This window comes from Polyodon spathula, chromosome 6 (assembly GCF_017654505.1).
Source record: "Polyodon spathula isolate WHYD16114869_AA chromosome 6, ASM1765450v1, whole genome shotgun sequence".
Taxonomy (NCBI): domain Eukaryota; kingdom Metazoa; phylum Chordata; class Actinopteri; order Acipenseriformes; family Polyodontidae; genus Polyodon; species Polyodon spathula.
Window position 1 is genome coordinate 5464560 of NC_054539.1, and position 207245 is coordinate 5671804.

General features: G+C 37.5%; 1 protein-coding gene across 6 annotated transcripts; it reads left to right on the plus strand.

The window, feature by feature from the left end:
• The first annotated feature begins 14561 nt into the window (after nucleotides 1–14561).
• On the plus strand, nucleotides 14562–164556 carry LOC121316720 (protein quaking). Of its 6 annotated transcripts, none has more exons than XM_041251829.1 (8): nucleotides 14562–14869; nucleotides 57545–57687; nucleotides 79472–79588; nucleotides 118656–118799; nucleotides 153464–153551; nucleotides 155414–155710; nucleotides 159646–159720; nucleotides 163724–164556. In XM_041251829.1, the coding sequence occupies exons 1-8, from the start codon at nucleotides 14728–14730 to the stop codon at nucleotides 163738–163740; spliced, it is 1023 nt and encodes a 340-aa protein (XP_041107763.1). In that variant the 5' UTR covers nucleotides 14562–14727; the 3' UTR covers nucleotides 163741–164556. The 6 variants fall into 6 exon arrangements, with proteins under 6 accessions (XP_041107763.1, XP_041107764.1, XP_041107761.1 ...); XM_041251825.1 differs by having other exon boundaries at nucleotides 14652–14869; nucleotides 155438–155710; XM_041251830.1 differs by lacking the exons at nucleotides 159646–159720; nucleotides 163724–164556 and adding an exon at nucleotides 158728–159132.
• The last annotated feature ends 42689 nt before the right edge of the window (nucleotides 164557–207245 follow it).

Sequence of the window (207245 nt, forward strand, 5' to 3'; positions counted from 1 at the left end):
CTCATGTAATGGAAATCAGTGAGTTTTGAAGGTATTGAAAATTGGGCCATTGCTTTTTCTCTTGCAATTCCAAACCTTTCATACTGTGCCATTAAGATGCCGGATAACCTTATTATACTATTGTGAGAGAGATATGGTGAACTGTTCCAACACTGCAAGTGAATTCATCCTGTGTTGCGTTTAGGGTGATTTTGTGTATTCGTTTCTCAGTCAATCTTTATTTCTAGGTCAGACTGAGTGCTGGGCAAATATCTAGGGATGTAAAGCAAAGTTGTAGACTTTTGGATTTTTGTACTAATATTGTGTGTATATATTTTTTAAAGTAAATAAACACCAATTTTAAGGCATAGTACTGTTTTTATGTTGATTTAATTTTATATCAGTGGAAAAGAAAGTATTTTTCATTTAAATATGGGGTGGTCTCATATTTTGCATAAATACCAATGATGTTAGTTCAGTAACTATGCTGAGGAGATAAAGAAGCACTTTTAACGTTTTACAGTGCCTCTGCAAAAGATCACAGTATCACTTATTTTCACAACTGTAGCTTTCAGATACACCCTTTTTCTTTTTTTCGGTTTCATTCGGCCATTGAAAGGTTTTACCATCTTTTCCGGAGAAAAAATGGCTAGAGACCTGTGCTTTAACGTCTTTTTGATGATGTCGGACAAGGTCTGACATCGGACTGGAAAGGGAAAATTGTAATGTCGGACCTGGTCGACCGTAAAGGGTTAATAAACAGCACCCTGACAAAGCATTCCTGACACTGTTTTTATTATCTGCATGATTATATTAAACTACTATATTGTCATTTTACAAAACTTGAACAAAAAAAGAAAACCTAACAAATTCCAGTTGTAAACGTTTTGAGAGATATACAGTACATACAAGTGTTACAACACAACCATACCTCTTTAGTGATGTTTATACCATCACAGTCAAGGGGAATACTTGGACCTCATCTTGGTCAAGAAATTTACAGCAGAATGTGTTTTTCTGTAGTTTTCCATCCATGTGATCGTATTAAGGGTCTTTTTAATAAAGTGGTAAAAAGGATTGTAACTGAACCTTTGGAGAACAGTGGAATAGGATCACCAAACTTAGATGGCCTGGGGCAGTGGTGGAGGAAGAGAAAGACAGACCCTGGTGCAGGACCTTATTGTGGGCCCTCCCAAACTTGAATGTGATGCTTGTTTATAAACATAAAACAACATGCCAAGTCAAGTGTTCAGTATTTAACAATATTTAATTCTCAGAATGTTAGCATGCATGACACAGTATAGGACTACATGTAATAAGAAAGGTTTCTATCACCTACTTGCATTGCATTAAGTGTGCATCTTTACACCCAACACTACTCTATTTTTAATCACAAGCTAACAAGTTTAATCACCAGTCCATTCAAGGAAACTCATTTTAATTAACTTAAGCAATAGAACCCAAAGAAGAAGGCTTTATCATCTGCCCGCTTATGAGGTTTATATTGCTATTAGAAATTGATACATTAAAAAATATGACATTTACAGATTTTCTGTTGGTTTTTTTTTCATGATTTTATGCAGCATTGGTTTTTGTTGCTAATGAATACAAATGTTTTCCTCACTATTCTGTGAGTGATGAGGTTTGCTCAGAATTCCATCTGAGGTAAAAAGCTTCTACTGCATGGAACTGTTCTTGTTCAAGTACCTCGTACAGAAAAGCAGACCTGGTCTGTGAACTGTTTATTAAAGAATAGAGGTACAGATAATTTTATGTTACCATTAGTTCCTAACATTTATTAGTTAAATAAATAAAATACACAGTTTTAGTACTTAAAATAGCTAGTATGTGTCAATCCCAATTGTGCTGTTTGTTTAGTAACTTTTTCACAGTGTGTGTTCATAAAATCAAAACCTCCTTCTCCTGGCTTTTGAGAAGAGAGGCAACATGCCTGTGTTGTTACTTATGCTGAAATGTTTAAATAAAGTTGTTAAAAGTAATCAGACTGCGTGCAGTTGTTTGATTTCAACTCGTCATTCAAACCGGAGACCAGTTGCTATAGTATCGTGGTTACTGTATTGCCGACAGCAAACCCTTTTCTCAAGGAAAAAGAATATTCTACATTGACAGACAACATTCAGAGGGTGGGTACAAGAACAGAGATTTTCTTTCAACAAGCTCACAAAATAAACGAATACTGTATCAGGCAGGTGGATTTGGAACAATGATTAAACATAGTTTGAAAGTTGACATTCGAGGTCCTGTATCAATGATTTAAGCCCTCATATAAGCCATCAGGTTGGAACAAGGGAGGATAAAAAGTGAATTACTGGCACTGGTAGCTACAATCGTACAAAGATGAAGGTAACAGCTGCAAATCTAACTGTGAAGGATATTGTCACTGTTAAATATTTTTTTCCCAAACTTTCAAGCTCCTCTGGGGCCCCCCTAGTTGCACCGGCTGTTCCTCGGCCACTGGCCTGGGAGTCCCCAGCAGAAGCATAGCTGCAGTTCTTCTTATACACAACGCCTATAGAGAGTCTACACCTCCTTGAACTTTTTTCACGTTTTGTTTTGTCAGTGCCTCAGAATTTCATGCATTTAAATGAGGATTTTTTTTCCACTTATCTACACAACATACTCCACACTGTTAAGGGGGAAAAAAGTTTTTATCAAGAAAAAAATTTATATATTAAAATTACCAAACGGAAAGATCATAATTGGATAAATCTCCACTCCCCTGAGTTAATACTTGGTGGAAGCACCTTTGGTAGCAGTTACAGCTGTGAATCTGTTGGGATAGGTCTCTACCAACTTTGCATACCGAGATTTGACAATATTTGACCATTCTTCTTTACAAAACTGTTCAAGCTCTGTTAAGTTCCTTGGGGAGTATTGATGGACAGCAATCTCAAGTCATGCCACAAATTTTCGATTGGATTTAGGTCAGGGCTCTGACTGGGCCACTCAAGGACATTTCACTTTTTGTTCTATGTACTTTGTGCTTTGGGCCGTTGTCATGCTAAATGGTGAACTTCCGTCCAAGTTTCAGCTTTCTTGAAGAGGGCAGCAGGTTTTCCTCAAGGACTTCTCTGTACTTTGTTCCATTTTCACGTCTATTCTGACAAATGCCCCAGTCCCTGCAGATGAGAAACATCCCCATAACATGATGCCGCCACCACCATGCTTCACAGTAGGGATAGTGTTCTTTGGGCGATGCGCTGTGTTGGGTTTGCTCCAAACACAACACTTTGCATTTAAGCCAAAAAGTTCAATTTTATTTCCGTCAGACCACAACATTTTTTGCCACATGGCTACAGTATCTCCTGAGTGTTTTTGCATACTTCAAATGAGATTCAAGGTGGGCTTGCTTGAGTAATGGCTTCCTTCTTGCCATCCTATCATAAAGGCCAGATTTGTGGAGTGCTTGGGATATTGTTGTCACATGCACACTTTGACCAGTCTTGGCCATAAAAGCCTGTAGCTCTTGCAGAGCTGCCATTGGCCTCTTGGAAGCCTCTTTGATCAGTTTTCTTCTTGCTCGGTCATCCAGTTTGGAGGGACGGCCTGACCTAGGCTGGATCTTGGTGGTGCTGTACACCTTCCACTTCTTAATAATCGTCTTGCCCGTGCTCAAAGGGATATTCAAGGCCTTTGATATTTTTTTATACCCATCCCCTGATCTGTGCCTTTCAACAACTTTGTCCCGGAGTTCTTTTGAAAGCACCTTGGTGCTCATGATTGAGTCTTTGCTTTGAAATGCATTACCCAGCAGAGCAAACCTACAGGAACTTCTGAATTTAACCTGAAATCATGTGAATCACTACAATTTAACACAGGTGGAGGCCACTTAACTTGGTATGTGATTTTTGAAGGTGATTGGCTACACCTGTTCTAAGTTAGGATTGCTGTTACAAGGGGAGTGGACACTTATCCAACCAAGCTATTTCAGCTTGTATTTTTAATTAATTTTCTACAAATTTCTAGTATATTTTTTTCACTTGGAAGTTGTGGGGTAGGATGTGTATATCCTATATATATATATATATATATATATATATATATATATATAGATATATATATAGATATAGATATAGATATAGATATAGATAGATATATAGATATATTAAAGCATTTTAATTCCAGGCTATAAGGCAACAAAAGGTGAAATATTTGAAAGGGGGTGTAGACTTTCTATAGGCACTGTATATGCTCAATAAGAAGCAATGCATTTAAAATTGAGCATACACTGGAAATCACAAATAGCAATCTAGGCACAAACAGATCAAAGTCCTCTCAAACTAGATTCAGAACAATGTATTTTGAGATGCAAGCATGTCAGATGCTTAATGAGCCCTGTAAAGCCTTGCTTTCCAGCACTGTCACGTCTTACAAAAATAAAATACTTACAAATAAATACAAATACAATTTGTAGGGAAAAAAGAATCAGCAATCAATGTATATATGTTGGATTTATTACTTGATTGTATGATATGAATTGAGGGTAAAATATAGTGAATGAGAAAAAAAAATCAATGTGATAAAATATCCGCTGTGGTCGAATAAATAATACTGTATGAAAGATTATTCACAGATAGTAAAATTAGCTTTTTTTTTTTTAAAGTCTCTTTGCTCTGTTCTTTGACATAGCTCTAATGAAACTATGTCATCTTGGCTGCTGTAGCCTGCTGTTAATTAGTTTTCTATTTATTTAGCAGATCCAGAAGTGGAGAGAAATCCGCAGCCCATGAATTGTTTGACTCCCATGTTAAATAGCCCACATTCCTATCCTCTGATGCTGAAACTAACATGAGTCCCGCTTTCACCTCAATGCTGTGTCAAATTAACACCCGACAGATTCCTGATATACAAAGAACATAGTTACCAAAACTTAGAGGCATCCATCATTAAGATGACCACGGGTCATTTTCTTGTTTCTTTACCCAAGATGTTCATACACAGCAACCCCAAACAAGTGTGTTTTCTTTCCACTGATGTAGTCTCTTTAAATAAATTAGCTAGATAAATTCCAAGCTTCATTCCAGTAATACAAGTATTTCTGTATACTGTTTCTGGTAGTAGATACAATGGCAACAGTTTACTTATCAGTGTTCCATGGGGTGGATTCAATTAAAGCATACTTACATTTGTTAGAATTATTTTTAGAAAAAAGATGATTACTTCAAATAATACAGAACTACCTACTATAGCACATATGCTGGACACATTCAAATGCTGAGGACGCTCCATACCATGCAACATAACCTTGTTTTCTATAGCACCTTGTTGATAAAGAACTTGTGCTTTCCATCTAACAAAAACAGTCACTGACTACTGCCAAAATAATAAGAATGAACATGTCAAGAACTGCATTAAACCTGTTTTAATCTAGATTAGATTTAAAAACGTAATCAGACGGTAGCTGCCTAAACTATCAAGTTAGCAGAAGGGCAAACAACACTGTCCTTCTCTATACTATGTCACGTGATGCAACAGAGAAACTTGCTGCACATCTAATATTGTGCAGTATAAATATATGGGGGGGGGGGGGGGGGGGGGGGGCTATGTGATCCTTATTCCACAATAGATTAATCTGACAGCAGTGAAAATCCTACTTGTGAATGTGCCGTCGCCCATGAGTGCAAGTATTGAAGGGCACTGTGCTTGTGTTAACATTGTATCCAGACTGCACTGTCTGAAATAATTAGTTTAAATAAAAACACAACACCAGCCCTGTAAACCATACCAGATTTGTTTTTTCTGTTTGGGGAAAAAAACAATAATCTCAATGAATTGGGAAATTTGAAAACAGAATGCTGCCCTTCTCTTTTGAATCTTCTTCAAAAGCTATTCAGTTACTGGTACTTGTTTTCCTCCCAAAAGGTACTGTGCAATTAAACACAACAGATCCATTACTGTACTTTGTGTTGCTTATTTTATATTGATCAGCCTGGCAAGTCATCTCATTTAAACTTCCTGTGAGAAAGATTTCAGCGTTGATAAGTCTATGAGCAAAAAAATCCTAAGTCTGAAAAACTCTTAAATAGGAATGTGTTTGTTTTACTTTGTCCATTTAATTCACAGTTTTAATGTCAGAATAACATTTCTTCACCGATAAACTAGTGTAGCCTACATTTAAATTTAATTGGTGTATTTATGGGGGTAATTCACATTTGGATTTCTAAGTACTTTACACTCTTAATAGTCTGCTGGAAGTTATAAAAATACCCAGTAAACCTTCAGGAACCGACAGGACTACACTAGTGAGGTACTGTAGTACAGCTTCCTCAAAGACTACAGTTTGTGCCCATTGTTTGTGCTCAGCATGCTTAAATTGTGAGTCTAATAACATTACTGGGCTTGTCTGTGAGAGATTGGGGGTTGACCAGCAAAAATCAACTACAGTACTATTAATAAAAACAGCCAGCTAATTTAAATTGCTTCATTTCTCTTTGGGCATTGTTGGGAGATACATTTGTATTGGTAACTTTTTGTTTTGTCCTTCCATGTAATTTATTTTCTGCCTGGCAACCAACCTCGGGACCCTGCTTGCCCTGTTTTCCATGGGAAACCTTTGATGATAGCTGGCATTACAACTGACAATGCTCTGTGTGTGTGTGTGTGTGTGTGTGTGTGTGTGTGTGTGTGTGTGTGTGTGTGTGTGTGTGTGTGTGTGTGCGTGTCTATGTGTGTGCGTTTTCTTTGCCTAGTTTCTGACTCTGTGTGTGCAGGCATGCATTCATTAACGTAATTCCTCCACTTTAAACAAGAATGGCATCACAAAGTAGGAAAAAAAAAGTTCTTATAAATATTTAGATCCTTTACCTTCTAAACTGAAGTGAAAAGAGTTTTTAGCAGCAATTGTGTCCAAGTAAATCTGCATGTGAATGTCTAGGAGTTACAAAGAGATATAAAGGTGCTGAAAAGTGGAAAATAAACCCCTAGTCTCCTGGGGGTCATTTATCTTGCTCTTGTCAATACAATCTGTCCGGTTACTGGGCTGGGCTTTTGTGTATGTTCCAAAACTTCGGTTTCACAACAGTTTGATTTGTTTGTTTCTTTGTCTTCTGCCCATGCGTACTTCCCTTGATTTCGGCCCGTTACTGTATTTACCGAATCGAAGTACGCATGAAGGAACTAAAGCGGGCAATGACAAAATGGCATTTAGCCGTTAGTGTATATATATATGTGTGGGGGTTTTTTTTTTTTTTTTTTGTATTTACCGTATATTATATATATATATATATATATATATATATATATATATATATATATATATATATATATATATATATATATATATATATATATATATATATATATATATATATATATATGTAGTGGCAAATAGAGGTTTGTAAACAGAGAACACTAGAAAAGTTGAATGTTTCTAGTGTTGCTGTCTGTAAAAGTATAAAAATAATTTGCCACAGTTATAAGAAATGGAATGAGAAACAAGTACAGGTGTACAGTTCTATTTGGCATTTAAAGGGTTACAATAACGTTGCTTCAAGCATATGGAAAAAAGACTACATCTCCCACAAGTACTAGCGCAAAGAGAGGTGAAGTGAAAACTGGGACAGCCAGGGAGAAGATTTAAAATGGAGCGGCGCTAGTCTGGGAGGGGGAGGAAGACAGCAAGGAGTAGTATGCATAGCAAATACTAAAAATAAAACAGGACGCTGAAAGAAAGAAGCAGCACCGTTACTTTCTGTCCACTATTACTTTGGCAAGTACAAATGGTCACTATTATGAAAGTTTTACTGTAGCTTTTAAAAGTCTGGAAAGTAAATACGCTGACGTGTTTTGAAAGAAAGCTTAATGCATGTGAGAATGTGGAAATAACGAACCCAAAGATAATGTGCAGAGGGATGCGAAGGGGCAAGTATGTTACAGGTAGATGTACAAATGTTTGTTACTGTTAAAGACCATCTAAGACCTGGATAGATAACAGAGTGAAATGTGTGTTGCTTTGTGCAGACTAAAACGGCACGAGTGATAGCAATACAATCACTAAGTTAATAAATGCATACAAGTATAATGGGATTGAACCATTGGTTGTTGAATAAGAAGGCTGCTGTCAACCCCAACCCTCTTGCTAAACTAGCAATTTATAAGACCAGGAAGCGCAAGATGAGCAGGGAAGGTCTCTTTGACTGCAGGGCCATGTTCAGGGCCCTCCTCCATTCCCGGGTTCAGTTGGAGCACGGCCACGCGTGCCTTTGTCGACCAGTGGACTCTAGGGGCCGTGCTCTGTACCACCTCCCCTTTGGTTTTGAATATTTAATTTACAGTCCTTTTTTTCGTTTTTTCGTTGAATTAGTTAAGAGCCCATTCCTTTTAGCATCCTCAAATTGAAGGTGCTAATTAGAATTATTTTCTCCAGCCGTCATTTGACGCCTCGAGTAGTCCTCCACATTGGACAGTCCAATCATGGGCTTTTAAATAGGACTACTACTACTAATACTACTACTACTACTAATACTAATACTAATACTAATAATAATAATAATAATAATAATAATAATAATAATAATAATAAGTGTGGTATCGGCACTATGCTTTAGTGAGAGAGGTCCCGGGTTCACACCCTCACTCCGCCTGTGTGTGGATTGCCTCGCCTTGTGTGATCCGCCTGCCTGCGAGAACTGAGATTGCTACAATATGTTATATGTAATAATAATAATAATATACTAATTATAATATTATTGTTTAAGTTTTGTTTGTGTGCGCTATAGGACGTGCAATGCATATGTTGCATATATAGTCGGCACACCACTGCTAAAATAAGAAACCAATGCCCCACTTCCCAGCGGCTACAAACCAGCACAGGTTTGTTATATTTAATTTGTTATATGTTACATCTTTTTGTATGGGTATTGCATATATAAATTGAAACATGTTATTTTACCAAAAGCTCAGTTAATTATTTGTCAGACTAGATAAGTAATTGCAAGATAATAGAGGACAGAAGTTAGGAATGTTTTTTTGTTTTTTTTTAATGTTGCTGCTTTGTGCTGTTTTGCATTATTTCATCACAGCCACCAGCTGTCATCTGACAATGGTAGTGAGAAATGAGAAAATATTATTCCCTCAGAAGCAGTTCCCTGATTTTAGATGCGATAGTATGAAACTAAGCAAGTCAAAGGTCACAACAACACAAATGTTAATAGTCAATGTTTCAATTTTAGCAGTGCATCATTCTTTATTCTTACAAACTGCTTTCAATGTGAAAGGTGCATTACAAACAAGACTCTGCAGAGCAAAAGACCCATAACATTAGAATATCTACACTGCTTGTGCCTGAATTAAATTGGGTCGGTTTGTAAGACTACAGTCAATAAGTATTAACTGATCATCCATTTAAAACTCACAGGCTTAACAGTAGTAAGGGATTGATTTGATCAACCTATACCCAGTTGGGATAAGCCACAGCTGGATTGTTTAAAAATATTTTATAGCTGGGAAATTACCCCGTAATTGCATTAACCACTCATTATTTGGGGTAATCCCGGGTTTAAATAAAATAGCAATATGCTGTGTTAAATCCAACTGTCAGCTCTTAATATGCATTATGCTAGTCATAATTAAACCACCATGCAACTGTGCAAACGATTTCTTCATATTGTACTATTTTATAGTGAATAGTAGTGCAATAATAAAATATATGGTTTTCAATGTCATGTGAGGCAATAGCAATGTAGACCATTATAAACGGATATGAAAGCAGAACATTCTTGTTGCAGATTCTTGAATCCTTCTACTTAGAAGATCCTCCAAATGAACTATTTAAGCTGGACTAATATCATTGCTAGTGCTGGAGAGCCTTCCCACTGTAAATTCTGCCCTTGAAACAAAAATCACTTGCATCAATCCTGTATTGTTGAATTAAAGATTAACTCTAAATACTGCAGTTATTTACTCAATAGTATATTTTGTCTAGGGTGATCAGATGTCCCGGTTTTCCATCACAGGTCTCTGGTGTCCTGACATTTTGCTCAAAATTGTTAAAAAGTTCCGGTTTTCTGCCACTTCAGAAACAAATAACGTAAACAATCACTTTTAGTTTATGGCACCTGCAGTGAAAACAAAAAATAAAAAATAAAAAAACAAGGTACTAGAGTTAGGGTAAGACCATTATTTTTATAAAGTGATTAACACAGACATACATGCTTATTCCTCAGTGCGCCGTGCGTTTTCATTTAGTTGCTAAATTTGTAGCTGTTGGGTTCTGGCAGGATTTAGCCCAGACACTAGGCAGAGCAGCAAGAGGTTGAAAGCACCCAATTCCACCAGGTTAAACAGCAAGTACAGTGTTGTTATTGTGAAAAAAAAAAAGTAAAAAAATAAAAAAATAAATGTATTTTTAATGACATTATTATTATTATTATTATTATTATTATTATTATTATTATTATTATTATTATTAATTCAATATAAAAGTGGCAATATGTATATAACACAATATGGCTACTTAAATTAGTTAGCTACAAATTATACACGCAGGAGTGTACTGAAATTAGCTAGCAGTTTTTAAAAAAAGATAACACTAAGAGTGAGAGGATGGCTATTTAAATAACCATTAAACCAGCCTATATTTAAATGGTTTAATTAGTTGTATCAGCTATTTAACAATGTGTCCCGGTTTTGAGCTTTGAAAATCTGATCACCCTATTTTTGTCCTAAAAGTGCATAGACAATTAAATGCAGACACAACTATATAAAGAGTCTGAAAATCTGTTGTTGATGATGATGATAATAATAATAATAATAATAATAATAATAATAATAATAATAATAATAATAATAATAATAACAAAGTTGATGTACCAAGGAAGTACTAACCCAGATATGTACAGTAACTGCATTATTGTAAACCACCGGTAAAAACAAGAAAAAAAAGAAAAAACTGCAGTCGGGAGCTTTGATAGACAAGCCATCCTGTTTTCAAATTGTATCAGGAAACTTTCATAAATTAAAATAGGCTTTTCACTGATACACACATTCCCTAAGCATGCATAAGAAATGTGCTAACTTTGAACATTTCTATAACGTTATAGAACCAGCATGTAACAAGTAAGCTCTTAAATACGAATAGGTGAAAGACATCTTGTGAAATACATGTCCCCTTTGATTTTGGATACCATCCTCCAAACAGTTTCCTGGCACTCTGGTTTTCAGTCAGCTGGAAGTTTCAGGCAGTAGAAAACACTTCTTAAATCTACTAGGCTACATGCTCCTAGAAACGAATGGGCAAGAACTAGGGGGACCTGTTGAGAACAACAGGACTTGTGTAGGGGAAGGACTGGGAAGTGTGTTTAAAGGATGCTGGACCAAAAAAAAAAAAAACATTCAAATGAATAACAATGACAATATGATGTAATTGTTAATAATAAAGAGATTAAGACAATTAGCAAAGTACTTGAAGAGTAATGAAGACCTCATTTGAGGGTTTGGAGAACAATAAGTACTAGTTGAAGGGCTCCCATTTGGAAAGAATATTTGGGTGGAAGTTGAACTAATCCCATTAGTGAATCGATCAGTTTAACAAAACACATTATTTGAGCCAAGGAACAAGTGGTGGAAACTGCAATAGAAAAGCAAAATGGGACTTTCTGTTCCAGGCTCCACTCTACTGAATCCCACATTTGTAAAGCTGAACATGTAAGCATTAAGAATGAGTAACAGTTTACATGCCTTTAAAGCATCTTCTTAAACAAACATCACCTGTTGTGGGGCGATGCCATTGTCCCACGTTTGCAATATATCAAAAGCTATGTATTAAAACTAAACAAAAAAGCATGAAACAACTTAAAGTGTATCCATTTATTCAGCACATAGAATCTGCGATGAATGAATGGCAATGAATGAATGATGATGATGACAGCGATTGCAATTGCAGATGATTTATGAACTGTGAAGGGCGCTCAGGGGCCAAGTGAAAGATAAATTTGGCTGGAAGTCTCGTCCGTGGGTGCCCGATGGCTACCTGCATGAGGCCAGCTGGAGAAACATGAACAGTTACATGCATAACAGTGCTGCAGATAGGAAGTGGCTATAGACCACCTCCCCCCAAAAAGACGAGGTTGCCAAACCATGAATGAATAATGAAAAATATTTAACGATCTCCACAGTGGCACTCTGCCACCTAACCCCCAAATATTGAATTTAATGAAAATCAGCAGCTGAGACACGGCCCGTCCCCCAGAGCATGACTGCGCCGAGGGAGCGAGCCCAGCCTCTCAACCCAACCATGCACCCCGCAGAACTGAATACGAACCGCTCAGCACTCAGGTAAGGAAAAACCCCTCCTCACATATTTAAATTTTTTTAAGGGGAAACCTCAGGAAATCAGTGGCTGAGGGCAGCCCTTCCTACAGGCTCTAAGGGGTCAACTCCCGTTTCGGCCTCCCAGTGCTTGACTGAGCAGCCGAAACAAAAGCAGCAACAAGAAAGAATAACACACAGAGAGCTTTTATGCGCTTGCTGATGACGTGTTGGTTAGGGATGGATTCTCCTTCCAGAAAAGCAGCCAAATTTCCAATGAATATAAGTTAGAAAAATATGTTTTACATATTTAAGAAGGCAGTTTACCTCATAACCACATGTTGCTACCCAGATACTTATCTATTGTACATAGTGACGGACAGGCTTCAAGGGGGGAGGAGACTTGTGTCCCTACAGATAAAAACGAATTCAGTAGTCTCTGGCTAAGAGAACACCCCTTGGGAAGCAAGCGAAGCGTTCTTATAGCTGAATTGTTCTCTAAGACAGAGTTAGCCACCAGACACATATGAATCAATAAATACATATGTATTACTAGTCATGACGCAAGGTTATGTAACAATAATGATCAAGTACTGCGTGCCACGTAGTTGTATACTTACTCGACTTATTTCTTTGTTATGTAAAGTAAAACCACCAATTATTTATTAAGAACATTAAGATTATTTACATGAATGAACGAGAACATAAGAAAGTTTACAAACGAGAGGAGGCCATTCGGCCCATCTTGCTCGTTTGGTTGTTAGTAGCTTATTGATCCCAAAATCTCATCAAGCAGCTTCTTGAAGGATCCCAGGGTGTCAGCTTCAACAACATTACTGGGGAGTTGATTCCAGACCCTCACAATTCTGTGTAAAAAAGTGTCTCGTATTTTCTGTTCTGAATGCCCCTTTTTCTAAACTCCATTTGTGACCCTGGTCCTTGTTTCTTTTTTCAGGCTGAAAAAGTCCCTTGGGTCGACACTGTCAATACCTTTTAGAATTTTGAATGCTTGAATTAGGTCGCCACGTAGTCTTCTTTGTTCAAGACTGAACAGATTCAATTCTTTTAGCCTGTCTGCATATGACATGCCTTTTAAGCCCGGAATAATTCTGGTCGCTCTTCTTTGCACTCTTTCTAGAGCAGCAATATCTTTTTTATAGCGAGGTGACCAGAACTGCACACAATATTCAAGATGAGGTCTTACAAGTGCATTGTACAGTTTTAACATTACTTCCCTTGATTTAAATTCAACACTTTTCACAATGTATCCGAGTATCTTGTTAGCCTTTTTTATAGCTTCCCCACATTGCCTAGATGAAGACATTTCTGAGTCAACAAAAACTCCTAGGTCTTTTTCATAGATTCCTTTTATATTCCATATAAAATAACTACAGCAGCTTGAGCAAAAATGTAGTCACACTCAAGTGCAATATTACAAAGCTTGTCTTTATTTGATGTTTGAAAATATTTAAGTTGTCAAAATAAGCCTCTGGATTTCATAATCCGTGTGGAGGCTGTAGCCTTGAAGATTTCAATACAGTGAGGTATTGTAGACCCTAGAAGTCAAACGATTTTAAAACATCTGCAAATCGTGCTCTTTTTGAGGAAGTGAATATTTTTCATATGTTATATATATATATTTATTTATTTATTCACGATAAAGGTGTACTGCTGTATAGGGATACAACAACTTTTAGCACGTGCTGATGGTGGTGCCAGTCTCTTCGCGTTCACGCAACTCTCAACCAAAAAACTGTCCCTCACCCCTTCTTCTCCCCTCTGTGCAGCCGGGAACGCGCACGCGCTTGGTTGGTAGGGTCTGTGCTGTGCGGTGTTGTCATGTGACGACTCTGAGAGCGCAGGCAAAGCAATGCAAAGCAAAGCAAAGCAAAGCAAAGCAAGCAAGACAGTTCTGGGAGAGCAAAACGCCAGCCAGTCAAACAGCGCAGAGTTATTGAGAGCAAAACAGAAGGACAGTCGCTTTGCAAGAGATTAGAGTACGTACACAAAGAAGCATAGTACACACAGCACGCTCTGTGAAACACGGGGAAGAGGGACCTTTGAAAAGGCCATATATATACATATGCATACATATATATGTATGTATATGTATATGTGTATTTTTTTTTTAACTGACATTGAAAAAACGGGAGCTTATTCTGAGCTGTTTGAGGAAATAGCGTGCTAATAATAATAAAAAACTACCTCATCTCGTTCATCTTTTTTTTTTTTTTTTTTTAATTGTATTTTATTTGAATGATACAACTGACTGAAGAAGAACCGAATCACAGTGAGACTTGAAAAAGAAACAGTCGAGAAACGCAGGGGAGGCTGAGGCTGTTGGCTGGAGGACACAGCAGAGAGTGTGAGATATACCGCTTCGTTTTTGGACTTAAAAAAAAAAAAAAAAAAAAAAGAGTTCACACATACATATATTTTTTGTTGTTTCTTGCTTGGGGTAAAGTACTTTTTTTTTGGAATATGGTGGGGGAAATGGAAACGAAGGAGAAGCCGAAGCCGACCCCAGACTATTTGATGCAGCTCATGAATGATAGGAAGCTGATGAGCAGTCTGCCAAACTTCTGTGGGATTTTCAATCACCTCGAAAGGCTTTTGGATGAAGGTAAAGCAAACAAACAAGTAAACATACAAACAAACACAAACTGCATGCGCAGTTCACTGACATGAAAATATACATAGCAAGGAAATGCTAGTTTAGGGACAAGCGAAGCGGAACACACAGCTCTACAATTTGGAGAACAGAGAGGGCTACTGTAGCCTATTACCATGTAGACATTTGCAAGCTTTTCATGTTGTTTTTTTTATGTTTTCAGTTAAGGTGTTTGGTTTTCTACGATCTTAGCTGACAGGTCAAAAATGCGTTAGTGCCGCTATTAAACGCTCGGCTACTGTCTGTTTTTCGTTGCGCTTCTTTTGAGTGATGGCAGTTATGTGTACAAGAAAGTGCAATAAACTGGATATAGAATAGAACGCATTTGCTTTAAAAGATATTCTGTCTTTAAGTAAACTATTTGTATTGTCTGGTTTTTGTGTTATTACACTTGGGTGGCTCTAGGTGCTGTTCCAAAAACATACTCCGTGAAGACTGTTAGTACACACTTAGATATTCGGTGTAGTTTCTCTTTTCACAACATTTGCTTAGTTTATTTCCTGTTTTGACCCCTATTATTATTATTATTATTATTATTATTATTATTATTATTATTATTATTATTCCACTGCTTCACGCCCATACAGCGTATTTAAAACTGTGGACAAGTGTACTTACAGTTACAAGTTTGATGCGATATAACAAAAAAAAGCAATGTGTGATATACCCAAGTGTTCACTGAAGATAAGGGCAACGTTTATAAACTTAAATACTCCGTTCAGTTATTTTTAATTTTGTGTTTTTGCTATTAGAGTGGATGCTATTTCGGCACACAGCGCATCAATAAACACAACACGTTATTTATTGATATGCTCTGTGCACTGTATATGTTCTATATGTATTTATTGCAAAAAATATTGGGTGGGTCTCAGTACAGTTTTATTCATTTCTAGACTATAATTACTTAAGTCGTTTAAACATAGAGCTGACAGTAGCAATATTTGCAATAATGTGAATTAAGAATATTAATTTAAACTGTAATTCTGTATGCAAATCAACATTGTATTGAACAGGTGTGTGATTTTGACAGAATCGGCAGTTTCATTTAAACTTTGATCGGTCCCTACTGCTTTGTGCGTATGTAATGTGGGTGGGGAAAGATCACAAACTTTCTGCCATTCTTATCAGTTGGAATAGTGCATGGGCTTTCAAAGACACAAGCGTTTCGAACACTAGGGGGCTCCCGATCGAAAAAAAATCACACACACACAAAACAAAAGGGTCTCCGAAAGCATTAACTACGATTCAAATAAAGTGTTTAATAGATCTGCACAGTGATGGGTGAATAAAGACGTGACTTATCGGAAGGTTTGTAATGTGTTTTATTTTATTTATTTTTTTTAACACTTACACAATTCACGCTGTTGACCCCATGTATATAGTCAAAACTACAGTAACATTTTATGCATTTTCTTTTTTATTTGCTCGTAGCCTTTTCAAACTCATATTGCAGTTTTCACAATCAGACAAGGGAACACAATATTGCTTCCCAAGGGTAACACTTTGTTTAAAAATAGAAAGGATGTTCAACACGACTAGAAAGTACGGTTTATTTATTTATTTATTTATTATTATAGTATATCAAATAAATAGAAAACTGGCCTTTCCTGGCTGGGAATTCATCTGTTTTTCCTGCTATTGTTTTCAGCCAGCTTTATGGGCAGGATTTTGCAGTAAACTTGAAATGCTAACAGCACTAACGGGCCATACAGTATTCAGAACTATCACTGCACTAACTGCACCATTTTTGTTAAACGATCACAAGACAGTGGCCCGGGTAATTGAAAGGTTTGTACCGCGCAGAGGGTTATGCGGGAATATGCAAAATGTACAACTTTAAACTTCTTTCTGCATGTCACAATCTGCTTTGTGCAGTGCACAAATATAATGTATGCTTTTGGCGGGAGTGGCCAACAGTTGCAAAAAAAACATGCAAAAAAACAGTTTTGCGAGGAACAAAATAACGCTTTTAAAAAGCAAGCCTTAACTCTGCCCACGTCACTCGAGCACTAACTCACTCACTGAAGTGAAATGCACTTTCCAGGTTACTACAATGAAAAACACTTAGCGATCATGCAAGGTTCTGTCCACATATAATGATTATATTAAAAAAGAACGATTGTGATAGCAACATCACTAGTGTTCATTTTAAAAAATAAACAGGGAAGCTGCAATCATCATTGTACTTTTGGACTGAAAGAAAACTAATCACTTTCCCAAGCATGTTTTCTCAGTGCAGAAGAACTCCCAAAACAGAATCAAGAGTACAGCACGGTATCATAGTACATACCGTCGGCATGTAACATAGACGAGCCGGCAGATACTAAACAACTACCTGTATAGTGCAGGAAGGCTTTACTTCAATAGACACATACAGCAGTATATTAACCCTAGATCAATCAATCAAACAGTTTGCACCTCCTTACCTTGCATTCACATAGATTTCAAAATCAAAGACACTGCTTATACAGGAGTAGGCTAGGCAACTGATTACTGTATTCGTTCATTTTGTTGGCGTTTTGAATGTAAAATTAGGAAAGGTGCTCCTTTCAAATTCCGCTGCCCATTCAGCCCATTTTATTTAAACTGAATTAATTGCCCCCCAGGTTTGTCAAGCAAGTTATCCTATTTTGCTACAGCGGTGTCACAAGTGGACGCAGGTACCCTGGCACGCACTTGTCAGACTGTAGCCAGGTGAGCAAGTCCGGGGCGGGCTTGAGGCTGGCAGGGGAGAGTGTAGCGTGGGGGTAGGCAGCAGCCGGGCTGGTAGGTGACGTAATCACATTTTATTAACAGAATATTTACAAGCATTTGGTTCCTTGTTCTATTCAGTCACATCATATGTCTTTTGCGACATCTTCAGGTTTTTGCTTTCTGTTCAGCTTTCTTTAGACATAATTAGTTATCCAAAGTGAAGTTCTGAAGAACCTCTTTTTACAAATGCATTACATTGTTACTGCTTAAAACTTTGATATGATGATGTTGTTTATACATTTTCATTTAACAGTGCTTTAAACAGTCAATTTTAGTTAAGATTTACTAAAGTTTCCAAATTTGAATGACCTAAACTGAGACATGCTGATGTTTTTCAACTAGGCCTATACATTAATCCTCTTTTGAACTTGCGATTTTAGACAAAAATATCTTTAAATATACATTGTTTCCAGTTTTCATTTTAGGAGGAGAGGTTGTCTTCTCGATGGTTGTTTTATGGTGTGCTCTGTTAATGTATAAAGACACAGTAGTTCTGTTGTATCTGGATTAGATTTCTTCCTTATTTATTGCATCTACTCACCCAACAGTAAGTAAACTGTAAATGGTTATGCATTATGCATAGAGAAGAAAAGAAAAATAAAACTGCATAAATACATTAAGAGAACATAGAAAACTCAGCAGGTAACTTAGCAATCCATAGATAAGGCAATACTAAAACAAAATACAAAAAAAAGAACTATTCTGTTTCACTTCTGTATTCTGTGAATTAACCTCCTGTGCATTTTTTTTTTTTGCCATGCAGCACATTAGAAATAGTATCTTTTAAAAAGAAAAGAAAAAAGGGCTTGACTGAATGGAAACAGCTCATTTTATTAATATCATTACATGTTCAGGTGCAAGTCCTATGCAGTACTTAGAGGTTTTTTTTTTTTTTAATTGTCCATTGCTTATTATCAACAGGGCTCTGTAAGTGCCCTAGTGAAATGTTTGTTGAGCATGCTTTATTGTGGAATTCCATGGTAATTAGGCCTATCATTACTGCTGATTGGCACATGCTCAACGGGTGACAGGAGAGCCCTCCGCTATGCTAACTAGCAGTCCAGCCTGTCTGCTCTGTCTGATTGAAGTTCAGCAGGAGTACTCCGCTTCCACACAAAGCACTGGGCTCCATGCAGCTTCACTGATTGGGAGTGTGGTAGTGGTAGAAACTTTGGTTCCAAGCGGAAGGTGGAGTAATTAAATGACCTCATTGACTGACCTTTGTCTTTGTTGAAACATACATACTTAGCAGCAATGTGCATAATTATTATGTATTTTTTTTTGTATTTTTTTATAAGTGCTTCAGTAACAACTGTATTTTATTTTGCATGTTGGTGGATGGTATACAACAATGATGTATGTGGGGTGAAGATATATACGTGAGCCCCTCTTGTCTAGTTGCTTGTAAAGTACATTATTTTTATAATTTCAAGTTCACCTCTAAACAGTTGTAGTTTATATTTAACAATTGAATGATATACCATGGATTCTTACTTAGGCAGTGAAAATGCTAAGCAGTTAAAGACTATATGCATATATTGGTCTGCTTGACTCGTAACCAGACACTTGCTGGAACTCTCTACTAGGACCGGGTGATACAGTCATGAACCTTGGCAATGACCCTTTGCCTGGTCTTGTTTGAAGTGTTCCATGAGCTAGATGTAGGATCAGTGACAGTTTAATCATTTCAGATGTCCTGTACTTGACCTGTTTTCTTGACATTTACCAACAAAGACCAATGGAACGATTGATTTATTTTCCTTCAAGTAGGCAACGATGCAGAGCGATGGGCTTCTGTTGACACTTTTGTTAGACTGGCCTTTATTGGATCTTAATTTCACCATTCAATCTCTAACATAAAAGGCTAAAAGAAACTTAACACATTTAATGACAAATGTTTCGACTAGAAGTCTTTTTCAAAAACTTCTAGCCAAAATGTTTCACTTAGTGTGGCAGGGCAAAAGCTCTGCTTGTATAATAGTGTGTGTGGGAGTGTAAGATTGGCAGGGATGGGGTTAATTCTGTCCCTGCCAAATAATATAGTGCTAATTGGATAATGGCCACACCTGTGATTGTTGGCAGGCACAGAATTAACCCCATCCCTGCCATCCTTACATTCTCACACACATTATTTACACAAGCCCTGCCACACTCTTTTTTTAACTATTTCAAACATACAGTAAAAGGCAACGTATTGCATTGTACTCTATGCTATACAATACAACGGTTGTGCTGTTTTTTCCCCTTGCAAATCTCATTTATGAATCCTATTTTCTTGTTTTTCAAACAATTATTTGAGATTTTTCAAATTGAGATAACCTTAATTATAAAATCACCCATTGTCTCATATACATTGCTGTACTTGAGCTAATTATAATAGGACTAGCAAGCTTTTCCATTTATAATAACAAAAAGTGAAAACATTTACTTAGTTTGCCATGGCCATTTGCACATTTATAAGGGTATATGTCTCTTACTATATTAGCTTCTTGTAAGTGGACAAGTTCCCTTAAATATACTTTTTAAGGGAATGCTTTAGTTTATACACTGAATGTTTTTAAGTTTATTTTATTAATCAGTTTATAATACAATTATATAATTTCTTAGATATCATTTACTGTTTCTGCTGTCATATTTGTTATGTATTTATTTGGTATGTAACATTTTGGGCAGTCTCTGAGCAGGCCTGTGCAAGGTAGAATATCAATAAATAGACTATTCTAAGAATCCCCACTAACGGTACACTAGGTGTCATATATTGGTTATTTCTTCCCCCTAAAAACATTGAGGTTGTTAGATATTTACCATTGCAACACATCTTAAACAGACTTACTTCCAGGGGGAAATAAATTACTGGTGCACACTCCTAGTGGTCATTTTCATACTGGCATCACTACAGAAATTCAGGCTTGTTTCGGGAATGCCCCTAAGGTACAATATTATGCTGAATTTCTTAAACATGCCACTAAATGTCCATGGGTTCTGAAACAGTAATTAATGATGATTAGAAACATATGTTATGGGCTAAAAACAGATACATATAATGGAACATTTTGCAAATTTAGAAGAATTGAAGTACATTTCAAAGAGACACAAGAAATGTGTTAATTTTAGTGGCTTTTGTTTGTATTTGCTGAAAGAATTAATTATTTCTGGCTTTAGTTAGTCAAGTTTAATAATGCATGTAATTAAACAGCTACTGCCTACTGTACCTAACATTAATTCACTTATAACACTGGATTCTGATTGTGATCCTGTCTTGGCTACATTTACATATTCATCAGTATGCAGTTCTTGTAATTTGTAAAGATTATGTATGTATTTTTGTTCTTTTGTAACATGCAGAATGGATAAACCCACAATGCATTAGGTGGCCATTTAGAATATACAGGCACACATTTATTTAAAAACCAATTCGATAAATAAGGGGTCCTTACAGAAGGGTCATATCAAGTGTTTTTTTTTTTTTTTTTTTTTTTACAATCAAGAAAATCACTTGAACTGTAAATGTTGTTACTTTAATTATATGGTAATTGGTTACTGATTTTAGGTGCATTGTATATTGTTCTACAAGTGCTTGTTAATAATACAGTACCAGAAACAGTATTTTTATATAATAAGAAGAAACAAAAGTGAAGAACTGCATGCACTAGTGGTGCTGTTTTTAATGTCACAAATGATATGGGTATAATTGTATACCATTGGGTTGAAGTTTGAGAAACATTTCTTATAATGTACTAAGTTAATAAGAAGTTAACAAGCCTGTGGCCAAAAAAACCAAAAAAGACCTTGAGTCTAAAATCTGGTAAAACAATAAGCTCAATGGTTGAACCTAGTTTCCCCCCTAGATTTCCCATCAATATACGTGATGCACATATGGAGTTTTCTGTCCACTGCGCACTGACAAAAGGGTTAAAGGTGCAGAATACTGCTGGTGTACTTTAAGCATATCACATTGTAGCTAATATATGTATCGTTTATTCTTCAAGTGTAGTCCCCAGTAAAGCAAAGGGCATAAGCCTAAGATATTTAGGTAATAGGATACACAAACCTACTGTAGCTGGTATTGATTTACTAACTGTGTTTTCTTCATAGCTAAAGAAAAAAAAAAAGAAACACCAGCCATTTCCAATGTTTAATGTCCAGTGAGACTAACTATGTGATGGTGTTGACTTTTGATATACTTGCGTCTGCATCAGATTAACATTGGGTGAATACCGGAGAAATTCATCAACCAGGCAGGACTGAAGAGTGTCAGCAAGAAGGCTGACGTTGATGAACTGGATAGGAGCTGGTGCTGTAAGTGGCTGCTGGAAGCCACTGCCAGGGACGCGAGGTTGTGTGTGTGCATGCGTGTGTGTGAGTGCGTGTGCGTGTGCATGTGTGTGTTCTCGAGGGGAGCCAAGCTGAAACCCAGTGCACTGCTGCTCCACTAGGCAAGCAGGAACTGCAGCCTCATGCTCGGCTAGCTGGAAGAAAAGCCTACCCAGACCTTTTTATATTGTGTCTGCAGCAGGCCAGCATAAATGACACATGTACCATTTGTTTCAGCTCACATTTGTTTGTTAAGCAAAGTCAACAAGTTGCCAAGCTATATATATTGTAAATAAAAACAAAAAAGTGATAGCCAAATCACTATTTTAAATATGATGTGTTCATACTGTCTGTATTACAATATACTCTGTGTATTATTTTTGATACTGAATTGCTGACATTAAATGGTATGGAAGCGTTTCATTTTTATTGTCTTTGGTTAGTTGTTTTAGTATCTACAGCAGGGGTCTCCAACCCTGGTCCTGGAGAGCCCCTATCCAGCAGGGTTTATAGGTTTCTTTACATCATCAGTGGCTAAAGATTTGGAACACATGTTAAGCTTGACTAATTAAACCAATAATTGGTTCAATGAAGTAACTGAGATTTTGGTTGAAACGAAAACCAGCAGCCACAGTAGCTGTCCAGGATCAGGGTTGAATACACTGATCTACAGTAATAAGTTGCTGTGTCAGTAATGTTGTAGAAGCAAGGCTTTTTTCATCAAAGGATCACAGTAATTGTTTAAAAATGAACGAATAGCTAAACTTAATGCTCAGGGTTTTAATTATGATAATAAATGCCACGTAACGCTTTTTATTATATATTTTTAAATAATGCTTGAATGTACTAATTTTGCACTTCACAGTCAATGTGTTTAGATTTTAGACATTTTTAGGGAATTTGAAAAATGTACAGTTCGTCTGCTCTGAAAGAAAACAAGATTTTGGAGCAAATGACTGGCCCAAAATATGTAATTATTAAATTCATTAAAATCATTCTTATTGCTGACAGCACGTCTGTATCTGGAGATTATCTCATACGCCTTTCAAATTAATACATAAAAAATATATTAAAAAAAAAAAAAAGTTTTGTTACCACAGTTTGGCAGTGAAGTGAAAATGATTGCACATTGCACCAGAATGTAGTTGCAAGCAACATGTGCATTATAGTGTGCAGATTGCTGAATGCTGAATGCTTTGAGCTGTAGAGGACCATCGTATAACAAATATGGAGTGTCATGTCACAGGCTGTTACTGTGTTTTCTTTGAAAGATTTAGCTTTTCTCTCACCAAATTACGTAGTGGTGGGTTCACAAGCATGTCTGGTTAAAACATGAATACATGATCCAAAGAGGTGGAGGAAAGTGAGCGAAGATATAACCTAGAAGAACTTCCTTTTTAAATCCCACCGTAAAACTGTTTGCCAGTCCTCTGGCAGGCTGTAGACTTGAAGCTACAGTATTTTCAGAGCAGTTTAATTATCTAATGAAGCATGATGTTAGATTCAGAGAGAGAAGAATGAATACAGTGAGTAATGACACTTGGAACTTTTCCAAAGCCCCTAAAGGCAACCAACTACTGCACTTCAAAACTGTTGTCCTCTGTGCAGATAGCATGACCTTTTGTGCCCATACACAGGAATGGTTTTAAATTGACCAAAACAGTAAGCTGAGGCAATAGCAGGTCATATGGTATCGTATAGTACAGAATCGTACATCAACAATTAACAATCAGGACCCCCACCCAAAAAAGAAAGAAAATAGTCTGGTACAGTGGAATTGAGGGGAGAGTGGGGATTTCTAAAGATGTTCTGCTTTATCTTTGTCAGGACATAATGAGTTAGCATATCCGTGCTTTCAGCTTGCTGTAGCAGGGTCTCTGTTCATGTCAGCGTACAATGCTACTCTGTCACTAATGGAAGAAGGTAGTACAGCAGGATTCAGTTGTTAAAGATGTGATTGTTGAGCAAGGTTCAAAGCGAGAGGTCTTCTATGGGCCTAAACCGCAGTTCCTAATACAGGCTTAAAGGTAAATTGATCCCAGCATTTCATCTAATTCCTTCAATAGCTTTACTCCTCAAAGGTAAACTGATGAACAAGAAGCAAGTGACTTTGGAAAACAAACTGGTACCTTCATTTCTCAATTTGTTTTAATAACTGTAATTTGTTGGGGTTGGTCAGAGTTTTAAGCAGGGAAAGTTAGTTTACAAAGCGTGACAGTTGCGTTGGCTGTAGAGTAAATGCCAGCAGTGGAAATAAGGTTGTTTGAATGGTCTAAAGCGGCCTTTGGGGTTTAAGTAATCTTTCAATTGGCCATTTTGAACAATTTACTCTACACCTGTGAGCCGTTTCCTTCACTAACATCTGATTAGCACCACCATTGCACGTTGATTAATTCAGGCCTGTAATCCTTTTAAATCTTATAGTTTATCTCCAGTAAGAAGAAATGTAAAATCTACCTAACAGCAGAGTGGTCAGGTGTGTGTGTGTGTGTGTGTGTGTGTGTGTGTGTGTGTGTATATATATATATATATATATATATATATATATATATATATATATGTGTGTGTGTGTATTATATTTTAGGAGCATCACATTACATAATTTGCCTGTTTTACTCATAATTTAGCGAAATGCCTAACAGTTTCAGCATTTTGCAAAATAACTGCAGATATAGGCATTCTATTATACTATTTGACTGATGGAAAGGTTTTCAGTGAAATGTTTTTATGAAATGACTGATTCACTAGGAGGCTGTGTGGTTCCGTGGTTAAAGAAAAGGGCTTATAACCAAGAGGTCCCCAGTTCAAATCCCAGCTCACTCATTGACTCGTTGTGTAACCCTGAGCAAGTCACTTAACCTCCTTGTGCTCTGTCTTTCGGGTGGGACGTTGTTGTAGTGACTCTGCAGATGATGCATAGTTCGCACACCCTAGTCTCTGTAAATTGCCTTGGATAAAGGTGTCTGCTAAATAAACAGATAGTAATGATATGGCTGGTGTTAAGGGCATTCTATTTGATTGATTAAATGTTAATTAAAAGAGTGAGGATAATCTGTCATTTTTGTGTTAGCACTGATTATTTATTATTTATTATTTTCAGGTTGTTTACTGCATTTCCTGTGGTTTATAATAAGAGATGATTATTGTGAGAGATTATAATCAGGGGTTCACTTACTGTAACTTTTATCATTATGTTCTCACATGAGTACCAGCAGAAATGGTTTGGTACACACCAAAATTAGGGGTCATCATCCAAGTCGCTGTCTAGCTCACCGCCTCCTCTGACAGTTCAAATAATTGGCATATCAAGAATCAGAGGTGCAAATTTGGAGCTGGATTCCTAGCGCCAGCGAACCATAGCACAAGCGACATTAAATGTATTATTATTATTATTATTATTATTATTATTATTATTATTATTATTATTATTATTATTATTATATTTTAACCAACATAGATAATGATAGTTTTTTTTTCATTGGGTCTGGACTATCCACACTCATCCATATACACAGGAGAGAAGGTTTTTGTTGTGTGAGAAGTTGTAAGGGAGGCTTGATTGGGGTAATATTAATAATTTTAATAAACTTCCAAAACAGTTTAGCACCAATTTTTAAAATGATTTGCACCCCTGTAAAGGATGCTGGGTTCAGGGTTAAAGGTTTCAGTGTCATCTTACACATATGAATATGCATCAGGGCAGAAAGGTGTGTGGCTGATTAAAATGTTGACATGTGAAAACCCACGCTCACAAGCAGCACTGCTTAATGGCAGTGTCAGAGACAACCACAATAGTTTCTGAATGTTTAAGTAGGAGTCCAGATTCCTGGTTATTACAATGTGTAACAAATCATCTTGCATTCGCCGCTTATTTCAAAAGCCTACCACCAAATTGCAGCCCTGGGATTCAAAAGCAAAAAACAAAACACTTCTTCACTTTATTAATGTTGTGGAACTATGTTAGTTTGACAGAACAATGGTATTTATAGAAGGATATAACTGAGGGAAAAAATATTATTTTCAGTGAAATGCTTAGTAAGAGTATTTTTTAAACTCGTTTAATTGTAACGGCTGTCAAACATCGACACCTCCTCTCATCCACGCTCAGTTTGGAAAGTGAAGCGTCAGCGAGCTTCCACAACGCCACTCCCCGTAACTACATCCCTCTTCTCTGAATGGACAGCTAAATCCAGAACCCTGCTGTCATTGGTTGTTTCAAGTGTCCGTTAAAAGAAAATGATTGATGTTATGATTATGAACTGGAGTGATTCCATCTATCACCCTCCATTTATTTTTTATAAAACCTTGAAGCAGCCAACGATAGTGCTAGCATGGATGGACTTTTTATTGAATTGGAACCCTCCGGCCTTATGTGAAAACAGCAAGACAGGTGACAACCCTAATAGCACCCTTTCTAAACCAATATGCAACAGTTAATGCAGCACCATTTGTAGCATTACATTAAAGAGCAGTACAAGACAGGATTTGTTAGCTGATTTTTCTATTCCCATCATTCCCATCATGGTCAAAATGATGTGAGGTTTCCCGTGACATAAAATCATAGGCTTGTCTGCCATCGATTGGTTATAGGTTATAAAACCTTATAAAATTGAAATGTGTAAAGGTGTGTTTCAATGTAATTCAAGTTTTCAAACAGCTTGTGAGAGCACTCAAGTGTTTTGAGTAATTTGAGGTTTGAAATTACACTGTTTTACGCAAAGTGCAGAAAACACGCTAAATTAAATGTACACATTTTAACTTATTTTAATGCAAAACTATTTTTTTAAATATTTAAAATATTAATATTATTATTTTCACTGTTTGTCTATTTGGCTGTGTTCAATAAACACATTTTTCTAAGTATTATACTTTTTTCTTTTTTTTTTTACTGTTCTAGTCCTTGAAAGTACATAGATTGCTTTCTTATATGCCCTTTACTCATAAGAGTATTACTACATCTTGCATTTATTTTCATCAGCAAGTTAGAAACAAACTAATTTATCTCCAACATACAGTGCTATATTTAGATAGCACAGTTAAAAGTGCCTAACCTTAATTGCAAAAGTTAGGGTATGGATTAATCTAGAGGGATTTTTTTTTTCTGCTATTGCCAGACAATTGTTATAAGCAGGTGCTAGTGCTGTATTCGTACAATAACTTTACCCTTCAGTAATGCCCGACTAAATCATTTGATTTTGCAAACCTCAGCACTATTACCCCTATGGGAAGGATAAAATATTGTCAACAGCTTGTGGTGGAGCATGACATTGATCATATGTGAAGCTGGAAGCTGGCATTTTCTATTTACAATCTGTTATGTTTCCAGCACATTCACAACAACAGAAAATCTCCAGTTAATGTATTATCACAACCAGTAATGCAAAACAAGATAAATTCAGAAAGTAAAAGCTACAGTTGTATAAATGGCAACCACTAAAAAAATATGCTTAGGTCTTAAGATATGGCTACGTCTAAATAAAAGTTGCCTTCTAGCATCAGGAAAAGAACAGGCTTCTGCAAAGTTAATGCCTTGTTAATTTCATCCAAGATAGTACATTTACATTTTAAACTTGTGTAAACTACAGGAGGCATGTATGAGTCCAGACTCACCATTGCAGTGCCATGAAATCGGTTAGAGTATAAGGTGATATGGTAATGTGCCACATAATGCAATTTTAATAGCACTTGCATCCTCATTACAGTAAAAGATAGAAGACCGTCTTCTCACTATTGCTCCTGAATCAGACTAGTCTAACTTTTGTATGTTATTGTAGCAATTCGTGCACTGTGTTTGTGTACTGTAATTCCCGCTGTAATTGTGTTCCCTTCCCACTCTGTATTTGCCACCGCTGGTGTGTTTACCTCTGTCTGTCTGTCTCTCTGTCTGTCTCTCTGTCTAACTGTCTGTGTCTGTCTGTCTGTCTGTTTAGTCCTAGCCTTCATGTGGTGCCTTTTATGTCTCCCCTGTGATTGGTTGTTGTTTTACCGTCCTTAACGGCTTTGTTTGTCTGTACCCATTGGTCCTAGTGTACGGCTGAGGACCAATGGGATGTGTGTAAGCTCCAGTACCCTATTAGCATAAAGGGGCAGAGCTAAGATTATAAAAAGGCGCTGCCCTGCCATTATTGTGATTGCTGTTCTGGTTGCCATGGTTCCTGTGTGAAAAGTGTATGCTGTAAAGCAGACAGAGTAGTGGTTCTGGCGGACTCTGAAATACTGTCTTGAGAGTTGACCGCTGTGAAGCAGACAGAGTAGTGACAGTGGCTTGGGTGCTGAGAGAGCGTCCAGAGAAGAATAAATAAAGAGTTTTTGGAACCAGTAACAAAGCCTGTGTCTCTCTCAGTTTGCTGCCTGCTGCTTAAATGCTGTATTATTATCTGTGTATTTGTTTAGTTTAGCAATACATATATCTATGGAGATTTGGAGGTGGTGTTTATCAATACATGTTAATGAAGTGTTTATTGCATGCTGCTGATTTTATGAATATGTATGTCACCACATCACACTTGTTGAAGTGGTTTAAGTAGGTGCAAAAAATGTGCTTTTTTGCTGAAACAAACATTAGGTCTGTGTACTCTACAATGTAAAATCAATAAGTAAGTGATCGGAAAGGAAATTATATTAGATTATAACTAAGGTTTGGTTTTTATTATTTGGCAAAATTGTTATTTTCAGTTATTAAAAATAAACAACACACAACAATCAATTTTCAGTTTCTATAATAAATTGCATGTACATTTTACTAATACATATACACACGTTAACTGAATGTGCTGAAGTAAGAATGTCCACATTTTTAGGATTCAAGCAATTTTGAATTTGAAAATTGTGAGAAATGTTTTACTCCCTGTTATCGTCTGTCTATCTATCACAATGTAATGGTGGGGTTGGGATGTGGTGGAGAAATAGCTGTTTATATCAGTAATTCAGCTGGTTGCAGACAGATTACAATAATGCAGTATTACTGCAGCACACACATTCTATACCTTGTCTTCCAGCCTATCAACCCAACTCACTTCCTTGCTTGTCAAAAAGCTTATTGAATACAAGACCTTTCAATAACTTTGCACAAACAATTAGAAGGCAAATACTCAAAACAAACAATTATATACTGCAAAGCTTAAATTATCAGGAGTGCTTAACCAATTTATTTATTAGTCTTTTAACAGTAACTAATTGTATTTATTATATATATATCTAAGATTATATCATATAATATATATATAGATATATAATATATATATATATCATATACGGTCAAAGTTTTCATAATATCTACTGTTTAATACCGTAAACTTGTCTATAAAAAAGATATTTCAGTATAATTACATATAGTTATATATGTGATATATAATAATTCGATTTCCATATTCGAAATTGCATTAAGAAATTTAATTTTTAAATGAAAATGTATATCTTGTCAATTTCAATGAAATGGTCACCCAAAGCAAGGGGATTTCAGTCTGAAGCCCAAGTCAGTTAAAAGTTTGAAATGTGTATAACATGGTGTTAGAACACTGGCCTAAGTATAAAAGTGTCTTTGTTAGATGTTCTCTGAGTTAACTAGCATGAACAAGGTCAGGCTAGCCAAGGGTGACTCAGAATCAGAGAACAAGTTCATTCGAGTCACAAGTTTGAGAAACCGGCGACTAACTGCCCCTGAAATACAAGCTCAGCTAAATGATACTAGAAGTACAGATGTTTCAACATCAACTGTTCAGAGGAAATTGCGTGAAGCTGGCCTAACTGGAAGAATTGCTGCAAAGAAACCATTGTTAAGAGTGCAGAATAAGAGGAAGAGACTTGCATGGGCCAAAAAACACAGAAACTGGACGTTTGAGGAGTGGAAGTGGTCTTATGGACCGATGAGTCAAAATTTGAAATATTTGGGTCCAACCGCTGAGTATTTGTAAGAGGCAGAGAGGATGAGCGCATGAGTTCTGCATGTGTGGTTCCCACTATCAAGCATGGAGGAGGCAGTGTCATGGTCTGGGGTTGCTTTGCTGGTGACAGAGTTGGTGATCTTTACCAAGTCCATGGCAAGCTCAACCAGCATGGCAATCGTAGCATACTTCAGAGGCATGCCATTGCATCAGGATTACGGCTAGTTGGGCAGTCCTTCATTCTTCAGCAAGATAATGACCCGAAACACACCTCAAAGTTGTGCAAGAACTATCTGGCGAAGAAGGAAAGTGAAGGACAACTCACTCTAATGACCTGGCCTGCCCAGTCTCCAGACCTCAATCCCTTAGAACTTGTATGGGACAAACTGGACAGAAGAGTCAAAGCAAACCTACCCACAAGTGCCCGACATCTCTGGGAATTGCTGCAGAAGAGCTGGGTAGACATGTCGGGTGATTTCCTGCTGAAACTTGTTAACCGAATGCCTCGTGTTTGTGAGGCAAAGGGTGGTTTATTAAGGCAAAGGGTGGCTATTTTGAGGAATCCAAGATTTAGAGACAATTTTCAATTTTCTTGAACATTGCTTTGATACTCCTTATGTTTTGTTTTGTATATTGTAACATGTGTTTTCATTTTCAAGTATTTACAGAAACGTATACGACGTAAAACATTGTCAATTATGAAAAAAACCTAGTTTCCAGCAAGTGCACTCAAACTTTTTACTGGTACTGTGTGTATGTGTATATATATATATATATATATATATAAATTGTAATACTGATGTTGTTTTATTAATTTTCAATATTTTACACAAATTATTAATTTTGTAAATATAAATGTTCAACTAATTTTAAAATAATTACTGCCCCTAAATTACAAGTGTACTATAGTCTATTACGTTGATTCATAATAAAAATTGCTGATTGGTCAGTAGCAGCTGTAGTGTTTGCACACGGCCCGCCTTTTTCTTTGTGTAGAAAGGGTAGTGAATGATTAGTTAACATTATTAAAAATATATTGATGAAACCCTGGTTTATCAGTTTAAAAAAATGTAAATAAAACATTTTCTAAATAGGTCTTAGGGGGTGTTTTGTTTTGTTTTGTTTTTTCCGGTTATTATGGGTTAAACCCGAAAAGGTCAAAGCCTAATTGTAGCTATTGTAGAAGAAGGAAAAATATGAATTGACAGCAGTTGTTTGTAATGTTTAGCCTACCATTTTTTTACCATTCAAAAAATATATATATAATGTTTTTAAGTTGAAGAAAGATATTGTTTAAGTGTACAAAACAACCTGGCAATTGCAATCTAGAATTAGTTTGTTTTACAATTATTTTGATTTGTTTTGAACGGAAATCTACTTCTTCTACACAGCATGCATTGAGAACAAATATTATGTTTTCTGTTCCCATTTTTGGAGTTCCGTGAATTATAACAGTGTGAACTGAATGTGCATGTGCTGTTATACAGTGTCTCCAGTTTAGGAGAAACTGGGATATGTTTAAGGAAGACTGTAAGGTAAAAAAACGTCTGATGGGTTGAGTTTCTTTAACAGACGATTGGCAGCTGCATCTATCAAAGTGTCAATAAAGTGCGTCTATTTTTTTTTTCTCTTGGGAATGGTGCCCAAAAGTGATCATCTTCTTAGGAGCAGCTGTTCTGTTTTGAATGCCAATAGCAAAACCTCCAAGTTCAAATGAATGAAAGAAATGGATATGAGAGAAATGAGAGTGTAGCAGATATATCATTTAAATAGGTTGCGAACATGCTCTACAGCAATAGCCTGACAGGAAAATAACAAGGGATTACATCATTGGCTGAATATCTGGAAAGTACAATTTAAATCCATCTTTAATCAAGACTGATGGTCTCACGGAAGTGCTACTGCTACTGCAGAGAATGATCACCTCTGCCACAGAATTATGGGCATATATGTTTGAAAAAAAAAAAAAAAAAGCCCAAAACATTCATGGTTAGCTTGTTGCAGTGGGGTGTATGACACACCACCCTTTGTAACTCATTAGAAGATTTAAAGGATAAAGAGGGAATCGTATGCATGCACACACCGTCTTAATGTGCCCTTTCCCCTCTAGATGTTTGACTGGCATGTTAAACGGTAACACTAACACCGTTATCAGAATCTGTGGTAGAAAATCAATCATAAGGTTGCTTTGGGAGGGTTAATTCACCCACTTGTGGGTGTCATTTTTGGAATGCATTACGCTGAATTGGTCCGGTAGAAGCATACAGCTAGTTCTCTGGGTAGCAGTAGCCTTTTTTATTTATTTTACAATGTTCATGGACAACTTTGGCATGGAAAATCTTTTAATATGCAATGTAAACCTGGCCGTTCTCCAGGACACTGGGCTGCCAGATTCGGCTCTAAGCAGCATTTAGCCGTCTCTGTGGTATAAGATTGATAAGGTTTTGTCTCCTATGAGTGATAGGTCTCTGCAATGGGCTGGAGAAGCTAATGTCTGAATGGATGTGGTACCTGGCTGGGGGTGATGCTGCTGTTATCAGTAAAAAATGTTTTCCCTGAGTCGCTTGTGCACCGGGCTGTGGAATACAGCACCTTTTCATAATAAAGGTGATGAATTTAATCGTGAACCGGCAGCCAAATGGAAATTGCAGACCTTGATATGGTTTGGGGAGGCAGAGAGTGGGTGAGGAGGTGGGAATATTGCTTATGAAGTGACTCTTGAGAGAGCAGGCTTTACATTTGCCCACCCATTTCAACATTGAGAGAGAAATTGAAATTGCTGGGTGTTTTGCTTTGGCCTGTTTAATTCAGATAAATGGCACTTCCACGATTTCATTTCTTACACGCTGCAGAAACTGTTTGTTGATTTTTTTTTTTTGGTTTAAATGGTAAGTTAACCGCAAATCATCTTGCATGGCACATGTAGTTTCTGGTTTTTTTTTAGTCATGAGGCTCTTTAAGACATCTTTCACAGATTTAAAGTACATTTAACAGGGTGTTAGTTTCACTTCTGCTTCCTCCCCAGATAAGAGTCACTCCCCAGATAAAGTCAGAAAAAAGTATTACATTAGTACTGCTTATTGAAGCGGCTAATGAAATATTATATTTTGAATCTGATTCAATATGCGAGATACACAAAACATAATAAATGACCAGCTGTCACGATTTTGGTCTTTCTGGTATAGTAAATCTTAAAAGTCAAGAAATAGTTGGCCAGAGCAGCAGGTCTGTATTTGCAAGGCTTGTATTGTTGTATTTTTTGTATTCATTTTAATTCACTATATTTCTATATTGACAAAGCAAGTGGCATTATTTTTAATGGGTTTAAGTACCCTTTTTTACTGCTGGCTGGATGCTCGGTCACGGTACTGGTTGCAAGTGTTGTGTGAGGCAGTGCCGGTACAGATTCTGGTTGAGACACTTGCTTACAGTGTCAATCATCATGTTAGAAAGTGGATGATATTAGATATACCATAATGTATGCAGCTTGTTCCAGGATGTCTTTAAAACTCATTTCACCTTCTACTTTTATCATTGAAAGTGAGATATATAATTTGTTTTTCCTGAAGACTTAATGTTTACCAATGAAGATGAAAAATGCTATCATTTAGTTTAATCAAATTGGAAATAATCATTTGAAACTGCTTTGTTTGTGGTTGATTAAAACTCTGAAAGTATTTTTTCATTAAATGAAAATGAGAAACAATACGAAAAAACAAAACAAAAAACAAAACGTCGAACTCAAGTTCTGTTTAATAATGTACAATATAAAATGTAATTTGATAACATTCACAGTGCCTAATGTATGCTTCAGTGGTCCTTTTTACACTGTTCAAGTTGCCATTAGCATACTAATGAATTAGCATTCATAAGAACCATTCTGTATCATAAGACATCATTAAAATGCGAGTGGCAGATAATGCATTCCAGTGAACTCATACAGCACACATACTGTAGTGTAGTTGGTTGATATTGTAAGTAGGCACATTTTATTTAAAAAATTGTTCTGTTGTTTTAAACCACGGGTTGCAAACCCCTCATCTCCAGTCTCATCCAAATAAGTTGATCAAGCACTTATAAGTTATAAGCAACATCTGATTTCTAGCTATTTATAGCACATAGGGAATCCCACTGGGATAACCACAGATAATGTAGATCAGTGGTACTCAGCTCTGGCCTTCGAGATGCATTCCAGTCCTGGTCTTTATTCCAGCCAGGTTAAATTAGTTAATTGCCTTTTAACAGCTTCAATTAACTATATTAGAACGTGCATGGAGTAAAAACCTGGACTGGATCGGACCTCAAGGGCCAGAGGAGTTTCATTGCTGTAGATGATTGAATTAATCCAGGGGGGTTCCCTTTGCTTGCAAATGCCCTAAACTGCTCTAAAAATACTGGAAATCCATAAAGTTCTCATATCTCTTTTTAGTGACCATAGAGGAGCTGGCAGTTATATGCAGAACATTGTTTTCATTTCGGACTAACAATGTTGTTCTAAGGTTAACCTAATCCAAAGACTACTACCTTATTCAGCTTGTGTGGTATGCATTAACAACATATGGCATGCACTCATTACCCTCCTCTGAGACAAGTTCTGACTGATATCTTCTCAAGTGTCTTATGTGCATGAGAGAACTTGCCTAGAAATCTCACATGGGCCATTGTGGATGTCTGGTATGTACTCAGCAATAACATCCCTGTGTTATTTTGGATTCATGTAATGAAATATGTCATGACAACACTAATAGGGTTTGCAACGTGCACATTACTTAACCCAAAATTTATTTTTTTTACGCAATATTTAATTTATTTGCTAAATTATTGCCTTTACAAGTTAGAAAACACACATACGACACACACACTTTTTTTTCATAAGGCTTAATTACAACATATTATGTCATATTTTGATTGTTTAAGTTATGATAATAAAATCATTTCAGGAAATATGTGCTATTTGACTGTTCAATGCATAATAATTTTTGTTAGATTTAATACATGTTTCACAGTTTTGATTAGCAACCCCAAATCAGCAGTTTCATTAGTAGTTATGAATTATAGCAGCAGAAATATTTGATAAGATCCCTTTTTGTACAGAAGCTGTACAGGCGGGGGGAAGAAAACAAGGCTGGTAAGTGTATACGTCTTAAGTATGGCTTCGATTTCATTGTGACAAGCAGAATAGAATACAGACAAAACAAAAGCATTGCTGTTAGATAAAAGTATTCATTTTGCCAGTTTAAGGTTCTTCTATTTTCACATTATTTCAGACTGATGTTTGATGGTTACTGAAAAGCTCAGTTTTGAACTGCAGTTAAGGGATAGTCATTGCATACGACAAAAACATTTGCTGTGACAACTTCAATACTGCTAACAAACAATTTAATGGTTTCAAAAACCCAGTAATACTATTGGTAATTAGATGCTGTTTTTTTAAGAATCTATCAGGGATATGGAAGTCTCCTTTACTAGGTGCAGGTTCCAAAGGATTCTAAATCCGGAGTGTGTCGTGAGTCAGATGGATAAACCAATGCTGGCATCTGTATAAGGCAATGTTTGTTTTTCCAGGTACTATAACCTGGTAATGTTTTAAAGCATGTCTTTTGAAGCACACGGTTCCAAGTAGAGAGAGGGAGAGAGAGAGGGAGTCTTTCCTTCAGCTTTGCTAATTCCGAGTATATTTTGTACTTGAAAGCCTGTATGCAATAGGTGGGTCATTATCTGTATAGGCAGAGAGTAGGTGACATTGCAGCACCTTTGATTATCTCCAGTGACACCCATGTGTTTGCTTATCAGGCCTGCGGGGCAGATCAGGTTCTTTGGCTTTCACTATTATTTAAACTGGTGGCAGTGTTTGCTTTTATGTATACAGACAGGGTAACCTTTTCTTTGGGTCTGTAGTGTTTAGTAACATTGCCCATTCATTTAGAACTAGGTTAGTGGTCCTGCACGTTGATACTCAGACAGAAGGATTATGGATCATCACCATTCATGAACCGTTTATTTAGCTTCTTCTGATCTACACATAGGGTTACAATCATCTCAGGCTGCATTCATACTGCTAAGGCACATAAGATACTGGAAAAGAGATCAGTGTGTGCAAATTGCACAGTGCTTGTCTCAGAGGAGGTTTAATCGGTCTGCTGATCTGAGCTTTGTACCTGATGCATCGCTGTCTGTCTGCCATTTCAAAAGCAAAAACGGGACGATTGCAGTTTTACTGCGATGTCTGGTAACCCTAATGTAGTTCCCTGATGCATTTAGTTTTTTGCGCTACCTGTTTCCTCAGAATATGAACTAAACTACGAGCAAAATGTTTACTTCCGAGTAAGGTTACTTTGTATAGTTCGTTTCCTATGTGCAAAAGGACAGAGTCCAGCAGTTGTTCACATTGACGTTTAGCAAGCGAACCAGAGTGCGTTTGCCAAACAGACTCAGACCACCTCTTTAGTGGACTCGGTACGGTTCGTTTCCCAAGTGGACTTTGTTCTACACACTTCACACCAAACGTACCAAACTGTACCAAGTGCGGCCCAAACCCTGTAAATGGATCCAGTGTGAGCCAGCATCAGTTTACCACTCTGTCCTCACAGGGGAGCAGTATCATAGTGGATGTTAATGTTAGCACTCAGTCTCTCCAAATGAGCCCCATTCATTGTAGCAGGCGGTTCAGAACAATAAGGGGCAGAGGAGTTTCCTATGTGAAATTTATCAAAGGAAGCTGCCTTTGACAGCTCTAAAATGGAACATTAGACTCTCTTGTAGAACATTAGACTCTCTTGTTGCAAGTACATTCTTGCAAACATGTCTGTATCCCAATCATAAAACATTAAAGAAAGACCTTTATTTGCTGTATATGAACGAAGCAACGAGCAGTAAGAGCACTGTATTTCAGCTCTCGAAAATCATCAAATACCATGAGCTCAATAAATAAACTCCAGGAATTGTGTTCAGTCTAGTTGTAGATGTAGTAAAATATTCTGCACTCACACACTGCTCAAAAGCAGTGTACAGTAGGTTTTAAAAAAGTATAAACATAAAAACATCAATATTTGACCATTCTTCTTTACAAAACTGTTCAAGCTCTGTCAAGTTCCTTGGGGAGCATTGTTGGACAGCAGTCTTCAAGTCATGCCACAAATGTATGATTGGATTTAGGTCGGGGCTCTGACTGGGCCACTCAAGGACATTTACCTTTTTGTTCCTTAGTCACTCCGATGTAGCTTTGGCTGTGTGCCTTGGGTCGTTGTCATGCTGAAGGTGAACTTCCATCCCAGTTTCAGCTTTCTTGCAGAGGGCAGCAGGTTTTCCTCATGGACTTCTATGTACTTTGCTCCATTCATTTTCCCTTCTGTCCTGACAAGTGCCCCAGTCCCTGCCGATGAGAAACATCCCCATAACATGATGCTGCCACCACCATGCTTCACAGTAGGCATGGTGTTCTCTGGGTGATACGCTGTGTTGAGTTTGCGCCAAACATAACGCTTTGCATTTAGGCCAAAAAGTTCTATTTTAGTTTCGTCAGACCACAAAACTTTTTGCCACATGGCTACAGAATCTCCTGAGTGGTTTGTTGCATACTTCAAACGGGATTCAAGTTGGGCTTTCTTGAGTAATGACTTCCTTCCATTCCTACCATACAGGCCAGATTTGTGGAGTGCTTGGGATATTGTTGTCACATGCACACTTTGACCAGTCTTGGCCATAAAAGCCTGTAGCTCTTCCAAAGTTGCCATTGGCCTCTTGATAGCCTCTCTGATCAGTTTCCTTCTTGCTTGGTCATCCAGTTGGGAGGGACGGCCTTATCTAGGTCTTGGTGGTGCCCTACACCTTCCACTTCTTAATAATCGTCTTGACCATACTCCAAGGGATATTCAAGGCGTTTGATATTTTTTTATACCAATCTCGTGATCTGTGCCTTTCAACAATTTTGTCCTGGAGTTCTTTTGAAAGCGCCTTGATGCTCATGGTTGAGTCATTGCTTTGAAACGCATTACCCAGTAGAGTGAACCTACAGGAATTGCTGAATTTGTCCTGAAATCATGTGAATCACTACAATTTAACAGAGGTGGAGGCCACTTGGTGTGTGATTTTGCAGGTGATTGGTTACACCTGCACTAATTTAGAATTGCTATTTCAAGGGGGGTAGACACTTATTCAACCAACCTATTTCAGTTTTTATTTTTAATTCATTTTCTACAAATTTCTAGAATATTTTTTTCACTTGGAAGTTATGGGGTAGGATGTGCAGATAAATGAAAAAAAAATATATATATATTGTAACAAAGCTTGGAATTCACCACGGTTCGTTGCCCCTTTACAAGCAGGACCCAGGACACAAACTGAAGTTTTTAAAGTGCTTACGTGCACTTTTTAATAAACACACACAAAATAAACACCTAGCTCTTACGAGCACTAACTACACCAACACAGTAACCTAACTAAAACAGGACAGCTAAGATGTTTACCTGTAACACAAACCAAACAAAACATACACCTTATTTTATTTTTATTTTTTTTACTACTATTGAGCACACCTTCAATCAGGCTCCTTTACACCACAGCAGCCCTGAGCACACTGGCTGCTTTCTTTAAATACCCTGCATCTGGCTGTAATTTACAATAAACACCAGGTGGAGGGGATAACTAATAATTAAACAATTAACAGAAATATGCATTCTCATATATATATATATATATAGTGATGAATTCCGTAACTCTCACGGTTCGTTGCCCCTTTAATTCAGGACCCAGGACCCAGAAATTGCTTTTTCTCTCACCCCCCCCCCCCCCCCCCCCCCCTACAACACTTCATATTAGCTGCTTATGTATAATTTACTTTGAGTTGCTGTGATCACAAGTTTTTGAAGATTCAGATCAGTTTGAATTAAAGATTGCTGAATGGCAAGCTTGGTTTCTTCTTATCCAAACTAAGCTGTATTAGTAACAGTCAAAGTTGTTATAATAGTGGAAAACACTAGTGGAGGCTTTGAGTAAATTGTTGATGCTCATAGCTTCGACATGCATTGTAACTCCTGAATGTGTCTAAGACATTTGACTTTTTACACTTATAACTTTAAAGTCTGTTTCAAAACTTTTTTTTTTTTTCAAAATGTCCACTCTAGTGCACTGATAACATCAAACAGGTAACACAGCAATAACAATCTACCATGTGGTATGGAACTGAAATGCCAGAGCACTTGTAATGTTTTTTTGTTTTCTTTTCCTGGATCGATTTAGAGGACAGATCTCAAACCCTAGTGCACTAGAGCGACCGTTTGAAAAAATCTTTGAAATACTATACAGTACTCTGGTTTGTGTTGATGCTTTGAGGTTGAGAAGTAGAATGCTAGTTAGAATTGTTTTGTTGGCACCAGTACAGGAGCTTTCTTTGACTGCAGTAGTTCTGTAAGATATTAAATTTCTGTAAGCATTCTAGGGGCTTTGCTCCAGTTTGCATCAATGTATTGTTGTATTTGTAACTACAGCAATGTGTGCAATTCAAACCAAAAGAAAAAAAAAAATTTTGTCAGTTGCTAAGTATCATTTTCTAAGGCAGTTTAAAGTACATGAGTTTTTGTGATCACAAGTTTTTTAAGATTCTGATCAGCATGAATTAAAGATTGCTGAATGGCAAGCTTGGTTTCTTTTCACTCAAACTAAGCTGTATTAGTAACAGTCAAAGATATAATAGTGGAAAACACCAATGGAGGCTTTGAGTAAGTTGAGATGCTCATAACATTGATATGAATTATAACTCCTGAGTGTGTCTAAGACTTTTGCACAGCAGTAGAGAGAGAGAGAGAGAGAGAGAGAGAGAGAGAGAGAGAGAGAGAGAGAGAGAGAGAGAGATTATTATCAGCAAAATCTTTAAGACTTTGTGTAGAAAAGGTAGCTGATCTCATTAACATTTTTGTTCTGTATTGTCACTCATTAGGTCTAAGCCTTCATTATATCTAACTGCTTCTCACTGATAGGCCAAGTAGAAGTCAAGCCCCATGACCCTGTGGGGATAAACAGGATTAAATGTTTATGTACAGTATGGCTTAAACATACCAGTGTGCTGGGGGGCCTGATCAACTAGAAAAAAATAATTAAAACATCAAAGGTCCCCTTTATTGGATTTTATTATCACTGTCAATTATTTCATCCTCAATTTCGCACATAATAAATTCTACATGCCACCACCTCCCTCTGAAGAAAGTTGCTGCAGTAATTGATTTGTTTTTACATTTTCTTTCATTGTGTCCTTGTTGAGAAATGTTACATACATTACAGCAAATCACTGTGTTAATTTCAATCTAGAGAAACTGAAACACACTTGACTTTTAGTGGTGTCTGGGTTGCTTTCTTTTTTTTATATATAAATTTAGTTGTCTCAGATTTTTTTACCCTGGTTTTCACCCCAGTTTAGTGTGCCCAATCGGTATCCTGGGCCCCCTGCTAGTAAGCCCCTTGGCAATTCGGGGAGCGGAGGCTGGAGCACGTGTCCACCGAAACGTGCTCCTTCCAATCCGGCATTTTACACACTGCGATCCACAGCAAGGCCACCAGACCTGTAGCGCCGGAGGACAACACAGATCTGAATGGCTCCACTGCAGAACCACAGGTGCCCTATTGGCCACAGGGGTTGCTGATTCATGGTAAGCTGTGGATTCCCCTGCTGACATAAGCCCTCCCTACCTGGGCAGCGATTGTCCAGTTGTGCGCCACTCCCTGGGTGCTCCCGGTCACGGTCGGCTATGACATAGCCTGGACTCGAACCTGCGATCCCCAGGCTATAGGGCACATTTGCGTGGTGCTCCTTTGCTGGATACACCACTCGGGTCCCCCCTGCTTTCTTTTTTTTCCAGCCATGCAGTATGCCTTGAAAATACTCCATGAGGTTTAATGTTTGTCATGAAAAATGATATTTTAATTACTGTCAATTGAGAAAACCCTGATTTATAACCACCAGCATTTTTTAATCAAACTACTGAAAGTGAAAGTGAACCTGTGTGGGTTGATCTCTGCTCTGATGGTACACTGGGTGCACCTCACTCAGCTTGTTTGCTACCATCTATCTTTTAATAGAATTAGCTAATGGATCTTCTGTTTAATTTGGAGCCTGCCTGTTAAATACTGGGGGATATGAATCTCAGAGGGCCTGTACGATACCAAAATAAATATATTATTATTATTATTATTATTATTATTATTATTATTATTATTATTATTATTATTATTATTATGTACCTAAAACAAGGTTTCATGCAAAATTCCCTCGAGACTTTTCCTTCTTGTACTATTAGTTGTTGGATTATTATGCTGCGAAGGGATCAACTAATAGTTCTCCATAGTTATTGATAATTACCACTTATTTATTTTTATTTGCAACCATTGGCAACCATCTGCCACCTTTAAATTAAATTGCATATGATAGCTTTCAGATACTGTACAGAAATTATCTCTCTTTAAAGAAAATATGCCAGTTTTCTGGAGATTTAGATAATTTTGCTCAGGTTTCAATGGGGTGCTTCAGGCTACAATTTAAACTTTGTTTTGTCCTGAGGGTTCTTTACCTTATGCAGCGTTAAAACATTCACTTTCAGCTCCATAGAGGCCCCTGCATAGTACTGTACAGAGGAGGCAGCACTGGGCTAGCCTCTGGCTCCCCTGTGGCCATTGCCTTTCAGTGCCAGCTCCTGATCACTGAGGACCATGATGATCTGCCCTGATTCACTCCCCCTGAAGGGAAGCTGACCCTCCTGCCTCCCTCGATTGAGATCTGGAAACTCTTTACAAGACCTTTATCCAATGCCATTCTATCAATTGACTGAAGTCTTTGTAATATATATATATATATATATATATATATATATATATATATATATATATATATATATATATATATATAATCTTATACACTAATCACAATGTATTAATTTCTTCGTGGTCTATCACTATAATCATGAGGGAAATATAGACTGCAGGCAAGAGAACGACTCCTTTGGTTATAACGCCTTGAGCGGGATTGCAATTGATCAGCCCAGTTCCCAAAGGGGAAACGGTTTTACACTGTAACCTGAAGAATAACCATTCACATCTGTACTGTTTTATACCACTTTACTGTATATCCTACCTGCTGTTTTAGTTTCAAACCATTTGAGTGCTTGGAGTACTTTTTAGCATCTGCAGAATGAAGTTGATAAGGTGGAACAGTGTATTTTGTAAAGTAACTAGAACAACCCTAAAAGACCCTAACAGCTGCTTTCTCTTTCCCTGGAGTGAAGGAAATGAACATTATGTTTGCTGGTTTTCTATTGATTTGGCTCTGTAGGTGTTTTTATTTATTTATTTTTGATAATTCCCTTTGTTTATCTTTTTTTTTATATTGTTTCCCTGAGCTCCTGTGGAGTTCACAAATGACAAACAGCTGCAGGTGCAGTTACTGTAGTAACAGGAGCATGACTGTTTACATTATTGAGTGACTAAATTAGAGTAAGGCTTGAGAGAAGGTAGGAAACTATATCTCTGAAACATTTTTTATGTACTCAAAACTAACTACATATGGCCTTGCCATATCAGTCCTAGGGGTTATCCTGAAAACATACAAAACAAACATCCACACAACAGTATATCAGATCTGGAATAATAAATACATCCCTTTGTTTTTACAACATTTTTAAAAAATCACACAAGCATTTCACGTGATGTAAGTGTTACAGTTGGTTAGTTTAAAGACTCTTCTAGGCTAGCATTTGAGCTTTAAAATTAAGTGCAAGCAAAACCAAGTTGAAACATTCCATATTCATTAGGAAGCTTAATGCAATCTTAAAAATGCTTGTCGGCGATAAATGTCAAAGATAAAGGGAAAAAAAAGACAAATATTAACACAGCTCTGTAAATCGGGCCCTTGCATCTGAAGCCAACAAATTAATTATAGGCACCAATGATGAAATCATCACACATCTACTGTAGCACATAGGAATGAAAATCTGATTTCAGCATTTTAGGATAAAGTGGATTGTAATGGTCCTGTCAGGTGTTTGACTCGTCACATCATTTCCAGTTATGGCACATGTCAGACACAGGGACAGTAGTGCTGATGGGGGCACATTTTCCTGCTCGATAGTTCAGTTACAACAGTTTTTATTACATTTTTTTTTAGAGTTGTTATCAAATGCACATTAAAAAGGGGAAACGGAAATGTACCATTGTCATTCATTATTATAAACCGAATTGGGGATATGAGAGGAGCGAAGGGATCTTGTCCAAACAGATTAGGCAGCAGATGAAATGATGAGAGCTATTAGCTCCCCGTTCCTTACGAAATCACACAACATACTCAGAAAGCAGCAAGCATTTTTTAATAAATATTGAATTGGCTCTTTTATCCTGCTGCTCTAGCAGATTAAACTTGCACTTTGTTCACTAAGTCTGCCAACTGCTTGGTGTTGCAAATTGCAGCTTTATCTTTCTTTTTTCTTTCTTTTTTCATGGGCTCCTTATTGATGTAGCAGATTTTTGGTGACTGATTTAAAGCACAGATTTTGGTGTTTAGTTATTCACAGTTGAAAGCAGATGAGCCTCTGCTTTTGTCCCACATACATTAGATCTACAGTATCAGCAAAGCCAGTTAAGCGATCAAAATGTTGCTTTTTAGTTTGCTTTACAAAACTTCCGAACGACTGAATGTAAATCAGCTTTTCAAAAAGCTTCCATTAAACAACAGTCATTGGAGGATTGAACATATCTCATTGTACTGATTTCAAATGGCAGCAAATTGGCCAAGGATTGATTTCAAACTACTGTTGACAGAATGAAGGCTAGGGTGCATAACTTTTAACCCAACAATCTCCAAAAGGTTGAACAAATCAGAGTGGCGCGATCATGCTGTGCATTACCTGATTAAACCGAGCAGGTGCATAATGACTATTCTATTAAAAATTGGCTTTTTGTTGTGTTTTCCTTCAGCTGCTTGGCATGTAATTTAAAAGAAAACGGGTTGAAATGCATTCCCTGTGTCCAAATGACTGAGCTTCTGGGTGTTATTCAATACCATAATCTCCTTGTCTCTCATCAGCCCTCATTGCTAACTGCTCAAGCTCATACAGTAGCTTTCAGGTGGTTACTGAAATGACAAAATCCTTATATGCAGAGCGAACCAAATGAAACTTTCCCCTGTGTTTCATAAGAACAGTTCAACCACACTATCCAGTAGGCAGTTTAAAAGACATTAATATGCTTGTGCATGTGTACTTACTTGCTTATGCACTGTTCATTTATAATCCTAAATGATGTAAAAAAAAAAAAAAAAAAAAAAAAAAAAACTGTCAATTATAAAAGTCTTGTGTGATTGTCCAAAAATATTATTATTATCACACTGTAACTTGGAAGTTTTACCTCAGCCCATATCCGTTGTTTCTGAATAATGCCCTAGTTTGCTATGGAGCATCAACAGGGACCTGAAACAAACACTGCAGTGTTTACCTAAGCATTCTAAACCCATTGTGTGGATTATGTTGCACTTACTAATTATTTTTTGATTGATGTTCTCATGTCTGGTATATGTCTGTGTTGGGAAACATTTAGACAACATGTACAGTTCAGCTGGTAATCTCCAATGGCTTTTAATCTTTGATTAAAAAGGAGGTATAAAGGACTACTTGATGTGTTCACTAACAGCTGCGGCTGGAGCTTTCAGGTGACTGGTGCCTTGCAATTAATTAAGTAGATGTTAATAAAGCAAACAAAAGACAACCTTGTACCCACAGTACTATTATGTTTAATAAAACGAGGACTCCTTAATATGAACTTTTGAATGCTTTTGGAAATGCATTTAGCTTTCTTAAATATCAATTACATAATTCCGCACCTCACCAAAATAGATTGAACTCTTTCAGCAGTGCAGATCTGTATACATCATTAGTTTATATTTTTTTACCTTTTTATTTTCACTGGCTGTAATAAATATCAAGTGAAATACAATAAGTGCCTGTCTTGCCATTCAGGTACATTGATTAGACGCCATAGCATAACCTATTACTCTATAGACTGACGCACATTACTCAGATAAAAGGAAAATAAACAAAACAAAACCGCAGAAAAAGTAGCTAATTGTGCTACTTTAGAAAATGGCTATTATTCCCCACAAACTTTGCTTTTGTGACCAGGACAGTGATATTTCAAAATATCACTATTTCCAATGGGAAAACGGGCAAATGTGTGTCTTTTCGTTGACATGAAGTCAGAAAAAATTTGAATCCAAATTAACATGTATTTATACTAAAGTAATGCAAAAATGACTACAAAAGATTTAGAAGTGAGTAGTTTTTCGAGATTTACGATTATACTGTATTTACAGTATAACACTTTCAAACTAGGGGAGATTTCAGTTTATTATAAAAAAATCCAATAAGCATTAGAAATAGTCGACCATAAAGAAATACTTTATACCCTCTGAGTTTGCGTCATATATGTTTTTGCATTTGTTTATTTTCCTCGTACAGCATATGTGTTTATAATCATCATTTAATAGTGGATAATTTGCTTATTTGGGAACTGTAGCCTATATTTTACTTTGGGGCAGGCTCTGAGCAAAGCCTGGGAATACATATCTAGTGCACAGCCCTCATGGCCATTTTTATTACAGAAATTCCACCTTGTTCTGCCTTGCTTAGAGACAGATACAGCAATAATTGATGATTAAAGACACATATAACATGAAACTAAACATTGATTTATGCAAATTCTGGGGGTATAAAGAATTATTTTAAGGTCAAGGTGCACCAGCTAAGTGCATTCATACCCTTTAAGCCTGGGACACACATGAGCGGTGTGGTATCACGTGGAAAAAGCAACATTTTGCAGCGCATATCACTCACCATTTATTTTTCTGAGACTCACATTTTATGAAGTCACATTGACGAAAAAATTGCATGGCGGAAAAGTATTGCAGAGGCAGAATTTTAGAATGGCAAAATATCACTACGTGAGCAATATTTTGCAGCTGAGACATTATCCTGCATTGGCAACTCTAACCAATCAGATCAGTGGTTTTGATATTGCATTATATCTCATTGTTAATTCTTTATTTAGCAGAAACCTTTATCCAGGGGAACTTACAGAGACTAGGGTGTGTGAACTATGCATCAGCTGCAGAGTTACTTACAACAACAACAACGTCTCACCTGAAAGAAGGAGTATAAGGAGGTTCAGTGTTTTGCTCAAGGTCACACAATGAGTCAGTGGCAGAGCTGGGATTTGAAACAGGAACTTCATAGTTCTTTAACCACTGGACCACACAGCCTCCTGTATACCTGGATGAAAACTTCAGAATATACATCAACATGATTTGTGTGATTAATATACTACTACACACAAGTAACAGGATGACATGTTAATCCCAAATTACTTTCTAACGATTTTGACCTGGTTTTATTTGGTGCCTGTTAGGTGTAATACAGTTATTGATATTTAATTCTGTAAGAACAGAATTAAGGTTGCCCTGCTAAATGTAACTAAGAAATCTCATACAGAGTGAAGCAATACATGTACATTTTAATTTTGTAATCTTTAAATAAGTTCAGTATTCAAGGTAGCACTGAGATGATGGGAAACATACTGCACAGTACAATTCCTTTCATTCCTTTCCTGGTCTGGTCTTAAACAATATTTAATAAATTAACTGCATATACTGGACTTATACTGCTAATGGCATATAATTTAGTTTGAAATTCTTCCTCTTCCACCTCATCATCATCCATCATTTGTAGCCAATTTGGCTGTATTGGTAAAGCCATGATTTACTTTGGAAACCTCCACCACATACACTGTTGTGTGTCCACCTATTTTGCGGTGTCGCCTATTGTCCTCATGTGTGTCCCAGGCATTATAGGGAATCAGTTAACTGCAGAGGAAATGTGCAATAGTACAGTATTTGTGAAACATGATCTTACTTAATAATATCACATCTTTACTGGTGTGACTAAAAAGATCACTGTGTGTATTGGGACATTCATGCAGAGGTGAGAAACTGACCCGAGGCTACTTTCGTTAAGTATACCGTTGCCATGTCATCAGGGACATCAACCATGCAGTTGTAAAAATGCCAGATAAAGGGCTGCTACTCAATGAGGTCACACCTCCGTTAGCTGGCTGGTTTAACAGCAGAGTACAGTTTACAGGAAACTGAACACCAGTGTTTTCATCATTATGACACATCATGAATTATAAATGCCAATGTGATTTTTTTGTTTAAAAAACAAAAGAATGAAAAAAGAATGACATTGTTATTGTGATTGTCATCAGGGGTGGTGTGGGGGGGGTCGGAACTTTAAAACACGAATCAATACATGTACCCTTTACAGCAGTGATTATGCGGTTGTATTATTTGCAAGAGAGTAAGGTGTACTTATCAGGTCGGAATAAACTAAGGTAAAATTGAATCAGGCCCCAGGACATTGCAGCCCTCTTCAGCCCTCTTCTCTCAGGGCTATAGACTCTTTGACTTCAGGCCAGCCGATCGAAGAACCAAGCTTGCCTTTTAATTAAGTCAGTCTGATTCCTGCAGTGCATTCTAATGACTGCTTCCTGCAAAGAATCCCTGTAAAGAGACACAGAGTGGAGGAAGAGTGCAGGGGGGAAGAGGAGGAGGAACATAAATATTCTCTGTTTGTGCAGACACCTGCACCCTAGCCAAATCTCTCTCTCTGTCTCTCTCTCTCTCTCTCTCTCTCTCTGTCTCTCTGAGCTGCAAGTAAATGCTGAGCTGCATCACTGTCACTTTGTGTTTGTGGTAACCTGGGTGAGGATCCTATTAACATTCTTCTCGCTTTTACCCTTTCTGTTATAGAATACATTTTATTTATGGTACTTGCTCACTTTTTAGATTGCTTTCAGCCAGTGGAGGCTTTTAAATGATTCTGACACATTTCTATGCATGATGTCACACATATCAGAATATAGCCCAGATACTGTATTTACACTTAATTTGTTAACACACAAGAAGAAAGCATAAATTAGAAGGAGGTAATATCAGTAGAAAAATGTCTTTCCCACATTTTTGGGTCAAATCGGATTTAAGCGTAAACAGCGATTCGGGGGTTAAAGATCAGGCTTTATCAGAACTTTTACAGATAGGACAGGAATGTAAGTCTCAGATGGGGTCCTGCAACCAGTCAAAACAGCGAGTGCTGCTCAAAAATAGAAGTTTACACAAACTTAGTGCTGACGTTCTTTTTTTTTTTTCAAAGCTGATTTGTGTTTCATGCTTGTACATTTGAGGATTATGTTTATCAGCATATAGACAGCCAATGTTATTTGTGAACATAAACTAAAACAGTGAAATTAAGTGTTTAAAAAATACTGAGTTTACATGAAAACTAACTGAATTTGATAACACCAATAATGCTGCTCTCGAAGACCATAATTAGCAGAATTGTTTCAGACTGCAGATTTGCTGTCAACGGGCAATTAGAACGCTACAAATTACTCAGGTTAACAAACAGACTAACCCTATTGCTTAATGTTTGAACTGAGCAGCTAGGATTACAATTTAAATCTTAGTATTGGTGCCCCGTACTCTGAAATGATCTGTTTGAATATTAATCACAGTGAGGATCGGGACTTTTTTAATTAATATTGTGCGTTAACCTGATATAAAAATGTGTTTCACAAAAGAAGCTCTTTTCTATTCTAATGATTTATGAAAACTAAGTAGAAGAATGTGGACTCCAATAATATTAACAGTTGCTGATTGTTTGTACTGGGCAATATATATATATATATATATATATATATATATATATATATATATATATATATATATATATATATATAGAGGATATTATAGTACATTGAAAACACTAATGATACAGATATATATGTCATTTTAACAGACTGACAGGATAGTGTTGGCAATGAGACTCTGAGACCAGAAAGCTGCAGTTTAATCACTAATGCGCATTTTATTCATAATACAAAAAACAACAAATATAAACACAACGCACAGCACCATACCTACACTATCAGCAAGTTTAACACCTGTGATCACACTTTTTATACACCTGTGGCCCTTGTGTTTATGCAGGAAAGAATTTCACTCCCTCCCTACCACCCAATATTCCCCACACACCACACTGGCAGTACAGACCCTTCAACTTCTGCTATTTGTGACAGTTCCTATGAAGCAGTGCTTGAGACTTATAATAGTCATACACCCAGTCCTGGGTTCCAGTGCTTCCCTGGTTTAAGTATATTATTGTGATAGTTGTTTGAACAGGTCCCTGGTCACACTTATCACAGCATGAATAAGTCACACCTGAGTCTTCACTGTTGTAAATAAATGCATAAACAGAAGTAACCACTGCAAAAAGTGATTGCTCTTACATGCATGCACCCTGTGGTTAAAAACAACAACATACATTACATTTCAGACATATATATGATCCGTGCATTTGAAATGTCATGACATAAAACACAAAGACCATCTTCGTATTTTGACTGCAGATGCAGCCGGTCTCAGCTTACTGTACTGTAAGTGCAAAATAAATGAATAAATAAAAAATGACTTAGTGCAACCTTTTTGTGTTTGAGGACAAAGTTTGTTGAGTCAGCTGTGTCAAGGCAATTTAATATTACTGCCTTGTAAGCCAAGGAAAGTGGAAAAAGTGTCTCTTTAAATGTCACATCGTCTAATAAAAACTGTAAATGTATTGTAGTCCCTTACCTTCCTCTGTTACAGATACAGCCGGCTGCAATATTTACAGTTGCTAACTGCAGCTGTGTTGCTCTAATAAAGCAGCTTCCACAAAAGCTAAAGCCAAACATATTGATTGTGCTGAAGGGGGATTGGTTTGGGTCGTGACATCAAATTAATGGCCTGATAATGTTAAGTGATACCTCTGATGGTCGTATAATTAATGGTCTGTCACTTTCAGAGCATGCACAGATAATGGAAGTTCCAGACCTTGTTACAAAAACAGGACCCCAGCGTCATTTAAATGATTTTATGTAAATGTTTACTAGAGTGAGGGAAATACGCCTTAAGTCAAAAGTGCAAAATTAACAAGCTTCTCACATTGGAGGAGAAAGAAAACCTACGTTGAAATTAGCCAAGGGAGTATTCTCCATTTATCATTCTGAGGAGCTTGAGAGTTCATAGAACTGAATTAATATTTACTGAAACACTGTTCAAATTTTACAATTAAAGGGCCCATGAGAGAATATCTTGCATGTTCAAAAAGAAGTGTTCTGTGGGATTTTTAAAATGAAATAACAGTCTGAACTGTATTCTACATACAGTACCTAGATAATTAGATTCATTAATTTACATACAGTGCTCCCCCTTTATACTGCGGAACAGGTTATAAGACGGTACGGTCATGGCCGTCATTTGCCCCATAGTGCCATTACACTAACACTATTATTCTCGTTATAAGGCAAAACACAAGTTGCACAGTCTGTTAACTATGGTTCCTGACTGCAGCCTTATAAAGGGGGAGCACTATAATAAGAATGTGTTCATTTTTGTGAGATGCAGGGTTGGCTCCAAATTTCGAAATTCAGGTTTTACAACCTTATGTAAGCTTGTAGCTTTTTAAGTGCCCTTTCATTGTTTTTTTTATTAATTGAGGGAATGTGTTTGTGTGTTTGAACTGCTTATAAAATAGTGATGAAACTTGGTTAATTTCACATAATTGTGGTTATCATAAAGCACAATTATATTTTACAGACAGCATGCGCATGGGTCCTTTGCACTTTCTAAGATACTATCTGTCAGTCACCCTTCCTGTTTTAACCATATGATAGTTGACATTTCAAATTACCTTTTTAATTTAAATACTTTAGTTTTGTGTCGATCAGTGATGTCATTCAATCTTAAAAACCCCTTGGTATTATCTGCAAGAGCATGCTACTGAATGTTGGTACGAAAGCGTGTTTTGGGGGCAAGCAACACCATTTGAACCTTGAAGTTTAATGTAGTATCAACAGGCTTGGAAAACCTTACATCCTAGTATATAATTAGCAGACTGGTGCTCAATGCAACCTGTAAGATGATGTGTAAGATCTCCAGACTTACACTTTATATTAGTGATAGGACAAATATACGAATATTCAAATTAAATATTTTTACATGTGTTTGGATAAAAAAAAAACAAAAAAAAACAGATGTTCGTATTCATTAGAATGACAAATACCTTGCACTTATTTACTGTCTCACTAGAAGTTACATGACAGGTTCAAACATGGCAAATGAAAAAGAGCTCCCTATGATATGTGAGATTAATATATTAAAAAAAAAAACACAGGATCAACACAGCAGTTCTTAAGCCGCTATTTAAAAGTTTTAGACAGCAAAAAGTAAACAAACCAGGTTATACACATGCACTCATAGCGGTCTGTATGGAAGGCAATCTGATATAATGGCTTTTATTGCTTTTTTAAAACAAACAAATATTTTAATTCTGAGCGAGTATCAGAAAATCCTGTGTTCGACCCAGCACTACTTTATATATAGCCCCAAGAAAGCAGGGCTTGTGTCACTAATAAACTGGTATTGAACATCTGGCAATTAAGCAAAGAAGACAGACTTGTTTTTGTTTGTACCGTAAATCAGGAAGACAGCTATGTCATAGTGTATTTCAAACAATTGACTTTCTTCAAAAAGACGGATTGACACTTCTTAATACTTATTTCAGACAAAATGTAGTTAAACTGAGATGATTCATCAGGGCTTTCTTCATTTGATGATCCAGGTAGGAGCTGTAACTCTATTTTAAATAACTACTGTGTGCTACTAGGATATCTGTACGTATATCTTGTATTTGAAATAACATAAAAAGTGTCTGCATTTTTATCAAGAAAAAAAGACAAAATAAAAAAAAAAAACACAGCAAAACTGTGCAGCCAAAGCTTGATCTACTTTGAAACCTACAAAGGTGTTGCATTAAAGGTAAAGCTGTGAATTATTGTGCTCTGCCAATAACATGAATGCACTCAAATGGCCTCATTTACGAAGGAGCACTAAATTTGGAGTTACCGCACATGTAAAGTAGTGAGCCTAACGTGCATGATAAATCAAAATGTAGTGTCCCATTTACTAATAGAGAGCGCATTAATTTACATGCACAGTATTTGGCTAATTTACATACCGTGCCATGCACGCTACAGGTATTCGTGAATTGAATGTGCACGATAATGTCAGAGACTTACCCGTGACCATCGTGATCAGAAGTGTTGGAGCATGCCCAGCACTCCTAGTTGATATCAGAAGCCCCAGCAGTCCTGGCTGTTCTTTTAGTCAGTAGCTTATTGTGAAGGTGGAGGTGGCTTACATTGACCGAAAATGAGGATCAACAGACACAGCACTCGGCAACAGGGGACAGGCAGAGGCAACTTAAAATTAAATTGCACTGCTTACCTTTTATTTTTAACATGTATTCCTTGTCGGATGTAAAACAGAACAAAAAAAAGCCTTTTTTCCTTGCTCGTTTAATGCATATACAATAAAAGTCATGCTGTGCAATGGCATATTTTTTCTTTTTGTTCTGCTTACTAGAGAAATATTGATTGATGAGCCTCAATTCTCTTCCTTGTCGGCACTGTCACCCTGCAGAGCAAACCTGTCCTCTGTGTGGGAAATTTAATATAATTACATGAGAGCTTTTTTTTTTTTGTGTAAATTGCAGTTTATTAAATAGGTGGCAGTTAAAGCTGAATGACATAGTTTAAAATAAATAGTTACTACTGTAAAGAAGGGGTGTAAAACATACAGCCTGGGGGGCAGTATTTGGCGGCCCGCCCATTGGTTTATAAAATTGCATTGATGTACTGACTACTGTATCGTTTTGGAACTCTTCATTAAAACAATCTGCCGCTTTACTATAATACACGTATTCAACGCTGCAGTATCTTTGTTTTATTTTATTTTAAACTGGTTACCCACAAATATCTGTTTAGCAGGTGGGAACCCTTATACATGTTTCCCATAGTAAAAGCACATCAAAGTGTAATAAAGCCAAGTGAGCATGGTAAAGCATAGACAAGCATTGTAAAGCACATTAAACAAAACATGGAAAACCGTGGTTAACAGTGGTACATGCATAGTATTACCATAGGAAAAGCAAGGGAAAGCTGCACAATTAGCATGGTAAACTTTTATAACGATACATTCTTGAGTTTAAGTATTTTAGATTGAATTTACAGATCTACAATATACTGCAATTCTTACATACTATAGTGCATTGATGAGTCACTTCTCTCTCCTATTAAGTCTCTCACACTGTCTACAGTTTTAGGTGCCTTTGCCTTCATAATAAAGATAGTACCCAGAAATTTCAAATCACAAGCACAACAGCTTGCAAATATTAGTTCAAAGCCCCGGAAAGTAAGCAACATGTATAAAATAGAAGTTTTCTTTTTTGTACCAGCAGGACCCAGGTGGTTATTTGCTATATCTGTAGTGGTTATGGTATTGATAACCATATGTCAGTGTTAGATCCTATTATCACAGCTGACAGTTAACTGTGCAGGGTAAGTTGTTGTAGGCGCTACCTGCAAAAATAAGGATTTTGTTAAATATTTTAAAGGTTGTGCTCTAAATTGTTGTTCAGCGTGGCGGGATTGCCTCAGTGGAAGTGTATTTCATTTGGTGATTGCCATTGATCTGTACCTTTAAACTGTCAAAGGGTTAAACCGTATCTAAAAGCACATCAAATATTTCAACTTTGTACAGACATCTATTAACATAAAGGCTGTGTTTTAGGAACCACTTCTGTGATTTTGTTGAAACTATGGATGGATATTTGGATAGTTTAGTTTAGGTATCAGTTATATGTGATTATAAACAATCTTGTTAATTATTCTATCAACAATTACAGGATATGATTAGAAATAATACGACTATTATTATACACTTGCTATTGTTTTTTTTTGCTATTTGTTTATAATCACTTATAACAGATATAGTCTGTCTGTCTTTTCAGGTCTGTTTGTCTTTCTATGCCTGTTGTTGCCTGTCTGCCTAACTGCCTGTCTGTCTACTTGCCTGCCTGCCTGCTTGTCTGTCTGTCTGTCTGTCTGTCTGCCTGCCTGCCTGCCTTCATGTCTGTCTGTCTGTCTGTCTGCCTGCCTGACTGACTTCCTCTCTGCCTGCCTTCCTGTCTGTCTGTCTGTCTATCTTTGTATGTCTGTCTCACCAATTGTATGGGCTACTTTGCCTTTGCAATACAGTTATTTTACACTTTTGCCCCAGTTGTTTGTTTTGTTTTTTTGCTATTGTTTATAATCACATCTGACGGATACCGTACTGATTTTCTACAGTATGTGTGGTGGATTCCGTTCATGGTGACCTACTTATTCCTGGTACTGACACTTAAAATATGTTGTTTATATTTATTATATTAGACTATAAATTAGACCCTAGATATTCTTGTTATGTTTAGTGTTTTATTTACTGTAATGTGCACCGAACTAGGAGCAGAAGAATAGAGCCACAATTATTCCTATAGTTCCTCATTTCATAACAGCTGCTGTCTGTTGCTTTCCAGAATGAGAAGGTCTCAAACCAGCACAGTTATCCCTGCAAAAATACAGTAATACACTTCTGTAAGGGTGGGTTCATACAATATTTACAAATTCATACACACATACATTTATATGCTGATACAGTGTAAAGCAATACCATTTATTACATGCTGTGTCTGGTCTCTGAAGTAATTAGTCTATCCTGTTGAACTGAGTGCCAGTCAGAATGACTACACTATGTAATTCTGCTTGGCTGTAATTAAATGTTTCACTCCTCCAATGTTTGCCCCTGTGAATTGCTCGAGAGGCTTCGTTTTTTTTTGTTTGTTTGTTTGTTTTTAAAGTAATAGCATTCTACAACGCACTGTAGCTGGGGACTTAGATATTTAATGTCTTTTATGAAATATTAACCAAGTTGATGGTTTTAATTATCATTCCCACCTTATTAAAGCCGTCCCGTCTTCCTCAGGAAATGAACGCTGTTGATTTAAGAAATGAAAGTTATTACTCTTCCCTTAAATCAAAGGAAGAAATTAGATTATGTGAATAAAAAAAAATTAAAAGATGTGGACCTATAAAATGGACAGTGTAGATTTCAATTAAAGTATTCAGTGTCCTTCAGGCCTTCAAAGGTAAGTGCTAGTGAATATTGCATGAGAGTTATATTTAACTTTTTATTATGTAGGGATATTGGAGCACTGTTTTATATCACACGTTTGGTGATTTATATTTTAAACATGCTTTTCTGTACATCAAAATGTAATTATCAGATAGCAGTCCCTAATCAGAAAGCTAGCTCGTAATTCATTTAAAGGATTAACTAAAGCCTGTAATGTATTATTATTATTATTATTATTATTATTATTATTATTATTATTATTATTATTATTATTATTATTATTATTATTATTATTTTCTGTTTTGTATATGGATGTAGCTGTTCTAGACTGTAAGAAAAGAACAAATGCCTTAACAGTTTCATGAATGTCAAACTTTATTTAGTATAATAAAACACCTATAAAAAGTTACATCTGAAACAGTAGGCTCTCCATTTCCTGAAGTGCACATTCTTTGACTGGAATTACTTGTTGACAGAGTTCTTGTAAATTCTGTATTTTCTGTTAAGTGCAAGTTATGATAGTAGGAGATTAATAACAGTGATGTTCTGTATACAGTATTTAATCCCTGAATGGCATATTCACAATATTGTATAACACAACAACAACTAGACTGAAGAAAAATAAAAATTGTAAAATGCCGCAGTACTGAACATTTGAATAGTGGCTTATGTGCCCCGGGCAAGCATTTCTACATTATGCTATCCAGATTTACTCCACAAAATGAACATTGACTTGCTGTGTATGCTGTGAAATTATGTAATGCATTCAAAGTAGTGCAGCATCACCTTGATACACAGTATTCTACTATTCCTTAAGTTCTGAGCCAGAACATTTTCTTTTAATAATCTTTTAATAACCGTTCATATTTTATTTGGGTCTTATATTCCTGGAATACTGTTTTTCAGGTGCTTTGATCTAGGTTAAAATTGGTCATTAGTTCTAGTTGAGAGCCATAGCCTAGATCAGCCTAAATGTCTTTATGCCAGTAAGCGCCAAAGCCAGCTAGTGAACTCCTGCTCTGTATTCCCAGCAATACAAAAGGAAGCTTGGTCCACAGTTGGTGTTCAGTAGAAGATGCTGGCTCTTAGTGACATAAAGAAACGGGAGGTTCTGTGTAATATATTCCAGGGTGTGCAACTAGAACAGAGGATCAGCTTCTGAACTCAAACCGAGCTCTCAGTCAATCAGTAAGTCAAGCTTTATTTTACATAGCGCCTTTTAGAGTGGTTTTAAAGCGCTTTACAAGATAGTGAGGAACAATGCATAATACATTAAATACAGTGAAATACAGGGCATAGTACATTAAATACAAACAGTAAAAAACAGTGCAAATATATTAAATACAGGGCTAGGATGTGAGTTCTAAACATTGTGGATGCATGTGTTATACAGAATCATTCATAAAAGATGGAGTGAAAAACCTGAAATAGCAATTTAGACAACAGCTAAGTAGTGGCTTGATTAGTCAAGTTTAACATGTGTTCCAGGTCTTTAGCTGTTGATTATGTAAAGACACCTATAAAACCTGCTGGATAGGGACTCTCCAGGACCAGGGTTGGAGACCCCTGCTCTAAATGAACCGAAACGCACTTCAATCCACATCAAAGGGGCAAATGAACTAGGTGTGAAAGTCCCCTTAATAAAAGGGTTTTCTGAAAGGGAAATGTTATAGTTTGAGAATATTTTCAGTAAAAAAATAAATTAAGAAAAGTATGTTATTTTTTCTATTCTGCTGAAAATTCTGTTGCACCCTGCATTGCTTCTATATATTTCTGTAAAATGTTGAATTTACTGTTCTCAGAAAACACAGATGGTACATTAAATAATATTGATTCAGAGAGGCACTGAGGCATAACTAGATTAATCTTCATTGTCATTAGTGCAGGTAACATATGGACATCTTTGTTCTGTACACATCTCCACAGGCAGTCACCCATGGTCTGACCTCCTTGGTTTTAAACAGTGCGGTCTAGTGTGAAGTCACAGCATGCAACTTCTTTAACTGGGTATCTGAAGTTGTTTATTGAATAAGAATAGTGTATATTTAAACAGAAGCAGTATGTAAACAAAATATTACGACTATAGATACCTGTATTCCTGTTTAGGGTAATTTGCACAAAGAGGGTGTAATATTAAAAAAAAAAAAAAAAAAAAAAAAAGTGATCATATTGGTCCTTTCTGATATATAGTTTGCCGCAGCTGAAATGCTTAATTGTCTCAGAAATTCAATGACAGTTAGCTTTGGTATATACTGAAAACTTATTCAGTATATACAGTACATAAAAGAGATTGCTTTAAGAAGTTACAGTTTTAGTTTCTGTGTGTATGACTGCGTTAGTTGTTCAGTCCTGCACATTTTTTTTTTTTTTTTTTATAGATTTAACAATTCAATTTAAAAAAATTGTGATATTGTGGGGTCTTTAGACTGTATTTAGAAGTGCACTAGCAGTATGTTGGTTGTAATTTCAGCTACTGTATTTAGTCAAATACTATATAGTAGTACAGGTGAAAAGACTTGCTCATGATCCATTTTTTCTGTTCTCTTTCAGAAATAAGCAGAGTGCGGAAGGACATGTACAACGACACATTAAATGGCAGCACAGAGAAGAGAAGCTCAGAATTACCTGATGCTGTGGGGGCCATTGTACAGTTACAAGAAAAACTTTACGTGCCTGTAAAAGAATTTCCAGACGTAAGTATTTCGACCTGTGCGCTGGTTACAGGCGTGGAGAAAAATACTGCTGAATACATGTTGCTATTAGATATCAATTATACTAAATATTAATATATAATATATTAAAAAAGTTTTCGCTATGTAAGACTCACTTAGTCATGTTCTTTCTTCTCAGCAGTATAAACACAGTATCTTAAGGCTGCCAGTGCGCTACTTTATTAATACAGTTTGTGAAAAACAAAGATTCTTCATACCCCACTCATTACTCCAGCACTTGTGAACATCAAGAACTTTACTACGTGCGGAATGTTTTCAGGGGTGCTTTAGGTAACATTAGGAAAAATGTGCTCACTCCAGTCAAGGGGGCTTTTGTAAAAGGAAACCTTTACAGAGGACCACTGTCTACAGAAGTTGTGATAATGGGTTGATGGGAATGTTTTGAGTATGCTGCTGTTGGTGTAATATGCAGTACTGTAGTGATGGATGTGTTAAAAGGTACTCAATACTTGGTTTAATATGATGACTTGCTTATCGAAAGACTTTTTTAAACAGTTTTTTAATGGGACCAGTCCATTAATGTTACACAGTTTTGGGGTTAGATAGTAGGTGCACGTTGATTACATGTTTTACATGGCTTGGCAGTTTGAAAGTTGGATTGTTTGGACTGTACAGAATGCCATTGAAGGTGTTTTCTGCTCGGATATGCAGTAGTTTGCTGAACTTCAACAGAAACAAAATATATAGATTATTATTGTCTTTACAGTTTTGTAATGTACACATTGATGATTGTTAAGACGTGTTCAGTAAGGGCTGCCTGTTTCTTTAATCTCTGTAATAATCAACCCCACCACTTACTTAAGCCCCTTTTACACAAGGAAGCAGAACAAACTCAGGTCCGATTGATCCCAATTAACTTGTTCCATTACTATCATTCCTCCTAAAGCAGCAGTAATCTCGACTTTGCAAGGACATAGACATTGATTAGGATTACAGACATGCTTTGGGAGAGACTCCAAAGAATCTCCGCAGCTGGATCCTGACATAAGCTTTACAACATGTTTAGGAAGATGAAACAGAATTGCAAACAAATCAAATCAAGTAAAACATATATTTTTAAAAACAGGCAGCAGGCATTCACCTTAACTGCGTTAGCAAGAGAGCTATCAATACAACATCCATATTAGGGAGTCAGGTTAAAAAGAGTTTGTAAGTTCGGTTTGTATTATTTGTAAGTCGTTATTGTTTGTGTAGATTTGCCATGGATAAAATGTAAAAAAGAATAGTTTCGTCCTGTAAAGATATCCAGTGTTATACTGTACTGTTGTACATTTGCAAGGACAATTTCTTCTTTCCCGTCAGAGAACATTCTTGGACAGCCCCTTTAGTACTTTTTTATGAAAACCGAAATGAAAAAGCATACAGTACAGTATATAATAAAACCAGACCTTCCACGGTTGTCTAAATGTGCGTGTAGGTTAATTTGAAATTGGATATTTATATAGCGTAGACTGTAGACCTATAACACAGTTTAAATTTGGTTATTTCCATTTTGCTGTACAATGTCATTCTTTTCTTGCTTAGCAAGATCATCATTCCACATGTTTGTTTGCAAACAGACTTGTCAAAGAGCTATCAAGGGAAATGTTCTCTAATTATTTTTTTCAATTAATTTAAACATCTTGCGTTCATTACATTTCTTGAAAGCCTAACACAAATATGTTGGTTACTTAAAGTAGTTTTCCCTGAGAAAGTTCACAAATCCATTTGTTTCGCAATGTGGTTTGTCATAAAGACATAGAAAATTGGCTAAGCTTATGGGTAACCATTACTGTACATTAGGGGAAATCCTTATGTTGCTTTTAGCGCCAGCCTTTCTGTGGGGCTGTTTCTGTTTGTGTTTCAATTTATTTGCGAGCTGCTGATTAATATTATGGTGCTTCGTTTAGGCAGCTCTTAATGAAGATGGATTCATACATTAGATGACACTTTTAGGCACTGTTTTTCTTTACACACACACACACACACACACACACACACACACACACACACACACACACACACAGACACACACAAGTTTAGATGCTTAAAGATGTGTTGCTGCCACAGTTCCCAAAGTGAAATGCCATGCTTTCTTTCAATGTGAAATACTGTGTTGCATGTAAAGCTACTTTTTAACTAAGGTTGCATTTTTCTGACATATAGCAAACTGATGTATCATGTAGCATACTATTAATATTTCCTGAGCCTGTTAATGTTTAATGCCTTAAAGACAGTGAGCACTAATCCATGGAGTTTAGCAATTGATAGCAAGTGCATTGGATGCTTACGTTTTTATTGCAGCCCGGTCTATGTAAACATGGTCTTTTCTAATTTGAATTTGACTCTCTTTCTGTATCATAACAGACTCAGAATTTGTAGGCTTTCTATAGTTCCAGGGAAAAGGCTACAGCTCCCAGTAGCTGATTCCTGTATTTTACCCAGCTCTGACCCATGCTTGAGGTCGCACCTCCATATTGCAGCTGCCCCCAGACTAGAAGGCAAGATCCTAGGCTAAATTGTACACACTGTTCCTACCATCAGATAAGGCTCACATGTTCACTTTTGAGTGAAGAACTTGTTATAGCAAACTTGGATTTACATTTTAAAGAACTAATTCTGGTATCATACCAGATTAAAAAAGCTCTCAGTTTTCATGTAGTCTATTACTATTTTAATTCCAAAGCATTTGGGGAAGCAGCTGACTGTCTCGCCAAGTCCATGTAACCATGGTTTTATTTTGTCTTGCTTTTGTAAAGTGTTTCTTTAATAACTGTGCACGTCAAATCTGCATGACAGGCAAAATTAATTTGTTTTTTTCATTAGCTAGAGCCACTTAAAACATACTCCTATCGTAGATACTGCTTCAATCAATAAAACAGGTGGATCTAAAAAAAAAAGATGTATACATTATATTTACAATATATTCTAACATTGCCTTTTTTAGTATGTAACCATGGTAACTGCTACCTTCTCCGCCACAAACCTTTTCCCACATATTTGAATGCATTTGGTGATATTAATAAAGATTTACAATAAGAGAGCTCCTGAAAGGGAACGTTTAAGGCAAGCATTTAAGGACAGTGGATTTAAGCCCACCGCTGTTTAGATCATTATAAAAGACCTCAACGGCAAATACAGCTATGTCCAAAATTTTGCATCACCTAAAATTTTAGGATTAAGACATCATTTAAAAAACAACAACTATATGAACATAATTTAGATATTTTACTTTACATCAAGTAATCAAAGGAACTACAAAATGATCTACCAGTAGTACAGTATTTCATGTTAGATTTCAAAATGTCATTTTCCAATTTTTGTCAATTTTTAGTTACTTCAAAATCAGCCACCTGCTTGTAACCAGTCTCTGTTTTGTTTCCACCTGTATGAGGAGGTTGCAGCCCTCGTCTCTGGTATGCATCAGGTTCTGTGCACAGCGACTCTCCCAAATGGGGCATTTCAAACAACCCCAAAGATAAGGCCATGCTTATTCCCACGAGAGCTCCACATTTGACTAGAGGGTGAACTTGTATTTGCATTAGCAGGTCAGCATGCATGAGCAAGCATTACAAAGCTTGAAAGCTTCCAATCTTTGAGCTATCTCAAAGTCACGTTTATGTTATGTTTATTTTTTTAAAGTTAGACCTCAAAAGAAAAATATACAACTTTATTTGTCTTTATTGCAATGTACACTGCATGTACAAAACATTAGGAACACCTAATCTGGTCTGATGAATCCCGGTTCCTGCTGTTTCACGCTGATAGGAGGACTAGGGTATGGAGAAAACCACATGAGTACATGCCTCCATCATGCCGCGTGTCAACATTGCAGGCTGGTGGTAGTGCTGTGATGGTGTGGGGTGTGTTTTCATGGCACACATTGGGCCCCTTGATAAAAGTGGAACAAAGTTTGAATGCCACAGGATATCTGAACATCATTGCCAATCAGGTGCATCCCTTCATGGCAGCAGTGTATCCATCTGCTAATGGATTTTTTTCAGCAGGATAATGCCCCATACCACAAGGCTAGGATTGTCCAGGAATGGTTCCATGAGCATGCCAGTGAATTTAGCTTACTGCAGTGGCCTGCCCAGTCACCAGATCTCAATCCAATTGAGCATCTGTAGGATGAGATGGAACGAGCTATTTGGAGTAGAGATCCACTACCAGCCAACTTGATACAACTGTGGGAAGCATTGGAGTCAACATGGGCCAGCATCCCTGTGGAACGCTTTCGACACCTTGTAGAGTCTATGCCCCGACAAATTGAGGCTTTTCTGCAGGCAAAAGAGGGTGCAACTCAGTATTAGGAAGGTGTTCCTAATGTTTTGTACACTCAGTGTATTGCCCTGGAAAAATAAAAAAGCAAAATATCTTTTTGGCAATCAGCATCGTGATAATGTAGTCAGCTTGGTAATTGCAAGAGGGCTGTTAGCACTGATTAATGATAAACTTGAGCTCCTTAAACCCTTTTACGGCTCTTTTGGTAAATTTGAAGAACTCTGTAATTATCACATCCAAAGCACAGTGCCCCCTCGAGTATTTGAGGGGAGAGGGGGGTGGCTGGGAGGTGGAATCAGAGGCCAGGAAGAGCGATAAATAGCTTGTGCATACATTCTGGACAGCATATTTAAAAAGCATTAGTTAATCTAACTTGTTGATTTAACTCAAGGATTACCTTTGCATCGTGAAGTTATTTGATAAACCTGTAATCAGTATAAATAATATACATTTCTCAACCAGTACAGTATATTCCAGAAGCCAGATCAATGCTATAGTTCATATAGAGCTAGTATAATGCAGCACAATTTCATAGTTGGAACAAAAGGAGTACAAGATGTGAAAGTCTGGGTTCAGTCCAGAATCTGAGCAGCCCTGGGAAAACATGAATACAAATGAATGAACTCATACTGTATGTGTGTGTGTGTGTGTGTGTGTGTGTGTGTGTGTGTGTGTGTATATATATATATATATATATATATATATATATATATATATATATATATATATATATACACACACACACACAGCTTTGGCTTTGATTGATAGAGATATCATTAAAAAATAAATTTAAAAAGTATGTAAAAAAAATATTTACATCATGTAATCAAATAAACTACACAATGACATTGCAAAACTCTACCGGAAGCCATAGTAGTACAGTATTTCATTTCGAAATGTCACTGTGGCAGAGCACAGCTCAGCTCTTTAGAAATTGGCAGGGATGGGGTTAAATTCCCCTACCTGCCTGGGCTGATTGTGTTCAGGTGGCTGGGGTTGATTAGATGATTAGTTTAATTAACGATCAATCAGCGCCCAGCCACCTGACATAAAAGGAGGCCCTCTGCTTAGGAGGGAGCTGAGGAAGCAGGTTGGTGTTTTGGTGTTTGTAATTTTTTGAATGTTTTGAATCCAGTGAAGGCATTGCACAGCCTGGAAACCTTTATTTTTGTGAGTGTATTTTTGTTTTATTTGTGTTTAAATTGCTTTGTTTTGGCCCTTGTGCCCTTTCATTTTTGTGTTTATAATAAAATAGTTATTTTTTTGAACTCCAGACTGTCTCTGGGCCTCTATCCACTCACCAGCCTGCTACAATCACATTTTTTTGTTTTTGTCAGTTTTTCATTAAGTACATAGAAAAGTACAAAGCAGTATGTAATTTGATATGTTAACATAACATTATTTAACAGGTTTCATTCGACTTTAGTAAGCAAGATTAGTTCATTTGGCCATAGCTGTGTACTATGGCTGTACCACTAATTAGCATTGTCTCTGTTTAAATACTTCTTAATGTCCACTGGGTAGACAGGACTTCGATTTAAATGTCTGACTGGGGCATTGGGTTAGCTGTGCTATCAAAATCACTTCCTGCTGCCCCTGATTTTCCTTGGAGGTCATTAGGTCCAAGTTGCTTAGCTTCATGTGTTGAAGCAGAACCACATCACATTAGCAAATGAGAGGCTGCAACTCAGTAGACAGTAATTAATGCACCAGATGTATTCTTGATATCATGTTGCCTTGTCATTGTCAGCTGGGAGCCAGGTACTTTCAGAAAACAACTCATGAGTTTGTTTTTTTTGTTTGTTTTTTTTTGCAAATAAGAAGCGAATGTTTCTTTGTGTATCTAGTATGAAGAAACTGAAGTAGTGGTGTTGGATTTTTATGGTAACTATTTTTAATTTTCTATAGTAGTTATTCCATTGATATCTAACGCACTTGGTAAACAGTAATTCAACACTCAAAAAATTATATTCTGCCATGACTTCAGATTACAGTTATAACGTTATACCAAACAGAAATTTTCAGTTTTCACTCATTATAAAGTCCAAGCCCCTTTATCAATAATATTTATATAAATAATCATTTTAGGACTGATTTACTGTAAAGCCATAAATATTTGTGAGTCTTTTATTATGTGTTTTTCATGGATGAAAAAAAAAGCAAACATTTTTGGCACAAATTCCACTAACAATACCTACTTCATATACTGCAACAGGTCACCAACATTTCTGGAGCAAAATAGGTTTTATGGGTGTGGTGCACCAAATATTTTGCAAATATTTATGGCTTTACTGTACACAGTTGCAACAACTTATAAACATATTTGTTTATAAGTTAATAGCCTAATGCAGAACAAAAGCAATATAGGATTCCCCATTAATGTTGTTGAAGCTGACACCCTGGGATCCTTCAAGAAGCTGCTTGATGAGATTCTGGTATCAATAAGCTACTAACAACCAAACGAGCAAGATGGGCTGAATGGCCTCCTCTCGTTTGTAAACTTTCTTATGTTCTTATCCGTTCTGGGCAATTCTTGTTGCCAATGTAGAATGATGTATGTTTCACAGGAAAAGCAATGAACTGGTCCCATTCTAAAAGGCCTGTAGCCCTGTCAGTATTTTCTGGTTTCTCTGAGTTTACAAGTATCCAAATTCTCTTGCCCCAAATATAAACACATTCTTTCAGCACACAGAACCACACCCTAAGAAGGCAACTCGTTCACATACAGATTATACAAAATAAATATTATGCGTGAAATTAACTTATTCCAATAGTACAAACACGCACACAGAGTGTTCATAGTCATAAATTATTATTAGAAATATAGAAAATGAAGTTTATTCCCAACACTGGTATATAGTATACAAACCAATAATATCCAATGGAACTTATCTTCATGCATTTAACAGCACATGTAGTAGTAGAAGATGCATGATATTGCTTTATTAGCTAATGCAGTACATGCTGAGACACAAAATTAATGGCACTTTGCATGTATTTCAATTGTGTCGTTTTAACTTAATATCTTTTAAATGCTATTGTAGCTTGGAGCTTTCAAAGTGATACTACAGTAGAAATTATAGCATCTTACATAAATGCAAATACTACTTACGGTTATTTCTTTGTGGGTTATACAGTATGACAGCAGTAAAAGTTAGTCTTTAAATGGTGTACACAAGTATCATATTAAAGATGTACAGTAACACAGTATTGGCAAATGTAATTTCTGGTATGATTAAATATTGTGCTGAATGTGGAGTGGTGCAGTGCACTTTGCTGTTGTCTCTAGGAATCAGAGATTGTGCAGGTTGCTGCCCCAGGATTAATGCAAACATTCAAGGAAGCTTGTGTTTCTTACTGCACAGGGACTGCCTTTATGGGAGCAAAATCTGTGTTGAGTTGCCGTAATAAAGTGCAGTACTTACCTAAAACGCCTCCTAATGTGCTATTGGACCTCCATTCAGCATATAGTATTTCAAATAATAAAACAGAAGAAAAAGGTGGAAAATGCTACTGCTATTATGAGGTAATGTTTTAAAGAAGTAGTTTAGTCCCCCTTTCTTTTGTTCGAGGATACTTTCAATTTGGCTACAAAATGTGCAAGCCCTTTCAGCCTTTTCCACCCTGCATTCAAACTGAACATGCATGTGTCAGCTTGAGATTCGCCATGCCACATTGAAGGTTCTGTGCTGGAGCATTGGGGTTAATGAATGTTATGATTCTTTTCCTTTGACCTTATAGCGCAGGCTGTTTGGAGTGATTTCCTCTCCAAGTGTTGTGACATTGTTTTAATTGAATGAATCTGCAGAACTGGCATGATAAATCAACAGAGAATGAAATTGTAATGAAATGCAAACGATATTAACTTAGAAATTGGTTGCAGTAGGCAAAGCAGCTGGCTGTGATTAATTTTTTTTTTCATTTCCCTGTGTAATCGGTATAAGTGAGGAATGACCTTGGTTCGACATGGGAAATGCATGATAGTAATGCCTGTTCCTGTTATGACAGATACCTTTTTTTCTTGAGGCATTGAGTTAATTATTATCAAATTCATTGGACAGTTTTGAACAATCAACGCATGCCCTTAAGTAAATCAGAAAATCAAGTACTTTAATGAATGTTAATATTCTTTAATAATACAAACTGTTTTTTTCTGTAATTGTCAGTGCAGTGAAATATATAATCATGCATGCATTTCAACTAAGTGCACTTATAAATTAGCACCATTGTGTATACTGACAATGGATGATAATTTATGTTAACACTGTTCAAAGGAGTAACATTTCAATCAATAACTGATTTTTGATGTTGTTTTGTTTATGTGCTGTTTTGAAATTGTTTCTCATTTCTACGGCACGGGAATCCTGTATTTCGCTTGTATCATTTTTTAAATGTTTTACAGTATATTTCTAGAATTAATAAGAGCATATTATATATCCTACATATATCTATCCATGTGCCCGTAATGTTTAAACAGATCATAAAAATGCATCAGTATTTCCTTTAGCTCTGGTAAACTGTAATCGTTGTATTATTGTGTTGACCTCGCCCAGGCCCATCTGGACTTTATGATAAGAAATCTACAGTGTATGGGAGTCAATGCAAAGTCCTCTTAAACACTATAAACAAACATGTGTGTGTGCGTGTGAGTGTGTGTGTGTGTGCGTGTGCGTGTATGTGTGCATGTACCTGTGTTCCTGTACCTCCTTGACTCTGCTGAGATGAGTGGTGTTGTCAACATGTTGAGGAATGTTGACAGGCTGTGGCAGACAGGACACATGAGGCCTACACACATGGATAGGAATAAATGAGATCAGGGCTAAATATACAGTGCAAGGTTTGTAATGTTCTAGCAACTGGCTTAAACCCTGCTGTTTGACGGTATGAGAGCTGTGACCTTAAAAAGGAAGAGAATGCAGTGTGACTCTAAAAGAAGCAACTGATGTAAGTATCAGTCTGCCCAATGACAGTTAAGGTCAAAACCCTTTTTTTGGAAGGACAAGTGCTCGAATCCAAAAGACAATGCTTCTGTTTCCATCGCATTTTCATAGCTCTTCGGTTTAGTCACACTAGACAGCTACCTGTCGCTGTGGGAGAAACAATAAAAGACAGACACAAGAAAAATCACAATCCCACTCGTCGACAAAAACATGTCAACTATTAGATCAGAGTCTGTTTTAATGATCCGACCAGCATTGATTTAACTACTATCAACACCATTTTTATGTATTCCTTGGTCAAGCATCAATGGTATACTGTATTTTAACCTTGGGAAGTCCAGTTCAGTCATCGCATCATTAATAACAATATCAATAGTCAGTAAGTCCCTGTGAAACCTACAGAAATAATCCATTTATACTACATGTTTGGGAAACAATGTTTGAGTAAATATTGCCTGCTTTATGGCAAGTCAGATGAATGGAAATGATAAATTTAGATTTTTATTTTTGACTGATTCAAACAGATCACTGTGAAGTAAAAAGCTTTTTGGCAAAGTAATAAGTAGCGCGCAGGTGTAGAGCAGGTGCAGTGCAGGTGCAGTAATTCCACAATGAAAAGACAGACAACAAAGTACGGGTGAAATGAGTTCTGTTTATTTGTAATCCAATGTTCTGGTAACCGAGCAGTAAATAAAGAGCTTGCAATACACAGCAACGTGTATTGCACAGTAATGAGAAAGGGTTGCAGTCCTGCAAATAATAAGCACAGTACTTAAGGCAATTAAACACACAAAACACAGTCACAAGTCCACAGTGAGTGCTGTAGTGCTTGTGGTGAAATACATTTTATTATTTATGTAGTGCAGTGTTGTCCGGGTTTAGTGCTGACCATGGGCGACAGCTCCGCATCATGTTAGATGTCTAGTCTAACAAACAAACAAATAGTACGTTTTAGACAGACAGACAAAACAAACAAAACACTCACGTTAGTTTCACAATAACAGGTCCTTTCGGTCTTAGCGTAACCATCACAAGGAACAGATTACCTCACTACGTCCCCTTTATATAGCGTCAACCATGACCCCTTGGTTAATGAGTGCAACCACACTTCCAATCCGCAGATACTACACCGTTAACCTTCTGGGTCAATGATTTAGTGTACCTGTCACAAAGACGGCCAAAGTGGGCAGCGTCAGAACCAGGAAAGGAATACACACAGACAGGACGGATGAAATGAAACAATGATGGCGCCTACTTGCGCTGGTTTATTGCAAAATAAAAAAGGGTTGAACAAACAAAAACAGGACACGGCACTCTACGCCAAAATAAAAGAGACAAACAAAAACAGACTATACTTAACAAAACGGTGTTCGGACAGACACACTGACAAACACGGTGAGTTTTGAATACACAAGTATCGTGCTGGTCCCACCAGCACGCAATAGCAATTGTTGTAAACGATTTCTCCTCCTCTCCCATTCTCCACTCACTAAACACCCAACCGCGAGTGGGTGAAAACATGCTGCTTTTATGCAGCTGTACCAAGACTCGATTGCTAATCAATCATTCAATTGGAGTCTCGGTACAACTGCATGTGAATTAATAAAGTGCAATTCCCCGTGCTCACGTATGATTACTTTTTACTTGCACATGAAGTGCTGTGCAATCCTCATGCCTAAATACAAATATACATTTTAAACACTTGTGTTACCCAGACCGTTTTATATCCCGTGTACCAATGACTATACACCAACATTTAACACACCACACGCAACATATAACAGATAATATACACAGGGGCGGGCACTTTGTCACAGTACTGTAGCTCCGTCCCCTTTCAAGATGGCTGACTTCTGCCTAACCCTGGGAATGAACTGTCAGACCATCCAGTCCAAGCTACTCTGTTTCCTTTACACATAGCCCTCGCAGGTTGGGAAGGAGATCTAACACCCAGAATCATTCGATCTCTGTCACAAGCTTAAAGCATCAATTTCCCTAGAGAGGCAAACAGTCTATTTCAATTGAATTAAACACTCTTAAGTACTCTAGACCCAGAGGAGCCGGTAAATTATTACCCATTGCTGGTACATGTTAGCCTGGTCTTTGCATACTTAAACTTACATGCAAGTGGCTTGAAATGTAACATTTACCCCAAAAGCTCTGCTGTGTTGTAGCATAGGCAAGTATAGTAGAGTAGGGCATAGTTAACCATGGTAAAGCTCAGTAAATGCATCCTATCTATGAGTGCACCCTATTCATGTACAGTATACAGTACAGGGATTGCTTGACTAGAAATGGGTTTTCGATTAATTTAATTGGATGTTGTTATTATTATAGAGACCTGACAGTTTTCCTGCCTTTATGAAAGTGCATGCATTGAATCTGGCACTGGGCCACATGCTTTCCATCAGTTTGAGACTTTGCATTATTTCCCCCTATTCTAAGAAAATAAATATATGTTTCTGTATTGACTGAGTTTTTAAAAAAAATTATTATTTTACATTTTTATGCCCCTAAATTGTAGTGTATGTGTTTTGTATGAGGAAGGGGGAAGTGCTGCTTGCTGTGTGACAGGTTACATATATAATTACCTGCAGACACATTCAGGTTATCGGGATTACAGTAATTAACTGTAATGAGACTGTAGAAAACCATTTTTTCCTCACACCTGCAAGTGTTTATTTGTTTTTCCCCCATTTCATTCTTAAAATACACTGCACGTCCACACTTTTTTTTTTGGTCATTTTTTCTAAAGTGATTTCCTAATAGTAAGGCACAAAGGTTGAACTATTTCTATTAATAACGCTCATGCAGACAAATGTGCCCTTTTCAACTCAGCTGGGTGACAAATGATTTATGTGACAGCTGACAGATTACTAAAACAACTCTGCATCCTGTGTATTAAAAAGACACAATGTAATTTCAGCCTAACCTCTCTCGCATCACATGCCCTCGATGAGGTGAAATCCTGCTTTTATCCAGGTTGCCTGCCCACCCCATTCTTTTGCTAATCACACACAAAGGGTGTTAGAAACGCGATTTTAATCGTACACCTCGTATTAATTTGTGGGACCTGGGATCTTCCTTTTGAGCTCTAATGTCCTCTGACAAAAAAGTGCTTTTGTTACAGCATTGCGCTTTTCTGGATAATAGAAATATTACACCTGGTCATTACATGATCATAATAGGTGTAATTACATGATCATAATAGGTGTAATTACATGATCATAATAGGTGTAATTACATTACATTAGCATTCTTTATGTGATCACTGTTTGTCCAGCTGATCCAATGAAAGTTAATAATTAAATGCTGTTACTGTAAATGAACCAAAAGAAAAGGAAAGCTATACAAAATGTTTTGTGGGTTTTTTTTTATGTGTACTAATCTTTATGGATGTTTCTAAATGCATGCTGTAAACAAGACTAGGTTTTCCATAAGTCTGACACTGTCATAATATGGGTCAGAGTAAAGTGAAGAAGCTAAGAAAAACAAAATAATAATAATACATAAAAAATAGACATCTGTCCTACAATCTTGCATCATTGTGGCTTTTTTTTTAAATCTATATATATTATATATAATATATATATATATATATATATAATATATATATATATATATATATATATTATAATATATATATATATATATATATATACCAAAGCTACTCTTCGAGAATAATTGACGTGCACCCTATATTTCCCCCAGAATATTATATATATATATATCATATATATATATATATATTATATATATATATATATATATATATATATATATATATATATATATATATATCTATATAGATTATATATATATAATATCTAGATATATATATATGGGTCCATAAAATTGAATCAGCTACAGTGTTAACTTGAATGTTTATATTTGCTAGTTTTTAACTGCATAGTGGTTCCCTTTCAAGTCTGAAATGTGACCATGACCGAATGGATATTTACTCCTAAAGACCCGAATCCTGAATATTGTTGCCAAAGCTGCTCTTTGAGACTGTGACTCTGTCGTGGCCCCCTTCTGAGGGAACAAAATTACAGATCTGTGACGCAGTTCCTTTGTGACTCGGGTGGGGCCACGACTAGGGATGAAACGATAATAAACGATTTCCACGATACGAATAGCTGAGAGCCCACTCTTTCACGATACACCGATTATTACGATAATAGCTGTTGTTTTTCAGTTACTTTTTTTAACTGAATAAAAAGGAAAAATGACAAGTTATGCCTTTTTTTTTCACTGTGGAATATGGTCTGCAACACAAGGAAGCTACAGACTTTAAAAAAGAACTCTATATTACCATCATTAATAGTTGCAAAAAAATGTCTGTCAAAATGGGACTGCAAGCTTTTTTCCTCCTTCTGCTTTAATTACACATTTTATGTATTTAAATGTACTTAGAAACAGCACATAATTACAAAATATGAAGCATCTGTATTTCTTTCAATACATTTAAAGTACTTGCTTTACACACATACACAACTTCTATTTTTTTTTTTCAAATAGTCTGCAAAATAAATAATTATTTTATAAAATAATAATTATTTAAATAATTAAATAAATAATTATTTTGTACTGTACAACCTGTAAGTATGGAATAGAGCAGTATGGGCATGGTGTTCTTTATGCATATTCCTTTTTTGTTGTTATTTCATTTATAATTTAAGAAAACACATTTCAATACCGTCATCAACTCTACCCGAGGTAGCAGGTTTTTATGGTGGCATAATAGCCTATAACGTGTACATTTTAATGGACGTATTGAAATGATATTTTGATAATTGAGGGTGGAACGAAGGACAGTATAGGGAGGGCGCCGCACTGGAAAGAAAAAGTATGTTATTAAAGTGACCTTGCTGACTGCTGACCTTTTTTTTTTTTAATTCCACCTGGTGTTAAGTATGGAAGGGCATGTTCCTGCTTTGGTTGTTGTCACATTCTGTGGATTGGATGTACATTCTATGGTACTGTATTTCCTCGCTATATATTTTTTTGTAGTGAAACTACACACTAGGGCTGTCAGTTAAGCCTCAAATAGCAATCGATTAATTGGGCGCACCTTACATCTTCGGTGCATTCCTCTCCCCGTGACGTTATCATTTTAATACCCTTGCAGTTCAGTAAAAGCTTGTGCACAACAATTGAATGCGAGGGGTAATTACGCCTTGGTAGCGTCAAGAGAAAAAAGAAAAAAAAAAAAAACACAGCATTCGCAACAAGACTAGCAAGTTTAACATGCTATAGGAGTGTTACTAAAATATTTATTCCAAACAGATTACAGTACTTTGGAATGTAAACTATATAAACTAGACACAAGTTTACGAAAAACGTTTTTTTTATTAATTCAGCGACAGCTGCAGCATTACGCATTGCTATAATACTTGTTAATACTGTACCACCTAACCTTCACTATCTGTTACTAGCCTGTCGTCCGCTCTGAATACGAGGTTACACGTTTGTTTGTTTGTTTTGTTTTTTGCACAGTGAATACACAGAGGCGCATACTAACAAAGAATTTTCAAGACTGATTCTCTGGTAGGATGGGACCAGTAAATCAGATGCTAGTTAACACGAGCAGGAGAAGAGCACGCCCACTGCTTGAATGGCAGAAATACTGTAAATAGCAAGACAGGGTGTTCGTTGACAAACTTAAATAATGTTGTTAGCTATGCGCATTACAAAATGTAATTATTGAATCGATAATCCACTATTTATATCCATGTACATAATGAGGAATGGAATTGATCGAAAAATAGATTTTTGATGTAATCTTAGCAGCCCTAGTACACACCGATGATTGTACCCATATTTGAAAAGCATCTGTTCTGCTTCCAGCCACATTTAGTGAATATGTCACTAACGTTTTCTACGATCATCGAATAATTAAAAAATGTTAACGATACGATTATCACGAATATTCGTAATTACAGTATATCGTACTATCGAACAATCGTTTCAGCCCTAGCCACGACTGCGTCACTGGCACTAAGAGCAGCTTTAGTAACAATATCCCGGATTCTCTGTAGGAGGTAAATACCAGTTCAGTAATGGCTGCATTTCTATTTCAGGGAGCCTGCATTCTTATAATAACCTAATGTTTGCTTTATCTGTTCGTGTTCAACACTGTACAAGTGTACCATAGTAGTAAGTGCTAACCTAAAAGAAATGCAAACATTTCAAAATGCAGAAATATATTTGTACAGTAATAAATAATTCCAATCAATAAATAATAATAAAAAATAAATAACACAAGGAGCGTCTGAGATTTGAAGTTTCAAAAAGATTTCACAGCATGTGTCGTCTAAATCTGGACTCAGTGTCCTTTGTAGCCACCACTGTTTATTACAGCGGGATTTAGAAAAGTAAAATTCACAGCGGAAATATGTAATAATAAAGTCTATTTCCAAATCAAAAAAGCTGCTGAGGTGTTCCCTAGTGAGAGCAGCAATTGTTTTGTATCTGTAAATAAGAAAAGGATATTTTACTATTTTCAAGTGACCTGCATGTTTTTTTTTTAATTCCTCAGTAGACCTAATTATTTCAGCTATGGCGCTGGCCTGAGTGACTAGAACACAGCGGCAGAATTCAAATGTAACATTCAGCCCCTGCATTGTGGCTCATCTCTGATGGAGTGACTTATGCCTGGTTCTGTGTGACTAACTGTAATTGAAAGGTGGAGACGTGTGTTTCCCTCTACTAGATTAATTCCGATTTGAGTCAGTATGTGGTATCTTTTGACTTACCACAATATTATAAAGGCAGACTGATAGGTAGGATATGTGTACTGTATTGCACCTGTGCACACTTATTAATTAGCAGATCTCCTGCTGGGCCAACACAACAGTTCAGCACATTGGAGTTAACCTACCATAGCTTAGATTAAGAGCTGTGTTCCCTCTGCTGGAAGCCAGGCTAGCCTAAGTTTGCCTTTGTATTCAGTGAGTTTCACGATTTCAGTAACAAGCACCAGGGTGCCACTGTCCTCTGTAATGAAATGAGCAACTACCTTCTCACCTGTACAGCTCACAGCTCTCTGCTGTGGCGATTAAGACCAGAGTGTAATAAGTGTTGGCTACGTGATTGTTATTTGTGCACAAATGTGGTTCATCACCCTTAAATGGTACTGTATTTGTGTGCAAACCAAAAATGGTATCTTCGACTGGCTATGCTTTGTAAGTGAACCCTTACATGAAGCCCTGCTGCCCTTGGTTAGCAGTGGAGCCTCCCATCCTTGCACACCATCTTCACTTTTAGCATGTCTACATAATTTTGCACTTCACCATATTTCTGTTTTTTTTTTTCTTTCACTTACAGTAAAGGGAGAGGTCATGTGGATGTTCTTTATCTCAGGAATTTCTTCCTTTATTTATCTCAGGAGTTATTGAGTTACCAAGAGTTATTTTACACAATGAAGGCTCAAATTAAATTCTTCTATAGAACACCACCAGCATGCACTACCTTAAGTTCCTGCATTGCACCTAAAAAGAAACACGAAAGAAGCTTCATTTTTGCTTTAATAAATAACCATCTATATATATATATATATATATATATATATATATATATATATATAAGGTAAGCAATTGTCAGTTCACACCAGCCAGCTGGGAATGTGAATATTCACACTTGGAGGAGGATTTATTGCTTTTATACTTCAATGTTACAGCACAATTAACTATAATTTAGTCCTCCATAACAACGATCTTCTCTATAAAATGAGTGCACAAAACAGCGTTTTTAAAACTGTTATTTGAGTAAACAGAGAACAAAAGATTGCAAAAAAAAAGATTTATTATTATTATTATTATTATTATTATTATTATTATTATTATTAGTGCACATTTATAAAAAATGCTTCCGTGAAAATAAACTGAGGACAAAGATCGGGAAAAAAAAAAAATGAGGTGCAATTGTAATAATAATAATAATAATAATAAATAATAATAATAATAATAATAATAATAATAATAATAATAATAATAATAATAATTAGTCTTTCCTCTGTAATTGATTTGAATATTTCCAGATATCGAGCCGTTATTAAAAATGCTTCAGAAGCAATGTGACCGGAAGAGCTCGATGAAGATGGTGAACGAACGTTTCCTGCTGCCGACAGTGTGTTACCAAGTTTTGTGTTGCTCTTCCTTGACAGCCCACAATTGACATCTTAATAAAAAGGTTGAAATTTACTTTAAATGATATTTTGTTAATAGCTGATGGAGTGCTCTTGTTTGATTTGTTGTTGTGATGAGGTTATAAAGATTCTAAGGGCACTTTTCTAGAACTGTGCATTGTCTACTTTCACGTGGTATAAGTATGTTCATTTCATATATTTGCAACTAGCATTAGTCATAAAAGGGGAAATAATAATAGTTGTAATTCGCGTTCCTTGTAAAAATCTTTTTTTAAGGTTTCCTTTTTATAAAAGTTGTCAGCACTTTAGTAAGAGCTAGGCCCTATGTCTAATAATTCTGTATTCACATACTGTATGTTTTTTAACAGAAATTAGCCTCTGTTTTATTTCTGGACTATGACTGCCTTGGGTCTTTTAATAAACTGACTTGCTGCTGTATCCTCCAGTTGTAGCAATTATGTGACAGGTGCTTGCAATTTTATTATTTTTAAGTAAAAATAAATAATTTATGCGCTTTTTCCATTCAGAGTAAGGCTGCAAGGGAATCGGTCATTTTCGGTCAGCAGCAGGCTGTACTGTACTGAGAATGAGAGCTTTTGTAGCTTCAGTAATTTGCTTTGCAAAATGTAGACGATATTCAGAGGGTTACACGGTGAAGCAGGGACTAAGTAGTGCAGAAACCAGAATTAGAGATATGTGCATACACCCATTCAGGCTTCTTCTATTTGTGCACTGGAACTGTGATAGCTCTCTGGTTTGTGTTCATAACACTGTGTCTGAAGTGGAATAACAGCTCCCCTGTCATTTTAATTTAAGCAGCTCAAATCTCTTTTCAAACTTACGATAAGAACAGTATTTATTTTTATTTTTTTTATTGTTGTGACATGCTTAAGAGATCGTGAATTTAATTACAATTTGTGCCACCACAGAAAGAAAGTGTTAACAGAGTTTAAATTGATTGTGGGCAAATTTCCTCCTCATATCAGATAATGAAAGACACATTTTTCAAGTCAAGTAGTGGTTACGTTTGTTAGCTAATGACAAATCCCATGCAGATTTTTTTGTTTTGTTTTGGTATAAGTATTAAATAATTATATTGTGTTCCTCTTGGTAAAAGGCAATATTACGTCTGTTTTAAATTGCAGTTATTTCCGTATGCTTATGTGGTGCCCTACCGGTCTAATTTCAGTGCCTGGGCACCAATGAAGTGATCTATTATCCATGGGAAAATCAAATTAGTCTTTCCATTAGGCACTAGGAACAAAAAGTCCAATTTCCTACATATGAGTTTTGATGAAACACTTTGATTCAGTCACTGATAACCGGCACATATTTTAATGTTTGCAGAATCAAGAGTCATACACATCCTGCACAATTATATGATTTCAGTCGGTCATCCTTGTGATGCAGTGAAGAGAACATTAGGGGCTTCTATTACAAACTACAGTACTACTTTAAGAAGGATAACACTTTTTTTGGTAAAAATGCTGACGAAGAAGACAACAAAAGTGCATTCTACGAATGTGGCCATTAACAAGGGTTTAAAGCTTCTTTGTATATTGGTCAGTGTAGAGACCCGTGGATTGGAATGAACAACTACCCTATCAACTTGCCCTGGGGTTAACGTTGTATATTTGCAGGGCAAAAAACAACCAAAAAACGCACTTGCTTTTAAGATTTAATATATTTTACAAAAGCATAAATAAATGCTACACATTTATTTAAAAAAAGAAAAGAAAAGAAAACACTGGTATGTAATGTTATAAACTGTTTATATATCTGCTTGGCTTGTTTTTTTCTCACAGCTTACAATAGCTGAACTTTTTTTTTATCTGATGAGATCAAATACGGTAGGTCCAGGAAGAAAATAAATATATATATATATTCAGAATATATTCAAATTGTCCAGAACTGTCCTGATACTTAAATTAGTGATGAATAAAAAATAACGTTTGTGTGATTCATAATTGTATTGGATGTAGCGCTCCAGATATACAGTAAAGGGCATCGTGGTGATTGAAGTTCTGCGCTGGTGATGACCTCATAATCGAAAGGAATAGAAAAAAAAAAAAAAAAAAACATGCATGATAAAATAGCCAAAAAATAACCAAACCCAAAATACAGTATTTACTCGCTGGATGCTTTCAAAACAAGCCACATTTGGCTGGAAAAATACCAATCTGGCAGCACTGATCAAGGGGGAGTAGCCTAAAAGTCGCATGCATTACCTATTAAGCGTTACCACAAGTTCAATGCACAAATAAAACGTGATTTTGTATAATTTGCTGTTCCTCTACTTTAAAATGTGGAACTACATCACTGGTCCTGAGTTCTGACAAGCACTTGGCTAAAGCTGGAGCATTTGCAGGTCTCTGGAAACATGAAAAACTCCATAACCAGTCAGGATTTGGCAGAACATATTGAGAGTGTGCCGCACTGTACATGGATACTGCTTCTTGATTACACAAAACAGAGTGCCATACTGAATCTTGACTCCTAACTACAGTAACATTTAGACTTTAAGTTGGTTAGGTATTTGGCAGAACTGGCTCCAAAGCTTTTTCAGGGTAAAGTACTGTAGATACTGTTTAGAAGATGCAGTCCTCATCTTACCACGACAGCATGTAAATTGACTATTAATGAGCTGTAGCTCCTTCCTTTAAATCATTTTGGTGACACTTCACAATACTGTCACATTCTTCCATTAGGGTTTAAATTGGTTTCCCTTTCGTTTTGCTATTGACAAGAAGCATGGCTGTTGTTCTTTTGACTGACAGTTCTCAGAAAGTCAATACATTAAACCCTGTACTACTCAGTGTTCAGCTAATAGGCTGGGCTTATCTGGAACCCCCAATATCAAGAATGGATCTAAAGTGCCCATGATGTGATTCACCGTTTGAAGCATTTAAGGGCATTGTAGTTGAGGCACATGATTACGCTGTGAGATTGAGTTGAGGTGAGGGGTTATCCGAATGTTTTCATTTACTACCTCCTTCATTCAGTGGCAAGTATTCCAATCTACCCCGAGGGAAATTTATAAAAATGCTTTACCCAATATTGTACGCTGCTCTGTTGGGTACTAAAAGTAACAAGAATCCATCCAGTAGTGGCTTAGCTGGATTTTATTTCACATCTCAAAGCATCTGTTAAATTATTGCTTAGAAAAAGGAAGAAAATAAACAGTCTGTCCCTTTATTACTTACCCACCGCCACAGAAAATGCTAAATAATTGTTAATTTTAAATATTCAGTATGCACAGAATTCAGTCTGGGAATTTATTAGACAACAGTCCCTATTGTAATGTCATTCATCAATAGTTCATCCTTTATAGAGAATTTTAAAAACAACTGTGAAATTCACTAAATGAATCTCATTAGAATTTGTATTTAGCTCATTCCAACTGTATAAGTCAATAGAATTTACGTTAAGTCCATTAAATATTAGTCTTTGTAGACCAACATGCTGATAAAATCTTTTTTTTAATTGGGTTAAATTCTCTCTGAGAGAATTTTATTTCTAATTTATGAAACCTGCCAGGCTCCTTAATGAAAAACTGACAGAAATACTGTTCTACTATTATGGCTTCCAGTAAACTTTTGCGATATCATTTTGTAGTTTATTTGATTACATGATGTTAAATAAAAGATCAAAATTATATGTTCCTATATATATATATATATATATATATATATATATATATATATATATATATATATATATATATATATATGTTTCAATCCTAATAGTCTAGGTGATCTCAAACACATATCAATGGTTTTCTGAAGCTGTCAATGGGATCATTGTTATTTTGTAAAGTTTAACCATCATGATATTAATTTTTTTTTTTTTTTTTTTTTAATGCATATTAGTTTAGTGTGTGAGGATAGGGCAGCCAGCTTCAAACCAATAACTAATTGTGTGTTTAGCCAAGAAGGTTGCATCCCGGTGATGGTGCTGACGTTGCTTGGGGATGATCCAAAATAAATGCATTGCATTGTGCTTCATGTTTAGTTACCAGGAGAGATGCATGGCTAAAAGAGACCTAGTAAAAAAGTAAAATGTGCATGTAGACCATGCCTTGAAGCTCATTTAAATGGAAAAATATTACTGATAAACTTTATTAAAGAGAGCTAGTTTGAAACCCCTCAGGTCTGTTGGGCTTGCATCCTTTTTTATTAGAATTTTTAATATTTACAAACTTAAGTAACATGTGATTTGTATTGCATCAGTTAAAAAAAAAAGTATCTAAAGGCATTGATTAGGAGCGTCAAAAAAAAAACAAAAACAAAACTGCACAGCTAACCCTAATGAAAACCCAGTAAACTCGACCATGAAGCTGTATTCTTTCTCCGACAGACACTTTCTTAATTATGATTATTCTTTCTTTCTATAGTTCAATTTTGTTGGAAGAATCCTTGGGCCCAGAGGACTAACAGCAAAGCAGCTGGAAGCAGAGACGGGATGTAAGATCATGGTCCGAGGCAAGGGCTCAATGAGGGACAAAAAAAAGGTATGTTTCAAGAATGCAGGAGTGTTGGAATTTACTCTGCTAAGCATAGCACTTTAGCATATAATCATGGAGTTACAGTTACATTATTTCAAATAGATTTTCTCGAAAGCTGTGTGGTCTCAAGTCTCAAGTGCAGGATTCAGAATCAGATTGTGTTCAACTGGCCCCTATTTTTTATTTTTTATTTATTTATTTTTTTTAAATACACCGAAGGTCAGTAATGTAACTTTCATATATTGCCTGTGGTTTTGCTGTTATGTTTTTTTAAAAAAGTGTGCAGTCTGGGTTCCCCTTTGCAAATAGATTGATGCATTTTTTTTATTAATTAAGGCAAACATTTGTACGCTTGCGTAAATTTTAAAAGACTAATATATATATATATATATATATATATATATATATATATATATATATATATATATATATATATCTCTGAATATGTTGTCTACTTGAATTCATGTTTGAGTGGTTGAAGTTACAGTTTGGGTAAAAATGTCTTCTTTATAGAAGGTGTACATTGTTTAGCCCAGTCGTGCATTTTATCAGATAAATTGATCCTTAGCAGACAGGACAGCTAACTCATTTGAAATTAGGTTTACTTATGCAGACAGGCGTTCGTTAGAAGAAAAAATAATTAAAGATTTATAAAGAAAAACAGTGTTCGTTCTGAGATTTCAGGCATTTGTATTGACATAGCGAAGACCAAAATCTTACAGCGCTGTTATCTGTTTCATGTATCAGACTGGCCCTTCAGCAGTGTTTGTCTTTATAATTGCCAGGGACTTGACAAGGACTCAAATTACAGTATGTGCACTCCCTGTCATCGACTTCAGTTCATCATATTGGGCCCCTGTCATTGAGTTCTAGTTCTTTCCCGCAGCACTTGTATGCAGGAACAGGCAATCTACTTTGGATCAATCCCTATAGAGGCATAGACAAGTGACCTGATGTGCATACACTGCATCCTGCACAGATGTGGAATTTACAGGAGATTGACTGCTAAAATCTAAATCTTAAGAAGTCTGAGTCCCCACCAGTAGCCCAGGGATTCATGTTGGGATGCCCAGTCTTTTCTACAGTGCCCTTGTGGGGCTGTCTTACTCACTCAGTGTTTCACTTGTAAAATACTGTATTATAATTCAGAGCATTATTTAAATTAAAGTAGATTTTCCAGGGGGAGGATTTGTGCACAGAAAGCATAATACAGCAGCTTTGGGATTTACACTGTCTTTTGATTCAGTGCCAGCTGCCCTTATGACCTAGAGCAGCATCACTTCTGACCCGGGCACTTAGTGTTGTCCTGTGCATGCAATGTCTCTACCTTCAATTTAGAAACGACACATGCTTCTTTCTCAGTAATGTGCAGAGCAGCAAATATAGATCTATGCAGGGCAGATTTCTGTCAAGGTCAAGGGTAGAATGAGTAACATATAAACTGCTCTGCTTATTTCTTGCCCCTCCAAAACTAGAGCACAATAAAATATCAAAATGGTCACAATAGCTATCACTATACATTCGGTGGACACAATATTGTGTGATGAGTAATTGGATTTTAATTTAGCCAAACACCTGGCAAATGGCAGATTGCTCTGTTAAGTAATATCTACCTCTTTGGCCAAAAGTGTTGCATTACCTAGAATTTTAGGATTGAGACAAAAACAAAAACAAAAAAAAAACAAAAAACTGTATGAACATAAAAATGTAGATATGTTAAGTAACATCATGTAATCAAAGAAACTGCAAAATTATATTGCATAGAAGTACTGTATTTCATGTTAGATTTCAAAATGTCAGATTTTTCAATTTGACTGTTTTTTGTGAAGTATGTGGAAAACTACAAAGCAGTATGCAATTCAAGATGTTAACATAACATTATTCAGCAGGTTTCATTTGACTTGAAGCAAAATGAGTCAATTCTGTAGGGTGATGCAAAACTTTTGGCTATAGCTGTAATTTCCATCAACAATTATAATTATTGTCCTGCAGGGGGTCTGTATATCATTAATCTGTTATACATCTGTTCTATGCCCTTGTTTTCTTGCGCAGGAGTTTACCAGCACTGTGCTGGAATACACAGCACTCTTTGACAACCTTGTCCTCTACATGGATAGAATAGAAGAAATGCTGTTTTAGTTTCAGTATCATATAATTTGGGTTATGGCAGCAGATGTGTTATTTTCTTGGATTTATGTTACACAATGCATTATCCTCCTCAATAAATAAATAAATAAATAAATACATAAATAAATACATTACATTCTCTAGAATAAAGCAATCGAGGAGCTTCCAGGCTGTCAAGTAATAGGGAACTGCGATTAAAAACTTGGCAAAGCTGCCAGATTAACTGTAAAACTGGAATGTTTATTACCTTTTTTTTTTTTTTTTAAACTCAGTGTAAGAAAAAAAACATTTGAAAGTTTTTGAGATAATTTGTGACAGACAGAAAACAAATGCTACAGGCTTGCTCTGCATAATGATTTTGGAAGTGCAATCGAAAAACATATTGTTATGGTAATTTCTTCTTTTAATAATTCTTTAGAATGTAAGACGTACAAATTTATTAAGCCAACGTGCCTGTACATTTTGCAAATACCTTTAATATAATATTTATAGTAGGACCTGGCCACCAAAGGGACCAAAAATGGTATTTCTATACTGAACAATACTTCATGGGAAACCTACTGGATATCAAAAAGTGTTTAAGCTTGTTGATTTAATTCCTGGTTGCTTGGAATTATAGCTAAGTCATGTGATCATCATAGGAGATACATTGATTGTCTTTTGCTCACAAAGGTGCTGGGGAGATAGCATTCCCAGAACACCATGTCTAAGTAGCCTTTGGAAATCCTCGTTGCTGTGTCTCTTGTTAGTCAGATGATTACCAGGAATCAGTGATACAAGCAAAACCCTTTCGTCATTGTGGCAGAGCTTCCCACCCCTTTGTATTATTAGTATGATTTATTATATATTTTATTGTTGCGGCACGGATGAAAGCCGTCGCCATTATGTGTTATTGTTTTGTGCTTATTTTAAGAACCTTGTGAAGATGCATGACGGATCAGCTACTGAGTAGTTAATTAGTTGACAGTCATTATTAAAATTGTACAGAGTCTGGCCGAGGGGTAATAAGATAATTACTAGCTAGTTAACCCCTCGGCCAGAATATAAAAGACCTGCAGACTGGCTGCATGGGGAAGTGTTCAGAGTGGAGAACGGTAGTGGCGAGTCAGGAGGTAAAAGACAAAAATGAAACCTAACAGTTGCTACGTCATGCTGGAGAACCAGCACTGTACTAGTTTGTTTGTTCGTCCACTGTTTTGTTTGTCTATTTTATGTTGGCCACAAAGTGCCGTGTGTAGTTTTGTTTAAACCTTTTATTTATTTGTTTAATTTATTTATTTGTTTATTTGTTTAAACCTTTTATTTATTTGTTTAATACTGAGTGCAGCCATTGTGTCTCGATTTCAACCCCAGTACTGTGTGTTTCTTCCGGGTATGTGATATCATCCACCAGCCAGCTTGTTACACTCATGCATTTTTGTCAATTTTTCAAAAACTGAAAGACAAGTTTCACATGAAGTAATATTTAAGTATTTGAGTAGCAGATAATTTCATGGTAAGATGTACTAAAATAATTTGTTAGGTGTTCTTCAACATGGTAAACATATACAATTTACCTCCAACATATCTAAGGTTAATTAGGGATTTCCTCATTAGGGCACATCCAAATTCCGTGTTTTGAATAAAAACAAGAACTTGGTCAATATCTGTGCTTGCTTCAGTGATTTCTAGATGGCATGTTTGCTGTTTGGAGATCCTGCCTGTCAGGCAATTCGTTCAGAACGCAATGCCCACTGAGGGTGCTTACCTGTCAGCATAGCTCCAGGAGTGGAATGGGAATAAGTGTCGTGTTCCTCAGTGATGTACAGTCTTTGCAGAGCTGTAAATAACTGTGAGGTTCACCAAAACAGAGATTATAAAACATACACAGCTGGAATGAGGAGAAAATAATCACTGGAAACTTATTTTTTAAAAATGCATTGCTGTCTCCATTGTGTTTGAGTTTGTGCAGAGGGGGGGGGTATGTGTAGATAAGATGCCTTTTAAGTCATCTAGCTCTGCTGTTTTTTATATATATATATATATATATATATATATATATATATATATATATATATATATTATATATATGCATGTTAAAATTTGAACACTTGTGATGAACACTTACAACTGGCAAAACAAATTTATTGAAACATCTGAATAGCAGCTAAAGTAAAGTTTTATGATCGACAATAGATCCTGATTGCCTGTAATATAACCACTTGGCAAAGCAACTGACAAAGCCGTAAATAGCACTGTAGTTTTTGATGTGGGTTATAAAGACAATTAACTATGGCTGTATCTGAGCAAAACATAAGTACAAAATTATCATTGTTCAGTGTTCACATTTTATCCTGATTTACAAATGTCCTTCTGTTACAGTACTGTAGATGAACCTCACAGTTAAAGGCACAAAAACAAGTGCAGAATAACTCCCTTAGTAAATTATTCAGCAAATGGTTTATGTCCCTCCTCTCTGAATAATAAAGCAGCATGTACAGTACCTTTAAGTAATTCTGGGCAAGTTGTTGTTATTAAAATGTATGGGATATGTTGAATGCAGAACCTTCCAAATGGCTACAAAGACCCTCCGATAAATGTACAACTCCCTCTAAGTCAATCACAGTCCATAAAGAAAAGGGCAGCCTGTGACATTTATATATTGGTCCTAACTAATCTGCCTACCGCAGCCCAAATTTGACCTTTCTCATTGAAATGGCAACTAGAAGAAATTGTCTTGTTATCTGGCCTCAGATTTATATCGCTGGCAGCCCATGGTTGTATTCAGACTCCAAGCTGCAGCAACACTATATTTTTAACAAAGTCACCTTGCCCCCACCCCCCCTTCCCCCCTCCACAAGATTTCAAACAAGATACATAACAAGATACATTGTCATATGTAGGTCAGACCTCATGCTGTCAACAGAAACTCTTAGAGACAAGCAGCAAACAAAAAAAAAAATTGAACTTGTCCATTTCTGTGTGTGATGTGAGCTTATGAAGTGTGTTTTATTCCAAGTGCTGAATGAAAAAATCATTCAAAGCCATTGAGTGGGCTGTGAATATACCTATAAGGACAGAGGAAGGTAGACAGACAAGGAGAGGCTTGAATGGTCACTGTTCCTGCAGTTTGTACAAAACTTGACAGCAATGGTCCAGCTGTGCTCGTGGTTATGAGAGTGAAGTGCTGAGTACACAAAGCATGTCCTTGTTTTTGTATTGTTAAATAGCCTTTTCAAGAAAGAGGTATTTTCAAAAATCCAATTACTACTGATATTTTATATATCTTGAGCTATGTGATTTTTACTCTCCTATCCAGTGACTAATACGCTCTCATCAGGCCAGATGACAGTACCATTGTTATGCGATCCAGAGCAGAAGTGCAGTGTAGTTTTGCTGGGACATCAGACAGCTGGCTCATGATTTCTCATCCAACCAGTGATTCTTTAATAGACCAAGAAAGCTACTTGGAAACTGCTGTGAACTGCTGTATTTACATTTCAATCTTTTTTTAAAAGGTCCAAGTGCAATATTTCACTGGTGGAATGCAATAGGATGGAATATCCTATGGAGCTACTATTAAATTAATCAAGTTCATTGATGGGTTCTGCTTCAGTTCAAAAGCGTAAAATGACACCATTTTCATAATGAATTTGATATCATGCTGATTATTCTATGTAGTCATGAATAGATGTAGACTACCATCCCCCAGTCATATTAGTGCCAAGTGGCTGGGCTAGATCATTTAGGTAGTTCAGCTCTTTAATCATTTACAGACAACAGTACAATTAAACAGTACAGAAATGTTTTTAAATACAGTACAATGTGACTGAAAACACAAATTGGATTTGTTTCATGGTCCACTAAATCAAGTCGATGACTAACTCCGCAATTTTCTGACTCATTGATTCCCTTTACTAGTTAATACTTTTGAAGTTAACTCTGTGAAGTGACATCATGGCACGTCATTATAATATTACATATACAAAAAGATACTGCTTTTGTGTAGCGAAGCTTCATTGAATGTCCTGGGTCTGTATCTCAGTTAAAGCTGACCTGTCTGACAGCAGCATGCATTATGAAATGATGTAATGAAAAGCTATTTTACCCAGTTATTTTAATTAATTAAAAAAAAAGGCCTGGGCTGTCAGCCTCGCTCTGGCATGTTGATACTGTGTGCAGCGCTCTCTGTAATTCACTTAGGCAGCATAATGCATGGACCCCCTCTCTCGAATTCTACTGGGCAGTATAATGCATGGATCAGTCTGAGTAATTCTGCTGAGTTGATAAGAGCCAGTCTCATTTGGCAGTAACAGGTAGAAACAATTCATTTATCCCTCTGTGTATTATACAACCGTTTCTATTTCCAGGAGCAGTGCGACATTGGTTTGTGAGGGCGTACAGTAACTTGCAGGCTGTTTTTTTGCACTGTAGCAAATACAGTCTGTTGGTAATTTACTGAAGGGATTTGTTTTAAACACTGATGCTAACTGAACCTACAATGTGCTTTTAAATTGGTATTTTTAATCCTTCTTGCTTTTTGCTCTAAGGTAGCTCTTTGTTTGAAAATATACTTTGAGTAATGGAACAGCCTTGAGTACAACAAGCTATCTGGCTGATATTAGTTAATCTTTAACAAATAAAAACGCACCAAATCCCCAAACCATGTCACTTACCTCTCATTATTTAATTTAATATAATTACTTTCATAAAGTGCAATTCCTACTTAACATGTGCTGTCTTGATGCATAATTTAAAAACTAATTGGTGATTGGCAGCTAGGGACATTAATCCTTGCATCTCTCCAACATTTTACTCAATACATCAAAATAGCCATCAGGTAATAAATACCCTTTGATTCAGATGTTCAGGATACCAAGATAAGCCCCTACTGCTTTTTTTATTTTTAACAACAGCAGGGAATCTCCAGGGGGATTCCCCAGAGCTGTAAAATGTACCAGTAAAATCCTTGGCTTAACCATGGACTCCTTCAACAGCTAGCCACTCAACTATCTACAGCAGGGTTTCAGTCCTGGTCCTGGGGACCCCCTGTGTCTTCTGGTTTTCATTCCAACTGAGCTCTCAGTTACTTAACTAGTCCCTTAATTGAACTGATAATTTACATATTTAGACCTTTTTAATTGTTTTCAGCTCTTAAACAGTTGCAGAGTTCAAATTACTTATAAAATGTTATATTTAACGTGAAATCTACAAATGTTTTTACAAAAGGGTTTAATCAAGTGCTTGAGAACTCAGTTGGAATGAAAACCAGCAGACACAGTGGGTCCCCAGGACCAGGATTGGGAAACTCTGATCTACAGTATGATTATTTCAAAGAAAACTGTGCCAACTGGTGGGCATACCTCAGAAAGTTAAATAAGGCTCTTATGCAAACCACAGCTGTGCCGTCACATCATCCATTCTGTCCATCCGTCTGAGAAATAAATTCAAGATCTTTTCATGTGAATATTTGTTTGGACCTAACCTCAGGAGGAATAGATTCATAATGAAATTCATAGTGACTGTATAAATCACTGTATGTGCATCTCTGTCACTGTATTCCACTGTCCCTCTTAGGTAATGAGATACGCTTCTCAGTGGGTAACTTATCAAAGAGGCAATGAAATCACAAAATCCTAGGGGCTCCTAGTCGCCTGGCTGCATTCTCTTCTTGTTACACTGCCGCTAAAATAAAGGTGCCTGACCCTGAAGTTGAAAGCATGTTCTCTCAATGAAGTGCATGCCCTGTTGTCGCTCAGTGAGGAGGATCATTAATGCCTGAGAAACACAAATCAGATCAGAATGTGACTCTAGATCCATACAACATACAAAGACATTGATAAAGAGTTCTTGATGAAATGTTCATCAGTTTCTTTCTATTGAGTGTTTTATAATTGTGGATGATTATCTCAATAAATAATAAATAAAAACTGGAAAATGTTGGTGTAAATGTGTTGGTGTTTTTATTTCAATTTCATTGACACATTTAGTTCAGAAAATTATAGCACCCTGTTCATTGCAATACATTTAAGGCTTCTGTTAATTCTTGTACATTGAAACTAGCCCAATAGCTTATTTGCTTGCCGTGCTAATTTAATCTGATAAGAGATGCTTGGTGCAATGGGAATATTGGTTTTGCAGTATCGTACTGTATCTGCAGAATTAGATAACTGTGGAAACTCTGAGGAACTTCAGGGGGTTTGAGTGTTTCCTAATCCATAACATTCTCCCAGTGGCACTGGAACAATTTTTAAAGTGGAGGTGCTAGAAAGCCATTGAACAAAACTGTAATCCATGTATATCATGGAATCAATGCAAAGCCAGAGGGTGCTACCATACCCCCAGCACCCCTAGTTCCAGCGCCCCTGCGTATTCCTACTCCTGCATTAGCAAATGAATGCAGCAGTGACTCATGCGCATAGAATGTCATGAAGACATCCACAATCAAATGCTTGTCACAGACATGCCACTGCAAAAGTGCTGGAAACAGCAAAGCAGAACAAATGGCAACGTGTTTTATACCATAAAAAATTCCACCTGCGATAACACTACCAATAGCATGTAGTGTCAGGACAGTGCTGGTTTGAATTGACAGGTTTTTATAAATTGCATAATACATGTAGACATACCGTTTGCACAACAAATTAATCAGTCATGTGAAATGTAGCTGAATTGCATAAAAGTGGGTGCTCCATATTGCAGATGTGTTATTTGTTCAATATAAATAACAAAAATAAAACCATTATCTTTTGTCGGGAGAGAACAAACCAACAACTGGGAGCCACACTGTCTTTCACAGTATAAGATGTAGGTACACACTATCTGCCTTCCCATGCTTGACATAATCATTTGCTGACAATAGCTGTCAGGGAAAGTCTAGTCACTCACATGCCTACTTTTGCAGTTATTATAACTGTCAGAATCAGTTCACAAAAATATATTATCAGACGCACTAGATATTACAGCACATTGATTTCAGCTTGCCCCCCGCCCTCCGCGCCGGGGCTAGATCACTGGGGCGGGAGGGAGTGTATATGTTGAATTTCATGGGTCGAGCCCGATGCACTGGTTGTCGCAGATGGGTCCTGCTACTCGCCCATGTACAGAGGAGACGCACTGCTGGTGGCATTCACATGTCATTACTGTCATATCTCGTAACCATGGTTACTGGGCTCCCAGAAGAGTAAAAGAAAGAAAAGCAAAATTGTGCAAGGTAGACTAAGAAGCCTGGGGGTTAATAGCAATCATAGACTGTGTAGTTGTATCTGCATTGAACTGAAGGGGAAAGCGTGCTAGATAGATGGGGGGTTTGTTTGCAAGGTGTGTAGGATAAAGATCTCAGCCAATCATAGTAAAGTTTGATTGCACGACTAGAATATCACTTAGAAGAATCTAGTTAATGGCAACAAGAAAGAGTGATTAATCTTTAACACCTGGTAACTCCTGTTTCAGTCAATGGAACCACTGAATCATGTATCTGTACACTTTCTAAATAGTTATTTTGGACCCCTTCTGAGAGGGACACTTAAGTGAAATCAAACAATTAATCAAATATTTTTATTTTTAAAATTTATGTGGTGGAGCCAGGCCACCAGATGTAGTGTTTAAGACATGGAGTCAGTAACAAATAAAACATGTAGAGAGAGCGGCTCCGCCTCTTCAAGGCCCAACATATAGATGGGGTTCCTTCATTGAGGAGACCCAAAACACAGGAGGAGGGGGGGGGGGGGGGGGGGGGGGGGGGGGGGGGGGTTGGTGGGGGGGGGTTCACCATCTCTGAGGTAACCCGACATATGAAGAGGGGTCACTGTCTCTGAGATGACCCGACATACGAACAGGGGTCACCATCTCTGAGATGACCCGACATACAAAGAGGCTCGCGAACCAGAAAGAAAAACATTGATTTTTATAGTAACACATAAGTGAGGTTCTGGCCCTTCAATGGCCCAACATATGCAGTAGGGGGGTTCTGTTACTGAGGACACCCGACAAACAGAAGGGGGGCCACCGTCTTTGAGGTGACCCGACATACAAAGAGCTGCACCAACTCTGGGGTAACCCAACATACGAAGAGGCTTGCGACCCGGAAATAAAAACATAAAATTAGTAGATATTAGAACATATAGAGCAGGGTGTTTGCCTCTTCAAAAAACCCTAACATAATAGAAGGAGACCCGACAAACAGGAGAGGGGTCATCATCTTTCAGGAGACCCGACAAACAAGGGGTTGCACCACTTGGGGACCCTCGCATAAATAGAGACATCAAAACCTGAAAGAGAAGAATCATGCATTCTGAAGGAGTGGTTTGGCCAGGGGTCCCCTTTGACTTATGGAGATCCCTCCTCTACGAGGTAAATGAAGCGAAGCTTAACAACGGGTTGGGGAAAGTGGAATCACTAACCCCCCAAAGAATGGACCCCCGGCTAACTGCTGAAGACACCTGAGAAGAAAAAAGATTAACCACCAATGCATAAAGAAAAGGAGAAAAAAGAGAAAACAATTAACACAAAAAGGAAAGAAGACACTTAAACATGACAAAGGGGAAGCTGTACCCTACTGACTATGTGAAGACCCTCCGCACGGTGAAAAAAAAAAAAAAAAAAGTTCTTTTTAGGAGGAAATCTTTGGTGGCCCTGGTGGAAAAGTCGTCCCCACTCTGAATATACTAGCAATGGACTGATAGGCTTAGGATATTTCTGATGATGAAGAACATATATAAAGTCCAGCGCCACATATTTTTGATTACATGCTGGCTGATATTTGCTTTTGCAACTGATGTGGCTACCCCTATTCTGAATGAACGAGGAGTGTAGAATTGCAAGTGAAGACCTGCTCTGCACACCACAGTGGAGAGATGTGAACTAAACCAATGCCTTGATACAATAGAACAGCTTGAATTGATGAACAAAGGTTCAGAGAATGAAATGACCTTGCGTTCTATGATGTATTTCAGCATGGAAGTGTAGGGGCATAGAGTTGATTTTTGAAAGCTGAATACATTATGCTTGCTGCAGCTGATCCATTTTTGAATTGAGAAGGAATAGTATGAAATGGGAATCTGGAATGAGCTTGAGGTCACTTCAGCAGAAACCTAGAGTAGGAAAGCTGGAAATAGAAGTAACTGTATATTCGGAGCGTCTCAAAAAAAACCAAAATGCGGACAGGCATGTAATCTGTAAATGAGAAACAGCATCATCTGCATTATTGTGAAAGCTTGTTAGGTGGTGAGCTTGTATTAGGAAATTGTTGGAAACTGAAATCCTTCTAGCCACCGCAGTAACTGCATGATAAGAGGGGAACTGGAAAGTCCTTTATTTATAATGTGCACTGTAGCTATATTATCATAATAGAATAATAGTGATTTCTTAGACCAGTGATAACCACATAGCTGGGCTGCTGCAACTACTGGGTATATTTCGAGAAGAGCTGTGGATTTTAGATGTGGAGATAGGTTTTCAATTTCCTTAGACCATGTACTGGAAAACCATTGATTGTTTAAGAAACCTCCGAATCTCAGAGATGAGGCGTCTGTAAACAAAACCAGATCATGTGGTGCTGAAATTAAATCGTCATAAAACATAGAAAGGCCATTCCAATGCTGAATAAGAGCAGACCACATTTTAATGTCTTTCCTAGCTTCTGAGGAGATATTAATAGAAGAGTCCAGGTTTTTTGCTGTTGATGCAAGTGCAAGTAGTTGAGATATAAATGTCCTTCCTTGGGGGATAATGCGAATTGCAAAGTTGAAGTGACCGTGTAAGGAACGCAGTGCACGTTTCCAAATTGTTTTACTGAGCTGAAAGTTCTGAATAAGAAAACAAATATGATTGAGTTTATACTCGGGTAGGCTGCCTTCAAACTTTTCTGTGTCTAAAATGATTCTAGAGAATGCAGGGGCTGATTAAGCAGAAATCGCTTCTGCTGGCGGATCTGAAGGAGGAGAGATTGATAAGTTAAGAAGATGAAGCGGAAATGGAACATGGTAAGTGTTGAGAAGTATCCAGCATAATGCTTCTGAAAGTGTATTGAATATCTTTGGGCTGCTTAACAGAGTAGCGAAACAGAACTTTCCTTCCCAGTATATACCAAATAGATGGCGAAGAGAAGGATGGATTGGTATTACTTTAAATGCATCTAATATATCTGCTTTAGCTAACCATAAACTTGGTCTGCTAATTTAATAGTGTGAATTGCATCCGAAATATTAATATAATGAAGAGAAAATTGATCATGAGGAATGAGCGAGTTGATGCTACTGGTGCTTGACCCCCACGGTGCTGATAAATTGGCTGCAGGAATTAGTGAGTGAGTTGTTTTTTTCCTGACATTTTTCGAGTGGCGATGCCGATGGGTTTCATTCTGTAGACTGGGAATGGGGGAGCTAAAAAGGGACCTACTGTAAAACCTAAAAATACTATAAAAACTTCTTTTTCGATGAGAGAACGAACTACCTCTGGTTCTTGAATGCTGGAACGAAGGTTCTTGCTTTGAAAAGAGGAGGAAGGAATTTGTCCGGTTGAAAAAACGTTTTTTTTTTGTCTTTCGATTAAGTAGTTGGTGAAAATGATGTCAGGGTGATTCTGGAGTTTTTTTGGATAAAGCAGGACTGTTTATGGGAGTGGAAACTGAGCATTGGAGAGAGTCAATACGAGCTAGATTGCAGATAGTATTGAAATGTGCATCCCCACAAAAGTGACATATGAATGAAGTCACATTGTCTGTTTGAGCAGAAACCAGTATTGAAATTATTACAGATTTGTCTCCCTCCGGAGAATCTGATTTTGCGCCCATATTTATCTTGTCTTGAGGGTGGATCTGGAGGAGCTAAAGCATGCATAGGATTAGTGAAGGAAGCTCTGTTTGAGTAGTGAGTTATTGAGGTCCCAGGTGCTGATTTAGAGGTTGATGCTATTGCTGCCTTTGGACAGAAGGACGTTGAGTGAGCTGTAGAAGTGCAGACCCCGCATGCATTGGCTCTCAGACCACCGAAAATCATTTTAAATAAATCTGAATCGGGATGAGCCCAGTTAATTATGTGGTTATTGGATGCCATGATAGCTGCTGTTTTTGCTAAAATAGTGACTGATAGATCTCCACAATCCACAACTCTGTGATCTTGAAACTTCGATGTTGCCATCAATAATGAAACCAGACATCCTTATCTTCGATTATGTTACATCTGATTTTCAGAGATATTGAGTGATGTTGAGCTGAAGTTGTAGAATAGGAGCCGTATGCAGATGCAGTAGCAAGGTTGTAGATTGGAGGGTCTGATGAAATGACCGATATTAGTGCTGAACCAAAAGAAACAGTAGCTGCCACTAGAGTGTTTGCTGCAGGAATTAGTGAGCGAGCTGAACTTTTGTTTCTCTTGCTCGATATTAGATACCCTTTTATCCAAATCGCTGAGTTTGGTAGTGGCCGAAGATAACGTATTGGCAAAAGGCTGCATGAATGATTTCATTTCATTAAATAGCAGGGAGTGTTGTTGCTGAATTTCACTGGCTGGCGTGGCTGGCTGCTGGTAGACGTGCTGGCCGTGGGGATGACTTGCCCTGGCACATACTGCCTGTTGTCTGGTTGGAGAAGCTGAATGGCTGGGTGCTGCTGAAGAGCTTTTTTAGGTGGAAAAAACGGTTCTGCTGAAATGGAACTGCAATGCAGAAGAAAAAGAGATTCCCGATCGCTCCCTGCTGTAAACACACTGCCATTTTTGCCATCTGCCAGGAGGTTTTTTATAAATTTGTTCATGGTCCAGTCTTTCCAAAACATCCTGAGGCCTGAGACGCTTGGATTGGTGAAGATTGGGACCTTGGGTGGCAGGTGGATATGTAGAAACTCGATCGTATCTAACTGAGATTACATACAGCTTCAAAGTAATATATTATGCAGAACCATTACTATTCACATGCTGCACTTTTTAAAGTGAGACAGTGCTTCCAAACAAATGTTTTTTTTTTTTTTAAATCATATTCCCATAGCATCAGTCTCAGATATGCAGGACTAGGTTTTCCTTCCTTTTTTATTTAAATGTTTGTTCTGCACAAGTCAGTGTGTTCTCCTGTAAAAGAATACTTTCATAATACCAGTAAAATTACAGACAAGAGACCCTTGCAGAACTACAACTAGCAGACCACTGCATAACAGCAATGGCAACAATTATACTGATTCTTTTATGGTACCTTGGTACTTCACTGCATCACCAGTGTGTAATCGGTTAATACCATTTTGATACCAAAAACACTGTGTGTCAAAACATGAAAATGCTACCGCTGTGGTATTGTTTCTACCTGTTTGCTGCTCGTACATAACCATTGCATTGCTACTGTTAATGGCGCTTTATTTCCATCGAAGATCAGCAGACCTACTAGCTTTGTTATTTTCATATGCATCACATTTAGTATATGTACAATAAACATAACAAAAAGCAGTCAAAGAAGAAGAGAAGAAGAAGAAGAAGAAGGAGGTTTCTTACTATACAGGATAAACTCAGATAGACCCAGATCAACACACTGCAAGACTTACTCAGAATGCTGGTCTTAAGAGAGTGAAGAAAAAAAAAGTAGGAAAAAACAGGAAGTAATAAGACCCGGAAGTTCTATTAATTGATGAGCAAATGTAAATGCTTTTGACAAATTCAAGTTTCTCAAGGCAAAGACAGATGATATTTTATCCAGTTCTGTAGCTAGTGTGTATTTATTTTGAGCTAAGATATACTTACCCACCTACGCCAGGGGGAGCATCATCATATAACCATTGACCTGCCGTATTTCTCTAGGAGCAAAGTCGACATGCCTGTGCTGATTTCTTCAGCTTCCACTCAGGGCAGACTCTCCCCTGATGTTGTTATGACCTGTGTCACACATAGTCGTCGCTTTGTCTAGCATGCTAATAGCCCTGAAGTGATTGAATATACAGTAGCTATAAAGCAGTAGGGAGATTAATGCGTCCTTATTCAGTTGCATTTTTCAATAGAAGGTTACAAGGCTTTATTTGAAGACAACCTCCACAACCACTTTCTTGTCTTTGCTGGAGCTTTGAAAGTTCTTCGTGGACATGTTAACAATAGATTGTCATCCAAACTAAACAGGTGTCTGAACAGCAGGTTATAGTGTGCATTTTTAAATCACCTGAACCATTCTATGTTGTGTTTCAGGAATAATGAATCCTATAACATGCAATGTATCTATCTAACCATGTGCAATTCTACAATCTGGTTCTTAAAGAGCTCCTTTTCGGTCATTTGGTGGCTATTTAAATTAAATTAGTATCCCAAAAATGCTTGGAGAGTACATGTATGGTCCTTCAAATGAATTAGTCGAATGTGGAAAAGATTTGCATGTCTTTTTATAAAGGCTTTCCCAGTATTCTCCCTTTCCCTGCAAAGTCCTCTGTAAACTAAAAGCAAATAATTGCTGATCAAGAGGAAGAACCAGGATCAGCATAGCCATTTGTTCCTAATACACAGGACATTAGTAATCCATTTTAAAGACATCAGACAACTCGTTTCCATAATAAAAGTTTGCAGTATTTGCTCTTCAATCCACAAAATGTAATTATTTGTAAGGGCATCTGTTATACAGATGCTTAAAATACAGTACAAAACGCACTGCCACATATTATTAGCATAGGGTTCCATTTGTAGCTAATAATGTACAAGAGAAGACAAACAGATAGTGCACCATGTTTATATAGTCGTCTGCCTTTACAATACTGTAGTTGTTAGCCATAGAATAGAGACAGTGCTATTTGCAGCCAGCCAAATAAAGATATTGGAAGTTCTAGTGAAATGGCATTATAGAGCAAATGAGAGCCATGACGATACCACCTGATAACCAGCAGTGCAGTACAAATGGCAGAGAGAGCACGGTCGTGCATGATTACGGGACTTCTGTCATCTGTTGGATTACTGGGGTCAAAAAAAGAAATGTTTATTTAGATTTATAAATGTTATTTAGTTTTATAAATGTTTATTTAGTTTTATAAATGTTATTTAGTTTTATAAATGTTATTTTAGTTTTTGTAGTTTCCGTTAACCACAAAAACACAGTACAAGTAAACCAAATAAAAAATTTATGGGGAGACCCAAGGTTCCTTATATATATATATATATATTATATATATATATATATCCTATATATTATATATATATATTGGGGGGGGGGGGGTTGCCCCCCCAACGTAACATAATGTATTAATTATTACAATGTTTTAAGTGTACAGTCACCCCGAGTTGGGGTCACAACCTGTGCATTATCAGCAGCTGCTGCTAATGAGACTTGTTTTATTGTAAAACACTTTGGTAGTTTAGAAATTAACTGTTAAACAGTAGAACATAATTAGAATCGCATTAATCGAATTAATTATTACCTTTGTAAAATTAATGGTTTCAGCCTTTTTGTAAAATGCTGTATTGGTATGCAGAAACCTATTTCAGGACGCTACACTTTGATTGTTAGAGATGGATAGGGACGTGAGATCCTGTTTCTTAAAGAGTATCCCTTAATCTTATTTGATTAGCATCTTCTTTTAAAATATATTTGGTAAATAGTATTTACAACCATGCCTGGTTCTGTGATATAAAGCAGGGTTTCCCATTCCTGGTCCTGGGGACCCACTGTGTCTGCTGGTTTTCATTCCAACCAAGCTCTCAATTACTTAACTATAGCCTTAATTGATCTGATAATTTGCTTAATTAGACCTTTTTAATTATTTTCAGCTCTTAAACAGTTTCAGAGTTCAAGTTAAATGTTATCGCTAACATGAAATCTACAACTGTTTAAGAGCTGAAAACAAGTAAAAAGGCCTCATTAAGCAAATTATCAGTTCAATTAAGGGTTTAATTAAGTAATTGAGAACTCAGTTGGAATGAAAACCAGCAGACACAGTGGGTCCCCAGGACCAGGATTGGGAAACCCTGATTTAAAGGAGTGTCTTATAAAAGGGGAATCTATACTATAATATAGATGTGGAACAATGTGTTGATGTCTAATAAGTATTAAATAGTGTGTCAGAGTGGCCAACAGGCTTTGTGCTCATTAGACTGGGTTTTACTGGCCGTTTAGAAGGCAGTGAAGTTAGAAAACAGAAAGTCCATCTTGGACAGCAAGATATACAGGTCAAGAAAGGAAAAATAAATAATTACTTTCATAACCATAAGAGAATAATAACAAATGCTGACATGGTTGAAGATTACAGAAGTGAAAGCGATGAGCTTACAAAGTATGTCACTGCTAAAATGTAAGGTTATGACATTCAACAGATGGTCTGTGGAGATTTTGTACTGAACTGTAGTGAAAGTAAAGAGCAACCTCAGGAAAACAGCTGCACTGTATTTTAAAATGATGTACTGATTTTATTCTGCTATATGCTTTGTGCAGCTTTTTAACCAAGCCATGGTAATGCTTTAGCAAGGTTCAGACATGTGCAAGCCAAACCAGCGTGTGTGCTTTGCAGCGGGAATCATTGAGTCATATGTTTTCAAGAGCTATTGTATTGCTGAACTGCATATTACATGAACTAAAAATGAATGCATAAATAAATAAAAAGCTATCTAGTAATATGCACATTCCTTGCTTTAAAACAGTATCTGTTAATGAAGAAACATAATAAAGAATAAAAAAAACACCTAAATAAATGTCAGAAACCATTGCAAAACATGGTTGTTAGGAATGTAGGCAAACTACAAAACATGTTTATTTAGAGTTAAAGTTTCAAATGTGTTTTTATTATTTTTTTCTTTTTTATGTAGTGGCTGTGGGATTCAGACATTAGCTTATTACTTTGCTTTTATTTTCAAGGACAGTTTCTATCACAGATTTTATGGCCATGTCTTAGATTGCACAGATTTATGGTAATTGAATATATTTTATACCACAGATACAGTGTAGCCATAAAATGGTAAAGTATAGGCTTTTGCTTAAGTGGTTTAGCAGGCAACAAAACCAGAGTTCTGTCTTTCAAAAGAACATTGCCTAGGCAACCAGCTTATCATTTCAAGTAACTGTAGGGTAATTGCATGGGGCTGCCATAAAATTATTTGACTGCTACCTGACCCTTGATGTAAGTGTAGCCTAAACTGTTGTCAAGGTGATTCTTCCTTGGAGCCACGTTATTTTCTGCAGGATTATTGATTGAGTGCCCTCTTGCTTCAGCCCTTGTACTTTTCATTGTCACTATCTTGTGGGACCCAACCTTTGTTGGGTTTTGCAGGGTGAAAAAAAGATGTTCATTGATCCAACATTTCCTAAAACCTCTCTTGTGAAAGCAATGGAAGGTAAATTACTCAAATTAGCTGTTCTAACTTATTATGATTTGAGAAAATAGCTTTTTCTTTATTAATTATTTTTCCTTAAATCATACCTCTATAAACATGTAACTTCCTGCTGATCTGGGTCATGTTTTCACCTTTCTTACCAGAAATCTAATATGGAACCTTAAAGAAGCAATTATGATTGAACATTCATTAGTAATATAATGCAAAAATCTAATCAATGGCAAACTTGGCATGGCAGTCAATGTTGTAAGAGGTTTTAAACACAGATATCCGTCTCCGTAGCTCAATTCTGTTTTAATTATAATGGCTTGATTAGCAGAGGTTAACAATGATAATCTTGCCATTTATATATAAAGAAATATATTGCACTCAATTTATTTCAGTTCATCCATTTCCAATCTCTTTACGCGGATAGAGCTGATAGAACTTTGTTTCACCATACCTTTGTGGGCTTTATGCTTTACCGTGCTTTCAATATGCTTTATTAGGCTTTTTATTTTGGCAAACGTTTATAAGGATATGCTCTGTTATTTCAGGTATTTTCTGAGAAAAAGATATTGGAAAAAGAAAAAAACATTTTAAATAAAATACACTGAAAAATCTCAATGGAAAAAAAAAGATTCCATGTGTGTACAGCATTGTGTTTTGATGGGACACGCAGTGGTACGATTGCAATAAGACAGATGGAATGGATTATAAAATATAGTCATGTATCACATCCAGTGCCCAACAGCAGATGGTTTGACAGTCTCTGAACAGGTGTGAAAACAGTGCAATTCGAAAAGTAGAGGGAACTATACACACTAATGATATTAACTCCTGCTGCACACAGCATGCCAAAGCCCATTCATACAGAGTGGGGATGAATTTAAGTGTCATTAGAAAGAAGTACACCTTTATTTAAGACAGGGCAACATGGGTCAAGGTTGGCATTAAGATTTAACTTGAGTTCATTAGCTATAGTTAAACTAACCTCTACCCACACTATGTATTTTGGATTTCAGCTGTTTCTTCAGCCAAGCAGAGATTCTCTGACTTTAGTGGTGACCATTACTCTAGGTTTCCAGATGCATGCTTTACACCTACAGCCAATCACAAGTGTGCCACAAGTTACAAAGTGTTCTGAATCTTGTCAGTTGCTGAACTATTCAACCACGGCATTTGCTTTGAAGGCAGTTGTACTCACAGCTCCACTGGACGGTGAAGCACTCTAGTACACGGAAGATGTGTGGTCAACAGTTTTTGGTATGTGAGTCACACACACAACGTGGGAATATAACACAATGCTGGCATGACCCGAGGACCACACAACAGTGAAGACCTCTGCTAGACACGATGCGATTCCTCATCAGGCGACAAGATCCTTTTGCAGCAGCATGACCATACACACCTGAAGCGACACAGACATGACGTGACAGACCTATAAAATTATTCAAAATTGCTATTAGCAAAACTGTGATCAAGACTAGTACATATTTGTCAACATGATGTGGAAATTATGAGGTGTTATGACGGTATTTTAACGTATATGGCAATAAATCACACAAACCACCAGGCTTATCTGGAGCCTTCGAAATGGACTCCCAAATATTATCTTTCATCTCTGTATCTTTGCGATGATCTTTGTCATAAAGCTCTGCCCTAAGTGAAGTCAGGCGACTGTATGTCTAAAGCCTCCTCAGTCTGGAAAAAAGAATTGTCTGCCAAAGAGTGGGATGCTTGTCACCTGAAGCATGAGATCAAACAACAGAAGACCACACTTACAGAAACAAGATCACCCAGGATTCGAAACAGCATACAGCAGCCACTACACTGTAGCATTTAAGCAGCATGATTGTATCGTTTTCATCTAATGTCGGTGTTAAATTCCATTTATTTTCATAGTGATTGGTACTGTGCAAAGCAGTTACAGTTTGGAAGCTTTCATCCAAAACTATAAAACACTCAAGATTGCTAAATTTAGAAATGTTAAAATAAACTTTGTAAATTCAATGACAAATGTTTCAACAAAGCATTAAAGGCATCGAAAATGTCTTTTATTCAAAGCATTTGTCATTGAATTGACAAATGTTTCTTTTAGTATATCTAAGGCTGGAAGCTTTGTACTGAGTTAGTTTTTCATTAAAAGCTTGAGCCCATGTTATCAAGCACAGACTTCGCTTTTTTAGTTTATGAAAAAAAGGCTTAAATGCAGCTTATGTGTTGTCTACTATTTTCCTTACAGTACATCACATTGTTTGTCCTCCGCTTATTAACGGTTATTCAGGGATTTGTAATATTTTTACAAATATACGGCATTATCTTTTTAAGTTAAGAACTTCATATTCTCCAACTAAAGCAGAGAAAAAAATTATTGCTGCTTGATTTTTCCATGTCATAAGCATTGTACTCTCACGCCAAATTTTTTTTTTTTTGATTTATGCATTCCTGTGTGAAAGCTCTAATACTGCAAACAATACCACAATGCACACATTATGCAGTCTGATGAGTTTCTTGCAAACACATTTATTATACCTGTAGGTTGGAATAATCAGGGAGGGGAGAGGGTCATGTTTAGACAATGGCTCTATAATTAGCTTGTGCCTGGACGGTGGAAGACAAATAGACAGATTGCTTGCAATTTACTGTTTCAATAGAATAAAAGGTTTTCAGTGCATCAGCATTTGCATATCTGTCTAATCAAAAAGAAGTGAACTGTGCTGTCTTGAAAAAAAACGTTGAATGAAAGGCAATCATCTTTTTTTTTTTAAAAAAGAAATCCTGAAGCATGTTGAAATATTAGCAATATATTGTTCTTCAGTTTAATTATAGGTTTCTCACTGAGCAGTAAATGGATGCCTGTGTGTTAATGGAATGAATGCGACCCTGAAACGTCAGTTCGGCTCAGCTGTAGCAGCGCTTCAGTACTGAGGGAACTTTACAGTGCTGTGTATAGCAGCGATAAGGGATTGTACCAGATAGGCTGTTAATTACCTGCTTTGTTTGATGTGCAAAATAACGGTAATGGCACTTTTCTTCTCACCAGTGGCAGTACTCAATTAAAAGTCTTATAAAAATAGCGATAATACACCCATTTATCATTTAGGCTGGGGAGAAGTGCAGTGAACAGGAACAGGGTTTTTGTTTTTCAGCGGCCGTGAGCCTATTCAAATGTTCCTTTTGACCCACAGGGGAACAGGAGGCTGCAAGTATCTAATTTGTTTATCACTCCCAGCTTCAATGAAAGGATTAACAGTCTCAGATGGGGCATGGAGTCACTGAATGTCAATTTCTGAAAGTCAATTGCTGATGTTCACTAGCTCTTAGCAAGCTAATTCTGTAAAAGGTAGTAAACATGTGAACATCTATTGTTGTAAACAGTGCATATAATCTAATCTTATCATGGAGTGTTTATATTAGGTATTTGAAACACATACACAATTGATTAAAAAAATTAATACATTTTGTAAATGGCATTAATTTAGAAATGATAACATGGATTGCTCCTAATAATCCACTATAAAAATCCAAGTATTAATAAACTGTGTTTTTCAGCTGGAGGACAGTACCTATTAAAATACTGTCTGAGTGCATTTCATGGAGTGTTAAAAGTACTGCACTTATTTATAAAAAGGGCAGAAAAGCCGTTTGTGATAGAAAGAGAAAATTGTGATTCCAGTGAATATGCTGGAATGATATACTCTCTCAGCTGTGGAGAAAGTGTATTGTGAGGGGAGTATTGGATTTCAACATTAAAGGAAAGTGTGTCCTTCATACTGTACAGTAGATTGCAGAGAAGCAATTTTACCACATCTAAATAGCAGAATCAGGCAATGTGAATACTGTTCTCTTGTGAATAAATACATTTGCATCTTGTATTTGTCTTTTAACAGTATTACATTTCAGTAATGTAAAATTAGAATTTAAAAAACGTTTAACAAACAATATTGATTACCGGTAACATTTTGGATTTTGCCTTCCTCGTTCATTAAGCGATGATACAGTAGTATAGTTTGCAAAAAAAAAAAAAAAAAAAAAAAACATGATTCATGTTATTTCATATTTAGTGATTGGTAGATAGAAAGAAATTTAGACAAGACAGATAAATAGAAAAGCAAACACAAGTCATGTTTCGTTACTTCATGGCTTGTTGGATAGTGATCGATTCTTTCCATAAGCTCTATCCCTTTACAGCGGGGGAACCTATTGTGCTGTCTGTCAGGCTAAATACAGCAGTTAGCAGCGTCATGAAGAGCAAAGGGAGAGAAGTAGCAGTTATTTGACAGTAGTTTATTTGTGGAAAAACCTAATGAGTTCTGTTCTGTATCTGAAGCCGTCTCACTTGACTTGCTAATGTAAAGTGATCTCCAGTTGGTTTGTTCAGTGGACCTTCCTAACTTCCTTATTGAGAAACATCATGCAAGAGTTGAAATCCTGCTGAATAAGAGGAGGCAAACCGGGTCTTTTTAATTACAGATGAACAGGTTCTGTTAAAAGCAGCTCCAGCATCCTGCTGTGGTTTTTCGTGGCTCCTCCTGGGGACAAAATGAAGTCTGTCCCTGTGGCTCGTACACAGAGCTACCACTATTAGTCGATCCTGATATTGTACATGCATTGTGGAGGCAAATACTAAAGGCCTATTCACACTGGACGAGACGCGACAAGCCATTTTGTTGCGTAACGTAACTCACGGCGACAAAAAAATAAATAAATAGAACACGTTGTTTAGCTAGGAACCATTCACACTGCTTGCGTCACAATGCGACACGACGGGGCGACACAGAAGCGACACTGATGCGACCAGATTAAAATAGAAAGGGTTTCTATTTTGTTGCATGTCAAATAGTGAACTGATCAATGAAATTACCAATTAATTAACCAATGAACAACCAGCTTACTGTTCATGCTTTTTTTAACAACAAGAAGGTAAATAAGAAAGGGGGAAAAATAATGGCTGAAGAAAAGATCATTATCGAGGTCTCGAAATACCAAGAGCTGTATAAAAAAGCTCACAAAAAATTATAAAGACATTGTAATGAGAGAGAGAATATCTGGCAGTCCATTTCCAGAGAACTGGGTATTACTGGTGGGTATGATTAATTTACCTTTTCTGAAGTACGTAAGTGTTTACATTACTCATGTACGACGCTGTCATATCAGGACAATCATGTGTACTTCTTTTTTCAGCTGATGATTTAAAGAGGTGGAAAATCTCTGTGATAGCACAGGAAAAAAAGGAAAGCACCACTGCGAGTGGTCAGGGCCAAAAACACGGAAAGACTGGAAATATGAGAAGTGTGTGGAATTTCTGTCTCCGTACACTGAAACCAGAAAGTAAAAAAGGCAATCCTCGAATGAAATTTGTTGGCTAATGTTGTTGTTTATTATGGTACTTGTTTATTGCAGTTTGTACCTATCTGTGTTCTTGCTGGTGTGTCCAGTCTGTCCACCCCGTGCATACCTATCTACACCTATGGCAACCCCTCTCTCATTCCCTTCGGTGTCTGCCAGGCAAGTGCTTGTTAGTGTACCCCCCTTTCACTTTACCTGCGTTTAGGCAAAACACAGCTCTGGGTTGTCTTGCTGCATTTTAACAATAGCACAGCTTCCATGTGCATAGCAGGTATACTAACAAAAAAATGACGAAAAGATGCACATTATTTATATCTGTCTAAAAGGGAACTTAACGCCAGTGATAATTACAAAAAAAACTAAATCTAATAATGTGGATTGTATAGTGGTAATTCATTGAATGTGTTGCTGTATTATTTGGCTTGTATACCCAGACCACTTTTTTCATACAGCCCAAGCACTCACATGCCAGTGTTACAAATACCTTTTTTTTCTTAATTTTCCTGCAATACACAATTGTAAGTCCATTATTCCTGGAGTCCTGGGTCCAAAAGCAAGGGGCTTTTCATGCACTTTATATTTACATGTTTATCCCTCAGAGGTCCCCTGTCACGGTGTTCGCCAGGCATGTAACCAGAGAGAGAGAGAGAGAGAGAGAGAGAAATTAAAAAAAAAATTAAAACAAAATACTATTTAAGATATCTTCAGTACCTCTAGCAACATTATTGACCCTGTGGATGAAGAATATGGGGAGGGGGGATGCAGAAGTGGTGCAAAAGTTTCCATCACGGCTACTACAGCGTGCATTTGTCATTACCGGTGTGAAAACCATTGTCGCGGAAAAAAAAAAAGTTCTTAGTCTCACGACAAATTGCATAGTGTCCAGTGTGAATAGACCTTAATAGACATAAGGAACTACAACCGAAGAAGTTTAATTACCTTTTCATGAAACCTACCGTGATAGGAGAGCAAAAATAACCGTTTTGTATCAGATGTAAATGCTCTGCTAATGTATATGCTTCTGGAGACATTTTTAGTTATCTCTTCAGATGGAGGTTTGGTTATTATAAGCTAGGCAGGATCGCTGTTTTCCGCAGCGCTGGAGACCAATGTGCTCAAAGACTTCGCATATAAAATGTGCAAGATGATGCTGTGCGAATGCTGAATAATGATATCATATTGTGATTTGCCACTTGCTGTGGTACTGCTGAAACTACAACAGCAGTGTGTAGAGCTTGAAGGTTCGGATACACTTTGGAGAGAGGTCCTAATATAATTTTTACTAAATATTCAATTATATATAATAAAACCAACACAATAGGCAAACAATTTTAAATTTAGAGGTCATTTAACTCTACATGACTAGAAGCTGTAATAGCATTAATACACCTGGGCATGGATTATAAATGTTAGCAGAACAAGCGCCGAGTGGGATAAAGAATGTTTTAAATGACACAGTCTCCCTTGAGCAAACAGTTTAATCCAAAATAACTCAGTACAAATAGGGCTGTGCAATTTAAAACGAACAAAATGCTAGAAAAATCTACTTGTCCTTCTTAAAAATCTACTTGTCCTTCCCTGTCGCACAAAACACACACAAACAAATAGAACATAACTTGTAGGATTTGGGTTTTATTTAACATTGAACACAATCAATTAATTAGTGATTAACAGGGACGGATCTAGCTTTGTAGTTTGATGGGTTCACAACATTCTTACGATACACAAGAGACTCCCTATGACCGTACCTCAACACATGTATAGCATACTTTAAGGTAATGTTCCTTTCAGTGAAGTTTGGAACACATTTGCTAGTAAATGTAAGTAACATACTAAGAGTACAGTTATAATAAGCAATACTTATTTTGGTTATTCAAATATAAAAACAGCTTCTGCATGTTTTTTTTTTTGTTTTTTTTTCCCCACTTTTTCTCTAATCCAGCTCCTGATGTACAGGTGTTTTAGTTTGTTGCATCACAGATATGAAATCATTGCCAACTATTACTGCTGCTTTGTGGAATTCAGATATTTCTTGCTGTTCTTTCAGTTTTGTAACTCTAAACCCCAGGTTTTTAAAGGACATGTGTGGCAGAGCAAAGCTCTGCCCTTTTAAATTGGCAGGGATGGGGTTAACTTCCCCTGCCTGCCTGGGTTTATTATGTTCAGGTGGCTGGGGTTGATTAGTTGATTAGGTTGATTAACGATCAATCAGCGCCCAGCCACCTGATATAAAAGGAGGCCTCAGCTTCTCATTTGGGAGAAGGGAGCTGAGGAAGCAGGTTGGTGTTTGTTTTGTGGTTTTTTTAATTTTCTAAATCCAGTGAAGGCATTGCCCAGCCTGGAAACTTTATTTTTGTGAGTTTTATTTTTGCTTTATTTGTGTTTGAGTATCTGTTATTTTGCCCTTGTGCACTTTATTTTTGTTTATTTATAATAAAACAGTTATTTTTTTGAACTGCAGTCTGTCTCTGGGCCTCTATCCACTCGCCAGCCTGCCACATTTGGTGTCAGAAGTGGGATAGCGCCACCTAGAGGCTCAGAGCAGTATTTTTGTTTTGTTTGGTGGAATTTTTGGGATAATTATTTTTTTTTTTTTTTTTTGAAAAAAAAAAAAAAAAAAAAAAAAATGGGAAAGAAGAGCAGACAGCGGCAAAGGCAGGAAAAGCAGCAGCTGAAGAAATGTAAGCTGCTGCAGCCACCGCTGGAGGACCCGGCCAGCCTCTTCCCCTGGTGTTCCTGGTGCGGGAAGGAGGACCATCGTTGGCGGTCCTGCCCAGACGTGCCACCGGCAAACTGGTGTGGCCGGTGTGAGGAGGACGGCCACAACTGGGCAGGATGCCCCTACAACCAGGCCCAGGAAGAGGTGCCTTGTTCACCCCGGGCATCAGGGGCCACCCCACTACCTCCAGCACCACCACCTTCACCACCGTCCCAGGAGATCTGGGACTGGTTGATGCACCCTGAGGCAGACCTCGTCCACGATCTCCCCATAGTTATCAACACGCTGTGGCGTCGAGATGGGGAGAGGTGGGAACAGTGGGAGGAACAACACCACCCAATATCCTTCCCAGAGGTTGCTCTCATGGTGGTTAATTACCTGGCGGTAGACATGGGAGATCCACCGGTCACTCCAATAAAGAGAGGTGAGCCGCCTTCCCGAGAGCCAGAGAGGGGTGAGCCGCCTTCCCGGGAGCCAGAGAGGGGCGAGGAGCTGCCGTCGCTCCCAGAGCCAGAGAGGGGTGAGGAGCCTCCGTCGTCTCCCAGAGCCAGAGAGGGGTGAGGAGCTGCCGTCGTCCCCAGAGCCAGAGAGGGGTGAGGAGCTGCCGTCGCTCCCAGAGCCAGAGAGGGGTGAGGAGCTGCCGTCGCTCCCAGAGCCAGAGAGGGGTGAGGAGCTGCCGTCGCTCCCAGAGCCAGAGAGGGGTGAGGAGCTGCCGTCGCTCCCAGAGCCAGAGAGGGGTGAGGAGCTGCCGTCGCTCCCAGAGCCAGAGAGGGGTGAGGAGCTGCCGTCGCTCCCAGAGCCAGAGAGGGGTGAGGAGCTGCCGTCGCTCCCAGAGCCAGAGAGGGGTGAGGAGCTGCCGTCGCTCCCAGAGCCAGAGAGGGAGGAGGAGCTGCCGTCGCTCCCAGAGCCAGAGAGGGAGGAGGATCTGCTGTCGCTCCCAGAGCCAGAGAGGGAGGAGGATCTGCTGTCGCTCCCAGAGCCAGAGAGGGAGGAGGATCTGCTGTCGCTCCCAGAGCCAGAGAGGGAGGAGGATCTGCTGTCGCTCCCAGAGCCAGAGAGGGAGGAGGATCTGCTGTCGCTCCCAGAGCCAGAGAGGGAGGAGGATCTGCTGTCGCTCCCAGAGCCAGAGAGGGAGGAGGATCTGCTGTCGCTCCCAGAGCCAGAGAGGGAGGAGGATCTGCTGTCGCTCCCAGAGCCAGAGAGGGAGGAGGATCTGCTGTCGCTCCCAGAGCCAGAGAGGGAGGAGGATCTGCTGTCGCTCCCAGAGCCAGAGAGGGAGGAGGATCTGCTGTCGCTCCCAGAGCCAGAGAGGGAGGAGGATCTGCTGTCGCTCCCAGAGCCAGAGAGGGAGGAGGATCTGCCGTCGCTCCCAGAGCCAGAGAGGGAGGAGGATCTGCCGTCGCTCCCAGAGCCAGAGAGGGAGGAGGATCTGCCGTCGCTCCCAGAGCCAGAGAGGGAGGAGGAGCCTCCGTCGCTCCCAGAGCCAGAGAGGGAGGAGGAGCCGCCGTCGCTCCCAGAGCCAGAGAGGGGTGAGGAGCCGCCGTCGCTCCCAGAGCCAGAGAGGGAGGAGGATCTGCCGTCGTCCTCAGAGCCCGAGAGGGAGGAGCCGCCGCCGCTCTCAGAGCCAGAGAGGAGCCGGGCCGCCGCCGCCGCCTCCGCCACCAGAGGGAGCCGGGCCGCCGCCGCCGCCTCCGCCACCAGAGGGAGCCGGGCCGCCGCCGCCGCCTCCGCCACCAGAGGGAGCCGGGCCGCCGCCGCCGCCTCCGCCACCTCCGCCACCAGAGGGAGCCGGGCCGCCTCCGCCACCAGAGGGAGCCGGGCCGCCGTCGCCGCCTCCGCCACCAGAGGGAGCCGGGCCGCCGTCGCCGCCTCCGCCACCAGAGGGAGCCGGGCCGCCGTCGCCGCCTCCGCCACCAGAGGGAGCCGGGCCGCCGTCGCCGCCTCCGCCACCAGAGGGAGCCGGGCCGCCGTCGCCATGCTACCTTGGACATTCGGGGCCCCCTCAACCAAAGAAGGCTTGGGGGCTCCGACATCAACCCCGCCCACCACCACCCACCATAACAGCCCACCCAAGGGACATAATTGGACTCTTGGGGGGGGGGGGGGGGGGGGGGGGGGGGGGGGGGGGGGGGGGAGGGGAGTTGGCCGATTGCGGCCGGTGTACGTTGTACATGGGGGGAGGTGTGTGGCAGAGCAAAGCTCTGCCCTTTTAAATTGGCAGGGATGGGGTTAACTTCCCCTGCCTGCCTGGGTTTATTATGTTCAGGTGGCTGGGGTTGATTAGTTGATTAGGTTGATTAACGATCAATCAGCGCCCAGCCACCTGATATAAAAGGAGGCCTCAGCTTCTCATTTGGGAGAAGGGAGCTGAGGAAGCAGGTTGGTGTTTGTTTTGTGGTTTTTTGAATTTTCTAAATCCAGTGAAGGCATTGCCCAGCCTGGAAACTTTATTTTTGTGAGTTTTATTTTTGCTTTATTTGTGTTTGAGTATCTGTTATTTTGCCCTTGTGCACTTTATTTTTGTTTATTTATAATAAAACAGTTATTTTTTTGGAACTGCAGTCTGTCTCTGGGCCTCTATCCACTCGCCAGCCTGCCACATTATGTATAACCAGTCAGGTTCCACAATATTTACAGTAGGCTCCATCGAATTCTGCACACATAATGCCTTTTCTTTTGTTTGTTTCTATTTTTTCTAAACAGTGTGCCACATTTTACAGCTATTTTTCCTCATCTAACATCTTGTCCCATGATGGCTAACTGGGACACTGCTGCAGCAGGGTGATCCTGATTTCATACCCTGATGGTTTAATTTTTTTTTTTTTGGGGGGGGGGGGGGGGGCAACATTCTTTCTCTGCACTACTCTCACTGAAAACTAAATACATAAATTAATTAATAGATAAACACATTGCCATGAGATTTACAGTCTATTTTATTTTAAAATAATACAGTATTGAACAGATAATCTCATATACGTTAGACCCCTGCTAAACTGTGCGGATTAGAACAGATTTGATCCCGAACAAGTGGAAAACGCGGATTAGCCAAAATTGAATTTACTGTTTGCGAAGTCCCAGCGCTATTAATTGAAACTCACAAAGTTCAATAATACAAATAAAATATAAATGCCCCAACAATGGTCAAAATATATCCTGTACATAATCAGTGTTGTTCAAGGCAGAGAGAGCTGGTTTAAATGTCATTGATCTTGCTCTGAGTCTTAATTGTCATAACTGCTCTGCATATTCAGACTGCCAGGCTAGAGAGTCTTAAATCTGCTTTCTGCTCTCTCATCACTGATTTCAGTAACTACAGTACAGTACTGCCCGTTGGATTGCACTGTACTGTACTCGGTTTAATTGAATTACATTTAATGATGACCATCCGCTTCCGCATAGACTAGATGATTTCTGCACCAATACATTTTGATAATGTACTGTATTAAACCGCGCAGATTAGTGAAACATGAATTATTGAAAGACGGATTAACAGGAGTCTACTGTATAAGCATTTAATTTCTATAATTCTAAACATATTTGACAAGCTTCATGTTTTAATAGTTTCACAAATCGAGTGTGCATGTCCAATAAATAACTAATGTTGAAATCTGTTCAAATCTAGTAAAAAAAAAAAAAAAGTTAATGTAGTTTTAATATAGCGTTTAAATCAAAAAAAAAAAAAAAAAAAAAAATATGTAAATTTGGTAAATAGCAAACTAGGTTGGCAATACTAAAATCGAAGGAAAATAAATCATTCAATTTGCCAGGGAAAGTTTGTCTGAAATGTTTCTAAACTGTAAACTTTACATTTTTATATTTAAACATCCCAACAAGTACTGTACATCCTTGACCTCAAAGTTGACTTAAAATAATTTTATAAATTACACAACATTTTTTTCTAATCTGCTAATACCTTAGCGACTATGGTGTTTTGTTTTTTTACTGTTGTAACTTTACTAACCTGGTTCACTGCTGCAACCCTAGGGTGACTTGGGGAATGGAGGCTGAAACGTGTTCCTGCTAATCCATTTTCCACACTGCTGATCCACTGTGAGGCCACCAGACCTATAGTGCTGGAGGACAACACAGATCTGAATGGCTCCACTGCAGACCTGCAGACACCCTATCAGCCACAGGGGGTGCTGGTGCACAATGAGCTGTGGATTGCCATGCTGACCTAAGCTGTCCCTACCTGGGCAGCACTTGACCAATTGTGCACTGCCCCCAAGGAACCCCTGATCATGGTTGGCAGTGACACAGCCTGGATTTGAACCTGCGATCTCCAGGCTAAAGGGCACATCCTGCACTCCTCGCGGAGCACCTTTACTGGATGTGCCACTTGGAAGCCCAATAGCTTCCTTTTTAAACTTCCAAAAATTTAGCCCGTCACAGAAACACTGAAAGTGTGTCCTGGACTTATCACTGCTGCAGATACTGTACATTTTGACAGATGCTGTTGAATTCTCAGGTCACAGCCCTACATTATAAAAATGTGAAATGCAATTGATAACATACAAAGCAAACATCAATCTAAGTCTGTGCAGCATATGGGAATGCTAATGAAGAGTGACACAGAAATATTTATCCACACAGGCTATATATTTTAAATGCCTTTTTTCTTTGCAAAAAATATAGCAAATAACCAAAGCTGTAAACATAATGAAAAAAGTGAAAAAAAAACAATGAAATGCTGCATATTAATCATCGTCATCTTATGTGGCCTCTAAAGCCCCTTTCACACTGGCATGATCTACCCTGGTCAGAACCTGCCCGAGCAAGACCTCGTATCATGAGGGTCGGGTATGCAATTTCACATTGCTTTTGATAAAGCAGAGTTGACCTGTGTGACATCTGCAAGTACAGTGCCCCGAAGCAGCTTGTTACTGACGTTTCCATCCAAACTTCTCTGGAGTGAACCGTCGGCCACATTTTTAATTATAGCAAATGTTTCTACATCCCTGCTGAAATCTGACTCATGCTGTGTCTCAATCAACAAAACATGGCTAAGCAGAAACGTTCCTTGGGGAAGTGAAACCTTCACACAGGCGCGGCTGTCTGTTATTGCGTCGGCTCACGAACGGCAGTCAATCATTCTGTCTCGCTCAACCCGGGTCAAAGCGTGTCAACCCACATCCTGAGGTTAACCCAATCCAACCTGTCTTACTACTTTATTAGTAACTGATAAAATAGGCCTGAAGCATTGCAGATATTTTATGCATAATATTCTTCTTTGAAACAAGTTTTTTCCATGAACACTTCACAGCGGTTTTGTAGAAGGCCTAGAATGACACAGATAGTTCAATATTTTCAAATAAAATAAAACTAACGTTTATTTGTACTAAAGAACAACAAAACTGTTCCCAAAATAAAGGGTTACTGCTTTTTTAAATAGATGACTATTTAGAATTATTTACACTGCGTATAATTAAACAGTATTGCTGTCTGTTTGCAGGACAAAGTATCGCCCCTGTACCATAGGTACTGACTGCTCTTGGTGTTTTGAAGCATTCATTACCTTGTTGTTCTGCAGGAGATAAAACAGGAGAGTTTATTGCAGCACAGAACACATGTTGCTTTCTCTTCCCCAGTCCCAGGTCCCAACTGGTGGAGAGGCTGCTCCTTTTGTATACCTTGGCTCCGCTTTTCCCTGATTACCTGGACTTGGAACCAGGTTTACCTCGTTCCCCTCCACTAGCCTCCAAGCAGGCAGACGGATTATTAACACCGTAGTTACTAGAGCCTGCTAGATTGACAGGTTCCTCCTGTTTCCCCTGCTGCTGGGAGATGAACCTTTCAGTCTAGGGATTTCATCTACCCTGTCACAGTTTTAATGAAGCTTTTAAGTCACTGGGCTATGATTTCATTCACTGTAATTTTCAGAGCAGCATCAGTTTCCTCTTTAGTAATTAAATTCCATTGAAGTATCTTTAATAAATATACTTGTTCAAGGCTTTGCTGTGTTGAAAACATATAGAATAACAGAAGCAAGATTGTAGAAGGTGAAATGAGGTGAAACACAGACTGGCATCCAAAGTGTTTATTTGTGCAGCACTGAAACTTCACCACCAGCTTATTGTTTCTTTTGAAGTCAGGCATTTATGAATACTGAATGGACTTGTAAGGCACATTGAGTATTATGCTGTGTGTACCAATTTACTGTACTGTTGCTGTTATAATGAATAATATGTATTTTTTATAGGAAAACACAATTCTGAAATTAGTATGGCATTTTCATAAGCACACAGTTACAGGAATTTTTAAAAAAGTGTTCAGAAGGCCATCTCTGTAACATCCTTACGCTGCCTGTACCCTGCGCTGTAGTAATTTGGTATGACGGGACCAGGAAAGAAACACAAACCAATTCTAACCTTAATATGCAATGACTGGAAAATAAGCAGAAAGATCTGATGGGATTTCTACTGCTTATTTTTATTAACCAGTGAGTGTACCAACTGGTCTTTAGGCACAGACGCACCTCACTCACACAGCACTCCAAAATATATGCTTTAATTTTGTTTATATTGCTAATGTAACATTTTGAGTCTGGGTGTGATCCAGCAGCCTTGCAGCTTCTAAGCAAGCATCTTAAACTCTGTTAAAAGTAGTTTTCACACTAGATGTCTCTCACAGGTATCAATAGTATCCATAACAGCAGGCCATGATGCAGTACTGCCCAATACACTCTTTCCCCTGTGAGACCTCAGCGAGAATCTCTGAGAATCTGAGTCACAGCACCAATGCACCTGGCAGAGACAGGCCATTTCCCCCAGAAAAAGTGTAGCCCATTACCTCGTCTCACCAGTAGGGGTCACAGTATTTTTAACATCAGTGACCATACAACCCTGCCAGTTACATAGATGAAGTGCATGCATATGGTAAGCTTGCCGTTCGTTTTATATTAGCACTGTCCTGGCATTTATACTCAGTTGTTTAACTATATTCTAAGTTGTCCACAGTCTGCAAGTTGGAAATAAATCATTTATTTTAATGTAATTTATTGTAAATATCTTAGCTCTGTGCAGTGAAGCCCATTGATGATCTACTGAAGCCTGTGCAGCAACGATGTGCTTCCCCACAATCAGCATTGAGGAGTCTTTTGAAAAGCATTTTTGAATAGTTAGTTAGCATGGTAAATAATGTTCTAAGCAGAAGCAACAACATATACTGTATTTATATACTGTATACTGTAAATCAACCACTTAAAAATAGTTTGATTATAAGGTCATAGTACAACTATAAGATGGAAGTGATCACTACCAGCTGCAAAAAAATATTTTACTCTGCTAGCCAAGCCCTTCTTTATCATTTGCTTGGCACCATTTAGAATACTGTAGTGAAAGCTGCCCTTGACCTGCAGTACTGAAGGGAAGTTTCGTCTTAGTTAACGAGTGTGATTGAAATTAAAGATACTCTAAATTGATTTATTTTGAGTAGTTTATTGATGTTGCAGCTGATGTCATTTAAAAGTATGTCTTGTGTGCAGTGTTATTTATTTATAACTACTCCAAAATAGCATTTTGTATTGCAGCTGTTCAGAATGAAATTGGCTAAAGGCATGCATTTTAGTCAATTTTCCTAATGGTGTTGATTGATTCTAATAATGTTGGAAAATATCCTTAGTATTGATCAACACAATGCATTATTATCTTTTTGTTTAGGTAAAGGGACTGCATAAGAAAATATGCATACTGTACAATATTAATATAATAATAATAATACTCTTTGTTATATAGCACCTTTCATGTGCACATCTCAAGGCGCTTCACATGAATAAAAAAGCAATTTAAACAATTTACATAATGTCCAATAAAACAAGAAAAACAATAAATACGTACAACAACACGCAACAGGTCAGACAATAAAAGCCAAAGTATAAAAGTGGGTTTTCAGTTAAGATACTAACAGTATCACTGTCCCTTATGACCTTCGGAAGGTTGTTCCACAGCCTAGGTGCTGTACAGGAAAACGCTTGGTCACTAAAAGAACTCTGCTTAGTTCTAGGTACTGATAGCAGGCCAGAGTCAAAAGATCGAAGGCTACGCATAGGAGTACATGGCAAAAGAAGATCACAGGTGTAGTTTGGTGCTAACCCATGCAGAGCCTTAAAAGTTACAAGTAGCATGTTAAATTCCACTCTGAACTCCACTGGAAGCCAATGCAGGGAAGCTAAAATTGGTGTGATGTGATGGTAAGATTTTGTTTTAGTTAGAATGCGGGCCTGAGTTCTGGACATATTGCAACTTGTTAAGAACGTTTTTTGAAACACCAGCGAGCAAAGCATTGCAAAGAAAAATAAAAGCATGTATAATCTTCTTTGCATTCGGGTCAGTAAGACAAGGGCACATATGAGTAATAGTCCGCAGATAGACAAAAAACACCTTAGTAACACTGTGAATATGCTCTTCAAAAAACACCTTAGTAACACTGTGAATATGCTCTTCAAAAAACACCTTAGTAACACTGTGAATATGCTCTTCAAAAAACACCTTAGTAACACTGTGAATATGCTCTTCAAAAAACACCTTAGTAACACTGTGACTATGCTCTTCAAAAAACACCTTAGTAACACTGCGAATATGCTCTTCAAAGACACATTTGGATCATGTGCTAGGCTGGGTCTCAAAAGACGATATTAGCATTTTTAAAATGTAATGTTTCATAGTTTATTCTCTTAGTGGAATCCTTGGTTCATTATTCACAGCAGCATTGTTTTCTGCATGACCAAACAGACGTGCAAACAACTTGTACACAGACATCTCCAGAAACTGGACACACAAGCAACTACTACACCAGGCAACTACTACTGCAGGCTAACAAACATGTTACGTGTTTTTCTTTAGTTGTTGCAGATGAAAACAAAGAAAGATTGCTATAAATATGAGCTTTGTGTGTCTGGTTTATTTAATGATGTCAGCTAAGGTATTTGTTTAGTATTTAGCTTGTACTGTATTTACCCTACATCTTGGTGCTAAGCCTTTAGATGCATCTTGAAATAATTCTCTCTATATATTGTTAAAAGAGCAAAAGTTTAGAGATAATTATAAGAAATGTCTAAAATGTGATTAACATATCGTGTTTGTGTGGTTTGTTAGTAAGACTAGAAAAGGACATCCAATATCTAAGAATGGTCTTATATTTTAGCCCAGTATTTGGCATTAGATAAAATGCGTCTGTACCTTTCAAGGGACTGATGTTTATTTAGTAAAAGCCAGAATTGCATGGTGCCGTTTTAACTAGAAATCTGAAAGACTTCAGCAACAACCTTGATTAAAGATTACATATAATGAGGGTGCATTATGGTACTGTCAGTAAGAGTTATATTATTCCAGTGAAAAAGGCAAATGCTGTTAATCATTCGTTAAAAGCATCTATAATTACAAAAAAAGGAAAACCGTGTAAATTTGGTACAGCAAGATTCTGATCTCTGGCAGGAGGATCATTTAAGTGCTGGCTTTCAGAAAAGGTATCTCAACCATTGTCTTTATTAATTGTTTTTCCATTTGTTCTGCACCCAAACAATTCTCACAATCAGGTACACAGTAGGAAGAAAAGCTGCAGCTAATTTGCTCAACGTACAATGTACAATTAAAACAGTTTATCAGCAGGGGTTTAGATAATCAATGTGTCTTGATGCTTCATGTTACAGAATTGCTTATGTTGTTAAAACAGATAATTAGTTCATTAGTGCAAAATTGCTTACTTAACAGGGAAGTGACTCGTTATTTTAGTTATTAATTGCTCTTAGAAAACAAGTGCCATTATAAAACCTACCGTTGTTTCAATAGTACAACTTCTAGTCTCTGTTATCTGATCATGCTTGAATCATAACTTGTGAGTTTCTATTAGAAACTGCTCCACAGCTAAACTCTCTGGTACAGCACGTCAGCCAATGTGAAACATTTTTTCATACAGTTGAGCCAATCAGCACGTTACTGAAGACGTCTTTTAACAACTTCACGAGAGCCGCTGTCATGGGAAAGAGTTCCAATAAAATGAAAGCAATTTCAGAAAGACTCTTGTCTAAAACAAGCACTCCAAGGACTGGACTGGGGGCTGACGGAGTAACTTCTCAGTCATTGACTTATCGCTGGAGCAGGGCCTTCAAGAATACAGCATTCAAAAAAACAAAAAAAACCCAGCAAGACAAGACCGATGGCCCGTAGAAAAGACCTTGTAAGCATTATCAAGAACATTCAATTGAATTCTCAGATCTCGTAAAACATAGTGCAACACACCATTGGCTTTGCATGCACAGTTCTCAGTGGGACAGTAATTAGTTGAGATGGCTCCCTGTGGTTAGTTTTTCTTATGTCAGTGATCTTCTTGGAAAACTTCAACAATTAGTGACTGATGAATGTAATATATAACAATATTAGAAGAAAGACGCACGTTCAAACCGGAGCTACTAAACTGTACACGTGTAAATCTTAACAATTTACAGTTAACACAGTGATATTAATAGGGTTACAATAGTAAGGTTATCAGTCATTGATATTGATTTACAAATACCAATTTCTTATTGTTTTGAAATACAGTATATTTAATGTTATCTAACCTTCATGCTCTGCATCTCTCAAAGTAAGTTATTCATTGTCATGCTGGTAAAGGGACATACATTTGTTTTGGAACAGGTCAAAGTCATGGAATACTAGCTAGGCCAATACTACTGGCTTTTTAGTAGATGGATGTAGACCAACAATCCGATCTACAATACACCCATACATTCACCTTTCTCAAAGTAAGAGGACCAAATATCTTTTTGAGATAACATTGTGCTCAAATAACAGTACATAGATGCATATGTACTGTCAAACTGTGTGCTTTACAGGCTTGCTGATAGTTATAAATATGGCGACTGTTGACAGGCAGTAATGACACAGGTAGGAGTCTGATAAAAACAATATTAACCATACCAGGATTTATTTTTTCCAGTTTAGGGGTCTGTTGCCATGGTAACATGGTAACACACTTTCTTTTGTAGTAGGTTTTGTAATTCATTTTATTTAGGTCACAGAATCACTGTTCAGCAGTTTTTTCATTCAGCCATTTTTATCTTGTTATTTAGGCATGCAGATGGAAGGCGTTCCTTTAAAAATGGGCGGGACTGACATTGATGTGAACCAATCACATGACAGACTGAGACTATTGTCTGGTGGCGTAAGGATGTGAGGGCAATAGTTAAATCTATTTTTGCTCCTATGATGAGGTTTTAACCAATCTGAGGCCACAATTTCCAAGCACTATATATATATATATGTATATATATATATATATATATATATATATATATATAGAGGTAAAGTAATAGACCACAGTGGTAAAAACTGAAATTTGATTCTTTAAGAGTTACCGTAGATATCGTTACAGGATTGTTGTTGCTTACCACTAAGGTGCAACCGAGACCATTACTTGTACTGTTATAGCTGTCTTGGTCATGTCTGTCTTTAACTTATTGTTTCAGTTTATCTCTACTACCAAAGGTGTGGGCTAGAGTTGTGTTTTCCATAAAGCCTACCAAAGCTAGAAACTCTTTGCCAAAACACAGTAATGTTCTTCTTACACTGTGCACTGTGGAACTTTTTTTCAAACAGCACGGTGCACCACACACCACACATAAACTCTAAATAACATGTACAAATTTACTGCTGCAGTATTATAGAAATTAAATTGATGAAGTAGGAATTCAAAAGCTATAACAATGTTATTGATTAATTGTGAATATAAATACACTGTGGCTAGTGTTACTCTTAAAACATTATATTGATTGGTTTACTGTAAATTATACATATATACATACAAACATACATGCATGCAATCATGCATGCATACATACATACATACATACATACATGCATTTGTTTAATGTTTTGAAATCAGCATTAACAGTTTAGTGTGAAAGGTAAGTCGGAAATAATAAGCCTCTTTATCAGTAAGCACACTGTTGCAGGCGGTGCATGGGACTGAAAACCCAACAGTAGACAGACTTGTACAATCCAACAATACAACTTATTCCCGTTTCAGCGAAGGTGATGGGTTTGAATTGTGCAGAAATGATAATTACTGTGGGGGTGTGTTGGCGCCACAAACAAAGCAGTTTCCACTCTGACAAGCTGAGTGAACCAAATACCAGAGTAAATGTCTTTTGGCAGATACTTTTGTACTAGATTACATGGTGGCAAAGCGCACACCGTAATTTCTTTCAGCTTGAGCAGAAAGAGAAAATAAAACTGTAATTTATTTAAAAAAAAAAAAAAATAATAATAATAATAAAACCACTTAACTTAAAATACAGTGACTTTTCACAGTGGAAGAAATGTGTGTGAGGTTTAGAGGCCCCTGATTTGTTCATAGGGGGAAAATGCTTAAATAATGTGCGCTATAAAGCAAATGCTGTGCATTCTTAGGACTTTTTTGTGACGTGTTTAAACCTACTTAGTTTCCTGCTTGGTGTATGGGTTTAGCATCATTTAGTTCTGAATACTTCCCTATTTAATACCCTTGGGCATTTATCAAGTGTGTTTGCTTGAATAAAATCAATAGTATACAGTAGCTGTATGGTGATATGTTAACCTGAGGAGTTTATTTATTGGCAGTGGTTAATGCCTACAGTATTTATATCTCTTTTTTTTTATTCCTTAAGGAAGAACAAAACAGAGGCAAGCCCAACTGGGAGCATCTGAACGAAGACCTGCATGTATTAATCACCGTGGAAGATGCTCAGAACAGAGCGGAAATCAAACTGAAAAGAGCCGTAGAGGAAGTCAAAAAGTTATTGGTACCAGCAGTAAGTATTTGCTTTGTTATTTCTCCTATGCTATATACAATATTCTCCTACTGATATCTTTCTTTGGGGTTTGAATGTGCATATACTGTTATACCAGGTGCACAAATCAATTTTAGCTCCTGTGTGTTTGCTGCTGTATTAGAGCTGTCATGAAAAGTGATGATCCGTTTTACGGCTACATTTTTTTTAAATTTAAATAGGGGATTGCAGTTGATTGTACAGGATATAGTTTGGTTTTAAATACACTGTATAGACTGTAACACTTAATTTAACCCTTATTGGAGACTGTATTAGAGCTGCCATGATATCCCTCCTATTGCTGCTTGCCATACTTACAGCACAGCTTGTGAGTGATGTGATTAACTAAAGTTCTGTTTCGTTTAATGTTAGATTATGGCGATTTAATAAAATAAACCCTAAAGAGCACTTACTGTAGCTACACTTATAATGAATCATAGAAGGAATGGCAGAATAACTGCAGGGTACAGAGTACAGAAATGCAGGGTGGGTTGGAATTCATGTGCAGTCAATCCCACTGTCCAGTGACCACATGTATTGAGACCCCTCTTTCTCACAGGGTGAGCTTTTGAATTTACAGATTACAAAACAGTTGCATGACTTTGCTCTGACCCCTTTTACATGGGCCGTTGTAGCGTGTAATGAGTCTATTAAAGCATGTTTCCTGTTTAAAAGAAGAAAAGTTGATGTTCTTGCCTTGAAGGGGGGGGGGGATTTCATTGTGAGTGCCTAAAGAACTTGCCAGCCCCCTACAGAAGAACCTTCAGTGAAAGCGACAAAAGAACAATCATGTGCATTTACTTCTAGTAGATGTGTTATTCATCAAAAGGGACTGCTTAGAGGAGAGAAAATGGGCATCCTTGGAGAATACTGATGTTTTGTCTTCTTTGCTGAGGGGTTGGAAAGGAGGCAGCTCAGCTCTTCTAGACGGTTCCAACCGTTGTCCCTCGAAAAGGGTCCAGATTTGTTAGAAACCTCACTGCAACAATGTATTTGAAATTTATTTTGGGTTCATTTCGTTTTTTTTTTAACTCGAGACATTTACACAAGAAAAATGTCTCGTGTGAAATTCTTTTTTGGGTTTCCATTCGCTCAGTTTATTTTACTCGAGTAAACCAGGCTTTTCACCCGACGTCATGCAAATGAATGGGAAAGGTGAGGGTTGATATGTAAATTAGCTATGCGTAAAGTACTTGTGCTGTTTTTGAAGATTACTAGTGAAATTTTATGAAAATGTGGTTTCCATGCGCAGAGAACTGGTACAAGAGTACATCTATGCTGCTGTAATAAAGCAAAATACCGTCTGGTTAATAACGTGTTTTACTACTACTGTTCAAATGTCATTAGTAGTGAATACTGTTTCAGCTTACAACTCATACATTAAAAATAAACTCGGAGGTGTAAAATGAAACTGACCAACAGATTTGCAAATCACCATGGCTGAAAACCGGCAGAGACATTTGACATATACACACACACACACACACACACACACACACACACACACACACACACACACACACACACACACACACACACACGCACACACACACACACACACACACACACACACACACACACACACACACACACACACCCACACACACACACACACACACACACACACACACACACACACACACACACACACACACACACACACACACACACACACCCACACACACACACACACACACGCACACACACACCCACACACACACACACACACACCCACGCACACAGTGGCTTGCAAAAGTATTCAGACCCCTGACCAATTCTCTCATATTACTGAATTACAAATGGTACATTGAAATTTCGTTCCGTTCGATATTTTATTTTAAAACACTTAAACTCAAAATCAATTATTGTAAGAAGCTTTGCACACAGTGTCGGAGTGATTTTGGCCCATTCTTCTTGGCAGATTTGCTCCAGGTTGTTCAGGTTGGTTGGACGACTCTTGTGGACCACAATTTTCAAATAGTGCCACAGATTCTCAATGGGATTGAGATCAGGACTTTGACTGGGCCACTGTAGGACATTCACCTTTTTGTTCTTGAGCCATTCCAATGTTGCTTTGGCCTTGTGCTTGGGTTCATTGTCCTGCTGAAAGGTGAATTTCCTCCCAAGCTTCAGTTTTTTAGTAGACTGAAGCATATTCTCTTGCAGTATTTTCCTGTATTTTGCTCCATCCATTCTTCCTTCAATTGTAACAAGATGCCCAGTCCCTGCTGATGAGAAACATCCCCACAACATGATGCTGCCACCACCATACTTCACTGTAGGGATGGTGTATGGTGTAGCCACTGAACTCTGTAGCTCCTTCAAAGTGATTGTTGACCTCTCTGTGGTTTCTCTCACAAGTCTCCTTCTTGTTTGAGGGCTGAGTTTTGAGGGACGGCCTTTTTTTGGCAGTGCCTGGGTGGTGTGATGCAGCTGCCACTTCCTGATTATTGATCCAACTGTGCTCACTGGGATATCCAAACACTTGGATATTATTTTGTACCCTTTCCCTAATCTATGCATTTGTATTGCTTTATCTCTAACTTCTGTAGAATGTTCTTTGGTCTTCATTTTCCTTCAGATTCACAGCCTTACCAATGATCCCTCAACAGTGGGGTTTTTATCCAGAAAATGTGACAGCAACTTTAATGGTTCACAGGTGGAGGCCAATGGTAAGGTAATTGTGTCCTCGTTAGGGCAATTTCTTTCATCGGTGCAAACTGGGAGCTTCCACAGCACAGGGGTTGAATACTTATGCAAGCAAGATATTTCAGTTTTTTATTTTTCTTAAAAATATTTCCCAACATAAAACCAATGTCACCTTACAATAATTGATCCTGAGTTTCAGTGTTAAAAAATAAAATATCAAACAGAATGAAATTTCAATGTACCATTTGTAATTCAGTAACATGAGAGAATTGGTCAGGGGTCTGAATACTTTGCAAGCCACTGTGTGTGTGTGTGTGTGTATATACCTTTCATTCAATACAGCATATAGGGGATCAGGTGATGCTGCGTATACTACCCTGGCTTAGAAGCCCTACATGTGCAGATGGCTGACAGCTGCTGAGGAAGGGAGGTGGCAGATACTGATGAAACAGACTGAAGTGCATTCATTCACTCCCACTGCCTGCTGTATCCTGCACAAACTCTTGTCAACAACAAAATGAGGTGTTCAGGAATCAGTGGCTGCCTGTGAGACAGAAGGGGAAGGTTACAGTCCTACGAGAAAAAAAAGCAGCACAGCCTTTCACAAGAAGCCCAAAACAAGCGCAACCCATAGAGTGGGTGTTTATGCAAATTACAACCAAAAAAAGGCAAACCAAATTTGAGTACATTTTGACTCAATTCTGTCTCTTTTTACCGACACACAACCAATAGTAGTTTTTAATGTCTATTAATAAAGCTTATTTCCAATGGGGGGGGGGGGGGGGGGGGTGAAAGACACAATGGCTGTAAAATAATTCAGACCGTCACAAACAGGCTTTTCAGGCTCAGAAATGATTTGTAAAATAAAATAAAAAAAAGCACGTAGACAGGATCGTCTACGACAGTGTACTGCTGTTTTGATAGAGCTAGGCTGACTGAGAAGTATTTCTGGGTTTGGTCTGTGGAAAAGGTGGCAACCATAGTTTGTCCTAAAAAAAAATAAACAGGAACATGCATATGAAAAAGTGTAGGCCTGTGCCTCAACCAGAGATATTATTTCTAGAAAGAAAGAAAGGCTATTCTTATTTATTGTCATTCAAGTACAGTAGCTGCTGAAAAGTAAAATGTCAGAAGGAAAATCTTTTTTTTATTTTTTAAGAATGATCTCATGCCATATGACAAACAAGAAAGTGATAGCATACCTCCCATCTAAATTCCAACTCGTTGCTTCCTCTTTGATGTGCAAAACCCATCAAGTCTTCAAAAGAGGGTCTGGGTTCAAGAAACTCAAAGAACACAATAAAACATGATAAGATACATAATGGAAATACAGTATGGCGCTGAGCAAAATACAAGATGATTTCATTATCAAATAGGGTTAAATTCTCAAATGAAACAAAACACTAAGAATATAGACACACACTGGCAGTGCACCTGCTTCTAATGATATATGTCAGTGTAGGAAATCATGTTGTTGCAAAGACAAAAAGAGTGGTAGCCAGTTGTCTGCTCGTGCACAGCATGTGAAATATGGTTCATGTTACAAGTTACAGATTGAGCACTGTGTCACTACCCTGTTAAATGACAGTGTTTAATCTTTCCTTGAAACCTAGCTACAGAAAGGATTGTTTTCCCCGTCCAGCACAGCTTCCAATCTTGTGTGTTCTAATAATTCTGTATCTTTTTTTATTATTATTATTTTTTTTTTTTTTTTTTATTTAGTAATTTGCTTGCAGTTCTGTTTTACTCATTAGATTAGCTCATGCACCATTCTGGATTACTGCCTGATAAAGACTGATTGAAAACAGTATTATTTCATTTTACATGTGGATAATTGATATGAATGGGAACATGCTATACTTCATTTATCCCTATGGAAATAATAAACATGCCACAGTTAACCATTATTTAAAATAATAGTTAACCCCCAACACTTGGCCAATCAACCCACTACTGTTATGTAAGGGTAGGTAAGTGGATTTATTGATGCACACAGATATTGGCTTTTATCAGTTTAAAATGTCACTAATAAAACAATGAATCATAACTGTTAATCATCAATAGCTTATCAAATCAATGCAAGAGAAATATTGATGCAAAATTATTATTATTAACATTATTCCTAATTAATTTCATATTAGCCTCCCTATATTTGATAAACAGATATCATAATTGCTGTACAGATATCATGATTGATTGTTATCCACTAGAATTTTTGTTTTGAAATATTTTTTTTGAAGCTGTGACATGTGGTAGTTAGGTCATCTACAACTTAAAAATATTCATAATGCGACAGACGAAAATTAGACTCCCTACTCAATTTCACTGTCTTAATGTACTATGGAATGTTGGGAATTGCAGTACTGGAGGGGGCAGTAATCCTGACACTTTCAATTTAAAGTAGTTGATAATTAAGCTTTTAAAAGGTTGTTGCATTTAGGAACTCTGGGGAGCAGTCACCAGGGTCTAAAAAAGGTTTTAATTTTTTAATCCATTACTTTGTGATGGATTTAAATGTGCAGATCTGCCATTTACAGAGCACTGGCCTTTTAGAAAATTGGAACAGAGAAGTGAAAACTCAACTATTGTAAGTCTAGTTAACTTCCGCGTGATCATTTTGCAGTTTCCCCATGCTTTTCTTGCATTTACCGTAGTTTACCATGTTTAATATGCTATATTACTATACAACTCTACGGCATTACAATGCCAACTTGCGTTGCTACACTTTCACTTTAATACACTTTGCTTTTACGATGGCAACATTTTATATGGGTTTAATAACAAACGAGAAGAAGCAGCTAACAGATCTGAAGTTTCAGTTACCAGACCACTCACTTTTCTGTTCCTTAAAATACGGGATCCATGCGATATTTATCTTTAGGATGGCCCTTTCTTTAAAAAAAAAAAAAAAAAATTATGTAAACAGTTTTAATAGCTGACATGTAATGCAAGAAAATGTCATGCAGGGCTAGTGGGATACAGACTAATATAGAATGCATGACCAGCATCACTGCTGTAATTGATTTAATTACAGGTTATAAATTAATGTAGAACACAAAACTGTAAGGTCAGGCCACAGAATCCTGACTAGATTCTTAAGTCTTTATGTTATCAGTAAGCAAGTCCTAAATGGTCATTAAGAAGTAAAGGCTAATTAAATGTTTGTAGGAGAGAAAACTAAAAAAACGTAAAAAACAGGATTTAAGTTTTTAGCTGCTCATTTGCTGTTAATTATTTGCCAACCGTGGAATTCATGTATACACGGTTTTCCTTTTGTATACCAATTTGCCAACCGCGGCATGTAGATTTGTGTATACGCGGTTTTACTCGGAAACATATGACACATCCGCATTTGCTTCCGCAGCATCTTGTGTATTCTTCCGCGCTCCCATCTCGCCAGCATCTCCCCCTGCCAGTACCAGCATCATCTCTCGCTTAGTCTCGTGTACTAGTCATAGTAGTATGCGCATGCGGTCTCGTTGCTCCGTGTGGACTTAGCATAATCGTCACCAGTCAACAACACCCTGGCCTTCAACTCTAAGGATTCAAGGTAAATAAAACATTACTTTTTATTAAGTTATAATTTTATTACATTTTATATGTTACATTATTTGCATTGTCTTTATGTTACTGTGCTTTTAATTTGTGTTTAGTGAAGGAAAATGCAACTTAGATAGGCTTTGATAAGTGTAACCGCGGCCATGGAGAACCTAACCCTCTATTTCGGATAAGCTGTAGTATTTACCAACCGCAGTTTTGCCAACCGCGGGGGTTTTCAAGAAAGTAACCGCTGCGGTTGGCGAGGGATTACTGTACTTTATAATGCCTTAATTTTCTACGTGGTGGCTGTTTGCAACAACAGCAGGTGAAAAGGTGTACAGTGTTAAACTTGAAGAGGATGGACATTTTTAACTCATCACTGACCAGTGATCATGTATTAGCATTTCACTAGATTGAACTTTTATGTTTGTTTTTTTTGTTTTTTTCACTTGTAACAAGCTCACTATTGATTGTGTCAAGTTGAAGCTAGTTTGTGTCTGTGTAGTGATACAGGTAGGGCCTGCAGATTAAATTCAGCAACACAGGATCTGCAGCAACATTTATAGCTTTTAATTGCTTCATTCTGCAAAACATGCATGTTTTAAAATAGTTAATTCTTACATTAGCCTGCATGTGGTGTTACACACACCTAATATATATATATAATATATATATCATACACCCACAATGTGTGTGATTATATATATATATATATATATATATATATATATATATATATATATGTATGTATGTATGTATGTATGTATGTATGTATGTATGTATGTAACCTCTGACCCCCCCCCACCCCACTCCAAAGAATATCAATAATTAAAGTAAACTGCATGAGCCTAAGTATCTTTTCCTGGATGTCATGCTAGCCACAATGTTATTCGGGGGGCTACTGCAGTAAAAGCACTCCGGGGATTTTCCCTTTAAGACTGACAGCCTTGTCCTTTAATAACAATGGCAACCAGAGATGTGGCTGAATGTTTAATTTGGTTTCATGCAATGTGTATTTTGTGCATTTACAGTTTTCATTCCTGGAGACAGAAGAAAAAAAGCATCACTGTTGTCATGTTTGCCTCCAAGGCCTGTAACTGGTGAATATTATTAACATTTTTATTTGTGGCAAGATGAAAGGCACGGCATCACCACTGTTAACACCCATACATTCTGTAACAGTACTCAAAAAATTTTGCATACAGATAGAAAGCACAGAATGACATCTGCGTGGCCTAGATACTAATAAATCTCATACATCTGGAGGAGAACATGTGTTACAATAACCTGGACATTAACTGCCCAACATAAACTGTAGCATACATACTGTATACATACTAATATCAACCAGTACTTAAAACAGTTTACATATACAGTTGCAGTGGTATGGATTCCATTGAAAGCCCTGTGTATTTAATCTGAAAAATAAATATTATTTTAGGGTAGGATCTCAGCAGTACACCATGAGGCTTTACTTATGACTTTCATTTGGTTGGTTCCAGCATTACTTGTGACCAATGTTGATTTATTTGCAAGCCTTATTTGTAAAGTGCGTCAGATTTTCTGAAATGCACTGCAAGCCCACTTTAATTTGTGCAATACCGGTAAGGCTTAGTGTGAATCTTTTGGAGTGTACCATTGAGGCTTTCAAATGTTGTCTCCGGTAGATGCAAGTCAAAATGCAGCATAACAATGCAACATGTTTATGATCAGAAAACTACTGAAACAGTTTCTTGGTGTAGTTGCTATTAATAATTAACTTGTCAGCTTAAAAATCACTTGAAATATATATATAATATATATATATATATATATATATATATATATATATATACATATATATATATATATATACAGCTCTGGAACAAATTAAGAGACCACTGCAAAATTATCAGTTTCCCTGGTTTTACTATTTATATGTATGTGTTTGGGTAAAATGAACATTTTTGTTTTATTCTATAAACTACTGACAACATTTCTTCCAAATTCCAAATAAAACTATTGTCATTTAGAGCATTTATTTGCATAAAATGACAACTGGTCAAAATAACAAAAAAGATGCAGTGTTATCACACCTCGAATGATGCAAAGAAAATAAGTTCATATTCATTTTTAAACAACAAAATACTAATGTTTTAACTTAGGAAGAGTTCAGAAATCAATATTTGGTGAAATAACCCTGATTTTGAAGCACAGCTTTCATGCGTCTTGGCATGCTCTCCACCAGTCTCTCACATTGATGTTGGGTGACTTTATGCCACTCCTGGCGCAAAAATTCAAGCAGCTCGACTTTGATGGCTAGTGACCATCCATCTTCCTCTTGATCACACTCCAGAGGTTTTCAATGGGGTTCAGGTATGGAGATTGACCTGGCCATGACAGGGTCTTGATCTGGTGGTCCTCTATCCACACCTTGATTGACCTGGCTGTGTGGCATGGAGCATTGTCCTGCTGGAAAAAACAATCCTCAGAGTTGGGGAACATTGTCAGAGCAGAAGGAAGCAAGTTTTCTTCCAGGACAACCTTGTACTTGGCTTGATTCATGCACCCTTTGCAAAGACAAATCTGCCCGATTCCAGCCTTGCTGAAGCACCCGCAAATGAGTCCAATTTTCAGCTTTGCCCAACACCTGGTCATCTAATGGTTAGACAGAGACCTGGAGAGGCCTACAAGCCACAGTGTCTCTCATCCACTGTGAAATGTGGTGGAGGATCTGTGATGATCTGGGGGTGCTTCAGCAAGGCTGGAATCGGGCAGCTTTGGCATGAATCAAGCCAAGTACAAGGTTGTCCTGGAAGAAAACTTGCTTCCTTCTGCTCTGACAATGTTCCCCAACTCTGAGGATTGTTTTTTCCAGCAGGACAATGCTCCATGCCACACAGCCAGGTCAATCAAGGTGTGGATAGAGGACCACCAGATCAAGACCCTGTCATGGCCAGGTCAATCTCCATACCTGAACCCCATTGAAAACCTCTGGAGTGTGATCAAGAGGAAGATGGATGGTCACTAGCCATCAAACAAAATCGAGCTGCTTGAATTTTTGCGCCAGGAGTGGCATAAAGTCACCCAACATCAATGTGAAAGACTGGTGGAGAGCATGCCAAGACGCATGAAAGCTGTGCTTGAAAATCAGGGTTATTCCACCAAATATTGATTTCTGAACTCTTCCTAAGTTAAAACATTAGTATTTTGTTGTTTAAAAATGAATATGAACTTATTTTCTTTGCATTATTCGAGGTGTGACAACACTGCATCTTTTTTGTTATTTTAACCAGTTGTCATTTTCTGCAAATAAATGCTCTAAATGACAATATTTTTATTTGGAATTTGGGAGAAATGTTGTCAGTAGTTTATAGAATAAAACAAAAATGTTCATTTTACTCAAACACATACCTAGAAATAGTAAAATCAGAGAAACTGATAATTTTGCAGTGGTCTCTTAATTTTTTCCAGAGCTGTGTATATATATATATATATATATATATATATATATATATATATATATATATATATATATATACATACACACACACACATATATGAACATAAAAAAGTTTACAAACAAGATTAGTCCATTCGGCCCATCTTGCTCGTTTGGTCATTAGCTTATTGATCCCAGAATCTCATCAAGCAGCTTCCAGGGTGTCAGCTTCAACAACATTACTGGGGAGTTGGTTCCACACTCCAACAATTCTGTAATCTGTAATCTCCATTTGTGACCCCTGGACCTTGTTTCTTTTCTCAGGTTTCAGTCCCTTGGGTCGACACTGGAGAGAGAGAGAGAGAGAGAGAGAGAGAGAGAGAGAGAGAGAGAGAGAGAGAGAGAGAGAGAGAGAGAGAGCTGCATGTGGGAATTGAAATATATTATAAATATGTATTTTACAATGCAAGATGAATGCAGATAATGCTTATGTTGATGTGCTGGAATCATTTTTCAGCTCCTTTGCCTGCATAAACAATGAGTACTGACATAGCAGATGGGTCTCCTGGGTCAGCGTTATGCACAGCAAGCCTGTCCATCAGCAGAGACTGCTAGGAACGCTGGGAGCGAAATGCAGCTAACCATTGAAATTAGCTTTGTAGACAGAATTGATTTTGACACAGTATTTATTGCAAGCAATTTGGATCACTTATGACCAAATTCAATTAAACATTTAATTTTGTGCTACCCACTTTTCACCTCTCACACACCCCAGCCCGGTGTGATTGTTCCCTTTACCAATTATGTTCCCTTTATGAATAAAGTTGTGCAATCTGTCCAGTTCTACATTTCACATTAGTTTAATTGCTTTTCCCAATGAGAGGTACCTATTTTGTAAAAATAAATAAATAAATAAATAATTGAGGAGACTTTAATGGTACTTTTACTGAACTTTGAACCAGGGAATAGCAGCCTTTGGTTTTAAATAGTTAAACGTTGTTAAAAACAGCCATTTTCCATGTATATTTGTATTAAGCAAAATAATATAAGATTCACTACATGTTTTTTTTTTCTTTTTCACAGGCAAGGGTAGGTCTCAGTGTCATTGGCACAGTCTCTTCATTGGCACATGTACAGCTGTCCTTGTTAATGCTATTGTGTAAATGGAAGAGTAGCAAGAAGCTAATGCAGTCAAGTTCGTGCATACCAGCAGCTCCTCTGCTTTTCTACACTGACCCCTGGTCATGTGAGCAACACATGGTCTGCTACAGCCTGCTGATGCTCAGAACAGCCCAATCAGGCTGGAAACATTGTAAAATGGCACCATGTGAGGCTAATTGTGCAAATTGCTTGACCTTACATAAAAGGAATGCCAGGAACAAATAAGGCAAGTAATTACAGCATATGTGAAGTAACAAATAATTGCATTCATATGAATTTACAATTAAAAGGGTTGACTAGGTATAGTGCAGGACCCATTTCATCTGCTCTGATGTATGTTTTTAGTAGCAGGGAATGACTACCAGCATGCAACATAATGTGGCAAATATTTTACTAAAAATGCAGCATTCATCATGCAAACATAAATCATTGTAATTAGATTAAATGTGTTTCTCTAAAATGATGATGTGAAGTCTGAGCCTATCACTGGAGATACAGAAATAATGAACAGCAAGGGTGATGAAAAAATAGAACCTGTTGTCAAAATCTGCAGTCTGATTATACATAATGACAATACAGTATAGCATGCTAGCAATGGCAAAGTGATGTTCTTCATTGCTTTGTCTTAAATCACTTCTCTCGTAAAAAAAAAATAAAATAAAATAAAAAAATAATATGAAGACAAGATCTAATATTAGATCTAGACAACTGTATTGTCTTATTTATTTACCAGGAAAAAAAAGTTAGTCAAGCCAACAGCCTTTTTTTTTTTTTTTCACCAGGCAAACATAAGCATAAGTTGTCAAGCTAATTAACCCAAGGGTCAAGAGTTTAGCATGGCCGGTCTCATGCTTGTCCAGTAGGATTCGCTTCGCCATTGTGACACAAACCAACGCCAGCCATAAACTGTGGCCTTGCTGTGCTCCCTGTGGGGTCCCTGCTAAGACCAGCAATGTAGCACACATTGCCTCTGCATTTAGCATAATATGAGATAATATGGGATTTGTGAGGGTAAAATGAAGTCATCAACAGTCTTGGCCAAGACTCTATTAAAAAAAAAAAAACATTGAAGTATGAAATATATGAACAGATATTTTACTTTAATATAAAATATGAAAATAAATAATAATAATAATAATTTCGCTTATTATGCATATGATTTAGTTTTCTTTTGTTAGGTTTTTTTTTTTTTTCTCTTAAGTGCAATGCCTGCTTTGAGCTTAAATCTTGCATATGATTGTATCCTGCTGTATTCACTTGGAAAGATGTCAGCTGGAGCCAAAATATACCAGCCAGTTTCCTGCTGTGAAATTCTGCTCTAATTAATCATACGTGGCTGAGATGAAAATGAGTATGATTTCACGAGAAGTGATTTAAGAAACTATCTGTGTCCTTCTCCTTTTATATTTTTCAAAAGTTTTCTCTTCTTTTTTTTTTGAGGAACTGGAATTCTTGAGTTTGCATTCAAAAAGACAATAGAAAAAAGTCACAGCAAGCTTTAGGAGCCTTCGTAAATTATTATTTTATTATTATTATTATTATTATTATTTCTTTCTTTCTTTCTTAGCAGATGCCCTTACCCAGGGCAACTTACAGTTGTATACAAAAATATACAGTACTGTGCAAAAGTTTTAGGCAGGTGTGAAAAAATACTATAAAGTAAAAGTGCTTTCAAAAATAGACATGTTAATAGTTTATATTTATCAATTAACAAAATGCAAAGTGAGTGAACAGAAGAAAAATCTACATCAAATCAATATTTGGTGTGACCACCCTTTGCCTTCAAAACAGCATCAGTTCTTCTAGGTACACTTGCACACAGTTTTTGAAGGAACTCAGCAGGTAGGTTGACGCAAACATCTTGGAGAACTAACCACAGTTCTTCTGTGGATTTAGGCAGCCTCAATTGCTTCTCTCTTTTCATGTAATCCCAGACAGACTCAATGATGTTGAGATCAGGGCTCTGTGGGGGCCATACCATCACTTCCAGGACTCCTTGTTCTTCTTTACGCGGAAGATAGTTCTTAATGAATCTCGCTGTATGTTTGGGGTCGTTATCATGCTACAGAATAAATTTGGGGCCAATCAGATGCCTCCTTGATGGTATTGCATGATGGATAAGTATCTGCCTGTACTTCTCAGCATTGAGGAGACCATTAAATCCCCAACTCCATTTGCAGAAATGCAGCCCCAAACTTGCAAGGAACCTCCACCATGCTTCACTGTTGCCTGCAGACACTCATTCATGTACTGCTCTCCAGCCTTTTGGCGAACAAACTGCCTTCTGCTACAGCAAAATATTTCAAATTTTGACTCATCAGTCCAGAGCACCTGCTGTCATTTTTCTGCACTCCAGTTCCTGTGTTTTCGTGCATAGTTGAGTTGCTTGGCCTTGTTTCCACATCGGAGGTATGGCTTTTTGGCCGCAAGTCTCCATGAAGGCCACTTTTGACCAGACTTCTCCGGACAGTAGATGGGTGTACCAGGGTCCCACTGTTTTCTGCCAATTCTGAGCTCATGGCATTGCTGGACATCTTCCGATTGCGAAGGGAAGTAAACATGATGTGTTTCATCTGCTGTAGTAAGTTTCCTTGGCAGACCACTGTGTCTACGGTCCTCAACGTTGCCCGTTTCTTTGTGCTTCTTCAAAAGAGCTTGGACAGCACATCTGGAAACCCCTGTCTGACTTGAAATTTCTGCCTTTGAGAGACCTTGCTGATGCAGTATAACTACCTTGTTGCTGAGCTCAGTCTTGCCATGGTGTATGGCTTTTGACAGTAAACTGTCTTCAGCAACCTCACCTTGTTAGCTGAGTTTGGCTGTTCCTCACCCAGTTTTATTCCTCCTACACAGCTGTTTCTGTTTCAGTTAATGATTGTGTTTCAACCTACGTATTGAATTGATGATCATTAGCACCTGTTTCGTATAATTGTTTAATCATACACCTGACTATAAGCCTACAAAATCTCTGACTTTGTGCAAGTGTACCTAGAAGAATTGATGCTGTTTTGAAGGCAAAGGGCGGTCACACCAATATGGATTTGATTTAGATTTTTCTTCTGTCCACTCACTTTGCATTTAGTTAATTGATAAATATAAACTCTTAACATGTCTATTTTTTAAAGCATTCTTACTTTACAGCATTTTTTCACACCTGCCTAAAACACTTGCACAGTACTGTATATATCAAGAATTACAGTACAGTTAAGAGCAAGATACAAAATACAATGACTTCAGTCCTAATAAGAGCAAGCACAAGTGATAGCGGGGCCGTTCAAGAGCAGATAACAGTGTTGATAGTTACATCAGGGTTAGATACAAGTGCAGGTGAAATACGAAATACTAAAGATTGGGTTAAGTGCAGGATTAATACAGTAAAATAGGGTGCAGATAAGTGCAAATTAAAGTGCATTGAAGGCAGAGTGCTATATTGTCCAGAAGGGACAGAGGTCTGGTGGGGGTGTAGGGAGAGATGAGGGTCTGGAAGTAACTGATGAGGGTCTGGAAGGCGAGTACAAGAGTCTTTAACTTGATGCGAGCGAATAACTTTTGGATGAGCTGGAGCGGACGGGTAGCAGACGCAGGGAGGCCGGCCAGGAGGGATTTGCAATAGACTAGGTGGGAGAGTACCAGGGCCTGGACGAGGAGTTGCGTGGAGTAGTTGGTGAGGAAGGGTCAGATTCGTTGTATGTTGCTCAGGAAGAATGGGCAGGTGCATGCTAGAGTGGAGATGTGCTGGGAGTAGGAGAGGCAGGGATCCAAGGTTGCTCCAAGGTTCTTGGCTGAGGAGGAGGGAGAGAGCATGGTAGATTCCAGAGGTTTGAGGTGATGCGAGTGCATCCAAGAGGAGATAGCAGACAGACAGGTAGGGATATGGGAGGGGATGGTGGGGTCAGTGGGGGTTAAGGAGAGGAAGATCTGAACATCATCAGCATAGAAATGGTATGAGAAACCATAGGATGCGATGAGGAGCCCAAGGAGCGGGTGTAGAGAAGAAGAGAACAGGAGAGGACCCAAGACTGATCCTTGAGGGACTCCTGTTGAAAGAGGGTGGGGTGTGGAGGTTGAGCTGTGCAAGGTTACCTGGTAGGTGCGGTCTGAGAGGTAAGAAAAGAACCAGGCCAGAACAGTGCCAGAGATACCTAGGTCAGCAAGAGAGGATAAGAGAATAGTGATTGACAGTGTCAAAGGCAGCAGAGAGATTGAGGAGAATTAAAACAGAGGAGCACGGGCAGAGTTTAGCGAGTTAGTGACAGACAAGAGAGCAGCTTCAGTGGAGTGAGCAGAGTGGAAACCAGATTGGAGAGGGTCGAGCAGAGAGAGGTCAGTGAGAAAAGCAGAAAACTGGCGGTATACTGCCCACTTGAGTGTTTTAGAGAGGAAGGGTAAGAGGGAGACAGGATGGTAGTTCTGGAGGGAGGTGAGGTCGAGGGTAGATTTTTTGAGGAGGAGGGTGATAGAGGCCTGTTTGAAGGCAGAGGGAAAGAGGCCAGAGAGATGAGAGGTGTTGAGAAGGGAGGAGATGAAGGGGAGTAGAGCAGGAGCAGCAGCTTGAAAGATGTGAGTGGGGAGGGGGTCCAGGGTGCAAAGAGTAAGGAGAGAGAGAGAAGACTAGTCCCACCTCCCCATCTAGCGAGTATGGGACAGAACGTAGAGAGAGGACAGGGCAGCAGGACTTTTACAGTGTTATCAGGAGAGAGCCAGGTTTCAGTGAGAACAAGTAAATCGAGAGAGAGGTGGGAGGCAGAGATTAAATCACTCTGTTAGCAGAGGAGAGGCAGTTCCAGAGGGCACCCGAGAAAGTGCGGAAAGGGAGAGAGTGGGAGGGCAGAGAATGTTACTATCGATAGCAATACACTTTCTAAGTCCCCACTACTCCCCCCCTCCCCACTAATCAGTCCAGCAGCTGCTGACTCGTAGCCCTGGGTCCTTCAAGATGGATGTAGCTTTAATTGTCAGGCCAAAGATAAACCTACATTTACATAGCAAAATGCTGAAAGGGAGCAGAACCAGTGGCTGGCCTGACAGCTTGGTACTGTTTGTATGCAAACCATGCAAGCGAAGGGATGTTAGGACTCCTGATTATCTGTAACAACCTGCCTTGTCCTACCAGTCAAGCTCACTGAAGAACTATCTGCATTTTGACATTTATATTAAATGCTCTTGATCTCCAGGGATTTTCAACGGTTTGGTCCAGCACAGCTCCCTTTTTATCTAAATGGAAATTCTGAGAGAATAAACTGTGTAGTTTTGTTACAGAGTGCAGGGAGGTACAGTGAGAGATGGTAAATGACAAAGTGTGTGGAGGGCAGATACATCAGCAGGGAATTGTGGTAGTTGTAATGGGATGTATGTTTTGAACAAATAATACAGTTTTAGACAGTTTCTAGTCTTGTCAGTGCATGTAGTTTTAAAACATTTGTATTCAAGCTGACTGTTAGTACGTCTTTATTTTTTTTATTTTTTTTGATTAACTAATCCAGTAAACAATTACAAACAGTGGCTGAAGAAGGCTAGATAAAAGAACCATATACAGTATCATTTGAAAAATGGAGGATAAAACAGAATGATTAATACAACATAGGGCTGCAATGAATGACTTTTATATCGGAATGAGTTTTCCAAAAACTGAGTTTTCTGAAAAATATCAGAATTCTTATACTCATGTAAACGCACTGAATAGCTACTTCCTAGCTGTCCTTACTGTATCTATTAAAATTTAGAATAGCAAATAAAGTAAAATAAACTAAATTGAAAATAGTGTTAATCAGTGGCTATAGCAACTACTGTAGAGTTTTATTCACAAGCTGTAAAACAAATGGATGCAGACTGACATTCATTAATGGATCAGAAGCAACATAGACATGGTACCTGTTCTCTAACAGCACTTTGAATAAACTTTATGAACACAACAACACGATTACCAATAACACATTTAAAAAGTAGACGAACAGTAAATACTGATATTTAGCTGGCTTTACTAACATGCACTCAAATTATATATATATATATATATATATATATATATATATATATATATATATATATTATATATATATATATATATATATATATATATTATATCCCTCCCCCGATAACAAACACTTCACAAAACGGTACGAACAACTAGGATCAAATGTTAAAAATGTGAAATCCTGTTTAGAAACTGCTTGTAGATTCCTGTTACTCTTCTAAACTACTAATGCATTCTCCGCAGCTAAACGTTGTGTTTATTGATGAGTTACTTTAAAAATCGAGCATACTATGTCATCATCAAAGGAAGCAGACACTGCGCATGCGGCTCTGCTTTACCCAATCAGAATCCTGGCCAGCACAAGAGTCTGTATGCTGAAAGAACAAGTAACGAGATGCTTCCGGGAAATGTAGTGGAGAAAAAAGTACAATATTTTCCAAACAAACAGACTTGAGTAAAAGTACAAGTATCCCAAAAATAAAGTATTTAAGTAAAGTACAGCTCCCGAAAACAAATACTTAAGTAGTGTAACAAAGTATTTCTTCTTCGTTACTTTCCACCCCTGCTTCTTGATAAGTGTAAAAAAGTACATAGTGTTACAAAGTAGTTCCCTTCATCTGCTCTTACAGAAGACCCCCATTCCATCTCAAAATGACAGAAATGCCTGATAATGAGTTGCTTTTCAAGAGGATTTTAACACAAAAACGTAGTGTTACAGCTTTTATTTTGTGGGGAGCACTACTGTTACACAAATAATTAAAATGTAGCTCTGTATTACAGATGTATTTGAATGGTTTTGTATTTCACAGTGCTTAGGGTTGCAGCTGGTTTTGTAGTTCCATTAGGGCTGGTTGCCACAGCTGCTGCTGAATCAGGGGATGAAGTTATTTCTTCCCTGTTCTCCACCATGTACAGGAAAGCTTCACCACAGGCACAGATCATTTTAATCTGAATGGAAATCTGTCTGGGGACCAGAGGTACAGTAATTAGTAGTCTCTTTGGCATGTCAGAGCGGAATTACTATTGTAATGGTTTTGCTGAAGGATAAAAAGATTGAGTTAGGCTTTGCCTGCCTGCTTGCCTGTGCCTGCCAAACTAAATGAGTTTCCATGGGAACCTCTGTTTTGGTATTATTAAAAGTGGCATTCACTTAAGGCAATTCTGCAGGTTTTGAATAAACCAATACATTATGGTTTTAATGGAGAGATCCCCTGGTTTCTGTGGGAGAGACTGTGTGTGTGTGGTGGTGGGGGGGGGGGCAAAAATGGCCAAAATATTTAGTTTGTTCTCTACTGTCACCCTGTGTGGAGTTTTGTTTGACAGGAGTTAGAAATAGTAAATAAAAATATAGTGAGAGTAATTGTAAACTTGGTTGCTTTGCTGGAAGGAGAATCCGCCCATAACCAATATGTCATCAGCAAGCGCATAAAAGGTCTGTGTACTATTCATTCTTGTCGCTTCTTTTTGTTTCAGCCACTCAGTCAAGCGCTGGGAGGCTGAAACGGGAGTTGACCGCTTAGAGCCTGTAGGAAGGGCTGCCCTCAGCCATGGATTTCCTGAGGTTTCCCCCTAAAAAAAATAAAAAATATGTGCGTAGGGGTTTTTTCCTTACCTGAGTGCTGAGCGGTTCATATTTAGTAGTTCTACGGGGTGAGTGGTCGGGTTTGAGAGGCTGGGCTCACTCCCTCGGGACATTCATGCTCTGGGGGACGGGCCGTGTCTCAGCTGCTGATTTTCATTAAATTATATATTTGGGGGTTAGGTGGAAGAGTGCCACTGTTGAGAGTGTTAAATATTTTTCATTATTCATTCATGGTTTGGCAACCTCGTCATTTCAGGGAGAGGTGGCTACAGCCACTTTTTAACTGCGGCACTGGGATCCATATATGTTTTTCCAGCTGGCCTCGCACAGGTAGCCATCGGGCACCCACGGATGAGACCTCCGGCCAAATATATATTTCACTCGGGCCCTGAGCGCCCTTCACAGTCATAAATCATCTGCAATTGCAATCGCATTCATCATCATTCATTCATTGCCATTCATTTAAGCAGATTCTCCGTGCTGAAATAAGAAACACCCACAAATATCGGAATGCAAACATGTGTATATGGGTGTGTGTGTCTGTGTGTGTGGATGGGACTTAAGGCCACCACATACCAGATGCAATACGATTTTTTCATTTGGAGACAAGATACTTTTGCCATATACACCAGAAGAGATGTGAAAGATTGAAAAACTTCCAGATCAATAAAACTATCATTATGAGTGCCTTCTCTGACAGTAGTTCAACATATATGGCAATAAATCATACATACCAGGCTTATCCAGTGCCTTCAAAATAGACTCCCATATATTACCTTTCAAATCGGTATCTTTCTTAATAGTGATGATATTTGTCACGTCGCCTGTTGTGTTAAAGACACTTATCAACAGTATAGTCATTATTTTCATTTTGTCGCATCGCTGCAGTTTCACTTGTCGCATCATATCTGGTGTGTGCAGCCTTTACAGGCTTACATTCCTAATGAGAATGAGCTGATTCAAGCTCCCGTGCCGATGATTAGCTTATTTAGGGCTAAACTGTTTCAACTAAATACAGTACAGTAAGCATATTTTCAAGTAAAACAGTTTGTCTCACATCCGTAGAGCAAAAGCCAAAATCTGATTGTTCCAAATGAAATTGAATTTCCCTCCGTAAGATTAAATACATGTTCAAGTCATGCTATTAAAAAAAAGGTCCTCTGTGTCGTTTCAATAAACATTAACCAGTTATTGATTTGTATCTTAACTCTTTGTGTAATAATTATTGAAACATTTGTCAAAGGAGACGTTGATTTCTTTCCTTTTTTCAATGGGGTGATTCTACAGTTAATTGAATGTAGATGCATTTTCCCTTTTTTCTTCTGAACTGGCACTTGCAGGCCAGGTTTAAGTCCCTATACAGATTGAACGCTGCTAGTATTCAGCCCACAAAGGCAGTTAGGCTTTGACCCACCGACTTGTTTGTCAGCGCCAATGTTTATGAGAGGTGAGTAGATGGACTTGGTGCTTTTGCAAAATGCCTGAAGTGATTAACATTATTTATGCTTGCTTAACCTTCAGCCTTGCTTTAGAATCCAGCTGAAACAATAGAAACGGAAGTGTGAGCTTTTGGGAGAAAAACACGTGATAGACCTTGAACTGTCCTATTAGATACCCTTATGAAAATAGTTTGTCTCTCATTGGTTATCATCAAATTCTGGACTGAAACATACCATAAATACTTTTGTGATCTGATTGCCGCAGGCACCTGCAGACCATGACATCTGTATTATTCATTTTTCCATTCATTTTCAAGTAAAATCTTGCTCACCCATGTGTCCAGCAGTCTCTTTTCAGATTGTGTTTGAGGTAATGTGCAACATGAGACATTTTCAGGTGGGCATCAGTGTACATTACCATCCAGATTACCTTCCTTTTCATCAAGTGAGAAACCTCTTTCAGTTTTGTCCATACACATTTTGCAGAACATTTAGAAGCCTCACCATTCCCCGAAATAACATTTTAAGCTAGCGTTGCATATGCTGTCCCAGATCGGTCACTTCAGCATTCTGCAGCAGCCTACTATAAACTGTTTCAGTGCTGCAGAGATCATTAAGTTGTGTTAGCTTGGAGGTGCACTGTATATTTCACTAAACACTTGCACATATTACTCCCACTGCAAAAGTGAACCCTTACTGCAGATGAGTTTACATCTCTAAGGTACAAGACAAAGTAAAGCTTCCTGAGGAATTTCATGATGGAAATACAACAAACAGTGATTAAACTGAGAGTAAAAATTAAAAAAAGCATACCCCCCCCTTTTCATATTTGTTTTTCTATAACCAAGTTTAATTCAACCAGTCTTAGCAGGATTACATTTGTGCTGCTCACAGAATGTCATGATAATAAAGTAAAGTGCACATCAACTCTAAACGATGTGCAAGTGTAGAAAACAGATATTATAAAATGTTCATTTAGCGAGAAAAAAAAATCGTAACAGCTTCATTATTACAATTACTTCTGTATGTTTTGCCTTGGATTTCACAGGATTCTGTCCTTGTCCTAAGGGAGTGTTACAACTAAACATAGGACATTATTGGGTAATAAAACTGTTGCTGCAAGGCAGTTTCTTCTTTCTGTTTATTCTGCCAATTGCTTCTAAGTTTTCATTAAAGAATGATGAGCAAAGTTTGAAGGAAGCAATTAAACCTGTCTATGGATCAATGTCCCGTCCCCTCCCCCCTTTTTTTTATACAGAAAGGCTCAACTAGGCTTTTGAAAGCAGGAATTAAGGGCCCATTTTCATTTTCAACAGGGCTTGCATTATTTTTTTGGGTGCAAGGACAGAGTCACAGCTGCATCCAATTTGCAATATCAGAGTTGTACTAAAAGACGTGCATGCTGTAGGTGCAAGGTTTTCTCTGAACTTTGTAGGAGTTTCAGGGCGTTCCCTGCTTTTTTTGACCCACCTCCCAGTTTATCTGCAATCAGTAGAATGGTTGCATGTCGCCGTGTTGTGTCTCTTTGACTTGGGTGTGCTTTGATTTGTTCTAAATGAGTCACAGTTGTTGCAGTGAGCTGCAAAAAAGAAAAAAAAAAAAAGGTTTTGTTAAGAAAATTGCAAAATTAAACTGCCTCCAGCAGAAGGCCCGCTGGGCTATCTTTGTTGTACTGTAAGGCATGGTTGGTAAAGAAGCTGAATGTTTCAGCAGCATCATGGATCGTGTTTGCTTGACACATCAGAGAACATATGATTAATGTGAGAATAAAAGCTCCACTCATGTCTGTGCATGCTTGACTTTGTGATTTGCTTATTGGATGAATTGAAACAAGGTCTTGCTGTAAAGTCACTGGCAGTATACCTCTGAGTATTGTGCTGGGAGCACAGTCAGTGTATTGAATATGTCTGCTTTGTCAGCTGTATACAGTGAAGATGTAGTCACAAGTATTAGATGTAGTCAGAAGTATGTTTCTAGTAGCACATGTGAATTGCTCCTTAATCAATTGACCTTAATGAACACATGGTAACACCGTGCAGTCATACCTAACACAGTTTTATGAGTAGTGCACAGTTTACAAACATTTAAGAAAGGTTTTTACTTTTCCTAAAAAAGCGAATTCTGCCGAGTCAACGCCCAGGGTGCGTAAAGTTGTCATTAAAGCCAAAGTGTGTGTGGAGGGGTGGGAGCGTTCACTCAGACAGGGGCGAAATTACAAGCATTGTTAACATTAGGTAGGTAGGTTACATTTACAGGCATGGTAAATTCAAAGGTAGAGCACAGTACACAGCGACGCAAAATAATCAAGAAGTGCAGTTAACATATTTATTGACTGGTGAAATACATTTCAAATATTTTCACAAAACACATTAAACTTTAAAGCTACAGTGTGCATGACAAACCACATATGTGGGTGAAAAACGCAAGAATAAAAGTCGCAAATTATTATATTTTTTTTTTTTTAACAATTATTTTTATTAATTTTCCAATTTTGTCCCCAGTTTTTGGAATGTCCAATTATTGTTCAACCTGACTCACCACTGCAACCCCCGAACTAACCTGGGAGAGATGAAGACGAGCACTTGCATCCTCCGAAGCGCGTGCAGTCAGCTGTCCTCTTTTTTTCACTCTGCAAGTCCGCCGTGCAGTCATGTTCAGAACTTAGTGTCAGAGGGCTACGCAGTTCTGAATTGTGTACAGGTGGCCTGTTGGTGACTGGCCGGCCACAGGGGTCACTGATGTGCGGTGAGCCAAGGACTTCCCAGTGGACCTAATCCCTACCCCACCCGGGCAGCGCTTAGCCAGTTGTGCGCTGCCTCCCTGGGATCTCCTGTCCACAGTCGGCATTGACATAGCTTGGATTCAAACTGCCGATCTCCAAGATACAGTGGTTTGCAGAAGTATTCACCCCCCTGCAAAGTTTGCTTTCAAATTAGACTTTACGTGTAGAATCTACACAAACTACACCACATTGATAAAGTTAAAAAAATGCATATACAATATAAATACTGTAAGTAAGATTTACAGAGAAAAACAGATTAATCTCAGTTGCTTAAGTATTCAACCCCTTTGCTACTGCAGCCCTAAATCAGATCAGGTGCAAACAATTTGTTTGAAAGGTCACAAAATTAATGAAATGGTTTCAGCCTGTGTGTACTCAAAGTGGTTTAACTTGTAAATAATTTTCCCCGGGTATATAAAGACTTTCAAGCTGCAACTCACATAGTGATCCAACAAAGCAACCATGAAGACTAAAGAGCTTTCGCTCATGAGAAGGGTACAAGAAAATTTAAAAGGCCCTCTTAGCACAGTAAAGTCTATCATTAAGAAGTGGAAGATGCATCATACTACCCAGATCAGGTCGACCTCCCAAACTGAGCAGCCAGGCAAGCAAGAAATGGGTTCAGGATGACCTTGAGAGATCTGCAAAGTTCTGTGTCTGGGATGGGAGTCTGTTCACACCTCGACAATAAGCTGGTCCCTACACAAAGCTGGCCTGTATGGACAGGTGGCAAGAAAGGAGCCATTACTCAAAAAGCCTCATCTTAAAGCACATATCGAGTTTGCGAAAAAGGATGTATATGATACTTTTCTGTCTATATTCCAAGCGTTACGTCTGGCGCAAGCCCAACACTGCACATCACCCAGTCAACACCATCCCAACTGTCAAGCATGGTGTTGGCAGCATCATATTATGGGGATGCTTCTCTTCAGCGGGACTGGGAATCTTGTCAGGACAGAGGGGAGAGTGGATGGTGGAAAGTGCAGGCGAATCCTTGAAGAAAACTTGTGAGTCAGCCAAGATTCTGAAACTAGGGAGGAAATTGACATTTCACCAGGACAATGACCCGATGCACAAAGCCAAAGCCACATTGGAGTTGTTGAACAAGAAGAGAATTAATGTTCTTGAGTGGCCCAGTTAAAGTACTGACATGAATCCAATCAAAAATTTATGCCGAGATGTGAAGATTGGAGTCCATCGATAAATTAGCATCCAAAGTAGCACCATAGCATTAAAATGTTCAATACAAAACAAATGCCTGAATTACAAGCTCTTGCAGTGTCTAACAAAATAAAAAAAATCCAAAATATGGATTGCAGCGTAACAGGAAAGTGTAATCAATCAGACTGCGGAGTCTGGATCAGAATCACTAATGCACAGAGCAACTCATTTTTCTAATCATGTGGGCCACAATATTTCCCCTCAGGCATTCGCGCATGGTTATTAAAAAACAGAAATTAATTGTGAAAATTTTCTGATCATTCAAACTGGGGTGTTGACTCAGAATCTGGTATTTTCTACAGTGCCTTTATTAACACCACCAGAATGTTCTATAGTGTTTAATTTAATAAACATATCAACACATTCTTCAGAAAGAATGACAAATGCATAACACTTTTTTAGATAGCTTGTAGACCAAGTGCCTGAATGCAAGGTTACTTTTGATTGGTTACCAGCCATTCTCATACAGTATATCTATATATTACAGTTTTGTTTGCAGCTGATATTATACAGGAGAGTTGTGGAAATGTTATTTTAACTAGTAATCAATTGAAGACATGCAATACATTAGTGAACAAAACATAATTAAGACCACAATAATTTGTCTGGGTTTCCATCTGTCCCAGTCAGTACAGAGCAGTCTCACTCATGTAAACCATGCATTTCCGTTGTTAGAATACGCTGTGAGAGAATTTTAAAAAGCCATTATTCTTTTTGTGTTTTGCTACCAAACATTACTTTTCACCCCCAGATCAGGCCAGCCTGAAGAATTTGATGCCTAGTGTTTTTGCAGTTTTGATTGTGAGATCTCCCAGCAAGGAGTATTTACTGAATATATAATTTACATATTTGTTTTGAGCTACTGAAAAGACAGCATCGCTCTTCCCTTCATACTTTGCCTTAAACTGATTGAGGGAAATAACTGTGTTGAAGCTTGTGTATGTTTCGTCTTAACTCCAGAGCTAAGCCTAACATTGCAGTGGCATGTCTGTTTTCAAATACCACTGGCTGGCTAATACCCATGTCAAAGCTGTGAAAAGGCAGCCAGGATTTACAGCCAGACTCACAATTATTTCAGTAAATGGGAAATGTGCTTTATATTACATTATACTGCTCAGCAAATTAAATACGTACTGTATGTTATTAAACCATAGGCCCTGGTGCATTTTCCTATGAGACACTAATATAGAATTCTTTTTTCTTTTTTTTTTGTAATTCTAGTTTTCTGGGGACAGGATGTCATCTTAAGCTCCATTTGCACAGATCTGGGGTTTAGCATGATTCTTTTGAAATAGTTGGTTCTCATAGAATGCTCTTTAATTGCAGAATTGAAAACTGACATTTTCTGTGCTTCCCTTTTTCCACTTCCAGCTAAGTTTTGCATTAACGGGAATAGTTTAAGTATGGTGCATCATTTGCAGAATTAACCATGTACTGTACCATTATGTGGAAAAACTTAGTTAAAGTAAAAAGTAGCCCTCATATTGCAAGCTGTTGGGATGGTTGAATAGTTCACCCTATAGTATAGCAACAGATTATAGCGTGTTGCGCTTGGTGTCCCTGCTTCTAACTAAGGAATGTTTTAAAAAACAATAATAAACTAACCCTTTCTAGCCAAGCTGAAAACGATTTTAGGATCTCTAAACTTATTTAATAAAAATGGGCATAAAACAATCCTTAACAAAACATTCCTTAAAACAGTATAGAGAGCATCATGGCAAAAACAGCAAGAGCTATATAAACATAATGTTCACTTGCTACATAAGGTAGATGTCTGGTGGCCACAGCATTTTGTGAACATTTCAGAAATCGTTAGAGGAGGCAGTACAAATAAGGCAATAATTCAGCTTATGCAAGCAAGTTTAGTTATTTTTACAGTGGTTAAGATGCTAGACTTGGAATTGTATGGTCCCTGGTTTGCACCCACTCTCCTCCTGTGATCTTGTTGTCTCCCCTGCCTGTGAATGGAACTAAACAGCCTTTAAAAATATCTTCTTGTTTGCAGTTAATAAGGTCAGTTACAGTAATCTACAAGCAAATATTTTATTGCTTCAAAAGGTTCAGGGTCACTTTGATCATTTACATACACAGGGCATTGGTGGGGTATCAGGGCAGAAAGCATTAAAAATGTAATCTAATTACAGAGGAAGCCCCAGGATTGAAAAGTAAATAAATAAATAAATCACTGACACAAAAGCTTCTATTAGGTAAGCTACTATCTTAGGTACTACATGGTTATTACATCTATAATAGGAAGTTCACACTCACACACATTCCCAATTAGAAATGAATTTTGGAAAACTTTATTTGTGTAATAGTAACTAAAGTCTTCCGGGCATAAAGCAAAGTATATAAAGGTAATCCAAGGTACTTTAACAATCTAGATCTATGGAATTAAATAGAACTGAAGATGAGTTTTTTTTTTTCATGGTGATGTGTAAAAGTTTATTAAAGACTGTAAAGTCTGCAAAGTTCAAAAAATGAACTGAACTGTATCTGTAATAGACTCGCACTCAACTGACCTGATCTTGGGTGTCTGAGTTCCCCTGGTTCTTGTGGTTTAGTTTGCATGCCGGTAGATACCACAAGAAAGAAAGCTTTATTCCACTGCATTGACATATATAAACATCCCTGTGTTTCAGTACCACATTATTTTAAACACTAACCATATTACTGATTCAGACCATTAGCTTTCAGACAGTGTCTTTGGTACACTGCTGTATTCTATGATTCTCTCAATATTCTGATATGACAGTCCCCTTTTATTACACCCACAGGGATGCTTGATTTTTAGTAACAAAACTCTCTTGACTTGTTGCATGAATGGGATTGTGGTTGCGCCATAGCGATATAATCAAAGGCCGGTACAGTAACACCAGCTATAAAAGAAACTGTCCCCAATGAGATTTGGAGGAGTATCCAAAGTAATCCGGATGGATTGTTCTCTTCGCACTTGAGGCAAGCATTGCAGTTACTGATTGTGTCACTGCTTTCCATATTTAAATTCCTACTAGGAAAGCTCCAGCAATTAAAATGTTTCTTAATAATTATAGTAATACTATTAAATTATTAATTTAACGGGTAACTTTCGTATATATATATATATATTAAGCATATATATATATATATATATATATATATATATATATATATATATATATATATATATATATTATATATATATTTTATTATTTTATTTTTTTAATTTTTTTAAGATTTTTTAATGATTGTTATTAAATAACTACATTATACCGGGGTGGTATTTGTGAATGACGGAATGTAACTTGCTTTAGTCACCCAGTTCATTGAGACTGAGCAATCATCAAAAGGGTCTTTGTTTACAATCTCAGTCTGGAAAGCAGGCTTTGTAAAATAATAGGCCGCTAGGGAAAGCTCAGTAAATAGGAAAGAATGCCTTCACCCTGGCAACACACTGTCTTGAGCTGCTTGGGCCTTCAAAGAGAAGGTCATATGACTGGCATGACTGCAGCTCTAATTCTTCATCTTGGTTTCCTGTAATTTCTAAATACAAAATGAGTACAAGTCCCAGACAGCTGTGAAACAAGCTGGGACAAGCCATCCATCTTAATGCACTTTTTTTATGTAACCCTTTTTCTCAGTTTTAATTGTATTTTACTCAAACAATACTTATTTAAGCAGCTGCTGTAGAAACTACCTTTTGCAAATGCAAACAAACTGCACAGGCAAGTATTGATTTCTGAAAGCACTTAATGTTGTTGACAGACACTACAGCATTGCATTGTATTATAAACTTCACTGTGGTTGTGGGAATACTGCTGTAAATTCCATATCCCTCTTCCCTATTCCCTATGAACTAAAAACAGATAAAGAAAGCAAAGTGTTTATGAATTACAAGTAGTGAGGTGTTTTGCTTTTGTGCTTTTTTGCACTCCACTTAGCTTTCCTTAGTCTTTTTTCTATAGAGACACAGAATTGCAATATTCTCTCTTAGGGCTTGCTGTAAAGAAACAAATTCCAGTTAAAAACAAAATAACCCACTGAGATTTTTTTTTTCTTTAAAAGAAGCTTCCCCCAAAAATCTGCCTGTCAGAATATTAACTTGCAACAATCACTGCTTATCAAAGCCTTAACCGAATTCTTAATTCAATAAGACAAACAACTAAAATAAACTAGTAGATTAAATATATTGTTTTGAGACACAATAAAAAATGTCTCCTGTTAATAAATGGTGTCAATTATTCTAACTCTAGCCTAAACCCTAACCGTCACCCTAGTCCCAACTTCTAACCCTAACCCTAATCCTAACCCTAACCCTCACTCTAGCACAAAGATGCAGCTAAATGAACTTGCAACATTTTAAATAAAAACATAAACTGTGTTTATGTGTAAGGCAGAAGTTGAAACAATATACATGTTTTATTGGGTCTGATTGGAAGATTAGAAAACTTACAAAAAATTTTCCCCAATGCATCTTTAACATTATGACCCGCACATTTATCAAGCATACCAGCACAATCGTCTATGCAGGTCTTCTATACTGAGGGCTTGTTTTGCAGAAGATAAGCAGTTTGTACAACCCAGAAGAATTAATGATGCTAATTCATCTTTCCTGTCCACCAAGGTATACATTCTACCCCTGTAAACAATTCTCTAAAAACATTTTGGAAAAGCAACCTTTTGCAGATATTACACATCCACAGTGTGCTTTTGAGGCCATTCTAAACCCCAGGTTATTGAAGAACAGCCACCTGCTCGTCAATATTGTAGAAATCAGTAATTTCCCATGACAGTGAGAGCTCAAATCAACATCCAAATTGACTAAACCCCAAACCCATGCCGAATACTGCATGTTGTACGTTTTCATCAGTAATTGAAATGAGACTTTGTCAGCTGCATTTAGGATTATGATCTGGCTGAAGTTGGTCTCTCCAAATCAAGGTGATGTAGAAAGCTGCCATCTGTAATAAGTGTCCAGTGCAAGGAATGGCAGAAGAGGGTGTTAAACCTGGGACTGTTGAAAATAACAAACATGAGGTCCAGTTGCAGGTTGCAGACTACTGATATTGAAAAGGGCTGTGATTGAGTGTTTTGGTGCAGGTGGAAACGTGGCATTACCATGCAACTGTGCTTTGATAGTATGTCGTTGTATGTCCTAAACAAACCTGAAGTGGCTCATAATGCTGCAAGAACATAACCAGTGCAACTAATCTGCAGTTGTGTTTGTCAAGGATGAATAACACTGATGGAAATGCTTCCATACTGTGCTTCGTGCTGGCATTCTGTGCTCAGTTGGCTATTTGTGTTTGTTCAGGGAAAAAATAGAAACGGCAACACAAAACTGAAAATTGAAATTGAATGTCACAAAATCTAGGCAAGGTTGAGGAATACTTTAGTCTGCATGTATTGACAGAACGTATAAAGTACTGGTTTTATTTGGTACCTCTTCAGAATACAAAGCAACTGTACAATATACATACTCTGCTACTGTTATTTTATATATATAAAAAAAAATACAGGGCTGTACATTTCTCAAAGGATACGCATGTGTCACAGCTTCATATCACAAAAAGCTTCAAGCAAAAAGACAGCAGTATTGGGAAACGCAAGCTCTTGAGCGTAAACAAGGGCATCTGCTGTTCAGATACACTGATTGAAAGCTTATTTAATGAAAAAATTGCAACACAAATAAAAGACCAGAGTTAAAATGAGTTTTATTTGTTGTCAATATCAATGGCTGTCAATTATCACATATAGTCCGCTGATTACACATGAGGTTAATAAATGTATCTAGGAAGTATAGATTTAACATAACTTTAATTCCCAGTTTCAATATTTTTATAATAGACATAATATGTGCTAGATGACATTCATTTTATTATTGTAATTTACTAATGTTGTAATAATCAATAAAAATGCTTTTATGTTACATATTGGTGTTTCACAAGAAACAGGTATTCTATTGTATTGGTTGAATTCCACAGTTTCTGTGCATGTGATGAATGGCACCTGGGGATCATCAAAATACCAGCACTATTTATAAAAACATGTTGTGAAATCATTTCCCCTGTGTGGAAAGGGTGTCTGCTGGAAGTAGTGTACAGTATGTTCCAAATGCATGCTGAAATGAAGTGGAATTATTTTTCTTTTATGCGAGATAGATAAAAGCATTTCATGGAACCCGATGTGAATGAGCACTAGAACAGGCCAGCCAATGAGGTCAGGAGTATATATCTGCAGAACAAAGGCTCCCACAGCATAGCTTATACAGGATAGCTCACACAGGGTAGCTGACACAATGTAGCTCAAGGAGGGTAACTCACACAGCGTAGCTCTCACAGGGTAGCTCCCACAGGATAGCTCGCACAGCACAGCTCGCACAGGATAGCTCACACAGGGAGCTCACACAGGGTAGCGCAAGCAAGGTAACTCACACAGCGTAGCTCACACATGGAGCTCACACAGGGTAGCTCACACATGGAGCTCACACAGGGTAGTGCTGTGTGTGCAACTCGTAATAGACATAGTACTTCATTCACCCTTAACACCCCTACCATGTGACCATAATCCCCCACGAACCTTAGGTTTAGGGTTAGGTTATTGTTATGAAATAAACTTCACTTTAACCTAAATGTTCACCCTGTAGCATATAATGATGATATCTATTACAAGCTGCGCACACAGAACTACCCTGTTTGAGCTACCCGCGAGAGCTACGGTGTGTGAGCCTTCGTTCTGCAGCTATACCGCTCTCAATGAGACGACAGCTGCTACAGGCCACAGTAGTGATAAGTGCAAGACGAAGAGGTATAGGCTAACAAGGAGGCTGCTTACTTTTAAGTAGGTTTCCCTGGGATCAAGTTAGCCTTTCAAAATTATATTGTTTATCAGTTCCAATACTCAGTTTGTTTTCATTTATTTTCATTGAAATTCAGCTTCTCTGCAAATTTTATTATGTGAACTTATGCATATGGCAATATACAGATTTAATCACCTGTACTCCTAATATAACTTTTTCTTTTGACTTTCTACTATAACACATTTAGATTAGTTTCACATCAAAATAATTTCTTCAATTTGAATGATTATTATTATTATTATTATTAGTGCCAGTGGCCAGACCACCTTGAGTAAGCCTGATCTCGTCTGATCTCAGTAGCTAAGCAAGGTTGGGCTTGGTTAGATTGGTCACTCTAAATTGCCCTGTGTGTGGGTGGGTGGGTGAGTGAGTGAGTGAGTGTGTGTGGTCATCCCATCCAGGGTGTAGTCCCGCCTTGCGCTCTGTGTCTGCCGGGTTAGACGCTGACTCAACGCAACCCTATAAAGGATTAAGCGGTTAATGATAATGGATGGATGGATGGATATTATTATTGGTATTATTTAAAGACGTATCATTTGCATAAAACAAATCACAAAGGTTTGAGAGATGTGAATAATACAGCGCTTCCCCTAATGCTGTATTTGCGGCTGCAGTTGTAATATTTGTGATCTGCCTTATAACAAGCAAGCAAGTGCTAGTAAAATAGTAAAATGGAGCAAAAGTGAGGCATGGCCATACCGTCTCATAACCAGCTCCTATCTACTGTATGTCATTTTCAGAAAAGCTGGGATATGATCAGGAGAGAGAGAGAGGTCAGAGGAAGGTATATTTTATATTGTGTAACTCTGTGCTCTGCACAGTCTAAGGGCCAGGGCCAGTCTGTGGCAGTGGCCAGTGTCTAATATGGGCTGCTGCATCAGGTAGATACAGATACCCCTGAACACCTTAGCAACTGACAGCAAAAAAGAGAAAGAGGCAGGCGATTGCGACAAATATGCAGTAAGCTACCAGACTATGTGCCTGCAGAGCACTATCAAAGAGCGAGGCAAGCTGGTGATGAGAAAATCATCTGCTGGTGGATTCAAGCCCATTGGGTAACAAACACTGCCACCCACTGGCACTGACCTGGTATTTCTTGTGCCTATGTTTTTCATTAGAAGAGAAATAACTGAATTGGGTAACACATAACAAAGAGTGACTGCACTTGTTCTCATTAGCTGTGTTTACATGGAAAAGGCTGTGCGCTGCTTCTTTTTGTCACTGTAGTCTAGCTCAAGGTGAACAAAGTTAAATGGTGAATGACTACATTTGTGAGTTTATAGTTACAATATATATGACATATTTTAAATCACTTTCACATGTAAATCAGCTGCATTAAATGAATATACCTAAATGAGAGCATTTCCTTATTAAACCTTTTAGTGTTGAATTCTACGCTATGGGGGAAAAATCTTAAGTAATGCAAGCATTGGTAAAGCATGGTTTTGACTTAACTGTGGTAGTTTTAAAAGAATTTTAAAAAACTGTAAGTTGGAGAGGTCTGTGGCAAGTCTGGTGTGTGCTTGTCATTACACGTTTCAGAAAGCCTTTTTTAAAATTTGTGTTTGTTTGTATTTATTTATTTGGCAACATATGCATCTTTCATTTCTTACATACCAAAACACTGAAATAGAGCTGTTTCAATATTGAATAAAAGAAGCGTTCCATCAGTTCCATTCTCTTGTACCTTGTTTACACACAGTTATGGCACATCTGGTTTTAGAATCACTAAACCTTGATTGTCTGACTTAAAGCATATCCTAACTTAAAAAATATTTGACATGCATATAGTGATCGTAATCTTGTAATGTGTGCAAACTGTGCTAGCAGCGCCAACTTGCCATCTGCCATCTCCAGAAGGGTGATACACATGTAGCACAAGTATGAATTGTTTTTATAGAGCATTGCACATGTGGTTATCAAAATGAACCCTAGCCTTATCAAAATTAAATACTAATTCTGTTTTAGCTTTACTTTTAAAATTATTTAATATGGATGGTTGTACTAAGATCATGCAGCATTTCAACACCCATAATGATCTACTAAAGTAAAAAATAGCTGTTACTGGAGCAATAGAAAAGGTACTACCCCTACTGCTTATTGCTTTATTAAATACTTCAAGATGTTGCCTACCCTTCTTTGAGTTGTTTTGCCACGTATGCACAGTGTTGACTTTTTATAGCAAAGAAAGGACAGAAAACTGTCTCTATTGATGCAAAAATACTCAAGTTATGTACTGTCTCTTTGGTTAAAGTAACAGTCAGAGCCACTTGTCTCTCAGTATATTTATTAAAGGAAGCAAAGCATTTACAACCGTTTGTCCCTGTAGCCCTGATAAATTATATTTATTTTTAAGCTGGTCTGACATCGAGTGAAAAAATGTGTGATGTGGAATGGCTGTACAAATGAAAATATTCATGTGTTTTGTTTATTTAGAAGCAGGTTATTATATGCCACTGGCAGTGTCATTGGAAGAGCTGTGAAGATCATACAGCCGCTTGTACGGCTTCCAAAATTCCACCGGGTGCCGGGAATATTTTTCAGAACTAGTTAGGAAAGATAGCCATAAATGTGTGGCAGCAAACATTCAGTTATTTCTATGTGCAGTGAAACTCCTTGTAGAAAATATGCCCTTTGTCGATGGCATGCAATAAAACTAGCCCCCCCCTCCCTTGCATTAGAATGAGTGCGTCTGTAAAGGGACTTATCCAAGGGAATTGAGTAACCATTTAAAACAAGCACAGCAGATAAGATTCATGGTAAATCCTCATTTAGGATTCAGTGAGGAAATGGGGAAAAAACGAAGTAGGTTTTTAATATGTTTTTAGCCACTGCATTAGCTGCAGGATTGTGTGGTAATTAGATGCCATCGAATATGTGAAGTCTTACTGTGCGTTGTCACAGTTGTGAATGTTTTATAACAGCAACATTGTTGAAAAATTATCATGCTATCCAAATATTTATCATCTCCCAGTTTGCAGGATAACCTGCATGGAGTACTAAAAGGTTTTTTTTTTTTTTTGTTTGTTTGTTTTTTTTAATGAGGGTGTCAAAGCACGATTGCTGTTATCAGGGTTTTGTCACACCATTTTACAGCATCACTAAAGTGTCTGTCAATTATGAAGGAGACATATACAATAGACTAAAGTAGTTTATAGTATGCACATGCTGTAAAGCTCATAGGAATGTAAGAAGAACGTGTGTGTGTGTGTGTGTGTGTGTGTGTGTGTGTGTGTGTGTGTGTATGTTTGTGTATGTGTGTTATACTACAGACATTCCATTCTAGACAACGACCTGTCTACTGTAGTACTGTGTATTACATGAATATCTGCTATTCACTATAATTGGGATTCCAAATCATAAGAAGAAAGGCTTCTTACCCCATCGACCTCTAAGACATATTGAAAAAAATGTTGAATATTGGGCTATACCTAATGCTCAATTATCATGTTATAATGCTATACAGGTAACATTTAGATACACAAATGTCAGAAAGGCTCCATTCATAGCACAACACAGCCTGATGTATAAAAACCACAGCCTGTGTTCTCAGATTGTATCCACTGGGGAAACTGTTATCTCTGTGTACACTCGATGAACTCTGTTGTTATCGCTTAACTGCAATTGTAGACATGGTTTGTTTATGTGCAGAAAATGATTAAAGGTGTGAAGAAATCACTTGCATTATACTGCTTCACAGTTATGAATGTTTTCATCAATATAGATAATTTTTTTTTAAAGTTTTGAATGTCATGGACCAGTATGTGTTTTAGGGGAGGCAGGAAAGCAAAACTGTAGAAACTACAAATCTGTATTAAAAAATACATTGGTTTTAGGTATGGCAGTTGATGTCAGCTTGCATTAAGCATTAAAACTTAAGCAGTAGATTTTTTACAGCAAATGGTTGTACAGCTTATATCACGTAATTGTTGCCAGAACATTTTTTAACATTGTTTAAATTGAGTAGGAAACTTTTCAACATCTGTGTTTAAATGTCAGTAGTCTCACTTTTTTCCCTCATATTTGTTCTCTCTTGCAGGCGGAGGGTGAAGATAGCCTTAAAAAGATGCAGCTGATGGAGCTTGCAATTCTCAACGGCACATACAGAGACGCCAACCTCAAATCACGTAAGGATGACTTCATGAACCGAGCATAGGGGCAAAACCCGTAATCAGCTGTATCTTTTGAATTCAAATCAGCTGGACCTCACCTTTGAGAGTAAAATTGAAAGTATCTCAATCTCCCCCCAAAAAACATAATCCCAATATTCAGCCACCAGAGGCTCAAAGGTAAATAGTTTCGCAGCATTAGCGTCTCAAGTTTAGACAAACAGCCATAGAATCTGAATGAGTTTATGTATCAGGGACATTAGTTGATAACCAGGCGGAGTGCATTATTTATTTTTCCTTAATGTAAAGTCCTGTTTTGTGTAGACACTCGAGACTGAAAGACAGAGAGCTCTTCACTTGTGTTCCAGAGTGCCAGTCTCAACATTACTCAAGCTGTTTCCTTCGTCTGAGGAAGCTCCCTGTGTATTTTATGAAGCTAAGCTTTTAGAACATGAAAACAAATCAGTGTCAACCCTAGAAGATAAGACATTTCAGTGATAACACTTTGCCAACAGTCTTAGAAACAGCTTTCTTACCAATTTGTCCATCATTTGTATAAGTGAAAAATTACTGATATTCGTTTATTTCTGGCTCTCCGGTACTCATGTCAACCATGGAAAGGGCTGTAATAAAATTTTCAACAGCTAGTTTACAAGGTCACATGTTTCACCAACTAATTCTTGCTGACTTGAATGAGCAGATACTGGTCTTGCCATTTTGTTTTCCAAGTAAACGTGTTTATACAGCATTGCCCTGAACTCATGCTTAACATAGCACACACTCTTACCACAATTCCCTATGTGTGTGCTGTATCCAAGAACCAGTATCCAGAGGCTTTATTGTTTCTAGAACGTCTTTGTCATGGCCCGAGCCAAACATCTGGTTCTCATACAAATACCAACATTTATTTTAATATTTTAAACTACATGCACGTTTATTAAAATGCTTAAAAGTTAATATGAAATATTACAACTGTATACTGCACAAATATGGCTTGTCATTATAAATAAAGGTTAGTTAATGCTGAGTCAAAATTAAATCTCCTTAATACTTTCATATACTGTTGTGAATGGAAATATTGGGATATTCGATTGATTATGCTGGAAATCTGACCTTCTTTTTTTACTGTAGTTTAGTGGCTACTGAGTTTTTGTATGTTACAAATAAAATACAAGTTGAATCTGGGAAACCCAATCTGTTTTGGTGCAAATGTGTGTCTTTTTATATGACGTGATTTGGTTCCAATCAATTGCAAAAAGTAGCATGCAGAATAAAACAAGTACAAATACTGTAAGATCCTTAATGGATAACAAAGCCCAGCATTAGCAAGTAATAAAGTGTAGTCGAGATATTTTGTATTACAGTAATTTGTACCCTGTGCTGCTGTGATTGTGATTATTTTCTAGCTAGATATTTTCTTCATTTTAATTTGAATAGATCATAGTGTTATCTAGTAGTCTATTTAATTGTTTTCCTATTTTAATATGCAACTCTGCCCTTTAGTGCTGCAGTTAGCTTTCAATGCTCCGAATCACTTTGGATGGATTTAAATGGTCGCTAGCTACATTATGGTACAAAATTTTCTAATAAGCTGCATTTGTATTCAGCGTCTGTGTGGGATTATGTTTTGTTTAATTGACACATCTATATGAACGTGTGTGTGTGTATTGAGTGGGGAGGAGAGGGTCGCTGCTTTCTGCAGATGAATGATTTGCTTTGGCACTCAATATGTTGCACATCACTAATGACTTTTTTTCTTTCCCTGCCTCTTTCTTCCTCGCTTTGTATTTCTTTTCTTTTCCTCCCCTCCCCTCCTCTTAACTGCATACACTGCTGCTGCTGCCTCTGAACCCCCTTCTTGGGTTTCTTGCTTACTGTAGCTGCCCTTGGCTTTTCTCTTGCAGCAACGACCCAGGCTCCTCGGATCATTACAGGGCCCACGCAGGTTCTCCCGCCCGCAGCCCTGCGCACCCCCACACCAGCCGGCCCGACCATAATGCCTTTGATTAGACAGATTCAGACAGCTGTCATGCCAAACGGAAGCCCTCACCCGACTGCTACCCTAGTCCCTCAGGGACCAGAGGCAGGACTAATCTACACACCCTACGAATACCCATACACACTGGCACCAGCGACATCCATCCTGGAGTACCCCATCGACCATAGTGGAGTATTAGGTAAGCATGCCTCTTCTCTGAAGCATCCTTTGTTCAGCCTTATAAAAGCAGTGCAATCCTACTGAGGGATTAGGGATATCATCAGTGGTTGCCTTACAGTAAACATGTCCTTTTTAGTATAGGTTGCAATACAAAAAAGCTCAACTAGGCTATAATACTTTTTTCCATGCTTAAGCTCGCAGAAGTGCGTGATTTGAAACCTGGTTGTGTAACCCATTAATTTGGTTCCAGATCCATACATATTGTATTATAATAACTGGTGAGCAATTTTTTTCAATGGGATCACCCAGTTAAAATTTCCCGTAATAGCCAGTCGGTTATTACGGGAAACAGGTGCTCATTAACACCAGCAACAGAGCGTAACCCCAGCATGAGCTGTCAGGCTGAAAGGAATTCCACAACAAGCAGCACAGAACTTTAGAACTGTGGCAATATCAACCAGTGATTATAAAAAGATACTGCATGGGGTAGTGTGTGATAAATGACAATGGAATTGGAATGCTTGGATAGATATATTGGGATGCTTGGATAGAGGTCCAGCATGCTTTTGATGATGTAGCATCATTGGAACCTCCAGTAGGGGTAGTAGTAGTAGCAACAGTATTTGAATAGCTGACCTGTTTATGGGAAAGGGATCCAGTGAATTCACTACCAGCCTTGCAGCAGCCCAATACTCTAAACTCTACAGTATGTGCACACTATTTACTCCACCTTCAGTATCAGTTTAAATAAGGCAGGATAGTGCAATTTTAAACAGGCTGCCTGAAAAAGTGTGGTCACATACTATTGCATGTATCCCCATTAAAGTATTAGTTTTATGCATGACTGAACTGACACAATGGACTGTCACATGTTACAATGTACCATAAGTTAAAGCACAATGCACTTAATGACAGAGAAACTTATGTCAGCCTACCACAAAGAGACTCCTGCAAAGAGGCTTAACTTAAGGACGTGGAAGTATCTGTAATAGCTCTGATATTTAGAGGCATTCATTCTAATATTAAACAAGCTTACTTTATTGTAATTATGTAATGTTCTAGCTCTAAAACTTATCTTAAAGGTATTGTCCGATTTCCACTGCATCACTTATGAGAAGAACTAAAATATATTTACATTTCAAAAGGTAACTGCTGATTAGCATAAAATGTTTTGCGACCAAGAAAACCAAGTCAATATAGCTTATTCATGCTTGAGGTCTACCTACAAAGAAATTAAAAATATTAATATGCTTTGTTCAGATACCTAGGTCAATTTTCCCTCTATAGATGTTGTCGCTTAATTATGCAAATTATTCATTTTTGTATTACTATTTATAGACTAGCAAATAGTGTTGTTGATTACTTTTGCTAATTTACATAACATGTTTTATTCTTTCTAGAACAGCAACCATCTAATCTAAAACCATGTATATATTCAGATCAGTTGTATATAAAAATGAAATACAGATCATAGTTGAAAGACTTTTAGACATTTATCTTCATGCAAATAATTTATCAGCCATGCAAATTGTCATCATGATAGGGTTTGTGCATTATACACTTTGCAGTGAAATACCATTTTTAATAGCTGTATTGATCATAATACCCTTTTTTATTTCAAATTGCTTTTTTTAATGCTTTAAAAAAAAAAAATATATATTTTATATATACTATATATATATATATATATATATATATATATATATATATATAATACTGACCACACCACACAATGGTGTATAAGAGTGTCATTTGTTACTTTTCGGATAGATCTTTGGTAATATTACAATTTTAATTCGTCTTTTATAAGTGTGTGTGTGTGTGTGTGTGTGTGTGTGTGTGTGTGTGTGTGTGTGTGTGTGTGTGTGTATGTATATATATATATATATATATATATATATATATATATATATATATATATATATATATATACTATATATGATTAATTTGTTGGGTCAAACCCAGTTTTGAGTTTAAAACTGTAATTGACACATACAGCTATGGTCGAAAGTTACCAGTTTCAAAATTCTAGGATTGAGACATAATTTAAAAAGAAATATGAACATAATTTAGATATTTTATGTAACATTATGTAATCAAATAAACTATTAAATGATATTGCAAAAGTCTACTATAACGTTTTTTAGATGGACTTAGTAAGTATATGGAAAAAAACTACAAAGCGGTGTGTAATTCAGTATGTTAACGTAACCCTATTCAGCAGCTTTTCCGTCGCTTTATGATGCAAAATAGTTCATTCTGTTTAAAAGTTATTCTGTAGGGTGATGCAACACTTTTGGCCATAGCTGTACATATATAAGATTATGATCATGATTAAACCTGGGCCATGTTATATTAGTTATGTGGGTTCACAGTATAACATTTGTGTTTAGGCCACTGGCTTGTAGAAATAGTCTACCTCTATAAGATAGACTCCACTTTTCTCTTAATGCAATATTCTTTCTTGTGTAACCTATACAGCTTCCTCAAAGGCTGAAGAGCTGCCACTGTACTTTGGGTTCCATACCTGTCACATTCCAGTCACATTCCACCGAGGAGACTCCTCCTCCAGGGTTTCCTTTTAAAGAACAAGGCTGCACTGTACACCCCACTTAAACTATCCAAACTTTCCACAGTAGGGTCGTTTCGGAGAGCTGCCAGCTTCAACCTAACACCGCGATGCTCCTGCATCATTGCAATTTGTTGAAAGTTTAAAATGAAAGGCCGCTTTTCCAATGCCCACAGCCTTAAATGAATTTCTATTTGTGTGCATGTCAGAGTTAAAAAACAAAACAAAACAAACAAAAACAAAACAAGAAATAAACAGCATGGCATTGAGCATTGAGCCACATGGCAACACAAACTCCTGGATGATATCCTTCTGTAACATGGATGAGCTTTAGATTTGATCTGGGGGATTTATTTATTTTTTTTATTTTTTTGCTTTGGGTTAAACATGAGGACAAACTGAATGTTACTACACAGAGGATGGACTTCTCCAGAGACTAATTGACATTCCCTTCCTTTATTCTTTAGGTATGGCTTTCCCAACAAAAGGCTAAGCATTCAAGAATGGTCTTACTGAATCCTCATCAGATCTGAGTTTAACACATACTTAGTTTCACACAATATGAGCTCAGCCTAGCAGTCAGTCAGACACATGCACGAGATAACCCATTAAAAAAGGGTTACTACTGAAACTTGCACTGGTAATATCTTTTGCAGAAGGAAAAAAAATGCAATATGAAAATAAAATAATAATCTCTGCAGAGTGTTTCTTTGACTACTAAGTTTTGGTAAAACAGATTATTTATCTACCGTGTTGCTTTACTAATCACCTAATTCATTGCAAATTCTTCTCATTGGCTTTTAATCTTAATGTTGTGGGCTAAAGAAACTACTGCAAAAGTTAAAAACTGGATTGAGTCTTTGACAAGTTCAGAGAATAATCAGTATTATTATTATTATTATTATTATTATTATTATTATTATTATTATTATTATTATTATTATTATTATTATTATTACTGGTAGTAGTCATAGTAGTCGTAGTCATAGTAGTATTAAAAAAAAATCGATAACTGGAATCATGGATCTAGTCCTGTTGCACTCCATTAATTATGTGACTGGTAAAGCTAAAATGTGCCTGGGTTCATTCAATGTCATTAATACTATACTTTGGGATAATACAGCAATGGATCCAACAGGTTAAGGTAACCTTTTTGGAAGTGACTGTTCCTGTATTGTAAACTAGTATAGATATTCTCATATAAACTATTGTGCCTTAACTTGTTAATTTTTTTATTTTTTTTTTTTAAATTGCATACTTTGTAGTTATTGTTGATTGTTAAGTCCTTTGTGATAAACCTGCTGTTGTTTGATGAAATGCTAATGGACAATTTGCAGGTTGAATTATTGTCTAACCTTGTCTTGGTGATGTTGCAATTTAACCAGGTGCAGTGGCTACTAAAGTTCGAAGGCACGATATGCGGGTCCATCCTTACCAAAGGATTGTGACCGCAGACAGAGGTTAGTTTAGTTCTGCTGTTCGTCTTTATGAGCAATGCTTTTGTTGGTTGTCATCCACTTTGCAACACTATATCTAATCAGTTCAAAAGAAAAAAAATGACATGAATCAATAATGTGGACCGTTCTACTGCCAATTGTCCTTTATTTTGATGACAATGTGACTAGTGTGCTGTTGATGAAAAATAATGGATACCGTAAAACAGATGTTTCAGTTCCCCCCACTGCTTTACCAAGAGAAATAGTTAAAGTTATGGTGTATTAAAAAATATTTATATATCGTGATAGATTGGTAACATTTTAAATAACAAACCTGTATTTTTTTTTTTTTTTTAAAGAAAAAGCTTATTCTTCTTACACATTTTGTATCAACAAGCAGTATTATTAAGTTGGTATCATCTGTTCTGGAAATCATTTGTGAAATAAAGAGCATGCTGAAAGAAATGCATGTCATTTGCAGAGTGTTTAAATTAACCACATTGAATGGATTGGGTGGTATAGTGAAACCAACTTGCTGCTGCCTTAATGGTGGCTATTAGAATTGCCTTTAAAGAGAATCTTTTCTTGTTGTTAGAAAATACACCAAAAAATTTAAGAGAACAGTATTTTGCTGATGCCTTATTCAGATGGGGAAACCGAATCAAAGGGGAATTTGAACCCCCACAGGAACATTCTGTCCATTCACTTACCAGATTGGTGTTGCAAACAATTACAAGGGCTTTTCTTATTGAGAGCTCTTGTACAAAAAAAAAAAAAAGAAAGGAAAAAACTGAAGATTTGGTTTTCTGTTCAACCTGTGTAAAATAGCCGAACCATATATAAAGTTTGCTTGATATGTATTTTTGGCATTACCCTATTTTAACATTGTTCTGTACTGTGAGAATGGAGGAGGAGGGTATGTAGACCCAGTGTCATCCTTGCTGTCTACCCCGTTCTTATATACAGTATATCTTTTTTTTAAACGTTCCCCCCTTTCCTTTTAATTTAGCACAAGAGACAAATATCTTTCAGCAACTATGTGCATCCTACCCCCAAATCTCTGGCTATCCAGTGACTGGGAACTAAATCTTTGTTTTTTTTGCCGTGCCAGACTGATGTAAGTTGCCACCTGTACGTACCCTTCGACCCAGCTGTAAACTGTTAGCTAAAACAAGTGACTCAATATGCAGGTTTATTGAGAGATTTACAATGACCAGCGTTAGCACCTCCCTTAAACCCTTCTGTGAGCTGTCTTACGTACTTAGCCTATACTGTATTTGCTATGAAGAATGGCAGTCACCAAGCGTATTGTATAAACTATTCACTGAAACACAGAATTTATTGTTTTTACTTTATCATGATATTTCTGTTACTGTCAAAGATTTGTAAACCCTGCAAAAAGAAAAAAGAAAATAAATATTTCGGACCAATGAAAACCCTTCCCTCTTCGAAAAGCAACATTGAAGTTTTACAAAGAGTTATGATGTTTGTGTCACTTTTGGTTTTAAGTGTGTTTACATTTTTATGAAGAATAAGTAAGTCTTAAATGCACTTGACTTTTTTTTTTTATTATTATTGTACAATTATACATATTTTAAGCTTGGTAAACATAATGCCATTTGAAACAAAAAACTAATTTTATTTAATTTTTGGGGGTTATTAGTAGCTAACGAGTTTTACCAAACTGGGTCTAAGGGAAATGATTTATACTGGCATTTGGAAGTTGCTTTTAAGTACTATGGCACCATTAATAGGCTTTTAGGTATATTTGTATTCTTTAATTCGAAGCATGCCGATACAATAAGAAGATTAAAAGCCACATGCAAGATGTTTACTTTGTACTAAGCAGTGACGATTGGTGGAGGGTTGCCATTTGAATAGCTATCTATTACTAAGCAAACAAAACTTTAATACATAATGAAACAAAACTAAAGTTTGGAACCTATAACAATTTAAACAAACTGTACATTAAACTGCACAACTGTCAAACCTGTGTGTATTGAAAACATACCTAAAGACATAGCAGATGTATTGTCATGTGAAAAAGTATATGCATACTTTATTGTCTTCTGTAGACCGCAAAAGAAAAAGAAGAAGCTGTATCACACATTAACTATACAGTCAAAACACAATTCATAGTCGTTCTTCAGTTTGTTTTTATAACATATATGAACACTTCACTTTAAATAAATTATACTGTATGTTTAATTTTATGGTACAAAGCTCTCATGAGTAATAGTTGTAAATCAGCTTGACAGCACATACACCAGATGAGATGTATGGTTAATAAAATCCAGTGTTATTCCTGCAAATGGATGCACCTTAAACAAAACTGGCCCTATTTTGAAGCAAGCGCAAATTAAAATAAATTTAAAAATGCACATTTTATGAGAGGAATAAAATAATTGTAACTATATAAAACAAGCCAGAAATAAATTGGCTGCAGGAATGGTCAGTTCAATTATTATTCTAGATTTATTTAATTTAAATTATTTTAATACCCTCTTTAAAAATCCATTGCCTTCACATGTGCTTAAACAGGTCCCATTGCTATTTTTATACTTTGTTCTGAATCATACACTGTGAAAAATACTGTAATAGGTTACTGTTGAAACCATTCATCACAATCTGTGATCTATAAATGAGTACAGAACTATCGGCTTCCGAGAAACTTATTTAATTGCAGCTCTTTTGCAGCCTACACAAGCCAATAAAAGTGTGCCATCTAGAGTATTCTGACTTTGCACTGAATAAATAAACCCTTTCATCTCTTCTGCCTCAGTCAGACTGACATCAGTTCAAATAAAAATGTAAAGAACCTCAGATGAAAGTGAATATAATTAAGCTGTTGAACATTAGTCTTAGAACTGCTACTTTTTCGTGGACCAAGTTGAGTAAAGGGGTGATGGATGGAATTAGGTTAGACCAGGTCATGAATGGACTAGAAACAAAACCTTTCCCTTGAGAACTTTTTTTTTTTTTTTATGTTTTACTCTAAACATCTTTTTGTTGTTGTTGTTGTTGTTTTTGTTGCAAAGAAAATAGTATGTACAGGTGGCTTCTTAAAAAAAAATATAAAATATAAAGCAGGAATGTATATGAAATGTCAGATTTTATTGTATTGCAGAGTAATAGCGTTGCAATTCAAGAGGGCTATTTGTAGAAAAGAAAAAAATATATATAGCATTATAGCATCATTTAGAAATTGCCTCTATTTTTGGATGTAGTTTAGGGCTTTGTGAAAAGTAGATTATAAAACAGCAGGGCTTTACATTGTTTATATGCAAATGCATTTTATATAAGATTGTCCTGTAATAGTTATGCAGCGGGATGCTTTGGCTAAAGCATTAGGCTTGGCCTTCTCCCACCTCCCACACTGATGCCTACACTGCTAGATCTACAATTTAGTTTTGCTTTGTATCAAGATTTTCATGTTGTTGTAAATAGAAAAAAATACCTGAAAGGCAATAAAATGTTGCTGAACAAAAAACAAAACGTTTGTTTGCCCCATAAATTTTTGTTGATTCAAAATTGTCTTCCTAAAGTTCTGATCTCTTTTAAATTAATTTCTTTTAACAACTTTTGTTTTTAATAATCACATCCATCATCCTTACTAGTGGCTTTAGTGCTTGCATTTAGGAACAGTATTAATGCTTCATAGCAGTCAGACAGTGATAACTCTGCACTGACTGTTCTCATTCTTCAGTATTCAAAAACTATTTCTCCAAAGATTTTTTTTTTTTTTTTATTGACTGCTACTAACCATTAGTCTTGGTCATTATTTTATTTCCACTTCTTAACATTTGCTGTAGGAGTGGATTCTCCTCGTGTCTGAAATCATGATACAAAGCCGTCATGATTTTACTGCATTCTGTAGGTCAGGAAGTCAGAATTAAACATGCTTGTTTTTATTAGTTGTGATTAGTTTTTCATGTTGCCATCCAGCCGTCACTAGTTGAAACTAATCTCTTCTCTATCTTTTCTTTTTTTTTCCTATTTTGTTTTGTTTTGTTTTCTAACCACCCAGCCGCCACCGGCAACTAACCTATGACCTTCTGACCTCTGAACTCTTCACCCAATGATGACCTGACCTTTGCTGGCTGCTGCTCAGTTAACTGGTAAATGCCTTTGCTTGAGAAAAACGCAAAAACAGAGACAGACATTCAAAACAAGTCCAACTTGTCAGCTTTGTTTTCTGGTTGGGTGATAGTGGTTCTGGACCCCTGCACTGAATAGAAGTAAAGCAATAAGGTCCAATTCATTCCCTCAGCATTGCTCATCATTGTGTGGCCAATCCCCCACTCCAGACACATGTAGAAGGATGGGAGCCACTGGTCATTTCTTTCTCTCAGAGGCAGTTACTGTGAGACAACGATGGAACACTTCAGCTCATGGTGATGTCATAATCTCTGAATGTATCGTGTTGCAATGGTGCATCATGCATGAACCTTTTATCAGTAATTCCATTGGTGGAAACTCTTTTTGTTTTGTTTTTTCCAAGTATTAAAAATTTGAGTATTCAGTATTGCTGCCCTCACAGGTAAAACAAAAAAGAAAGAAGAAATATTTGGACGTTGCCTGCCTCTTCCTGAAATGTATTGAGTGCCATTACTGAACTAAATGTATGAATACATAAATGCACCGATATTGTAATGGGAGGAAAGTAGCTTTAAAACATGGAGGTGTTGTGACAGCAAAGGTACATGCATTATGTGTCTCATTACTGGGCAAAGTGTTTTCTTAAAAAAAAATCCTTGTATAGATTTGATTTCTCTAAGGATGTAAAAGCCATGCTTGCCTATTTGCTGTACACATGTATTGAAATTGTAGATAAATGTATTGCATTGAGAAACAAAAACAGAAACAACAAAATAAGATACTTTTATTATACAAGGGTGCTGGTGAAGAAAAAGAGATATATTTTTCAAAACATGAAGCCTTTTATACTTTCACGTATTATAAAAAAAACAAAAATGAACAAAAAATTGAACAAAGAAACGCTTTATTTCATTAAAATGTTGGTTTTTCATGGTTTGGGAGATACACAAGACCAAAACAGCCTTTTCTTTCTTTCTTTCTTTCTTTCTTTCTTTCTTTCTTTCTTTCTTTCTTTCTTTCTTTCTTTTTTGTTACGCATCAGAATATGTCTAAAGAATGAAAAGTGCCTTATTGTTTCGTGCTCGTTGAATCTGAATGTCTCATGGATCAGTTTCTATCTATATACCAAGTTAGTACATGTAGCTTTGCCACCCTGTATGTTTCAAGGAGCTGGGCGTGAATAAAAATTAGCTTGCAGCAATAAAGCCTGATTTTTACCATGCTACTACACTGTAGCTTTACCAAGAATACTGCACTGCTAAACGCTTTGCAGCTTTTAACCATGGCTTACCTTAACCTCTAAATTAGTATTAACATTTCAAAAAGGATAATTGGCATGTTATTTTAAAATTATATGTAAAAATTAATTAGCAACTTGATCCTTAAACGTAGCTGTAGTGAATCTGTGAAGAGGTAGAGCTATTCCAGCTAATACTGTGATTCTGTAGTCTGACAGTGCAAAGGTGTGTACTCATGTCTGTTCATCCTCAGCACAGCTCTGATTGTAAAATAAACAACAGAAGAGGGGTTAGATAGAGAAAAAACAAATCGCCTAGGATGTCTTTTCCTTTTAGGAACCAGATGATTGCTCAACCCAGATTAGGAACCCTTCATTAATTATTTTATCTGATAACTTAAAACAAATCTCTTACTGAGCTGGATAAGCAGTCCTTATTAAAGAAGAATGTTTTAATCGACATTGTGACAGACAGAAAAATGAACCGCTTGCAGACTTACACTCCCTGAAATAAAGCAGTGAAGTTACCAGGTTAAGGCATAGAACTGGAAGCAAAGTCAAAATAATTTTTACGTTGATGTTGTAGAACTGGATTGATAAGTTTTTCTTTGAATGGTGTTTTACCAGATTTGTATTGGTTTTAACAAAAAAAAAATCAGGAATCCTAGTGTTAGTGTATTCTAGTGGAACTTATCTGCCATTCATGTTCATTGGGATTCCAAATCCTCTTGAATGAGGTAAGACTCGGAACTCAAGCAGCACATCACTTAGTTACTGCTTATCTTATTAATTAAAGTTGGTCTGGACAGTCCAAGTCTTTGCTTTAACCAATTAGACATCCATCCAGGTTCTAGAGCAGTTAGTTGCTTAAACTCACCTCCTCCTTCATACACAGTATGGCAAGTATCAGGTGGCAATTGTTGGCTCATTTTTTCAGCTTATTCTGCTGCTGTTCACCTTTTTTGTAGCTTCCAAGTAACAGGCCCTTCCATTGTGTTAGCCAATTAGCCAGTATTTGAGGGCTTATTGTACAGTAATATACAGTAACAACACAGCTACACGTTATCCTCATCCATAGTCTCAATCAGAAGGACGCATTGATTTCTTTACTATGCAACAGACGTTTATCCACATCGTATATTTAACTGATTGTATTTGTTATCTTTAGTTTAGTTTAGTTTAGTTCATTCACTTTGTGTCCACATGGCCAGCACAGGTACATTTCAATAGTGCAACACTAATACAAAGAGAGAGCCAATTTACTGGATATGTCTTCCTGACTTGAATTTTCTTTTTTTAGTTAATTTGAACTTGGACACATGTAAGCAGTGTCTCTGTTATTATTATTATTATTATTATTATTATTATTATTATTATTATTATTATTATTATTATTATTATTATTATTATTATTATTATTATTATTATTATTATATTAACACTTGTGACACTTCGGTATTTAAGGAAAGGCTCTTTCTAAGTACAATGATAAACACAGTTTCTAAATTAACATCATCTCAAGTTTTGGGTACAACCTGGAATAAATATTTTCAGGTCATTTGGAGGGAAAACATAAAGTGTACACACAAGATGCAGTATGATATGATAGCTTTAGAAAGAAAACTTATATTTTAGTGGTTGAGACGATCCTAGCCAATATGCATGACTATGTTAGAAACTCAATATGCATTTTTTTCAATATTATTTTATTCTTAAGTTTATATAAGATTTTATTGAAAGGATTTTAAGATATTAGGCTTTTTTGACAGTATTATGTACCACACGGATGACATATAGTTTCTATAGCTATTAGACCCATGCTATGTATGTACCATAACCAACTTATTGCCTACAAAAAAAACATGTAAGATAATGTATTTACAACCATTGTTACAAGTTTATAATGTATTTTTCTAACTTGTTTTTTTTCCTAATTTAAAAAAAAAAAAAGATTCAAATCACAGACTTGCGTATTGCGTACTGAGAAATACCAATTTGTTTTGCAGTACATTATTACTGAGAGTGTTGTCTTTCTTGAGCTTTTACCTTTTTTTCTTGGTTAACAACTGGATGACTTCATTAATCACGTTTTTCCATTGCTTGCATTTTCTCCTTTTGGTTCTTTGCTTTTCTTATTAACACATAGCATTATTTTAATAAATGTTACAATACCAATCTACTAACTGTGGACTAGATCTCTTTTCTTAACCAACAAATGCTTTTTATAAAACTTTTAAGAAAAATGAATGTTTAAAAAAAAAAAAAAAAAAGAATATTGATTATTATATTAACCCTAAAGAGCACAGCCACAGATAAAACTGTTTGACTTACAGGGTAGATGCCATAAGCAACAGGCAATGCATCTCATTATGGTGTTCTTCCTGTACAGTCTTATCACTTGCCTTCCAGCTTTCTTAATGTACGGTTCATAGCAAAAAAAACAAAAAAAACATGGGATTGCAGTTGGGTAAATTAAATAACTGTGTTCCCTGACGTGATTCAAGTGCATTTCAATTCAGCATAAGCAGCAGAGGAAATGACAGGCACAGTGTACAGGATCAGGCTTAATAATGCTTAATGCAAAGTTTACAGCATGTTCTTCATAAGTGCAATCTGTTGTTTCTTCAAAGTTAGCAGCAGGGAACTTTGGGTGTTAATTTATCTGACTGTATATTGTTTTGTGATGCACTATATATTAATTTACTCCCTACTCCGTTTGCCCAAATCTTCACCAGTAAATAATAAAAACACATTGACACAGAGAAGTAAGTGGGCATTTTACTGTGATACAATGCAATGGTAATAGTGTATTTTGTCCAAATGTGCATCAGATTCATGTGCACAGCAATGTAATCAGATTAAAGAGCACAAGTACTGAATCAGGGTTAAATGAAAAAACTGGTGATAAAGTATTTGACGAAACTGTTCATACAGTGGCCTTCTATATGATATATTTATAGAATTTAGTATGTAGTTTATTTTTTTCTATTTAATCCAAGATGTTGCACTGCAAGTGCATTTTATCGTGCTGAATGAATGTTAAAATATTGGGTTTACACAAAATACACCAACATAAAGCATTAAATCCTATAATATTGACTTTTATTAATGCTTAGCATAGAATGTTCAAGAATACAAGTAGAGTGATCTGTTTAACCTGCAACATTCATTTCCATAACACCCTTTATATCAAAGCTTAGAGCAGCTGGTATAAAAAGCTAAATCTCAGATTGTTTTTTGTTCTGCGTAGCTTTTTAAACTGCTGACAGTGCATACAAGAACAATCATTGCTGCCTCTGCTTGCTGCTTCCTAAATAAGATAATAGCAACAACATTCAGAACCCATTCTTGTGCAGTGTGTTACGAGAAATACCCAATTAATAAGAGAGACGAAAGAAAAGAAAAAAAAAACTCAGGTTTGCAAAACTTTGTTAAGATGAATTGTCCTGTTGCCTCCAAGGTCTCAATAATTGAATTAACTCTCCTGCAAAAAACCTAAAAACAAACATGCACGGAAATAATGGAGGAACTGGAACAAAAGTTTTTTTTATTTCCCTCCATGTATTCTACTGCTTCGTTATAGTCTTGAAAACCAAGGTCACAGATTTGCACATTCTGCCAGTTGTGAGAAACATGTGGGTGTGCAGCTGGAGGTAAGACATTGCCATTGTTCCTCTTAATGTAGGTTAGCAGTTGATAAATCCCTTGTACAACAACAAACATTCCTGAAACAGACACTGAAATAGAAAATGTATCTACGCTTAATTGCATATTAGGTTCATTGTTCCTGAATGCTTGAACTTTAGAGAGCTTTAACAAATTATTGGTGTGTTTTGTTTTGTTTTTGTTTGTTTTTTTAAGTGTGTAGTCTGAGGGTGGTAGAACATAGTTTAAAAAAAATATCAGTAAATTACTTAATTTAAAATGTGGGAAGAATAGAGCCAGATAGCAGTTGAGATGATGGGACTTACATAACCATGTAATAACTGGGTAACTACCAATGATTCCTACTCTTGCAAGGTAGCAATGGGTGGAATTATTGTGTAATTATATTAAAATGGCCTGTGCCATGCTACTACCATGTAATTAGATCAGGTAACAAGGTGTTATTCACAAGGTCATTTCCATGTAAGTACACAGCCATTAATGTGATATTACACACTCAAGCAAGAGAGATGGTGTTTTATATTCCCAACTTCAAGTTAGAATGGATAAGCCCAAGCATCTCTCTTGGTTCAAGTTCATTTTAGCGAGCAGTGGTAGTAGTCTTGCCCTATCGTCTGCCTCCTCCTGCCCGGTTTTATTTGATCTGCTGTTCAAAGTGGCCAAGTTACTTCAGGAATCTGTGCTACACCAATGCTGCAGAGTTAATGAACCAGGAACACACATACAGTATCTGTGGATATGACCATCATCACCACTCTAAAAAAAATGTTGCTGTTGTATATGCATTGGAAATAGTAAAAAAATACAAAATGGTGAATAAATACAGTTGGTTATGAAGCACATCAGGAAGGTATCGACTTACAAAAGGAACATTGTGAGAACATAATCTCTTATCCTCCTAAATGCACATGAAGGTAAGTGCAACTTTATTAATAAGCTGTTTTGATTACACATGGTTATATATATATATATATATATATATATAATATATATATATATAGATATATATATAATATAGATATATATATATATATACATATATGTATTATTGCCGAGAAAAAGTTTGTGAACCCCTTAGGATTTTCACATATTTCAAACCTAAAATGTTATTAGATCTTACTCTAAGTTCTAATAATAGATAAAGATAACCTGATTAAACAAATGACACAAAAATATGATAGTTTTTCAACATTTATTTATCCACAAATGATTCAACATTCAATATGCATGTGTGAAAAAGCATGTGAACCTTTAGATTCAGTAACTGGTGGCACCCCCTTGAGCAGCAATGACTTCAACTAAACGTTTCCTGTAACTGTTGGTCAGTCTCTCATATCGGTTTTGAGGAATTTTGGCCCATTCCTCCTTACAGAACTGCTTCAACTCTGTGACATTTGAGGGCTTCCTTGCATGGACAGCTCTCTTCAGGTCCTGCCACAACATTTCAATGGGGTTTAGGTCCGGACTTTGACTAGGCCATTCTAAAATGCAGAATTTTTTCTTCTGCAGCCATTTTTTGTAGATCATTGTCTTGCTGCATGACCCACCTTCGGTTCAGCTTCAGCTCACGGACGGATAGCCTGACATTCTTTTCTAGAATCTTCTGATACAATGCAAAATTCATGGTTGTGTCAATGATGGCAAGCCGTCCAGGTCCTGAGGCAGCAAAACAGCCCCAAACCATCGTACTCCCACCACCATGCTTGACGGTTGGGATGAGGTTCTTCTGTTCGAACGCAGTGTTTTCACCAAACATAATGTTTCTCATTGAGGCCAAAAAACAGTAGATTGGTGGAGCCCCAAATCCTTAGAAATGGGTTTGTAACCCTTTCTAGACTGATGAGCATCAATAACTGTTTTTTTGAGGTCCTCAGAGATTTCTTTTGATCATGGCATGACATGTGTTTCCACACACCTGCATGGTGAAGACAAAACTCTGATCTTTATATGGTGTGGGGCCTCCCAAACTCACCCCTGAAGATCTACCTAATTATTTAAACATCTGATCTTAATTATCCCCTTAATCGAGTTGATAAAACCAGGGGTTCACTTACTTTTTCACATACCCTGAATCTTAATTACTCGTGTTTTGTCTAATTCATACATCATTTGGTTTCAGAAGACATGGAATTTTTTAATATAAACCCTACTGGATATTTAAGAAAGGACTGGTTTTGATTCAAGAAGGCTATCATGGTAAAACTATGGAATTTCCATAATTATCATTGGGGTTCACAAACTTTTTCTCGGCATTGTGTGTGTGTGTGTGTGTGTGTGTGTGTGTGTGTGTGTGTGTGTGTGTGTGTGTGTGTGTATATATATATATATATATATATATATATATATATATAATATGGATTATAAAGATAATCAACTTTCTATTAGTTCATCCATTATTAGTATAGGATATGTGTCAAACTTCGATACCTCATTTAACTTTTGAAAAAAATTACAGACGCACCAAGTCCCATTTGTGCTAGTCCAGTCATTATTTGACTTTGGGTGTGGACACCAACAACATGACTTGATCACCAGGGAACAATTTTCTTATCCGGGATTGCTTATCATTTTTATTTATTTATTCATTTATACAGCAAATTAACCCATTGAGGCCGAGGCCTCATTTACAAGGGGGTCCTGTCATACACAGACATAATCATACATAAAACAACACAGTTAATATTTGTGTGGTCCAGCCATAGACAATAACAACAATACACAAAGGAGCAGTAATACAAAGTTTTATTTATTTTTTATTTTTTTCATGGTGGACTCAACTTATTGTAATTGGCCTTCTGGTTACCCTATACTTTCTCCAAGTGTTACTGGACAACAGGGGTGACCTCCTTAATTCTATCTCTCATGTTTAGGACATGATCAAGTATATTTTTGTATGGGTTCACCTAGCTTTCCCATAGCTCCTTAGCAATATCGACGATACCTCTGGGCTGCTGCCATACAAAAGCTTGAACGGTGAGAAACCTGTGGACGATTGGGGCACCTCTCCAACCACAAACATTAAATAGGGAAGTATACCTGTGCTAGCACTTTAGCAATATTTCTAAATGCCATATTCCTTAACAGAATGGCTTCCAAGTATCTTGTGGCAGGGTCTATCATCAGTAATATATATTCACGCCCCTAGGCAGATTTTGGGGACCCATGTACTCAAAGGGAACCTCTATTATAGACATAAGCACTAATGGGGCTCTAAACCTATTATGGGGACTGGTTAATTGACAACTGGGGCACAATGTACAAAACTTCTTTACATCTGTATATGCTCCCAAACAAAAAAAAATGTCATACTCGTTAGGTGGTCTTATTGTTCCCCAAATGGGCACCAAAGAAATGGCGTGAGTGGTTCTCAAGATGATGAGTCTGTAACTCTGTGGGACCAGCAACTAGTATTCTTGAGCTCCCCCTACCTTAGTCACTTAGTATAGTAGATAATTCTTAATAATATAATAGTTGTTGTTTCCCAGTCTTTCCCTTCTACAAGCTCCCCATTTATCTCAACAACTGTTTGTTTTATAGTTATTAATGTGGGATCATTAGCCTGGTTCCTATCAAACTGGGAACTGCCCATTTGTTTCAGTAGTTATTGACCTACTTCATCATTTTCAGTCAGTGTCTGTTCCCTGGTTTAATTTCTAATGCCTTGTTCCTCACACTGCATTCTTACCCCTTTGCACTAGTCTACTTCTCGTTCTCACCCACCAGATTTCCTCTATTGTCTATAGGACCACCCCGGTGTTTGTCTGTTCTACGCTCCCTTTGTGACTTCCTTGTTTTCACTTCTGTTGAGACCAAAACAGGGTCAGAAAATGAAAACACTTGTCCCACACACTTTGTCGAGTCAATTTCACTCCTTGAATCTTTCTGTTTGGAACCAGCCAATTCTCTGTTAATTTGGACCGGTCTATCAAACACTGTGAAATCTGTACACAGTATCACAGCATGCAGCATTTGTGTGACCACTCCCACTGTTAATACACATGTTTTCCCAGAGTTATTGCACCACCCGAATCAACGAGTGCTAGGACCTCTTCCATTTACCTTTATTTTTCTCATAAAAGGGTGGTTTCCTATAGCCACACTCACCACACTGACTAACCCACAATAATAATTGTTTACAAGATTACATTGCATGGGCTTCCTTTCATTCAGATACCATATCACAATATGACCATACTCGTTGCATCTGTAACACTGGTAATGTTTACACAGTCATTGGGTTTGTCATTCTCACTCCCCTTTTTCCCCAGTCCCTTCGCGGTGCCATACCGCTCTTCAGCGCCCCCTTTAAAATTGATGTTTTTCTTACCCATACTCTGGGATTCCTGGTCTTTTGGGATAGGGGGTTGCCAGCGGTTCCACAAGGTCTGCGGGATGGGTTGACGATGTAGCTCCTCTGCTTCATGCTGTCATTCTACAAAGTACTTCAGGGGAGCCGAATTCCCCTGACCAACGAACCTCCTTAATGGAGAAGACATGGCTCATAGGAAACGTTCTATTACAAGTAGTTCTACTACTCTTGTTGCGGAGCTAGCCTCGGGTTGTAGACATTGCCTGGCTAGGTGAACCAGGTCAAACATTTGAGACCTTGTTCCTCTTTGTATTTCCATGAGTTGAACCACTGGGCTCTTAGCGCCAACGTCACTCCTGCTCTTGCCAATATCCTCGCCTTCAACTGGTCTTAGTTTTCCGCAGCTGATTGTTCCAGGTCATAATATGATTTTTGTGCATCTCTGACCAGAAAGGGAGTGATGATGTCAGCCCAATGTTCTTGTGGTTATGACTCTCAAGATGCCACCCTCGCGAATACCAGAAGGTATGCTTCCACATCATCGGCTGTAGTCATCTTTTGTAGTAAATGCATGCCCTTACTACAGCTGTGTCGAGTAGCCGTAGCTTGGCTGTTGGTTTGCAACTGGGTCATTTGAGTCAGCAAATCATGATTCATTCTGTGTTGCTCTTGCAGCTACTTTTGCTGTTCAGCAGTCTGGTCTCTTTGGAGGCGATTGGTCTCCTGTTGGGCAGCAGTTGTCTGCAGCAAGTAGGTCCCAAAACAAAGTCAAATGCAAAATCATACGTTACATCGTTAATTGACAAAATAATTATGAAAAAAACATCATTCATTCCATTAATAGTTCTAGTAATATAAAAATGTGGGTTGCAGTCGTGTGTCCTGGGGGTGTTTTCATTTTTAGTCCTACAGTGGTAAAAATGTTCATCTATATTGCCAATAAATAAAGAAATGACTTACATAGCTGTCCACTATATAGCTGGATCAACATAACAACAATTGTGTGTATATATATATATAATGCTGGGATGCACATACATCTTGGTGTAGCAGGAAAGAGGGTGTGTGGACTTTCCCTCTCTGTGAGTGGCTGGGAGGCGGGTCATGGGGAGATTGTTAGCCCTAGAAGATAACACTCTACTGTTTCCTCAGGTCTGCCCTTTTAGATTCGCGGAGTATATGGAAGCGCTGGTCCAAGACCCAGCCGGGGGAAAGATTGAGACAGTGTGGAAACCTTGGGCAGACCCCGAAATATTGTATATAGCAGGCTGAGGGAGCCGCTAGAGTAGGTTGGAGATTCGGGTCGTGCGGGTACCGAGGACTGGGATAATGCTGCTGAGTTCTGCACCTTTTATTTGTAGTTTTATTACTGTTTTATTTTCCTTTTTTCTTTTGCCTTCTGTTTTTGAATTATTCTTTGGCGCACCTGTAAGTGCGCCTGCACTCTGAACTGTTTACCGTCTTTTGGTATTCCCGTGGTTCTGTTTACCATAGTTGGTAAGCAGACCACGGAAACAGCGCCCTCTGCGGGCTAAAAAGAAAAACTGCAACTTGAAAATAAAACTGGGCACCTGTGTGGTGTTTTCAAGTACACCTGTCTGTCTCCTGTGTCAGTGAATTACCCACCACCCTTCCACACTTGGGTATATATTTAATTGCAGAATTTAGCCCTCTTGGTGTTTATATTTGAATTCAAAGCTAGGATGCATAATGCCCATACAGCTTTGGATATGAGCACACCAATATTCATAGACTTTTAATATGGAAAAAGAAGCGATGAAGTCAATGGAGCCATTGCTTTGGCTAATAGCAAAATGGAATGCAATGTGTGTTTACAATATGTGATTGATTCTATTAACCAGTGATCCTGTTGACTGTTTTTCAATGAATATCATTTTAATATTAATGGGTATCAGTCTTGTGTGAAATGATCGAGGGAAAATAATGTTTTAAATTTCCTTTACTGTTATATACAAATTCTGTAGCATGCTCAACTGATATATTGAGACCAAGATTATGTCACAGATCCTTCATGCACAACAAGGCACCATAGACACATGTTTCAGCTAATGCTGTTATATTGCCATAAAATGTTCTAATCAGACAAGCTGCCTTGTTGATAATGTGAAGCTTGCTGGAGATAACTTCCAGTGCTAACTGGGTGATCAGATATTATGAAATACATCCAGCAGTAATTGGAGTGCAAAAGTCATTTTTTCCACAAGAACTGTTTTCCACTATTAGGTAATCCTGCATGGAGATTCAGATTTCCACTTAAGGAGAACTGATTTGCTAGCATCTAACAATAAGGAACAGCACAGATAGTATATTGAATTACTTAATGATATTCTTGGCAATGGACCAACTATGCTTGTGCTTGATTTATCAGCAGCCTAGAGCCAGCAATGCAAGTCATCATTTTGAACGGTTTCTTCCCAAAATTAGCAATACCAACACAAATTAGCTAAAGTGCTCACAGAATCTCATCGTTCTCCAGTACAGATGAGTTATAAAATCTATTGCATTGCAAGCTTATTGTATAGTGTCCCTCATGTACAGGCATCCTGAGGTGAACCGCCAATCAGGGCTGCTTGCTAAAAGCTACTTAACCTAACCCACATCATGAGAGCGTCATAAGAACAGCTTCTGCAAACTACAGTGCTGCCCAAACCACTACGTTTCTCCAAACATCTACTTCAGTTTACGAGCAATCTGGGGTGGTCATGAGATGTCCTGTGTGGGTTGAGAATAACCTGATACAACATCCATTTGGAGAATATGTGTACTCACAATGAAACACTTAAGTGATACATGAAAACCAAACAATGCAAGGGAGAATGTTGGAAGTTTTTTGGAAAAGGATAGTTATTATTGGGGAATAGCCCCCTGGTGGAGACCTGCACTGGATTATAGGCAAACCCTAAACTCCACGTGAAAAATTTGAATATAGCCGCAAGACAAATGACTCGTTATTTTTTCTTCAAAACATCACAGTAATGTAATCTATTCCAGGAATTATATCCTGCATTGCCCTGTATAATACATGCAATATTACACCGTGGTTATCTATTTTACAAAAACTGTTTTGCAATTGTATAAGTCCAGAGAAATTGCTTGAGGCAATGGTAACAATAATGTATATAATTAGTTGCTGGAGAGAGCATCATTAGCAAATAGTTGGTGCATTTCTTTATTTTGACAGATAGCTGAGTTTCTCAAAAAAAAAAGCTGTATAAGCTTGTAACAGGGTGATGTTACAAACATGGGTAGGCAGACACATAGGTACAGCCACTAGGGTACCAGCAAAGCCCTAGCGTCAGGTCTAATAAATAAAACAAAACAAAACAAAGCTAAAAATTTGCCACACAAATGGCGAGCGCTATCATGTAAAGCGTCTTTCTTGCTTGCTATCACCTCCACAAAGCGGGTGATTGAGATGCAAGCGTTCTCTACCACGATAGTCTTAGGCAAGAAGGTACCAATCCTTCCTTCTTTTTCTAAGACTATCTCAGCTTTGCATGTCAACCAGTCTTTGGAATTGAAGGCTTTCCATCCACCTTCTTTCCAGTCTGACAGGGAGCGGCAGGTCCATACGCTCTGCCCAGTTCAGGCCCTGGCGCATTATGCTGAGAGGACACATAGTTGGAGGCATTCCGAAAAATTCTTTGTCTGCTATGGGGCGAAGTCCCATGGTCAAGCCCTGTATAAGAAGGTGCTGTTCAAGTGGATAGCAGACTCGGTCAGGACTGCCCATGAGCTGGACAACTTGCCTCTTCCCGAAAAACTCACTGCCCATTTCACCAGGGGCATGGCAATTTGTGAGCTTTATTCCAGGGTGCATCTGTCAAGACTACTCCACATACCTTCACTAAGTTTTACAGGCTAAATGTTGTGAATCCTCAAAACCCTGGTTTTGGACCTACAGCATTAAGGGAAGCTCCCAGTCGATCCTTACAACACAGGCATAGAGATGAAATAAATTCTCCCTCAATTTTTCACCTTAGCTACTTGTTACTGGGGTTCTGAATGGTAACACACAGGGCAGCCTCTTGCTTAGACTTGTAGCATTCCGGTCCTTCTGCAATCATGCCCTTGCGACGGCTTGTGTATACTCACCCATATGGTAATGGTTACACTTTGCACTTGAAAGGGAACATTGGGTTATTATCATAACCCTGATTTCCTGAAATAGAAATGTAACCATTAACCTTCTATGTCACTGCGTCCGTTATTCACAGCAGGCTTGAAGGAAAAATGACGCTGAGATCTGTGACTGCAGTACTTTTGATCCCTCGGGAGTGGGGTCACGACTGCGTTACGGGCTTGGGGAGCAGCTTTGGTATAAAGTATTTAGGATTTGGGTCTTTAGGAGGTAAATACCCATTTGGTAATGGTTACATTTCTATTTCAGGGAACCAGGGTTATGATAATAACCAAATGTTTTCAAATATTGTAACAAATGATTGTGAAGTTGCAATGCAACATGTTTAATTACAAGATGAAAACTGTTGTCAATTGCCAGCGTCTTTTGTCACCACACTGTATTGACATAAGTGCCTTCATCACTGGACAGTGTTGCTTAAATATGCAATAAATTATGCAAAAACAAAACAAAAACTAAAATTAGTAGCCATGTTTACAGAAAACCTAAATTGGTTGGCAATACAATTCTCAAATTACTAACATTTAAATAGCACATGCGTATACTGTACCTATTTTAATTGTTACTAAATAAGTTGTTCTGTTATCATGTTATTGCTTTGAGTTTATTTGTTTATTAAAAAAATACTCTGCATATTTTGATCACCAGTACTTGCAAGAATTACATTTATTATTATTATTATTATTATTATTATTATTATTATTATTATTATTATTATTATTATTATTATTATTATAAATCACACTTTTTAAAAATAGGGAGTTCCTTAAAGTTCTCGAAAGAAAACTATTTTTGTTCCCTTTCATCTAGCAATCCAGACTGCTACAACAGTAAATTTTTTTAATGGTCTCTGATTTGCTTCCAGTATATGGCAAACTTTATTAATTTCCCTTTGATCCCAGTTACATAATATATTTTGAATTTTGCACAGCACTGACAATACACATATTTCCAGAGGTGATTGATGCAATTTTCATGAGCCTGTCCCTTCAAAACATATTGCGGAAGCCTTTTATAAGATTAATTGTCACGGCAAACAGTTAGGACAGCACAATAATCCAGCAACAAGAGTAGAAATTCTAGACCCTTGTGGTGGGTGGGGGGATAACTTTTTTGCTGTTTAGTTCATTAAAGTAAATCCCAGTGTCTTTGGAAGGAGCCATTCTGTTCATTTGAACTTCCTAATGTCACTTGTTAGGATAATTTTCCTGTTAAGTGTGCTGCCCATTAAGAATAGCTGACTGAATCAGATTATGTGAAAGTGGTTAGCAGTGCTTTTGGAGGGCTGGACCATGGGTTCTAATTCCAACATAACGTAACATTATAATACAGTGAAAATGTTTGCTGCTTCTAATGAGATAACTGGCTCAGGCATACAAATAAGAACAAATAAGAACATAGATTCCATGATTAATTGGCTGAGGGGAAGGTCGTGTGATTTATTTTTCCTTTCCAAGAGCCAATCAGTCAAAGCTAGAGAAAGATAACATTAGACCTTGCTTTATCCTAAAACAAAGGCCACATCCTCATCAACATCAATATGTACTCTTATGTCCTTGGGAAAGGTTCATTTCTATCTCACCTCTAGGGTGGAATGTTTAGAGGGAATGAGTTAATGGCCATTCTGTTTTCATTTTAGTCACCATCAGAACAGGGATTTCACCCCACAACATTAACAACACCAACAATACCCGACCACTTTAAAATACTTTGCAAGTTTCATTTTAGAAAACTTGGGAATGGATTAAAGCAGGTTTCATTGAAATACTCACCTGGCTCGAAAATAAAAAGTGTTGAATGTGTACTGATATAAAATAATGGGATATTGCAATTCCCAGTGATTGAGACACTGTCACCTCAAAAAGCAATATTGTCCTCGAACACAATAATTATCTACTTTTATTTATCTCTGGAGAGTTCCACGACAAAAATGAGCCATTTTAAGCCTTTAATAAACACATTGTAAATATTGCCAATGGCATTATGTAACAAAGCTGTACCGCTGAGCTGCTATCCTATCTTGTGTACATTTTGAATGCATTCTAACTCTGCTAGCTTCGAGGACGCTGGCCCATCTGCTGGCATGCTTTTTGAAATGAGCAGGCAATGGCTGCTTGGGTACAGTTTCTACTTATATCCTTTCTCCTGTTATCTTGCCAGCACAGAACCTGTTCAGACTGACACAAAACTTATCCCTTCACAGCAATTTCTTGTCAGTTATAACCAGCTTGTAATGAAATTTCTATCAGACATAATGGCAAATAAGCTGAAATTTCACCTTGGATTTTATATATATATATTTCAAATGGTATACCAAGAATAGGTTCCTACTAAACTGTAAAAAAATAAACTGTTTACTCTGTTTCTTATTCTGTCAGTTCTTACTGATTAATTTGAGATCAGTTTGAGAATCATTGCTGAAATCATTGCTTTTCTGCATAACTCTGTTCTGAATACTCATCGGCTCTTCAAGAACCCCCACGCCATTTTCAAATATTTCTGAACGTTTTATAATCTGATGTTTGAAAGCCTTTCCATTCCTCCTTTTTCTTTTCCTGTTTTATTTATACACTTTCTTCAGATCTTTAATCCAAGTGTCAAATTCTCTTTCTTGTGTACAGTGTTTGCATGAAAGAACGCCTATGCTTTACAGTTCAAATTCTGCAGCACACAAGGGGGAGCACATACATGTGTTGTATAGAACAAGTCATCCACTGGTCCTTTTCTGTCAGTTGTAACACAACCATCATCCTATTTAAAACTCATCTACTTTGATACCTGTTTTTTACCTTTGGGTGACACTGATGTACGTTCTGCAGCAGATATCCATACCAATGTCTTTATACTGTACTTTATAATGTGGTTTTTATGTTATTATTGCCCAGTCCACAGGTAAATTCAAGTGTGCATTTTAGTCAACTGGTCCAAATGAAATTAACTGCTAAATGGTTCAGTTCAATTAACATTTAGCTGAGAAAAAAGAAGTATATTGCAAGTTAATGCAATAAACACTGCAACATAACTGCCTGTGTTAAAGATCAATATCCAGGGTCAAAGAGCCTCACTCTGGTCGACCATGTGAGTGACACAGGAAGAAATACCTGCAGCAAAAAGATATTCAGCAATGATGTTGCAAATTAAGAGAAAATCAAACATATTTTAAAGCCTTGGTATTAAGCCTTCGGTAACACTTAATGTGTACATCTTGAGGACAATTCTATCAGAAAAGGGTTTGGGTTAGGATTTGGGTGGGTTAGGGTTATATCATGCAAAAAGATTTACACATTAAGTACATTGTAACAAGGCATGATAACATTGTAATGATGTGCAAGTACACATGTATTTACTAAGTAACTGCTATGAAAATACACAGTAATTACACAATATACAGTGTTACCAAGCCTTCCTTTAGAAATGAATCTGCTGTACGGCTGAAAATGTAGCCTATCTTTGTAATACCATGTTTCTTTTGCATAGGCAGAGGCTGAAAATCCAACTAATCCTGCAAACATATCTAAAAACATGCCTGGAAGTCTCCAAAAATAAACAAATGGACAGCTGTGCTGACAGAAAGGAGACTGACAGTTCTTTGCAAGCATTACTGTAGTGCCGGTAATAAGCAGCTGCAAACCTCTATTGATTTACAATGGCAGCCCTTGTGCATGTCTACAAATCCATTCAGTGGAATCTCACTGCTAACCAATGGTAATGACACTTGATGATACTTTGTCATGCAGCGAATGGTAATGAATCTCTTTGATGATCGGTGAATGGTTCTTCAATGGTGTAGAACAGAACATTTAAAAAAAGATACCGATGATAACGTTAATTCCACCACTGCTGTTTATTTTGAACAAAATTGATTCCATCTGTCTTCATTGCATAACCCTAGCGTGTGCACAAGTTAAAATGTGCTTTTGCTTCTTATTGTATATATAGTTAACAAAGATGGGTAAATTATCACCTGGTAAACACATGGATTCTGGAAGACAATGGAAACATTTGATGTTCTTACTCAAGAGACGGTAGTCTTCCTATTGCAAAGCTAAAAGATATGGTTCTGTGAACTAAAAATAAATAAAAATACCCAATTGTACTTCACTAATGTATTTGCCATACTTGCGGGATGACGGTCAATGTTTTTTTGTCCCAGTGCAAAATGTGCTTATTGCAAAAATAAGTGAGAAAAAGAAAAAAAAATGAGAGAAAAAAAAGATTAATTGAATTTCTCTTTTCCATATCTATGATGTCTCTTGATAGGTTTGCATCTTTAAACTTTTAAAATTTCTTCCAGAAAATGGAAAGCAAATTTGAAAATGCCCCTGCTAATCTTTTCCACAGAAGGCCAAGACATATTTTAAACCTTTTTTTATGGTTTCATTTCTCATTTTCTTGTGCTCATATAATATGATATAAAATAGAGATCTGAATAGATGATGAATTTGCTTCTTAAGATTATAACACAAACATGGTCCTTCATTACCTTTTATTAAATTGTATCTGATCCAGCAAACAAGCCTGCCTTTACCACTTCCTGTCAAGACATAAACGTTTTTTTTCTGATTTTTTTTTCCATTACATTGCCTATGGCATCAGACAAACAAGTAAGTATTTATTGTGCGCAAACAATACTCTCTTCTCCCATTGAGCCTTCAAGACAGTATATTGAACGTGGGCTTAACTTCCTATCAAAGGAAGCCCACAATCTTAAAGGTTTTTCAGTCAAATGTACCTGACAGAAACTGAAAAAAACCCTGTTGCTTTCAGTGGCGGCTAGTGATTAAAAAAGCAGCGGTCTTGAATTGCCCCAATTCAAAGCTGTTAAATGCATTTTCTCTGCCAGCCAGCAGAAAAAACAAAATAGTATTCCACCGTAATTTATTCTAATAAACCTGTTACATGCTGCCAGTGTATTTTTAAAATACAACATTAATATAGAATTTAGATTTCATGACCACATCACATTAACATACTGTGCAAAAAATTGTGTCTAAACAAAGTTGTTAAAGCACGAGAAAGGCAGACAAAAATCAAACACACCCTATTGACTTAAAATGGCCAACAATACATACAAAACCTATCTAATTAATATAAAGAAGCAATTCGAACAAAGTTTAGATCTGGAGCAAGGTACATTACTCAACTGTATCTCTTGAAGCAAAGGTGGCTCAAGGGAAATGTCCTCCCAAAAGTAATAAAAAACAAACAAACATAAAAAGTAATTTTAATTATAATTAAAAACATGTATTGAAAATGAAACAAACCAAACTAATGTATTTGTATTCGCTAGTACTACGTCCTTCGTTAAAACCCACGCCCCTTTCACTCCCGTCAGTGTCAGCATCTGAGGTCATCAATGTGGGATGGCACACGTCCGGTGACTGGCTAAAGCAGGCAAAAAGGGGTGGGAAGCATGCCTCCTTTGACTATTTTTTTCATAATTATAGAGGAGGCAAACGCTCGTTTACCTGAGTCTTCCTCTTCTGTCTATACAGCAGTGACTGGGTGGAGAATTTAGATCAGGTGGCTGCCTTCACATAAAATAGATATGTTGCATATTGCATATAAATAAATATGTAAATAAGAACTTCTTTATTTTAAAATAATCGAATAGACAGTGACTCCTCTGCCTGCTCTAACGAGTCGTCCCTGGTTGCTTCAGTTTCTTAAGATCAATATCCAATCATCCCTTCTACAATCACTTTGAAGAAACTGTGATTGAGCAGGAAATGTTGAGGCGGCTTTGAAATCCATGGAAGTGAATATAATCGATTATCAAAGTCTAATACGGTATCTCTGCACCAGCTTGTCTACTTCTAATATATCTAACATAACTTTTAACCCTTTGCAGTCCATTTATTCAGCGCCTGTCAGGCGTTTCAGGTCCAATTTATTTTCACACCAGCTGTTTATGTTACTCATGCTGTTTAAAAGTAATTTTATTCATAGTAAAACGGGTTTAAAAGGCACTGTATCTTCAGCCCTGCCCCAATCTGTATTTGCTGTATTTATCACATATCTCTTCATAGTAATACATACTGATAAATCATCTGACCGCTCGTTTTATCACCAAACTCCTCAATAATTCATCTCAAAAAGCTTGGCAAATATCCATGATTTTCTTTGAGCGTTGGATGCGGAAACAGCTATCTTGTTATATCTGTGGTGAAGGGACTATGTGTATTGCTCAGATCCACCTCCTTTTTTTCTGCTTCTATTGGCCTCTCTCGGCCATTGAAAGCTTTTCTTGGCTTTTTCAGGAGACAAAAAACAGGACTGCAAAGGGTTAATTATTGTTATAAAACAGACGCTCCTGGGGGCTCCGAATTGGCACATCTGGTAAAGCCTCTCCGCATGTCCAGGCTATTCCACTGCAGACCATGGACGGGCGCTCCAAGGTGGCAGCACACAATTGGCAGAGTGCCGCCCAGGTGAGGGAGGGTTTAGGCTGGCCAGGGTGTCCTAGCCTCACCACGCACCAGCGACCCCTGTGGACTGGCCAGGCATCTGCAGGCCTGCCTGTAAGTGGCTTCATGGCAGACCTGCAGAGTCAGTGCGGGAGTGGCAGTGGTGAGCCGGGTTGAAATAAAAATAATTGGGCAATTCAAATTGGTGAGAGAAAAATCAGAAAAATAATTGACGATTCGAAATTAAAAACAAAAAAACAAAACAGATGGTCTTAAAAGTATAGGCAGTTATACTTAAGTTATTTTTATAGTTTAAAAAAAATAATAATTGTAATACTATATAAAATACACATGCAGTTCCTCTGCTCAATAGGTACTTTGTTTTCTGTTACTTTGTGTTCCTTACAAAGAGTAAAACCATTGTTTAGGGTTTCTGAGGAGACATATGGTTATTCTTGATTTGATTTGTTTTATTATTATTAGTGTATTTAGCCAACACCTTACTTACAACTTACAGTGACTAGAGCGTGTAAACTATGCATCAGAATCACTTGCAACAACATCTCACACAAAAAACAAAGCACAAGGAAATTAAGTGAAATGCTCATAGTCAAACAGTGGATTTGAAGCAGTGATCTCCTCATTACAAGCCAGGTTCTTTAACCACTGGACCATACACCCTGCTCTTAAGGGGTGGTCAAAGTCAGTTTAAGGGTTAACTAAAACCCAGTAATTGTGCTTCACTTGGTCATATGTTTCTGTTGGCAGTTTTGTGTCTGTATGCTATGATCACAGACCTGGACTGGACACTGCTTGTCAATCATCTGTGTCTGTGAATCTGTCATGCAAGATCATTTACTGTGTACGCTTCTAGCCAGAAGACTTTTGCTAAAATTAGAATTGCTAAAAAAAAAAAAAGAAAAGAAAAGCTCTCCATCTGGAGGAGCTGGAGGAGTTCCTTCTGTGCAGTAGTGTAGGCAGATTCATTCTGAAACCCAAGTCTGGCATCTGTAGTGTTTGTTTAAAATGTTAACAAAGCATCCTCCTACATGTGGAATTCAACTGCTAGCTCTATTGCCAAAATCTTTCAATTCATACCTGCTTAATCTCATATTACTGTATGCGTGCGTTTTGTATAATTCTCTATTGTAGGCTCTACTCAGATTATTATTTACAAGGTTGCGCCTGAAAAAATAGATTTTTTTAAGTGAGGTGGGTTTCAGAAATCACCACTAAGGGAGTGCAGCTGTAATTTTGCCCCCTTGCAGCTGTACAATCGCTATGCCTAAAAGGGCAGAGATTACCAAGAGAATAAAACAATAGTGAATAACACAGAACACACATGATCAGATATTAAACAGGTAAGAAATGAAATACTGCTCTATGCCATCCACTGAATATTGTAGAAGGGGAATAAACAATCCTTGAGTATCTTAATGGTCAAGTTGACCATGCTAATTGTGCTATTTTCCCATGGTTATATTATGCAATTTCTGGGCTTTACAGGGCTTACCAACAATACCTGTTACCATGCTTTCACTGTGTTCCATTGCACTCTGCTATGCTTTTACTATGGGAAAATCATATAGGGTTAAATACCACCAAGATTAATCTAGAGCTTTACTGATGGTGGTATTTAGATTTGCCACTGATTAGATCAATACAATTGCCCCATAATATTGCTTGCAGAAAGGAGCAATTGTTTTCTAAACAACACTGTTCTCACCCTAGGAATAGCAACCACTTATTATAGATCACTGCCATGCCTGCTGCAATCAGGACTATTCTCTTGGTCTGTAATGGTTCCTTGTATTTGTACAGGCTTTTTTATGTCTCTACCTCTTAAATTTGTGTGCAGTGGAAAATATGTGAAACTAAGGTCGTAAATAAGTTTTCGTAGGTATATTTCTCAAGTGGACATGGTATTTAGAAAGCCTATCAATAGAAAGGATTCAGAGAAAATGTGCACTTGGTAGAGTAGCTGGAGTAAAACAGACAGGAGTTGTATTCTATTTCAGTGTTTGGAGCTGAAATCCAAAAGCAACAGAGATCTTAATTATTGTTAAATATGATTTCTTAGTTTTCACTTTGGTCTGTATAATACGGTCCTGATTCTGAATGGATTTCAAGCTTCCTTTAAGGATAAAGAACTTAACCTGAACTGCAAAGGCTGTTACGAAATCATTTTACCCACATCACGGTTCCCTTTTTTTCCTAAATGAAGCTGCCTCATACAAGGAAAGCACTAAGGTGTAAAGTTAGGAATGTATTTGAAACGTTTAACGCTCATTCTTGGTGTGCTATTGTGCGGCTGGATGTTGACAAACACTCTTTTTGAGTTGCACAATGCACTACTACACAATGAGCAGTGGCAGCAAGATTATCCCAGTCAGAGGCTTTTTCTATCAGGGAGGGGGAAGGGGGGGGGGGAGTACAAGAAGAAAGAAGGCTGAGAAAGGCAGGGGGGAAATCGATGATGCTCTTTGTGTTATTTGACATTTGAGGGACTTGTTATCAGCGATTGTTGGATTGCTATCTAAATTTATCTCACCAGCTGCCAGACCCGGAGCTGATAGGAAGAATTAAACTGCTGATAATTTAAGAGATAGAGCTCAGGACATCATTTGCCACTGCTGCCTTGTCAAGGCCTTGATGGCTTCTGTCAATACAGCTTTGACATTTTGCTAGGCTCTGATGTGGAGGGAAGCACTTTTTTTAACCTCAGTTGAAACTGTGTCTCAAGAAAAGATTTGATAACCTCAGGTTAAAAGAATCAGAAAGATATATATATATATATATTCTATATATATATATATATATATATATATATTAGTCCATAATAGTATTTTTAAAAGATGCCAAGGTCTATCATTTAACGGGGCCAGAGAGGATAAAAAAGACGTTTTCTGAAAACATGATTCGCTAATACTAAGTACTGCGGCTAAAGTTCAAGTACTGGCGGCTAGTTTTATATCACTACTGTTTCAAGAGAAATCTTTTCTCTGTTGCCACAGGGTGCTCCACCGTGAAACTCTTCATTTTTGTTTGAAAGCACATCTTGGTCCCTTGAATGGGTCAAAGATATAGTGGATAAAAAAAAAAAAAAAAAAAAAAAAGGATGGCGGGCAGGGAGTAATCAATATATCTCAAATGAAGAATTTGCGTTTTGGAATTGAAAGAAGAAAAAAAAAATGTTTGTTTGGCTGTGGAATACACAACAAGAATGAAAGTTCAGTCTTTTCTCTCAAGTTGAGTCTGATCTGGAAATTGTTTTTTGTCATGTCCTTCAGAGAGCCAGCCTTGCAAGGAGGTTGAGCAATCATAAACTACTGCTTAAACTGCAGTGAGGCACATTAGGAAACCGATGCCTCCCAAGAGCATTTGAGATGAAATATTTATGATCTTTTTTCTTTCTTTTTTTTTTTTTTTTGCATCTGGGCCAAAGTTATCGTGATCGTATTTTCTTTAGAAGCTGAGCTGACAGCAGTTACCAGGCCTGCTTTCCTCTTCAATTTTTTTTCACCACCCTTTTTTAAATGTTATAAAATAACTCATTAAGGCAGCCTATTGAGTTAATAATTGGACTGGTAGGGTGTACAAAGGCTCAGGAATTGCAGGCGGTGAGAAAAATGAGCTGACTAGGATCTTTCAAGAGGTCCTGTTTTGCCAACACAATGAGATCACCTCAACAAGGACCCTAACTTCTCCGTGACCTTCATGTCAAAATATTAGGCCTGCCACCCAGCTGTTAGTGACATTCCCCAGCATGCCAGCCTTCATACAGAGTCTCTCATTCATCTTTGGATCTCATGGCTGTTGCAAGGTGTTTATTCTTAATGCCCCTGTTTAAACCAGTGGAACTGTCCAGGCTTGCAGCCATTCCACCTGTAAAAACATTCTTCTTTAGTACACAAGTTTATTACAGCCTGTACTATGACTCTATATTTTATGAATGAATGCCCTTAAATTCAATAACTACTGACAGAAAGCAATGACAAAGTACACAGAGCAACGGAACTCATTTCATGTCCTCTGTATTGAATTGTGATATTTTGTTGGGGTGGTGTTTCACAACAGCGTGTCACACATTGGGATGGAGATCCATTCATTACAGAAACTTTTTGACTCTAACTGCAGTTGCCTCACTCCTAAAAGAAAGGAAACAAACAGGCAATTGTAATGGAATATTCCCAATATTTCACTTATAATGGAATGATCAGACCTTGGCATCTCTGGATACACAATGTTGTTAATGTTGTTAATGCGAGAAATCAACTTTCTCATTTTGAAAGGCTCCTGAGTGAAGGTTGAGATTTTTTTGTTTTTGTTTCTATTCCCCAGGTGAAAAATATAAATGCAACCATGGTTATGTTGGAAAATGTACTGCTGTAGAACATACTGTACTGTAGAGCATAAAGCAAATGTAAAGATCTGTGTTTCTTGTAAACACTATAGGCTGTTTTGTAAACCTCTACCTCCTATATGCAATATTGGGCAGCAATTTTAGAAGATAGTCTGTCTAGACCACACAAAGGGAGCTGTACGGCTCATTATTTTAATGTCCAAAACTCAAAAGTGTTCCATCTTTCTTTCTGGTGTTAAAAGCTGATGTAGGCAAGACAGACCCAAGAAACCTGCAGAAATAAAAGAAAAACGATTCTGTAATTTTGTTTATAGCTTGCTGTGTTGGATGGAAAGTAACAGTGATGTCACAATATATCTCTGCGGGCCCCTCTGGTTCCATTTTTCTTGTCTCGAAAAATTTAGAGACACATTATTTACAGATACACTAACAAATCTGGTGGCCCCATCCTTTCTCCTCCTCTCCAACCTCTTTCATTCATAGTCCCTGTAGGTAGCTCCGGAGATGGATTTGATCAGCTGGGACCTCTTGTGGGAAATGACTAAGTTCCTAAACTACTTTTTTAACCCTTTACCCGCAGGTCCTTGTGGACATTGTTTTCTTCTTAATATCCTGCTCACTTGTTCATCAATAAAAAAATAAATAAATAAACTCAATCTTCCTATGAGTTCCCTTCCAATCACTGAGTCTCCTTTGAGTCACATGCTTGTGGGCATGTGACTAGCTTTAGTTATATGAAGCCGTTTATTATAAAGAACTTCCACTTACCTCGAAAGTATTACTTTCATGAAATCTGGTTCTTATTAAACTCATTTATACTGTGAGTGTGGGTGTTTCAAATCCAAGTTAATTTCTAGATCATGAGAAGAAAAATACATCAGTTTGTGTTTCAATATGCCATTAGAAATCAAATCTTATCAGCAAGTGTTTCTGGCACAACAAAGGTTCCCAGTTTTAAAACTCTGTATTAATAAACAGAATCATAGGGAAAATATAAAATGGGATGTTTCTGTGTGAGTAAAAATCCATTCAAACCGGACGAGTCATGTCAAAGCATCAAATTCAAGTGTAGTCTTCATTGTTTCTAATACTATACATCCTATGGGTGCATTCACACTGGACGCATAAAGTAAAACCGACAGCATCAAAAATAGACCTTGTCCTATTTTTCTGTGTGCGTCAGGCGTAAATTTGTCTCTCCAACCAATCATACTCCAGCTCTCACCTCATGTCGGCATGACAACAAACATCAATAGGTAGCCCCTACTATATTTCATTAACACAGAGAATCGGCCTAATGAAAATGAATAGTTTTAAACAGTAGCTGTTGCCAAAATGAAAAGTTTCCTTAAAGATAATGGAAACAAATAAAGCTACAGTAAAGAGAACAAGAATCGTTTTCAAGGATTTTTAACAGCAACACAAAATGAGACTGGATGTGTTTATTTATTTTTTTGTGACAGACAGTAAATACATAAATGTCAAGTCATCAAAATGCTTACTAATTATCTGTGGAGAACATCTCATGAGTATGGCGCCCTCTGTTTGAAACACAAAATGTATCTTTAAACTGAATAGTTGCATAAAGTTGAGTTTTTTTTTATGATTAACAGCTTCAACCATAGCTTACATATTAAAAATATGCAACACAATAATGGTTCTGTTCTGGTCAAAGTGCTATAATGAACCACATGTAAAATACTACACTGTTGCATTGATATTTTTGTGAATCCAATTATTATTTCAAAAGGCTGAGCAACTTTTGGCTATGACTGCATAACACCATCAGATGAGTTATGAACATAACAGGATGGGAGTTTATACATTATTTAAATTATATAGATTCAGTAAATTATATACATTGACTGTGACAGCTATCTGTGAAGAAACTTAATATTCTGCATAGTAGTACATCCACAGGTTCATTGAGGGACCTCTATCTTACAATGGTCATCTGTGTAAACTGGATAGTGAAAAAAAAGCAGTATTGTGTTCCCAATTTTAAAGATGAAAAAATATAGCAGTATGCATTACCTTCTCAATCAGTAATGAAATGCAAAAAAATAACGCCATGTGGAAATTACGTGGTGCAAATTCTTGACTTTGTAATGGTAATTGCTTAATTATAACTGATCAGTGACTTCACTAACTAAAGCCAAAAAATATTAACAAATAAAAATCTCATATAATTTGTACAAAATAATTTTGAGACGGTGCAAGAAAAGATTTTTTGATTATATTTACCATTCAGCTAGCTATTAATTTGATTTAAAAAACCTTATTCTAGACCAAAAAATATCTCTCTTAAAAAAATTGAAAATTAGGTGAAAAATCTGCAGGTAATCATCTCTTTGATCCTCCCAGGACAGAACGACTGTTAGGTTTTCATATTTTGTAAACTAGTACTGCAGGCAAAAATACAATGTTGTGGAGATTTTTTTTTTTAAAGTTAAGACTGTAACTTGTTAAGTAAAAAACAAAACATAAACAACAGTTTAAAGGATGAGTAAGTTTAAAAAGAGGATTTATATTCTATTGTATTAATACACTGTAGCATCAGACTGGGTCATAATATCATTCTGTGTATGAATGGAATATACAGAGGGGGGTCCTTAGACATTCTTTGTGTCTACTTGGTTTCTTGTCACAAACTCCCCCACTGGCAAAGACTGCTTTTAAAAAGAGTTGTAAACTAAAATACTGGATAAGTGGTTTATCTTCACAGCGCTGAATAAAATCTGTGGCGTAGGTAGTGTCTTTCAAAAGGTAAAACCAGACGGTTTTTTAATGCCTTGACACCCCTGAGAGAGAACAGTACCCCTCATAAATATAGCCGACAAGGTGGAAAAAACTCTTGAGAACCCTGGGCTGACACAGTGCCTTTAGGAGGTAAAACACTAACTGTGTGTCGGTTATATTTGTTGTGATAGGTTAGTGATCCCACACAGGACTCCGCAACTAGTTTGTCGTGAGGTTTGTTCTTTAGGTTCCGAGAACTGTGTTTTGTTCAGAGGACTTGAAACAAGGGTCGGACGTTGGAGGCCGAACTGTCTTTGCAGCTTCATTCGATGCTCTATTGCGTGAGATGCCAAACACGTCTGGATTCAAGTTTTCTGTACGTGTTTGCCTTGGTGTGGGAGACCGCAGAGTAAGAATCGTAAAAGTACTGGTAATCAAATCTTTAACTTAACCCCTGATTGATCACCGGAGAAAGAGTTGGATGATCATTTGAAGTCAACAGAGATTGAAATATATTCAGTCTTGTATTCGTTAGCAGTGCCGGAATCTGCAGTGGAATATTCCTTATATACCCAGATGAAGAGTGCACATTTTGTGGAGGATTTTCAAAGCATCATTAACCTAAATAGTCAACAATTCTTGTTTTGCAAAGACATTTCTTTAGTCCCCTGGTAAAGAGACACAAAAGCAAAGAAGACAGACCCTGGAACCAGGAATTTCTCTGCCAACAGGAAAGCCTTTGAGTGCCTGTTTTGTTAAAGACACGGATTAGTTGAAGGGGGCAGCAAACAGCCTTTTAAGTATTCCACACGTAGTGATTTATCCTCTTATGAACTCGAGAATAAGCAGACCTTTAAGTAAAATTTACATTTTGCTTTAGGTTGAATGTAAGAAAATTACACTATGTAACACAATTTTTGTTCCTGGGTAGTAAGTGTTATGTCCTAATTGCTTATGCCTCAAAAGTATAGAAAATGGCTATTATTCCCCACAAACTTTGCTTTTGTGGCCAGGACAGTGATATTTTTAAATTTACCTATTTCCAATGAGAAAACGGGTGAATTTGTGTCTTTTCGTTCACATAAAGTCAGAAAAAAACAACATATGAATCCAAATTAACATGTATTTATACTAAAGTAATACAAAAATGACTACAAAAGATTTAGAAGTGAGTAGTTTTTCGAGATTTACGATTATACTGTAAATCACTTTCACGAATCAGCCCCCAAGTCTCCCATCATGTTCTCGTTATACTGTCCTTGGTAGCGGCGTTCAAAGTCCAGTATATCCTGGTGGAAGCACTCGCCTTGCTCCTCCGAGTACACTCCCATGTTCTCCTTGAATTTATCAAGATGAGCATCAAGGATATGGACTTTGAGGGACATCCTACAGCCCATTGTGCCGTAGTTCTTCACCAGAGTCTCAACCAGCTCCACATAGTTTTCGGCCTTGTGATTGCCCAGGAAGCCCCGAACCACTGTGACAACGCTGTTCCAAGCCGCTTTCTCCTTACTAGTGAGCTTCTTGGGGAATTCATTGCACTCCAGGATCTTCTTTATCTGTGGTCCGACGAAGACATCGGCTTTGACCTTTGCCTCAGACAGCTTAGGGAAGAAGTCTTGAAAATACTTGAAGGCTGCCAACTCCTTATCTAGAGCTCTGACAAATTGTTTCATAAGGCCCAATTTGATGTGCTGTGGTGGCATCAGCACCTTCCTGGGGTCCACCAGTGGCTCCCACTTGATGTTGTTCCTCCCTACAGAGAACGCGGTCTGCTGTGGTCGGTCCCGCCTGTGGTAGTGCGCCTTGGTGTCCCTGCTGTCCCAAAGGCAAAGATAGCAGGGAAACTTGGTAAAACCACCTTGAAGACCCATCAGGAATGCCACCATTTTGAAGTCTCCTATGACCTCCCAGCCATACTCATCATACTTCAAGGCCATCTCAGAAAAATGCAGATATGTATCCACTTAGGCAGCTGGAACTAAACTGAACTGGTGGGCTTAAGGCCCCTGTATTTATACTACTATTTATATTACTGGAAAGTTCTAGAAAGTTCTAGAAGTTACTCCAAGTTTACTCAGCACTGAATCTATCTGGAATGTTCTGGAAAATAGGTACATTTCAAAATATCACTGTCCTGGTCACAAAAGCACAGTTTGTGGGGAATAATAGCCATTTTCTATACTTTTGAGGCATAAGCAATTAGGAAATAACACTTACTACCCAGGAACCAAAAAAAAAAAAAAAATTGTTACATGGTGTTATTATTTTAAGTCATGCTTTGAGATAATGAACACTATAGTAATTGTTTGTTGTATGTGATTTATACAAATTGATGTGGGTTTTACAAGACAATTATCATTCTGCATTTAAAGCTAGAATCCAAATTTAGCTGTCTTGATAATAGATCATTCTGGTTAGGCTGTCTGGACACAAAGAGCGTCTATCTCGCAAGAGTGAGAATTGCCTTCTCAACCAAAACATACATATGAAACTGGTTTAATGATGCTTTGATTATCAAATATTAACAAAAGTAAATATTTGTGTTACTAACGATACCCCTGTTAAGACTAACCTTCGTCTTAAATAGCAGTCAGGAACATGGTTGTAACCTTTAAGGGAATCTCCCATAGATTATTCTGGCTCGCTAATCAACTATCAGGAGTGGGGTTGTGTTGTTTATATTTTCTTCTCTGTGCTGTTTAAATTAGTTCATTCCGCCTTTCTGTATTACTTTAGGTTAGTTGTTGCACCTTTTAATTGTTCCTATATTTAGATTAAACTGTTCCTTTCTATTCTCTGAAAACATTGTCCAGACTGAATATTTCAAAATCGGTGGGTCCTACGTGATTTTGAATTCAAATAAGGCATAATATGATTACAACTTAAACTAGTCCAATTACAAATATACCTTTCACAACAACAACATGGATAAGCCTTTCAAGCACTATCCTCCAAAGAACTTGCCACTGTGTTAGCGCAGAATAAGCATTTGCCATTTGTATGTCTGAAGCTCTGGTAGTGAGTAATGATTATCTACATTAATCTCCATTAAATGTAATTATTTCCAAAAAACACAAGTTTGTTTGTTCTTTTTTTATTGTGAATAGCATTACATAATGCAGAACATCTGTGATGCTGTCTCTTCACTTGGCTGGGAACAATAGCTCTGTTCCTGGCCTATAACTTACTCTGGACTGTGATGGACTTTGTGTCAGACAAAATAGACTGTGGGACCGTAACAAAATAAAAGACTTACCTGGAGGATTCAGAGTAAGACAGCAGTATAACAAAATAGGAAAAACAAACATTGTATATATAGAGAAATGTGTGATTAATTGTTTTTAAATGAATATTGGTTTAAACCCTGGGGTGGTGTGAAGAGTGTATGGAGGATGTGTGTGTAGGATTGTAATGTTATGTGTATTTGAGAAACTGTGGGTGTGTTGGTTGTTTTGTGTTTTGTGTTTGTCTAAACGATAGAAGTTACAGAACCAGTCTTGCAAATCCCTTAAATAAAGCTGGGTATTTAATTGGGGGTGGGGGCTGTAATATAAAAGGGAAGTGAGTGTTTGAAAGCAGTGTGTTGCTGTGAACCGAAGGCTAAGATTATAGAGCTTAGTGTATTAACTCTGGTCTGTGTACTCCTGTTCAGTTGTTTGTCAATGTGTTGTGTCAAATAAAAGTATCAAACGTTTTGCATCTGATCTCTGTATAGACTTGAATCTAGGGACAAACATACATGTGTTACTTGCTTTCCACTGAACTAAAGGGGGCCGGGAGACAACGTTATACAGCAGATATACAACACAAAAAAATAAGAAAAGAAATGTCAGCAATATTTCTTGAAACTTAAGGGCAGTCTTCTGTGTGTGTGATGTACTTGATCCCGTGACTGGCAGGGGATGCACTATCTCACCGTTGCACTTTCGCATGCTACACATGCACTGATAGTGTTTATATTGTATAACTAGGACTTCTGTTTTTCAGTTTGTATTAATTCCATTTTTCGGTGCTTATTATTAGCTATTTTCAAGTTATGTAAATCGTTTTTTTTTTCAGGGCTTTCACTTTTTATATACTACATGAAATTATTGTTTTCAGTTATGAAATCATTGTTTTTCTGTCACACTATGTATAGTAACTCAACAGTACTTGCACACATTAAATCATGCACAAGAATTGATCAAGCGAGAGTCAATATGCTTTGTAACACGTTACTATGATGTTCTCAGAATCTGGAATCAGTGGAATATGTGTTTAAACGTTCCTGGCAGATATGTGGAACAGATGTAGTAATAGTGGGCCTGTTACAAATATACATTACAGCAGGGTACTTATTCATTAAATCACTTTTTTAATTATTTATGTATTTACTTATTTTAATTACATTGCAATTAGCAGCAGAAGACTCCAGCTGTGCTTTATAGCCTGTCTTTCCTGGTAGAAATTTCAGGAAATCAAGGATTAGGGAAAGGAAAAAGGAACAGCTTTCCTTACCCACAACAAACTGTACATCTTTCCAGTGATTCCTAAGCTAAGTCAAACTTTGAAATACATGTTAAACAAGCCATTGTCACAACTCAACCAGCATAAATCATTTAGAATTGTTATTGTAAAAAAAAAAAAAAACGATAACAAGCATTCTCTTTACAGACCGAAAAGCACAGTGAAGGCTGTTAAAGTTTCCAATTGCCTTTTCAGTTTGGGAAGCATTCAAAAGCCTTGCTGAATGGCTCTTCAGTTCCAGCTAACAATATTATTCTTAAATCAGTGCTGCAAATCTTTTGTTGGCACAAAAAAGCCTAAGTGAGAAAGATTACAAATTTGTATTTCAAGGTGTCCAAAAATCCTGCTGATTTGACCCCTGATCCCCCCCTCCAGACCCTCAGCCTCCCCCCTTTGGAAAAGCCTAGATTGCTTTTCCAAAAACCCAAGCCACAAAACACTGTATTCTCATTTCTATGGCAACCTTGTCACACTGGGGTCTTAGTTTTTGTTTTGTTTTGCATTCCTAATAATGGGCTTAAACATAACAGGAAGACAGCAGAGGAGAAAAAAGCAAGGGAAAAAAATCAAAAATGCATTCAGAATGACATCACTACTATTTCCCACAGTGGTCATTTTCTTAGGAAGCCCTCAGCATCCATTCTCTGGCTTAAAGTTAGCTTTCTAGAGCCTAGGGAGGCCATCTTCACTCTGCTTGAATGCTCTTTTTGTTTGGAAACAGTGGACTGCTTCTGAGTCCACATAAAGGCTAATTTAATGCAGTTGCCAGGAAGTTTGAGCCACTAGCTTGACAACAATGGCTAACTTTATTGCTTCAGTCTGAGGTCCAAACCCCAGCTGCAGAGCCTGAATTCTAAGAAGAACTTTTTTTATATAACCAGATTCCTTCATTTGCCCATCTCTTATCATTGCTGAGTTGCCCAATCTTTTGTGCTCTGTATAGAAAGCAACAGGGAGCTATGAGAAATGGATAAACCTCGGGAGGGTTAAGACATGGCAAATCAATGTTTGACTTTAATTTAATGTTGTTTGATTTGGAGAAGCTTTTCATTGATAAGCTGGTGTAGAAGTGCTGCTGTTTCTGGGGGAAAAAAAGAAGAGAGTAAGTGAACCACAAAGGATTCACTTTATACCTCTACTTCATCATTGGTAAGATTCAGATCTAATTGGAATTGAACTGAACCAGTGTTCACTTTACTTAATGCTGTGAATTTGACGGCTCCCCAGTCTCACATCGGCTGACCATGTTGTTTTTGAGGGTCACAGAGGAAAGCTCCAGCATCATCATATTTTTGCATGTTGAACAGAAAGGGTACTTTGAGCATTTTAACCACTGTACAAAAGGATCAATACCCTTGGATTTCTTTTTTCAAGGTCATATTCCATTGTTACATAACTGATAAGCGAGCAACTTAATGGTGTTTAAGAGGACCTTGAATGTTATAACATTTGTTCCAGGGTTTGTAAAACTAAATATAAATAAGTTTTTTTGGGGGTTTTTGGGTTTTTTTTTTCTAATGCCACCCTCCCATCTGCCAATGGAACGGACTTGAAAGCAATTTGAAATCAGACTTATTTATCTCTATCTGCAGAAGATCTAGATTCTGTCATCTCCACTTAGGACTGCGCTCTAGCAGAACTCGATCTCTGCCATACAGCAGATAGACAACACAAAAAAATAAGAAATGAAATGTCAGCAATATTTCTTGAAACTTAAGGGGTGCAGGCGGTCTTCTGTGTGTGTGATGTACTTGATCCTGTGACTGGCAGAGGATCTCTCCAACTTGCACCGAAATAGAAAGTTGCCTTAATGAGTGTCCAAAGCAAAGGACACAAGAGGGCTGTGCATGAGAGCTTTTATACATGGATTTTTCTGTCAGCTAATGAACAAACAAAGCAAAATAACCATTTTCTGTTTTGATTCTGACGGCTCACTTGTATTTTCTATAATTAGGAAAATAACACACAGGGTATTATAGGCTCACTACTATATATATATATTATATATATATATATATATATTATCTATTCTATTATAATATTATTATCTATATATATAGTATTATAGTGCCTATTGGAAGTATTCACCCCCCTTGGATGTTTTCACAGTTTGTTGTGTTACAACCTTAAATCTTGATGCACTTAAATGGGATTTTTTTTCCTTTGGTTTACACAACCTACTCAACAGTTTCAATGTGTCCAAATGCAAAGCATTATGTCTGGCGAAAACACAACACAGCACATCACACAGGTAACACCATTTCTACTGTGAAGCATGGTGGTGGCAGCATCATGCTATGGGGATGCTTTTCATCAGCAGGGACTGGGAAGCTTGTCAGGGAAGAGGACAACACAGATCTGATAGATCCACTGCAGAACTGTGGACCGTGAATTCCCCTACCAACCTAAGAACTCCCTACCCGGGCGGAACCCCCGGTCACAGTTAGCATAGACATAGCCAGGCTAAAGGGCACATCCTGCACTCCACACAGTGCTCCTTTATTGGATGTACCACTCGGGAGCACCCTTAAAACAGGTTTTTGATAGATTAATCGAAATCTATGGCAATAAAACTCCTGCTTCCACCCTGCGCTAACTGTTGTTTTTAGTTGTAGACAGAAGATCCAAGAAGTCGTTTCTGAGTTTGCGCTCCACCTGCAAGAGTTGATGAAGAGGATGAAAACCAGAGATCCAAGGGCTACAGGGGATGAAGACTGCCTGTTGAGAGACCAGTTTGTGGATGGCCTGAGTAATGCATCTCTACATTGTGAGCTCTGAACGAAGCTGTTGCTGCAGGACGGCCTGACTTTCTTGCTGGTGAAGAGGGAAACTATTCTGCATGTTGAGGTACCTGGGGGTGAGAGGCTTGCCGTGTGTTCCTTGGCTGAGGAGAGGTACCCTGGAAAGCCCCCTGCTGGTGAAACTCAGAGGTTGCAACAAGAGTTGAAGCGGATCTTATTACAGAGGCTCAGGAGAGAATGGCTGATCTGTCAAGAGGGATACTGGAGGAGTTCCGAGTAGAGATCTGGAGGCTGCAGCACCATCACCATTACTGCCAGCTGCACTCACCTCTCAAAGAGTGATTGTTCCCCAAAACCCACCCAGGCCACAAGAAGGATTCTGAAGAGAAGCATATCCCCAGGCCCCGAGAGTCTGTCATCACTGCAAGCAGGTAGTTCACATTGCTCATTTTTATCAGTTTCCTATGCCGCAGAATACTTTTTTGAATCCTTTAAATAACAATGCCCCACTGTTATAGGCCAGACAGTGGGTGGCATCTGACTCAGGAGAGAATAGAGGTGATTGGCAGGAGCCCCATGTTAGATGTATGGATGGAAGGTGTTAAAGTGCCCTGTCTTCTTGATACTGGATCACAAGTGACACTACTTAAAAAAAGTAGTTTCTTTGAAAAGCATTTTAACCAGCCTGCTAGTCAATTGAGGGGACCAGCTAACTAACTTTCATTAAAAGGAGCTAATGGCTTAGCCATTCTGTACTTGGGATATATAAAGCTAGCAATAACTATGGGAGATATGACTGTACCAAAGCGTGGCATTGTGGTAGTTAAAGATACCTGCCTTTCTGCTGCTCCTGGGCTATTAGGAATGAATGTAATCAGGCAAAGTTGGGAGATCTTGTTTCATACTGGAAGACCGATCCTCTGTTGTCCCCATGCTAATGAGGAGGGCCATCTGGAGTGGGTCAGTGGAATTCAACTGTGTGAAAAGAGCAGTAAATTTGCTGATGGACAGGGAAGAGTCGGGTATGTATGCATATTAAACAAATATCCCTTGAAGATACAAGGACCAGTAAAGTTGTTCTGTGGGACCGGACAAGGACAGGTCCAGACGGGAAAGACGATGAGTGCGTCATTGAGCCTGTGACTAATGAGGGGTCTATCATGGTGGCCTGTTTGTTGTGTACTGTTCATCAAGGGAAGGTTCCAATAAGGGTCGAGAATGTTGCTCAGACATTTTCTCTTCATGATGAAGATTATGGCTGTACAAGTATCGTCAGCTACCAGATACATACAGGTAATGCCCCCATATTTTTGAAAAGTACTGTCAGATACCACTTAATCTATACTCCGCAGCAAAGTTTCTTTTGTGTGGAATGCTGGAAATAGTCATTGTGAAAGTAAGCTGCAGTCCATGGGCAGCTCCAATAGTTACAGTTAAGAAGGAAGATGGAACCCTCCGATTGTGTTGATTTATAGAAAGCTAAATGCAGTGACCTATAATGATGCCTATCCTCTGCCTAGGGTGGAGGAGTCTTTAACCAACGTGAAGGCGGCTAGTTGGTTTTCAACACTGGATTTGGCAAGCAGATACTGGCAGGTGGAGATGGATCCTAGCGATCAGGAAAAGACTGCCATTTAAGCTTTCAAAATGGACTGAGGATGCTGAGATTGCATTCCAGAGATTGAAAGGAGTTTTGCAGAGTGTTCCCATTTAGCCTTTGCTGATTTTACTTGCCCTTTTGTCTTGTATACAGATGCCAGTAAGTATGGATTCAGAGCTGTATTGTCACAGAAGTAAGAAGGGAAGGAGAGAGCAATTGCCTATACCAGTAGGAGCTTGCAATCTGCAGAATGGATGATTCCAACTATAGCTCCTTTAAATTGGAATTTTTAGCCCTTAAATGGGCTGTTACTGAAAAGTTCTATGACTATCTGTCTGGAGCTCTATCTCTTGTTTTTACTGATAATAATCAATTAGCCCATTTGCAGACTGCAAAGTTGGATAGTGTGACTTAATGATGGGCTGCCCGGCTTGCTAACTACAACTTTGAGATCAAGTATCGACCAGGGAGGCAGAATGGCCATGCTGATGCTCTGTAGGGTATCTCTGCCTGAAACCTGTGATTCTTCAGAAGATAGTCGTGATGGTGCTGAGGTACCTGTGTTTAACCATGTGGGGAGTGAGGTTGTGAAGTTTACCCAATTGTAAGTACCTCTCCGCCAGCTACCGAAGACCAAACTATAGCAGATCTATTGGGAGCTGCAAGCCACATAACCTTTTTGGGGAAAGTTGTCAGAACAGTGGAGTAAGGCACAGAAACCATGTGGTGCTTAACAGAGTGTTTTATTTGTTAGAATGGGGACAACCACTGGGAGTTCAAGAGCAGAGCCATGAGAGCCAAGAGGTAAGTAAGATCCAGAGATTAAAGCGGTTGACTGTTCAAGGTGGGCTGTTATGCTGTACTTTTCAGGTACCTAAGGAGCTTGGGGTAAGATGACAGTTGTTGCTTCCTGTAGAGTTTAAGCAAGCTGCCTTGGTATACTGTCATGACACTTTGGTGAAGAAAAGAGTGGTGTGCAGCCTGTAAGACATGCACTCTGAGGAAGACCCCAGAATGTCAATTAAAGGTACCCTTGATTCCCATTCAGAGCAGTGCACCCGTGGAATTAGTTGCTGTGGACTACTTATCTTTGGAGCAGACAACTGATGGCCACCAGATTATTCTTGTTATAACTGATCATTTTACACAGTTTGTTTGGACAGTCGCTACATTTGACCAAATTGCCATGACTACAGCTGAAGTATTATGGCAACAAGTAATGCAGCCATTGTTTTTTCCTGCTAGATTACATTCTGATCAGGGAGCAGCCTTTGAGGTTAATGTAATCAAAGAACTTTGCAGGTTGTATGGGACAGAAAAAAGTCACACCAGCCCCTATCATCATGCAGGGAATGGACAATGTGAACAGTTCAATAGGACTTTATTGAATCTGTTGGTAACATTGGAGAATGAGAAAAAGATGCGGTGGAATGAATATTTGTTTGATACAATAACAGTGTACACAGTTCTACAGGATACTCTCCATTTTATCTGCTGTTTGGACATCATGCCCATCTGCCAATTGACCTCTTACTTGGCTGCCCTCAAGAAGTGACTTCTACTGCTGATTGGGATCAGAATCATTATGAGTGACTGAAGTATTTACCAAAGGACTGGTGAATGCAGATATGAGACAGGGGAATGCCAAAAGAAACATTATGATTAAAATGCTAACACTTTGCCTTTATTGCCGGGAGACAGAGTATTTGTTAAGAATTTGGGGAGAAAGAAAAGAGGAAAATTAGCTAACTTTTGGGAGGATGATCCTTACATTGTTGTTAAACAGCCTAACCCTGATACTCCAGTATATGTATTGAAGCCAGAAAAGGGGCAGGGTAGGGAAAGAGTTCTCCACTGAAAGCTTTTGTGCCCTTGTTCATTTCCCCCTTTGCACCCCCCCTCCCCCCCAGTCAGGCTAGAGAACAACGTGAAGTAGCTCAGCCTGACAGGTTTGGTTGTATGCCATGGATGGGTTTTATGTCTCCCACAGGTAACCAGAGGCCACCAGTATTGGAAAGTGTACAAGTCATTCCTCAGCAACTGCTTCCTGTGGACATGCATGCCAACAGAGGTGTGTCCCCTGCTAGATTCCACTGAAGGACTTTTTGTTTCCACTTTTCTTGACTGCCCCTGAATGGAACCGACGCAAAGTAGGGTGAAAGAGTTGTAGTGCCTTTTGTTTTTTCATTTTTTCCTTTTGCAACAGTCCCTTACTCATTTAAAACTAATTGCTATGGCTATAGACAGTCATGTTTTCACTTTCAGAAAGAGACCCCGAAGGACATTAATGGTTAAACACTAAGGGAGTAAGGGAGTAAGAGGAAGCACTGGAAGAGGAAGAGACCGGCATGAGGAGTTTGTTGCTTTTTATTTTGTTTTACTTTTTTCCCGCTTCAAGAAAAAGGACTGTGTCTTCCTCCTTTTTTTGTAGCTTGGATCTAGCGTATTGTAATGCACTACAAGCCATGACCAACCTAGACCATACTTGAACATAAGTATAGAGATTCAATGGAGTCAAAAAAAAAAAAAAAAATAGTGGGAAAAGGTCCCTAGAGCTGGGCTCAACAAAACCAGTTTCATCCTTATTCAACTTAATATATACCAATTTTATGAAAAAATAAATAAATAAATGCTGGTGCAGGTGTGTGTTGCAGAATTGCTGTGGAATCCTTTCGGCCATCCTCCACAGTTTCAATCAAATCTGTGCTCTGTTGTATAATTTTGCAAACGACTACTGACCATGATTGCCTTTGTATGGATATACTGAGAAATGTATGCTTTTATAGGCTATAACAGAAATATGTAATTAGCATGTCTGATTCGATTTATACCTGTTCTAGTCTACAATACACTGTGGTCCTATAAACGAATGCATTTGTTTTGTGTGTAAATTAAATAATGAGTACTAATACAAGCTGTGTTTATCCCCTAACACAGCTTCATTAATTTTGGTGGTGTTTTAGGAAAATTAGATTACACATGTGAATTTATTTTTAAGAAAATGGGAAACTATTCTTATGCAATTCAGCCTTAGTCTTTACATTCGTTGCAACTGGTACTAAGTTAGTAGGCAGATGGGGATGATCCCGAGATTTTTCTGATTTTTCCCTGCAAAAATTGAATATTGGGTCTTTTTAAGTTGTCCAAAATATGACTTAATCCAAATATTAATTTTCACCTCCTGTATTTAACATTTTTAGGTTAGTAGAAAACGCAACCAGTCCTCCATTTTTCATGAAATGTTCCCATTTAAAACTCTGTGAGTGGTTGGTTGCAGAGATTGTTGTAATATTATTAAGACTGTCTTAAAGAAAACTTTGATGAGAGGTCATTATGTGGAAGCAGGTGGTACCAATAGGGATGGTCTCTGTCCTAAACTTGATTTAAGCCAACAGCTAAATTGTTATTCACAAGAGACAATCAAACTGTGCAACTCGGGCCACAACTGCCACTGAAACCTGAAGGAAATCCTTCTATTGAATATTTATGCTGTACCGAAGTGACTGATTATCCATTGCAAAGCGACAGCACTTTCTGCTTAATTAATGACAAGATATAATCATACTGTCTCATTATTTACTGAGGTACAACAGCTTTGAGCAATTGATATGGAAACAAAGGGGCAAAAAGGAATGCTCCCCTATACCTATCCTTGTAATGAACAATTCAGAATCGCTGTTGCAAAATAGCAGCTCCCTGGTTTCTAATAGCTCCTTCATTTTGGTTCACATTATCTTCATGCAAATGAAAGCCCCTTTGTGGAGTACAGTTTTGTTAAATTGCAAGCATGTCTATGCGGATGAGTAATGAATGTGCAGATATGCCGTCGCTGTAGGTCTAGGTCATGTGGAGTTAGGAATGTGTGTGAATGAAATGTGATTTCTAAAGACTATTGACAGCCAAAGAAAGCTTCTGTAGCCTCTTTAACTTAACATAATATCTTAAGAACCAGGCATATCAGTGAACCTATTATTTAATTTTCTACCAGTATATACACTCAAATCTGCAACCACTCAATGGACTATCTAAAACTGGACAGATTGTCTTAATATAAAGATAATTTAATAATATATACACAGGAAATCTTGAGTCACTATAAACTGTGGTACTTAATAATGCAGTTTTGACTTTGCTTCACGTAATGCCCTTTGCAATCAAAGAAGTTGTTTGTACTGAATACTTTTTTTACTGCACAGAAAATAAAATAATTTATTTATATGTGTATGCATGATATCTTTGTGAAAATGCAAACTTATTACAATGACTCCTACAACTGGTTTGTATTTTCCCCAAAAGGGAGTGTGCCCTCCTTTGAGCTACTGCAGCAACACTACTTCCTGCAGCACCTGGCATTCATTGGCGTTTCCCCTTCTTTTTGTATGATATGTAAGTACACAATCGTATCAGAAAAGAGTTTAGCATATCAGGGCGTAACCCCTATGAGTGTAAATAATGGGTGGGTGTGTGAGGTGTTGGTGTTAGTGTTGGGTTTAAATATAAATGGTGTATTTTCAATTTATTGTTGTGTTTTTGTGCCACTCTTTAGTTTGGCCCTTGGGCCCTATGTTTAGTAAATAAATGTGCACTCTTGTACTTCCACTGCAGATTCCCTGTTTCTGAGCCTCCATCCTGCTGGTAACAGCTTGGGCCGTGACGCTATCCTTTCACATGTGGTGATAGAAGTGGAATAGTGCCCCCTACTGACCCAGAGAGAATTGCAGTGAAACAAAAACACAGCAAGAAATATTTATACAGTATGAAGACTTACTAAGGCCAAGCTGAGCACTGCCTTCACTAACCTCTCTCCTTCAAACATCACCACCAAACAAAGGATTTTCTCTTCCTTTATATACTTGTAGCCATTCCCCAATTAGCACACACTTATCTAATTAGGGCATGGCCATGTGCTCCCTGTGGGTTCTGGCAGGGATAGAATTAACCCCATCCCTGCCAAACTTGCTTTCAAAATACTTCTTACGCCTTGCCAGTTAGGGTTAGAGTTAGGATTAAGCCGTATCCACACTGAACACGAGTGACATGATCGAATAATTTAAAAGCCACTGCAGTCAAATAGGAGTATCCACACCAGCAGCAAGCGATGTTGCTTTGAGAACATTTTGCGTCGCTAAAATAGAACCTCTTTATTTATTTATTTATTTATTTATTTATTTATTTTGTCGCAGGACTGGACCAATCAGAAGCAAGGTTAACACCCTTGACACACACCTCAAAACACGTCACGCCTCAAAACAAGTTAATCATGGACGATGAAAAGTTAATTTATGAGGCGCAGCAGTATCTATTATTATATGATTACAAATTGAACGACTACAAAGACATCCAGAAGAAAGACAATGCCTGGGCAGCTTGCAGGTGGTACATTTAGCAGCACAGAGACATTTTCTTTCTGATTATTGCAAGTTGCATAAAAATAGGTTTATTAATAAGCAAAAATAAACCGGACCATACATGCAGCCTACATACCAGCATTTAAATGAAAAGTGTGCATTTTTATGGCTTTTATAAAAATGACGCAAAAAAGCATTCCTGCATTCACACAACTTTCACATAATAACACAGATTTTTATTATTATTATTATTATTAATAATAATAATAATAATAATAATAAATAATAATAATAATATAATAATAATAATAATGTTGCACTTTAAAATACTTTAAAATGTTAAAAAACAAAAAGGATCAAAGAAGGAATTTGTAAAGAAACACAATTGAGATGTGTGGGTGTGGGGGTGTGAGGGTTTGTATTGTTTTGAAGAACTTGGTCAGTGAAGTTAAATTCCCAGTCTGACAGCAAAATTGGACAATAGCTTCCATTTAAACGACTCTAAAGCCAAGGGATTTCTACAGTAAAATCACACTAAATGTCTGACTAACAGTTAAAATCTAAGATATTTTAGGAAAGGAAAAAAAGATGGTCCCTTTCTGTTTGATTTCATTTCATCTGCTTAATGACTAGCTAATATGATGTTTAAGAAACCTTGTTAGGGATAAATGGGTTTCAATAGAAAAAACATATATAATAGGTGCATCATCTCAGCAAAGGCTCTTTCGTGGACTAAAGATGTCCTGATTGTTTTCAGTTTTAATATCCACAAGATTTTATCAAACCAAAATTAACAGAACGGCCCTCTACCCTAGCTATGACTCTATTTTACTTCAACTGTAAAGCATAGTTCTAATCTAATATGGTTAAAGGTAATGTTCTTTTAATATATTGCCTGACCTGGCATTTTCTTTTATGAAACCGACATGCTTGATCTCTCCACGGTGACTCTGGGCATGTTCAATTAACGTGTCCAAAATGAAGGCAAAAATAATACAAAATTCAGTGCAATAATATATTGTGTAAATTATATATGTAAGAGTGGGCTTCACGGTACAGCAGTTCTGTACCATATTGCCATGACCCAGAGAATACATGCAATTCAATACTGACACTGCACTGTAATTGGAGAGTATCTTGTCTCATATCTTGTAAGAGCTTTGTGATGGTGGTCCACTATAATGTTATTGCTTTAGTTTGCTAAGGGTTCTGTTAGTTTTAAAGTCAGCATTGCTGTGAAAGAAAATGTATGTAGCTGCTTAACATGCTGGAATTGGAAGTGAAAACTCAGGCTTAGCACACTCACTACCTGCTCCATTGTTTTACCTGTTACTCATTTAGAATCAAATTGCTTGGCAGAGCTGCATACTGTACACCTGAGAGAATATTTACCACACTTCATTAAGTAGTTTTAAATGCACATTTTTTCATTGACATCAGTGTACTAGTTCAATGACCAAGGAGTCACCAAGGATTATCTTAATAATCAACTCCACTTAGTGAAATAGAATCATCTCTTGTTTGCCAAGTTAGTTAGTAAGGGTCCTTTCAACAAAATTAATCATGTAGTCATTAATGGTCCTTTTGAAATGACATTACATTTAGTTTTCAATGTGATTTCTACTCACCAGAGAGACACAGCCCAAGCCCTTCTGCATCAGTGCTATCAATGCAACACTCAGAGGCATGCTGGACCCGTGCCGCTGGGTTAAGAAAAACACACAGTAGCTGCATTAAGTGTTTGCATGTGATTATCAGTGTGGGGTACTGATTTTTCCTAGCATAAACACTTTTGATATGAGAAAAACAAACTGACCAGCACGTGAATATCAATTCTCACTACTTAACTTGCTAACCAAGATTCACTTCTTTAAAAAAAATAGAAAAAGAAAAAGAAAAATATATCAGATTTAGTAGGATTGAGATCACAAGATAAATGATCTCAAGACCTTGACATTTTCAAACCGTTTTAATCTTGTGATCTCGTCATAACACATTTGTTTTTACAAATCTTCAGTTAGCTACTATATTAACATGTACTTTGTAGATTATTAAAAATACTTCGAGTACCTAGCCAAGGGTGGCCCTACATTAATAAAACTGGATTCACAACTACAAATAGATTTTTAAATGGTTGAAAATAAACCATTCATTTTTGTGTCAGTATTTCCTTCAATGTTTTTAGTTTTATAAGTAACGTACATTTAAAAAAAAAGCTGGAAGCATCTAATACACTGAATTGAGAGCCTCCTGCCATTCCTGTTCCATGGTATTCACTCATTTACTCTTCTTCACTGAATTGAGAGCCTCCTGCCATTCCTGTCCCATGGTATTCACTCATTTACTCTTCTTCACTGAATTGAGAGCCTC

What these genes read in the sequence shown, in the direction of transcription:
- LOC121316720 (XM_041251827.1), top strand. Translation starts at nt 14,728, where the DNA reads ATGGTGGGGGAAATGGAAACGAAGGAGAAGCCGAAGCCGACCCCAGAC. An exon ending in CTGTAAAAGAATTTCCAGAC is followed by an intron (nt 57,688 to 79,471) that starts GTAAGTATTTCG and finishes TTCTTTCTATAG; the next exon opens with TTCAATTTTGTTGGAAGAAT. An exon ending in AAAAGTTATTGGTACCAGCA is followed by an intron (nt 118,800 to 153,463) that starts GTAAGTATTTGC and finishes TCTCTCTTGCAG; the next exon opens with GCGGAGGGTGAAGATAGCCT.